At 51.8% G+C, this 282,862-nt stretch overlaps 4 protein-coding genes across 9 annotated transcripts; 3 read left to right on the forward strand and 1 right to left on the reverse strand.

Annotated features, from left to right (window-relative positions):
* Window positions 1-50,622: 50,622 nt before the first annotated feature.
* On the forward strand, window positions 50,623-198,093 carry SSBP3 (single stranded DNA binding protein 3). 4 transcript variants are annotated; one of them, XM_080656504.1, is made up of 18 exons: window positions 50,623-50,818; window positions 51,804-51,876; window positions 52,101-52,162; window positions 54,819-54,903; window positions 162,977-163,066; window positions 179,721-179,801; window positions 180,670-180,729; window positions 184,362-184,428; window positions 184,531-184,607; window positions 189,032-189,120; window positions 189,790-189,838; window positions 190,388-190,423; window positions 190,943-190,997; window positions 192,269-192,339; window positions 196,048-196,126; window positions 196,331-196,359; window positions 196,480-196,581; window positions 197,444-198,093. In XM_080656504.1, exons 1-18 carry the CDS (start codon window positions 50,763-50,765, stop codon window positions 197,471-197,473), a joined length of 1,191 nt encoding a protein of 396 aa, XP_080512630.1. In that variant the 5' UTR covers window positions 50,623-50,762; the 3' UTR covers window positions 197,474-198,093. The 4 variants fall into 4 exon arrangements, with proteins under 4 accessions (XP_080512630.1, XP_080512631.1, XP_080512628.1 ...); XM_080656505.1 differs by having other exon boundaries at window positions 189,056-189,120; XM_080656502.1 differs by lacking the exon at window positions 179,721-179,801.
* Window positions 198,094-205,065: 6,972 nt separating this feature from the next.
* MRPL37 (mitochondrial ribosomal protein L37) lies at window positions 205,066-222,493 on the reverse strand. Its single transcript, XM_080654053.1, has 7 exons — window positions 221,583-222,493; window positions 220,595-220,778; window positions 220,388-220,503; window positions 215,762-215,947; window positions 213,226-213,383; window positions 209,680-209,883; window positions 205,066-207,928 (listed from the first exon to the last, which is right to left on the reverse strand). The coding sequence occupies exons 1-7, from the start codon at window positions 221,926-221,928 to the stop codon at window positions 207,851-207,853; spliced, it is 1,272 nt and encodes a 423-aa protein (XP_080510179.1). The 5' UTR covers window positions 221,929-222,493; the 3' UTR covers window positions 205,066-207,850.
* On the forward strand, window positions 222,097-242,172 carry CYB5RL (cytochrome b5 reductase like). 3 transcript variants are annotated; one of them, XM_080654054.1, is made up of 7 exons: window positions 222,097-222,146; window positions 225,767-226,053; window positions 226,204-226,352; window positions 229,512-229,599; window positions 233,390-233,494; window positions 236,529-236,732; window positions 240,351-242,172. In XM_080654054.1, exons 2-7 carry the CDS (start codon window positions 225,856-225,858, stop codon window positions 240,552-240,554), a joined length of 948 nt encoding a protein of 315 aa, XP_080510180.1. In that variant the 5' UTR covers window positions 222,097-222,146; window positions 225,767-225,855; the 3' UTR covers window positions 240,555-242,172. The 3 variants fall into 3 exon arrangements, with proteins under 3 accessions (XP_080510180.1, XP_080510182.1, XP_080510181.1); XM_080654056.1 differs by lacking the exon at window positions 233,390-233,494 and having other exon boundaries at window positions 222,108-222,146; XM_080654055.1 differs by lacking the exon at window positions 229,512-229,599 and having other exon boundaries at window positions 222,111-222,146; window positions 226,204-226,362.
* Window positions 242,173-251,993: 9,821 nt separating this feature from the next.
* On the forward strand, window positions 251,994-275,249 carry CDCP2 (CUB domain containing protein 2; the record flags this gene model as incomplete). Its single annotated transcript, XM_080657627.1, has 7 exons — window positions 251,994-252,072; window positions 262,070-262,417; window positions 265,316-265,651; window positions 266,654-267,007; window positions 270,762-270,940; window positions 273,821-274,156; window positions 274,560-275,249. The coding sequence occupies 6 exons, from the start codon at window positions 251,994-251,996 to the stop codon at window positions 274,145-274,147; spliced, it is 1,623 nt and encodes a 540-aa protein (XP_080513753.1). The 3' UTR covers window positions 274,148-274,156; window positions 274,560-275,249.
* Window positions 275,250-282,862: the final 7,613 nt, after the last annotated feature.

Consider the following 282,862-nt stretch of genomic DNA (forward strand, 5'->3'; position numbering starts at 1 on the left):
GTCCTTTTGAGAACTGATGGGGCCTGAACTAGGGGACATGCAAGGTCAATGGAAGGCGGGGAAGGATGGATTCGTACCTAATAAGAAAGCAGACCTGGCAGGATGGTGACCTATGGATTGGATGCGACTGGAGAGGACAGTGTTAAGAATGGATATGGACACTTAGGTGGTTAGCTTGGTTACTGGGAGGGTGGCAGGGCCAGAAAGAGTGGTAGGTCTGGGGGTGGGAGGAAGAGGATGAGCTGTGAGGGTGTAGCAAGGGGGTGGGAGCTGATGCCCAGCTTGACAACATTTGCGTTTGGAGTGGACCAGCGTGGGAGACATCAGTGCCTGCATGGTCACAAACCCTGCCTGGCCTGAGAGTCAGCAGGGGTGGGGGCCCTCACCTGGCCGCTTCCTCCTGCGCTGAGAAGAGGACTTCGGCTTTAGGCCTTTAAGAAGGATTCTAAAAATTAATTCTAAGTTTTGTTTCCCTGGGTCCAAATGTAATTTGTTCAAAAGAAACTCAGGAATTCTGACCCAAGTTCTATGTGTGTCATTATCTCTTTCTGAGTTTTGGGTGATTTGGAGGGTTGTTTGGGGTGAGGGAGCGGCAGAAGAGTACAAAGAGAGAGAATGTTGTGCCAGTCTGTCCCAGCTCTGTTGTTTGCCAGCGGTGAGGTATTGGGCCACTCTTCCCACCCAGCCTCAGTGTCCTCCTCGCTATCGGCCTACCATGCAGGGTTATTGTAAGAAGTAAATGGGATGCTGGACACAGAGCTCCAGCATGGCCTCTGGTCGTCTTTGTTAAACATGCAAATTCCAGGGTCTTCTCCAAGACACAGAAATATGAATTTCAGTGGGTAGGCCTGGGAATCTATAGGTAAAACGGATCCATCTTTGGGTCAGAGTCTCCAACGACCATCCTGGGACTCCTCTGGCACCGGCCCACCCCTAACATTTGCAGCCTGAGTTCAAATGGCAGCCCCCCAGCCAGGTTCTTCCTTCTCTTCCCACCTGCTTCATTCCTACTGCAAGAGTCCTTGTGTGCAGGACTCAGGCTTCATGTCTAAACTCCCAGACACACCTGCCTCCACCCTAAACAGCTTCCTTGTTCACCCCTCCGGCCTAGGATTGCACATACCTACTGCACAGTCCACTGGGAGGACAGACTCAGGGATTCCAAATCCCAGATCCTAGAGAATGATCAAGAATGAGAAGTGTGGGCTCCAGATGGGCATGTCCCCTTGGCCCCACGTACACCTCACCTGGTAGGGAGAAGAGGGGCCGGAGGAAGGCATAGGGAAATCCTGTATAACAGAATTCAGAGCAGAGCCAGCTTCTGCCTCTGTTCCTGTCAGCCTTTCCCACCAAGGCCCTCTGGCCTGCCCACTGGTTCCCAGCAGCCATATCATGGAGGCTGCAGCCTTTGTCCATTTGCGGGGTCCCTGCCCAGCTGAGATCACCTCAGACGTCGCCTCCAGCCTCTGCTGGCCCTGAGAAATGCAGGGTTCCACGCAGCCGCCTCGTGGCCATCACAGCCCATATGTGTCCAGGCCCTGGCTTGTCACCGAAGGTTAGATTATTATTCTCCTTTAAAAAGGAGGAAACAGAGGCTCAGCGAAGGCAAAGGAGGAGTTATATTATAGAGCACCTACTGAATGCCAAGGGCCTTGGCTGATATTTTTTGAAGACATGTCCACACAATACCCCTATTAGTATTATCCCCAACGTACAGGTGAGAACACCGTGGCTCAGGAAGGAAAGGCGACAGGCCCAAGGATCACCTAGATGGTAGAAGGCAGAGTCAGAAATCAAAGTCAGACCGGTCAGACTGCCCAGCTCAGACCCCCGGGAAACATAGTAGGCCTTCAGTAAAGTCTGGCAAGGGGAGCTGAAGTTGGTTGGAAATCTGGGCCTGCCATTTCCTGTGAGGACCATGGAATGTGAGGAATGTTCACCCCCAGGGCAGCTCTGTGGGCAAGGTGACCTTTGGGGAGATAAAGTCAAATTCCAGTTCTCAGAAGGAGACTAGCTGAGGTGGACCTGGGGTGGTACCGCCAGGGACCAAGACCAGCTGCAGCCAGGCCCTGCCCCCCAAGCCCCTCCCGAACCAGGAGTTACAACTGCTACACACCTCCGCCCCTGCTGTTCCCTCAACTGGAATTTCCTTTCCCCCACTCTGCCAAGAACCCCTCCGTGGCTAAGCCTCTAACCTTGTCCCCAACTGTCGCCTGAACATTTCCACAGGGAGAGCCCTGGGGAACCTCAGCCGTAGCTGTCCATAGCTAAACTCACCGTGCTCCCTGACTACCTCCCACCCCTCCCTGGAGTGCCACCTCCCTGCCCCAGCTTGATTGCTTAGATGTTGGGGTGCTAGCCTTACCCCTTCCTTCTCCCTCTCGTTCCCTTCAGACTCTACCTTTCCTTGCTGTCTCCAGTCTGAGACCCTCCAACCTTGTCTCCCCATGGCAGCCAAGGCAGAGTTGCCAGATAGAGCAAATGAAAATACAGGTGAGGACTGAAAAAGATAAAAAAACATAGGACTCTCGCTTAAACTTGAATTTCAGGTAAACAATGAGTTGTTGTTTAGGATACTGCATTGGACATGCTTAACACTAAAAAATAGTATTTGTTGTTTACCTGAAACCTTACTGGGCATCTTGTATTTTACCGGGCAATCCTAAAATGGAGTGTACTTCACCGCTCTCCAGTGTGCCCTGGGACAGAGGATGGAGAAAACGCCCATGCTTGGAGCACACTTGCCCCACTCATCCTTCTCTGCCTGCCTCCAGCTGCCTTTCAAGTCTCAGAAATCACCTCCTTTAGGAAACCTTGGGAACAGCCATGAACTGGGTTAGGGGCTCTCTGTGCAATTAGAGGCCACCATACTTCCCTTCTGAGAACCTTACGTGCCCTGCTGGTCCCCCATCACTAAGAACTCATGCAACCAGCATCTTTTTTGTCCACTATGTTCACTCCCCAGCTCCTAGCACCTCACATGGCATTACAATAACTTGCTGTGGAACCCATTGCCTTCTCTGGGTCTCAGTCTCTCCATCCAGATGAGAAAGGGTCATCTAAGATGGTCTGTGAGCCCTAGCCGGTTTGGCTCAGTAGATAGAGCATTGGCCTGTGGACTGAAGGGTCCCAGGTTCGATTCTGGTCAAAGGGCATATGCCCAGGTTGCCTGCCGATCAATGATTCTCTCTCGAAATTGATGTTTCTCTCTCTCTCCCTTCCTCTCTGAAATCAATTAAAAATATATTTTAAAAATAATAAATAAATAATAAAATGGTCTGTGAGGCCCCTTCCAGCTCTGATGCCTGCCCATTTCAGCCTGCCCATGCACTTTGACCCTGGAGGTCCTAGGTGGGGGCAGCTTAGGAGAGAACTCTGAACTCAGCTTGGAGGACCCCAGGCCAAGCCTGTATGTGGCCTCGGCACGTTCCCACCCTCTCTCAGCTTGACTCTCCTCCTCTGCCAGGTGCTGTGCTTGTGGGGATCACACCACCCACCCGGAATAACCTGGTCAGGTTGTTAGGAGGTTGATATTAGAGGTAAGATGTGCAGCACAGCGCAGGGCACCTTGGAGGCTTTCAAAGAACAGAGGTGACTGCCTGCTCTTCCCCTCAACTGGGAGGCCTGAGTACCCAGGAGGGGCCCTGAGAAGCTGCAAGAGCTCCAGGGGGAGGAAGGAGGGTGGGGAGGGAGGGAGAAAGGAGCTGGGCTGGGAGCATTCAGGCAAGACTTTAAATCTGGTCTTGGATATATTTATTTATTTATTTTTAAAGGGCCTAAGCATTTTCTGTGAGACACCCAGGAATCAATCCAGCCGACAGAGAGACACAACCTGAAGTCCACTCCCCACTCATTTGTGGGGGTTAATTTTCTGCCTAAATGGGGTGGGGTGGGGTGGGGTGGGGTGGGGAACATGTGGATCGAGGGGGAGCAGCCTGAGACACCTGGACCCAAGGAGACACCCAGAGGGGGCTTTGTCCAGACTTATTGCTCCCATAATCTCTGGACTCCCCAGGCCACCCCAAGTAAACATGCTTGAGTGAGAACAGGGTGCTCACTGGCTTCAAGACAAGCTTTCCAGCACCCCTATTCCAGCCCCCTTCCAACCAGTGGGCCCATGAGGGGGGAAATCCTGGCAGGCCCCTGGGGGCAGCCCTACTCTGTGACCCTGCTCTCCCAATGCTTGGACAGCGCCTTCCCACAGTCCAGGTTTGTCTTTTTTTAATTTATTGATTGATTTGTTTTTTAGAGAGAGGGGAAGGGAGAGGGCTAGAGAGATAGAAACATTGATGAGAGAAGCATTGATCAGCTGCCTCCTGTATGGCCCCTACTAGGGATCGAGCCCAGAAGCAACTCGGGCATGTGCCCTAACTGGGAATTGAACCAGTAACCTCTTGGTTCATGGGTTGACAATCAACCACTGAGCCACATCTGTTGGGCGACTTTTATCTTCCCCTCTGGACAATTTGGGGCAAGAATGGGAGATGCTGGCTTCCAGGTCACATAGTCCAGGGTTCTGGAGGGTGAGACTACAGTGAGTAACTCAAGTGCTATGAGCCCCCCGGAAATGAATTCTTGAACCTGAACAGGAATCTTAACACAAGGTTCTCTTCCTGCTCTTCCCTGCCTCCTTTCTCTTCCTGCTCCCCTGCCTGTCTCTCCCGACCAGCCCCTGCAGAACTAGCTTCCTGTAGCCCATTAATCAGGCCTGATCTAACCTCAGGGCCAAAGAGGGGGAGGGAGGGAGGGAGGGAGGGAGGGAGGGGACAGGAAAGGAGACCTGGACAGCTCTGCTCACCTTTGCCTCCATTGTCCCCTGGAGCCCCCAACCACCTGACAAGGCAGAAGCTATTTACAGGGGAGCAAACTCAGCCTTCAAGACCTAGATGTTAGCTGACAGACATCACACAGTGGGTAGGGAGCCAGCTTTCATGCTTCCCCTCCTCATCCAGGGCTCTCAGGTGAAATCCAGGAACTTAAACTGACCCCGAGGAAGAGGACAGTCTCACATCCTGAGGCTGTGAGTCCTAGAAAAGGTCATTTGGTGGAGCCAGCCAGAGCAGGTGGGAGGACTGGGCTAGCCAGTCCCAACGAGGCTGCGTGACCTGAGGCAAGTCACTTCACCTTTTTTTTCCCTTGGGCCTCGGGCCCCACTTCACCTTTCTGAGGATCCCTTTGTCCAGTTAAAGTCTGCACTGGAGTAACCTTTGCCTTCAATGGAAAAGTGATAAAGGCCTGGGCTGTGGAGCAGATGATTCAAATCCTGGTTCTGCTCCACCTTAGTTGAGTGGCTAGACAAGTCACTGGTCTCTCACCATCACTTTCTATCGCTGTGAAATGGGGGTGATAGGTCACCCACATGGGGTTTTCTGAGGATTGGGAAAGATAAGGTACACAGAAAGGACAGCGCACCTCGGCACCATGGAGGGCTCCACAGTTGGTGGGAGAGAAACCCAACGAGAAAGCCTGTGACTGTGATCTGTGGGACACAGGCCTACAAGGTTCCCACCGCCTTGCTATGGACCAGGCAAGTGGCTTCTCCCACTAAGAGGCCAAAGCACTCTTGGGCCTTGGAGGGCAGACTAGAGACTCCTAAGTGTGACCTTTCAGCCTCTTGGACCCTCAGAGAGTGGACCCTCACCCATTCTACCTTGTCCTGGCCCTACACATCCATCCTGCTCGTTCTTCTCCAGGCCAGCGCAGGCTCTGCCTCCACCCCACCCCCAGGACTAAAGGGCCGTTTGGCATTCTTTGTTGGTGCAGGCTCATTCTGTGAGTGTAGGCCCACCAGGCCTTGCAGATGGGACCTGCCACCTTCCCCCAGTGGTCCCCCTCTCCAGAGAGCTCTGCCCTCAGTCTAAGAGAACAGAGGGAGGGATGGGTTTTCACGGACAGAGCACGCTCTCAGAAAGTGTTCCCCACCCCCATCATTCGAATTGGCAGGAAGGAAACCAGGTGGGGGAGGGGAACTGGAGGATTGTCCAAGGAGATTGCCCTTTGTGACAAGTTAGAGATTGGGGCAGGGCCTAAACCTAGTCGTCTTGGGCTCCTTGGGAAGGGTTCTTTTCATTAATGGTTTCTTAGTATATTTTAAAGAAACTGGTCCCAACCTTGCCCTGGTTTGCTGTGTGACCTTGAGTGAGTTCCTTTCCCTCTCTGGGCTTTGGTCTCCCTTGAATAAAATGAAGAGAAAGAACTGAAAGATCTGGCAGGAGAGATTTCCTGAGCCAGACCCTGGCCAGAGCCTGGGATACCAAAGACAAGCAAAACTCCCAGAATCTAGTTCTAGAATCCCATCAGAAAAGAGCACAAATGACTCTTGGGGTGAGAGTAATGCTTCCACGACAGTAGGACCCCCTCCCCGCCAAATGGTGGAGAGCTAGCCTCAGTCCCCTCAGTCCTGTACAACCTCCAATGCCCTCTACCCTCTTGATCTGTTCATAGGCGTGTGAGACAAACGAAACCGAATCGTGCTCCCTGCAGGCGCACAGAGGACAGGCCCTGACCTGCCCTGAGAGTGGGGGGTCTGGAAAGTGCGCAAGGGATCTGTGTGAGCAAGGGAGAGGGCAGTGACGCACATCCTATGGCTGGTTTGGCTGGAGCTCAGGGTGTGCCAGGGGAGTGGGGAGAGGAGCTGAGGATCGTGGCTGCTCTGGCTAAGGAGTCTGTCCTATGGGTGCTGAGGAGCCCGGGGGTGGGGGGGGTTATGCCAGCCGGTGGTCATTCTCTCCCATTGTAATAAAGCGAATGAATGCGGGGGCCCTGACAGAGACCAAGGGAGTCCGGACAGCTGTACACACACAGGTACCTCCTGACAAAGGGGCCATGGAGCCTTCGTGGGGGAGGGGAGCAGAGCAAGTCCTCCCGGGAAAGAGGGGAAGTGAGAGGGGAGATGAAGCAGGGGAGAGGAAATGAAAGATTAAGTGCATAAAGGCCATAAAGCCCAGGAACGTCCAGGCCGGATGGATTCCAGTTTATAGATGCATTTATGTCCGAGGATGCCCAGCCCGGCCTGACATCCCAGCAAGAGGAGCCACCCAGGGAGGCAGAGAGGACACTAGGCTGGAAGGGACCCCTCTTGCCCCTGTGCTCCTCTCTTGTACTCCCCCCCCCCCCTTACCTACCCCCAACTCCTCGGGCTGGCTGACAGCCCAGCTGGAAGCAATTGTGGGAGTCTCCAGCCTGGAGAGCTGCATCCCACAAAGGGCCCTGGTAAATAGCAGCCCACACCCCAGACAGCCTGCAGCTCCCCCTCCTTGCAGCCCCCTGCCCGGAAATTTAAAACAACTGCTCGACACAGTCTTAAATCCTCCAGGAAGGAGCTGGGGTTGGCAGGCAGGAAGCATGAGGCTGGCCAGGGCCCTGCCTGGAATCCCTCTCTCCCCAGCTCCCACCCTGAACTCCCCTGGAATACCACCTGCCCCCCCCCCCCCCCGCCCCCGTCCCTGCCTCCGCAAGTCTTGCCATGGGCTTCCCAGCCCCCAGGCTCCCCAAGCTGGCGTTCCCTGCAGGGCACTCAGCTGCAGCTTGTAGGAATTGCCCGGTAGACTGTGAACATCCACGGGGCGGTCTTGTCTTGGTCTTGTCCCCTGTGTGTACCCAGCACTGGGTCTGCTACGGAGTAAATACATAGTGTACATATGAAGAACAAATAAATGAAGCCACCGTGTGACCCTGAGCCATCACTCTGCTTTTGGGGCTTCGGGTTTCTCGTCTATCAAATGGGCATAATAACTTTTACCCAGTCTCAGTCTACCGCCCAGCGTTGTGAGGGTTAAGGAAGAACCTTTGGGCAAGCATTTTGTTAACTGCATGGCTGATGAGTCACAATGATTTCATTCTTGCCTTCCTGGCCTCAGTTTGCTTGTTTGTAAATCCAGGGCCAGCGTTGTGCTAGCTGGGGTCCCTCACAGCTTTGATAAAGGTCTGGGGGTGCCTAGACTCTCCGAGGCTCTGTGAATGCCAGCTGGCGCTTGGGGGAGGGCAGAGGGTATGGTGTCAGGGAACGAGCCCAGCCTAGGGTTCAGAAGGCCACTCTTTTAGCTCCAGCATGAGCCCTGACTCACTGTATGATCTTCTCTGGGCCTCAGTCTCCTTTCCTGTGAAATGGGAGTGGGTGGACACAGGATGCCTGAGGTGACCCCTGGTATTCCAGTTCCGTGAGGACAGGACGTGACCCAGAGGGCAGTGAGGAGCCATGCCGGGCTCGGGAGCAGGTCAGTCCTGTCTCAGAGCTCACTCCCGCAGCAGTGTGGGTTAGAAATAGAAGCTGGGGAATTTGGTGTCTGGAGACCTGGGAGGGGGCTGTTGCCTTTGCCCAGGGGGGCAGAAGATAGCCGCCCCCAGATCTTTCCTCATTCTGTGCCCCATGCCCGGCTGCCCTGCCTCTTCCCAGTATCTCCAGCCGTTTTCACCCCCTCCCTCACCCTTACCTATCTCTAGCTTTTTAAAACTCACCCATCTTTAACACACAGTTTAGGGACCACCACCACCTCCTCCTCCTCCTCTGTAAGGTCTTCCCAGATTATCTCTGATGCAGTTCATCTTCTCTGCCACTCACTTTCCCAGCTCTGGGTACCTTCATCATGGGACCAATTGGAATGACTGTTGTGTGTATGTAATACATATGCATGCATGAGTGCTCTCTCCTGGGCTGTGAGCTCCTGAGGTCAGGGTGGGTGTGCCGCCCATCCCCATATCACCTCCAGTCCCCGTCACCTGGCCTGGCCCAGAGGAGGTACTCAACGCATGCAGGCAGAGTTCTCTATTATTCATTCTCAAGTCAGGACTCTGAAGGGAGGGCCCATCCCAGGCCTCTTCCGTGGCACCTCCCCTCAGCATTCCCTTTGAAGAACGAAAGATTCAGGCTTTGAAGAACGAACAAGGGCAAATCTATACATGGACTCATGATATGTTGGTTCAGCTCCGTTGGCCAGTTGGCCAGCCTCATTTACGAAGGAGCAACTGAAGTCCAGAAAGTGACTGGTCCCAGGTCACATTGGCAGGTTAGAACCCAGCTTTCCTAACGCCCAGCCTGGTTATGCCTCCACAAGCATCAGGCCTCGGAATGGATCTGCTCCAGTGTGATTCCCAGCAGAACCTGAGCTCACTGAGAACCTCGTCTCTGGGACCTCACAGTGCTCCCTCCGCACACGGGCTGCTCACAGGCCTGCATAAAGAGGCGCTTGTCCACTCCTCAGCCCCCAGAGAGGGAGCAGTGGGATCTCCGTAAGCAGTGATGTGCCATCAAGTGTGTGGCCTTGCAAGAGTCCAACTGCAGCCTTGCCTCTGTCCCCACCCTCCTGCCCAGCCATCCTCCAGGGGCTAGGCTGGCCTCCCCTGAGAGGTGTGGGAAAGGGGTGTTGTCAACCCCTAAAAGCAGATGGATCTGGAGCCAGCACTGCTCAGCCCCAGGCAAGCCCTGCACGAATCTCAGCCAGAATCCCCCTCCTGCTCCCTCACCCCCACCCCCACAGGCTGGGACAGACCTCAGCCAGCAGGCCTCCCAGCTTTGATCAATACAGGGCAAGCAGCCAAGGCGGCTGCAGGCTCCATCCTCCCAGGAGGCCCCAGCTCAGCCAGGGTCACAGGGGGGAGGGGCTGCAGCCTGGCTCAGGGGCTGGGGGGGGGGGGGGGGCGGAGGGAGGCAGGGCAGAGGAGAGCAGGAAAGGCAGGCATCACTCATAGAGACATTTATTCCTTCACCCGCTCACTCTTCCGCTCACATTGGTTCAGTGGACAGATATTTAGTGAGCACCAACTATGCACCAGGCCTGTCATCGGCTCTGGGGACACAGTAAGAACAGCTCCTGTGGAATTGATGTTCTAGGCGGGGAGAGAGATAACACAAATAAACAAATAAAAATAAGAGGCAGTTTCAGAAAGTGATAAAGATAAAATAGGGTAGGGTGACAGAGAGCTGGGGCCATATTACACATGGTGGCAGGGATCACGAGGATACCCACCATGCTGACTTGGATCAAACTCCGGGAAGCAGATGTGAAGATGGAGGTTTGCCTGCAGGAAGCTAGTTGGGGCACACTCATGGGCTCGGTGCCCTATGGTGAGTGAGAGAGGCAGGGTGGAGTAAAGGGAGAAGTTAGTCAGCGGACCCCCAGGGAGCTCTGGAGCAAATAGCCTTTCACAGTTGTCCCAGCTGGAGGCAATAGGGCCAGGCCTTGGTACTGTTGACGCCAGGAACCAGCCATTGGGTAGCTGCCTCCGGGAAGGAGCAAGACTTTGGGCAAGCCTGCTATCCTCAGCGGAGTCATTCCCACAGGTCTCCACTGACAGCTGCTGCCACCAACACCCTCTGCAGCTGAGAGATGAGGACCTCAGATGAGGTCCCCTGGGTGGCACCCCTCAGCATCTCCTAGATGTGCTAAGATCAGGAGGGAGAACATTCCAGACAGAGGGAACAGCAAGCACAAAATCCTGGAGGCAGAAATGATCATAGCCTGACTGAGGCACAGAAAGAGGGCCAGTATGACCAGAGTGCGCAGAGAAAGGAGAGGCACCGGACAGCAGGCAGAGAGGCAGGTGAAGGCCAACCCGGAGGGCCTTGGGACCCAGGAACGTTAAGTGTGAAGGGCACCCCGGGAGGGCAGCAAGAAGAGAGGGATCTGGTAATCGCTTGTTATCATTACTCTGGCTTCTGGATGGGGAAGGGGATGAGAGGGGAGGGGGGACTGGGAAAGAGTTGGGAAGTGGTGGGAGGGGTCTAGGTGACAGTCGCTGGTGTTTAACTAGGGCAAGGACCATCCTGTCATGGATGAGTAAGAATTGAGGGAGGCCTGGATGCTGCAGGGCCTCGCGGAGAGGGCTCCAGGTAACTCTTGGCTGCCATGGGAGGTTGTAGAGATGCTTCTAGCATCCTGTGGGATGTTAAGCCACATGACTTTGATATTCACAACCTTAAGGTCCTAAAATTTGTGGACTGGGGAAGGAAGCTCAGAGACTCCTGGGCAGGAATCCCCTTTCCATAATTGCTGGCTAGTGCTGATGGCGCCCCCACTGTGCCTGCTGGGGACGAGGCGCTCCCCCTCCCCATGGAACTCTGACCTCTGCTCCTTCTGCCCCCAAAGCCCCCCAAAGGTGAGGACATGGCTCCTGTCTCCACTTCCACCCCATGTCTCCTTACCTTATGAGTCATCCATGGGCAAGCCTGGTTCCTTGCCTGCCCATGAATTCATTGCTGTGAAATGCATCTGATTCCAGACAGGCATGGAGAGAAGCCGTTTTGTAGAATTTGTAGCAGTACATTTTCTTCCGAGGCCTGATGCTTGTGGAGGCATAACCAGGCTGGGAGTTAGGAAAGCGGGGTTCTAACCTGCCTATGTGACTTGGGACCAGTCACTTCTACTTTCTGGACTTCATGCTCCTTCGTAAATGAGGCTGGCCAGCTGGCCAGCTGAGCTGAACCAACATATCGTGAGTCCACGTATAGATTTGCCCTTGTTCGTTCTTCAAAGCCTGAGCCAAGGAATTTTCTGTTTCTTGTTCCTCTGACTCCTGGAGTCAGAGAATTCCAGAATGTTGGGGCTAGAAAGGCCTTGAAAAGTCTAACCCACTTCTCCTGCTCCATGCCACATGCTCTGCTGAGCTTTGCTTCAACATCATCATCAGTTGATTCTCTACCTTCAGAGCTTGTACACCTCTAGACACGGGGAGCTCACTACCTTAGGACAGTTCTATTAGAATGTTCTTCAGCTAAACACAAAGCTTTTATGATTCTATCATTCAACAATATATATTGAGTCTCCATCAAATGGAGCAAGGCACTCACAGCCGAGTGATGGAGCAAAATCGTAATTATAAAGGTAGATTATGTGTCCCGAGCACTTACCCTGCCAGGGCTATACTGAGCACTGCACATACACCATCTCATTTAAGCATCACAGTTGCCTCCCGGTTTACAAATAAGCAAATGAGGGTTAGAAAGTATGTGAGACTAGGTCCCGGTAGGAAAAAGATGGCAACTAAAGGGATTTTTGAAGAGAGTTTAATACGGGACTCCTTACAGAGGTGAGGGAAGGGTTAAAGAAACATACAAGGGAGCGTGGAGACCCCCAAGGTTAGCAACAGTGGGGAGCTGGTACCAGCGTTAGGTCTGAAGGGAAAAGGCTTGTCCCTAACACCCAGTGAAGCTGGGCTGTAGCAAGGGGGTGGGAGGTGAGGAATTCATACCCCCTTCTCCAGTTCCTGTTGGCAGTTCCCATTGGTTGATCCACAGGAAACCAGAGGCAAGGTTTCCTAGGTGATGTAGTCCACAGAGGTCAGCCTTCTGGGGCACACAAACGGAAGAGAAAGATAAAGAATAGATCTTGGGGAGGGAGTGCGGGCAAACTGTGAATAACCAGCCCGGAGAGTTAGGCAATTTGTCTGAGATCTCAAAGTCAGGAAGGTGTGGAGCCATAGAAATAAAGACATAATGATCAGCATGCTGTTCTCAAGTTTTAAAAACATGAAGAAGCGAGTTGTGGGAGGGATTGGAAGGGCCTGGAGGACAGGCAGAAGCGGGAAAGAGAAAGGGGAAAGTCATTCCAGAGCATCTTATGCAGAGGCTAGACATGTGCAAGAGCACGGCCTGCTGGGAGGCGTAAGACACCCTGCAGGGCTAGAGAGTGCTAGGAAGGTTCCAGAAACCTCTGATGGGCGGCTGGAGAGGGAGCTCAGAAGTGTTGCTATTGGAACAAGATAAAGCCATTATTCATGAATTTATTTAAAAGATATATTGATCGCACATCTTCTCTTTACCAGGACTATTCTAGGAGTTGGGATCACAGTGGTGAAAATGCAGTCGTGGTCCTGACCTCACGGAGCTTACAGTCTACTGGGGGAATGGGTAGAAGCCAAACAATGAATTAATGACGACTGGGATCAGTGCTCTGAAGAAAAAGCTGATTTTCTCCTGTAAGCAATGCAGAGACATTGAGGAATATTGGTGGTGTAAACTTTTTAATGGTTGTTGTTGTTTTTTTAAATTGAGGCATAGCTTACAAATAGTAGACTGTCCAATCTTACGTGCACCTTCTAATGAATCATAACCACGCTCAGATCAAGATTCAGAAGGCTCTTTCAGGTGCCCTCCCGGCCATCCCCTCTGTAGAGTAACCACTATTTTGATCTCTATCATCATGTATTCATTTTGTCTGTTTTTGAACTCCATATAAATGGCAATGTATAGTGTGTACTTGTTTGTGCCTGGCCTTCTTTTTTTAAATACTTTTTTACTGACCTCAGAGAAGAAGGGGAAGGGAGGGAGAGATAGAAATGATGAGAGAGAATCATTGATCAGCTGCCTCCTACATGCCCCACACTGGGGATCGAGCCTGCAACCCGGGCACGTGCCCTGAATTGAACTGTGACCTCCAGGTCCATAGGTCGATGCTTAACCATTGAGCCATGCCAGCTGGGCCTGTGCCTGGCTTTTTTTGTCCAACATTATGCCCAAGAGATTCATTTGTATTGTCTCAAATAGCAATTGTCTACTCCTGCTACTGGCTATACAATATTCCACTGCATACATATGTGCTATATGTCACTTACACATTTTACTATTAATGAACATTTGGGTTGTTTCCAATTTTTTACTATTATAAATAATGCTGCTGTGAACATTCTTGTACATTTCTTCTGTTGAACATATGCACACTCATTTTTGTTGGGTATATATTTAGGAGTGGAATTCCTGAGACATAGAATATACATTTATGTTTTGCTTTGGTAAATACTGCCAGTTTTCCAAAGCATTGTATCAATTTACATTCTTACTAACAATGGATGAGAGTTCCAGTTGCTCCACATCTTTGTAAACACTTGAAAATGTCAGTCCTTTTCATTGTAGCCATTCTGATAGGTGTATAACAGTACCTCATTGTGGTTTAGATGTACAGTTCACTAATGACTAGTAATGTGGAACACCTTTATGTATGTTTATTAGCGATTTGTGAGGTGTCTGTTCAAGTATCTTGCTTATTTTTAAATATTTATTGAGAGAGAGAGAGAGAGAGAGAGAGAGAGAGAGAGAGATATTTGTTGCTTCACTTATTTATGCATTCACTGCCTGCTTCTTATATGTGCCTGATGGGAGATCAACAGGGATGACATCCTAATCATCTCAGCTACTGGCTGGGCTTTTTGTTTTTTTAAAAGAGTGGTTGTCTGCTTTTGCGTTCTTGATGTATAAGAGTTCTTTAAATATTCTAAGTGTGAATTTTTTGTTGGATATATGTATTGCAAATATATTTTCCCAATCGGTGGCTTACCTTTTCATTCTCTTAGTGGTATCTTTTGATGAACAGAAGTTCTTCATTTTAACAACATTCATTTTCTTTATCTTTTCAACCTGTTCCTTCACGGTTGATTTTTTTGGTTGTATGTGATGTGTTTAAACAATCTCTTCCCACCTCAAGGCCATAGGAAATCTTCTTATGTTTTTGTCTAGAAACTTTGTTTTATCTTTCACCCTTGAGATTCTAATCCATGTTGAGTTAACATTAGTATATAGTCTGAGGTAGGAGTCAAGGTTCATCCCCCCACCTTCTCCCATCCAAATTTCCAGCACCAGATTTTTTAAAATACCCTTTTCCTTCCACTGTCTCATAGTGTCCCTTTTCTCATAAATCAAGTGACCATATATGTCCGAGTCCATTTCTGGGTTCTCTGTTCTGTACCATTGGTCTACTTGTCTAATCTGGGCCAGTACTATGCTGTCTTATTTATTAAAATTTTATCATTGGTTTTTATACATGGTAGTGTAAGTTCTCACTTTTTGTTCTCCAACATTCCACTATCTGCTTAGATTCCTTGCATTTTTCACATAAATTTTGGAATCAGAGTGTTAACGTTAAGAAAGCTGTTGTGTAAGGAGCTGGGCAGGGGGCTTAGCAGCACTCACGCCTCCGAGGGACATTCACACCAGCCACATGCGAAGCTCCTGGCAGGAGTGCAGGTGCCCCCTTTCACAGGGACCTCTGAGGAGAAGAGTGTAACTCATTCAGTAAATGGATATTCTACTCGAAGCACTGGGGCAGGGTGCTGGCCACCTATCTTACTCTGCCTCTTCAACACTCATTCCCCTTCCTGGGTGACAAAGCCCACCTTTCCTTTCAGAAACTCCTTCTGTCTTACCCTTGGTTTCATTGAGGCCGACTGCAGGCTGCCTGGCTGATCAGAGCATCCGGTGGCACAGGGATTGGCCCTCAGGTGTCATGTGATCCATAGCAGGCCAATAAGAGGACAACCTGGGACTCCTGGGAGAGTTACCAGGAGAGAACTGCGGCTTCGTTATGGTGATTGCCGAGCTAGCAGAACATAGGCCTGGAACTGTCCGTGGCTCTCTTTAAGACTTTCTAGGGAGAGAGCCTGTCTGAGAATGAAGTCAACACCAAAGAAGGCAGGGCCGATACTTAGAAACACATATCTAATGTGGTGTTTGAGGGCCTGGACCTCGTCAGGCCTGAAGCCAGCACTACCCTGGGCTTTCCAGGACATAAGCCCCCAAATTCCCTGATTTCCTTAAGCCACTTTGAGTTAAGTTTCTGTCCGTTCCAGATTAAGTCACTAGGTGTGAGAATCTTTTTCTATCTCAAAAATCACCTCAGGAAAAGCAACTTAACAAACTGGTGATAGTGAGGGTCACCACAGAGAGTCCTTGGGTGTTTTGGGAACGGGGCTGGGCAGAAGACTCACTTTGTCCATATGTCTTAAATTTTCTGACTATTAGAATGTATTTTCTGCTTAAAAATTCAATCATTTACATACAAACCATGTAATTTACTTAAAGAACAATAGAAACAGTTTGCTTACATACCTAAACAGATTTATTTATTTTCTAATTATATTATGTCATTTTAAAGAACTTGAAAAATACCAAAATATTGTAAAGAAGAAAAGCTAAAGCATTGGTAACTCCACCGTGGCTGGCGTTTTAAGATATTCCTTTTTGGCCCTGGCCGGTGTGGCTCGATTGGTTGAGCAATGTCCCATGCAACAAGAGGTGGCAGGTTTGGTTTCTGGTCAGGGCACATGCCTGGGTTGCAGGCTTGATCCCCAGTGGTGGGGTGTGCAGGAGGCAGCCGATCGATGTTTCTCTTTCATCATTGATGTTTCTATGTCCCTTTCCCTCTCCCTCTCTCTTCCTCTCTGAAATCAATAAAAATATTTTTCAAAAGAATATTTCTTTTGGTCTTTAATTACTTTTCATGTTTTTTTTTGTTTGTTCAGTCTGATTTAATCCCCATAGCAACCCTCTGATGTAAGTATCAGCAGTCTCCCATTTTACAGAGGATAAAAATTGACTCTTATAAAGGAAAAGTGACTTGCTCAAATTTAGAGCTACTAACAAATGTATACATAACACACAGACACATACATCATACACACAGAATTTGAAAAAATTGTCTCATAGTCTATAAGTAGTTTGCATTCTTATCTTTTTCACTTAAAATTACACCTTAAACATTCCCCATGACATTAACTATTTCTTTAAATCATGACTGTTGATCGCTATAAAATAGTCTCTGATATGACCGAAGCCTTATTAAGTTATCTAATCATAATCTATGGCTCTTACAACTATTTCTTATTCATTTTGTTGTGATAAACTCGCTTGTATGTGAATGGTCGCTTCACTGGTTATTTGTTCAGGTTAAGCCACAGAAGCAGATTTACTGGGTCAAAAAACCTGAACCCTCCTGGCACAGGTTGCCACCCTGTCCTCCAGGAGAGCTGTTCCCAGGTACAGTCCCCACAGCATCCAGGAGTGTGCCCTGGCCCCGCATCCTCACCAGCACTGGTCACTATTTTTTCCACTCTTCTGCCCACATAGCCCCCCTTTCCATAACATAATGAGTGTCCACATTTGACCTTACCCTTCTTGAATAGAATATGAAAGGTCTCAGATACAGACAGGCCAACAGGATTCAGAATTTTTTGTTATTTTTGTCTTTATCACTTGCAATTTGGTCATGAGGCTTTATTATAAGTTGGAAATGGAAGATTCTTTCTTGGTAAAGAAAATCCAAACATGATTAAACAAATGGAAGAAGTAATTGGGAATATAGGAGACAATGAAGAGAGTGAGGTACTAGCAAAGTGTGTGCACAAGGATGTACAAAACTAAGTTAAATTCCAAGATTTTAACATAAATGATGAAATCATAAAATTGCCGGAGGAGAGCATTGATGAATTATTTTATAACCTAGGAATGGGCAAAGATTTTCAGGCATAACATGAACCTAGAAGCTGTTAAAAAAAAAAAAAAAAGATATATTCGAGAACATAAAAAACTTTAGGGGATGAGGGGTTGAGGGGAGGATGAAGAGGGTAAAGGGGGTCAAACCTGGTGATGGAATGAGAGAGGCTTTGAGTAGTAAGCACACAATGCAACACACAGATGATACAGTATTGAATTACACACCTGAAATTTATATAATGTTATTAACCAACGTTACCCCCAATGAATTTAATTAAAAAAAAAAAAGAATCAAGACCAAAAAGGAAAGAAAAAATGAAATATGTTTAGGATATGGGAAGATATAAAACAAAGGAATTAGCATAGGTTTCCTAGATTATATAAAAATAGTTAAATTTTCATATGTCAAAAGTACTGTAAACAAAGTCAAAAGATAATTAATATCATTAAGATATACAGTAGGCCCTCACTTAACGTTGTTGATAGTTCTTGGAAAAGGTACCTTCAAGTCCTAGCTGGTTTGGCTCAGTGGATAGAGCGTCGGCCTGCGGACTGAAGGGTCCCAGGTTCGATTCCGGTCAAGGGCATGTACCTTGGTTGCGGGCACATCCCCAGTGGGGGGTGTGCAGGAGGCACCTGATCGATGTTTCTCTCTCATCGATGTTTCTGACTCTCTCTCCCTCTCCCTTCCTCTCTGTAAAAAAATCAATAAAATATATTTTAAAAAAAAGAAAAAAAAAAAGAAAAGGTGCCTTCAAGAGAAATGACGCATGGCTCAGTGGTTAAGTGTTGACCTATGAAGCAGGAGGTAATGGTTTGATTCCTGGTCAAGGCAATGCCCGGGTTGCAGGCTCAATCCCCAGTGTGGGGTGTGCAGGAGGCAGCTGATCAATGATTCTCTTTCATCACTGATGTTTCTAATTCTCCCTTCCTCTCTGATATCAATAAAAAATTTTTTTTTTTTTAAAGAGAAACGACACGTAAGAAAGCCAATTTTACCATAAGCTAATTGAAATAAATAAGAGTTAAGTTCCTACGGCATATTTCTAGTCACAAAACATCAACAAACATCTAAATAATGACCCAAAGCGTTTCTAATATTAAGCATTGAAATAAATGTGAGCCATGCAAACATTTACTAGTAAGAAAGATGAATGAAAAGGAGTAAGATGATTTTCCAACCAGCTTTTTCCAGTTCAGGGTCACAGGTGGCCGGTGCCTGTAGGGGCAGCCCAGGGTGCAAGGCAGGAACTCACCCTGGACAGGATGCCCTTCCATCACAGGGTCACTCACACCTGCCCGCACTCACTCAGGCTGGGATAACCGAGACACACTAATTCATCCAACATGCTCATCTTTGGAATGTGGGAGAAAACTGGAGTACCTGGAGAAAACCACGCAGAAGTGAGAATGTGCCAACTTCACACAGACAGTGGCCCTGGCTGGGAACGATATTTTTTTCTTCTCATCAATGTTATAACAAAACAAGTGAAACAATGGTATTTGAGGACCAGCTGTCTATACATTTATATACATACTAGAGGCCCGGTGCACGAATTCGTGCATGGGTGGGGTCCCTCGGCCTGGCCAGCAATCGGGGCCCATCAGGGCCATCTCACCCAGTCCCATTTGGGGCCGACAGGGGCCGGTGGGCTGGGGGGTTGCAGAGAAAGGACCGTGGGAGGTTGGCTGTGGGAGCGCACTGACCACCAGGGGGCAGCTCCTGCATTGAGTGTCTGCCCCTGGTGGTCAGTGTGAACCATAGCGACTGGTCAACCAGTTGTTCAGTCATTCGGTTGTTTGGTTGATAAGGCTTTTATATATATATATATATATATATATATATATATATATATATATATATATATATAAAAGCCTAAGTGACCGTTAGGTCCAGTCGACCAAACAACTGGTTGACTGGTGGCTATGACCCGCACTGACCACCAGGGGGCAGATGCTCAACACAGGAGCTGCCCCCTGGTGGTCAGTCTGCTCCCACAGCCAACCTCCAGAGGTCCCTCCCCCCAGCCAGTCAGGTGTTCAGTGAGCTCCCACAGCCAACTTCTTGTAGCTGGCCAACCTCCCCCAGTCCCTCCCCTAGCCAGCCAGCTCCGATTGGCCCCAATTTCTTGCCAGGCCGAGGGACCCCACACATGCACGAATTTGTGCACCGGGCCTCTAGTTATAATTATAATTATATATACTATTATAACATATAATAGTATATAAATTATATATACTGTATATAGTATATATTATAATTCATTTATAAACAAAAGTCTAATTTCATTAATTTATAATAAATAATTTTTATAAATTAACTAGAGGCCCAATGCATGAAATTCACTCAAGAGTAGGCCCTTGCAGCCCCAGCTTCATCCGGAAGGTTGTCCAGAAGGTCTTCTGGATGGTCGTTCCACAGTTCGTCCATTTGGTCAATTTGCATATTACACTTTTATTATTACAGATAAGACTAACAGACCTGAAAGTGGATAAAGGATATGAACAAGCTGTTTGCATAAAAACAAATACAAATGGTCAATAAACACAATAAAGATAAGCAACCTTGCCCAGCCACCGTGTCTCAGTGGTTGAGCATCGACCTATGAACCAGGAGGTCACAGTTCAGTCATGGTTCGATACTGGTCATGGCACATGTCCAGGTTGTGGGCTTGATCTCCAGTGTGGGGTGTGTAGAAGGCAGCCTATCAATGATTCTCATCACTGATGTTTCTATCTCTCTCTCCCTCTCCCTTCCTCTCTGAAATCAATAAAAATATATTTTAAAAAAAGATAAGCTTATAATTAAACTAATTAATGCAAATTAAAATAATGAAATACCTGACTGTCAAGATTGCCAGTGAGATATCATATTATCAAGATTAAAAAGATTGCGAGAAGGTTGACAAGGAGGAAAGCTAGCTGGAACATTTACACACGCATAGTGACTGTATAAATGGGCACAACAATTTTGGAGGCTACCCGGTTCACCCATGCTCTGCAATAGTTCGAAGCTATTACAGGAATGGGGTGTGCCTTTATGTAATATGGAAGATGTCCAGGATACACTGTTAAGAGGAAAAAAAGTGAGCTCCAGGATAGTATATAGAACATGAATTCGTTTGTGAGAAAAGGAAATACACATACATGTGTTGAGAGGTATATAGAAAGTATTTGGAGGAATACACAAGAAACTGTTACCTATAAGCTATTGAGGTTTAGGTGGGAGGAAAGGATAGTAGGGGGCTATTACTTTTCACTTTTTCTGTACTATTTGAGCTTTTTAAAAAACATCACATATGTTTTATTTAAAATATATAAAACACGCATACATGAGTGCTATTTCCCAAATGAAATCTCCTTTTCCTGTAGGATCAAGTACAAACTCCCTAGCTAACTCCCACCATTACCTTTCACTGTGTCCCCTAATGCACCCCGCTGTTTCACCCCTCTGATTTTACTATGCTCACTCCTTGCTTCTTGTTCTCTATTTCCCCATCATCTGCCTGGAAACTCCTCTTGGTCCTTCAAGACCCACTGGAGCCCTTCCTCCTCTGGGCAGTCTTTCCCGATTTCCCATGACAAAATGCTCACTCCCTTGTGACACATTACCTATCCCGCTAGCTTAGCTCCTATGCATGTCTATTAAACTTACATCTGTGTCTGTCAGCTTTATTAGGCTTGGGTGGCACAGGTACCCAATATCTAAGCACAGTTAATGCTGATAGATGGAAAAAGGCGCACCACCGTCTCTGGTCACCAGTGTATCTTTAGTTGCCATTCTCTCCCTGCCTTTTCTTCATGGTTCCCTAAAAGTGACAGTTGGTCAATGATCATCAGTACTCTCTCTACTGAGGAAAGCTGGCCCAATAGGCATGGATGTAAGCATGCATGTGCCTCCCCCCGCACACACACACACACACACACACACACACACACACACACACACACACACATTCATATGTTTCACTTATCGTGTGATTCCATCCTGTGCCCATAAATTCATGAAGCCTACCCAGGGTCAAGACATAGGTCTAAGCCAGTATTTTCAACCTTTTTCATCTCACGGCATACATTAACTAATTACTAAAATTCTGCAGCACACACACCAAAACATTTTTTTTTCTGATCTGACAAAAAGAAAAAAAAAAGGTATAATTTAAATTCATTCACACCGGATTGCTATTGTTGTGTTGGCTGTTGTCATTTTTTTTTTTTTTTTTTTTTTTTACAATCTAAGGCAAAAGAGGTCAGTGCCCCTGACTAAATAGCCAGGTATTGCATGTCTTAAAAATTCTTGTGGTGCACTGGTTGAAAATTGCTGATCTAAGCTGACCCACTTTCAGATGCTCTACCTTGACGACCCCCTTTTAGCCCAAGAGCACGACCATCCAGGGATGAGGATGAGATACAGGTATGTGCTGCTGTTCCTAGTCACGGATGAATGATAAAGTAGTGGGTCCTCTTCCCTTAAGTGTCCAGTTGTTCTCTAAGATTCAGGGAGGACAATGTGTAGGGAGGCCACACCCTCAGAAGCCGTGCCTCAGCTACCCATTTTACCAAAGGACCTTTAGGAAATACTGCAGGAGAATATTCCATTTGCTCCACAACTGGTTTTGAGTCGTCTCTCTAGGATGTCCTGTGCTGCATCCATTCGCACTTATTCTTTTTTTCCTTTTTGGCTTAAGCAACAGAAACAGACTATGGCCGCTGTGAGCCCACTGGAAGGCTGTGACGTGGCTTGCAGAACTGAAGGAAAAGTTGGACCAAGAGGCCCTGGAGAGGATACTGAGGGGATAGTTCTGGAAGTCCAGGCAGCGGGAGCCAGAGGACAGCCTTTTGAGGCCGCGCCACAGACCCTTGTGCCTTACCTTGCGTCCTCTCAGCCTCCCCTCTGCTGCCACTGCGGGCTTCTCTGCACAGGTCTTGACCCAATTTGCACTGACAGTGCTTCTTCTCAAAATGAGATGTGCTGCAGCCTCTCCCTTCCTGCCCACGCTTCTCTGACGCTGCTACCTGAGTTGCCTAAGGAAGCCTGCTGGGCACACATGCAGGGGCAACCCAGGGACCCATGGGTGAACCCCCTACCCAGTGGGGCCAGGAGCCAGTGGACACAGGCCTCTCCCTTCACCCCTCCTGCAGACTGTTCTGAGACCTGTGCCCTACTCCTCAGAAGGTTCCAGTGAGCCGCAGCACTGACATGACACACTTTCGGTTAGATTTCTCTTCCCGGTTCCTCTCTCCTGTTCCCTGGAACCACTTTCCACTTCTTGAATACAGGCTCTTGCTTAGGATCTAAGTTCAGGGGAGCCCAGAGTAAGACAAAACCTCATCTTGGGGATAATTGAATACTTTGAGACAAGTCAAGGTTCAGATTCCAGGAAAAGCATTTAATTGTCCAGGCTTGGATCACGCTCCACCCTTTGGCCAGGTCCCCCAAGACTCTGTCCAGTGATGAAGCGAGAGCTCCCCAAAGCTAATCAAGATGTTTAGCAGAAAAAACCTACCTTTCCTTCAGTAGGTTTCCTTACACTCAGTATCTCGGGCACCATGTACATGCTACGTCTAGACCAAGCTGTTCGTTTCCTACTCGAGCCTATTTCTGGCATTGCCTTTCTCAGGACATGGCACCACCGTCCTCCCAGATGCCCAAGCCTGAACCCTGGGAGGGAGCCCCATCCCCTCTCTTCTCCACCACAGCCAGCTGACACGCAGCCTGACAACTCTGCCTCCTTAATATTTCTTGACTTTCTCTTGCTCTACACCTCAATACAATTGCCCAGTCATCTCTCCCCTTATGCATCAACCTTCCAACTGATCTCTCTGAGCGTGCTCTCACTCTTTCTCCCATATTGTTCTTAGCAACTAGACTGCTTTTCATAAGATGCAGATTTGAATAAATCCCTTTGCTGCTTAAAACTCTTGACCAGCTCCCCACTGCCCTCAGGATGAAACTTTTGATGACATAATCTTGTCATGACCTGGCCCTACTGGCCTGTCCATTGTCAGCCCTTGCACACAGCTTCCCTGGCAGCCAGGCTGAACTAAGGACATTCTCTCTCCCCAGTTTTGGGGGCCTGGAATGCTCTTCTGCAATAGTTAGCATGCTTTCAGCTGCAAGTAACATAACACCCTGACTCAAACCTGCTTGAACAGTCAGGAAATACATGATCTCACCTGATGTAGAGGCAAGATGGACCCCAGGCATTACATAATCAACACTCAAAAATGCTGAGGAACCAGCTTTTTTCCTCTTTTCTCTGCCATCCTTGAGATCAGCTTCACTGTAAAGCTGAATCCTCTTCAGGTGGAAGAACATGGCAGTAGGCTCAAACTTCATTCCTAGACACGAACACATCCACAGGAATAAAAAGAGACCATGTCTAGTGTCTTTATTAGGCACTCAAAAACTTTTCTCTGAAGCCCCCTAGCAGGCTTCCCCTCACCTCACATTGGCCAGAAGTGGCCACATGCCCATTTCTGAACCAGTCACTAGCAACAAAAATGGGATTATGATTGGTTTTGTCATGACTACAACACCTGCTCTCTTCATTTTTCTGGCTAATTGATTTCAAAACTCAACTCAAGTGTTATCTCCTCTGGAAAGTTACCAGAGAAACAACCCTCCTCGCCCTAGCTGGTTTGGCTCAGTGAATAGAGCATTGGCCTGTGGACTGAAGGGTCCCGAGTTCAGTTCCGGTCAAGGACACATGCCCAGGTTGCAGGCTCAATCCCCAGTGGGGGGCATGCAGGAGGCAGCTGATCAATGATTCTCTCTCATCATTGATATTGCTTCATCTCTCTCTCTCTCTCTACCTCTCCCTTCCTCTCTGAAACCAATAAAAAAAAATTTTTTTTAAAGAAACAACCGTCCTCTTATGTGACTGTCTGCCCCCACCACCTCCACCACCACCACCCCTGCCCCTGGAATGTAAGTTCTTTACATCAAGAAGCTTGTTCTTATTTACTCTGTATCCCCAGTGCCTAGCTCAGAGCTGGCACAGGATAAACTCAATTAACTTATCAAATATTTCTGATTTTTTTTAAAAAACCCTCTATTCTTTTTTTTTAAAGGAAATAGTCTTTTTTAATCTCTATTGTTGATAGTATTACATATGTCCCTCTTTTTTCCCCCCATTACCCTCCTCCAACCTGATCCTTCCCCATCCCAGGCCTTCACTACCCTATGGTATGTATCTATAGATAATGCATATACGCATATAAAATCTTTGGTTAATCTCTCCCCATCCTCCCACCCCCTTCCCTCTGAGATTCATCAATCTATTCCATGTTTCCATGCCTCTGATTCTATTTTATTCATCAGTTTATTTTGTTCATTAGATTTCTTGTTTGTTTATTTTGATTTTTAGATTCCATTTTTGATAGATGTGTATTTGTTGCCATTTTATTGTCTATATTATTTATCTTTTCTCCTTCTCCTTCTCCTTCTCCTCCTCCTCCTCCTCCTCCTCCTCCTCCTCCTTCTTCTTCTTCTTCTTCTTCTTCTTCTTCTTCCTTTCTTGAAGAATACCCTTCAACATTTCATGTAATACTAGTTTGGTGGTGATGAACTCCTTTAGCTTTTTCTTATCTGTGAAGCTCTTTATCTGACCTTCAATTCTAAATTATAGCTTTGCTGGATAGAGTAATGTTGGTTGTAGGTTCTTGCTATTCATCACTTTGAGTATTTCTTGCCACTCCCTTCTGGCCTGCATAGTTTCTGTTGAGAAATCAGTGACAGTCGTATGGGCACGCCCTTGTAGGTAACTAACTGCTTTTCTTTTGCTACTTTTAAGATTCTTTCTTTGTCTTTAACCATTGGCATTTTAATTATGATGTGTCTTGGTGTGGGCCTCTTTGGGTTCCTCTTGTTTGGGGCTCTCTGTGCTTCTTGGACTTGTAAGTCTATTTCTTTCACCAGGTAGGGGAAGTTTTCTGTCATTATCTCTTCTAATAAGTTTTCAATATCTTGCTCTCTCTCATATCCTTCTGGCACCCCCATAATGCAAATGTTGGTTTGCTTAAAGTTGTCCCAGAAGCTTCTTACACTGTCTTCAAATTTTTGGATTATTTTTTTTCTTTGCTCTTCTGATTGGGTATTTTTTGCTTCCTCATATACCAAATAGTTGATTTGATTCTCAGTATTCTCTACTCTACTGTTGAATCCTTATAAGTTATTCTTTATTTCAGTTAGTGCATACTTAATTTCTGACTGGTCCTTTTTTATGTCTTTGACATTCTCACTAAGATCCTTGAAAGTCTCACTAAGTCCCTTGAAGTTCTCATTAAGATACTTGAGTAACCTTAAAATCATTGTTTTGAACTCTGTATCCATTAGCTTGCTTGCTTCCATTTCTTTCATTTGTAACGTGTTTCTTTGTCTCCGCATTTTGGCTGCTTCCCTGTGTTTCCTTCTAAGTATTAGGTAGAGCTCTTATGTTTCCTGGGATTGGTAGAGTGGCCTTGTGTAATAGGTGTCCTGTGGGGTCCACTGGCTCAGCTTCCCCAGTCACCTGAGCTGGGAACTCTAGGTTTACCCCTGTGTGGGCTGTGTGGACAGTCTTGTTGTAGTTGAACCTTAATTGGCATCACTGGGAGGAATTGGCTTCCAGGCAAATTGGCTGTGAGGACCAGCTACATCTACAATGGAAGAGCTGCTATGCAGGAGACACCCCTATGGAGCAGGATTTGCTTCAGTGGGGCTTTGGTGCTCACTGAGTCTGCCCCTTGAGTGTCGCTTGTGGATGTTTAGAGTTGTAATCTGGCATGGTTTGAAGTGAACACTGGGTGCACTGGCTCTGGGGCCTCTCAGGAGGTGCAAAGTCAGCCACTGTCTGGGGCCACCCAGCAGGAACTACAGAGAGGTCTGCAGATGGCTGCTATTTGTATTGGGTTAGAAAGTGCCAAAGTGATGCCCAAAGTAAGCCAAGGCAGGCTGGTTCTAGTGGACCTTTTATTGATATGTTTGGAGTACAGTGACTCCAGCTGTTGCTTGTCTAAGAGGTTTTAGCAAAGTCTAAAGCCTGAGCCAGGACAGGCCATTCATATGGAAAAGCAGCTGCAAACAGCTTGGGTGGGGCTGCAAATGGAATGGGGCAGGGTCTCAGGGAAACACCAGGGTAAAGCAAGCAGTGTAGGCCACACTGATAGAAACTCAGATATGGCTGCCAGTCAGCTCTGCAATGGGGGAGGTCCCAGCATAGGAACAATGATCCCTATGAGCACCCTTGTCTGGGAGAAAGCCGCTCCCGAGTTCCTGCCCTGATGCCAGACAGTCCAGTTCCTCCCCACATATCCCTGGATTCCCCCAAAGCTGCTGCCCAGTGCTGGAGCTCAGAGGAATCAGGACAGTGTAAGTTTGTGTGTGGGCCCTTTAAGAGGAACACCTGGGACTCTAGCAGCCTCCATCTTACTCAGCCACAATCCCTGCTGGTTTTCACAGCCCAAATTTATGGGGACTTCTCTTCCCAGCTCTGGAACCCTAGGCTGGGGGTCTGGTGTGGGGCTGGACCCCCTGATTCTCACTGGAGCCTTGGAGATATCCCTCCCGATTAAAGAAATGCGCATGTGGATGTCGGACCAGCCTATTCCACACCTCCGCCCCTCCTACCAGTCTCAATGCGCTTTCTTCTTTAATCCTCTAGCTGTAGGACTTCCATTCAGCCAGATTTCAGGTGGTTCGGAATGATGGTTGTTCTGTATTTTAGTTGTAATTTTGATGTGGCTGTGGGAGGCGCTGAGTACTGGCGTTTACCTATACCGCCATTTTGGTTCTCTCAAAACCCTCTATTCTTTAAATAAAAATGTATCTTATTATATGATCTGTTTGCAACCAACTTTTTCCACTTAACTATAGAGTATAAAAATGTTTCCATCATATTATATCATCTTTTTAAATAGCTACATAGTATTTCATAGTATTGACACACTGTACCGCAAATTAGTTAACCAACCCCTATGGGTTGTTGGTCATTTAGATGGTTTTCAGCATTATGAACAATGTTGAGAGGTCAATTTCCTTTTGCATAGATCTTAGACACTTGTATTACTTCCTTATGATAAATCCCTACAAGTGGTATGTGGTTAAAAAAAAAACAAATGGTTGCAAATTCTTTGATACTCTTCCCATAGAGAGGTGTGGTCTACATTCCCTCCCCGGAAAGCGGGGTGAACTTGTGCAACATGGACCCTGAGAGTTCAGCAGAGGTGACGGTGCCTGGCTTCCGAGGCAAGGTCAGGAAGATTCGTGCGGCTTCCACCTTTGATTTTTGGAATGCTTCCCACAGGACTCTCCCTTTGGGAACCCAGGCGACATGCAGGGAAATGCCCAAGACACGGGGGGAGGCCATCATAGTCCTAGCTGAACCCAACTTTTGCGTCATCCTAGCCTAGGAAGCAGTTGTGTAAGAGAAGAAGCCTCTAGAAGATTCCAGCCCCCCACAGCTGGAGTCTTGCTAGCTGAGTCCCCAGACACCACAGAGCAGGGAATTGACATCCCTTCTGAGCCCTGTCCAAGGTCCACTGAAACCCCCACGCATGACAAAACAGCTGCTGTTCACATGGGCAACTTTGGGGTAGTTGGGTATATACCAATAGTATCTCAGAAATTTTATGAAGAATATACACTTTTTAAACCTTTTAATTCTCTATTAAATACTTAATTCAAATTTTATTACTCAATGCAAGAACACTGTTGTCACCTTGAGAAACTGTCTCCGAGACATGGTGGGGCAGGTGTATATCTGGGCTGTTGCCGTGAGCAATTTTACCAACATGTCTGCTTAGATGGGGCTCTCTAGAAACCAACCCCGACTTGAGAGTTTTGGCCTGAGGTTTATTGGGAAGTGCTCTTGGCAGATGTGCCTGTAAGGAAGGTAGGAAGGCGAGATTGGTCAGAGGCAAAAACTGACCTGCAATAGGGCTGTGATGGAGGCCTCCGCTGATCCTACTGGGAGCCCGGGCGCTGGGATGGCCCTTCAGACGTGTTCCAAAGTAAAGCTGGGTAGACGAGCCTGCAGCTCCACATCAGCCACTCCTGGACGCCTAACGTCAGTGAGGAACCCTGCAGCAATATTCCGTGCAGTCAGCGTGGGTGGTCAGCCTAGAAGATGAGGTCTCGGTGGAGGAACAGAGTGTCCACGGCAGTCTACCCCTTGCACTGTCCCAATTCACTTGCTTCTGTGAAGTTTGACCCATTTGGGAATCACTTCTCCAGGATTCTGGTTAGGTTTGCTTCCTGGGAAACTCGAAAGAGGTTATTGGGGTGGGCACCAGCACCAGTTGTAGAAGCTGATCTCAAGGCCATACTTGATACTGGGGATCACCCTTTGCCACCTGATCTAGATTTCCCTCCCTTCTGCTCGCATTTCTTCTGGTCTAGATAGCGTTCCTGGTGGAGACACAGAACTCAACCGTGAAGGGTCTGAGCTGGGTTACCATGTGACGTGTCCATGTACCATTAAAACTGGGCATGGGACACAAAGGATGCCCCAGTGGGTCATGTGAACATGACACGTGTTTTCCTCTGCTCCTGTTCCTTAGCTACACAGCCATACCTTCTTCTGATGATCAGGGTCAATGACCTCTGCCAGTGTGGGGATTCCTCCCCTTGCTGATGGTCTCTTAGCTCAAGGAGTTCAAAATAATCAGGCAGGAGCCATAGTGTAAAGTTCACTGGAAGCCTGTAGCCCCTAATGGGAACATTACCCCTTTGGGACCTCTAGACCTTCAGAGCAGGAATAGAAAGCCCCCCTTGAAGGGTGTAACTTTGTGAGAGGTAGTTCCCTGCAGCCAAAGGCAATTCCTAGGGAGGAATGCCACTTCGAGCTGTCAGCAGCCAAAATTCGCAGAAGCGGAGGGATGAGTGTGTTGGTTCTGGAGCGAGAATCACAGGGAAGCCGCCACAGTATCCACTGCCCCTGAGATGCACATTCCTTCCCGGAAAATGAGAATAACAATAGCTTATTGGCAGGGGTATTGGGAAGGAAATGAGATCATTTATGTCAAAAACCCCAGGCTGCACTCAACAAACATTCATTTCTACCCCCCTTTACGTCAAGCCCTCCGTGAATGATCATGTTTCCCCTTTTGCCTTACATACTGCCCCCCCGCTGACATACTGAACCTCCTTACATACTGCCCCCCCTTACATACTGAACCTCCTTACATACTGCCCCCTTACATACTGAACCTCCTTACATACTTCCCCCCTTACATACTGAACCTCCTTACATACTGCCCCCCTTACATACTGAACCTCCTTACATACTGCCCCCCTTACATACTGAACCTCCTTACATACTGCCCCCCTTATACTGAACCTCCTTACATACTGCCCCCCTTACATACTGAACCTCCTTACATACTGCCCCCCTTATATACTGAACCTCCTTACATACTGAACCTCCTTACATACTGCCCCCCTTACATACTGAACCTCCTTACATACTGCCCCCTTACATACTGAACCTCCTTACATACTGCCCCATTACATACTGAACCTCCTTACATACTGAACCTCCTTACATACTGCCCCCCTTACATACTGAACCTCCTTACATACTGCCCCCCTTACATACTGAACCTCCTTACATACTGAACCTCCTTACATACTGCCCCCCTTACATACTGAACCTCCTTACATACTGCCCCCCTTACATACTGAACCTCCTTACATACTGAACCTCCTTACATACTGAACCTCCTTACATACTGCCCCCCTTACATACTGAACCTCCTTACATACTGCCCCCCTTACATACTGAACCTCCTTACATACTGCCCCCCCTTACATACTGAACCTCCTTACATACTGCCCCCTTACATACTGAACCTCCTTATGTACTGAACCTCCTTACATACTGAACCTCCTTACATACTGCCCCCTTACATACTGAACCTCCTTATGTACTGAACCTCCTTACATACTGCCCCCCTTATATACTGCCCCCCTTACATACTGAACCTCCTTACATACTGCCCCCCCTTACATACTGAACCTCCTTACATACTTCCCCCCTTACATACTGCCCCCCTTACATACTGAACCTCCTTACATACTGCCCCCTTACATACTGAACCTCCTTATGTACTGAACCTCCTTACATACTGCCCCCCTAATATACTGCCCCCCTTACATACTGAACCTCCTTACATACTGCCCCCCCCTTACATACTGAACCTCCTTACATACTTCCCCCCTTACATACTGCCCCCCCTTACATACTGAACCTCCTTACATACTGCCCCCTTACATACTGAACCTCCTTATGTACTGAACCTCCTTACATACTGCCCCCCTTACATACTGAACCTCCTTACATACTGCCCCCTTACATACTGAACCTCCTTACATACTGCCCCCCCTTACATACTGAACCTCCTTACATACTGCCCCCCTTACATACTGCCCCCCTTACATACTGGCCCCCCCTACATACTGCCCCTCATGCTCCCATAGCTTCATCTGGTGTCCAGTCACAGCAGATGTATTGCTCATTTTCATTCTCTTCTTATATCCTTGGTCCTGTGAGTTTTTGTTTTTCTCTTTAACTACCCTTGAATGCAATTCCTCTGAACTGGAATCACATTTGCAAAGTGGCAGAGGATAAATAACTGCCTCGTCGACAAACTTGCTTCTCTGAAGAAGTTCAAGAGTGACAGTGCCTCACCTACAAGACCACCCCAGCACCTTGCTCACACCTAGCTGAGCAGTTTGCCACTGGGTCTCTGATTGGTTTTGGCATCTGCCAACCAACCGGCACCTGGGCGTGGGAATCCCTTCACTTAGAGGGTGACTTACAGCTCTGACAAGTTGGAAAAATACAAAAATGAGGGGATTCGTACTTGGCTATCAGGCACTCCATCAGCCAAGGACACTGCTGGTAATCTCTACTCCCACCTTCTTTCCAGAAGGGCCCCTCTACTCACCCCCAGATGGTCCAGCTAGTAGTCCCATCCGCTATTGGAATTGAGCCATTTAGGGGGCAGAATGGGGCCTGTGTTTCCCAGATGCTGTGACTGAGCTGGGTCCTCCCACTCCCGCTACCCATCAGATTGGCACCTAACCTCAAGGCATTTGGGGGATCCAGCCACGGAGTCAGGAGGCTCCAGGTGTGCCCGGCTGGGTTTCCTGCCTGAGATCCCTTCATCACCTCCAGGGTGATTCTTGTGAGCAAACGCCGCCTTCTCTTCCCTCCCTCCAGAGAAGACCTCTGAACGCCATGGGGTGCCACCCCTGCTGTTCTCGTGTCTATGTCAGGGCGTGAGACGAACCACTCCTCTGGAATTCTTATCAGCAGACGCTTTTGCTGAAGGACTGCCATTGTCCCATTGCTTGTGGCTCCTGGTTCCCCCACCCCTGGTCCCACCATTTGTGGTTCCATGGCAAGTTCAAGAGCCTGGGGTGCCCTGGATGCGCCTGGGTACCTAGCCTCCCAGGGCAAATGTCTTGCTCCCCCAACTTGCTTCCTCTTGCAATCCCATCATTGCCAAGCAAGAGTGAGAACCTGAGGGAAGACCTGTGGGCTAGGACTCAGCTTCTGAGTTTTGGGGGGATCTGGGAGGGAGAGAAAAGGCTAAAATAGTGAGAGAGAGGCTGGAGTTAGGAAGCCCAGTTTTTGCCCTGCCTGCCACCTGCTAGCTAGGTGACCTAGTAAATCGCCTCCTCTCTCCAAGCCTCAACTTCCACCGTTGGAAAATGGGACAAATAACATTTATTTCTTAGGATTGTGTGACAGTCAACGAGTGATCATTTGGAAAACTAGTATCATCTAATATTTCCTAATCACACACCAGGCCAGGCATTGGGCCAAGCACCTTGTAGCAATGTTCTCACTTAATCCTCTGATGAACCTCCCATTTTACAGCTGAGCAAACTGAGGCTTACAGAAGGTCAATGACACAGCTATAGTGGCAGAACCAGGCCTCACACTTAGGCCGCCCTGACCCCAGTTAGACCTCTTCACCACCGCACAAGACCAGCCTTCAGGCCCAGCACAGGGATTGGCACAGTACAGACATTTAATACATCTTTACTGAATTTTTTTCTTAGCAAATCTATGCACTGGGAGAAATTGAAGTCATCATTCACTGAGCATGTCCTATGTGTGAAGTGCTTTACACATTTTGCTCTCGATCTCACTCCAAAAGGATGGCAACATGACTCCCATTTTCCAAATGAGGAAACAGAGGTTCAGAGAGGTCAAACAGCTTTCCTTAGGCCACACAGCAAATAAGGGCTAGAGCAGAGGCTGAACCAGGCCTTCGTTGGCCTCCATTCCCATGTTCCCACTGTCCCTCTGTTAGAGGTGGCCTACGAGGCTGGTATCTGGGGTATACAACCTCTTTTTCTGAACCCCCTTACATACCATACCGTCCCTCATGCTCCTAGGTGCCTAAAACTTCACTTCTGAGGCAAAACCTCCCTCATCCCCCTGGCACCCCGGAGTAGAAGCTTTGGGACAGGCCCCTGAAGAAGTCTGACGGTGACTAGGGTCACACCAGGGCAGTGAGTAGCTGGCTGGTCTCAGGACCTTTCCCCAGAGCAGATCATTGGAAGGAGCCGTCTTTTGGTCCTGCTGTTGGCGCGGGGGGGGGGTGGGGGGGGGCGGCACTGGGCAGAGAAAAACAGTGACTCAGGAGCCAGCTGAAGGCATTAGCAACAAATTGCTGACTTCCCAGTTTTGCTGTGGCTGCCCAGTGCCTGGCCCTGTTTATCATGGTAATTTGGGAGGGGAGGGAATGTGTAGGCGGCTCGCTGAGGGCTGGAGAAGGCTTGAAGTTAGGTTTCCTAAACCCACATCAACCTAGGAAACAGTTACAGGAAGGAACGCCACAGATGGTTTTCTGTGAGTGTGAGTATGCATGTCAGAGAGCGGCATGACAGCAAGAGAGACAGAGAAAGAGAGAGAAGCAGAAGTCAAAAGATACACAACAGCAGAGGAGGCCAAGAGAGGACAGAGAGGAGACCGAGATATGCAGGAAGGGAGAGAGAGAAAGATAGGGAAACAGCTATAGGAAAAGATAGCCCAGCAGGCATGGCTCAGTGGTTGAGTGTCGACCTATGAACCAGGAGGTCAAGGTTCGATTCCCCCGTCAGGGCACATAGCGGGGTTTCAGGCTTGATCCCCAGTGGGAGGTGTACAGGAGGTAGCTGATCAATGATCCTCTCTCATCATTGACGTTTCTATTTATTTATTTTTTAATTTAATAAATCTTTATTGATTCAGATTATTACAATTGTTTCTCCTTTCCTCCCCCATAGCTCCCCTCCACCCGGTTCCCACCCCACCCTCTGCCCTTACCTCCCCCCCCCACTGTCCTCATCCATAGGTGTATGATTTTTGTCCAGTCTTTTCCTGCACCCCCCATAACCTTTCCCCCTGAGAATTATCAGTCCACTCCCTTTCTATGCCCCTAATTCTATTATATTCACCAGTTTATTTTGTTCCTCAGATTTTTAATTCACTTGATTTTTAGGTTCACTTGTTGATAGATATGTATTTGTTGTTCATAATTTTTATCTTTACTTTTTTCTTCTTCCTCTTCTTAAAGAATACCTTTCAGCATTTCATATAATACTGGCTTGGTGGTGATGAACTCCTTTAGCTTTTTCTTATCTGTGAAGCTCTTTATCTGACCTTCCATTCTGAATGATAACTTTGCTGGGTAGAGTAATCTTGGTTGTAGGTTCTTGCTATTCATCACTTTGAATATTTCTTGCCACTCCCATCTGGCCTGCATAGTTTCTGTTGAGAAATCAGCTGACAATCGTATGGGTGATCCCTTGTAGGTAATTAACTGTTTTTCTCTAGCTGCTTTTAATATTCTCTCTTTGTCTTTTGCCCTTGGCATTTTAATTATGATGTGTCTTTGTGTGGTCCTCTTTGGATTCCTCTTGTTTGGGGTTCTGTGCGCTTCCTGGACTTGTAAGTCTATTTCTTTCACCAGGTGGGGAAAGTTTTCTGTCATTATTTCTTCAAATAGGTTTTCAGTATCTTGCTCTCTGTCTTCTTCTGGCACCCCCATAATTCTGATGTTGGTACGCTTGAAGTTGTCCCAGAGGCTCCTTACACTATCTTCAACTTTTTGGACTCTTTTTTCTGCTTTTCCGGTTGAGTGTTTTTTGCTTCTTTGTTTTTCAAATCTTTGACTTGATTCTTGCGTTCCTCTAGTCTGCTGTTGGGTCTCTATAATATTTTTTATTTCAGTCAGTGTATGTTTAACTTTTAGTTGGTCCTTTTTCATATCCTCGAGGGTCTCGCTAAATTTATCGGCCTTTTCTAGGATATTATTGAAAAGCCTTATAACTGTGGTTTTGAACTTTATATCCAGTCATTTGTTTTTGTTTTTTTTTTAAATATATTTTATTGATTTTTTACAGAGAGGAAGGAAGAAGGATAGATAGTCAGAAACATCGATGAGAGAGAAACATCGACCAGCTGCCTCCTGCACACCTCCTACTGGGGATGTGCCCGCAACCAAGTCACATGCCCTTGACCGGAATCGAACCCGGGACCCTTCAGTCCGCAGGCTGACGCTCTATCCACTGAGCCAAACCGGTTTTGGCTATCCAGTCATTTGTTTTCCTCCATTTCTTTTGTTTGTGATCTGTTTCTTTGCCTCTGCATTTTCACTGCTTCCCTGAGTTGATAGAGTGGCTTTGTGTGCTAGGTTTCCTATATGGCCCAGTGGGTCGGCCTCCCCAGTTAACCTGAGGTGGACACTCTTGGTGCACCCCTTTGTGGACTGTGTGTACAGCCTTGTTGTAGTTAAGTCTTGATTGTTGTTGGTATCACTGGGAGGAATAGACCTCCAGGCCAGTTGGCTGTGAGGATCAGCTGTGTCTACGCTGGGATAAGTTTGGTGCTGGAGACAGCCTTATAGGATTAGACTTGCCAAATTGCAAAAGCCTCTGTGCTCAGCTTGGATGGGGTAGAGTCTCAGGGCGGAGCAGACAGTCTTGGCTTCCCATCAGCCCTGCCCTTGCCTGTGCACCTCCAGACCTCTGCCTTCCGCGACTCCCCTGAGTTTCTGCCTGACAGTTCAGATTCCCCCTGTAAGAGCGTGGCTCCCCAGGGGCTTGCCCGGAACTGGGGTTCAGTGCAGTCGGAACTGGGGTTCAGTGCAGTCAGGAGCTTCCGACTCCCTTCCGCTAGGGAATGCCTGTGGCAACCTCCACATTCAGCTTTCTCTGCCAGCACTCGTGTGCGTGCATGTGCCTCCAGACCCGCCGCAGCTCCCCTGGGTCTCTGTGTGCCTTTTTCTCTACCTGACAGTCCAGACTCCCCCTGTATGAGACTGGGTCCACGGGGTTTCACCCGGAACTGGGTTTCAGTGCCATTGGAACTGGGGTTCAGTGCAGTCGGAACTGGGGTTCAGTGCAGTCGGGGGCTTCCTTCCCCCTCCCGCCAGAGAAAGTCAGCCAGGCACTCAGCCACGCTTCCTCTCTGCGCACGTCTCCATACCTCAGCCCTTTGCTGCTCCTCTGATTCTCCGTGAGCTTTCCTCTTTCCTTCTAGTTGTAGAATTTCCACTCAGCCAGCCTTCCTGTGGTTCTGGATGGTGTCCGTTCTGTCTTTTAGTTGTAGTTTTGGAATTGTTGTGCGAGGCAGCAGTTTAGGTGTTCACCTATGCCGCCATCTTGGTTTCTCTCATCATTGACGTTTCTATCTCTCTCCCTCTCCCTTCCTCTCTGAAATCAATAAAAATACATTAAAAAATAAATAAAAAGATAATGCATTCAACAAATGCTTGTTGAACACCTACTATGAGCCAGGTGCTGTCCTCGACATTAAAAAATGCCACAGTGGACAAAACAGACAGAATCTCTGTCCTATGGGTCTCTCTAGTGGGAGACTAGAGAATCCCAGAAAGACAGGTAAAAATCCAGAGAAGCGCAAAGAAAGACAGAGGGAACTGTATGAAGAGACCCTGAGATGGGTCAGGCCAAGGAAACAGAAGAGACAGAGCCAGACAGGGATGCAGAGATAAAGAGAGCAATGGACCGCAAGACAGAGAAGGAGCAGAGTGGCAAGAAGGTGGAGATCTGAGCACAAGCAGATGAGCAGCATTGCAGAGGCGAAGAGGGGCCGAGCCCAGTGGCCCTTTTCCTGCGAGCCTGCGTGGTGCCCTCTCATTCACCACCGCCCCCCCCCCCCCCCCCCCCGCCCAGTGTCCTCTGAGGCAAGGTCTCAGCCCTCGGTGACCAGTGACTAGGGAGCGGGTCTTGGGTTCCAGTGCCATTGGCCTTGGAGACTCTGGGCTGTGCTGGGGTCAAGCTCCCAGGTGCACCATCCCTGCACCCAATGCTCTGGGCTCCCCTGCACTGAGCTGGCAAGATCTGAGATGCTCAACAAGCATGTGTTGACTTCAGGTGCTTTCTCCTCATTATGTGGATGGACGGGCCGGTGAGGCCCAGGCTAATAGGCAGGATGGCTGCTGGGCCTGCTGGGTGGGGCGGCAGGGGGTGAGCACTGACCTGGGAGCCAGGATGACATGATGGAGGCTGGCTCCCTCCTCACAGCCGGCGGAGGGCGGGACACTCTCTAAGACTCCTGCAGCCTCACGATCGTGGAGTCTGTGTATCAGGGAGAGCAAGTTTTGGAAGAGAACCGTGTTTGAAAGCTGGGACTTTGACGGTTGCTGATGCCTGTTTCCGTGGAAACGGGCCTCAGAATCAGAGGCTGAGCCTGTGAGCTCTGCTCTGGGTGGCCTAGATAGCAGGGGAGATGGTCGCTCTGCACCTCTCTCATTGCCGGTCCCTGGAGTCCCCTCAGCCTCACCATGGGCTGATCCCTGGGGAGAGAGAGGTGGCTGGAAAGGAGGCTGTGAGCTCAGGACTCCCAGGGACATAACTCACAGGTACTGAGTTCTCATTGGGTACCCCCCCCCCCCACCACCACCACCAGCACGGTGTCCTGCTCACGGAAGGAGGAGAATGGATGGCTCAGTGTCATGTGGTCTCCATGACACTCGTCCTCAGCGTGGACTTATTTTATCTCAACATGGATCCTTCTTTCACTCAACATGCATGTAAGCCCGAGATGAACAGGAAACAGTCCTTGGCCTCCCTCCATGAGCGCTGAAGCTGGAAGGGTCCTCCTCTGCCCTGAACCAGCCGTGGTGCTCTCACACGTTGGCTGTTCCATGCCTCACGCTGCAACCTTGCTCGGGTCCCTTTAGACCGCTGGTGGGATGACACACTCCTACTCAACCTTCACAGCTTACCGCCTCTGCAAAGCCCCCTCCCTAGGCGGGAGTGCCTCCAGGCACGGGCTGAGCCCTCATCTCCGCGTTCCCAGATGAGGTACAGGCATCTCTCCACCTGTGTGGAGTCCCTTCCCTTCCCACCTTCTAGGTGTTGGCGCCGTGCACACAGGCGGAGGGAATGGGAACTAGATGGGGAGACATAATGAGTCCAGTTCTGGACACGTGGACTTGGAGGCGCCAGAAGGACGTCCAGGTGGGAATGCCTTGTCACTACACAGAGCGGGGACTGACGCTGAGAAAAAGGTCTGAGCCAGTGGCACGGATTCAGGAGTCATCACGGCGGTTCGGGTGTGGTCCACGCCATGTGCGTGGTTGCACTGCCCAAAGAGAAAGCGAAGGTCAAAGACAGAGCCGATGAGAGCTGCTCCCTGAGCAGAACCACCCAGCGGACCACAGACCTGCGCGTGAGAAATAAACGACCCTTATGATGAGCCACTGCGAGCTGGGGCTGCTTGTTAGTAACCTGGTATCTAACAGTAGCTTGGCTAATAAAATTGCAACAGGAGGCAGGAGAAAAAAGGTTCCTTTAAAGGGTGACAGAGGGGAAGGAAGGATCAGGCAGAGCCCCTGAGATGGTGAAGGAGGTTTTAGGAGCATCCTGACCTCTGCACCACCCACATGTCTTCTTTCTCACAGGTGATGCTGGGGTCACCTTGCTCCCACCAGGGCTTGGATCCAATTCTAGATGTTGATGACCCCCAGGCTGTACCTTCAGGCCAGACCTCTCTGGAGCTCCAGTCTCATCACCTACCTGTCTCCTGGACATGGAATGGGCTTTTCAAACTCAACGCGTCCCAGACCGACCCCATCATTCTCTGCATCAACAGGCTTGCTTCCTTCCTGGGCTCCCTGACTGGCAGCCCCATCACTCATTCCGGAAGCCTGGAAGTCTTCTATACCCTCACACACTGTCAGCTACCAGGCCCAGGACATTCTCAGCCATCGGCTTCTTCCCATCTGCCCTCGCAGCACCTCACCTCCCTGCTGCTGGCCCCTCCCTGCCTCCAGGCCTGCTCATTCCACAGCGGCTCCCAGAGTGCTTTCTGAAGCACTCCCCTGGTTAAAGCCCCTGCCGGCAGGACAAAGACCACGCTTCCTGGGATGACACTCAAGGCCCCGAAAGGTCCAGTCTCAGTTGAATAAATTAATTAATGCTGCCCTGTCTGTCTGAAACATAGTGCACACCTAACCCCCCCTCCCCTGACTCCCACTCAACCTAACCCCCCCTCCCCTGACTCCCACTCAACCTAACCCCCCTCCCCTGACTCCCACTCAACCTAACCCCCCCTCCCCTGACTCCCACTCAACCTAACCCCCCTCCCCTGACTCCCACTCAACCTAACCCCCTCTCCTGACTCCCACTCAACCTAACCCCCCCTCCTGACTCCCACTCAACCTAACCCCCTCTCCCCTGACTCCCACTCAACCTAACACCCTCTCCCCTGACTCCCACTCAACCTAACCCCCCCTCCCCTGACTCCCACTCAACCTAACCCCTTCCCCTGACTCCCACTCAACCTAACCCCCTCTCCTGACTCCCACTCAACCTAACCCCCTCTCCTGACTCCCACTCAACCTAACCCCTCCTCCCCTGACTCCCACTCAACCTAACCCCTCCTCCCCTGACTCCCACTCAACCTAACCCCCTCTCCCCTGACTCCCACTCAACCTAACCCCCTCTCCCCTGACTCCCACTCAACCTAACCCCCTCTCCTGACTCCCACTCAACCTAACCCCCTCTCCTGACTCCCACTCAACCTAACCCCTCTCCTGACTCCCACTCAACCTAACCCCCCCTCCCCTGACTCCCACTCAACCTAACCCCCCCTCCCCTGACTCCCACTCAACCAAACCCCCTCTCCTGACTCACACTCAACCTAACCCCCTCTCCCCTGACTCCCACTCAACCTAACCCCCCCTCCCCTGACTCCCACTCAACCAAACCCCCCCTCCTGACTCCCACTCAACCTAACCCCCCCTCCTGACTCCCACTCAACCTAACCCCCCCTCCTGACTCCCACTCAACCTAACCCCCCCTCCCCTGACTCCCACTCAACCTAACCCCCTCCCCTGACTCCCACTCAACCTAACCCCCCCTCCCCTGACTCCCACTCAACCTAACCCCCTCCCCTGACTCCCACTCAACCTAACCCCCCCTCCCCTGACTCCCACTCAACCTAACCCCCCCTCCCCTGACTCCCACTCAACCTAACCCCCCCTCCCCTGACTCCCACTCAACCTAACCCCCCCTCCCCTGACTCCCACTCAACCAAACCCCCTCTCCTGACTCACACTCAACCTAACCCCCTCTCCCCTGACTCCCACTCAACCTAACCCCCCCTCCCCTGACTCCCACTCAACCAAACCCCCTCTCCTGACTCACACTCAACCTAACCCCCTCTCCCCTGACTCCCACTCAACCTAACCCCCCCTCCCCTGACTCCCACTCAACCTAACCCCCCCCTTCCTGACTCCCACTCAACCTAACCCCCACTCCCCTGACTCCCACTCAACCTAACCCCCCCTCCTGACTCCCACTCAACCTAACCCCCCCTCCTGACTCCCACTCAACCTAACCCCCTCTCCCCTGACTCCCACTCAACCTAACCCCCCCTCCCCTGACTCCCACTCAACCTAACCCCCCCTCCCCTGACTCCCACTCAACCTAACCCCCTCTCCTGACTCCCACTCAACCTAACCCCGTCTCCTGACTCCCACTCAACCTAACCCCCCCTCCTGACTCCCACTCAACCTAACCCCCCCTCCTGACTCCCACTCAACCTAACCCCCCTCCACTGACTCCCACTCAACCTAACCCCCTCTCCCCTGACTCCCACTCAACCTAACCCCCTCCCCTGACTCCCACTCAACCTAACCCCCCCTCCCCTGACTCCCACTCAACCTAACCCCCTCTCCTGACTCCCACTCAACCTAACCCCCTCTCCTGACTCCCACTCAACCTAACCCCCCCTCCTGACTCCCACTCAACCTAACCCCCCTCCACTGACTCCCACTCAACCTAACCCCCTCTCCTGACTCCCACTCAACCTAACCCCCCCTCCCCTGACTCCCACTCAACCTAACCCCCTCTCCCCTGACTCCCACTCAACCTAACCCCTCTCCTGACTCCCACTCAACCTAACCCCCCCTCCCCTGACTCCCACTCAACCTAACCCCCCTCTCCTGACTCCCACTCAACCTAACCCCCTCTCCTGACTCCCACTCAACCTAACCCCCCCTCCTGACTCCCACTCAACCTAACCCCCCCTCCCCTGACTCCCACTCAACCTAACCCCCTCCCCTGACTCCCACTCAACCTAACCCCCCCTCCCCTGACTCCCACTCAACCTAACCCCCTCCCCTGACTCCCACTCAACCTAACCCCCCCTCCCCTGACTCCCACTCAACCTAACCCCCCCTCCCCTGACTCCCACTCAACCTAACCCCCTCCCCTGACTCCCACTCAACCTAACCCCCCCTCCCCTGACTCCCACTCAACCTAACCCCCCCTCCCCTGACTCCCACTCAACCTAACCCCCCCTCCCCTGACTCCCACTCAACCTAACCCCCCCTCCCCTGACTCCCACTCAACCAAACCCCCTCTCCTGACTCACACTCAACCTAACCCCCTCTCCCCTGACTCCCACTCAACCTAACCCCCCCTCCCCTGACTCCCACTCAACCAAACCCCCTCTCCTGACTCCCACTCAACCTAACCCCTCCTCCCCTGACTCCCACTCAACCTAACCCCCCCTCCCCTGACTCCCACTCAACCTAACCCCCCCTCCTGACTCCCACTCAACCTAACCCCCCCTCCCCTGACTCCCACTCAACCTAACCCCCCCTCCTGACTCCCACTCAACCTAACCCCCCCTCCTGACTCCCACTCAACCTAACCCCCTCTCCCCTGACTCCCACTCAACCTAACCCCCCCTCCCCTGACTCCCACTCAACCTAACCCCCCCTCCCCTGACTCCCACTCAACCTAACCCCCTCTCCTGACTCCCACTCAACCTAACCCCCTCTCCTGACTCCCACTCAACCTAACCCCCCCTCCTGACTCCCACTCAACCTAACCCCCCCTCCTGACTCCCACTCAACCTAACCCCCCTCCACTGACTCCCACTCAACCTAACCCCCTCTCCCCTGACTCCCACTCAACCTAACCCCCTCCCCTGACTCCCACTCAACCTAACCCCCCCTCCCCTGACTCCCACTCAACCTAACCCCCTCTCCTGACTCCCACTCAACCTAACCCCCTCTCCTGACTCCCACTCAACCTAACCCCCCCTCCTGACTCCCACTCAACCTAACCCCCCTCCACTGACTCCCACTCAACCTAACCCCCTCTCCTGACTCCCACTCACCCTAACCCCCTCTCCCCTGACTCCCACTCAACCTAACCCCCTCTCCCCTGACTCCCACTCAACCTAACCCCCCCTCCCCTGACTCCCACTCAACCTAACCCCCTCTCCTGACTCCCACTCAACCTAACCCCCTCCCCTGACTCCCACTCAACCTAACCCCCTCCCCTGACTCCCACTCAACCTAACCCCCTCTCCTGACTCCCACTCAACCTAACCCCCTCTCCTGACTCCCACTCAACCTAACCCCCTCTCCTGACTCCCACTCAACCTAACCCCCTCTCCCCTGACTCCCACTCAACCTAACCCCCTCTCCCCTGACTCCCACTCAACCTAACCCCCCCTCCCCTGACTCCCACTCAACCTAACCCCCTCTCCTGACTCCCACTCAACCTAACCCCCTCTCCCCTGACTCCCACTCAACCTAACCCCCTCTCCCCTGACTCCCACTCAACCTAACCCCCCCTCCCCTGACTCCCACTCAACCTAACCCCCTCTCCTGACTCCCACTCAACCTAACCCCCTCTCCCCTGACTCCCACTCAACCTAACCCCCTCTCCCCTGACTCCCACTCAACCTAACCCCCCCTCCCCTGACTCCCACTTAACCTAAACTCCCCTCCCCTGACTCCCACTCAACCTAACCCCTCTCCTGACTCCCACTCAACCTAACCCCCCCTCCTGACTCCCACTCAACCTAACCCCCCCTCCCCTGACTCCCACTCAACCTAACCCCCTCTCCTGACTCCCACTCAACCTAACCCCCCCTCCTGACTCCCACTCAACCTAACCCCCTCTCCCCTGACTCCCACTCAACCTAACCCCTCCTCCTGACTCCCACTCAACCTAACCCCCTCTCCTGACTCCCACTCAACCTAACCCCCCCTCCTGACTCCCACTCAACCTAACCCCCCCTCCCCTGACTCCCACTCAGATCTGTTTAGATTTGGCCTCCTCCAGACAGCTTTCCCTGCCCACCTCCCACTTCATCCCACTCCACCCACCCTGGGCTAATTTAAATCTCTCTCCTTTTAGACGCCCCCCCCCCCTCGACACTTTTTTAAAAAAATTGATTTCAAAGAGGAAGGGAGAGGGAGAGAGAGATAGAAACATCAATGATGAGAGAGAGTCACTGATAGGCTGCCTCTTGCTCGCTGCCCACTGGGGGTGGAGCCTGCTACCCAGGCATGTGCCCTGATGAGCAATCAAACCGTGACTTCCTGGTTCATAGGTCAAGGCTAACCACTGAGCAACCAGCTGGGCTAAGCACCCCTTTTGAAGCCCCATTACATCCCTCTTGCGCCTTGTCTCAGAGCTCTGAGCTCAGTATTTTTTTCTTTCTTTTTTTTTTTAAATTGTGGTAAAATATACACAACATAAATGTTATCCTTTTAACCATTTAAATACAGTTTAGTAGCATTAAGTATATTCACATTGCTGTGCAACCATCATCACCATCCATCTCCAGGACTTTTTCATCTTCCCCAACTGAAACTTTGTATCCATTAAACAATAACTCCCCACCCCTACCCCTACCCCGCCCCAGCCCAAGGCAACCACCATCGAAGTTTGTAGCTCTATGAATCTGATGACTTTAGATGCCTCATATGAGTGGACTCACACAATATTTGTGTTTTTTTGTCTGCTTATTTCATTTAGCATAATATCTTCAGGGTTCACCCATGATGTAGTATGCATCAGAACTGCATACCTTTTTTTAAAAAAAAAAACTTTTGGTAGTTTTGCTATTTTATTGATTGATTGATTGATCAGCTGTCTCCTGTACTCACCCCGACTGGGGATCAAACCTGAAACCTCGTTATGTGCCCTGACCAGGAATGGAAGCTGCCACCTTTTGATGTATGGGATGATGCGCCAACCAATTGAGCCACCGGTCAGGGCTGCATACCTTTTTCAAGGCCAGATAATATTCCATTGTACAGATTGTACTGCATTTTGTTTTCCATTCATCTGTCAATGAACATTTGGGTTGTTTCCATCTTTTGGCTATTGTGAATAATGCTGCTACAGTTACTGGTTTACAAATACGTCTGAGTGCCTGCTTTCAATTATTTGTTTATATATTCCACCTAGATGTGCAGCTGGTGAATCATATCATAATTCCATGTTTAATTTTTTGAGATATTGTCATACGTTTTCCATATTGGCTGTTCATTTTACATTCCCACCAACAGTGCACAAGGGTTCCAGTTTCTCCATATGCTCACCAACACTTCTCTCTCTCTCTCTCCCACACTCTCCCTTTTCTCTAACAGCCATCCCAGTGGGTGTGAAAATGGCCAGCCCGTTTGACTCCAGTAACCTGATTCCCATAGTGGTGCCCGAGGGCACCTCCTCTCGGCTATGCCAAGGAGCTCTTGTTGTCTGCTCTGGCGTTTCTCTGAGACCAGGGCAAGGGTCAGCTGCAGACCACGGGCACTGCGCTCTGGCCACAGGGACTGCCTGTCAACACCTCCAGTGGACAGGGCGCCTCCCTGCTGCAGAGCTTCCTTCCCGGGCCGGGTGCTCAGTTGGTTCGAGCGCTGTCCTGCTACACCAAGGTCACTAGTTCGATGTTTAACTCCCTCACATCCTTTAGAACTCAAATGTCACCTCCACAAAGACGCCATCCCTGACCATCAACCCCTCCCCCGTGGGATCCGCCGCGCCATTCCTCGCTCTTACGGCATCCTCTCCTCGTCAGTCCGTAATGACATATTCATCGTGTGCCTATGGAAGTAAGGAACCCCGTCTTTCCCGTTGGGGTGGAGGCTCCATGTGGAAGGAGCCTGCCACCATCTTGTGCATCATTGCATTCTCAGCACCGACCGTGATGCCCAGGCCGTACCAGAAAGCCTTTGTTAAATGAATTCTTTGTTCAACATTTAACACACTTTCCTTGAATACCTGTTCTAGGCGTGGGATAAAGCTCCCACAGTGCTTACATCCTAATGAGGGAAGTAGGTAAGAAAAAAATACAAACATAATATGTCAGGTGGTGATTGTTGCTATGGAGAAAAACAGAGCAGGATAAGGGGGCAGATGCCATTCCATGGAGGTTCGTTAGGGGAGGGCCGCTGCTGATGTTTGATGGGGGACCTGGAGGAAGTGAGGAAATGAGTGAGGCTGGGAGCAAGTGTTCCAGGCAGAGAGAACAGCGTGAGCAAACGTGTGGCAGGTGAGTGAAACGCAAGGAGGAACTGTACCCCTGCACAGAGGCCGGGAGGGGGTAACCGCAAGGCCAGTACACTCTGGAGAGGAGGTGGGGGAGGGGCAACAGGAACCTGGGAAGGAGGACCGCATCAGCTTCCTCCTGCTGGGTATCTCTGGCAAGACCTTGCCTTGTCTTTTCTTCTACTTCCCAGCATCCCCGGCTCCGGGCTCGGGACTTAGTAGGTGCTTTCTATCTAGAACTAAACCCGTTCAAGAAAATGCCTGAAACCATTTTGCTATGACAGGTTGGCTCAGGACAGACAGAAGACATTAAAAAACACACTTGATTTTATTTTTAATTTTTAATGTAATTTTTATTGATTTCAGAGAGGAAGGGAGAGGGAGAGAGAGAGAGAAACATCAATGATGAGAAAGGCTCCTTGATTGGCTGCCTCCTGCACGCACCCCCACTGGGGCTCGAGCCCACAACCGGGGCATGTGCCCTGATGGGGAATGGAACCGTGACCTTCTGGTTCATATGTCGACACCCAACCCCTGAGCCACACCAGCCGGGCAACACATTTGATTTTAAATGTAAACCCACTACCTTCTTCCTTAGCACCTCTGTTTGCTGGCTCCGCTATGCTAATAACATCAGGAATAAGAACTTTTTTCAATTTACAAAATGTTTCCCCAATTACTATCTCCGCTGCGCCTCCGAACAGCCTTCAAAGCAGCGCGCTCCATTGTCCAGAGGCTGTGGGCCTGGGGCGGGCCAGCACTACCCACAGCCCAGCAGGCTCCCTATCAGTTCCTGCTCTTCATCTTCCCATCTGCCTGACTTAACACTCCTTTCACTAACAAGAGAGGGACGTCACCTGCCCCAAGCCCACCCGCCAGCCTCTCAGCCGGGTTGAAGCCAGGTTTCTGGGTGCTGGATTTTGCATTCTCCCCCATGGAGGCCCCATCCCCTTTGGGGAACGTCTGCTAAAACCAGGCCGACCAGCCTGGGCCCAGGCCTCCCTTGGCAGAGCAGCCCAAGGTTTGACCAGAGTTGTCTCCCCAGAAATTCCAGGACCCAGGGTGCTGTGGACTGGAGGGGGATGGGATGCATGCTCAGGGTCCATCTGAATAGCCCCCAGGGGTCCCCACCCTCCCAGCAGCCGTGAGGAATACTGACCTGCAGCATGGATCCTCTGGCCACCTTGGCAGGCACCAGTTCTTGGGCTGAGCCTATGGGCTTGAAGCCCCTTTAACTGAGACCTTCTGGAGGCCTGGCCCCCGCCAGCCTGAACCCAGAGCCCAGGATTTCTGCCCCCCCCCCCCCCCCCCCCCGTTTCTGGCAGCTGAGAGAAGGCGTGGCCATTCTAGCCTAAGCTTAGGATTCACCTCTCCTCCTTCTCTCCCACCTCACCCGCCTGCCTCTTCACATTCTGGTCAGTTATTCACTTCTGCTTCTTTCACCACCGTTGCTGGGGACGGGAGGTCCACCGGTGAGTGACCGTCATTCCCTGGCCAGGAGGAGCTCAGTCTTGTGTTGTGGGGGAAACGCACACATGACCACACCCATGCTGTGTTGCCAACAGCAGCCTGCTGTGGCCAGGGGTGGCACAGGGGCACTGGTGGATGGCGCCTGGCCCAGGCTGGAAGCTCAGAGAGGACTGCCTGCCTAGGTGGATTTTAGAAGAATCAGGAGGAGTCTGTTACAGGAAGAGGCTTTTGTGCACAGGGTTTCACAACAATGTAAGCTCCACGGGGTAAGGAATTTTGTTTTATTATCCCAGTGCCTAGAATAGTGTTTGATACATAGTAGATGCTCAATAAACAATAGCTTAAAAGAAAGAAAGAAAACAAAGGCAGGAGGAGGGAAAGGAGGAGGAAGGGAGGGAGTCAGGGAGAGAGAGAGAGAGAGAGAGAGAAAGGAGGGTGGGGAAGAGAGAGATATCTCAAGAAAGAATGAATGAGTCTGGGTTGGATGTGTGAAGTCCCTGGTGCATTCCGGGAAAGGAAAAGTTCAGTAGTTCTAGGTGCCAGCAGCTTAGGTGGGTGGGGCTGGGTGAGTGGCCTTATCTAATCCTGTTACTGGTGGGGTCCATTTCTTATACCCCCGGGCCCCAGAGCTACTGTGAGGATTGGGACCCTTTTTCCTCTTACGGTCCCTATAGCTCCCCGTGCCTCGCCTCCGCTGGATGTTAACAGGCACACAGGTATTAAACCGGTGCTGGAGACACACAGATGACTCAGAATTAGTTCCTTCCCCCTCCCCCTAGTCTGGCTGGTTGAGACAGACAGTAAACAAGTGGCTACAACAATAGGCAGAATGAACTCGGAGCTACCATGTAGCTTCAAACAAAATGAGACCAAGCAGAGGGATAGCGGGATGGCTATTGGTCTAGAAGTGAAAAGCAGGGAGGGGAGGGGGTGTTCCTGGGGTTGTGGAGGAGATGCCTTGGAGGGGATGTCAGTCTACAGGAATGGAATGGTACAGAAGGGGGTTGAGCCTGGCTGGTGTGGCTCAGTGGTTGAGCATCGACCTATGAACCAGGAGGTCACGGTTCAATTCCTGGTCAGGACACATGCCCAGGCTGCAGGAGGCAGCCGATCAGTGATTTTCTTTCATCATTGATGCTTCCATCTCGCTCTCGCTCTCCCTTCCTCTCTGAAATCACTAAAAATATTTTTAAAAAAATAATAAAAGAAAAGAAAGGGGTTGATGTGGGAGGCATTCCAAGGGGAGAAACCAGGCCCAAGGATGTGGTCCAGGGAGGTGGGGGCCGGGGTAGAGTGGGGGAAGATAGGGTGGGGTTTTGAATACGGTTCCTGGGCGTTTGGGCTTGCTTCTTATGTGACTGCACTTTGGAACCCAGTGCCAGCGGCTGCACCCGTCAGCTCCCCTCTCTCCAGCAGGCGGGGGCTCCCTGGTCTCTGGGCCAGGGCCCTCCCACTGTCTCTTTTAGCTCCACCAGGAGCCTACTGACCTGGGGCCTCATTTTGTGTCAAGCCTCAGCAAAGGGACAGAGTGCCTGGCATAGGTTTCCCAAAGGTCATCCCTCTCTTCTTGCCACACAAGCTCTGGAAGGAGGTGTTGGTCCTTTTTTTCCAAGGTGGGGTGGGGAAAGAAAACTATAGAAGGGAAATCAGCATCAGAGAACATTAGAGTCTCAAGAGATAGTCAAGATCTCTTACCCCGCCTCCCCCCTTCCCCATTTGACAGATGAGGAAAATGATGCACAGATATGCCTGTGCTGCAGCCCGGACATTGACAGGGCATGGCCAATTTGGTGGTGTCCACGATTGCAGGGCCAGAGAAGGGCCCTGTTTTCCTTTAGCCAGGACCTAGCCAATACTCCTACTTTGTGGGCCTTGCAGACCCAAGATGAGTCAGGCTTCTTGTGAGTCAAGTCTGTTGACAAGCATCCCTGGCCATTCCTAGCCCATCAAAAATAGAAGTCCAGGGGAAAGGTTTGAGCAGGCCAATTTAATTAGTGTGGGCTCTAAGGTACCTTAAGTTACTCCTATTAAATTAAACTGCCTCGGGAAAAAATAACTGTAATTATTTCCTTCTCTCCCCTATCCTTGTATTTCAATTCCCTCCCAAACTCCAGGCCTCGCCCATTCACAAAACAACCTTTAAACTAGGGGCTAAGCAGAGTCAACCATAGGCTAAGGTTCAGTGTTTCCCTTTTTCTGTCCTCTTCTCCTGAGAGCTCCAGGTTCCGGCAGAGAACAGAGTGCCTCCAGAGGCGTCCCTAGGGCTTGGCTGTATTCTAATTTAGGGAGGCTGTTCCATTGAGTCGAACATTATTCCAAAAATGCACCCAGCGTCTCCTTCTTGAACCAATGCAGATCAGTTTGCTGCGGGGCATTTCTTTTAAAGCCCCTTTTCTCCCTTCTACAGATCAAAATAAGCAAACTTTAATGGTAGGGAATTATTCTTTATTTTGTTGAAATCTAGTTCTGAGTTTTTCCACTCCAAACGTGTTTTCCCCAGGACACTGACCTATCCTTTAATTGTTTGGAGCTAGGCATGTTAGGGGGAGGGGCGTTACTTGTTTATTGGAACAGCGCAGTTAAAAAAAAAAAATCAACCTAGGCTAACAGTTTCAAGGCTCCCCTAAAGATGTATCCAAACAGGCAGCCAATCAGCGCTTACACAGCTTTTTCTGCTTGACTCTTTTAAAGAGACAGTGCCGACAGTGTTTTATCACATTTAAAGAGAACCGCGCTCTAAAAACATTCTGAAAATGGGGAGTCCTCCCTATTGCGCTGGTTTTTGGTCTTAAGAGTCTCTAATGAGGGACCGACTGTGTCCTCGGGGTTCTCGGCCGGGGTAAAAAGGAGTCAGCAGCAAATAGCTGGGTCACTCTGCCAGCCTCCCCTCAATTTCCCATTGTACACCTGGGTCACTGACAATGGAAGCTTCCCTTCCCCCCACGCCTGACTCTCGTCACCCACTCCCCAATTTAGCTCCATTTATTTGAAGTTTGCAGATTTCTGTGGCGCGCATTCCGCGTCGCTGGGCGCCCAGGAGACGCCCCCCTACCCGGGCATGCCACTGTCTCCCCAAGGCAAGGGGCTAACTTGCCAGTGCTGGCCGATCTTAGAAATTAGGGGGCAATCACTCTCCCTTATCTTAGCCCAAGCCCCCGTTCCTCCCCCAAGCTCCCCAAAGCAAGCCAAGGGCCATTTGCACGCGGCTCCACTTTGGGGCTTTCCAAAGTATTTTAATGATCTAGTAAAGGAGAAGCCGCGCGCCTCGGCGCCGGCTCCCGCCGCCCAGCTCGCAGCGTGGAGCCCGGGCCGGGCGCTCGGAAACCAGACTGGGCGAGAGGGTGGACGGGGGCGGGGCTGCCGTGGGGGGGGGGTGCGGATTGTAGTCTAGAAGGTGGCCGGGGTCGGAGCCCAGGGGGAAGCCGGGCGAAGGGGAGGGGGCGATAAAGGGAGGGCTGCCGCGGGCCCAGCTCGGGGAGGTGAGGGGCAGATAAGAGACGTGGCGCGGGGGGAGCCGGCGGAGCCGAGCTGAGGGGTCCGCGCCCCCTCCCCTCCGCCGCTGCCGCAAACCGGCTCCCGCCCCCAGTGGTCCACGCCGCGGAGAGCGCTGGTCAAACCCCCTCCTCACTGGGGTCGGCAGACCAGAGCGCCCCCATCTTGACTCGGGTCCCCTCCCCACATCTACAGAAAAGAGAGGCTCGCGCCCCCCGTCCGCCCGCAGAAGCAGGGGCAGCGGCTCCTCGGCGGTGGCCGCAGCGGGGACTGCCGCGGCTGGGCGCTGACAGGGCGTCCCCCCGGCCGCCCCGGGCCCGCCCCCACGCGCCGATTGGCTGGAGCGGCTATCAATCGCGGGACGTTGACGCCCGCCCGCTCCCTCGCCGGGGTAGCCACGTTCGGTTGAGCTCCAAGTAGACCAGCGGCAGCGGCGGCAGCAGCGGTGCCGGAGGCGCAGAGGGCGGCGCAGGCGGAGCCGGGCGGGCGGGCGCGCGAGCCAGCGGGCAGCCGGGCCGGCGGGCGAGCGGCGGCGGCGGCACCGGCACCCCAGGCCGAGCCGGCGCGGGAGGAGTTCCAGGGCGATGGGGCCGCGGCCGGGGCTGACGCTTTGACAGCTGGAAAGAGCGCGGAGCCAGAGCCTGGGGGGCGGGAGGGGAGCGCGGCGAGGAGAGCGCGAGCGAGCGAGCGAGCGGGCGCCGGGGAGGGGGCCGGGAGCGAGGGGCAGCTCGGGAGCAGCCGGAGCGGTAGCGGCAGCGGCGGCGGCGAGGCTCGGCGCCCTCTTCTCTGCAAACCATGTTTGCCAAAGGCAAAGGCTCGGCGGTGCCCTCGGACGGGCAGGCTCGAGAAAAGTAAGCCCTATGTTCCAAGTGGCCGCCGGGCTGCGGGCGGGCGGGCAGGCGGTGGGAAGCAGGTGGGCGGTGGGGGCGCTGCGCCCCGGGCCCCGGCGCCGCCTGCCTGGCCCCGTCCCCGAGGCCGCGGCGGGCGGCGTGGGAGAGCCCATTGTTGGGAGCCGGCTGAGGTTGGGGCGTCGGGGAAGGGGCGGCGGGAGGCGCCGCCGGGGGAGGGGGCACTTGGTGGCCGCGGGGCGTGCCGGGCCTGGGGGTGGGCGAGGTCCCGCGAGCGAGCCGGGTCGGCCGCCCCACTCGGGGCGCTCGCCGCGGTGGCCGCACTTTGCCCACCGGGTGCGGGCAGGGGGCGCGTGGCTTCTGCAGCCCCGCAGGCTCCTTTTGTCCGCCCGCGGCGTGAGGAGTGCGTACCGGGGGCTTTGTTCGGCCGGGAGCGCTCTCCCTTCCCTGCCCTCGGCCTCGCCGCTGCTCCCGTGCCCTCCCGGGCGCCGGGCTGGGCAGGGACGGCGGCGCCGTTTTGGCCCTAGGCTTGGGGGATAGTTGTTTTGCGGGGGGAGGTAGTGAGGGCGGTGCTTCGCTGCCCACTCTAGAGCTTATCAAGCACCCTGGAGTCCAGCACTGAGTCCCCGGACCCTCGGAGCTGGGCAGAGGGTCGCAAGGAGTGTATCGTGAATAGGAGGGAAGCTATGGGATCGGGTGGTTTTCGAGTTTGCGAGACTTAAGTGGGTTTGGCCCCGACGCCACTTGGAAGTTCAAGTTTGGGGGCTCCTCTCCAGGTCCCCACGGTTTGAGGTAATGCGTCCCCGGACACCCAGCCCCCTGCTTCCACCCGCGGCTCCAGGCAGGGCCGAGCTAGCTGCTCACCTCTGGTCGGGGCCACAATGGGACAGCGCAGGCAGTGCTGGAAGCCGGCTGGCAAGTCCGGGAGCGACTGCCCCGTGTGATCTGACACCTTCCTCTCTCTCTGTGCCCCCTGCCTCCTCTCCAGGTTAGCTTTATACGTCTACGAATATTTACTGCACGTAGGAGCACAGAAATCTGCACAGACCTTCTTGTCAGAGGTGAGTGGAACTCCCCCCGTCATCCAATTTCTAGACACCCCTTCCTCCCCACCATTCTTAGAGCCTTTGTTTTCAGGAGCAGCCACTGTGGCCACCATTTTGAATTTTTATCACCTTTTGGCATTTATTGTTAGTTGGTCTTCACAGCCTTTTGGCTCCAGGAAGCCCCCCAGCGCACCCCTTCCCTCTGCTCCTCTAAGCTGTCTCTGCTCTCTCCTTTCTAGATTCGATGGGAAAAAAACATCACGTTGGGCGAACCACCTGGGTTTTTGCATTCGTGGTGGTGGTAAGTTTGTGTGATAGTTTTGTGTGTGTTGTGTCTGAGTCTTTGGTCCAAGTGAACAAAGACGGGAGCCAGGAGCAGACCCCACCAAGCCTGCCCCTCCGCATTGCACAGAGCAGGGCACTCAGACCGGGACCCTGTGAATGGGGCAGAAGAGGCTGGTGCCTAAAGTTTTTGCCTCCTCTTTCCCCTCCTGTTGAGAGCCTACTAAATCATGCCTGGTGTTTGGATAGAAACTCCTTACTTTTCCATCTCACTCCTGGCCACTAGGCAGGCAAAACCTTGAAGGATTTTTGTCAATTCTGCATGCTGCTTTAATTAGAGGGAGTGGGGGTGGGGCGGGGTGGAGGGGGATACCAGGTCTGTTTTACAACTGGCCCATCCTTTCTTTTACTATGAACTCAAAACAGGGAGAGAGAGAGAGAGGGAGAGAGAGAGAGACACTATGCGGCCTTTCCAGGCATCCTGAGAAAAAGCAAGAAGGGGCTGCAACTTCCTTTAAAGATACTGATTCAGACTGACTGGACCTTCCTCTCCTCTGTGGGCTGCCCCCCCCCCCCCCCCCAGCATCCCTAAAACCACAAAGTTTCATTTTACTGAAAACCTTAACTTGTCGCTGTTGACCTCACAGAGCACCCTTAGTAGGTCGTGAGGGGCTCTCTTATCTGTGACCCTCCCCCAGGCCCCTGGGTCCTGCTGGTGTGGGACCACCTCAGTCTGGTCTTGGTATGCCTGCAGGCTGCAGGGAGGCTTAAGGTCAGGGGGAGCCAGTTGGGAGCCAGTTGCTGTGGAGGAAGACCTGTATGTGTTGTGTGACTGATCGGTGCGGAGTCTTTGACATCCTTTTGAAAAGGAAAAGAGAGCAGAGTGGCTTTGATATTTTGGTGGAGTTCAGGAGAATGGAGTGCCATGTCTTGGGATCTTAGCACATTTACCTGACCGCCAGCTCAGGTTACTGTTTCAGGCCCTTTGAAATGCAGGGGTGGGGTGGGGGGGGGGGCGGTGAAGTGTCTGTTCTACCTTGTGCAGGGAAAATGAGTTTTTAATTACTTTAGCCAACCTCGGAACTGCCCAGTGTTGGAGGCATTTGGTGTGGCGGGAAGATTCGACCTGTTGGAGTGCGTGATGGGTTTTCTGGGGTTGTTTTTGGAGAGGAGTGTGGATTGGTTTGACAGGTCTGACCAGCAGAAACCTAGGTTGCAGAAACCTAGGTGTGTGAGTAAAAGTTACTTAGAAGGGGCTGGGGAGTTTGTAACGTTAGAAATCTTTGGTGTGTGGAGGAGTTGATCAAATATGGGCAGCTTTAGAGGACAGAAAGGAATGTTCTTGAGCCCCCCTCTGCAGCTAGTAGAAGTCCCCGATTTTCCTGTTCTATCCATCATCTTCCTGAAACGTCTCCAGCCTTGTCTGTGGTTCTGGGCTCAGGTCGTGGTCTTGTTAGAAAGTGCCTCATGATTTGACACTGAGCAAATGGTGACCACGGCCTTTGGGGTGGGAGGAAGTGGTGGAGCTGACCCAAAGAGGGCCAAGTTGTGTTACCCATACACCTTGAGTGAGATGCTTGTCTGATGACTGACAGACCTGAGGCTGAGATGGTTTCTTCTGTGCTGGCTGTTGGCAGCAGGGGCAGCAGCACTGTAGCAGGAATCAGACTTCTGCTCTGGTGCCCATTAAACCCTTCAGTCAGCTTCCATCCCTGGGCCTTGGAGAGGGTTTCTAAGGCCTCATGTTAATGCAGGGACTACCCTGTGTTTGCATAGGGTTTTACTGGTCGATAAAGGACTTGTATGTATGCTCTCATTTAATACGAAGTGTCGGAGTGACCGTACAAATCATGGAGGGGGTTGAGGCAGGGATAGCTACCACCCCACCCCCTCCAAATCCCTCCTTTGCTGGACTGGTGGGTAGGTGCCTCTTTGAGGAGGGCTCTCTATTTCAATATGAAAGGACAAGATACATGGTTGACCTTTGGCTAACTGATACTTGTTCTTTGGTTGGATGGGGTGGAGTGGTTCTTGCATAAGAATAACTTGGGGGAGGGGCCTGGGTGGGAGTGGGGGTGAGGTCCAGAGGAGTGGGGGTGAGGTCCAGAAGAGTGGGGGGTATGGGTTCCTGGAATAAGAACCTATAAGTTTCCTTTATTGGCAGAGCCACCCAGTTGACTATGCTTATGAGTCATAGTCCTGACTTTGGCAATTTAACCTTTTGACTGAATGCAACCATTTGGGGTTCGGGGGATGCGACAAGGAGCACAGATCAGACGCCTGGATTCTCATACAGATTGCTACCAGTCCTGCCTGGGCAGCCATGGGTGGGTTGTACTAACCTGTCTGAGCTTCAGTGCTCCTGTATAAAGTGGGGATAAATCTCCTGTCTTAAGCACTGTGGTAGTTACAAGCAGAGCCTTAAGTGTAAGGCATTTAGCACACAGTAGGTGCCTGATAAATAAGAACGATTACTCCTATTACAAATAGCTGTTTTGCTACAAGAGGTTAGGTCCATTTTGTTTTCTAGGCCAACTTTGCCCAATGAAGGCTGGAAAAGGGGGGGTTGAGCCTCTGGGAGACGGGGTGCTGTTCGCACTGAGCATTGTGCACTTGCCGTTGTGTACACAAGTCATAATTAGTAACCTGATCTTATTTTATTTTTCAACTTGCAGCGTATTTTGGGACCTTTACTGTGCAGCTCCTGAAAGGCGAGACACTTGTGAACATTCAAGTGAAGCAAAAGCCTTTCATGATTACGTGAGTAACAAAATTTTAATCCGGGCAATAATTACAGGGTTGGATAGCTCTAACTTCTTTAGGACCAAAAGCAAGCACACAGCCAATTGGCAGTGGGTTTTGTTTTCTCCTTGCCTTTCTTCTCTGCCCACCTCCTTGCTGCCCTCGCCCTGTCCCCTCCTCCAGCACCGTTCTAACTTGGTGAATGGTATTTCATAATGTTGTAATTATGCAAATGTGTGTGTAGATACCTATCTGCAGAATTAAATGGCGTTGAGCAGGGCTCAACCATGTGCGGTTTATGTTCAGAGTGGACAGTTAACTGGGAGGGGACTGAGTTTGGTGTTGGTTTAAGAAAAAATGACCACAGCCAAAAAGAAAAAAAAAGAAAGCAAATAGGAAATGTGTGTTTTGGAGTAGAAGGGGTGTTGAGTGAGAATTTGGTGAAATGGACTTTTGCATTACTCTCCAGGAAGTGATCTTTCAAATTATGTTTTGGGTGTTTGTTTTATGTTTGGTTTGGTGGGGGGCTCATGTTGTGTCTACTGAGATGAAGGACACGTTGAAGTCCTTGGCTAGTCCATTATCCTGTGTTCAAAATATTCTTATAAACATATTTAATGTCATCACATTGTAATGCTTTCTGTTCTATCATTCACCCTCTACCTGGATGAGTTTCTTGAAATGTATGAAATGCTTATAGGAGAGATGCCTGCCCCATGTCCATCTTACATGGCAGTCCCCCTCACAAAAAAAAAAAAAAAAAAAAAAAAAAAAAGTACTCCAAACCTGGGTTGGTGTCAGACTTTCTGATCCGATGAAAAAGGTTAGGATCTTCTGGGGGGAGCTGGAAGAGTCTGGAGTCTTCCCAGCCTCCTTTCAGTCTGCTTCCATTGGCCTCACACGCATGCACCAAAAGGGTGGTCTGTTTTTGTCTTACACTTCTGCATGAAATGGAAAGGAATAGTCCCCTAACTCTGGGGCATGGAAGTTGGTTTTCTGAACGTCATTGGGGCGCACCCCCTTGGCCAGGCCATTGCGTCCCCTGCATGCAGAGTTTGAAACTGGCCTAGGAGACCAGAACCCATCTGGTTGAGTTTCACAAGTGGTCAAATCCCATTACCGTGAATATCTTTATGGTGAAAATTTCCCCTGTAACATGAGGAGTTAGAGGCTCAGCTGGAGGCGGCCTGGATTTGAGAATATTCAATGTGATGAAATGCTGCCGTGACTGAAAAGTTAATGCCCTTGGAGTGGAGTGCCGAGGAAATTCACCAGTTCTCATGCCCTCTCCAGGGTTGAGAATGAGAAGCTGGCGAATGGTACTAATGGCCGAGTAAACTTTTAGTAGTGAAAGGTGAGGTGACTCGTTCCCTTGTGATGTGGTTCTGGGAACATCCAGGAGCTGGAGGTTGGAGGAGGAGGCTAAGAGGTGTATTAGTCATAGAAAAATAGTTGGCGAATTTGACCTTTCTACCTAGTAAAAGTCTTGTGCTTTAAACAAAAAACTATGGACAGCCAGTTCCTGTGTGGCCAGCCTTCTACTGCTATGCAAATGGTTTCATTTTAGAGTGGGGGGATGGGTAGGTGTGCCTATTTCAAGCCAGGCTCTTGATATAGGTGTCTGTGCTACCTTTGGAAGCTGCCTTTCAGAGAGGCTAATGATTTTTAACTACGTTTAGTGCTCTAGTAAGTAATGTGAGACCCTCTTTGGCAGTTTGTGGTTCCGCCTGCCACCTTGAAACAGTATGGTGGTTGGGAAACCTGCATGGGTTTGCTTTCAGTAATTTGTTAAGAAATGGCAGAATTGTGGTAGTGATTTCTGAAGTTGGCGTAGGCATTTAGAAGATGCTATCAAGAGATGAGGCCCACATTTTAGGGTCCAAACCCCTTTTCCTGGATTGGAATCCACCTTCTGCTGCTCTGTGGCCCGAGAGAGAGTGAGATTGAGTGGGAGGGAGGGATGGAGTGATGAACGGGGACAGGAAAGGAATGTCTGTTTTGTGAAGGAGTTAAAGAGGTAGCATTGAGTTGCTGGGAAGACGAAGAAGCAAATGGAAAATTAAGAACTATTTAAGAAAAGGAACTCTTACCGTCCTTCTCAAATCTTCATGTGTTCTCTGGCTACCATCTAGTTAGTGCACATTTGTTGTTGCTAGAATTATTATGGCCGTAGTCTCTTTTCTGGACTCTGTCTGGAATGCATGCTTCTCTTACACATTCACATTCCGTCCATCTTTTACGTTCTCTGTCGTGGAGGATTTTCAGGATAGTTTTTTGTACACTCTGATCGCTCCTTAATCTCAATGTCTATAAAAACCACCTATACAAAGCCTTTGTTGGCGGCTTTCCCGTGCTGAGTGCTGGAGGTTCGGTGACCCTGGGAGAGAAGGCATGTTAACTCCGTTTTGCAGATGGAGAAACTGAGGCATAGAGAGGTTAATTCACAGCTGGTAGGTGGTAGAATTAGGATCTAAGCACAGGTCATAACTGACTCCAGAATTGATTCTCTCCCCTGCGCAGCAGCTCGGCCTCACAGGTCCATGGCAGCACCTATTCCGACTATCTTCTCATTCAGGGTTGTCTTTCCAACCATAGCTTGCTAATCTTTTCCATGCCAGAGACCATTCATCCACAGAGCTATTCATCTCTGTAGCTCACAATACCTTGTACATAGTAGGCACTCATGCTAATTAAATGAAGGAGTAAGGAACCACATAGGAAAGGAAAAATACGTAGTTTGGGGTCAGTAAGCAACCTGGTCTGGAACAGCTAATGAAATACTGGAGGGGTGGTCTTTTGGTGACTTCATTTTTGCTGGGTGATCTTGAGCCAGGTAATTTAATGTGGGTTAACTCGTGACCTTAAATCTTTATAGAAGGTGAAGTGCAGCATAAACAAGAGTGTGCAGTAACTGGCCTTTCATTTTCCATCAAGGAGACTCAGAGATTCTCATGGTTTGTGGGGGAGTCGGTGTGGCCCAGGTCCAGGCAGGGGCCTTGATGGGTAGTAAGTAGTAAGTGCTTGCTGGGCGGGGACGAGGAGTGCGTGCCTGATTCCTGCAGAGCTGGGAAGGTCCTGACGGAAGTAAGTGGATTTGTGTTCTGGCAGGTTGCTGATGGATCAGGGTGATCTCAAAGGCTCTTCTCAGGCCAAGGCCAGGCGATCGGGCCTGGAGTGAGCTGGATGACTCAGCGGGGAGGGGGTTTAAATTTTCTTTGAATTGGTGAGTTTTTATTTGAGTCACAGTCTATTTTCTCCCACACATCTGGCAACTTCAGGTTTCTTGGCTCATTGTTCATAAGCCTGAGTGCCCTGATGCTGACCACGGATAACGTGGAACATTGGGGGACTTGGAGCCCCGAGTGGACTTGACTGGGAAATTGATTTGTCTATAGTCAGAAGAGCCCTGAGGCCATGGAGGAGGCTCACAGGGCCCCTGCCTGTGGCTTCCTTGCTGTTGCCCTCTGGCTGGAGCAGTGGTTCTGAGAGTGTTGGTGAAAGCCTGTGAGGTCCCATTGGGCTTTCTTAGACTTCTGTCTGGGTTCTGGCCCCTGTGGAGCAGACGCTCCCAGTCTCTCACTGCGGGCCCAGGGGGGTCCTGGCGACCTTCTTCACGGGATCTGTGGGGTTGGTGGAAGTGTCTTTGGTGTCTTCTCAACCACCAGCAGTCCTTCCCCTTCTTGTGGCAGCTAATTTTGTGTTTTCCTTTTGGAGGCAAGAAATGAGTGGAGCAGATAAGGCCCTGCAGCGGAAGGTACTAAAGAGCAGTGATAGGTTCATGCACAGCTCCTGCTGCTGTACTTCTCATAGTGCTTTTCCAATACGTGGTTGTGGTTTGGCCTCACCGCTGCCTGTTGGTCAGGTTTTATTACGTCTCATCCCCATTTTACAGATGAGGAAACTGAGATGGGGTTTAGATGCTTTGTCGAAGGGCGTGTAGCCAGGCAGTGGAGGGAAGATGCTTGCTTTTGACTTAGAGTGTGCCCATACATGTTCACTGAAGAACTGAATTCAGCAGAGAATTAAAATGAAGTTCCTAAGGGGTGAATGGCAGTGTCCCTGGCAGAGGTGGGACCCACGCTCTGGGAAGGGAGTTTGTTATGGTGCAATGGCTCTTTTGGCTGGGAAATGTGATAAAAGCTATGGCCTTTCCTTCCAGAGAATGCATGTTTCTCCACAAAGGAGACTTTGTACATGACTTCAGGAGGTTCACGGGCTGCTGCCCCAAATTCCAAACCCCTCTGTGATCCCCAGTGAGGGGCTTGGGTGTGTAGTGGACATGGAGTCCCATGACCTTGGCTCGTCTTGCGCCTTAGTTTCCCTACTCTGAAGACCTCTGTCATTGGGAGCCCCTGAGTCAGCCTCTCTCAGAGGACTGGCTCCCTTACCCCTGTGCTCCCGCCCAGCTGTTCCCCCTGTGGCCCCCTCCACCCTCTGCTGTGAACCTGTCTCTCCAGGCGGGTTGGTTAAGCGTCCTGGGCGTGCATGGGAGTGGAGGTATTTGTGGCTCAGTGGCAGGGGTCCAGCATCCTTGGTGGGTTTGAAATAGCAAAGTGATATTTGAGAGGGCTCTCCTTGGATGTGCTGAGCTGAGGTTCCTGCCAGGCAGGGAGTGTCCACGCCTGCCAGAGCCTTTGGGAGCCGGGGCACGAGAGGGTGGCCGGGAGGCAGCAATGGGAGGAGAAGGCCGCAGCTGGGCTCTGGGTAGCTGGGGGAGCGCTCTGCCCCGTGATAAGCCAGGGTAGCTATCTGCCCAGAGGTCCTGACAAGTTCACGGTGTTGCCTTTGGCTCTGACCCTTGGCACCCTTGTGTGGCAGATTATGAAAGCAAAATGTACACAGTTGTTTCTTTCCCTGCTCCCTTTGGAGCTTAGACTTTGTGTTGCATCCTTTCTTCGGGCTCCCACCCCCATTTGCTGCAAGTCCTCTTAACCCCCCAGAGGCTGCCAGACTCCTCCATCGGTAGCTAATTAAACACTAAATGAGTAACTGGAATTGCATTTTGCCAGAATCCAGGCAGTGCAGCCACTTTAATGGGTTTCAAGTGGCAGCAAGACCCCAACTTGCAAATCTTTGCCCTTTATTTCAAGGCAGGAGTGGGGCGGGGGGAGTGGTGGGGACCCAAACAAAGTTTTTGGCAGTGGTCACTTCATTTGAACTCCAAGACCAGCCGTGCGCACCAGTCTTTGCATAATGACATCTTTGTTAGCTAAGCATTTGCAAACTTGGACTGAGAGCCAGCTCTGTGCCAGCCACCCCCCCCCCCCCCCCCCCCCCCGCTCTGAGGGAGCCGGGAGACAACCGGCTCTCCCTGCAGCGTCCCTTAGGCTGCCTTAATTTTCCAAGGGAAGCAGGTTCTCTAATGGGGACTTGAGGCCAGAGCCGCCTTGCCCCCTTTCCTTGAGCTTCCCACCTCGTGTGTGAGTGTGTGTGTGCTTAAGTCTTAAGAGGGAGAAGTGGAAGGGAGGTGTGTGTGCTGGAGGGCCTGTCAGCCAAGATAACAGAAATGTTACACTAGCTGTAGCCTATATTATAGTGTCCAGGGTTTAGAGTATTTAGAAAAATTAATCTTTTTTAGTTTGGTAATAATTCTGACCACGGCACAAGTACGTTAGACGATTTACATAAACTTCTTTAATACATGTTGCTGGGAGCTTACAGCAAACGGACAATAATGACTGTTTGTTTTTGATTCGCCAGGGTAATGGGGTTTTCTGTAGCCCTGGTGAGATGAGTTTTAGGAATGCTTCTCTCTGTGCTATGCTTTTATTTTCCTGAGCCTTGAATCCTCTGGATTTGAAGGGTTTGGGCTCTGACTGGCAGCTGGGATGCACACCTGAGCTGAGCTCCAATTCTCACTCTCGTTTCCTGGCAGGGCAGACTTTCAACACTCAGTTTTCCCATCTGTAGAATGGGAAAATGGTGATCCCCTACTACGGTGGTTGTAGTGCGAGTTAAATATATATATATATAATGGTTGTTTCTCTGTGGCTAGTACTTGGTGATTTTGTTCCCTTCCTCTTTACAGCCTTAAATCCCCCCCCCCCCCCCGCCCCAATTTTAATATCATGGAGAAAATAGCATGTTTTTCTGGGAGAGCAAGTTGACCATAGGGAACTGGACACTTGAATTTCTCAGTGATGCTCTCTGATACCCGGGCTCCCCTGACATGTCGTGGAGTCCTCCCTCCATCCCAACTGTCTGGTCTCACCTCCACACCCCTGCCCGGGGGCAGAGCAGGCTCATGCCACAGGCTGGTACTGATAAATGCTCCCCTGAGGTGTCTGCGCGCCTTATCTGTGTTGGACAGAGGGGTCCTGTCCCACTCTCACATGTAGCTGCCACAGAGCTGGATGGTGAGACCCAGAGAGCTGGCGACTTGGCCTCAGCAGAAATCTGAATTAAAATTTCTGCTTCATACCACTTGTTAGCCGGGGTCGGGGAGGTGGTGGGGGAGTGCTTCACTTCTTGAGGTCCATCCTCTCGACTGTGAAACAGGCGCAAAGGGTTGTCCTTACTCAGCCCACGGGGGTGTTGCTGGGAGGAAGGCACGGGAAGCTGTTGTGCTGTGAAGTGCTATGTCAGTGTTGATAGGGATGAACAGGTTCGAAGCCCCTGAGTTGGGATCTTGTCAATGTCTTCTTTTTGTGAATGCTGCCCTGGCCGGCCTTGGGCCTCCCCTGACTTTCTGATTGAGTGTGGAGTTCCAAAGAAGGGCCTAAAGGGGAAGGTGGGCTTGAGAAAGGTGCATGGGAGACTGGTTCTTGGTGCTTTCTCTTTCCACCTCCTAGGGTGAGCTTTAGGCCTTGGTCAGCTGGTCCCCAGACAAGGAGCAGAAGACACGGCCGAATTTCAGGGTGTTGATTTAGTTCCATCGTTGAGTGCCTGCTCTGCTCTCTGTCCAGTTGAAGAGACAGATGTAGCCCAGGATGTGATAAGTGCTTAAAAACACTTGTGCAGAACGATCTTGTTCTTTGGAGAGATGGATACAGAGCCAGGACAGGTCACAGGAGTTGGTAAACAGTCCCACCCTGGGAAATATATTCAATGCAGGGTTGCAGGTGATGGAACCAGAGGCCACCTAGTCATCTTACAAGTAGGCAAACTGAGGCCCAGAGAGGAAAGACGCCCCAGGTCACCGGTAGGATTCAAACCTGCAAACCCGATCAGGGTCCAGGACTCTTTCTTTTGCTCTGTGCTGCCTTGCTGTACTTACAAGCTGTGCCAAGTGGGTACCTTAATTAACCTTTCTGTGCCTCGGTTTCCTTAAGCCAAATGGGGTTAATAAAGTATACCTGCCTCATAAGGTTGTCACGAGGATTAAATGAGTTTATGCGCGTGGGCATACATACACACACACACTACATGTAGCACCAGACACAGCGTTAAGTGCTAAATAAATGTGCTATCATTCTTATTATCTCACTTGTATGAATCCTGACTCTCCGATGGCCAAAAAGGGGACAGGAGCAGGCGTTTTGGGGTGAGAAGAGTGAAACATGAACCACGGTTGGCTTGCTCACATGTTGGTTAGCTCTCTGGGTCCCGGGGTTTGCGTCCACCTTCTTCAATCACACTCATGCTTGTGGGGCCGAGATGAGACCACATGTGGATGCTCCTGGCCAGCACCTGGCCCGTGCTATTCAGTCAGTGCCCGTTTTCTCCTCTTCCAGCCACTTCTCTTGCTCTAGGAGTCCGGAACTGTGCCCAGCCCCCTCTGACCCTTCCCTTCGGTCCCTACTTGGTACTGCACCACCTGAGTGGGTTTTTTGCACCCTTGCCAGTCAGCCCTCTGTAAAGCAGGCAGTGTGGCTGCCTCCACCAGGCCTGCCAGCACCACCCTCTTGGGAACACACCCCCTTCTCTCCTTTTCCCCCCCAAGAACTTTGTGTCTTCCTTACTCACTTGCTACTTGCTGCCCGGAAGGAGAGTGATTGGGGGTCCAGGTTGTATCTCTTCCCTTCCTCCTTCTAGATGGGAAGTTCTGAGGACAGGACAGGAGCCCTTACCTTCATCCCTGTCTGTCTCCCCCGTTCCTGGGGACTCTTGCAGAGTCTTGAATAGGTTGGGGAGCTACACTCTGGGCCTTCAGAAATGAGAAGGGTTTGATCCCTGCCCAGGGATCAGGCGTGTTAAATACACATTTTAATGGAGATGGACAAGTGGCTCATGATAACTTATACTATTTTGCAAACTGAGTTGTGACCCATTAGTGCCGTGTGAAATCAACCTAGTGGGTCAGATTGGCAATTACAGAAAATGAAACAACTGTATCACAGAAAGTAAACATAAGTATTAATTTGGGAAACTTGTTTTCAGGGATTTATGTGCGCCTGTACACGAACGAACGAACGAACGTGTGCCCTGGTGATGTGAAATTTGCCTTATTGCAGGTCTCAGTCTAAACTTGGAAAGCCACTGGCCTGGAGAGGCTGAGGTCGAATCTTGGGACCTTCAGGTTGGGTGACTGAGGCAACGAGATGAGCGATTGCTGACCTCAGTTCCCTGATCTGTAATAAGGAGGGAATCAGCCCCACCTCCTAGGGTTCTTGAGAGGGTTGTCCCCCCATCTTGCTTCCTGAGTGGTGCCTGGGGGCGCTCTGCACCTCTGCCTCTGGTGTTCGCTGCCGTGTTGTTGGGGCATTGAACACGCGTGGACGGTGCTCAGGAGATGCTTGCCAGATAAGCAGTAGCTCCCACTGGAAGTCTGCAGCTTGTCCCTGCTGGCTGGCCTTGGGCAGCTACTCCTGCCTGCCTGCCCTTGAGGAAGGGGGGTTCCCCAGCCCCCTGTGGAGGGTGTTGTCTGAACATCTGCAGGGCTCAGGCTCTGGCCACAGCAAGAATCTTGAGAATAGGTCTCAGGGCATCCTGTCTGACCCAGGTTGGCCCAGCCTCCCAAACCCCCTTTCTCCTCTGGGTGACAGCTGTTTGCATAGCTCCCAGGCAGGCTTTGTATCTCCTGCTCTTTGTGTGTTTGGGAGAAGCGCCTGACATTTCACTTCTGTTTCACAGTCCTCTGACCTTAAGAAGCACGGCTGCTCCCTGCGGCCTCTGTCTGAGGTTTTCTTCTGATCCTTCTCTCCCCGTCACAAAAGGCTGTTTGAGAGAGCAGCTCTGGGGTGGCAGACCTCCCCCGCGCCTGGGATGTTAGCTGCAGCCTTGCCAGCTCTCTTGGGATGGACAGAGTGTGGCTTTGCAGACGGGCCTGGAGCAGCGTCCTGCTGGTCCATGAGTCCTGCTTGCTTGCTGTGTGTGCTGGTCATTGATGGGGACTGAAGCTGTGTCATGGGCAGTGCACAGGATTTGGGCGTTCGGACGGCCTTGGGTAAGTCATTTGGCCTCTCGGAGCCTTAGTTTGTCCGCGATAATGAAAATACATAAAATAAGGCCTGACTTTTTTCGCCTCAAGCTTTTTTTGAAGTCGGGTGAGAGAGAGCAGTTGAAAATCGTTGGTAAATTGTGGTCCCCATTTGAGAAGGCTGTTTTACATTTGAACAGGCCATCAACTCATAGAAATGTACATGAAAAAGGAGCCTGTCTATTTATAGACGGGGAAACTGAGGCCTGGAGTCCGGTGGTAACATAGCAAGTCGGTGGCCAGATGGGCTCTTGATTCCCTGGGCAGCCACTGACGTTAGCAAACCTCCACTTAAGAGGTTGGCGCCTGTGTCTGTGTCTGTGCCATCCGTTAGGAATTTTGCAGCTTTCTTTGGGAGATGCCCTGGGCTTCCCGTGGCTTTGGCCACCCGGCCTGTGCTGAGGGGGCAGACGGCCCAGTAGGCAGGCCTGGTGTCGGGCGTGTGCACACTGCCCTTCTTTTCTTGCTGTCTTTTAGAAGGCTTCCAGTAGAAAATGTTATCCTCTCTCTGGAGGCCCTTGCTCTTGGCAGCGCTGCCCGCCAGATCCCGCTCGGCGAGCCCACTTGTGTTACATGAGGCAGCGCCTGGCCCACAGCTGCGGATCTCCGGGCTGGTGAGCTGCTTCAAAAGGGGATTTTACAGCATGACAGGGAATTTCAGCCACTGCGTTATCTCCGAATTGGCCAATTGATGGTTTCAGCAGAGCCTTTCAGCATCGGGGAAGTCAATACAATTTGAGTTAGTTGTGATGGCTGCCACTTTAAATACCTCAGTGAATTTCTGTCAGCGAGCGAATGCGTGGAATAGGGAATTGCAGAAAACTTGATCACCAGAGTGCTTCAGTCGATTCTGACCCCAAGCTACAGAAAATGAACTTAAATCTAGTTGACTGTCGCCACATACTTTCTTTGGCATTATTTTGCTAGCAGCACCTTCGTCAAAGCAACTTGAAGAGATGAGGTGTAAACTTCCCTGTGTTTGAGTCTGGCCCCCGCGGTTAGGAAGCGATGGTCTTTCACGGGGTGTTGAGCCATTGGGAGTCGGGGTGGTGGTTACTTGCTAAGGGATAAATTACTAAACTACGGTGTTGTGGCTTAATGAACCCTTTATTTAATTAAGGAAACGGTTGTTTATTGAGCATTTACTGTGTGCCAAGACCTTTAAAAGTGTTCTTATTCCCTTCTTACCCTATCTGGGCAGTGTAGTGCACAGGATTTTCTTCCCATTTCATGGAGGAAGAACTGACAACAACAGCGAACGATTATTGAGTGCTAACTCTATGCCAGGCACTGTTCTGAGTGCTTTAGGTTTTATCTCAGGTCATACTCAAAACAGCCCTGTGGGTTAAGTCCCATTTTTCTGTTTTGCAGTTAAGGAAACGGAGGCACTGGAGGGGTTCAGCACTGTTGAAGGTGGACTTAAACTAAAGCGCTCTTCACTACCTATCACGTTGCCTCCCTGAGAATTAATACCAGATTTGACATCTTTGCTCCCTAATTAATTGATGACCCACTGCCCAGCCTGGGGTGGTTTGGTACTGGGACGAGGAGAACTAGGGTGGGAAGTGAGTCTTGAGGGGGACGGGCAAGCCCACGCCCTGCCTGTGGGTCGTATGGTACCCGCCTGGTGCCTCTCGGCGGGCAGAAGGACTGGGCTGGTTTTCTGTGACCTCACCCAGGAAGAAGACATCAGGCTTTGGACCCCGTACACCTTCAAGAAGAGTTTCCCCATTTCTTCACTCCCAAGGCCTTCTTGTATTAACCCCCTACCACCCACTATGAACTCCAAAAAGATTGCATGCATTGAGTCACCATTCATTTTGATGAAGAAATAGGTACATCAAGAACTAGTATATAATTGCTGATAATAGAGCTTCTTATTAGCTCAGGGGAACCAATGTGAGCACACCAGTTTGGTGGAATTCTAGTTCAGAAAAAACATTGGGAATTGGGATTCCAATTCAGTTGAGGCAGACCTGATTCTTGCTGAGCTCAGAAAAATACCAGCAATTCTCCAGGGTCCCTAAAAGTTTCAGGAGACCCGAGTCCACAGGCTGGGGACCTCTGGCTCAGTGCCATGCTTCTCACACCCATCTAGCGATGGGGTGGGCTCTGTGGAGGGAAGTCCCTCATGATTTCCTGTGGGAGTCTGGAGGGTTGGAGAGCAGAGTTCGCACGAGGTCATCTACTGCAGAGCAGGCAGTGCAGGCAACGCTTTTAGATGCAGGATGGGTGGCCCAAGGGTGTGAGACTCTGATTAGAAAGCTCCCATCTCCAGAGGATGCTCAGAGTCCCCATCCCTACAGACTTGCAAAGGCACACGTGTTCACTACTCACCTTTCTCAAACAAATTTCCCCACTCACTGGCTGTGTGACCTTTTTACTGGCCATTGTCTTCCTTCTGGGCCTCAATTTCCAAATGTAACATGGAGACAGTGAGGGATACAGACGAGATTTCTGAAACAGCAGTGACCAGCATTTATTGCACATTTGCCCGGGGCAGGGCTGTGCGTGCATATGGCATTTAACCCCCCACACTCCACAGGGCAGAGTCTGCTTTTTACCCTGTTCCTTGAATGCAGAAACTGAGGCTCTGAGAAGTGACCTCGTTAGCCCATGGTTACAAAGTCATCAAGTAATGGAGTCAGGACTTGAACCCAGGGCCCCGCTTCTTGAGCCACACTATTACTTTAAGAAACTTTTGGATGACTTTGTGAGATGGGGACTTTAGAGGGGAGATGCACCTCGTAAGTATTGGATCATTTTAGTAGAAATCTGTAAACGTGTGTCTAAAAAAAAAAAGATGTGACAGTTTGCCTCCTAGTGAGACGAATGCAGATAAACCTATTTTGACTGTTAACTTACTTTGTTGCTTAAAAGCCAGTGACATGTAGCATTGAATTTATTTCTCTTCACGATGTTTAAGTGTTTGACACTTCTTGAGTGACGTGTGTGAATTTGGGAATTGCCTGTACTTTGGGAATGGAGGCCGCTGTGTGCATGCAAGGATTTTGCCTTGAGAGGGAGCTGAGGAAGGTTCGTGTGGCACAGGCTGCAGCCGAGAAGTAGCTGGAGAGCCACATGCGCACCTGTGTCTGAGGGTGTCGACGGAGCCACAGTTGCTCTGAAGTTGGGGTCACAGTGGAGAGCTGATCGCAGGAGTCTTTGTGACTGGAAGCCTAAATATTTATTCTGTTCTGTCCCTAATGAAAACAAATTGTCAACAGTTGTTCAGTAACTGACTAAATTAAAATCTGTAATTAGTCAATTAGATTAAAGAGTTGGCACAACCTGATTGTATCATGCTGGTTAGGTTATTAAGAGAAAGGGTGTGATTTTTAATTACTGAATGCTAATTTTGACAGTTTCAAATAGAAACAGACGTGTTTTTCCCCCCTTTCCCTAATTCTGAATGGTTTGGAAAGTAAAGACACACAGTGTGTAAATTATGGTTTTTTTTGAGGGAAAATAATCCGAGAAGGCCCTTCTGTAGAGGAGTGGGGGGTTTTAGTTAAGAGGCCACACTGGATTTCGGTGAAAGGGATAGTTGGAAAACCTCCCTTTTTTGAAGGAAGGATGGCCTGGCGTTTGGCAGCTTTGCTTTTGCTTTCAAGGAGAAGTTGATTTTAGAGTCATTGAGTTAGAGTTCTTTTTAGGGTCTCCCTCAGTCTGTCACCTAAGGGGATTTTCTGACCAACACCTAGTAAGTATAGGCAATAGGAGACAGACTCAGAGAGGAAATAAACCACTGTGTATATATTAAGTGTGGTGGGACCTCAGACACTAGTTCAGGCGAATAACAATATCCAACTTTTTGTAAAATATGGTCATAGTCTCTGGGCAATTCAGCGAGAAGGACGGGCGGGATGTGAATGTTTTTATGGCCTCTGCTTTAGGGCTGAGCCACGTGAAGAAGAGCTGGGGAATGGGGAAGGGATGTCTGAGGTTTGGGGTGTTGGGGATGGAGGGATGCAGATAGGCCACAGAAAGAAGGGAATTTCTGTAGATAGAGTGGAGAGTGGACAGAGAGGAGAGTGGAGAGTGGACAGAGAGGAGAGGGGCGTCTAGCTTGGGAGGAAAATGGGATCAAGAAGTAGGGGCCAATTTGTGGATTTAGAGGTATAGAACGCCAGGGCAGAGAATTGAGGATGAATAGGGCAGGCCCGTTTGAATTCGAGCAAGTGCTCTTTCCATTTTGTGTTTCTGCCGGATGCCATGGTGTTGCCTCCCTTGAAAACATTGAAATAGGGGTTATCCGTATCCTTGGCGCTAGGGTTAAGGAAATCTGAGCTGCTTCCAGCCACTGACCCCATCATACAGCCTGGGTCCCCTCATCTGCCAGAAGGGGCCTCCAGTCCCTTCACCCTCTTCCCAGCTCCTGGGAGTTCATGATGGGGTCAGCTCTAAGCTGGAAGGCACGAGTCATTTTATTTGGAGGGCCTTAGAAGAGGCCCGGGGGCCTCTATAGGGAGGCCGCCCAGCCCTCACTTCTTGCCCAAAGTCCTGTGGGCAGCAAGAGGTTGAGACTCTTACCTCCAGGCCCTTGATTGCTGGGCTGTGGGCTCTTTACAACCCAGTGGGCAGCCTCCCTGCCTTGGGGAAAACTGCCCCAAACCTTGTGCCTCCAGGAGCCACTCCCAACAGCTTCGTTGGTGTTGAAAGCACAGGCTCTACCTTCTTTCTGCTGGCTGTGTTTTCCAGGACCCTTTTGGGAAGGAGCAGTTAGAATAGCCTCTAGCTTTCAAGATTTAACATTATAGTGGCTGGTGAGCCATAGTTTTGTGTGTTTTTAAGGAAGCAGCTTTGCTTTTTGTGTCTGGGTTCTAATCCCCTCTAGGCCTTGACTCATAGTGTACTCATCCTTACGCCTTTGCTTAACTTCCCTGCCTCAGTGTCCTCACCTGTTAAATGGAGGTTGCATTCAACTGGCAGTCCTGTTTTGAGGTAATGATGCAGAGCATCCTAGAAGATGCCCAGAAAATATTTTGGCATGACCGCGTGATAGGCTGAAAGATAGCCAAGTGTTCTTGGGAAGGGGGTCTCTGCCTAGGGAGCTATACTGGGGTATGTTCAGGTACATGAGTAACAGAGGAGCAGAATAAAAAGCGGGAAGTATTTGTAAGTGGTGGATTGGTTTGTATTCTGAATTTGGAATTCCTCTTTCGGACTCAGGATCCACAGCCAAGGTTAAAAAACCCATGAGAGGTGGAGGAGGTGGTGGTGGAGGGTGGTGTGTGTGTGTGTGTGTGTGTGTGTGTCATGGCAAATAGAAGAAAGGAAGTGACAGCACTAGGAGAGAGTTTATTTTAAAAGCTTCCCCACTGATAGATTTGTAGCTCTGGGTAAATAGGGAAGCTTGTAAAACTTGATTCATTTTCTTCCTGATGTCTGTTTTTGGTGGGGAGTCGAGGTGAGGACAGAGCCAGCCACGGGAACCCAGCGCTTTGAGGTTAGAAGTGTTTGTCCCCCGTGCACCCACATACAGGGCAGAGCAGTCAGTGTTCTCACCCTGCTCCCTGCCCCCAGAGGATCCTTCCCTTCCTGGGATGGAGGAGGGCCTGTTGCTGGGGGTCTCATTTAGGGATGAGCAAGGACTTACCGCACTCAGGACCACTTCCTACTTCCTTCCTGGCCTGCTCTGCCCAGAGCAGATCGGGTTTGCTCTTTTCTTTTGCGTAGGAAACAGGTCCTCCCCCGTCCCTGTCCAGGCCTCTCTGGAGACGTGGACGGGCAGCTGGGACAACCTTTGGGCCGCAGCAGCTAGGGTGTGTCCTAAACTGGAGGCCCAGTTTAGGAGTGAGCTGTTCAGGAATTAGAAGCTACTGCTACAGGGGAAACCACTGCAGAAATGGAAAGGTGGTCAGCAGGGAAAGGTGAGGAGGTGGCCGACTTGGTACATTAGAAAAAAATGTTTCAGGGAATTTTGGAATATTTCTGTTTTGTTTTGTTTTTCTTTAATGTTTGAATATTTTTATTGATTTCGGAGAGGAAGGGAGAAGGGTGTGAACCCTGAGACTTTGATACCAGCCAATTGCCGGGCTGTAGCTAAGGAAAGAAAGGGCCAACCTCCCCACCTCAGGGCCTTTGCACGGCTGCTCTCCTTACTTGGAGCACTTCCCTCGGTAAAGTCAGGGCCTGACACCTGACGGATACCAGCTCATATTTGTGGACTGAAAGAGTGATCAGGAAGTACAGGAGACTGCCCACCTACCAGGGCCCGTCTGGACATTTGAATGGCTCCCTAAAGTCTTCATGCCCTCAGAGCAAGGCCAAGTTTGGCTGCTTGGTTTGAGCTCTGGCATTGGCATTTGCCTTTCTTTTCTTGGTCTTTTTTTTTTTTTTTTTCTTTTTTATGAGAATGGTGCACAACTCAGGACACCAGTTCCTTCATTTTATTTATTTATTTAAAAATAGTTTGATTTCAGAGAGGAAGGCAGAGGGAGAGAGGATAGAAACATCAGCGATGAGAGAGAATCATTGATCAGCTGCCTCCTGCATGCCCTCCACTGGGGATCAAGCCCGCAACCAGGGCATGTGCCTTTGACCGGAATTGAACCCAGGACCCTTCAGTCTGTAGGCCGACGCTCTATCCACTGAGCAAAACCGGCTTTCTGAAATAGGTCTTTGACATACTGATGGAGCTTCAGATTGAAGTGTCTTCGGAGATGTGTGGGAAAATGCTCAGTTAGCCCAACCTTTTGCCAACTAATGGGCCTCTCAGGCTGGAAGCCCCATGACTCCTGTCATGCCTAGTTTTTGCCTTTTGTAAAGGGGGTTGGGGAGTGGGTGGGCAGGCGTGGGGTCTGGAATCCTGAGTGCTGCACTCAGCTGGTGTCGGAGTGGAGTGTTAACCTAGGATTATGGGAAATAGCCCGCTTCTGATTCCTCTAACTCTCCTGCTTATCTGGGAAGGACTATTTTACAGTTTGACCCCCGTATTTCATGGATGGTGGCGATATCCGGCCACACAAGTCTATAGTTGACCTTTGCATTACCTGACAAGACTCCTGTTTGCTTGGCTGAGGGGGATAAACAAGATTCCAGGGGGTTGCTGTGGGTGTTGGCGGGAGGTGGCTTCTCATTGTGAGTAGCTCTTATCTAATCCTCAGGCAGGGTCCAGCCACACCCTGGCCCAGGCGCTTCTTTAGTTCTAAGCCAGCCAGTCCGGCTTTTCCTAGGGCTTGGAATAAATGCTCACTTCCTTTAAACCCCCACTTCCCTATTGGGATGGATACTAATGGGAGAACAGTTTTATCCAGAACCCACCTGGGGGGTCAGAGCAGGTACTTGTTTATCTCAGATATTCAGCCCCATCACTCATCACATTAGTTGACGCCTCTGAAGTGTGGCTACACATAGGAGATGGCAGAGTCTTTGCCCTTACAGAGCTCGAAGATTCTTTCCCTTTATCTGGGGTTTATGTGTTTTAAGATGCTAACTGTGCATCTTTAAATGGAAGATACATCCTGTCGGTTCAGATGAGCATGTCCCCCAGGAAGGGGACATACATTGTGGTCTCCCCTCAGGGGACTGCTGCTGTGGCAAAACCGGTGAGGTTACTCTTGCCGTGGCCAGCCCTGGCCTCCTGGACACCGTGCTCTGGTTCAGTGATTTTTGGACTGTTTGCTCTAAGTTAACTGAGGGTTCACTTCCTTCTCTGTAAAGTGGGGGTAAAGAATACCTGGTGGTCCTGGTGTTGGTGTGTGGCTAAGTTTGGAGGAAGCAACGACTACACCTTGAAGACAGAAAAGTTGGAACAAAAATGTTCTTGTCCAGCTTGTTCTAGTAAACATTTAAAAAATGTAGTTATTGGGAACATAGACCATTTTAAAAACTTGGTTATTGGGAACATAGACCCATAAGAACATAAACTAAAGGAGTGAAGGATATACTAGTTTTAAGGAAGCTTTCAGAAGCCTACGTTCTCTCAGCCCTGAGTTGATTTTTCTAGGCTTTACCAAAAACACAACCTCCCTCCTCATGGTTGGGGGTTGGGCAGTGCAGCCAGGCCCCAGATACCTCCCGGCCCCCTCGTCCCGGCCCCCTCAGAGGCACAGGTGCCTGCCATAGTGCCATCCTTTCTGGTGAGTCAGCGCCAGCCAGTTTGTCCTGGAATATCCCTTCCCAGGTGAGGGCTGGGGTCACAGGCTGGGCCGCTCTGGGCCACAGCTTCTCAGGAAGCTGGTGTTGGCCCCGTCCAGAGCTGCCTTGCAGACTTGAGATACAGCTGGCTTCTCCCCCCACCTCCCTTTTTTCTTTTTGAAAATGTGTTTAGTGCTGAGCGTGTGTCACCCCAGCATTTTTCAGGACAGAGGACAGGAGCTGTCGCTGCCCGCAGCGGGGAGACTGCTTCCCACGCAGAGCCGACTGTGGCCTGATCCTTGGTCTAGTGATCTGGCAGGCCAGTTGCTTGGGGCCCTGTCCAGGGTGTAATCTGGACTCCAGCCTTAGGTATGGGGGTGAGGAGGAACCATAGGGAGGGGCCGCCTTTGTAGGGAAAGGAAGGGGGGCGGTGTGACTTGGCCTGTCCGGGCCTCAGAAGGGGTCACTCCCCTCCGAACAGCAGCATTGGCTGCTCTGACTTGATGCAGGGGCCATGGCCACCACCAGCTGGGCCGCCCAGCCCAGACCCCACAGGAGGGAGGAGCCTGGAGCAGCCTTCCCAGCCTCTGTGGCTTGATTGGCCCAGTTCCACTTTTCTTCCTCTGGATATAGGGTCTTTACCACGCCTCAGGCCCCCGTGGACCCCATTGAGAGACCAGACTGTCTCTCCCGGGGCCCCCACAATTGAGGGAGCCCCAGGACCTGACACACGGTTGGTGCTCAATTAAAGTCTTGCCTTTTTAAAACAGTGGGAGTGAAGGGCTTGGCGCAATATGAGTAATGCTCTTGCTGGGAGGGCAGGGACCATATTACCCCGTGCTGTGCCTGGCACACTGCAGGTGCTCAGCTACTTGGGTGAATGAAGCGGTGACCAGAGGACAGGACCCAGACATGGGCAGTGGCAGGGCGCGGGGGACAGCACGGAGGGAAGGAGCCAAGCTTTTTATGCACAGGCGCGCTGTGACTCCTGCCTTTCTCCTGCTGTCCCCGTGGGTGGTGACAGCCGGCCTCCTGGCCTCACCCTTAAATTGCCCCGTTGTTGGCTTGGGCCTAGGCATGGATGCCAGATCGGCTTTGTTCACGTAAAATGCCTTTCCCTTACTAAAATCAAAATAAGACAATTCAGAATCTGCCATGAAGACAGCACTGCGGTTTCCCTGACCGTGGGATGGAGGCCCCACACCGGGAGCCAGACGTTCAAGGTCTTTCTGGTCTGACCTCGCCCACATTTCAAATTTTGCCATCTTTATTGCAGACCTCGTCCTGCGCTGGACACTCTCACCTTCAGTTTAGATTAATCATCACAACCACTGGTGAGGTAGACAGTGGTCTTACGGGGGAAAAAACCCAAAGGCCAAGCAGGTAGGATTTTAGAGAGCATCTGAGGCCCTGTTGTGTGTGTGTTGCTGGTGACAGCCCCTCCCTCCTGCCCCAAAACCCAGCACCTCGCTTCTTACTCCTTTGTAGAAAGTGTCATGTCTGTCACTGGCTGACACTTTGAGGGTTTTTCTTCTCTCCCAATAAATAATTCTTTGTCTCTCTTCAGGGTGGCAGATCGGGTTAGAGAGAGGCAGCCAATCAAACAAGTGGGCTGAGGGGGGGGCCTGGACAGGCTGGAGGGGGGATGAGGAGAACCAACATGCAGAGGTGCCCCTGAGGTGCCAGGGGTACTGGGGACACCCGAGCTGCCTCCTGAAACGTGTAATCGCGGGTTTCTTGCCCAGGGATGTGAGTGAAATATTAGGCTAAATGGAGAGTTCCTTCTCAGAGGAGAAAGCGGCTCCCTTTTCCTGTCCCTTTGTCTCTTGTCCCCTTTGTCCCAGCCCTCCAGCTCTGCGGCCTCCCCTCCCCCAGCGGTTCCTTCCTTTGTGCCCCCGCCACTCACCAGCGAAACTTAACTCGAGCCTCCAGCGTCCACAGAGGCCCCTGCCTTCTCTCTGCTCCCCGTGAAACAAAAGTAGCTCGTAGGTCCTGGCCTGGCTGTCAGCACACGGACTGAAAGGAGCCAGACAGGGCCCCAGTCCCCCAAAGGTGGTGGTTAGTTTTGAAGTTTGGCACTGGCTGTTGGCAGCCCCTTCAGAGGGAGCAGCATTGTTGGGGGGCCTGCTACTCTAGTGTGAGGGGCCGGCAGGGGGAAGGATGGACCCCTTCCTTGGTGAAAGGCCCTGGGATCTCCATCCGAGCTGCTCTTTCTCCTGCTCTGAGTGATTCTGGGGCCTTTCACTCACGAGTTCTGGAGTTCTGTGTGCGACACCTAGAAAAAAGGATCTGCTAACCCACAAAAGAGGCAAACCCACCCGTCTGGGTGCTGAAGCAAACACTTTTGTTGTAAGATTGTCTTAATCATCTTGAAACAAGCGTTAGCAACCACTTGGGGGTGAAGTAAAAATTGGGGAAACCTGGCTGGCGTGGCTCAGTGGCTGAGTGTTGACCTATGAACCAGGAGGTCACGGTTCAATTCCTGGTCAGGGCATATTGCCCAGGTTGCAGCCTCGATCCCAGTATGGGGCGTCCAGAAGGCAGTCAATCAATGATTTTCTCTCATCATTGATGTTTCTATCTCTCCTCACTTCCTGTCAGAAATCAATAAAAATATATTTAAAAAAATAATTGGAGAAAAACGGAATGTTGGGGAAGAATCTATCCATTAACTTACTTGGCTGAGAAATATGGAAAGGATCGTCTTGATTTCGTTTTTCATGATGAAAACGGGCCCACCAGTATCTGGTCTCTATCTTATTGGCCAGAGTTCTGAGGGTGTGTGCTTCCTGGGGTTGGGGGACAGGCACTTCGCTCAGCACCGAGGGGACTGAGACCAGCAGAGGGTTCTGCAAGCGGGTGTGGCGTTGCTGAGGCAGAGCAGAACGGTGGTCAGTCGGTGTAGCTTCAGTGTTGCCCGAGTACCTTAACTTAAAATATGTGCGTTATGAATTTCATTATACATGCTTAAAATCATATGTTATTGGAGATAACATGTACATTTAGAAATAGTATGTTCTGCTTTCAACTTATATAAGACATTTATTCTAGGTCTTTATAAGCATTTTTGGCACCAGTGTCTTCAACGCTGTTCCCAAAGCCACTTTCTGTTTTCTAACCTGCCTTTTGGCACATGTCACCAACACTCTAAGTTGTTTGAGATACAGTTTTCACATTTATGTATGATTCTGTCTCTAGGACTTCCATCTGAAGCCATAAGGGACCCACTATAATATTAAGACAGTGGGCTTGTAAAACTTGTCTCATAGGTGTTTATTGCCAGAAATGCTCCAGCAGCTTTGAGACCCTGTTTTGATATGGGAAACAGCACTGCCCCCACCCTTTAAAATGTATCTTTATTGATTTCAGAGGGAGAGGGAGAGGGAGATAGAAACATCAATGATGAGAGAGAATCATTGATCAGCTGCCTCCTGCATGCCCCCCACTGGGGATCGAGACCTCAACCTGGGCATGTGCCCTGACTGGGAATTGAACCATGACCTCCTGGTTCATAGGTTGACGCTCAACTGGCCAGCCACACAGGCTGGGCTGGCACTGCCCTTTTTGAGTGTCCCTGTGTGACCCTGATATTTCTCTGAGCCTTAGTTTCTTCATCTGTAAAAAACCATGACAACAGTGCCGAAGGCTCACTTCCCCGGAATAAGTGTGAAGAACGCAGGGCAGGGCCCCTGTATACAGTAAGCACTCAGCAGATGCACTGTTGAGGTTGGAGCGCTCTGGGCCTTCTGGTTTTGCAGAGTGACTTTGAGGGCTTATCAGGCGAGTCCTGCAGCAGCCCTGTGGGGAAAAGCCAGGACCACGGTGGTTTTAGGTTTTGGAGTGGGGGAGCCAGTCCAGGGGAAGGAGGGTTCACTTTCGGCTGACAAGAACCCAGTAATGGGGCCCAGTGAGGCCTGTGGCCCGTGACCATTCACTGATTGTCTTTTTAAAACTAGTCCCTGTGGCCGGCACTCGGGCATTGCCAGAGTGTCACGTTTTAAATGTCTTTGCTTTGGGGCCTGTGTACCCAGGGAGGTGAGAGTAGACTACCGGTCTGTAGATAGCTTTGTCTTTTAACAATCTTTATTACAAGCTGGCAGAAACGTAAATGGAGATGCAACAGGCGCCAGGTTCTGCGTGTGCCCGTGGATGTTTATCGTCATCGTCATGGTCATTGTTGGCCATCTCTGGGCTTTGGGTGACGGACGACACACCCCTGGTTCTTGGTGGGGATGGAAACCCCCAGGATGGACACTGGCCACAGTGTGTGTTGCCTGCCAGTGTCCAGGTTTACAGGGCAGATTTGCATCTCCGTTTGTAAATAAGGGCTGCTTTGAATACCCACCTCTGATGGGCCTGTGGTGGAGGCCCTGGGATCCCCAATTTAGATGGCTGACGGTAATTTGAAACTGAAACAATCTGAAGTATATATCAAATGAAAAAAGAAGAGTGTGTGTGCGGAGGAAGCCGGGGTGGGGGAGGGTGGGGGTGGGATCAAGTCCCGCCCATCCTGGAGGTTGTCACCTGGCTGAGACCTTCCATGTGGATGACAGGGGTCCACACTTAGCACATGTTGAGGGCGCTGCCTTGAAGCCAGTTTTCCCTCAGATCCTTGTTTCATTGAGAGACTTAGTGAAATGAAATGGAAGTGGGCGGTGTGTTGAGTTATTTTGTGAAGCTTTAAGCGATGCATCCCTCCTTCCAGCGTGAACTCTCTTCTTAAGAAGTTGGCATTGCTAAAATTGGGGTAAAATTGATTTCAAAGCCTACAGACCTTGAGGGGGAGGGATTGGTGGCTAGGAGCAGGTTTCTTCTGAATGGGCAAGGCCTCAGGCCCCTTGTGCCTGTGCGTGAGTATGGGGCGTGAGTGGGGAGAGAAAGAAAAGAGGGAGCATACCCGGGACAGACCTAGAGACCCAGAGGGAGAGGGAGGGGGAGGGGGCCTGGAGTGGAGGATGGCTCAGGCTGGGGGAGGGGTCACTATTTGCATAACTGATTGTTGTTGCTCCTGGGGATTGTGGTGGGGGAAGGGAGGCGAGCACAAAGGCTCTTTCCTCTCCCCTCCCCTCCCCTCCCCTCCCCTCCCCTCCCCTCCCCTCCCCTCCCCTCCCCTCCCTCCCCTCCCCTCCCCCCTTCCCCTGCCAGGTCCCTGAGCCTGGTCAGCCCCACCTGTGTCCCCTCTGATGGCACAGGGTTGGCCTTGCTCTTGTCCAGTGGACAGGGTTTTACTGCCTGGGTTCCAATTGCAGGCAGGGCCACCGCAGCCGCCTGTCGAGTCAAGATAAAGTCCAAAGGAAGGCCTCTGGCTGTGCGCCTCTCTTTAGAAGCCAGTGCTTTATAGAAACGGTTTCTTCTGTGAGCTCTGAAGCCTCGAGACTGGAGGTTTCTGGAGGGAGGCTATGGCTGGAGTCTCCTCATAAGGTGGTTTCCTGGGGCCTATTTCCTGGGGCCCACAACTTGGCACGTGGAGATTCATTCAAGTTGAGGGCAGCTCTGGTGGAAAGGAAAGGGGGCTGGTGGCTGGGTGTCCTGTAGCAGCATCAAATGGGAGTCCCTCGGAGTGAGGTGGAGATGCTGGTATGAGCTCAGCGTTTCTCACCACTGCAGACCCAGAGCATGACTATCTGCTGGGCCCACCGTGGGCACATCTCTGCTAAACCCATAAGTGGATGCATGACTTCGGTGTGACCCCAACACGTACTACCAAGTGGTTAGTCATCTACTTCTAGACTTTTCTGTTTATCCAGTCAGTGTCATTGAATGCCCTTGGGCAGGCGCCTTCCCTGCCTGAGCCTCAGTTTCCCCAACAGTAAAATGGTGGTGACATTCCTTGGTCAGGTTGTCTGACTCAAGTCAGATGCTCCATGGTGATTATTGTTATAATGCTGAGTATGTTGAGCCCTCCAGGCTCTGACCAGAGATTGCCCAACATCTGGGGACACAGGGTCAGAAGCAGGACCTGGATTCATCTGCTGACAGTAGAGAACCCCTGGCTGAAAGATAACGGGCAGTACCGGTTGCTGATTTGAAAGGACAAATCTTTCAGGTGCCTCCTCTGTAGCCATCACACTGTTGGTTCTGCCCCAGGACAAGATTCTCTGTTGAGAGGTGAAACTCCTAGTTTCTCCCAGGAGGGTGGGGGAGGGAGGCACCTTAACTTCCCAGGGGGTGCCCTTCTCTCCTCCCCCATACCAGAGTTTGATCTTTGTGTTTAGGTTTAGATCATGGTCCTCTCACAAAATGAGCACTGAAAATATTTTAAAGCAAGTTCAGGCCCTAGTAGCCAGTTAATTCCCCGGTACCCCAAGTTGGATTGGGTGGGGTTGGTATTTTAGATACCAGCTGCAAACCCACTGGGCTCCTGGGGGCCAGGGCTGGCTGCTGCTTATTCCTGGCAGGTTGCCTGGGGGGATTGTGGGTTTGCTTCACACCCTACACTGCCAGGTGGGGTGGGGGCAGAGGGGGAGGGGAGGGGATGGCTTGTTCCAGGTGGTACGAGCTTCACTGACTGCTTCTCGTTTCTCTGAGCCACAGCTTCTTCATCTGGGAAAGAGGGAGAATGTAAGCATCCATCATGAGATGATTGACGGTGGTTTGTGAGCAAACTTCATTCTGGAAAGTTAGATATTTGGTATTGATAATCCCAGAAAGATGTGGACAGGTCAAGAACTTGCAGGTGGGAGGAGGCAGGCCAGTGGTGCCTGAAGGAATTGATGACTCTGCCCTTCTCTGGCTCGCTGAGGGATTAGTAACTAAGGTCGTATGGGGAGACAGCGTTCCCAGGATATTTCCTTAGGGGGACTATCTTCCCAGAGCTTGTGCCTCCTCAGCCGTAGGAGCAGGTCTCAGTCTTACCAGCCTCCCAGTCACTCTGGCCACTGACCCAAGACACCCTGGGTGCTGCCCACCACCTGGCCCCGCACACGTTCCTGCCTCAGCATCTGTGTGAGTCCTCACTGCTCCCAGGAAGCTGCTGGGACTGCTTAGCACTCCTCAGAGACAGGCTTCCAGCCCTTCGCCCATGGGCTCTGTGAGTCTTTCCGGCAACTCTGAACTTCCTGGGTTCCATAGTAGGCTGTACTTCCTGCCTGAGGGGGCTCACAGTCCAGTAGGGATGCTGGGAGCTAGAGCTCCCGTGGTTCCAAATCACACAGCTGGGAACAGGTGCAGCCCAGGGCCTCAGCCCCGACACCAGTGTGTGTGGCTCTGGTGGACTTAGGTGGATGGAGGGGGCTCTGCTGAGTGTGGGGTGCTGAGAGAGACATTCCTAGTTTTTAAAAGGAATACTTGAGCTGACATCTAAGTCCACCCAGGGCACCCTCCAGAGGCCTTTTGGCTGAATTCCCTTAACCTTTCTCAGCTTTGTAACTAGAACCAGGGAGAGGGCAGTGCTTGCTATTTATAGAAGAGGAAACTGAGGCCCAGGCAGGGAAGAGGCTGCCTTGATTGACAGGAAAGGGGCCTCAGAGGCTGTTGAAAATTTCCCTCCAGCCCCCACCAGTGGGCTGATAGGTCTCACCTTGCTCCCAAGGCCGTTGCCATTAGCAACCAACTTCCCCTGTTGGTTCTGGGGGCCCTCCAGGGGAAGAGGGAAGAATGTGGAAGCCAGGCTGTCAGTCAATCAAGTGGCATTTCAGTGTCTGTGTCTGTGGGTTAGTGCTGGTGACACTGGGAGGAGGGCCTGGGCACACCAGAGCCATCCAGTGATTAGGCCTATTGGTTTGCTATTCATTGTCCCAGTAATGGGAAATTGTATGCAGGGTCACCTTGCTTTGTGCAAAAAGATGCCTACCCTTTACCCCATACAGAAAAGAATATAGAAGGAAGGAAAGCACAAAGTAGAGGATTATTAGGCAGTGTGATTTGCTGGGGTCATCAGGTAGACTTTGCTCTTGACCTGGCTCAGCTGTTCTCCAGCTCTGTGGCCTTGAGTTAAGCACTTGGCCCCTCTGAGCCTCAGTGTACCCATCCATAAAATGGGCCAGGTACAAGTGTACATCAGCAGTGCATGTGTACAATGCTCAGCACCTTGTCCGACATCCCTGAGTTCTCAGTGAAACATTGGTGGTGTCAGAAGAATTGGAAACCTGCAGATGGGTGGCCTGCCTGTGACTTGGTTACTGTTTATGGATGTCATTCAGGACCTGCCAGAGGCAGGGCACCAAGGGGATACAAAGCTGAGTGAGGATCAAGTTGATTATCATTCAGAAGGTCAGACAGACCAGTTAACAGTCGAGTGGCAGGTCATGATTCATGCTGGGAGGGGGACACAGGAGAGAGCCCAGAGAGGGGTGTTGATGGCTTCTTTGGTGGCTGGGAGGGCTTCCTGAATGGGGTGTTGCTGCTGGACCTGAAAGAAGACAGAGTAAGTTGAGGGGAAGGCCATGCAGATCTTTGTCTTTGAGGATTGTGGACAGAGTACCCGGATAGCAGCTGACGTTTCTTGGGCTCAGTCTGTGTCAGGCCCTGGTCTAAGTGGTTGGCATATATGAAGTAATCTAATTCCCATAACCAACCCTGTGAGGCAGGTATTATCCCATTTTGCAGTTGAAAAATGGGGCCACGGAGGAATAAAAGAACGTTTTCAGGCTCACACAGTATGGAAGATCCAGCATTCAAACCCCGCCAGTCTCCAGAGACCACCCCCCCTCCACCACCACACACACACACACACACACACACTCACGGCCATGTGACCCACTGCCTTGCTTGATAGGACCCAGGTCTGGCTTTTGGGAGACAGATGCTCATTCACTAGTGGTATGACTCACTAGTTGAGCAAGTTGGGGAGTCTCCCCACTCCCACCATAGTTGCTTTATCTGTAAAATGAGAATAACCCATGTCCGCGAACCAAGATGAGGTTCTTGGATGAGTTTGCTCTTTGGGGTCTGTTCAGACAGTGCTTTGTGGGTGGGGAGCTGTCATCCCCAGCAACTTTACCAGGCTTGCAAGGTAGAAGGTATTCAGTCTTAAGGCAGGCTTCCCCGCCCCGCCTTCCCCAACTGTCCTTGTTTGAGAGGCCAGGAGCTGTGGGACTTAGGCAGGATTAGATAAAACATGGGCAGAGTGCCCAGCATAGCACTGGCACGTGCATAGCCCCTGTAAACAGTAGTCATTTTCATTATTGTGTCTTATCTCTTGATATTAGTAATTATTATTGATGGTTCTCTCATCAGTCCTGTGGGGTGATTTCAGTCTCACTTTATAGAAGAGGAAACACTTGGAGAGTGGAAAATGCATCCAAAGTCACAACAATTGGCAGACAAACACTGAGTTGGGTGTGTCACACTCTTGTCCCTGTGCTCCTGTGTTACATCACAGGCGGCTCCAGCAGGCTCTCCCGTGTGTCCTAAAACAAGGCTTACAATTGTCAAGGCTTCCTCAGAGACGGCTTTCCGAAGCGTGCTCATGGACATGATTCACACGGGCTCTTTTTCCCACTTGAACACTGGAGCTCACGACTGTGTCTCTACCCCACTAGCAAGGCATTTCTCCTCAGTGCCGGTGTGTGCATGCACACATCCTAAACCTAACTCAGTCTTATAAGAACACACAGCTTCTACCCAGAGATAGTGTTTGCCTGCTGGGTTATAAAAACAATGCAGTGGAAGAAGTGTCCATAGCTTTAGGCTTCCCTGCAGACCCTTGACCTCAGCCTTTGGTGCACCCGCCTTGCAGTGATACCATTGTTCTTTTCCCACCCCACCAACACTGGGAAAAGGTGGTTGGCTCTGTCACTTTGCACACTGGGTCCTGTGGCTTTGAACAGATTTCCAGGCCATGTCTACTCATGGCACTGTGCCACACAACATTGGGAAAAACCAGTGAAGACACAGGGGTCCCAGCATCCCTTTTATCTCGTGTGATGGGGACAGAGAACCAGGCCCTGAGCCGGTCCCAAGTTTAGAATTGAGCCTCACCTCACTCCGTGGTGCCACTACTTGCATCCACCATGTTTGTGCTAATTCTTTGTGGATTTAGAAGCCTCTTCAGGATCGTGTAGTGCCTCAGGGCCACTCTTGTGGAGAGGAGCTAGAATCCCTTCAGTGTAATAATCCCTGCACTGGACACTTCATAGAGCTGTCTCTTGTACATGAGCTCGTTGGCTCCCTACAGCAGTCCTGGGAGAGCAAACGGGCTCTTCGTCTGTGTTGTTGATGAAAAGGCAGGTAGGTGGCTTTTCTGACTTTCCAAAGTCACACGTCCAGTATATGAGGGAGCGAAGATAAATCTAATCTGAAGGCTACTTATGGTGTACGACACAGATGGCAAATGCTTGGCACATGCCAGACATTGAACGTTGATCACAGTAACTTCTTTCCGACCCAAGTGCCGTATTCTAGTAGGCTATTGTCAGCCGAGGAACATCAGCGTGCCAGATGAGTTCCTTGTTGTCGGTGTCACACTCCCGGCTGGAAATTGGACAGCAATGTGTGAGTTTGCGGGTTGTTTGGATTTCCAGATTAGCAGAGGTGGATGGATACAGACCATAACTGAATTCCAGTTGGAAGCCCCATACCTGTCTGACAGCCAGCTACCAGCTTTCAGGAAGGCCGTGGAGAATCTCAGTAAGGTGGGTGGTGTTTGGCTGAGGAAGGGCTGCTTGAATTGGAGTGCCCAATGGTAATCCAGCCAGGCATGGAAGGCGGGACAAGCTCATTGCCAAAAAGTGAGTGAACCCTCCCAGTTGAAAGAAGTGTAGAGAAGGAAGGACGAACGCCTTTCTCTTTTAGACAGTTGGACTGAGTTCCACTCAGAGTTTTGATTTCTCCTGGGATATCCCAGGATGATCTCTGATACCACACCAGAACCCTCAGAAGACTTGGGGATTCTGAGTGGTGGAGGTGTGTGTATGCCTGGGATGTTGGGGGTACCATCCTTGGGAATCCCTCTTGGCCAAAAGGGCAGATCGAGTTCTCAGACTGGTTGGCGATTCTGAATGTTTAACCCTGTTCTGGGCATCTTCATATACCAGGGTTGAGCTGGAGGCTGAGTTTGAAGCTCTCGTTCAAGTTGAACCTTGAGTTCTGCCTGCGCCCTTGTGTAGCCGGACATGAGCACAGGTAACTGGCACTTCACCTCAGCCTTTCCTCCATGCTGAGCCACAGAAACTGTCTGCCAGGGTCGCCTAACTGGTGGCTCTCTTGTTTTGATCATATAACTCTTCAAATACCAGCTGCTTTCTTGCTGTCAGCCTCCACGTGGATATTCTCGACCTTGGTTTTCAAGATGCCTTTTTATCCACTTTCTTACACAGTCCCTCTCATCTCCCCCAGCAGTGCTCACCCCTCTTTCCCCGCTGCCTGGTTCACCCCAACCCTAAACCCACGGAGCCGCCTTTGGAGTGAGTTCAGCTTAAGCCCTTGCCTTTTCCAGGAAGCCTGGCTATGCCCCTCCACTGGGAGGATTTCTTCCGCATGAAATACAGATTTAAAGAAAGCCAGCAGTAGTGGTTAGAAGGGACCTTATGGGACACAAGTATTGGTGGTTTTTAACTTACTTTTTTTTTTTTCTTAGCAGGAAAACCCTTTCTTTAAATGAAGTCTTATGTGGAAGCCCAAATAATAAAATGGAAAAACCAGAGCTGTCTACTAGTTCAAGGGGAGTGGGGTACTAAGAATCCTGCTGCTGAGTTTCCCACCTTTACACGTGGCCCACAAGGGTTTCCCCCTCTAATTTAATCCGGTCCAGGAATAGGACAGGACGTGGCTGAAGATTCTCCAGTAAACGAGAGGCACAGGGTTCCCCAGGCCTCCTGGCCACATCAGGGTGCTTTCTAGACGGTCAGCATTCCCAGCTCTTCAGTGAGATGGTCATACATGTTTCAGTAAAAGGCTGCAGCAGATGCTTGCGGGAAGTGCAGGATGGGGCAGTTTCGTTAATGTAGGGCTTTTCGAGAATTTGTAGTGCATTAGGATGCATTGCAGATCTCAGAAGCGGGTCAGGGTAAGGTTATGGGATGGATAAACAGTGTAACATACAATGATTCTCACACTTATTTTGACCACAGGACCTCATCTGGTTAAGGAATCCTAAAACGGTTTGAGAAACATATGCAGGGAGGTGACTGGGTTGTGAGCTAGTGCTCGATCTTTTTCAAGATGTGGGCAGCTGTGGATCCAGTTGGCAGTCTAAGAACAAGCCCCTTTTCCTGGGTGATAGCCTTGCATCTCCATCCTCTAGAGCAGTGGTCGGCAAACTCTAGTCAACAGAGCCGCGGTTTGCCGACCACTGCTCTAGAGCAGTCTTTCTTCATGGAGCACCTGTTTTGTTTGGTGTTGGGTGAAGGGCTCCCATAAACCTCTGCCCTTCATGCCATTAGGTATCAGTGATCAAGGATTCTGCTTCTTGGATGTGACATAACTTCCCAGTCCTTCGCTGTGGAACATTGGGATTGTTTCCAGTTTTCTCATATTGTAAACAACACTGTTATGAACATCCTGGTGGCTAAATGTTCGTGCACTTAGATGTGTTAGTATTCTTACATGTGGAATGCTTGGGGCATATGGCATACACAGCGTGCTTTAAAAACAAAAGTCCATCAGAACTGTCAGCACATTGCTTTCACAGAAGATCTGAGTTTTGCTCCCTGGCAAAGGTACTAATGATGCGTAGTGTTGGAAGGCGGCAGCTGTAGAGGCAGCCAGTGCCTGGGAGGTCAAAGCAGGGCCTCATGGCATTGGCTGTGCTGCCTCCTCGGCCCACCTGGCACTGGAGGGCTGGGACTCAGCCCCTTGTTCTGTGTCCGCTCACCCTTCAATGCTTGGTTCCCGTGGCGGGCCCCGTGGGGTCTTGGCACGTACTAATTGATTTAGATTTGGATGTTTCTCTCTGTGAGATCGAGGTAGTGGAGACCCATTTATCTGAATGCTTTTTACGTCCCTGAAACCTTGCGTGAGAGGCACAGATTGGACTACAGAGACAATGGGGCATCAGGGACCTTGTTCGCAAGAAGGTTTCTGTCGCCGCTTTTATTGCCTGGATCTTGTCTGACTCCTAAACGGCTGGTGTCTCAGAAGGGGAGTCTCAGGGGCGGGGGTTTATGAGCTGGAGTGGTTGATGACATTCTTTTTTTTTTAACCCCCCTTTCTTTTTGCCCAAGCAGATCATTTTGGAGAACGACTGACTCATGGATATAGATTAGAATTAACCCTTCAAAACCAGGCGGGAGGGGGGCGGCTATACTCTGGCCTGTGTGCAGAGCCTGTGAGAATTTTGCATGCCGCTTCAAGTCAGCCTCATGAAAACTCGGCCATAAATAAATAAGATCGCATTCCCTTCCTGCACAAGGAATTCAAGGTTCTGAGAGGTTTAGTGACTTCAGCAGTGTCACTTGCTGTCTGACTCCACAGCTGGTTCTTACCATGTTGTTTGTCCAGAAAGATTGAATACCTCTAAAGTTTTATTAGAATGAAATCTGAATGGTTTCAAGGTCTTTTGTAGGAGGTGAGTTTAACAAAATCATATTATTTTAACTAGAGGGCCAGTGCATGAATTCGTGCATGGGTGGGGTTTGGCCGGACTGGCCCCAATGGGGTCAGATTAAGGCCGGGCTAGCCGTGGGGAGGGGCTGTGGGTGGTGAGCCAGCCGGCCCTGCCCCTGATTGGGGTGGGGCCAAGCAGGGGGTAGGGCTGCAGGAGGTTGGCTGGCCACCCTGCCCTCGATCGGGGTGGGAGAGGCCCATCAGGGGTGGGGCCTGCTGGGGGGATGGGCCGTGGGAGGTTGGCCGGCTGGTCCCACCCCCAGATTGGCCAGTTCGCTGGCTGCAGTGGACGTCATAGCGACCGGTCATTCTGGTCATTATGGCGTTCTGGTCACTGGCTTTTTATATATATAGATTGTATAAGTAATAACTAAGTACTTTGTGTGCTAAATATTGCTAAAATATAGAGGAATATAAAGTACACCCCTCTGAACCATCCTCCCCCTTTGCCCCCCATGTCCTCTTCCTTCTGGTAACCAGATTTGACCAGATGGAGGGCATCCTTCTAATCCTTTTTCTGTGCATTTACATGCATTAATATCTGTCTTGATTGAGCCCTGAAAGCTATTTCAGTTCTGACTGGAAGCCCTATCATTTACCAACTCTATTTCTTTAATTTCAACAAACCTGAATTAACTAGCAATACTAACTCTGTAACTTCGGGCAAGTCACCCGTCCTAGAGAGATTAAGGGTCAGATTCCTCATCTGTCTTTGGGGTAACAGCCTGGAGCTTCCTAGGGTTGTTGAGAGGATTGTGAGATAACCATGTACGGGCCCAGTATAGGGCACAAATCAAAGTTCTGGAAGGTTACCTTAGATTGTGCCCCTATATAGTCAGTACTCTGCCTGACTGTTATGTGGACAAAAACTATATAAATAGCCATGAATATAAAATAAGCTGTAAATAAACTGTAAGTGCCCTCAGAGCGTTAGCTACAGTGAACCCACAGAGGGAATGAGGGACAGCTTTCTGGAGGAAGTCCCTCCAAGAAGGAGCAGTGGGTGCCTTAGTAATACTACCTTATTTAGCCCTGTCTTTGTGCCAGGCAGTGTTCTAAGTGCTCTATATAAACGAACTCACTTAATCCACACCATTAACCATAAAGCCAGAACTGGTGTAATTAGTTTCCTAGTTGAGGAAACTGAGGCAGAGAAGAGGTTAAGTCACCTGCCCAAGGTCACACAGCTAGCAAAATGTTGGAGCCAGTATTTGAGCATAGGCATTCAGTGCTTTTAAAATTGTTGTTAAAATATATACATTTTTATTAATTTCAGAGAGAGAGAGAGACATTAATGATGAGAGGGAATCATTGATTGGCTGCCTCCTGCATACCCCTCACTGGGGATCCAGCCCACAACCTGGGCATGTGCCCTGACTGGGAATCTAACTGTGACCTTTTGGTTCATAGGTCAGTGCTCAAGCACAGAGCAACACTGGCTGGGCTGCCTTCAGTGCGTTTAATGTCTGGGTCGCACAGCCCACTGGGTTTCAAGGAGAGTCTGGGTGGGGGAGTGTAGGAACTGGTGTGAGCAAAGTGGGGTGGGGGTGGGGTGAGGCAGCTGTTGGCAGATCTGGGAAATCGCAGTATGTGCAGGCAATTGGGAGTGGTAGTTCATGACATGGCTGGATAGGGTGATTGCAAGCAGATAAGGGGACACCTAGAGTCACTCTACTGGGAGAGCATCTGCCCTCCCTGGCATCCACCCTAGTTAGCGCCACCTCCCGGCCCTCCTGCCTGCCTCTCACTGGCCACTCAGTAGTTTAGAGAGAGGCGAGCTTTGTGCTGCTCAGTTTCTCAGTTGTTGTCTTTTATTGTAGGTTCTCAAATAGTAGTTATTATTGGTATGTTGATGATTGCTTTTTTGAAATTAATTTAAATCTAATCCAGACTTGTCTTACTACTAGCATTACACACACACACACACACACACACACACGCGCGCGCATCCCTTTTTTTAGGGAACCATGCTGGTGACATGACAGAGCACGTCCTCACCTCTTGTACCTGTGGCTGCCAAGGGCCTTGCGACATTGTGTGTGATGCCCTTGCACTATGATTGCTTCACCGCATGGCACAATGGAGCCTCTGTCAACATGCCAGCTAATTAATTTTAACTTTGTAATATTGCTTCATCTCCATGCACCATTCACGTAGTCCAGTGTTTCCCCCAGTGCGGGTTCGAGGGAAGCTCTGGAAATGGAGGATGTGGATTCTGACTCTCCTTCCTGCGCCTTCCATCTGCATTTCCTCCTCAGCCTGATTTTTCACAGCTGTTTCATGGACAGTACTGGGCATTCCTTTTGGGAGAGGTCTTAATTATTAGACTGTTAAAAGTGAGCACAAACCTCCCTAATTTAGTCTCCTTAACGGCAGAGTTGTGTGAGGACCAGGAAAAGCTGAAATTGCAGGCAACCGGTAAAGAAAGGCTCTTTGGGTTTGGTATTGCCAAGTTCACTATCTCTGCAGAGAGGAGGCGTGGCCATCTGCCTGGGCAGGGAGCGGAGGCAGGCTTTGTAATTGGCACATGTGCTTTTGGGTATGTGGAAGGGGTATTTCTAAAGGGCTTAAAATAGCCTGTCCTTTTAGACATGAGTTTGTTCAGACCATCCCAGGTCCGCCTCCTTTCCTCCCCGTTTTCACATTTCTGAAGTTAAAACGTGGGCCACACATTAATATTTGTTTGTAGGATTTAATTTTCTGTTTATGTTTTTCTCTCCTGCTGGTGGTGTGTTGTGAGAAGCCTCTCCTTTACTTTGTGGTGTACGGAGTGCTGTTGGGACCCCAGTTTTCCTAGTGGTCTGACCCTGGCAGGCCACATCCTCCTCTTGAGGCCTCAGTTTCTCCATTTGTGAAAGTGGAAGTGCTGGCCTAGCTGTCCTGGTTCTTTGTTACCCATCTGTTACCACAGCCTTTATAATGGAATGCGTTTGACTCTGGAGTGGGGTTCAGGGAACTTTTTCTCTAAAGGGCTTTGTGAGTTGTATGGTCTCTGTCACAACTACTCAGCTCTGCCATTGTAGCACAAACACAGGCATAGACAGTACAGAAATGAATGGGTGTGGCTGTGCCAATAAAACTTTATTTACAAAGACAGGTGGTGGGCTGGATTTGGCTACTGGACTTTAGTGTACCAAACCCAGCTCCAGAGTGTTCTCTTTGGATGCTGTCATGTCTTCTCATGCACCAGGCTTGTCTCAGGGAAGAAGTTCTTACTTTAAATAGAGACCAACACTTGAGTCCTGAGCCAACCTTGCTGGGAGCCTGGTCTGTCCCCCTGTGTTTCCCCTCTGGTAACACCCCTGGGGTGGTGTCCCTTCCAGAAGTCTCTGGAGAGCAGGTGTGCCTAGCTCTATGCAAAGCACCCTGTTCCTGAAGAATTGGAAGATTTGGTAAATCCCCGGTTAAGTCTGATTAAGGAAACTCTGCCACAAATAATATACCTTTGCCTGCATATTTTCCTTGTGACATACCTTTCTAGTGGGAGAAAGAAAAATCAAATCCTCTTTGCTTTTGTCAGCGTAGGGGTTTCATTTGAACATTTAAAAAGAATTGATGGTATTCAGGGTGGTTTCAGGGGTAACAGCATTGTGCTCCCTCCCCCCTCACACATAACTTCTTGTTTTTTTTTAAGAGGTTGTTACTTTGAGGGCCAGAGAAGACTGTTTACTGGGGGGGAAAGGAGTGATAAATAAAGGTGACCCCTCTCCTTTGTAACTGTCCAGTGTGGCATCAGATGGTTGATTTGGTAGCAAGATTGTCTCTCATTTCTTTGAGTTGTGCTAAATAATTTTCCAAGTGAAAAATGCTCATTATTCACATTGTTGCTGAGGGCTGTGTGTGTCCTCCTTTGAGCTGGAGAGAAGGGAACACTTGTCTCCACTTCCCAGATTAGCAAAACAAGGCCGTGTGCAGTTGAGGTTTGCCGTTCTGGATTGGAAATCTCATCTGGCTGCACAAGCAAAGTGTCTTTATCATTTTCCCTTGGAGACGGGGATGTGACTGAGCAAACAGTCTCTGGGTGTTTGCTGGGCTGGAGTGGGCTTCCTATGGCCTGGTGCCTCCCGCCCCAGGAATGCCCTGCAGAGAGGGGTGCCTCCGACCCTGGTTGCTAGAGGATTATGTTACCCCCTTGCCGTCCAAGACTCTCCATTTAAATATGTAACCTACATAAAACAACAGTGTGCTACACAGACCTGCTTCAAGACAATTTGCTAGTCTAGCCAACCACCCCTGCCAATCAGATTACCTCTCCTTCGGAGCATGCAGCAAGGCATTGGTGTTATCTGGGGGAGAAAATGGTGGAGGTGTGGGGGGCGGGGAATCCACTAAAAGCAGAACTAACCTCCAGGGCAGCCTAGCCTGTGGCGTAGGTGCTCGGACAAATGTTTGGACAGCTTAAGAAGATAAACTAGAACCTAAATAAAGAAAACCAACTACCTGGTCTGAAAAAACTTAGATTTGGGGGCCTGCTATTCCCTGTAGTGCTCTCTGGGCCAGGAGCTTATGAGGTGGGGAATTCACCGTAAGGTGTACCTTCCTGGTGGAATAACCTCTCCCCTGGATGGCAGGAGGCTGTGCCTATGTAGGGGCCACCTAGAGGAGCTGGGGTGAGGGGGGTCACTGTTTGTGGTCCTGATGGGGACCTGGGCACAGATGCTCTTTGCCCAATGTTAGGGAAGTCAGTCTTTCCACAAAGCAGTACCTGGTGACCCCCTCCCGCTCACACACTCTTTGCCAGGCCTTTTTTGAAATGCTGTGCAGGGTGGAGAGTCTGCTCTGAAGATGAGCACCACTTGGTGGGCATGAGGAAGCTCTTAGCTGAGTGCCTACTTGGTGCCTGGGTCTGTCCAGGGTTACAGTTCTGGCAGGAACCACCCAGCGCACCCTGGGGACCTCCTCATAGTCCAGTGAGGAAAGGGAGGGGTCTTCTTGCTTGGGTATTTGCGTGGATGTGTTTCTTTGCGGTGCCTCTGCTGTCCTTAACACAGAGGTGAGGAGTTGGACACAGACCATTACTAGTAAATAAGATGCCAGACTGGGAACGAGAAGTTGTGAATTCTAAATTTTGCCTGAAGCCACCCAAGGAACCTTTGTCAGGCCTTGAACCCCTCTTTTTCTTGAGCTTTTAATTATCCCCTCCATCTCTCTCCAGGAGACCTTCTGGTTGTACCCTATTGTAGTGAGGAAGGGAGGACTGAACCTATGAGGTTGTAACAGGGATGGCACTGCCCGCCAGTTAGAGACTTAAAAGTGAGGCCTTTTACCCTTTTAATGATAACGCACATTGCCCGGCAGTATCATTGTGGGGGGGGGGGGGGCGGGGAGAATGGTGTCCAGAAAGGTCACTTATCTTGATTTTGGCTGTCACTTCTGCTGCTTATAGATGCTGTGCTGATACATACCACTGATTACGCCTTGTTTGTTTTGCTGGCTGTGGGGAGAAGGGAGGCTTCACACCCGTGCTCTGGCCCAAAGCCGCCCCACCTGGGCGGGCCTGCTCTGTTGGGGGCAGCATTTCTCTGCTTATCCCACTGGCCATCAGGGTGGAGTGGCGTTGCAGCTTTGGAAGGGCTCCTGTCCTCTTTTTAGAGGCATTCAGTTGTCCCAATATTTCCCTTTCTCTGCTTTAAACCTCTGTCTGTTCAGTTTCCTGAGAAAGGGGCAAAAAGCTCAAATTCAACCAAGTTGCAGATTGTGAATCTTTGTATAATGTGATTTTGTGATTTTGTCTTGATTATCCTTTGTCTCGAATTGTCATCACCCATTGAGGGTAGAAATAATTGTAAGGTGTAGTGGTGGAAGGACATGCGTTGCTCTGTGAGTGGAGCCTTGCTCTAACCCTAACCTACCGCTAACCTGCAGTGTGTTTGTAAATGCATTATCATATAATCCAGGCTGCAACCTGGGGAGAGAGCTAGGCATGGTGCCCCATTTTGCAGATGAGGAAATTGAAGCTCAGGAGGTTCAGACATCCTCAAAGTCCTGTGTCCTAAGCTGAGCTGAGACTTAAACATTTGTGCTCTGAAGCCTGTGTACTTTTTCTGTGGTACCACACTGCCTCCTAGCTTCCTTGTTGAAACACCTGGGGGGACCCGGGCTGATTTTCTCTGATCAAAGCCATTCCTAGGCCTGCTTACCTGGATCACAGGCTTTCAAACACATTAGAACTGGCTGGGGACCCCTGAACCTCTTCAGCACTGTCATTTTACAGTGAGAAAAGACGGCCTTGAAAGAGAAGTGACTTAAAATGATCGTACAGTGAATGTGTTTACGGATTCTTTAGGAATTTGTTGAGTGTGTGCTGTGTCCCTATGTTACACCACATTGTTGGGGATAAAGCAGCGAACAAAACAGATGAAAATTCCTACCCTTGTGGCACTCAAGCTGAAGGTTTCATATTCCCATAGCTTTTCTCCCTAAGCGTGTAGACAGCTCCTTTATCCTGCCATAGACTCAGGAAATGCAAAATAATTTTAGTGTAATATTTTGAGCTCAATGCAAGGAGATGGGTGAGTCAGTGGGGGGAAAGAAGTTATGTAACTGATTCCAAATCTAAGAGAAAAAGTAGTTGGTGTGCTCAGTTGTTTTAAATTATCCATTCTTTCTGCAAGTATTTCTTGAGCACATGTTACATGCCAGGCACTGTTCTAGGTCCTGAGAATTCAGCAAGCTCTGAAGGATTTGGAATTATAATGCATTTGATTCTTACTGAAACCCTCTAGAGGCGGGAGGTCCTGGTTTGTCTCCATGGTGATCACTGATTTGTGATCTGAACATTTTCCCAAGGTAGGTGGTGGGTGTTTACTAATCACTGTGGTCTGCCATCTGTCCCCAGCATGCCAGGCTGGGTGACACGGGTGCAGGGTGCCAAGAGGGCAGCTCAGCCTCCTAAAATGATGAATGCTGTCCTGCTCTATTTCTTATATAGGGTCTACTTCCCGAGCTTGTTTTCTGATTCTCTGCTCCACAGAAGCGCCTTAAATATTTGCGTTTTTACATGATGGAGCTTTTCTTACTTATCCAGCAGCTCAGTCACCATCTGCAGCTTTTGCCACAAAAACACAGTGACCTCTGCAGCCTGCAGGAAGGGTGGGTGGAGTTTAACCAAGGAAGATGGGAAACCTTCTGTTTACAAAAAGTCCTTGCAGGTTAGTTAGGGGCAGGCAGAGCATTTCCATGTCCCCGTAGGAGCCTCTCTGTAAAGAACAGCTGCTTTAAAACACGAAGGGCCTGAATACTCCCCTTTGTGTATTTCTCCCATCAGCATTTTATCAGTTGATAATCTCTAAAGTCCCATGAGAGTCTCCTTGGCCCAAGTTCCCTCTATAGCCTGTTTCACCGCTTACGACGGGGAACTCACTACCCAGCAGAGCAGCACCTTTCAATTTTAGACAGAATGGTTAGAAGTTTATGTTCTTGGTATTACCACCACCAAGTGGAAAGACTTCCTCTTCTTATGACAGCTTTTTGCGGGGGGGGGGGGGAGCGGGGAGAAGGGGGTGTTAATTATAGCAACTCATTCATGTTCTCTGTTCTTCCCTTAAAACTCCTCCGCCTCCACCAAGGGGTTTCCATTTAAAATAACGCTTGTTCTGTTTTGGAAGGCATCTTGCCTGGCTTCTGGTTTGCCAATGTTCTTCTGAAAATGTGGCTTCTAAAACTGACCCTCAGCCCCCACTCTTTGGCCTGGCACCATCGACGTGTCTGGAGTTGGCAAGAGGGAGAAGTGTGGCAGCAGCCGAAGATGCTCTTGAGTCAGGAGCTGGCCGTGATCCGCTTTGCTCTGCGGTAGGTATTAAGTACGTTCCCAGGCCCGTTTCCTGCTCCCAAATGCCAACATCCCTGCCTCTTAAGTGAGGTTTAGCTTAATCCCCAACCCTACCTAAATGTTACTTCTGTTATTATTCAGAGCTGTGGGTAGAATGTCTCTGTGTCGAGGAGAGCGTGGGTGGAGACGCAGCAGCGGGTTGCCCATTCTGCCTGGAATCCGCTTCGCGGTATCCTTTGTTCCTGAAGCCCTGTCCAGCTAGGACGGTGCTGCTCTCTTTATGTTGTGTATTAGGGTGTCTTTAGAGCTCATACTGGACTACCCCCTTTGTGTACCAGCAGGGGAAACTGAGGCCCAGAGAGCAGAAGTCAACTTGTCCCCACTCTCCTCTCACACAGCAGGTTGTTAGTCTTTGTGGCTGGAAGCCAGGCTTCTTGTCTCTTGTTCTGGTGTTCCCTCTGCTCTGGAGCAAGGCACAGCTGCAGCCCCTGAAAAACGGTCTTTCGTTTAGCAGTTACAGAATTGCTTAAGGAGGTTCTGGTTGGTCAGCCTGGTCAACAGGTACTGCAGTTTGCACAGAAGCCCTGAGACTCTGCCTTTGCTTTGCTCTCCATGTACACTGGGTGCACCTTGGGGCACACCTCCTGAGAATCCAAGAGTCCAGTGTGTCCATCATATGCTGAGGGCCAGCTGTGTGCCCGGCAGGAATGGAGCGCCGTGAGAGTGCAGCTCAGTTGCCAGATGAGAGATGCTCCTTGAGGTCACTCAGGCGTGTTAGTCTTCTTTTTGTTTGCACAGGGCTTTGCACATAGTAAGTGCCCTATAAGCATTTGTTGAATGAAGGTTTGGGACAAGTGACACCAAGCAATTGGAAGCGCTTGGTGGCAGCCTGCCCATCTGGGGGGTTAAAGTCCTTTTTAGCTTGCACGTGTTCTGGGCACTGCAGAGGGATCATGTAAAGGTACGGTCACAGCCCTGCCCTCGAGTAGATTAGGGAGTAGACCCTAATATCAGGACATCCTCGGGCCTGGATGGTGTAAGTGCTGGTTGCTCACCCACCTTGGCTATGGAGGAGGGCCCTTCCTTGAAGGGTCCCGTCCCAGCCTCCTCCATCAGAGCCCCACACGTCGGAACACAGTGCCCAGGTGCCCGTTAAGTGTGCTGCCCAATGATGAGACTCCAGGCGAAGTCGCCCCTCCCTCTCCCAGGGACAGAGCCTGTTCTCAGCCTCACCCCACCCCACGACCTCTCCTAAGCTCCTTTGTAACCCGACTGGTCCATCCATGTGCAGAAGGGCTGGGTGACGGGTGAACGTGCTTGTAAAAATCATCACTCCTCGGCCAGGCCGATGGTTGTATGTCTCGTTAATTACTTGGCAAAGAGAACGTAAGGACTTTAATTCACTGCACTGGATTCCCTCCCAGGTGTCCCCGGTGAGGGGTGGAGATGGCCAGGCTGACTGGGCAGCGGGAGGATGAGGTGGTGGGGGGCGTGCAGGGTTGACATTTTTCCTTTGTCTCTACTAATAATTCTAGTACACTGGCAGGGCACCTTCTCTATACCCTGCCCACTCCATGTTGCACATTCTGCCCTCCCCCTCGCCTCCCCTACCGACTCTACAAGTCAGTCTGGAGCTTCTGTCTCCAGTGGAGCTGTGGTCTGTGTGCAGCACAGCAACTTGGTTGACCCAGCGCCTGTGGGGGGCACTGTGCTAGGCACTCTGGGGAGACTGGGGCAGCTCCCCCTGCTGCCACCTGCCGCCAGGCCTTTTATTAGCATTCAGGGTTGCCCTGCAGCCTTCCTCACTCCCTCACTGCTTTTTCCTTTCCTCCCCTTCATCCTGCCCCCTTTGTCTTTCTCTTTCCTCTTAGTGGGCTCCCTTCTTTCCTTCCCGGGGACCTACTCTTCGCCCTCTGGGGAAACCGCCCAGGCCTCCTCCTGGCTGGTCAGTCAGTCTGCCAGCTGATCAGTCAGGAGCCTCTGCTGCTTGTGGTACGCCCCACTCCCTCCCCCCTGACTCCCCCACAGAAATGGGGTGAGGTGAGAGGCCTTCACCCCCAGTGGTGAAGCCATTGAGGGCATTTTTCTGCCTCTGTGGTTTTATTAAGTCTCTCCTGTCAAACCTGAGGCTGAGGAAAGTCGTTTTAAAGATTTATTCTTGAAGGACCCCATGAACTCAGGTTGCTGAGCACAAAGAGGGTTGATTGGTTGGGGGTGGGTGGGGGAGACTTAGGCTCTGAGAGGGAGGGAGGGAGGGGCCTGGGCAGCTCAGGGAGTGGACGCCCTGTGCCTGCATCTCCCATGACTTGCAGGTGTGGGGGAGTGGGAGGTGGGAGAAGCCGTCTTCCCTGCGGGCCAGCATTTGGCATGGCATCGCCTGTCCCTTTAGAGCCAGCACCATGGTTTCCAGGAGCTGTGTGTGGGGGGTTAGGGGGTGCTGCAGGGAGGTGGGGACTTGTTTGGCAGCAGGCGCCCATCAGACAACTGGAAAGTGCCAGTGCTTTCCTGGCCATCTGTCCCCCTCCGCCTGGCTCCCGTCCTCCTTCTGCTTACCACAGAAGGGCCTGCAATAGTCTGCAGTGCGAGGGCACGGAGCCTGGCCGGGAGGGCAGGCAGAGCCCCATCTTGCCTTTGTTTATCCCCATCTCATCCTCAGCTCCTGCGCAGGGGACGAGTTGCCAGGTGCATGAAAAGTTTGCTGTGTGGCCACCGAGTGCGGTTGTTTGTGGTGTGGTGGTGGGAAGGAAAGGTGGATGTGTGCAGTTTCCTTTCTGCTGCTCGTCTGTTTGCTTAACTGGGGACCTTCGCCCCCACTCCCCTTCCTGCCCCAGCCACTATTTTTCTTTTCCTTGCTTTTATTTGTAAAAGTACACCCAGAGCAGGACAACTCTCCTGCTATTTGGGTTCGTTTGCACATCACCCTCCCCCAGCTAGTTAAAGGGTTAAAAATTATGGGGAAGTTCAGCCGGCACTTGCAAGATATGGTTGCCTTAGCAACAGGCCTTCTAATCTGGTAGGTGACCTGAGAGACTGGAGAAGATGTAGGGGTTGGTTTGGCATTTCATTATTTCATGAGGCTGCCTCTCCAGCTGGTTTCTCTGCTGAGCTTAAAGCTTGCTGTTCCTGCCACTAGAGTTACTGGCACATTCCAAAACAACAGTGTTGATGGCACGAGCAGTACGTTCATGGGGCCTGGCCAGGCAGGGTGGGCGGAGGAGAGGGAGCTGGGTTCCAGGAGCCCCATGTGGTGCTGTGTCCCTCACACAAAGAGGAGGGTGTGGATAGACGGGTGTGCGCCCAGGTTCACTCTCCTGCATACAATAGCTGCCTTCTTGAGACACCCATCGTGGAAACGGAATCCTGGTTTTTAGTGTCTGAGAGGGACTGCCTTCTTAGGAGATTTTAGACCGGATTTTAGGAGAACTTCTTTAGTTTGCCAAGAATTCTCCTCAAATTTGCAGGGCTTGTTTCAAGTGTGGGGAGACCCCCACTGCAGCGCCTACACTTGGTGCCTCCTCTTTTATTCATGTCCAGAGAGATATTGTCCAGAACTTTGGTTCAGTTCAGCACATCAGCTGCGTGTCCGCTGTGTGCCCGGCCCCGTGCCCAGAGCAGAGTGGAGCAGGACAGAATCCTAGTTTTGTTCATTTACTCAGCAAACATTCATTGGAGGCCGCATGTGCCAGGCACTGTTGAGAAGGGGCAGGTCACAGCACTGTCCTGGCCTGAGAGCCTCCCAGTGTGTGAGGGGCCTTCTACCTAACTCCTTGTCTTTGGAGGGACCTTGTAATGAGGGCAGGAGTGGCTTTCAGCTCAGGAAGGCACCAGACGTTCACATCTCTCACCCCACCTTTCTCAGGGGTCTGCTTCATTTCTGCCCATTATCCCTTGGCTGTAGTTACTCAGAAATCCGAGGGCCCCATGAATGGCATGTGTAGATGGCATGTTCAAAAGTCCATGCCTCCTTAAGCTCCAGGTCCTATGCAGAGTTCTGTGTTAGCCCAGACCCAGGTTCAAAGGCACTTCCGATTGGTTGGCTTCCTGGGTTTCTGGCTTTTGAGTCTTCCCTCTGAAGAGGTTGAGTGTTCCTGAGAGGAAATTTTATATGGTTCATTTCTTCTCCCCATCACAACTATGAGCTCTCTGAAGAGGTCTCTGTGTTAAAGGTTCATAGCTCCCAATTTCATAGATGCAGATATAAGGACCAGAAGGGCAAAGGCATATGCACTCCTGGGGCTGTGGGATCCCAAGCAAGGACTTGCCTCATGCCCTTGTTGGGCTGCCCATCCTGCCGAGTGGTGGCAGGTGCGTGGGGAAGGCTGGGCTGGGATGTGGGTCTTGATGGGTGGGAGTATGCCTGCATGCAGAAGGCCAAGGGTCGTGCACCCCTGCAAGACCAGGAGAGCCCATAGACAGTAGGATACACCAGGTCAGAGGATCGGGTTGGTGGCAGTGGAGTAGGAGCCTCTCCCCTTGCTGGCCAGCCCGGCCCGGCGTTGGCATGCGGGTGGTCTCGGGAGGGGACAAGTCTGCCACCTGCAGCCCAGGGTCTGAGTCCAGCTCAGCTTCTGCTTACATGTGATTGGGTAGTTAGCCCCCTCTGTGCTGTTGTTGCGTCTGTAAAACAACGGAATTGACCTCATCATCCTTAGTCCCTCTCAGATCTCTCAGTCCATATCTGTGGTTGGAAGAAGCATGTTGGCAAAGTCTCTTTGCACTGCTGGGCCTCAGGCTGGCTTCTCAATATAGAGGGTGGCTTTAGAGTTTTCCGGTTTTTATCTGGCTTGGGTACAATTTTGCTCAATTCAGTTCATTTCAGTGAAGGTGGTTGTGTGCCCCCTCCTTTGTCTTGGGCTGCAGCATTGGGGAGGGGGCGGGTCAGGCCACACATGGGGAACCTGCCCACTTTTGTCTGACTTCTGTGGAGCCGGGGTTCTGACTCTGTGTGTGGTTCACTTGGATATTCCAAACTCTAATTTCCCTATAGAAAGAGCTTCCTAGCGTGGGGGTGGAGTGAGTGTACTGGGTATCCAGGGCCTTTATATGTGGAAGCATCTCAGAACAGTTAAAGGGGAAAATCTTCAAGGCAAAGCTGCTGGGGTTGGACTGGCTGTGTGTGTGTGTGTGTGTAAGTCACCGGGTGGAATGGGGGGCCAGTTGAGCTGAAGATTTCTGGGGCCTCTAGGATATAAAAGTAGAGGTGACCTTGGTCTTTCCCACTTTGACTTAGATTTTGGTCCAAAGTTCTTCCTCTCACAATGGGCCTGATTTCTTTGGAAAGAATGGATCTGCCCGCACTTATTAGAGAGCAGAGGCCTCATTAGATTCAAACTAAATTTAAACCATATATTCAGCTCCAAAGTTGGCCAACGCCCTTGGAGAACTGCCCTCTCCATGATGGGGTCTGTGGGGAAACTTAGTGCTTACCTTACGGATGAGGACACTTAGGGTTGCACGGGATGGAATGACTGCCCGAGGATGCATTACTGGCAGGGCCAGCTCCTCCCTTTTACCAACTCTCCCAAGTTTCTCGATTTGCCGTTTAGAGTCTGCTGAGGGACTTAGTTGTTGTGAGATTGGTGGTTTTTTTTTTTTTTAATATTTTTTATTGATTTTTTACACAGAGGAAGTGAGAGGGATAGAGAGCTAAAAACATTGATGAGAGAGAAACATCGATCAGCTGCCTCCTGCACACCCCCTATTGGGGATGTGCCCGCAACCAAGGTACACGCCCTTGACCGGAATCGAACCTGGGACCCCCCAGTCCGCAGGCTGACGCTCTATCCACTGAGCCAAACGGGTTTCAGCAGGTTGGTGGGTTTTTGTGCTCTCTTCTGGGATCGTGGTTGAGCCTCATGGATCTTGTTGATGTTTTTCTGTTATTAATCATTCTTCGTTATAGAGTAGGTAATAATGACAAAGAATTTACCCCCGCATTGAAATTTCAGAGCAGTGAATTGAGATTGTGCTTCTCAAATTTTGCATTGTCTGCCTGTTTCTCCGAACGTAATAATAATAGTGAGTACAATGCTGATCGTGATAGATGCTCAGATAGTCAAAAAGATGAGTGGAACACAGCTGCTTCCTGCTATGGATCCTAGGGAGGTGAGACTCATATGATGATAGCCACCTAGTGTATGTTTGCCTTGTTGTGTTGGAGTTGCCATAGTAAGACACGAAGTGGATGGCTTTCCTCCCTGGAGAGTGGGAGGTGAGGGGCGGGAGGAAGCGCTTTGGAGATGAGATGAAGCCTCATAGGAAGTGGGGGCGAGAAACCCAGTGGGGACAGTTTTGACAAAGGTCCCCGAGGAATATTTTGTGAGGAAGTTTGACTTCGTGATGTCACTTGAAGAAATTGGGACCCATTTGGCTTTTCTGGAGAATGCCACTTCCAGAAACAAGGGAATTCCTTGCCAGATGAAGTAGGATTTGCATCATTTTCCATCAAGCTTCCTAAGGTATCCTGTGGTAGTTCTGAAATTTTGGGATTTGATGAGCAAACTAGTGTGTCTAGGCCTTTGGTCCTTTTATGTACCTTGAGCCCAGGGCTGTGGGGACTGAGGATGTTTGACGTTTTGTCTCTTATATTAAGGAAGCCTGCTAGTTTGCTGAGCATTCCCACTGCCTTTTGGCTCATCCGGAGTTCCTTATGGGGATATATTTAAGAGATGTTGGGCTGGATAGATGGGTGGATGAGTGGCTGGGTAGATGGATGGATCAGTAGCGGAGAATGCTACTTGAGTTACGAGTCCTTCCAAAATGCCATGTTATATTTGAGGACTTCTCTACAGCTGAGTGTACAGGCAGTAAACAGGTCCCAGATCTCACAAAGGCCCAACAAAGTTTCTGATCCTTCCCTCAGAGGATCTGCTGGAGGTTCCTTCCTATCGGCTTGGTCCATTGAGGAACCTTGTCTCATATGAATATCCCACACACTAAGGGGATATGGAATGATGAAGATTATTTTTAAAGTTTAATTTATATTTAAGTGATCACAGCATTAATCTGTGAGTTTTCGCATTTGTGGCTTTGACATTTCACAAGTGACACAGGAGTCATTTATAACCTCCCGTAGCATAACTTTGATTCTTGGTCCGAATGGCAGGTGGGCCCACGAATCGCTGAGCTGGTGGGTAAGCCTAGCACTCTGTCCAGTGCCCACAGCTCTCGGGCTCTGCTTGTTTCATACATAATCTCATTTCATCCTCACAGTAACCTGGGAATTGGGTGAAATCGCTGTGGCTTTACACTTGAGAAAACTGAAGAAATATATTGAGCGCCTACTATGGGCTTATCTTGAGATACATGCTTACCTTGAGAAGTGGAAGGAAGAAAAATTTGCCTATCATTCCACCACCAAATCTAACTTTGTGCTAACTTTTTTGGGTCAGCATTTCCTTTCAGGCTGTTTTTTCCTCCATTTTTGTTTAACATTTTTGCATAATTGTGTTCCAGTCAGAAAATTCTTGTCACAAAAAAAATAACACTTAAGGAGCTATGGAGACTGCTTCTGTTTTTAGACAGAGTATTCTTCCTGTGTTGGTGTGGCTTTTGGAGGGTCTCCTTGTGGGCCTTCTGGGCCCACCCCTGGGCTGTCCTAAACCAGGAGCAGGAGTGGTCCATTCAGCTCAGCATCCTGGGCTCAGGCATTCAGACCCAAGCAGGGCCCTTTGTGTCTAAAGTACTAGTTGATTGGAGTGCTAATGAATCAATTAGAAAATTACTTGCTGCTGAGATCCTCAGCCAAAGGAGGGTTGTGCACAGCCTTAGAAAACCATCCGAAGGCCATACGCCTGTAAATCTTGGCTGTGGCCCTCGTCAATTGCACCACAGCCTTTCTTGGACCTGTTAATCACTTGAGAAAATGGACGACTTCTGCTTCGCAGGGCTGCCTTGTGCTTGGCATGGTTTTCTAACTGGTACTTGGATCCACTCTCCCAATGGTGAGAAAGAGGGGAGTGGAGTTCCGAGTAACAGAACTTGTGCCGCACTTTAAAAAAAGAGCCATTTAGAGGCTGGTCTCCTGTTCTTTCCTGGAGTCCCCTACAGCAGTCCCGTTGGGAGGGACGGTTTTTCTCATTTTTATGGATGGCGGAAACTGGGGCTTAGAGAGGTAAGCAACCTGTCCTCTAGTTACGTACCTAAGGGAGGCAGTGCTTCAGCCTTCAGCTTTTTGGGTCTTCAGACTCCCATCTGCTGTAATGCCTTCCCACCTGGATGCCTCCTAATCATATATCTTAGTGGATTTTAATAAGCCTGCACTAGGACTCGCCGGCGGGGCTCAGCCTATAGGGATGGGAATGATAAAGGCATTTCTGGTTATATACCCAGGGTTGGGGTTTGGTGAGGTTTAATCTGGGGCAGAGGAGTTGGAGTGACAGCTAACAGCTGTGGCTAAAAGGACCCTGTCTGGGTGATGTACCAGGAGGCTCCAGATGGCCAGTGATTTGTGTTATGCATTTCGGGACACTCTCCAGGTGTGCTCGAACCTGAATTGGAGATGGGTTGAGGAGAGGGCAGTTAAAGAAGATGATGACTTGCTGTGAATCCCGACAGAAGTGGGAGCCCTCTCTTGAAGAAAACATCTGCAAAATAGTCCTGACGTGTTTTCCTGGCTCTTTCACACCTGTTTCCTCATTGGATACCCATCTGGGGTGACCTCCAGCCCTCATTTTATGGTTACGACTGAGGCGGCACTCATCCCTTACCTGTTTCCTCCAAGAGGAGCCTCTGGTGCGCTCTGAGGCTGAGCCTGTGCAGTCTCCTGTTTTCATTTGGCTTCGTTTGGACCCAGTGGGTGCCTGGCCCTTTTGTTCCTTGACCCCGGACACAGGACTGCTTGTTCGTAAATACAGATTCTGTCTTTTCCTCCACAAGGTATTCAGTGTGTTGTGGTGGTTTTGCTATTCTGCATTCAACATTGGTGCCTTGGCTACCCCCAGTTTTGTTTGTATAACAAACATTTGAGTGCCTCCACGTGCCAGGCACCCGTTGTAGGTGCTGGGAGTACAGTTGGGAGCAGCACAGATGATATCCCTGTCTATCCTCATTGAGCTGACACCTGGTCCAGTGGATGGTGTGGAAATCTGATGTAGACCTTGGGCCTCAAGCTCTGATATGGAAGATAGGACCATAACAATTCTAATCTCTTTTTCATAATGGCCTTTTTAATGAGCCAACATGGTGCTGGGCATTTTATTTATTTATTTATTTATTTATCTATCTATCTATCTATCTATCTATCCATCCATCCATCCATCCATCCATCCATCCTCACCTGAGGATATTTTTCCATTGATCTTTAGAGAGTGGAAGAGGGTGGGAAAGACAGAGAGAAATATCAGTGTGAGAGAAACACATCGATTGGTTGTCTCCTGCACGCATCCTGATCAGAGCTCGGGCCAGGGAGGAGCCTGCAACTGAGGTATGTGCCCTTGACCAGAATCGAACCCGGGACCCTTCAGTTTGTAAGCCAACACTGTATCCACTGAGCCAAATTGGTGAGGGCTGTGCCGGGCATTTTATATTTAACATGTTCCATCCCCAGGAGAGCTTTGTTAAGGCAGATGAGGCCACTGAGAGCCCATAGTAGGTGCTCAATAAATTTTTGTTGGCTAGATGAAGGGCATACAGCTCACATGCGGTGGAGCTGAGTTTCCAACCCAGCCTCTTAAGACGACTTCAGGCTGCCCCTGCAGCACTGTACCTGTCACTTGGGGCTGGCTTGGTTTGTGGACTTGCTTTGAGTGTGCATGAGTGCCAGAGCCTAGGAAGATTCTGGTACTAGGCCCCATTGTGGTCTGTAACCTACTAGATCTGTATTATCCACCATCCCTGCTACTGCTGGAGGATTGCTTTGTTTCTGGTTTTGTAGGAATGGAGGTGAGACTTAGAGGTTACTCACTTCCCTGGCCCTGTTAGTCTCCTGGTCTCGCTGCTCGAGGCACAATGGCTGTGAGTGTGGTAGAGGAGTGAGACTGGGTAGGACACACCTTCCCCAGGACCCCAGGTGACTGCTTAAACTGGCACAGGTGAGGTGATGTGTTCAACCCCCCAGCCCCATCTATCGTCCTGGGCCATTTGATGTTGACTTGGCCCCACCAAGTTCCAGGTATTGAGAATCCAAAACAAATAAAGCCCAGCTCCGGGAGGGAAGCAGGTTGCTTTCTCTTTGTGGAAGCTCAAAGTGCAGCAGCTGTGTGGGTAGACAGCTCGCTGGGTGTTAACCTGTTTGGCAGGCTGTTGGAGTAAAGTTCCAGGCAGGTGTCTAGCAGGTGGGGGAGGGAGTGAGAGGCATGTAGCTGGCCATGGGGACAGGGGAGAGGGGGGTCTGCTTTCTTTGCCTCTTGTCTGTGCCATTGACCTTCAGGCTCCCTTTTTAACTGTCTTTTTTTCCTCCCCCTTTCTGCACACAGTCTCCTAATTTCCACTCACCTTCCACCCCCTTCCCCACGTCTCTGTATTTCCCAACACCTTGTGCCATTGCTTCAGACTCTCCTTGGCTGTTCTCAGTTGGCAGGCCAAGGGGCAGAGTCTGCCACCAAGTAAAGATGACCTTGTGTTACTGTGACTCAGATGGGGATGGGGACTCTGACTTGTCCCAGATGGTGTTGGTGGGAGGTCAAGGGTGGTTGCAAGATGTCAAAAGTGCAGCTATGCTGTTTCAAGTCACATAACCCTGAATTGGGAACAGTACCGAGGAAGAGGAAAGGATTGGGTGGGTGAGTGGGAGACAGCGTAGTTGGAGGGTTGGAAAAGATTCAGGTGTGCTAGTTTCCTAGGCTGCAGTAACAGTATCACCCACTGCAGTAAGGTAGCTTTAGACAACACAGATTTATTCTCTCGGAGTTCTGGAGGCTGGAAGTCTGAAATCAAGGTGTCGGCAGGGAATATGCTCCTCCGAGGGTCCTGGAGGGTAGTCTGTTCCAGGCCCTTCTCTTTCAGAGTTGCAGTTCCTAATGCTCCTTGGCTTACATCAGTCCCAGCCTCTCCCTTTATGGCATGATTTCTCCTTGTGTGTCCGTGTGCCCAAACTTCCCTTATTTTGTAAGGACACCAGTCATTGGATTAGGGCCCACCCCACCCTACTCTAGTGTGACCTCATTTTAACTTGATTACATCTGTAAGGATCTGTTTCTAACCAAGGTCACATTCACAGGTACTGGGGGTTAAGACTAGAGCATATTGTGTGTGTGTGTGTGGGGGGGTGGTCCACAGTATAGGTTGACAGTGCTGGGCCCCAAATCTAGATGGCATATTTCGATTCCTGTTTTCAAGGATCTTAAAGGTCCTAATCTACTCGGTCATTTCAGTCAATCCAGTAAGTTTAGGTTTGGGATTTTCTGTGTGCCAGATTCTGGACTTGGCCCTACAAACAGGTGAGACACCACCTGGTTTTACGGTGGGAAACTACTTTGATGGAAAACCAGGGTTTTTAGAAGAAAGTTGAAAGGAAATGTTCATGCAGGTACTTCAGGGAAGTCCTTAGAAATACAGACAGGCTTTTCCTTCCTGCCCTCTGCATTTTGAGGCCAGCTCCGGCAAGCCGTGATTTACTACTGCCACTGTTCTCTGGAAGAAGGTAGCTGGAACCTCTGGATTTGGAGGTTCTTTCAGTGCCTCAGTTTCCTCTCTGCAAGTAAGGGTGGGACTTAGATGGTTATTCAAATGTGCTTCTTGTTGTCTGTTCCAGGCCGAGTTGGTGGCTAGGAACTGTTTTATTGGAAGAGCAAATACTGTGTAGTGTCAATAAGGATGCTTTTTGTAGGGGCTTCTGTGTTTTCGCTGTGGATAAACAAGCAGCCAAGTGTGGGTTAGTGGCTCCTGGCTTGGGCCAGCCCCTTTTCTTCCCACACAGGAGTTTCCTGTGCCAGCAGGAAGAAGTGGGACTTAGCCCTCTCGCCACTCCCGAGAATTCTTCCCATGACTTTACAGTCTTCCTGCGCCTGAGAAGGATTTCCATACAGATGACAGGAGTGGAGTAGAAAGCATTTGTAGCTATTGTGTTGGTGAAAACCAATGTAATGTAAATAGGAAGTCTGGATTATATGTATCCTCAAAACACTGAGACTGAAAACCACACACACCAAATGAAATTCACAGCTGTGCCCATGCAGGGTTCAGAGCGCTGTCTGCAGGCGGCGAGGGCTCAGGCAGTGGGGACCGCGTTCTGTTCTCCATCCTTCCGCTCCTCTTGTTCCCCACCCCATCCAAAAAAAATTAATTAGGCATTTTGTCCAGTTCTTCAATCTCTTTACAAGGCCTTCACCAGTCTACAGAACATGTTGATTCAGCTGGATTTGACACCCTTCCCATCAGTTGTTCCAGGGAGACGGAGCACTTTGTGTGTCCCTAAAAGACCACACCCCAGAGGATCCAGGGAAGTGTGTTGAACATACTAATCTCCCCACTCTGTCCCCAGAATGATGCGACTCCTGGGAGTGGTGTGGATCACCCATTCCCAGACGGGGCCTTCAAGAGCCTCTTTTGGGCAGAAGCCTAAGTGCTTATGCCAAGACTGATCGTGTGCTCAACATGGGCAGCTTTGTGAGTAGATTAGTTTCATGTCTTATTTCCAAAGTAGTACGTGGGTATATGTTCTTTGCGAAGGAAATTAGATAATAAATATAAAAGTCTGGCTCTTCCATTATCCAAAGATTAATAGTGTTAATACCCTTATTTAAATCTTGTCAAGATGACTTACTTTCTAAACATGTGCCTGTTCTTAAGAGACCAGGTCCAGTGGGGTGATATCAGTCACGTGACTGTCTGAACCCAGGCTGTTGTGCCCCTCCCCTATGGGCTTCCTCAGTTGCCAGGTGTCTGGGTTCCTGCCTCCATCTCCTCTACCCCTTCAGGTCTTCTGATAGCCTTTGGAAGAGCAGGCTACCTTCCTGTTTGCTGAGTTGAATCTTGTGTGATTCTAGAACCTGTGTAACACATGGCTTCCCTTTCAGGAGGTTTGCCCACACTCTAAACTGCCTGTGGCTCTCCGGGCTCCTTCCTTCAGTCGGAGCTCTTTTAACTGACGTTGCCAAGAACAGATTTCTTTCCTTTGAAGAGGAAATGAGTTGTAATTCTTTTAAAAATATATAATTTTATTGATTTCAGAGAGGGAGAGGGAGACATAGAAACATCAATGTGAGAGAGTATCATTGATTGGCCACCTCCTGCACGCCCCCTACTGGGGATTGAGCCAGGCATGTGCCATGACCCGGCATCCAGCTGCAACCTCCTGGTTCATAGGTTGACGCTCAACCACTGAGCCACACCGGCCAGGCTGGGGTGTAATTCTTGCTCCAAACCCTGGAGTCCAGGACTGCTCTTCCAGGGGGACCTTGTGCGTGTTGAGCACACAGGGTTGTATGGAGCTGTGGTTTTTAACCTTCATGGGACCCTGGATTGCTGTGGGATGGCTACATTCTGGAATCCCTCTGCAAACACTGCATATTCACATCCACAAATCCCTGTGTGTAAGAAGTCTAGGGGGTTGCAGACTCTTTGAAGCCCATCCCCGAGGCCCTTCAGAGACAGACATGGCCCCTCCCACTGGGTTGCCCTGATAGCGGGCATGGCCTCTTAGTGTCTATTTTGCCTTCTATAGGATAGTGGCGGTGATGGTTACCCAACAGTTATGCTGTGGTGACAATGGCAGGGGTTGTTAAAGCAGCTCACATTAGGTCAGTCATCTAATCCTCACCCTGACCCATTGAGGGGAAGGTACTCCCAGCCCCATTTCACTGATGAAAAACGGAAGCTTGGAGAGATGAAGTAACATGCCATACACACACACACACACACACACACACTTATTCAGGATTGGAACCCAGGCAGTGTGACTTGAGAGCATGTGCCCAACACCTGATTTGCAGCAAAGAAAACCGTAGTAGGTGCTCAGTAAATGGTTATGACAATATTAAAAGCAGCAGAGGGCTGTGGCATAGACAACCTGTTAGTTGTGGGACTTTCCTCCCGCACATGCCCCATCTGTCCTGAGTATTCTCCTGGTGCAGGATCCAGGCTCCGGAGCTTGTGGGCGGAGGGGTGCGCAGACCCGCCAATCCTGGGAAATGTGTAAAATCCTGTTCCTGAAAACCGGCCGGGTTCTCATAGTGTCCCGGCTGGCATGTTTTGCTAGTCACGAAACATGATCCATACGCTGTATTTTAGGACTCCCCATCTGTCGGCATTGGGCAATTGGGAGAGGGTTTTCACTTGAGGGAGTTCAGAGTGTGCCAGCTCACTGGGGGGAGGGCCCCGAGGGAGGTGGGCAAGGAGGATTTGTGACAGCGGGTGGATCTGCTCCTCCACGGAGGGCCCGGTCTACCAAGGTGGGGGCCTTGGAACTTGGGAGATGGGGTGTGCTGGCCGGCAGCATCCCAGATTTCCTTTTCCATTACTTCACTCAATTTTTAGACAGGTCCCATTTTTAGTTAAGTAAACCGAGGTACAGAGAGGTTAATTCTCTTGTCCAAGGTTTCAAGACTGTGAAGAAGCTAAGCTGAGATTTGAACTTAAGTCTTTAGACTCTGTTCAGTGTTCTCTCCCTTACTCTAAGTCTGCCCTCCTGTTTCCTGGGCTTTAACTCTGTTGGTGGTTCAGAGTAGGGTGTGGGAGAGGTTGTCTGAGAGTGGACGGGAGTCAGCTGAGGGAGGGGTGAGGTTGAGCCCTGCTCTTAGGCCCACTTTGCAGGGAGCACAGGGCCTGCCCTGGAGCCCACCTCTCTGGCCTGCTGGTGGTGGAGGAGGAATGCTAAGAGGGCTATTGATCCACCCATCTCCTCTGAGGGAGGGCTGCAGTGCAAGCAAGCCTTTCTTTTTAAAAATGCATTAACTTGACCGTAAGCAGGCCCCAGTTTAAAAATAAATAAATAAAAACAAGAAGCAAAACAAGTAGGAGTGGGAGGGAGGCAGGGATGGAGCAAAACCTTAGAAAACACTAAAAGGCACCCTAGCTAGTGGCTTGGTTGAAGCGTCATCCTGTACTGCAAAAGGTTGAGGGTTTGATCCCAGTCAGGGTGTGTACAGGAGGCAACCAATCAATGTTCCTCATATCAGTGTTTCTCTTTCTCTCCTTTCCTCTCTCTCTAAAGATCAATAAAAACATATCCTCAGGTGAGGATTAAAAAGAGACCCAAGAAACTGAAAGGTTATCTGAGGAGGGTTCTTTTCGATGCCTGTGCCAGGCTCCTGAATTCTGGAGCCTGGGTTTGCCCTGCTTTGCTGTGACCTGGGTCATCCCTACCTCTCCTGCTTAGTCTATGCAGGGAAACTTTACCCAAATCCAGAGGCTTCAGAAAACCCCTCTGGGGTGGAGGAGGCCCCACACAGGGTGTAATGGCAATCCATATTGAAAGCTTGCCTTACAAGTCCTGACTTGGGCAATTTCAGTCTCCTTTTTGCCCTCAAGCTACACTGGCCTTTTCTTGGTTTCTCAAAAGTGCCTTTGCATGTGCTATTCCCGCTGCCTGGAAGGTGTCTTCCCTTTTCCCTGGTCTCCAGGTTAGGACCTGCTCATCTTGTAGATCAGCCTAAAGGGCACTTCCTGACCCTCAGTGGGTCGGTCAGGCATCTTATGTGCCTCAAGGTTCCCAGCACTTCTTTTTTTGTAGCTCTTAAAACCAGCACAATAAAATAACTCACTTACATTTTACAGCATTTAGCAATTAAGCTTGGGGAAGGCAGGACTAGTCTGTCCTGTTTGCTATAAATGGCTATTGCCCAGCCATGCACACTAGAGAGGGGTAGCAAATTCTTGTGGAATGGGTGGATGAATAGCCCATGGATACCGTTTGGGTGCGGGTGGAGGGAATAAACATTATAATCAGAATTTGGCCCATATTGAGGTCAGGATATGGTTTCAGAGTGGAGCCCTCAATACTAGAAAGGGGGAGACTTGCCAATAGTCCAGTAGGCCATGGTGTAGCATGCTGTATGGCCAGCCTGTTCCCTTTGTGGGTGGAAAGATGTGGAGCCCAGAGAACAGAAAGGATTTCATCAAGATTATACAACAGCCCGGCCGGTGTGGCTCAGTGGTTGAGCATTGACCTATGAACCAGGAGGTCACAGTTCGATTCCTGGTCAGGGCAGGCTTGATCCCCAGAAGGGGGTGTGCAGGAGGTAGCCAATCAATAATTCTCTCATCATTGATGTTTCTCTCCCTTCCTGTTTCTGAAATCAATCAATAAATATATTTAAAATGAAAGATCACACAACAGAGCCTTTGAGGATCTTTATTTGGTCTCTGGTTTAATTGTTGAAAGGTAATTAATACATGGCAGGCACCACTTCATTCACTTCTTATTGTGGCAGCTCAGTTGTGGTAGCACCAGTTTGTGGAGGAGGAAATGGAGGCTCAGTGCACTTGGTCCCTTGCTTCAGAATACAGCAAAGGCAACATCGATCAGATCTTGGCTCTTTCTGATTCCATAGCCTGGTGCCTCCCTAGCCAGTGGAGCTATAGCCACTTGTAGGAGCCTTGGGTGCTACCAGCCCTCTGGGTTGCAGGGGACTGGTGGTTCCCTGAGACCGCCTTCTCTCCCCCACCCACCTTCACCCCCTTTTTCTGTCTTCCCTCTCCTTTGAGAGAACCTCAGAAATTGCTCTCTCCCTTTTCAGTCGCCCTGGGAAGCCACTGTGGATCTTGGAAAGGTACTAAGGGCGATAAAGCAGAATTTGCACCATTCTGGGATAACTGTCCATCATTTGTAGGTAAAAATAAAGTGTGTACTTGCTCCTCGCTACATGTAGGCTTCCTTTTGGGCCACTTACCTGCGCTCCCCCCCCGCCCCCCGCCCCCCCCCCGGTCCCTTGGCTGATATGGGGATTCCTACAATTTGGGCACATGGGTGGGCTTCGTGCTGCTCACTCCCCCCAGAACAGGGCCCATGGGCTTCCTTCCAGGCGGAAGCGCCTCTCCTTCTCTGCGGTGCCAACAGCTCAGGCGCTCTAGCACGCACAGGTCCCGACTCCTTTTGCAAATATTGCTGCAGCTGAAAAGCAACAAGCCACCTTTAGAGGACTTTGTGTAGCCTGCCTCTTTTTGATACCTGGAATGCACAGAGGCAAGAGAGAGTAATTAATTGGTTCAATTAATTTTGTAAATATTGACCGAGCCAAAGTTTTATACAGGTCGCATGTTAGGGACCCAAGGGATACCAAAAAGCAACATGACCCTGTCCCTTCCTTGAAGGTGCTCATCCTCTAGATGGGGGTAAAAAGATGTGTTAAGACAGAATTAGAGCAGGAGAGCCATGGAGTCCTGATCCCCACCCCACCCCTCCTTCCAGAATTCCCTTACGATGTCTGCCTGCCGCATGGGGAGCTAAATGCCTTTTCCCTTTCTTAAGGTACTTGCAATTCTCCCACGGTGAATTTTTATTTTTTGAGTGCTTACTATGTACTAGGGCTGGGCACCCTGGTAGTGCTTTACTTGTATTTATTTCTTTGGACTCAACATGACCTAGTGAAGTAATTACTAACTATCACCCTCATTTTCCAGTTGATGAAACCGAGGTCCAGAAAGGTTAATTAACTTGCCCAAGATCCCACAGCTACACTGCTCCAGAGCCTGGATTCGAATGTAAGCAGATGAATTCCAGAGCTCACTTTCTTAACCTGCTGGCTGTATAGACACATCCCACACTGAGACTCTGTGTCTGTTACGCATCCACTATCTGCCCAGCATGAATTATCCTAAATAGATACTTTTTTCTCTTAAAAAATCGTCACTGTGCTTTCCATGTCATCGTTAAATGTACTTAATAACCCTCTGGGATATGAATTGCACCACAGCCCCCAATTTCCTTTTTTTAAGTCCAGGTTCTCTGTAGAGGGCACTCTACTTCAGAGACTGGAGTGGAGCCAGAGCCCGTGGGAGAGAAGGCCACTGGAAGCATTCTGCAAACGGTAAAGTGCCCATGAAATGAAGGGCACGCGAGAAAGGGTGTGCACGGAGGAGACTGGCTTGTAGCGTGGTCCTCATGCATCATACTTGGGGATTTCTTTGCACCATTGTCACGGTCTGGTTTCAGGTACCTGTGAAAAATTATGGTAATTAAAATGTAATTTGGAATCCCCTGTTGGCTCACAGCAGCTGGTCCAGATGTAGGAGGCTGGGGCTGTCTGTGCGGGAACAAGCTGAGGCTTGTTAGGGGTGTCACTTTGTTCTGCCCTTTGTGTTGCTGGAGAGAAGGGAGGGGTCAAGAGATACAGGAGCTATTTTTACATTGTTCACGTCATGTTCAGCATTACTGGATGTTTGTGGTTGGGTCCCTGTTTAGCCTCAGCTGGGAAGAGAGAACTCCCTTTGCCGCCTGGGCCTGTATGGAAACTCAGGCTCATACCCCTTGGGCCTATATATTTCTCTAAAGGCGGAGAGACCCAAAGTGACCATGGGGTCACCCCGATAGTTCGAAGTTGTCATAGTGGGTCTTAGATTTTCCAGGACTCCAGAATCCTTCCTGAGGCTGTGTGCTTATCCACTCCTTATTTATTCAACAGATGGTTTTTTTGGTGTGAGATACATGCTAGATCTATTTCCTGGTACTTGCAAAGTGAAGTCGAATGAAGTATTGCCCCTCAAAGATGTTATAGTCTAATTGGGGAAATGGAAAGTAAACATTTGGTTTAGCATATGCAAAGCAAGCATATGTGTTTGTTGGAAGAACTGAGGATCCAGTGCTGTCATAGTAGGGGGGTACAGAGAAGAGGGGTGGGAACACAGAAGAGGGGTGCCCAGATCACACAGGGTGGTCAGAGGGCTTTCTGGAGGCAGCAGTGGCTTAGGGGAACAGGAGGTTTCAACTGTGCACTTGGAATTTGCTGTTGAGCTTTATTTCTATATATACTTGATGTCATGGCTATAGTCATTACGTCTTCTCTTATTACTCAGTTGAAGTCTTGGGATTTTATTTTTATACCCAAAGGGTTCACTGTCTTTGAAAAGTTTGAGAAAAAATGCTTTGTGTCAGCCAAGCCCTTGTTGCTTCAGAGGTTGGAGATTGGAGGTCAGCCTCGGCCACAGAAAGTCTGCCCTGAAGTCCCTGCCTCCCTTGGCCACTTAGCACTCTCTGCACCACTTCCTCTTAATATGGCAGGCCAGAGTGGATTACTGCATAGCAGGGGTTAAGGCACCCTCCCCTCCCCTCCCCTCCCCAACCTTGGATCCTGCCTCTCCTGGCTTGTGCACTGGGCCTCGAGGGTATGTGAAAGGGTCAAATATAAGTGGTCCTGCCTGCCTGTCCTGCTGATTAGGTGTGTGGTCTGGAGGTAGGCGGAGGGGTTGCTGGAGCATCCCACTGTCAGGACCAACTGTGGGTTCGGGGACTGTTGCAAAGTGGAAGTGCCAGGAAGCAGAGCACTTCACCTGAGGCAGCCCCGTGTGCCATGGCTGCTTCGGACAGGGGCTGGCCTCTGGAGTTTGCAGAATGCTGGTTCATTTCACTTCCCACTTGCGCTGTTTGTATGCATTCATTCATCCAACATTGCATCTCCCCTGGACGTGGTGCTGAGAAGTCCAGTGAATTAGGTGCAGCCCTGCCCTTGGGGTCGCTGACAGGTTCCCCATGCAGTGTGCCTTCTGGGACCCTCTTCAGACAACTGGAATGTCCCCACCATCCTTGTGAGCCACATGCTGACACTGCAGCAGCAGGCCTGTCCTTGGTGTGGATTATTTGCTGTTAGTATTCCAAATGTCAAGTTCCCCTTGACTTGAGCTGAGCAGACGAAACAAAATGGCAGACAGATTAGAAGGGGCTTGAGAATCCTTTTAGGATTTGAAAAAACTTACACTGTTGATTTTGAAAAGCTGCTGAACCAGGCCAGTCTGCAGAGGTGGGGGCATCTACTTGATGCCATTGGCTCCCTGGGTTTGAGGGACTCTGGCCAGTGCTGGCTCTTTACTCCCCCCTCCAGGTGCATGGGAGCCAGGGGTGCTCACTGAGCTTGGGCAGGAATTGAGTCCAGTTCCTTCTCATTAATGTTGTGAGAGCAGGACGGGAGGAGGGCTGGAGGGGAGGAGCTGGGGCCTCCAAGGGTTTCAGGAAGGGTTTGGGTGGGTCCACCAAGGTGGGGGACCATGTCACTCAGTATCTGTTTAATCTCATGTTTGCCTACTGCAAAGACCTAATAGGTAAAAGGGAACTAGATGGCTTATATAGTCCCTCTGAATGGATGGTGAGGGGATTAACAAAGGTGCAGAAGTTTCTGGCTAGAACCTGGAGTGTCATTGCTAGAAGAACCTCAGAGATGGTCCATTCATGCCCTTCTTTCTGTAGATGTAGCTGAAACTCAGAGAGGTTAAGTCATCTGTGCAAAGCCACACAGGAAGTGGTGAAGCTGGAATGTGATCCATCTTTCTGGCTCCAGTACCCGTACTTGTCCCATGACATCACGTTGGCTCCTGCTCTGAGTCCTCCCTTTTTGGGAAACTCATTTCTCCTGCCCTCCCCCGCAAGGGCTTCCTTTTCCTGCCTGGATTCCCCAGGAATCCCTCTGGGGGTGCTGCCTCCTCCAGCCTGGGAAAGTACAAAGAGTTGAATGTGTGAGTGAGAACCCAGCCCCCAGCTGCTTCTCAGCCACCTTCCAGGGGACAGATGCTTGTCATACAGGAGCATGTATACCTGTCTCCTGAGGACAGACCAAGATGAGTCTCACGCCCTACTGGGCTGCTCAGAGCTCCAGGAAGGGTTCGTTGAACTGATGTGTCTGGGCTCAAGGGAGATAGACTCTAAATGGCATGAAGCTCTGCAATCTGTAGCGGACAAGTTTTAAGTCTGGCCCGACACAGGATCTTAAACCCAAACCTTAATCTAGCTCTCTCTCTCCTGCAGCCACTGCAGGGCAGATTGCACAAAGGTTCTTGATGTGGCTCACAGCCTGCCCGAGAATCTGGCAGGCGGTTTTTGCCTTTTCTCCCTTTTTCTTTGCACACTTGCACAAGTGCCTTTTGTTCCCAGGAAACGCAGCTTTCTCCGTCTCCATCCTGGAAGTATTGCCGGAATGTAATAAATCTGATTGTGTTTATGTTGAAGAAATGAAACACATTACTGTGTGGGGAGGAATGCAGTAGAGGCCTTGAAAGGGGGCTGTGTTTATGACAACAGTGTGCACATGTGGCTTTATTTTTGAAAGCAGTACTTTCCCTCCTCTTGATAGGACTCTGTTAATAAGAGCCATCTCTCATGTCCGGGTGTTGGCAAACAGGGGGCAGAGCTGGCCAAGGCTCTCCCAGCTGTGGCTGTCACCTTCTTGGCTCTGAGAGTCCGGCTTCTCTAGACCCTGTAATTTCTCGGGGATTGCAGCTCTTCAGGGACATCGCCTCTGTGCTGGCCGAGACAGCTGATTAGTGAATTCTCCCGCTCCCATTCCAGGTTGAAAACAACGGGATGGAATTTAATAGGCATAAATGTAAAGTCCTGTATATGGGTTCAAAAAAAAATCAACTTCACAGGCACAGGATGAGGAGGCTTTATTTGAACAGCGAGCGAGAGAGTGACCCTCGAATTTACCTGGCAGTCATCCTGTGTGCCAGCAGTTGGCCATCACTGAAAGAAGGTAACGCAGGCTCGCTGACAAGGATCATGTCTGAAAGGAGAAGGATGATGTTGTTACTGTTAATAATCATAGCGAGGTGCTTTACATGCATTTTCTCATTTTATCCTTAAAGTTGCCCTCGGAGGTCGGTCAGAGGATCCTCTTTTTTGGAAAAGGAAACTCAGGCTCCAGAGGTTAAGTTACTTGCCCGATGTTACACTGCCAGGACGTGCCAGAAGCAGGTGGAACCCCAGAGCCTGTGCGGTCCATCAGTGAACCAGAGTGTCAGATGGTAGAGATTCTGAATGAAGAAATGCTGAAGGCAGTTTTAATGTCTGACTTTGATATGGTCTAAACAGCTTGTATATGTCAACTCCATTATTATCTCTATTTTAATGATGAAGAAACTGAGGCACAGAGAGATTTAAAAATAAGTTGCCGAAGATGACACATCTTGTTAAGTGACAGATCTGGGATCCAAACCAGATAGTATGGCTTAGAGTTCTTAATTTCTAGGCCATGCAGCTTTGGCAAGAAGAAGACTGTGTGGGGCGTGAGAGAGCCTACTGTGCTCTTTGTTCTTTGAGGCAGCCTGTCTGCAGGATAACTGTTGCGTTTGGGTTGAAGGCAGAACCACGACCCGCATGTGGGTGTGTATATGGGAGAGGCTTCTGCCCTCCTAAATCTGGACACCAGGTGGCCTTGGAGTAGGCCCCTGGAGGGAGATTGTGAGTTCCCTGCTGCCATTGACTGCCCACCTGTTGGGGATGCTGCAGAGGCGGGAGGGTGGAGGAGACCACCTGTGTGGGTTATGGTAGGCCCCCAGGGCCCATCCGAGTAGCTGGCTGGCTCCCAGTCCTTTGTTGAGGACAAGCCCAGCTTTCCTGGCACATCCCCCACCCCCGGGCAGTGGTATGTCCCCATGGACCACTGGAGGGGAAGTAACCGTGTCTGCTGGGTCAGCCTGCCCTATTAGGAAGCCCCGGCTGTCAAGCCCGGCAGAACTGCTGACAAAAGCACTGTGAACAATGCTGCGTGGGAGGAGGCATGTGCATGTGTTTGCTCGCCTCCTGACCTGGGTGCCAGCCGTGACATACTTTATTTGTCCCCTCTGGTTCCCTGCGGGCACCCAGCCTGACTCTGATGCGTTTGACTCCCATTCAGGTCCCTTGTTCAGCTGCAACTTTGGCTGCAGGGCATGGGAGCCAGTCAGCTGGCTCTGGCCCCTCCTGATGCCAGGGCAGTTGGTTTACAAGGCTTCCTGGGAGTTCTCACCAAGGAGCCCTGGGAGCCTGTCAGCTCCTTGTCTCAGGTCAGGGAACGGAGGCACAGAGAAGCAAAGTGCCTTTTGGAGGCCACCTAACCGGCAAGTCTGGCTGAAGCGATAATCCAGCCCTAGGGACTTGAAATGGGGACGAGAGGGCTTTCCAGATCATCTTGTGCAGACCTTTCATTTTACAGATGAGGAAACGAGGCCCACATTGGCAGCTTGACCTGGCCAAGGTATCTCGGGTTGTCAGTAGCAGAGCCAGGACTAGAACCCAGATCTCTTGGCTCCAAATTCTGTGTCCTGACCGCTCTGCAGCCCCCTCCTCCACTTTTGGTTTCCTTGCATCTCATTTCTGCGGCTGCTTCTGCAGGGCTGATGTAGTGATTGCGACTGCCGTGCTGCCTTCCTTGGCCTCCCAGGACTAGGGCAGCAGCTGGTTTACAGGACTTAGCTGAGCGGAAGGAGCATGGGCTCAGTGAGGCAGCTTTTCCACTTGTGAGCAGTGTGGTCTTGGGCAAGTCACCTAATCTTTCTGAGCTCTGGCTCCTTGTCAAGATGATTTGGACGAGATAACCACCAGCGACCTTCCAGCTCTGCAGATCTGTGGCAAGTGATTTTCATGAAAGTGAGTGAGAGCCACAGGGACTGTGGTTGGAGGCTCTCAGGAAGGGCCGGTGGCCTGGTGGTGTGAAAAGACCTGTGTGGGGAGTCACAGGGCCTGTGTGCATTTAGAAACACTGTTGCCTTCACTTTGGCGCTGGCAGGTGATTGGGGCAAGGGGTCCCATCATTCTCGGCCCCTCCTCTGCCACTTCTTCTTCTGCACCCATGCTGTGTGCACAGACACTGCTCGGCCCTGGTGGTGACCACCCAGGGTAGAGGGGTGGAGGGTTGGCAGCTGATGGGCATGGCTTTGGAGGAAGAAATGACAGCCAGGCATAGGCAGGCAGCAAATCCCGTGAGATCTCCCCTGAATTGGATGCCACTGGATTTTGTCATGGGACGAACTCCAGCCCTGTTATCAGGCCTCAGAAACCCCCATTTCACATTAGGTCACAGGTGTGGGGCAGAGGAAGGAGTGTCGGAGCAAAGTCAGAAGACTGGCCTTTTGTCACTGTGCTCAGTTGTGCAATTGCGTTGGCTGTTTACATGGTTTTCATTCTTTGGTTTTCTCTTTGGCTGTGAAGTTGTACTATTTTCTGAACTAATCCTGTATCGTGTAACCTGAACCCAAGTATCTGGACATGAAGGGTAAGCTTTTTTTCCCCCTCCCTTAACAAAGGCTGTCCTGCACTGTAGCATCTGGAAATGATCCGGCATCTGGTTTAAGTATGTATGCGTGTGTATGTGTGCATGTGTGCACACACTTCTGTACTATAACATGCCCCTACCCAGATAACATGCCTTTGTCTCTCCAACCAGCCATGGACCTGTGTTTCTTTCTGGATAGATGAGATGACTTTACACATGGTGTGATTCCATTGGGATATGTGCTTATGTGCGTATATACACACATGTATAAACCTTTATTTCTACTTGGAATGAGGGACAAGTTCAGGGGCTTGATATGTATAGAAAAGCGTTTTTACTGATGGATGTGGATGTGTTTTTCTTTGCCAAGTTTAATAAACCATTTAACAGTGCCTTCAGTGACTGTAATTAGCTGTTTCCTCATTATTCCCAGGCTCTGCTTTAACAGGATCCCGGGATCCCAGTTCCCACCACGAGTGTGGCGGTTCCCTACCCCGAGTTGGAGCTCTAGAGAGGCTGCACGGTTGGAGGTGGCCCGTGTTCGCCATCTGTTAATGGTGTCTCTTCGATGCCTGGGGTTGGCGTGGGTGGGAGCCTGTCCTGGGGCACGTCCAGGTCAGTTCTCCGGATTTAGGCTCAGGATAGACTCTTTTGACTGCCCAAGGTTGGAGCTGTTGGTGGTGGTGTTGTGGACTGTGCCAGCCGCTAGAACGTGGGGGTGATGGGCAGGGAGCGCTGAGTTCCTCTGTTTGATCTGGTGGGGAATGGCCCAGGGGGAGGTGAGTGAGATGACTGATGGTGGCGGAGAAGGACCCCGTGAACAAGGGATTGCCCTTGATATCCTTTGCACCTGGGGCTCCTCTGAGAACTGCAGGATGAGCGGGGGGGGGGGGGGGGGGTTGGTAACACTTCCCTTGTCATTATGATCCTTCTTTGCCTGGCACCAGTGCCCCTTCAGGAGCCCTCCCTCTTGGAGGTGGTAGTTAGGTTTATTGATTTCTACTTTTTTTCTGTTGACAATGGACTTAAGCCCAGGTCTCCCTCTGGCTCAGGTGGGATGGAGAGGCCGGTGATGAGAGCCCTTGGGAGCAGTTTCCTGTAGGTTTCAGGCCTGCCCTCTGTGCTGTGGGGGCTGCCAATGGAGGATCGGTGCAGCAGGTCCTTCTTTCTTTGGCTCAGGCGGGGGGGGAGGAGAAAATTAGGGACTTGGTATAATATTTAAACCAGATAACTTTATAACCAGGCCACATGATGCATCGGTATGTGGACCGCAGGTGTAGACATGGATTGTTTGGGGAGTATACTCCCCTAGGGTATGTTGAAGGCTTCCACCTAGCTTATGGAACGTTTGGCCAAATCAACCTGAAAAGCCATTCAAGGTTTCTCTCTGCTGCCTGCTGGCCCAGCCTTAGCAGCCTAACTTGAATTGTGAGGTGAGGAGGACAGCCCACCACGGCCAGCCCTCCCCCAGGCCCAGCTGTTTTGTGTAGAGCATTTGCTGCCATGGCATCCAGATTCCTAAGAAGCTGGGGGCTCCCGTTTGGGATTGTGCCTTGGAACACTTGATGGGGAGCTAGATCCCCAGATCCTTAGGTCTGGAAAGTGTCCATTCCTGTTGACCCCTTGCAGCCTGTGGTCTCCTTAGGGCTTGTTCAGCTCCCCTGTGGCATGGGGCCCTGACAAGGGGCTGCATGTATTTGCCAGCCCCCACCCGGCCCTCTTTCCTGCCGCCTCCAAAACAGAACTCACTATCAATTGTGCAGGAGGCCCAGACTCTGTCATGTGCGTAATCCTTGTCCCACGGCAGGCATGCTCCTTGAAGGGGGACCGGTTTTGTCTCTGGTATAAGAGGCTTTAAAAATGCACCTTGATTTAAGATTCAGCTTTTTGCAGCATATTTTAAAATGTCAGAGAGATAAATGGTGCAGCCTTCTTAATGTGTCTGCCTTGAACAGCCTTAAAAAAATAAGTCTATCATTCATCCTCAGGGTCACGGCGTGTTCACACCCACCCCTTCGCTCTCGCCTTCGATGGAGTGTATGCCCATCTCTCTTCTCTGAGCAGAAGTTTGGTGGGCATCGGGGTCTAGACTCACAGTCCCTTTCTTTAAGGAAGTCCAGGAGGTACATTTGTTTCTATAGTATTGAGACTGATAAAGCTGTACAGAGAGTTTCCAAAATATTGTTGGGAACTTTACTGTTGGATCTGCGAAACAGGCACTAGGTTCTGGCTGCTTCTCTCAGGGACCCTTCTCAGTTCCCATGAAAACCCACCACCAGCCAGAGGGTCAGAGGAGGGAACACGAATTCTCCAGCCCCTGCCTCTGAGGCGGCCCTTCCCTCTGAGACAGGCAGGCCCCTGCTCCCTGTTCGGTATAACGTGGGGGAAGTTGGGCCTGGTGTGAGGGGAGCCCATGTGCTTGTGTGGTGCCTTTGACCAGCACTTTGTTTCCAAGGTCGTGGGCGGGGGGGGGGGGGGGGGAAGAGGCCGTGGGGCCACAGGGAGGGAGATGCCACTGGAGGGTATATCGGTCCATGGGGTCTGTATCCTGTTGTCATTGTGTTGTGTAGTTTTCACAAAGGTACCCTGGCAACTCAGCTGTTTGTTTTTCTCCCAGAAGGAATTGGAGGAACCCCAGGGTTTTTCAAGGGATAAGTGAGGGTGCCAAGAGGTCGTTACGCTGATTAAGGAGCATTGGGCCGAGCGGCCTTCTGCCATGGGAGAGTTATCAGGGGAGCTTCTGGTGTGACGGTTGTTGTGCCAGTTAGTCCAGGGACGAACCTGCAGGATTCTCTACGAAGAAATGGAGGCCCAGAGAGGTCACACACAAGTTCAGCAGCCGAGCCAGAACCAGAGCCCCCCAGGCATCCTGACTTATAGTCAGAAGCTTTTAGTGACTTTGATCTGCTGTCTCAGGTGGACCTCACTGGTGATCCAAAGGTCCTGATTGTAGCACGTGAACAGAGCTCTCCCAGACACCCGGCTTGTGCAGGGCCATCTGCCCTGTTCTGGACCCATGACTTATATCTCTGGGGACCATCCCTTTAGCTTGTGGTCCTTGTCTGTGCTTCTTATTCCCCTGCTGGGTGCGTGGCTCACAGAGTCCAGGGAGAGAGGATGGGAGGCTGGAGGCATCTCCCGCATGGGATCTGCCTGGGTGTGAGGGTAAGATGGCTGTGGGGCAGGGCGGGGAGGCTCGGGGTAAAGGCCCCCATTCTCCCTCCCAGTCCCTCTAGCCACTCTTTCTCATCCTCTAAAAATCATTTTAAGGATCGTAACATTTATCATGAGCTGTATTATGGGAGACTCTTCTTCATGTTTAAAAATAAACGCTGGCTTAGTGGACTATATTTGGTATATGGAAGTCGTTTACATGTAAATGTGCTTATAGGACATCTGCTTTATTTAAGATGCAGAGTGAGCCCCAGCTAGAGAGGGCGCGTGGGGGTGGGGTGCAGAAGGAACTTCCAGTCTGCTTTGCTCAGGACAGTTGGGTTGTAGTCTTTGGTCCTGTTGAATCTGTCACCCCTTTCCTGGGGGACAATTGCAAAACAGGGTGACTGGTACTTAAAAATTCATAGAAAATGTTTCTTATCACAACGTCATAATTGTTATGACTCAGAAAAGAATTGCCATTCCACTCTTGCCTGCCTGCTCTCACTTTTGTTGCCTACTGAGTCCACAGCAGCAGCTGCAGAGCTGAGAGAGAGAGAGAAAGAGAGAGAGAGAGAGGAAGAGAGCGGAAGAGAGAGAGAGGAGAGAGAGAGAGAGAAATATCCAGGGCAATGCTTTATTTATGTTAACGGCTACATTTGACTTGAAAATTCTGTCCCCTGAGCCTTGAGGTCAGCACATTACAGAGTGATTGATGGCTGTCAGGAGCAGGCAGAGGGCGGCAGATTGCAGGGGGGAAGTGGACAGATGATGCCTTGGCTTTGGGGGGCTTAGCAGAGCCCAGGCCTCGAAAGGAACGCCATGGAAAACAAAAGCAGATGGAGCACTCGCTTTGGCCCCTGCCTGTTTTCTCCTTTCTTTCCTTTCCTGTTCCCTTCCCTTTCTGTTGAACATTAGGAAGTGGCGGGCACCCCATTCCAGCACACCCCAGAATGTGTCACTTTGGATGTGATGCTGGGGTAAAATCTTCGAGAGACTGGGCCCCTTGCCGCTGAGCATCTGAGTTGTTTTTAGAAACCACGAGGCTCTTCCTTGTGTTGTCTGTTGGTGAAAGCCCCATGGACACCCTGGGCATCCCCTGCCTTCTCAGCCCATTTCCTAGGTCTGAAAACCAAACAGGAAGGACCAACTCTTCTGGCAAATCATCCCACCTGAGCATCCAGGCTGCTCTGGATTATGTTTCCAGAGGGCTTTCTGGCTAATCCTTGTGCGTTGTCGCTGGTGAAAACAAATGCTGTTGGACCCACAGGCCTGTTTACAGATGGGGAGACATGGGAATGATGGAGGCGCTTTGAATTTTAAACATTAGCTAATGAAATTGCAGGCGGGGGGCACTGGGTGGAAGGGCCTGGGTATTTCCATGAAGCACTTCTCAGTCAGTTGTGAGGGAGGAACAGGCTGGCCTCGTTCACTCGTGTGTTCCACCAACACTGAGCCCGTTCCAGTATAAAGTAGGAGTTCTGAGTCCCGCCCGGGGTCCCCACCTGGTTAGAGAGTAGACACCTGACTAAGAGGGGCTGGGATTGGGTCCCAGGGAGCAGAGAAACAGCCTGGCTGCCAGAAACTGCAGGCGTGCGTGTGTGTGTGTGTGTGTGTGGTGTGTGGTGTGTGTGTGTGTGTGTGTGTGTGTGTGTGTGTGTGGTGTGTGTGTGTGTGGTGTGTGTGTGTGTGTGGTGTGTGTGTGTGTGGTGTGTGTGTGTGTGTGTGTGTGTGTGTGTGTGGTGTGTGGTGTGTGTGTGTGTGTATCTGCCTGTCTGTCAGATACCTCACTGAAAAGCAGGAAAAGGAGACTGACCTGGCTAAACAGGGGAAGGCACTGGGGAGGGCATTCCTGGCAGATGTTGGTGGGTGGGGTGTGGGAGGAGCGGGAGGTGAGTGAGGCTGGAGCAGTGAGTCTCCTGTGTTAGGAATAGAAGGCCTGTCCCTTGGCGCAGGCAGGATGGCCGGTGGCTGGAATTTGTCATTTCCCCTGCCTCCAGTCATTTGCTGCTGCTCCTGTGCAGTTGTGTCAGAGACGGGACTGGCTGTTCATTCATCCGCTAATTGTTTTGATAAGAGACTAATTATCCGCTGCGATCATCAGATTACCCTGAGCTCCAGAAGGGAGATTTGAGAGTTTGAGCTGCTGCAGCACCATCTCCCCTGAAAAGGACCCAGCGTTAGCACCTACCCAGGTTTCCTGCTTCCCACTCCTGCCCACTGAGCCACTGGGGACGGTGCCACAGACGGCTGGGGTGGGACCTGGAAATCCACCCAAAGCACAACCCTGATGTCAAGCAGGACTTTCCCTTGGATTATCTTTGCCACTGTGTTAAGTCCACAGATAAGAGGTTTGGTCCTAGGGATTTCAGAGTAAGGTGAGGAGTGCGTGGAGAAAATAGAGAAGCCCCAGGAATGCCTCTCATGAATTGACATCAGCAGTCAGGACGTTCGGATGCCTTCTGGACTGTTGTTAAGTTTTACTTACATGTGACTTTGGTATAAAGAGAGCAGTAAGTAAAAAACAATCAGGAAGAGAGATTATAAATTAATCCACTAATTGAATCCCCAGCAAAGGTAATGGGGAATGATGGCCGCGTAATTGATCTGACACTGACTTTCACATCAGTGGGAGCTGCAAAATCAGGGAGGGAGCTTCTCACCTTTGGAGGAGAGGTGATCTTATGTTGTGTCCCTAAAGCCTGGGCCCACGCGTGTATGACCTTTATCCACAGAGCTTGTCAGAAGGAGGGTTCCACCCTCAGCACCGCTGTCTTCCTTCATTCAGGTAATGTCTGTAGATCCCAGAAGAGCCGGTGAGCCTGGTGATGCTTGAGCTAGAGAATGAGGACTCCATCCTGCTGTTTCCCTGTGAGATCAGAGGCTCATAGAAGAATGGGCAGCCGGGGCTGTGGGAGCTGGCTGGGTTTTGGAGGGTCTGGCAGAGTTGCCCGTGTAAAGTTAGGTTCTGGTCTGAGACACCGCTAGTGTCTGAGGTTCTGTCTTCCCCTGGATAAACTGGAACTGCAGTAGGTGTTATCTAAACCCCCTTTTGGCTCTACTCTCTGTGGTTCCTTTGTTCTTGAGCCCCTTCTCCCAGCAGAGCAGAGAGCCAGAGAACTTAAGTTCAGCCCTCGTGGTTGCCCAGTGCCACTGCTTCCACGTACTTTTTGGGGCTGACTTGCTGCCTGGCTCCCTCCCATTGTCTTCATATTTGGGGCTCAGCTATCTGAGAAGTTTGGCAACATGTCAGGCTGTAGATCTTGAAAACCGCCCTCTAGAAACGACCTCGTTTAGCAGATTTACTGGCGTAGTGGGCCGCCGTACTAAATCACGCAGGTCCACTGGACTTGGACGCCTCGGCACAGAACTTTTCAAAAAATCTCAGGCAGGATATATCACTGCCCCATTAACTCCCTGCCATTAATCTACTTCTAAAAACCTGGAGTTTTCCCAAACAGACTGGAAAGTGGTGAAAAACGGACCCATTTGGTAAATTCTGTAAATCAGGCTGGTTTTCTCCTCTCCTTGCTCTCTAGCGGGTCGGCCCTGTTTGCTTTGGTGATGGAATGCCATGGGTGGTGGGGTGGTGAGAGCTACAGCCTTGCAGGGTTCGGGGCACGTCCTAGGGATGGACATGGGTCTGGAGGGGTTGCTGCTCTTTATCCTGCTCTGACCTGTGGGATCACTGAGTGAAAGGAGTTCTCAGGGGTGGGGATTGGGCCGCCTTCAGGAGGGGTTACAGGAAATGTGACAGACCCCTTGATACACTGAGGCTGAGCTGTACTCGGTCCCAGCAAGGGAATAGGGCCATGCTAAGGACTATCTGGAAAGGGCAGGCTCCTTGCCTGATTCTTCCTTGATTGCCGAAGGGGGATTTTATTGTGATGGGGCTTTGTCCACGGCCCTGATGACTGTTGAGAGTCCAACTGCACTTCTCTGGTTTCTCCTTTTGGAAGAAGATGGGATCCATGAGCTGGGGTTTTGGAGTCCACAGACCTAGGTATGAATGCCAGCTTTCTCAGTCACTAACCTTAGGAATTGAGAGGCATTTGAATAAGAAAAGATGTGACTTGGAAGAGTGGGGGCCTAGGATAAGCTAAAGGAAGAACAAGAACTAGTTACCGACTTCAAGAAATAAGGCTGCTGTCTCCCTACCTTCCTTCCAGCTCCTCTATTCTGCATCTGTAAAATGGGACAACACAGCCTGCAAGTGTGCTGGAGGATTAAGCGAGTTAATTCATGTGAAATGGGTAGGATAATTCCTGGTGCAATGCTGGCTTTCTGTAAATAATCGTAAGTCTTATGGTGGGGGATACGTGGGCATCTCTGCTGTACCCCACTTGTTCATCCTGCTGAGGTGGGCCCATGTAGCCTCATGACGAAGACCCTCTTTTTTGCTTGTCCTCCACTGCCTCCTGCCTGGTTTTTGCACCCTCACTCTATGGATAGACTCAGAGTTGGGCCCCGCGTTGGGAAGTCTCCAGAGGCCTTCCTCTGCTCCTTCTGGTGTCAGTCCTTTTCACCTCTAGAACTGGTGTGAATTCCCTGAATTCAGTGCATGTCTCAGCTGTCACTGGACTCCAGGCTTTTGGAATCCAAGACGGAGCTTTTCCCCACCCCCAAGCACCCACGCCTCCGCAGGCCTTCTCCCCACCCTCTGCTTGCCCGAGGCAGATAGCATTGGCAGGTGAGGCCAGGAGCAGTCCTCTCTGCCTGTTGGGACAGGGTCAGGCAAGCAGGCCGGGGCAGGAGGCTGAGCACCTCCTACTCCAGGGAGGATGGGAGCTCATTCCAGGAGGACACCTTGGCATCCTGCCCTGCTGGAGGAACTGGTTTCAGGGGTCTGGCTCCCTGCTCCGCCTGCTGGAGGGGTCCTGGGGGCTGAGGGGCATTGATCTTGTCTGTGTTTCCTGGAGTTTACTTTTTTCCTAGTTTTGGTAAAAGTACCTGCTATCTTTGCATCTCCTGTCCTTTCACAAAGCTAATTAAGCCCTTGGGACTTAGATTTTTTTTCCCTTTTCTAACTAAAGAGTAGTTTCAGGTGCTCTGGGAGCTTCATTGACTTGCTCAGGGGGTGACCATTGGTTCCCAGAGCTGGGAGGGGGGAAGGGGAGGACCCTGTACCTTTCTCCTCTGTACCCTCTACCCCCACCCCCGTCATTATTAATAAGTAGAGGCCCGGTACACAAAATTCATGCACAGGGTGTGTGTGTGTGTGTGTGTGTGTGTGTGTGTGTGTGTGTGTGTCCGTCCCTCAGCCCAGCCTGCACCCACTCCAATCTGGAATCCCTCTCACAATCCAGGACTCCTGGCTCCCAACCGCTTGTCTGCCTGTCTGCCTCCTGATTGCCCCTAACCGCTTCTGCCTGCCAGCCTGATCACCCCCTAACCACTCCTCTGCCAGCCTCATCAATGCCTAACTGCTCCCCTGCCGGCCCGATAGCCCCTAACTGCCCTCCTCTGCTGGCCTGGTCACCCCTAACAGCCCTCCCAGGCCAGCCTGGTCTCCCCTAACTGTCCTCTGCTGGCCCGGTCACTCCTAACTGCCCTCCCCTGCTGGCCTGATCACCCACAACTGCCCTCCCCTGCAGGCCATCTTGTGGCGGCCATCTTGTGTCCACATGGGGGCAGCCATCTTTGACCACATGGGGCGGCCATCTTGTGTGTTGGGGTGATGGTCAATTTGCATATTATTCTTTTGTTAGATAGGATGTCCCAGAAGGCAGCAACCCTATCTGTTTTTCTTCCTAGTGCCCCTGTAGGGTACCTGGTACAGTTTTGGAGGAAACCAGTGATTAAATGGGATGTCTGCCCCATGATATTGGACTTTCAAAGGCTCCTGGTCATGCCGGTTGACATAACACTGGAGGCCTAAGTGGGTTGTTGGTTTTGCCTGAACCTGGCTTAGTTGATTGGGGTGCTAAGTTGGGGGAGGGGAAGACAGCTGACTTGTTCTTGGAGACGATAGCTGTTCCTTCTTCTTCTGCCCATCCTAGGAGAAAAGGCCTCGTCTACCGCATCTCCTTTAGGGCACACCCTGTGATCCTGCTTGACTTGGCCTGGCCATTATCTTCTGGCATTTGAAAGGTGTCATCTTGAATTTGGTGCCAGATGCATTACTAGGTGGTGGTGATAAGAACATGGTACATTGTGCATCCTTGAGGGGCTTGTCCAGTGGCCCAGGGCAGCAGCTTAGTGTGAGCACCGATCCGAGAAGCCTGGCCACTGTTCAAGCAGTAGATCCTGGCCACAGCTGCTCATATACATACACCTTGGCTCACCAAAGCACTCTGCTTCCTCACACCACAAAACTTCACAGGTGGGGCTGTGGTGGATTTTTAAGACCTCAGATCCACGAGATTCTATAGTCTCATCAATGCTGTCTCTCCATACTCACCCCTGACTGCCTGAAACTACCATCCACCTGTTCCAGCAGCCAGCCAGGGATGGGGGACAGCAGAGACTCGTGACCAGACCAGAACCTTCATGTACAGTGACCTCATAAATTGTGCCTTGGGAAAGCTGGACCTGGGGCCATAGCTGTGCCTGCCCTCCTTCCCCACCCGGGATGTCAGGTCGGTCTACTAAATTTCTAGTCCCGAAACGTTGGAAGGGGCAGGGTAGAGCATTTTGCATTTCATTTTCCAGCCTCTTCCCCAACCAGCATTCTGTGTTTATCTCCAAGCAACCAAGCAGTGCATAACACATTATGGCTTTACTACTCTCTTCCTTGCTTACCCAGTTCCCTCTCTATATAGGCCAGAGGGTCAGTCACCTGCCCTCCACTATCAGGGACATTCTGTCCATTTTACTACCCTGATGGGCTTTTGCTCCCTTTACCTCCTCCTGCCCCCGTGGACACTCAAGTATGTTTGAATGAGTGACTAATGCTAACCTGCCATCCTTAGAAGGCTTATCTCGTGCAAGTCAGCATGCTGAACGTGTATATGTCTCCTTCATTTGATTTGCACAGCGGCTCTCTGAGTTTAACATCGATTCCCCCGTCTTTCACAAGAGGAGGACGCTGGAGTGCAGGCAGGTCAGGACTTCCCAGGCCCCTGGCCCAAGAGCTGCATGCATGTTTGTGCAGATGCATCCTGAAGAGCCTCTGCAGCATTGGTGGAGTATTCAGGTAACGCAGTGGACAGCGTTCAGGACGGTAGCAGGTGTAGATGAAAGGAGCCCTGGACCATAGCCGGGCATCGACTCCATTCAGCCAACCTCAGGCAAGTGATGGCCCTGCTTGAGTCCTTGATTTCCTCATCTGGAAACGAGACATTGGGATGAGTGGAAACTGCTGCCAGGGTTCTCTCCCTGAAACGCCAGTCTAGCCATGTGGTGCCATTGTCTGTACAGAAGGACTCTTTGGAGATCCTTGGATATGCTACATTCTCTCGCACCACTGTGCCTTTGCACGCGCAGCCCCCTCCACCAGGGTGCCCAATGCTCCTCTTGCGTGCTTGGAGGGCAAGTGTCCCATTAGGCCTGGGCTCCAGGCTTTCCCCCCAGCAAATCTTTCCTGCCCCCTCAAGGTAGAATGAACTGCTCCCTTTTGTACTTCCATTCATTCATTCATTCATGCATGCATGCATTGGTTGCATGCCTCCTGTATGCCAGGCATGGTGCGAATTGCTAGAGTTATTGAGACAGCCTCTGGAGCTTACCTCCGCTGATTGAAGTTGTTTATATGTCTCCCCTGCCTAGTTTTCTTGAAGTCAGAGCCCGTCTCTGTGTCTCTGTCCCAGGTTCCTAGCACCAGGGTGGTGCTCAAGATCCTGAGTGACTGCCCAGCAACTCGGATATTAACCTAAAACCTGTTTGTGTAACCTTTGCTTTCTTTGAAATCGGGCCTCTCCCCTACTTGGTTCTTTTTTTTCTTTGCAGGGGGAGGGGAGGCATCCAGCATTTCTCATCTCAGAAATTTGTTTTTTTTTTCCCCTCATAACGTTTATTTGGTGCTTTTAAGTCACTGGTATTTGTGTCGCTCCCCCCCCCCCCCCCCCACACACACACACACACACTGGAAGTCCCTGGAGGAGATCAGGGGCACATCTGATTCACCTCTAAAGTTCTGCTCCCTTCCACCTACCTGCTTGGTGTGAAGCTGGTGCCCCAGGTGTGTAGTATGAGTGTTGGCAGGAGGCAGCCTCCAGTTGGTGCACTTCAGAGGGACGTGGGAGCTGAGGGAGCCCCCTTTCTCCTGTCAGAACCTGAAAGCTTGTGAAGTCTGTCTGGCAAGGAGTTTGAAACAAGTCTCCTCAGCTCTAGTCTTAGGGTTGCTCATTCCTTAGACCTTGCAGACCACCTGCCTCCTTCAAAGAGAAAGGGGGTCAACAAAAGAACAGTAAAAACACCGGAAACACCATGTCTCAGCTCCTTCCTTCCTTCCTTCCTTCCTTCCTTCCTTCCTTCCTTCCTTCCTTCTCTCTCTTTTACAACCTAATAAATTGACACAGAACCTGCTTTTGGCCATGTTTCCTGGAGGTGGTCATTGTCCCTTTGGGAAGCTGGCTCCTGCCTGGAGGGTTGATCATTAACACATTCAGGGAGGGTCTGGGTGGTGAAGGTAGGGACACCAGAGTAGTCTTGCACTGGGGCGGGGTGGGGTGGGGGGAGGGGTTGTCAAGGACCTTCCCAATTATTGGACTAAAGTTGCTACTAAGTTAAGGTCCATCAAGATGCTGAGCTAGAGGCAGCGCTGCCTCCCGGGAGAACCCCTGTTGGTATTGGTGCTGCTGCTTATGTGTTTGGAAGTTGCCTCCATTACAGGAAAATCCTCAGGGGGTACCGCTTACCCTGTTTCGCCTGCCTTCTCCCCAACAAAAGCACATGTCTGAGCACCTACAGAGAGTGCCAGGTATAGACCTGTCTGGGAGCTACTATGAAGTTTGCAGTCCTGTTTCTACAGGAGCTTTTGACGATGGGACCATTGCCACATGGACAGGCATGGGCCTTAGATCAAGTTCTGTGCCTTGGGCTCAAGTCTAGCTCATCACTTCAGGTCAGTGTGAGAAGGAAGTCGGCTCATCTCTTAGTCTCAGATTCCCGCCTGGAGGTTGGGGATGAGGATGCAGTCCCGGCTTCTCTGGGTTGTTATAAGGATTAGAAAGAGTATGTGTACACAGTGTAGAAGCACTTGGCACATACTCATGCTCAATAGTTGCTGGTTCTCTCCCTTCCCTTCTCCGTTGAATGTGGTCTGCAGCAGCCACTGGTGTAGAGAGCCTCGAACACTAAGGATTCAGCCACAGAATTGCAGCATTTTCAAGCCTCAATTTGCTCATCTATAGAATAGGGTTGCTGAGGGGAGAAAATGAAATCATAGGGAGGACGGTGCCTGGCATATCCTGGGACAGGACAGCCTTCTCCCTCCCATCACTCCCTCAGTATGTTTTAAGGATATTTTAACTGATGTAGGTCAGGCTAGTGTAGTCTAGAAAAGAGTTGCAGTGACAAAGCAAAGGAGGGGAGAAGATGCCTGTCTTGGGGGAAGGGATCTAGAGGGCTTCTGGGAGGTGGTGCCACCTTCTCAATCTGAAGGAGATGTGGGGAGGAGGCTGGAGCCCGGTCCTTTCCCAGCAGCCCTGTTCCTTTAAGCCTATGCTTCCAGCCTCTGCACCAGGAGGTGAGACTGCAGAGAGCTGCTTGGAAAGCTGTACCCTCCCCTCCCCCAAACTCGGGGGTGTGAAGATGCACTGGTGTAACTATAGCTTGATGTTTTGGTGTCAGTGAGAAAAGCAGAATTGGCTCAAGCTGCTTTCTCAGTTAAGGGGATTTAAGAAGAAAAAAAAATTTAATCCAACCCTGGTGATCAATCTGACACCTTCCCTTTGAGCCCCAGATGGCTGATTGGGGCGGAAAGTTGGCCACTGCTGCTGTTGGAGAATGGAATGGTGTATCTATCTCTATATATCGAACATTTTGGCTCTGTGTACATGCGCACACACTATATATAAAGCCTGCCTGCCTGGTTTGGTTTTTTTGGAGGATATTTAAATATTCCCAGAAGGTTCCTGTTGGTTAAATGTCATTCTTGGAGGTGTCATGTTCACAGGGCTTGAAACCAGGTTTGTCTGCCATGGTTCAGTCTTCCTCCACCTCTTCTCCCCTTGCTTAAGCCTCAGGCCTGGAGCAGAGGTGGGTAAGTGGCTCAGAGGAGGATGGTGGTGCCGCTCCTCCTACCTTAGTGTAGCAACCCTTGTCTCTTCGAGATAAACTTGGGGAAAGTTTGGGAAGTGAAAGGAAAACATTCACTCTACCATATTCTATCACAACTCCTAGACTTGGGCAAAATGCAGCCTGCGTCTGCACATGTGTTTGTGGTCTGCTGCTTTTTCTTTTGATAAGCATATGTCCAAATACTTATAGTTGTCCTTACTAACTTAGGCGTTACTAGTATTTAACCATTCTCTATTACTGGATCTTCCTTCCTGTCCTCCCCATCCTGGCCCCCCGCCACTGTACACAACACGGCAGTGAACATCTTTGCATTTCATTTTGGATGATTTCTTTAGACATTTCCAGAAGTGAAATTACCAGGTCAGAAAGTATGGACCTCTCCTTTCAAGATTCTTGAGTAATTTTGCCAAAGTATTTTCAAAAGGATTGTCTTGATTTACACTGATGTTAGAATAGATAAATGGGTATTCTATACTTGCACTGGGGATTATAAAGAAACAAGTTTTTAAAGGAAGCTCTCTTTGCTGTAGATGGAAAATGTTATAACCCTGACTTTTCTACTTTGGGTACAAACTACCAAATCCAACTGCTGTGTGCTTCTTGGAGTGCCAAGTGTGTGTGTGGGGGTGGTGGTGAGTCCTTTCTGTTCTCTGACTGCTGGAGACTCACAGCCCAAGAGAGGGGAGAAAGGGGCGGCCGGTGGCAACCAAGTAGACCAGGTATGATCTTGTGTTGCTGTGCGTGCTATGAGCTACATGTGCTCTCAGAGGTTAAGGAAAGGAAGTGTGTGGCCTAGAGGATGAACAAGAAGGCTCTGATAGTACCCTGGTTCATCATTTTGTTCCACAATGTTTATGGGGCCTCCTGGGCCCCGGGCTCACTGGGGATAGGTAGATAGATAAGCCAGCAGTCTGGAGTGACAAGCTCTCCAGGCAGACAGAATCACACGCAGGGCATTTCTACATGATGTGACAGATGGTTGGAGAGGGTGCCATGGGTGATCAAGGCCGGAGTGACAAGCTCTGCTGTTCTTTTGTTCTTGAGGTTTTGGACTTCTTTCTCCCTTTCTTGTTCATCAGGGGCTTCCCTTACCACCAAGGCTGGGCACATCAACAGGTATCCCCTCCTTGTCCAGGGCTCATTCCAAGGTGGCTTTCAACTTCATGGAATTTCCACGCTGGAAGGTACATTGGAAGCCAGCACCCCAGCCCTATTGGGGTACAGCCAGTGACTGGGTGCTTACTGCTTAAATAGGCAGCTCACTGTGAAGTGAGCCCTTTGAGGTCCTTTTAAGAAAGGATCTAAAGAAATATGTGAGGTCATTGTCCTGGGAAGCAGTGTTGGAGTTGTCAGACCCAACGTACCATCCATTTAACAATCTACTTAACAAACCTTTGGCTAGGGGTAGGGGTCTGCTTACTGCATGTGCGAGGAGGGGAGAGCCTGCTGCCTCACCAGCCAGGTCTGGGTACAGCTTCGAGCCCACTGCTCCTGGTCACGTTGCATCATATAAAAGAATTCTCGTGCTCTTCTCCTTGAAAGTCTGGGAAGCAAGGGTGTCCTTCATTCTTCCTGCTTCTCCGAGTTTGTACTATATGGTAGGTCCTCCAATGTGCTTTTTTGGGATGTCACACACATTTGGTTGGTGTGGTTTGTTATTGTGTGGTCACCCTCCCCCACCCCTGGCAGAGAACCAAGTAATCCTGTCTTCCCCTGGGGACTGGGTCTAGGGTTACATGTTGGGGGCAGGTGCCCTTCGTGAGCATGGGATGAGCCCTAGAATAGGATGGGAAACCCGGTGCTGGTCCCAACTCTGCTACTTGATTACTGGCTGGCTGGGCCCCTCCAGGCTCCAATTTTCCATCTCTACACTCTGATACCGGCTAGGCCTGGAAAGTGAAAATGCCGGGGTTTATGCTTTCTGACTGATGTGAGGTTTGGGAAAGCTGGTTTAGGGAAAGCCCACCCATCTGGATCCTAAGTAGCACCTGCTTAAGACCTATGCACAGAGGTGATGGGCAACCTGCAGGCAGGAGTGGAGTGGGGCACTTCAGGCCCCAGCCCCTGTGCTGACCGCAGGGGGCTTGACTATTGATGCTACAAAACACAGGCACGTGGCTGGCTGTGGTTGCTCATCTTCCCTCTACCCCCAAGTTCTTGGCTGGAAAGCAGAGAAGCCCTGAGGCAGAAGAGAAAGCAGAAACCCCAGACTGTGCCTGGGAGAAGGGTGGATCATAGGACTGTGCTGCCAGCTGCCTTCCATTGTCTGGTGTGCAGCCACTGTCGACCCCTCCCCCAGGTCTTTCTTTTGAGAATAAACATATCAACAGGATTGATTACCTGATTGGTCCCTGGGCAGCAGGCTCTGGCCTGCATCTGGAGCCGATTTCTCCACTGTCACACACCCATTGTCTTGGATTGTTCACTTCCACAAATCAGAGGTTGGCTTCACTGCCCTAACCCTACCACGACCCCTAGATGCTTGTTTGTCAGTCCAATGAACACTTCCTGTTCAATGAAAAAAAAAAAAAGGCCAAAGCCACGTGGGCAGCCTCTCCAGTCCCCCGCCTCCTCCAAAGCAGACAGGATGTTCCCATTGCAGCCCCTCCCCATGCCCTAACCCTGGGCCCCGCCCTGGGCCTGCCTTTCTAAAGTGGATTCAAAGTGGAGGAGACATTTCCAGGAAGCTGGACCGATTATCCCCTGGGGAGCGGGAGCTAGGCAGGGAGGAGACACACACCCAAGGGCTTCAACTGGGCACTGTCCAGTGGCCTCTGCCTCCTGAGCCTAGCATGCCCCTGGCATGGGCGTCGGTCTGGTCTGAACACAGACTCAGGACCTGTAAGAAGATGAGACAGCCTTAAGAGCATGAGAGGGTGTGCTTTTCCTTTGGGCTCAGAGTGGGGGCTATGAGGAGTGAGTGGGAGCATGTTCTCCGTCCTCTATGAAATCCCGCTATTTTTCAAGACTCATGGTGAGCTACACCCTGCTTGTGAAAGGAAGCCCTCTCTGATCACTTGCCCTAAACAATCTCCCTCTCCTTTGAAATACTACAAAGCTGAGGGCTGGTGCTGTGTGCTGGAGCCCTTTTTCCTGTGGGCTGCCACTTGGTTGCACAAGAATGAGAAAGGCCAATCGGTCAGTGAATGCTGCAGAGAGGCAGTTGTGTTTAGGCTAAGACAGATGTGGATGAGAGCCTCCGTCAACCATGGGGCGCCCTTGGGCGGGGGTGGCTGTGGTGGACGTGAGTCCCCACGCTGTGCACCAGGGGACACTTCATAGCTTACTTGGGGTAGAGTAAATGCAAGGACTGTTTCACTGGGCCACCTTCATGCTTTTTCTAGTGATGACAGTTTGGCTCTTCAGCTGAAGACCTTAGAAGTTGGGTTCTCTGCGCTGCACATGCATGGAGCGGCAGAAGGGCCGCTTGTTCAGTGTAGTTGGGCTTTCTTGAGTTGACGGCTCCTCCTCTGAGCAGTGGCAGTGGCTATGGTGGTAACATGGCCATGGCTGTCTTACCCTGTGGGTCACATGTCTGGCTCATTTGCTCCTGATGAGGTAGACTCAGTTTGAGGATTTTTGTTGGTATGGCCCTTCAGAGTTTCCCAAGCCCTTTTAGTTCCACTGTCCTTTGTGAGCCCACACCAGTCCTGAGAACCAGGCAGGGTGCCAGTCTTCACTGCGCCCAGGGCCTGGGGACCTGTAGGGGGTTGTGCCCAGTTTTCACATCCAGGCTATCCACACCGCCTCGCTGCTTTCTGGCTTTTGTTCAGAAGCAGCTTGTTCACCTATCAGCCCTTCCCGTGGGCATTTCAGCTGCTGGCCTTAAGGCTATGAGGACAGTGTCCTCACTCTCAGCCGTTGGTGGGTTTCTACCCCATACCCATGGTCAGACTGTAGCTCTGCTGCCCCCTTCTGGGGTGGCTCTACGTTGTCTCCCCATGCCTGTCCCCACCTTGCTTTCCCATCAGAGATTCGGCCGTGGCAGGAGCCGAGGAAGAAGTCTGTCACTGGAGGGTGTCAGTGAAATAGATGCAGGCCTGTGTGGCTTGGAAGGCATCAGACTGCAGGTTTCTTATGCTCATGATCCCTGAGAGATGAGGGTGGGGACCTGTGCTCCTGCCAGGTGTCATTAACAGTGCAGACAGCGTTGGATCTGACCCCACAGCGGCCCAGACTCACAGGCAGGCCAGCATACCATCACCCTTAGTCTGCTTTGGTCCTGGGAAGTGGAGTTCCCCTGCCTGTCACACAGGTAGGCATTTTGTTCCACAGACCAGCCAGTGAACTACTTTAAGGGGGAACTCCTCTCTTTCCAGGAGCAGCAGAAGCAGAGCCGGAACCCTAGGCCGTGGGTTCCATCCCAGGATTCTGCCCGCTTTTCCACTTAGCTCTTGCTCTCCCCCTGGTCTGGACAAGTACTTTGTAGATTGCATCAGGGAACCACTTACCCCAATTAAAATAGCCAGGGTGGGGTGGGAGGAAATGGGCTGGGTGTGCTGGGAATGTTTTAGCTAATGCAGGGAGTGCTTTTAAAAGGCAGGTAGGAAAGAAACTTCTTCTCTTTGTAGTCAATTAAAGACCCTTCTTAAAATTAACCCCTGGAAGGTGTGCCTGTGGGCTCTGTTTTCTGTGTGTAGCCACCTCTGTGCACCACCACCCACCGCCCCGCCCCTAGAAAAGACAATACTCTCAGTGCCTTTAGAGATTTCTCTGAATGGTGACCAAGTGTTTTTCAAAAGAGCTCCCCCTCTGTGATAAATGCCAGGTAGTGACTGAGCCTGCTTTCCCCGGGGAGAGAGAAGAAAGCCTGGCTGAGCCTTGAAGAGCCATCCCAAAGGGGTTGGGAGGCTGGCTGTGCCTCCCTAAGGCCCACACAGCATGCTGGCAGCAGCAGGCACGGAGACGGGCATCTTGTCAGAGCCGGGCAGATGGCGTTCACCTGCTTGGGACACGCTCCCTGGTGCTGGGGCCCTTGGAGTTGTTGGGATAATAACGGACAGCTGCCAGCTCTGGGACCGAGGTCTGCGGGCTTTCAAAGGCTTGGAGTGTGCGAGGAGAAGGAGCCGGCCTGGGGCCTCCCTACCCAGCAGCTCGCCTTTTGTTTTGAGATTTGTGCCCCCCTCCCTCCCTGCATCAACATCTGAGCAACAAGAACGGTTTAATAGAGGACAGTTCTGTTTTGGAAACGACAAGAAAGCGCCTTGTCGAGTGTGACCTGGCCTCTCCTTTGTCCAGCCTTCCCCGGCTTTGTGTGCGCCTGCAATGGTTTTGTTCTAAGGGGCAAAGGAGTTGGACATGGATTTGTTGTGTTCCTGGGGTTTTCTTTCTTTTTCCTTTTTTGGCAGAGGCTAAAGCTCTTGGTTATTTCTGAGTACCAGGCATTTGGGGAGTGAGGGATTTTCAGAGCCACTCCAGGGTCTTTGAGTGACCGCGTGGTGTCAGGAACAGTGAGTGGCAATGAAGCCAGCTTTCTGCCTGGCGTTTCTCAGCTCATTGTAGACATGTGTAAGGGACAAATAATTTCTCACAGTGCAGTTGGCCTTGAATCCTAATAGGAGCGTTTCTCCAAATGTCAATCGAATGCAAGGCTGCTTTGAGAACCAGCTTCGTTTCTCTTCTCTTGCTGTTTGCAGAAGGGATGCTGGTGTCTCCTAGTTATCTGGTTATATCGTGGCTAAAGTCTACACCGGCCAGTGTTGACTTGATCGAGCTTGTTGCACAGCGTTGGCTCTCATTAGGCTACTTGCAAACTTGCATATTTGGGGGGTGGCTCAATTTGATGGGGTCTGATAGAAATCTTATAACCTCCCTCACGGCAGAACTCATGCCTCACTCCTTTGGGCCAAGACTGGAAGGCAGGTTTGCCAAGCAAATAAGTGGTGTTAATAAAAGGTGGGAAGATTAGGAAACCTGCTTGATAATCCTACCACTGGAAATCTGTGTGTTTGCTTACACGCACTTGGTGCACTGTTGACAAATGGGCCCTGATCAGTCACTAAAGCTATATTCTGTGTATGTCTCAAACAATTGGTCAAAAGTGCAGTATAACTTTGTTAAAAGTGCTAAAGCAGACCAGCTTTTCATCTCCTATCCCCAATTATTCCAAATCAGTGAGATTTTCCTTTTATAAGCCACCAACAGAGATTTTCTTTTATTTAGGTTTTTGTTTTTTTCAAATGGGGCAGTTTAAAAATATATTTTTTTATTGATTTCAGAGAGGAAGGGAGAGGGAGACAGAAACATCAATGATGAGAGGGAATCATTGATTGGCCACCTCCTGTACACTCCCTATTGGGGACTAAGCCCGAAACCCAGACATGTGCCCTGACTGGGAATCGAACCATGACTTCTGGTTCATAGATCAACGTTCAACCACTGAGCTACACCAGCCGAGCTTTCTTAGGTAGTCTTAATTTTCAGAGCGACCTAGGAAGAGTCCTTGCCCTTCTGAATAGTGACCTGTCCTGCTCTTCTTTGTTAATTTAATTATTGATGTGCAGTTCTGGTTGTGGGTGTGTGTACTTTAAAACATCACTTAATTTGTTTACAAATACTAGGGATTCAAAGATAAATTAAGATAGGATTGCCCTCAAGAAGCCCACTCTTGAGTAATGACAAACAAAGCATTGGGCACAGGACAGTGGTGTAGGTTTCATGCAGGGCCCATGGCAGGGTGAGTCAGGCACCAGGGGAGAAGGAAGAGTTGGTTCTCCAGGGCCAGGGGACATATAGGGTGGGTATAAAAATTGGTAGAGAAGGTGATGCTAGAGTTGATTTTGAGAGCGGAGATGGGTGTTTGCCGGGCAGCCAGGATGGTGGGAAAGCTGTTTTCTTCCAAGGAAGGCTGTGTGCCCTCGGCGTCTAGGACCAGAAGAGCAGAAAGAAGAGAACATGATGCGAATGTAGAATGTCCCAAAGTGACAGTCTAGGGAATGGCCTGAATCCTACTTGAGTCTTCATTCTTTCACCATTAGAGTAGAGTCCAGAGGTTGAGTCAAGGTGAGTATGGTGGTGTGGACTCCAGTGGAAAAGGCTGCAGTTGTCGAAAAAGCCTGGTATCAGGCAGATGTCAGCTCTGCCACCTACCACTGCATGACCCTCGGTAATCTAAGCCTCAGTTTCCTGCTCTGTGAAGTGGATCTTATAAAGTATTTACGTCTTGGGGTTGGTGTGAAGGTAAATAAAGAGAAGTGATCGCAATGCTCAGCCCACAGAAGCACCAAGTAATGTGCTATTTTTATCATCTTTATAATGATATTACCAGTAACAGCTCCTAAGAAATGTCAGGGTGTTGGCCCCACTCTACCAGCCAGCATCTTTCCCATTCATCCCGGGGATAACCCAGATAAGGGGTGAGCATGGCGTCAGGTGAGGCCGCTGTGGCCGTGGCTTTTTACCTCTCTGTCACATAGTCTGGTTTCAAATAACCTGATGTTTGCCGATAATGAGCCTGGTGTCCTGGCCTGAAACTCTATGCCTGCTTGGACCTGTAGCTTTTCCCCTGTCCTCTAGGGGATATGTTCTGTGGCACATGGCTGACACCAGCCTGGGGCTTATCGCTCCTAGGTGTGCATAACTGCATTCCTCCCAGGTGTGTGATCTTGCTCCCTCCTTGAGAAGGCCCCCTGGGTTCTGTGCAAGATGTGGTTCTGTTCTGGGGGTGCTGACAGTCCAGGAAGCGGAATATAAAGGAACCCAGGAGCTGCCAGTCCAGATAGAAGGGTGCCAGGAGTGGAGGACAGGGTGGGAGTGGGGAACACATTCAAGTAGGGTAATCTGGGAAGGGCTACTGAAGAAGGTGGCATTTCCAGGGGACCTTGAAGTTAGAGTATTTGCACAAACAGGAGAGTGGGGGATCTCTCTGTGGAAGATAGGACATAAGAAACAATAGGTAAGAGTGACTGGGCTTGGAACATTGGGAGAGGGGAGAAAAGTCTGTTGGATGGAGAACCAGATAGTGATGGAGTTTCTTTCTGCCTATGGTGCATCTTTTATAAGAATATCCAAACTTGAGTCTCCTTACTCTGGCTCCCAACTGCCCGGCCTGGCAAAGGAAGCCAGTGGCCTCTGGCTTGAAGCTTTCTTCCATTATTGATAACATTCCATGGCTTTGTGATTGCTCACTAAAGTAACTTTCTGCTCTCCTCACCAGAACTAATTTGCCGTTCCTCAGCCATGACATCTGATAATAGAACATTTACTATTTATTAAATGTCTATCAGGTGCTGTCCACTGTGCTAGGCAGGTGCTATGCTTCCATTGAGTAGGGAAGGGAGGCATTTGGGGGACTAGTGACATTGGGAAGGGAAGGGCCTGGGTCTGTGCTGAGTTATTCACATTTACTGAATCTCTTGATTCCTGATAAGGACCCTGGGAAGTAAAGATAGTGGTTCCCCTCTTAGTTAACAAGCCGCTTAAAGTCTCTCCGCGTGCAAAAGTCAAAGCTGGGATTTGTTAGCTCAGCCATGGCCCTCGTACCGTTCCTCCCATCATGCACATGTGGCCCTGGTCTTTGCAGCCTTTCTCTTATCCTGGTAAATCCCAGCGGGTGTGCTAGAGTGAGAGCGCTCCAATAAGAGCAGCATCAGGTCCCATGCATGCATCCTTGCTCCTCCACAGTGCTGCTGCTGCTGGTGGTGGTATGGGTTTTCTATGCTCTCCTCCTCAGCAGACCAAAGTTCTTTTCAGCAGACGACAGCCTTTGGACCAGGCCCAGGGGTTGTTTGTAAGGGTGAAGACCAGGCTCTGAGAGCATCCTCAGATGCATCCTCCAGCCTTGCACCAACAGTATTCCCTTTCACAGAATATCTGGGTCTGCTCCAGCAACCTCTGTGTTCTTCCACCTCTTCCTGTGGCTGCCCTCTTGCCACCTGCCCTTGTACATGCAGCCTTTGCACGCACTGGATCTTCTGGCTAGAATGCTCTTCTTAGAGCATTGTGTCCGTCACCCACCTGTACTTCCCAAACCCCATTCAGCCTCAACAGCCAGCCCCTCTTCCTCTGAAAGGCCTCTTCACCCCCATGTGAGACTAGCCCTGTGCCCAACAAATGTCTGAAACAGGTATTTTCTGGTGCTTGGGGAGACCCACTCCAGAGCACTTCACAGGAAATCAAGGCGCTGCTGCTGTGTTCTGGAAGACAGTTGGGGTGGGTATCTACTCCTAGGCCACTGGAGTCACATGGAGCCATAGTCCCCAGCTCCCTTCTCTATGTGGTAAGCAGCTTTCCTGCCTGTTCTTATCAGAACTCCCAGGTTGGAACCCTCCCCTGCTTTCCATGTCTGTGTCATTTGGCACCAAACCCTCCCCCAGTTATATTCAGATTCACCCCTACCCACCCGTTTTGACTGGCTTAGGCCTGCCTCCCACCTTAACCTTGGCTCCAAGCTTTCCCTTCTTTACCTTGCAATGCTGTCTTCTCCATTCTCCTGCCTTGGTGGTGTTTTAGATTTGTCTACATCCTGCCCATCATTCTTCGGGCAAATATCATAGAGGTAACGCTGTCCAATAGAAATAGGATGCGAGCCACACATGTCATCTTTAATTTTCTGGTAGCCACATAAAAGCACAGAGGAACAGGTGAAATTAACTTTTATAATATACTTTATTCATAAATGAATGTGGCCAAATTACTATTTTAGATGTAATCAATATAGAAATTATTGAGTTATTTTCCTTACTTTTCATGCTAAGCCTTAGAGATCTAGTCCGTAGTTCACGCATCTCAGTTTCAACTGCCCACATTTCTAGTCTTCAGTAGCCTCTTGGGGCTGGGGCTTCCATGTTGGACCATGTGGGTGTGGAGATTTGTAGAGTGCCAACCTATTTTATGTTGTCTCTTGACTGCCATTTACTGACATTATAGCCTTAGGGGGGTGACTTCCCCTCTCTGAGCTTATTATCTGCATAAATGTGCGCCCTTACCTCATGGGGTTGTTGTAAGGATTGAACGAGATGATGTATGTAAAGGCTCCTCATCGTGCCACGCACATAGTATTGGTGATGATTAATGTTGAAATGGTGGATCTTGCGCACCTACCAGGGGCTGGCTTGATGCCAAGACCTGCCTCCTGGCCCCTGAGCTGACCATCCCGGTGGTCCATATCAAACTGACCAGGGACCAGGAGTGACAGGGATCATCAGGCTCAGGGCAGGAGCTAGTAGGACTACCAAGGAGGGAGTGGCAACTCAGGAGGGGCTTCCTGGTGGAGGCAACCCCAGCCTGAGCTTGTGTGGGTCCTTTGGCTTCCGGAGCACTCTGTGATAGCACTGGCGCCCTGCAGCTCCCGTTTGCTAACTCTTTGTCCTGTGTAATTAGTGCGGTGTGCCTCACTCTTGTCTCTAATTGTGTTGTACAGCATGTACTTTATTATATCAGGGTATAATACCATGAGCCTGGCAGTTATCTTGTTCACTAATTGTTTCATGTGTTTGTCTTGTCTGCCCCGCCAGATTACTGCTCCTTCTGAGCCGCAAGCGCATCCTCGGTGCCTTTTGTCTCCCCTACCGGGTTGGGCTGGGCATCCGGGCCCAGGTTTGAGTCCTGTATCTGCCACACTGACTTGGTCTGTGGTTGCAGACAAGTCACTCTCCCTCCTTAAGCCCCCATTCAGCCCTAACATTCTCTGATTTAGTGGTTATCTGTCCTTGGTTGATCTTCAGTGTTTTGAAAGTGGTGAGTGGTTGCCCTGGGCGGTGTTTCCCAGTGGTTAGAGTGTCTGCTCACATATGAAAGGGTCACAGGTTCAATTCCCAGTCAAGGGCATTTACCTGGGTTGCAGGTTCAATCCCTGGCCCCGGTTGGGTCAGGGCTCGTGTGGGAGGCAACCAACCAATGTGTGTCTCTCTCACATAGATGTTTCTCTCTCTCTCTCTCTCTCTCTCTCTCTCTCTCTCTCTCTCTCTCTCTCTCTCCCTTCCCTCTCTCTCCCTCCCCCCCCCTTCCTCCCTCTCTCTCTCCCTCCCTTCCACTCTCTCTAAAAATTAATGGAAAAAATATCCTTGGGTGAAAATTAACAACAAAAAAGTGATGAATGGTCATTCCTTTGTTCAACAAGTATTTATTGAGCACCCATGAAGTGCCAAATATTGGGGAGATAATGAAGCATTTCTGCCCTCAGGGTGCTTAAGGTTTAGAAAAGGGAACAAATATAAAGGAATAAAAGTATTAATACCACACTTGGAGTCTTAGTCTCCATTCAGCAGATCTTTGAGTGCATTTTGTACAACCTTGCCCTGTGCTAAGCATTGGGAGTGCCACAGTGAGCCACACAGGCTGTCTCCATCCTCATGCTTGCTGGCTGGAAGGGGAAGACACACAGACACATGAGGGAAGATGTCATCACGCGCATGGGGAGGTGCTCTGAGGGACAGTGGGGGCACCAGGCTGGGAAGAACAGGAGTGGGGTCCCTTCTGGGGGTGTTCCACCCTTCTGACAGAATCCAGAGGGGGGCCCACAGAGTTGGCACCTCCCTCCCCCTGGCAGCACATCCTGAGACTGGGTGCTTATGATTTCAGGGAGGCTCAGGGAGGAGGGCTCTAAACACAAACCAGATGAAGGCGGTGCCTGCGGGTGCCTGGGAGCAGGGGGTGGCCCCGAGAGCATGTGGCTGGGTCACCCTTTATAATTACAACACTGTGGTGAAGGCCTCGGAACCCAGGTGGTGGCGGGCGGGGGATGCCGGCTTCCCATCTGCTCAGCCTTTTTCGGCTCTGAATGGATTAGTTCTGTTTGGGTTGGAGCTTACTGTTGTGTGTGTTTTTCAAACTCCCCCTCCCCCCATTTGTTCTCTCTCCCTGGCCTGAGTGCATGCTCAAGGAGCAGCGAGGGTCCCAGATTGGGAGGGAGAATTGTGAAGTGGCCATTATCCAAACAAGAAAGGGAATAATTGGAGTTTGCGTTCTTCTGGGCCCCTGTGGAAACTAGGATGTGTCTGGGGGGCAGGTGGGATGTCAAGGCCTTGGCAATGTGAGAAGGTGGGGTGCAGCTGTAGAAACTGGGGTACAGTCTGGTCTATGTGAGTGATCCCCTCTGGTGCACTGTGCCCTTCAGGTTAGTTGTTGCTGTGAAACCAACGTTGGTGTGCTGGTGGTGGTGTTTCTTACAGGTGGGATGTCCAAGTGGGTGCTAATCCATTCCACCAAACAGCCCTGGTGATGCTTCTGGAGCAGGAAACTGTGGGCAGAGAATTAATATTCTGGAAGTGTGCTGTGGTCCAAGACTCCATGTGGGCCTGCCACTGACGTCGCCAAATGGCCTTGCCTGTCCATTGGGGATATTGGTTCCTGTCTTGCAGGGTTGTTGAGGGGGAGTAGGTAAGGAGTATAAGAGAGCATGTCACCCATGGGAGACAGGAAGTGTTCAGCAGAGCCTAAGGGTGCTCATCTCTGAAGGCCACACCAGGGGCACCAGGCATTTAGGGTATTGGGGATGCCGTGGACACTGCTGCACTTTAAAAATATTTTTTTTATTTTATTGATTTCACAGTGGAAGGGAGAGGGAGAGAGAGAAAAGAGAAACATCTATGGTGAGAGAGAGTCATTGATTGGCTGCCTCCTACACATCCCTACTGAGGATCAAGCCTGCAACTCAGGCATGTGCCCTTGACTGGAATCGAGCCAGGGACCCTTCCTTCAGTCCGCATGCTGACACTCTATCCACTGAGCCAAATCAGCTAGCGCTCGCTGCTGCACTTCCTGATGGGGTTCAGGGAGCTGCTGCAGGTAAGGAAGACTACGGGAAACCAGCGTTGCTCTTACCTCCTCTTGGAAATAAAGGGCGTGGTTTGTCACTCCTGTTGGCGTTCCCTTACTATCCCCCGAAACCTGCCATGGAATGGACCTTTCGGGAAGAGGGGTTGGGAAAGGCAGGGGAAGCAGCCGCAGTCTCGAGCTGTCAGAGTCCACATTTTAGCTTAGAATCAAAATTTCACACATGTGGAACAATTAGAGAAAAATAACAGATGGTGTCTGATCAGATGTCACCACTCTGTGAAGCCGTCCCAGACTGTTCCCCCCTTCCTCCCCCTGCAGAAGTAATCTTGCCCTTCTCCAGGGGCCTGGGGCTGGGTGCAGGCCTGTGCGACACTGTGCATGGCACTGGTTGATAATTGGTCGTTTGTGCCATGAACTGTGTAGCAGCGAGTGTTTGTTGAGTGCCTCCCCATGCCAGGCCTCATTAGCACCTACTCAGGTCTCCTCTTAGGACCTCCAGGCTGGTGTGTGCTTTCTCTTCCGCTGGGCTCCTGAACCCCAAGCCAGCTCTTCCTCTGCAGCTTCTAGACCTTTCTTGGGCCCCCCTTTTTGGATGTTTGGTCCTGGTAGCCCTCTCCCGAGTTTGGCCTTGTTGGTAGGGGCTTTAGGCCGATCTGCAGGAGCCCATGAAGACTTGGGCCAGCCACCAGTCCAGGTGCTGTGAACCAGTTAGGTGATGTTCACCCTCCCTACTCCTCCCTGGCCCTTTGTGCTCTTGACTTTAAGAAAACTAGGATTGCACTGAACAATGTCTCTGGTATTGAAGACTTGGAGTTTCTTTTGGAAATTGTTTTGGCCTAGAAATGCCTTTGGTGTGCTGGACCCTGACCTGGGCCCTGGAGATGCCTGTGAGGCCCTCTGCCTCCTGGGGTCAAAATGATCTCAGACTAAGCAGAAGCTGATGGTGTTTCAAGGGACCCAGCCACTGGGCATCCCAAGAGACCGCCTGGCTGGCTCTACCAGAGGGCTTCCTTCCGTGTGAGGTCCAAAAGAAAGAAGAAACCGCAGTTGGTGACTGAAGGAAAGAGTGTGATAGAGCATTCCAGGGCAAGGAGAGAGTCTGGTGTAAACACTCGGAAGCATGAAGAGACATGTCGTGTTCAGGAAGGATGGCTGACGGCTGTGTGGGTGGAGCTGGACCTGCGAAGGGCAGGAAAGCCAAGCGCAGCCCGAGCAGAGTCCACCGAGGTTGTGGGCCTGCACTGTCAGTGGCCTGGGTGGGTCTGTTCGGAGAAGGGAGTAGGGACCAGGGGAGGACTGGGGCATGTGCACTGATGAGGAGGCAGATACATAGTGGTCCAGGGTTGAGGACCAAGTCCCAGTGGAGAGTGGGGAAGATGGGCACTGGGTGTTGTATGGGAGCAAGAAGTCAGACGGGCCATCGAGAGCTGGCATGACTGGGAGGATTGCCCACACCCCCTTGACCCTTAAACATTTTCTTAAAAATTTGGTGCCCTTGGGCCAAAGAGAGTGGGCTTAGGCGGTGATTATAAACAGCTTAGGTTTGCTGAGGGCATTTTTAAAAAAAGCTACCTCTATCTGAATTACCCAGTGAACGAAAGCATGGTGGAGTCAGGGACAGGTTGGCCAGTTCTGGGCATGTCTGTCTCCTCCTGTGGGCCTTTGGTTCCCCTCTGGTGAAATGGTAGGGGGTGGGGGAGACATGGGACCAATGCCTGAGGGGTGTTGTCCCACCTCCATGACTGCCGCCTTTGTTTCCTGGGGTTTGAGGATCACACAGGGCAGGGTGGCTCCATTCTTGGCAAGTGGAGTGGAAAATGCCAGTGTCTTCAAGCGTCCCAGAGGGGGTAGGGATGGGTGTGTGTGTGTGTGTGTGTGTGTGTGTGTGTGTGTGTGTGCTCAGCTGGGCGTGCCCCCAAACATCTCCCGTGGACAGGGCATCTGTGCTAGCCCAGCTTGGAAGCTGCATGGAATCCCTTCCCTTCTAAAATATTGTTTTCCCTATTAAGTATTGATGATGATAACCACCAACCCTCAGCGGGACTGAACCCCAGCACACTCTGGATGGTTGTCGCCTGTGCATGTTTGTATCTCCATGCCTGTCCTTGACCCAGTGTGGCACCTTGCACAGAGCTGTGTGTGTGTTTTGTTTTGTTTTTGCTACTTTGGAGCCACTGCAGAATTTCTCACCACTGCCAAGTTATTTCCTTGGGATATATTTAGGTGGAGTGAGATGATCGAGAAGTGGGTGATGTGTACATGCACAGGGATGTTTGCACATGTTGACCGCGGTGTTTCAGAGCCAGTGTCCAGGAGCCAGCTCCTTTCTCAGTCCTCCTCACACACTGGTCAAGGAAGGGCTGCAGGGCACCTCCTCTCAGAGAGGGTGGAAGGATGTGGGGGGAAGGGCGGGTGGCAGGACAAGTCTTCTCTCACAAAGACTAAGAGCACCCATTTGGACCCCAGCACAGGCCTCTGCCGTCTCCTTCCCATTGTGAATGAGGAGAGACTGAGAACTGCAGAAAGAATGTGGGGGAGGCAGCTGTGAGTGCTGCACTCCGCCCGGGGGCAGCCGTCTCCCGGTGTGGGGTGGACTCTCTCAGAGTGCACCCTGATAAGATGTGGAATGAAATCACTTGGTAGTTTGTGTTTATAATGAAAGTCCTAGGGACAGCCCCCGCCCCGCAGGGTGGTTAGGCAGATGGGCCCTGCAGCCCTGCTCTACACTCTTCCTCCCACTTCCTTCCTTCCTGCCCCCTTTGCAGTGTGCCCTCTCTTTCCGTCTGAGTTTGTGCCATTCGCATGGCACCATGGCTTGGTATGGCAGAGGAGGGGTCTGACGGGCCAGGGGCCTCGGTCCAGGGCTGTCCTCTCAGTCCTCCCCAGAACTAATCAGCTTACAGTGGGACAGGGCAGTGCTCTTGTGTTATTAAATTCAGAGCCTCGGTCTGCATGATGGAGGCAGCTTTAATGAGATTAGAAAGCTTAACCAAGATGCCAATTAAATCTGGGCCCGTACCTGTTTGGGCGGCTGTCTAAGCCCCGACCTGCATCTGGAGGCTTCCTGCAGGCCTCCTGGAAGCCTGGCTGGGGAGGGGGAGGACAGATGAGGCCTGCCCATCTGGCAAGCCATTCCTGGACCTGGGGTCAGTTTCCCCTGGTCAGGGCAGGGGTGGTACTCAGGAGGATCTGCAGGAACATTGATCTAGGAACTCCCCAAAGCCAGATCCTTACAGCCTCCCTGCAGCCTGGGGAGGGCGGGAAGCTGGGTTGTTGCAGAATCCCCAAGTGAATTTGATGTGCATCCAGGTTTGGGGACCAGGAATCAAATCTACCCCTTTGTTTTAAAGGTGAAGAAAAGGGCATCACGGGGACAGCCAGCAGCCCTGATTCTGTAACTGTAACATCCTCCTTTCTTTTCAGCCCCTTTGATTGTCTGTAGGCAGGGGATGCTGTTGCCTTTCCATTCACACCTGGTGTTGTGTTTGTTTCTTCATTTGTACTTCACACCCCTGTGTGAGGTAGGCCAGCAGGGAAGGCTGGTTTCCTGTTTTACAGATGGGAAGTCACCACTGTCCAGACTTCACCAGTTTGAGACCTGCCCCAAACTGGTGTCAGAGCAGAGGGCCTGTTCAGGTCTTTTCTTTCCATGACTGAAGTCTTTCTTCTGGTTCCCACTGGAGGGCGTGGGGTATGTGGATTTGTGATGACTGGACCCAGCCAGGAAGAATTGTGACCTTGTGAAGATGCTTAACCATCAAGATCTTCGCTGGCAAGATAGGTCCCATGTGAAACAAAGGAGCAGAAGGTGTTGGGGGATTGAGATCAGCTTTCCTTGGTGCCCACTAGAGTGGTGCCTTATTTCCATTCCTGGGACACAGGGATGGGATGCTCCAAGGCCGTACTGGTGAGCACTGCCAGGCTTGTCCCCACTGAGTGCGAGTCTTTCTCAGTGGAGAAAAGGCAGAGAGGAGGGTTTAGAAGGATGTCCATTCAACAAGTATTTATTGAGCACCTGGTGGACATAGGCTAGACCAGCCTTGGGCAAACTACGGCCCACGGGCCGGGATCCGGCTGTTCTATCCGGTTCTCTTGCTCTCCCCTCCGCTCCTTTACTTTGAATTTATATTAGTTCACACAAACACTCCATCCATGCTTTTGTTCCGGCCCTCCGGTCCAGTTTAAGAACCCATTGTGGCCGAGTCAAAAAGTTTGCCCACCCCTGGGCTAGACACTGGTCTAGGGGAGGAAGCAGAAACTTTACTTTGACAAACTCTGTGAAGCAGGGCTCTTAATCCCAGTTTGCCAGGTGAGACCACCAAGGCCCAGACATGTTGGGAGACCCAAGTCCCCAGATCTTTTCTGCCGACGGCTAGGTCTGTGAGCCTGAGGCAGCCTCTGTACCAGAGGAACTGTGGGACTCCTTCCTGTTCGAAGGTTCTAGTTTCAAAGTCCCTAAAGGCCTGTGGACTACCCAAATCTAATTAAAAACTCCTTTCTTCTGTGGAGAAGACTCAGGCCATAGCCTCAAATGGAATTAGATAGAAAGAAAAGAAAAACAGAGCGCTGTGGACCGGATTTGCAGTAGAGAGGGAGCTTGGTCATCCATCAAGGATGGTCCTGCCATGTCTATGTGACTTACAGATTTCAATCAAGAACAGAACCAAGTTTCAAATTCAGGTTTTCCCCCAAGGTTCTCATGTTTCTAACCTTCATTCAGTGATTGTATGAGGAGAGAAGCATGGAGATCTTTGCAAGGTAAGGCCCCTCTACTCCTTAACATTGAGGTTTATGAAAGTATGTTGTTTTTTTAAAGTTACAACTTTACAAAAGGGAAAAATAAGGAAGACATTTCCCAGAAGAGCCAGGCCTACCTTTGTCCTAAAAGGGCTTTCATAATCCTCTGCCTGTTATCAGTGGTTATTGATTATTAGACATAGTAAATATTTGGATTCTACTTTTTGGAACCAACAGCCCTATAGGGAGATATTCTTTGTCCATATAATAAGGCAAAGTAGAAAAAGTTGGAAGAGTCACAGATAGTGTTTCATGTGGACTTGGAAGATGAAGAAATCATCCTGCCCAGTGCCCAAGGTGGCCTGAGGGATGGACAAAGGGATTGGAATGGCAAAAACCAGCAAGGAGGTGGTCATTCAGGTAGAGGGGATGGCATGTTGCCAAGGCTGGGACCAGCGAGTGCTGCCTGTGGCTGAAGCTGGAGGCCCAAGAAAAGAGGGAGGTTGGCGTGGGAGGGAGAGAGGGGCTGAGAGGAGGTCATAGTCCTTCCATCATCTCCTTGTTTGTTTTAACTCATGCCAACCCCAGTAGAGGTATTATATTGGAGGGGGGCACATTTTGAGTCATGGGTGAATTGCTTCCCTCTCTGAATTAGCCGGGGAGCTGAAGCTCTTGTTCTTGGTTCAGTGCTCTGTCCATATCCATGGCAACCTTTGGTTAAGAGTTTGTTGGTATTGAATGTTTCATTGGGTGCCTCGTGAGATGGTTAGTTGCAAGTAGAAATAGGTATCTTCTAATAGTGAGATATAGCTCATGAACCTACTCGGGGACTTGAGTGCTTGCTATGGGCTGGGAAGCAGGGACATTTGAGCTGGGCATTGATGGGTGACTAGATGTTCTGTAGGTAGATCAATGGAAGGTGATGGGGGAGCTTGTTGAGCAGAGAAGATAAAAGTAGCACAGTGTCCCCCAGGTGAGGGGCTGCAGCTGTTCCAGGACATGGTAAGCACAGGGAGTAGATACAGCAGGGGTGTGCAGCCAGAGTGCCCTGTGGGCTCCGAGAGCCCCATCTCTGCCCTCCCCTTCTCTCTGCCTCTTGCCCCCCCTCCCTTTTGTCTGCCTCACAAGTTCTCATTTTATGTGAAGTGAGGGATTGAACCAGCAGGGAAGAGGAGGACGCATTCCTCCTGAGTGAGCTCAGGGCTTGCTCTGTGTCTTGTCTATGATCCCAAGAACCACGTCTTTTATAAATCTGTGGATTTTGGAGGATCTAGCTGTGATTGGCAGGAGATTCCTCTGTCTGTGGGGCACATCTTCTGGTACAGAAAAAGGCGTCTTGGGTGGGACTTCTGCCTCCGTCAGCGTCACTCAGGTCCAGGAGTGGTCCCTCCACCTCTGCCTGTTCCCAAGCCCGGGCGGTAGTAGGCAGGTTTCTCAGTGCCTTTAAGAGGCCTATGGAAAAAGTGGCTCTTTGGGCTAGTGGAGCAGACATCTCTCCTAGGGAGGCCAAGAACTAGGACATCCAACCTGTCTGAGAATAAACAGGCTATGCTTTGGGGATGGTAAGGAGGCTTGGCTGAGGCTGGGAGAGGCAGCTAGATCGTAGCAACTCATAAAGCCACTTGGATCCCCTCACTGCACCCAGCCCACTGGCCCAGTCTCGGCTTCCTTCCAAAGTGGGAGTGATAGTGGGAAGTTTAGCTCCTCGAGGCTACCCACTCCCTCTCATTGCCTTGGTTTTCCTTTGGAACTACAGATGCTTTGCCCAGCATTAGCTTAAGTAGTCTTCATAGCTGTCTTGGGAGGGGAGTCATAGCCATGATCTCATTTTACTAGGTGACCAGTGGCTCTAGGAGAAGTGTCCTGGCCAACTCCTATGCCAGCAAAGGCTGAGCAGCACCAGCACCAGGTTTTCTGAATTTCCTAAGCTTGGGTTTTACAGTCAGAGGGAGCAGTGTGTCTTGAGGCATGCGTTGGCATGTAAGGGTGCGTGCAGAAGAGTGTGTGTGTGTGTGGGTGGGTGGTGGTGGTTGGAGGGGAGAGAGTCGTTGTATGGATGTAGCCAAATGGTAAGTTAGTAGTTGACTGAGTTAGCTCTGGTCTTGGAATTTGACCTTGTAGATGTGGTGACTATTCTTGAAAAGCAGGATTTTCGTAAGGACTTGATTCATCCAAAAAATATTTACTGAGCCAGCATCTTCTCTGTGCTGTGCACACCATTCCTGCCCTCATCCCTGGGAAGACAGCTGGCTAATTTAATAAGGAATTAACAGTCAGATGTGACAAGTGCTGTGATGGGGAACACGCATAGGACGAAGTTAGCACCCAGGGGGAGAGTGGAGGAGAGTTTCAGAGGGTGGCTGGGCATATTCATCAAGTAAGAATGGGTGAGAGAAAGGCCTTTGTACGTTAGCTAAGCGTACTAAATATACCTAAGTAATAATAGGTCTTTTTTTTTTAATTTTCTAATGACAAATAATCTAAATTGAGACCTGGATGAAGGTCTCTAAAGCTTCCTTTGTACTTTCAATACCATATGAATTGATGGGGGGCGGGGGAGGCACCTCCATGGGGAATCCGTGTGTTTCAGGAGCCAAGTTTGGGCCTGATTCTTAGAAGATGAACTGCCTGCCCCCTCAGAAGCCTTTCTTCAGGCAGGTCATCTCCAGTCCTTTCAGGCCAGTCTCCTGTTAGCAGGTTTCTCACCAGGACCCTAAAGGATGTGTGTTTGTTCTAGCATGCTCTGGGCCCATTCTTGGGGGATGCTAACAAGAAAGGCCTGCCTTGTGTGCCTGGTAGACACCCAGCAAATATCTGGTGGACTGCTTGGTGGACCTCTTGGTGGGAAGCTGCCTTGCCCTGCCACTCCCCCGGCTGCAGACAGAGCTTGGCGGGGCCGGGCTGCATCAAGCCCTGAAGCAGACCAGCTCTGGCGTACGCTTGGCTTACCGCTTTAGCCCCTCTGCACTGGGCCTGGGCCCCATTCTAGATGCCACCCAGCTAGTTGAAGGTGTGATGTGTCTTTCAGGGGCTGATAGCTGTGATCACAGAATTTGAGTCAACCAGACCAGCTGTTTGGTTCCTTATGGATACTAGGTACCAGAGCTATTACTTTTCCTACCTAAGAGATAGAGACAGACACATGCACACACAAATACACATGCATGTGTGTATACACACACACACACACAATATCCGTGACCAGTTAGTCCTCTTGTTGGGGGTGTTCACATTTCTGTAAAAAGACCATTCTAGTCCGCACCCCCCCCCCCACCTCCACATCAACACCACTCCCTCTGTTTGCTCAGAACCCAGGGACTGGGAACCAGGGGTGTTGAGAGTTACTTCTCTCTGGCCTGATCCAGTGCAGCAAACCTTCATTATGCCACTTACTGGGTGCCTGGCCTGTCTAATCCTGGAAGACTTCCTGGACCTGCTGTCTTTTGGTTGGGCTGGCAGAGCAGGTAGAACAGCAGGGGAAACCATGGGAGGAAGGGGCACGAGGCAGCATGATTGACTGCTTGGCCAACCCATCAGCATCGCAGTGGCCAGGGCAGCTGGGGACTTAGGTAGAAGGGACTGAGTTGTGTGTTCTCACTCCTCCTCGTAGTCTCATGGCCCACCCACCTTCACCCTGTCATTTGATAAATGAGGCACATGGGGCTCCTAGAAGGAGGGGGTTGACCTGCTCTTGTTCACCTGCTGTTTTTTGTAGAGGCTGAGCTGTTGCACTCTTTTGTGTCAGCTACAGAGTTTGGTAGAGGGGAAGAAATGTGGACTTTGCAGTCAGATAGGCCTAGGTTCAAATCCCAGGACTACTACTTTCTGGCTTGATTATAACCATGGGTAGGGCAGCTTCCAGGGCTTCATTCTCTTCCCTCTGACATAGGGGCGGTAATGCCACCTACACCCTGGGACTGTTGAGCGGACCAGGGATGAGGCACTGGGAGGCACCTGTTAACTACCAGCTGTTGCTTCTCCTGTGGACAGTGCAGGAGAGAGAGGGGCTATGGCGAGAGCCCATCATCTCTGGAGGAGTAAAGCCCTCTATGGGGAGGGGAGGGAGAGACTCTCTCTGACTTCCCTGGGGCTCGGGAGGGCTGAGACACAGGCTCGGCCGTTGCAACCAAGCACCTACCTGGTGAACAGGTGTAGGTTTCTCTCTTCCTCGTATGTACTCAGTTGCTAGTGACCGGGCCTGGCAGGTGCTTGGGAGCCGGCTGCCAGAGGCCTCCAAACAAGATTCTCTGCCTTCCACATCTTTGGCACCACTGGCGCCTTGAGTGGGAGGCAGGCTGGCACCCAGATTTCAGGCAGGAGAGCAGCGACACTGTCAGTCCCCCATCTAATAGCTGGGTGTGGAGGGCTGCCCGAATGGACAGCGGCCGACTAAGTGCCCAGCTCCTCAAGTGCCCAGCTCCTCGTGGTGTTGTTTGGTCCAATTTCCTTTGCATTGTGACCTCATCATTCTTTATTTGCTAAACCCTCTGAGCAGGCAGCAGTAATAAATCAATTAATGACTCCGATGAATCGTTTAATGGCTGACAAAATAACACTAAAGCCAACAGCTTGCATCTCTCCAGCAGTATCAAAGGACGCTGGTTGACTGGGGTGGGGGACAAAACAGAGACTGTTAGCTAAATTAGCTCAATTAGTGCATGCTTTAAAGGCTTAGGTGGCATCTGCTCAGCTCTGAGCCTGTGTGCCCGACCCTGCAAACCACGGCGGTAGGCTGCTAGCTGGCTTCCTGGCCCATCGAGAGAGCTCTGGGATTCCCGGCCCCTTCATCTATCTGCACAGCCCTCCCCAGCCAAGTGTAAACTTCCCTGCGCTGATATCAGGGGACGCTGGTGAACTTTCATACGGTGCACATCGGTCTTGCACGGCGAGGACCAGCCGAGGGAAAGTGACTGTCCCCGCTAACTTGGGTGTCAGCTGAGCCAAGTGTACACTCTCATTCTTGAAAGATGTTCTGAGGGCTATGCCTTTAACGATTGCTTTTAAACTCAGCGAAAAGAAAGTTTCTAGAAGCAGCAGGTTTTTTGTTCTCTGCACACCTCAGTCCTGGCAGGATTAAGTTGTCATTGGAACTAAGCGTGCGTGTGCGGGTCCACGCCAGGGAATTTCCCACTTTCCAGAAGCAACTGCCAGTGCTCTTGTTCAGGAGCTGTCACTGGCCTACTACGACATGTTTGCAGTTTTAAGTAGCACCTTTAAGACAGTGAGGAGGGGTGTGTGTGTGTTGCTAATGGTGTAAACCAGAGCCTGAAGCTCATCTCTCTTTAAGAAGAAAACCAGCGTTGTATGGATAGTGTGCTGTTGATCCACTCTGCACTGTTCATTTGCGGGGGCACCTCCAGCCCTTAATCTCCTTGTCTTGCGTGTACATGCCTAGGACCGGCGTCCTGTGCCGTGTAGCCCAGCTGGGAGGTGTTTGCACACGGGGGAGGGCGCCCTGGCTGGTGTCCAGGGTATAACCAGGTATTAATTACACAGGACTCCACCTCTTACACAAACGGTGCCCTTTGATCCAATTCCCAGAAGAAGCCGGATGCTTCCTGGGATGGATGGGCAGGGCACGGAGGATGGTGGCCATGGCCTTCTCAGCACAGGGAGGCGAGTTCCCCTTTCTTTTGGAAGTGTTGATTGGAGTGTGCCCCTTTTTTTTCATTTCTTAAAAAAAGAAAAGGTCTTTTCCGGGGAGGTGTGGGGGCTGGGTGGAGGTGGGCAAAGGGAGGGAATGGGGGACATCTGTGACAGTGTTAACAATAAAAAAAGGAAAGAATTGGTATTTTCCTAACGTGGGGCAGGGAGAGGCTACTCCTTGGAAGGGTGGCTTCTGTCTAGCAGAGGGTCGTGTCTTCCAACAGCCCTGGCCCCTTCCTCCCCTTCCTCCTCTGTTCATGGAGTCGCCTGCCGGTGCTGTGTTGCTGGCTCAGAGGCTTCTGTTTGCTGAGCGCCTATCACGCCTGAGCCCCTTACCTGAGAGTCATATTTAAGTTCCCTACACCCCCGCAGAGGGTAGAGGGTTCCCCTCCTCTATAGATGACAATGAAGGACTCAGAAAGGTAAAGTGAGGTGCCCGAGAACCCCAGCTCCCGGAGCACGGAAGGGCTGGGCCTCGAATCTAGACTTCTTCCAGCCTCCTGTAAGTGTTATTTCAGAACGCAGACCAGAGCGGCTGGGCACAGCAGAGAGGCAGGCTGTGGTTTTAGCAGATCTGGACTTGGCTTCCATTCTGCCCACTCCAAGCCATGTGACTGGGGACAGGTCCCTGGACACCTCCGAGCCTCCGTTTTCTCATCTGTAGTCCCTGCGGGGCTGTTGGGTGGATGGGGGACAGAAACTGGGTAAGCCTCACTGAGGTGAGCTGGGCCAGCGGGGTCAGCAGTAGCAGCCTCTCAGACTGGGTGGGCGGCTCCCCTTTGGCAGAGCCCCCTCTTGGGGTGGGAGCTGAGTAAGCTCAGAGCCCAGCCTGTAAACCAGAAGTGGGATTTGTGCTCCGAAGGAGAGGCTGTCAGAAGGCCTGCTTTTTTCAGGGAGGGCTAAGATGACAGCAGTAATCTCTCCCTCCTATCACCTCCCGCATCTTCGAGTCCTGTCGTCCTTTTAGGCCCTGGCTTGAGTGCTACCTCTTCTATAAAGCCTCCTTGATCCCCCTAATCCCTGCCTCGCAGCGCCCGCCCAGAGCGCCTCCCCACATCCCTCAGTTCTCTGTCACTGAGACTCATTCATCCCCCAGACCTTGAGGGCAGAGCCTGCCTCTGTCTTCCCATCCCAGTAGGCACAGTGCATCCCGGGCAGCCCCAGGAGCCAGTGTTTGCTGAATGCATCTAACGTGTCTGAAGCCCTCACAACCTGTGTAAGCTCCCACCTTCCTTGTTTCTCCTTCTCTTTCCAGGGTAATTTGCCAATTAGACCCAGCAGACTCCTCAGTGGGATCTTGCATTCTTACATACACACACATGCACACACACACACACACCCCTCACCTGACCCCCCTTCCTTAGTGAAGGCCAACTTGGTGAAATATTTGCCAAAGGAACCAGAGTTAGGATGAGGTCAGTCTACTTGGGGAAGAGCAAGACATACATGATGCCAAACGTAGAGGATGCGCTGTGCTAACCTTATGTTTGTAGTGACCTGTGTAGCGTTTCTTTTCATCATGTCAAAAAGCACACAGACCTCTTGTGAACTGCAGGGTTGGTGGTGGGTGTGGGCACACCATTTTTTGGGTTTCTTGAACCCAAGATCGGGGGTGAAGGGACAGAGAGACTAAGTGAGAGTCGCTTAGGACAGTGGTCGGCAAACTCATTAGTCAACAGAGCGGCAAAGCGCAGCTTGTGAGCCGCAGTTTGCCGACCACTGGAGCCTTAGGAGAATGCACTTCTCTGTGCCTGTTTCCTTACCGGTAAACAAAGTGACATCTTCCCAGGGATGCCGAGGAGTAAGTAGCACCCCTCCCCTCTCCCGGTCTCTGGGATTAGTTGCTTCTCTTTGCATTTCATCTGCGTTCTGCATTCATCCCCTCACCCCAGGAGACAGAAGTGAGATCGGACTTTGGAAGAAGCTCTAGTGTCAGGACACCCTCCCTTGGGCCCAGCGGCCTTGCTCTGGCTGATTGGGCCTTCTTTCACCTGCACGTGGCCCCTTTTCAGGTGGCTTGGCTAAGAGCTCAGTGTGAATGCCCCCTGTTTCCTTGGAACAGCAGGGTCTCAGCTGCCTGGTGTAGAGCTGAGCTGAGGCCCAGGGGCAGGAAGGTTTGTCCAAGTCACATGGTAGGTGGGTTCTAGCCGGAGTGCTACCCTGACCCTCACTCAGTCCAGGACTCCTCTCTTGTGTAATCCCCAGGAGACACCAGGCAGCACTAGGTATTGTGACTCCCTTTAGCAGAGAGGAAACTGAGGCTGAGACAGTCAGCATGGCTCTGATGTGGCAGAGTGGAGACCAAGCCATGTATTTTGTTTTGTCCGTGGTGCGGTTTTGCCACGTCCTGACTGAGCCACCCCAAGTTGACATAGCCAACCCACCACTTCCCCCATGCCACTCACCCTACTGCTCTGACCTGGAGCAGCGTTTGGTGGGCCAAGCATCTGCCGCTGGACCAGGCTGCCCCCGGGCTCTGGGTGAGCATGCCCTCCCTCCACGTGACAGCCCCTGGCTATTGGGAGGCAGGGATCCTGTGTCAGTCACTCCTGTGTGTCATCTGAACCTATTTTTAACACCAGCTGGCTCTGGCTCTTCGCATAGCAACCGCTCTGCCTTCTCCACGCTGCAGAATTAGAGCCCCCGTTCTCCAAAACCAAGTCTCCTGTGGTCTGTGCATAAAACCCAGAGGCCTCTCCTTGTACCTTTCCCTCTTTTGACCCCACTCTCTCAGTCTTGGCCTTTGCACCTGGGTGATGCCATTTCCTCCATTCCCTCAGTGACATCTTCAATTTGTCAATGGGGCTAAAATTCCCTCCAGGAAACTTGGCCTAGAGGGACCCAGGTCACTCCAGTGTTGTGCACAGAATGGTCTTGATGACACCAGTGCAAGCGTTCCTCCCTTTCCCGGACACGAGCATCACTCAGCGGCCTTCGTTTCTCACTTGTCCTCCTCCTGTAGTCAGTGCAGGGTGTCCTCACTCCCCTCCGAGACCCATTGGCACATAGCCAACTCACGTACCCCAGCGTCCCGGGTGCTTGGCCATGTGTGTTGGGTTTCAGTCAGAGAAGGCTGCCCTTGGTGGTTTCGCATGCTGGCCCCACGCTACACGCCAAGGCCTGAGTATTGGGGTGGGGCGAGGAGGGAGGGGATTTGCAGAACGAAGTTCTATTTTGTAGCCTTGTAAATCAGTCAGGAGGTAGGTCAACCTGGCAGGAGTCCCGAGGTTCTCTCCAAGCATTTGCTACTCAGTTTTCCAGGGGCTTCTTGTGCACAGAACCATTTTTAGACAGAGTAAAAAATGGGGGGGGGGTGTCTCATGCTGGTTGGAGAGTGAGGATAATGGGGGTTCTTGGGGTGAGGCTGGTATATAATACCTTATAGGGAATGTCCCCTGGACCCTCACTTGTTGGCGGATGCACAAATGCTTGTCGCCTCCCACGAGATATCACAGTACTAGATGGGAGGCTGCTAGGAGCTATCTTGGTTCCTCTCCAGGGGACTTCTTGCAGGGAGTGAGGAAAGGGCCCAGCCCCACAGCAGGGCTTGCCACGTCTGTTCATTCTTGGAGCCTTGGGGTATCTGGGTGTTGGAAGGTGTGTCAGGGATGCCTTGGGATGCTTGGTACCGGGTAAGGCGGGGTTCTCAGAGGCCGCTCTTCTGCTCAGAATTCTTCCCTGATGTCTGGAGCAGAAAGTCCACATCCCTTAGCACAGCTTTCAGGGCTCCTGACCGTCGCTCAGATTCCAAGGCCGGTTTGAAGCCTGCTTTTCCACCAGGGAGGGTGAGAGAATATACTTGCTCTGGGGCAGGGGAGGGCTCAGGTACCCCTCACCACTGAAAAACAGATTTGGATAGTGGGGGATGCCTGTGGTTGGAGTGGACCTGTGCAACCAGCTGGCTGAGAACAAAACTGAAATTCTTTCAGAGCTTCAGGCAGTTGTCTGAAGGCACCTGGGACTTTCCCAGTTGACTCTACCCAAGAGGCTTCGAGGAGGCAGCTGACTGGAGTGGGCCACGCCACCCTGCAAGGCCTGTTTTCTATTTAGAAAGAATTTTAAGTTAGTTTTGTAAAAATGCATGAGTTACCAAACTGCATGCCTGATTGGATTCTGCCTTTTTAGTCCATGTATATGTGCACATGTGGGTAAATGTTGGCGAGGAGGGCCTGGGGTGGGGGGAACCTAAATGTCATTGGCTATTAGCTCAGGCTCCGATAACTAGTGGGTTTGTGGGTAGTTTTTAATCTTGGATCTCTGCGTGTCCTATAATGCACGGAGGAGAGTTAACATGCAGGGTCGTCTGGAATGAAGATCGCCCGCCTGTTCATGTGTGAGCTACTATTTGCAGTCCCTGCCCCCTGGATGTGTGGACTGGGCTGGGGACAGCAGCTCGGGAGAAGGGCCCTTTAAGTCATCTTCTCTGACTCCTCCACCTGACATGTGAGGACACTGAGGCCAGGAGTGAGAAAGGACCTGTCCATGGGGTCCCAGCTAGGACTGAGTCAGTGTGTGTGTGTGTGGGGGGGGGCAGGGGGGCGGGGTTCATCTCTGGCTTCTGAGTCCAGCCTTCTTTCCTCTCCTGCTCCAGTGGTGACTTCCATCCTGTGCAGCTACCGCAGCCCCAGCCAGCTGTAGGCCTCAGTGCGCGTCAGGGGGGTTTCAGTTTGGGTTTTGTGTTTTTAGAGAAAACGCACATGAGACGCTTTGCTGAGTGCCTTAATGGGAACTCCAAGTCAGAGTTGGAAACCGCAGGGAGAGGCCGATTCCTAGCAATCCGGAAAGGCCTGGCTCCAGATGGCCAGGTTTGAGCAGGTCTTTGAATAATAAAAGTCATAATCATTTATTGAACACCTGCTGTATGCCCACACTCAGATGGGCAAAGCCCTTGCTATTGAAGTGTAGGGGGGCAGTGTCATGTTAATAGATGTGTGTGTGTGGGGAGGTCCCTTGGATTAGATTTTGTGAGAAATTATTTTTTCTTAACCTTTATTCACCCTGTAACTCCGGTTGCTGCTGTTCTTTTTTTTTTCATGATGTTCTGTCCTTTGGAAAGTTTTCATTATTCACATATTTTTCACTTCATAATCAAAGAAGAGCAATAACTATCATAATTTAGGATACAGATTTAAGCACTGAAGGCTACTTAATGCTGCAGCTGGAGGAGGCTTTAAATGACAAGTCATCTCCTCGGCTTCCTGCCACCTTCGTCACTGCTAACATGGCCTGCTTCTTAGGGGGAGCAGAAGTCCTTGCTCCACCCAGATGTCAGCGAATCACACGATCCACTTACTAGAACCATGGCCACCCAGCCCTGACATTCCAAGGACTGTGGACCACCCACCCACTCCCGGTTTCTGGAACCACTGACTCCTTCCTGATTTCATGGGAAATGAGATCTTGGAATGAGCCACGCTCCCAGGTTCAAGTTTTCATTTAAAAGGTGTGGTTTTTTAAAATTGTAAGATATGTTTATGTTGTATTCATAATATATAAAGAGCTCTTCTGTATCACTAAGGAAAAAAGGCACATACACAGTTAGCAAAGGGCATGAATGTTTTACCGTAAAAGTAGATCCACAGATGGCCAGTGTAAACCATTTCAAAAGGAAGTGGTCCAAAGATAAGTCAGATGCCAGTTTGTAATTAGTAGGTTAGCAAATACCGATATAATGCTGGCTATTTTTATTGATTAAATAATGATACATCTATATTAATAGTTTCAGTTAAAAAAATCATGTTTTCTTTGGCCACGGCATTATTTAACAAATTACAGTGACAAGTTGTTGTTTTTTACCAGTACTTTGCTGTGTTCTAAAATAGGGAAGTGTTTTAAATTAAATGATATATGCTAATTTAAAGAACTAAATTGGTGAAGCTTTCCAGATCTTTCTTTATACTCACAGCATTGTTTCTGAAGGCTGAGGAAGAGTAGGTCTGGACTCGCTGAAGAAGGCACATGGAAAAGGGTTGTCTTGAGCCTGCTCCTTACACAGATGTTTGTTTCCTCGCCTGTAAAGTGGGGGTGCTTGTGCCTGCCTCAGAGGACCATTCTGAGGGTTCAGGGAGAGATGGTGTGAAAGCACCAGCCTTTTCTGAGCCTCAGGCCAGATGGTTTCCACCATCCACCCACCAGGGCTGGGCCTCCACCAGATCCCCGCACCCCTCCGTGGCAGCCACACCCTTCCCATCCTCATCCCAAGAACAAGTCAGCTCCACAAAAGAGGGTTTGGCTTTCCCAAATTGATAGCCACTCCCACCCACTTTCTCATCATTGTTGGGGGACTTGAACAAAGATGGAACTATATAGCAAAGACCATATCTTAGGAGGGTGCCTCTGTTTTGGAAAGATGTCAGTTCTCCTTTAAATTTTTATATATAGGAGTGGGCAAAAGCAGGTTTAAGTATCCACTTTCGTTGGTGTTTGGTTAAATTATCAGCCATCATTAATGAAAAGATAAATCATAAGGATACGAAATAATGACAATAATGATGGTAAGAAGACAAATAATACAATAATAAATAATAATAATATGAGAGCAAACCCTGTGTTTCATTTGTTCACCCCTGTCAAGAATGGCTTTTTCTTTTGGGAAGGAGGTGACTTTTATAAATGATCTGAAGTTTGGAGGGATAAGTAGATAAAAATAGACAAGAAAACTTCTATTAAAGAATTAAAGGAGATAATAAAACACATTGTAAAACCGATCATTTGAATGGACTCTTAGAGACATAGGAGATAATTTAAATGCTCAGAAACAGCCCTTTGTAAGAATTTTGTCTCTGGTTTAAAATGACTGGGGTAATTGCAATTGACTATTTGAGGAGTAAAATCATATTCTTTACCAAAGTGATATCCTGAAGGATCAAAGAGTTAAATGTAAAACCAGTCTTTGAAAGAACTGGAAGAAAATATAGGTGGGTGTTTACCTTGCCCCATTGTTTTTTAAACTTTTCTGCTCCTGCTGCTGAGGCGTAATTGTTGGCTGTACATCACGAAAAGTTGCATTTTCATAAAATCCCCAACCACAAACAAGCAGTGTAGCTATTGGATAACCTGGCATATTCCCCCAGGCGGCCTTCATCCCAGATAACAGGATTGGGTGGCGGCTGCGTCTTGTGGGTGGGACTGTGGCCTCAAACCTAGGCAGATGGGAAAAACCTAATCTATAATGTTTGGGATGTTTACAACACATTATGGCAGCCAATGGCTACAAGCATTTTTAAAATATGCAATACCTGACTGTTTATTCAGGGCACTGACTTCTTTTCCCTTCGATTGTCAAGTAAAAAAATGAGAACAGCCAGCACAACAATAGCCATCCAGTGTGAATGAATCAAAATTAGAACTTTTCTTTTGTCAGCCGCAGAATTTTGGCAATAGTGTCATGAGATGAAAAAGGTGCAGATCGCTGCATTACAGGATGGTTGTCAGAACCTCTTTAATGACAGAGAAGGAAGATTTGCTTTTCTCTTGGCAGAATCATTTTGAAACATTGGGCCAGAGTGGTCAGCCCAACCCCACCCCATTCTCTTTACTTAGGGTCTGTTAAAATACCTACTGTGCGCCCATACTGAGTCCTCCTTGCTTCCAGATTACTGAGCTTTCCCATTTTACAAAACACAGCTCACTTAATCCTCTACAACCCTGACGATCAGAAGGGATAACAACCACCCCCACTTTTTATAGGAAACTCCCGCAAAAAGGCCAGCTGGCTTGCCCACGCCACCCCTGCTGTACAGGCACCAGCACTTGGACCTGGTGGATGGGTTCCTGGGGGATCTGTTCGCTTTGCTGCATGGAGTGTGTGTGTGGAATTCACACATTGCCTCATCCTCCCATCAGAGTGGGAAGTCAGGAGTTGTCTGATGCCTATTTTCTGGCTGAGAAAAGGGAAGAAGTGACTTCTTCAAGGTGGTGGCAGGCTGCATTTATGAGAGAAAAAGAGGCATTCCTGACCCCAGTGGCTCACTCTTGTCTCACAGAACCAGTCAGACCCCTGGGAGATGATGAGTGATTCCGTTTCAGATTCTCGGTCATGGTGGGGTTTGGGGACCCCTGAGGCCCGAGGTGGGCTTGCTGCAGGAGGAGCACCTGGGAGCTTCAGGCTCGGTGGGGAGGAGCAGGGCACGGGCCCAGGCAGGGCCGTCGGGCCTGTGTGGTCCTGAGCAGCCCGCCCTGGCCTGTGCCAGCACGGGGCCAGGCACAGACATGCTGACCACATGAACAGGTGGGACACAGATTGCCTGGAAGGAGGCCAGGCTGAGGCGAGCAGCGTCTGTTCACCCCTGGGAGGCATTTGTTGAGGCAGATGTACCAGGTAAATGCCAGAATAGCAGCCTTTAAAAGGAAAAGTAATGATGACCCCCCCTCCCCCCGCCCCCCACACACACACTGTGCACCTCCTGTCCTACAGCACCAGGACCCTGGCAGGACCAAAAACACACCTGCCCTCCCTCAGCCCCTCCAGGGGCCTTTCCCAGCTGGGCTGTCTGCTTACTCATTAAGTTGTGGGTATTTATTAGGCTTCTCCTCTGTGCAACACGCCAGCCTCTTAGAGAGGGACAGACACTTAGGAAGCATTCGCCTGCCCTGAGGAACTTCGTAAAGCAGCCGGGTGGCTCAGGCAGGGCCTCCTTGCGTTCATATGGCCCACCCACTACAGCTCTGCAGTGTTCATGCAACATGGTGGGCGTTCTCCCATTTTAGAGACGAGGAAATGGAGGCTCAGAGTTCGTCACTTGCCTAGGAAGGGCAGTATTGAGGGGGGTCTGTGGAGGATGTAGGCAGACAAGGAGATGGGAGGGCGGGGGTTGCAACTCTGTCTCTCAGGAGGTGGGGGCAGGGGTCAGAATTCTCTCGTCATGGGTGCAGCCTCTCTAACTCCTCGCTTCCCTGTCTCCACAGAGTGCAGCAGCAGCCCCAAGCCCAGTGCTTGGCAACATTCCCCCCAATGATGGGATGCCTGGAGGCCCCATCCCGCCGGGTTTCTTTCAGGTATGTGCTGGGCCCTGGGTTGGTCCTGTGCTCCTTTCACTCCAAGCCAGTCTCCAGCGGGAGGGAGGGAGAGAGAGAGGAGTAAGTAGTAGCTCAGTTTGCCATGGTCTAAATACCGTTGTTTTATGCTGGTTCGAGCCCGTCCCTTCCCATCCCTTTCTCCACCCCTTCCAAAAACCGAGGAGGGGAGAAAAGAGATGGAGAGCAGACTCCTCCTGCCTGTGCTGGAGTTTGTTTTGTTCACGCCCGCTTCACAGTCAGACACAGCCGCCCCTGGTCAGGCAGGCGGTGGGGCTGCTTCCAAGTCCACGTGGAGCTGTCTTTTAACAAAGGCGTTCTTTTCCTTAAACAAGTAAACCGTTCTTTGTTTCTGTTTTGTTGCTGCTGTTGTTGTCATTGTTTACTTTGCCTGTCCAAACTACAAACCTTAGGCATAATCTAAAAAAAACAAAAACCCACCATCCTGGCAGGTCTCAGAGTCCTTTCCCTCTGGTTAACCACTTGATTTTTTCCGAGTGTGATCACAGACGGCGCCCCACGAGCATCTGTGCCCGCACTCTGCCTGCCAGAGGCAGGAGCAGATCCCACGTTGGTCGAGAGCCTGGCCTTTTCCAAAAGACACCTTGTTGGGCTCTCAGGGGCTCTGTGTTGTCAGGGTTGGGTGTGGCTGCCACCTCCTTTGTGCCTCCTCCTCCTCCCCCCTCTTTGCACCTCCTCTTCCACCTCCTCCTCCTGTGCCGTCCCCTTTGAGGGGCTCATTCCATTTAAACCAGATTGAGACGGGGAAGTACAGTCTTGGAGAGGTGTCGGCATGCAGGGCTGGAAGGAACTTTTATGATGAAGCTCTTGAGTGTAGCATCCATTCTTTCAGACCTGTATGTGGCTGGGCTTGAGAATCTGCCGAGTTCCCTGAGCCTTTTGCAAGCTTAGCGCTTCCAGATAAGAATATGGAAAGAGCACTTGTGTGGAAAAGAAGGCAAAGACTTTTCTGTGAAGCCCGTGAATTCTAAACTGTAACCAGTGAGGCAGAGTCCAAGGACACTGGTGCTCAGTGGAAGCCAGAATTTCACACCATGTGCCCAGCAATGAGTTACGGGCTGCAGGGTGTAGGAGTTCCCGGGCACTGGAGTATCTGAGTAAACATGGGATGGATGCCTCTTAGGGATGTAAAGGACAGGAGACGACCTGGAAGACACTTTTGCTTTGCAAGATTTCACATTTTGATTGATGTTAACTCCCAGGGGAGGAGGGTTAGGACACAATGCTCACCAGACAAGAAGGGAGACACTGAAATAGGGATGTTACCTGCAAACAAATAGCATATGGCCCACCAAGGTGGTGGTCAGGGGAGTGAGAGGGAATAGGGACGGTGGTTCAAGGCACTGGGTGGTCACCCATGGTGTATGCATTCCTAGCATGCTGCCCAAACTGGGATCTTGTCCCAGGGATAGAAGTGGGCACAGCCTCAGAAATCAATGTGTAGGCTCCAGGTTGGACTCGACTGGGCATGGCCTGAGGCTCAGCTTGTGGTAAGGCCACAGGCATTGGGAAGAGGGGCCAGACTTCAAAGAGAGTGAAACGTTAAAAATCCTTGGAAACCCATGGGTCCAAGGAAGACAAGAGCCAGGTAGGCTCTACCTTTCTCCCAGAGGGAAATCCAAGGGCTGCAGTCTGAGATGGTCATCCATACCACGGGACAGCCATCTTCTGGCCCCTGCATCCAGGGCATCCTGCACCCAGCTAGTGGTCTTTCCCACAGGTGTTCTGTCTGGGGCTTCTTTCTCAGGATGCCATGATGCCCTTGATCGAATGCAGATGTGGCTTTCCTGCCTGGTGGGCTGAGCCCACCCAGGGACCAGGCTCCACCTGTGTGCATCCCTGTTGAGGCTGGCTGTCATCTGGGTGCCAGTGCAGATGGTGGGAAGAGGTGGGCAATAGCTGTATTTTTAAAAATAGGCCATTAACTTCTATTTTGGCCTGAGTCTGGGGCAAAGCGAGGTCTGCCTGATATGTGGGTAGCTCCCTGCTTCCTGCTTTGGTATAATTGTCCATGGTTAAGGCTTAATTCCAGACATACTTCTTGGGCCCTCCCCTGTGACGTCCAGGGGTGTGTGGTCAGAAAGTCCAGACTGATTCCTGTCCTTATTTAGCTGCCACCAGCCACCATCACACAGGGGTGGCTTTTGGACCCTCTTGACTTGAGGTATTGTCTGATCCCCTGTCAGGCTAAACTGTCAACAGCTGGCTGAATCATTGGGCAGAGCTGGGTGCCCTGGCTCCTCTGCTTCCTGGGGTACTTTGACCAACACCCCACCCATCCAAGGGCATCATTTCCCCATCAGTCAGATGAAGGTGGATGGGGTCCTTCCCGGCCATGATGCTGAACCCCTCGGGCTGGGTCACTGCTAAGGAGAAAGGGTATCATTCTTGCAGGAGTTAGCGGCTTCCCATTTCCGGAGCAGGCCAGCTCACAACAGGAATATTAGTTATTGATTGCCGGCCCTGCCCCTCACTCATGTTGCAGGCGGCCACTCTGATATTAGAAGGGAAGTAGAGATGGTATCCAGGGTTTTATCTGCTGCCAATAATTGCACTTCTTCCCCCGCTTGGCCACTGCCTGGGCAGGCAGCTCTGCTGTAGGAGGGTCTTTGCACTGAGGAGCAGCCTGGGTTGGCTAATCCAGCTTTGGCCAGACCCTGTCCCAAAGTGGGCAGCCCAGTTTTCAGGTCAGCACTCCACCCCCAGTTGGTGCTAAATTTAGAAGCCAGCCGGGCTGCCAGGGTGGGTGGGAGGGAGCAGCTGTCCCCGTCCCCCCTCCCCCCTTCTGGCTCCTCAGGAAGCAACAAATGGGACTGACTCCCTTCCTCGGGCCTCTGACTGCCAGGCTGTGAGGCTGCTCCTGAGGTCAGAAGGTCTGGCCTTCTGTCTGTTTACTCTTTCTTACTTGATGTTCGGTTTCCGAGGTGGACAGTGCCTGCCTGGTCCTGTGGCATGAGATTGTGTCTAGTAGCAGCAGGTTGAGGGCTGACAGGGAAGTGGTTTGGGACCCAGCCATATTCACTGTTGGGGAATATTGTGGGGCCCTCGGGGTCATGGTAGAACTTAGCAAGGCTATTCTAATTCTATATATTTGGTGTAAAAAGATTGCCATAATCTTGGCATCCTGGCACCTGGTGTCCAGTAGGGCCCCAGGAAATGTTTGAACTGAGTTTATTTGTGTTGCTCACATTACCAGGAGTGGAGCCAAACCAGCCCCAAAGCTCTAGATCTGGCATTCTGACCAGGCTTGGAGGTCAAGGGTGGGGTTCCGGAGTGGGGAGGGGAACAGAGCAGGAGCCAGAGGCACCTGTGTTAGTGCCTCACCTCCTCTCACACACGTGCTGAGTGACTTTAGGCAAGTTGCTCCCCATCTCTGGGCGCAGTTTCCTCACCAGTAGGTGAAGCCAGGTAGACCAGATTGTCTCTGAGGGCCCTTCCAACTTGGATTTTCTGCTTTGGATCCAGATGGATGTTACATAATCAAGCAGCAACATTTTTTTTTTTTTTTTTTTTCATGCAGCTGAAGTCAGTTGGGCTGCACATCTGGCAAGCTCGGCTTGGCTTTGACCAGGCCCACTGGTCTGGGTGGGTCCCCAGCACCCTTGGCCCTACGGTGGCTCTAAGAGAGGCGCTGCCTAATGAGGATGTCTAGGTCCAGAGCTGGGGAGTTAAAAGAGGGCAGGGGTCATGGAGAAGGGAGTACTGGGTACAGGCTGTTTTGTTCTTGTTTTGTTTTAAATTCCAATAATTGTTTTCAGTTATGTAGTGTTTTTAGACATGCGACTTACTTTCATTTTGATCACAGTTGTTTCTGCAGAGGAGGCATGGCTGACTGGGAAAGTGAGACTCGGGAAGGTGACTGCCCAAAGTCACCAGCCCAGGGCTGTAATGGGAGTCCAAACCCAGGCCTTCTGGGTCCCGCTCCTAGTGCTCCAAGTGTGGATATCTGCAAGTATCTCCAAGTCTAGAGGAAGAAGAGAGACTAGAGAAAAAGATGGAAAAGATGGAAGGAGATGGAATCTCTAGCCATCTTCTCTTAAAAGTAGCCAGTGCTTCCATTCAGATGCTAGCTCTGATTGGTTAGTGGTGGCCGCTGCTTAGAACATTGTGTGGAGAATGATTCTGAAGCTGTGTCCGGGCCTAATGGATACCCACTGGCCAGGTTTACCATGAGCAGAGGCACATGAACGGTAGTATTGGCCATCCCCAATTTTCTCCAGAATTCTCATTTGTAGATGTGGAATGAAGGCCCACAGGCAGGCAGGACTGTGTTTGTGGCAGTCGTGGGACTGAGGTGAAGGCATAGGGCTTGGCTCTAGGCCAGAACTGGGTTAACCGTAGTCTGCCCACATGAGCACTCAGCCTACAGAGACTTGACAGGTAAGCCCATGCCCTGTAGCAGCAGGAAGTGAGAGACTTGCCTGCCCAGATAAGAGATTAGGGAGGGTTTCCTGGAGGCAGCACAGCCCCGGCTGGGACAGTGTCCAGAATGAGGTGCTGCCCAGTGGGAGACGGAGCTGGAGAGGTTGCTGGCTTTTGTTGATCTTGTTGGAGGGTGCAGGCTCTCTCTCTGGTGGGTACTGGGGAGCCACTGGAGTACCAGGTCTGGATAACACTTTGGCCAGGTCTGCATTCCAGACAGTTACTCTGCAACAGCTCTGTTGGCTCTGAGGAGGCAAGGGCCTGGGTGCTGAACACATTGACGGACGTCAGCATTGCAGAGACCCAGCCGAGGTCATAGGGCTAACAACGGGGCCTTCTCTGGAAAAATAGCCCTGGGGGACCCAGCTCCCTTTGCCAGAAGCTCAGCCCATCCTGCTCTGAACATATTTTCTGCTGTGATGGGGGCAAGAGGGGTTGACACATTCCCCATTCCTGAGCCCTCATTCCTGCCACCTTGGAAAGACAATGAGGTCTGCCTCCAGAGAACCCTCCTGTCAGTTACGGGGGTGAGGAGAAGGAGCAGATGATGTGTATAGTCCAGGAACCAAATAAATGACTCAGAAAACAAAAGGGAGAGAGAGGCACACACGACCTTGGACCTTTCCTATTGCGATTATAGGGAGCACTTCTCACCTTCCCCAGAAGTAGCTGGGGTTTTCTGGGAGAGCAGCAGCCTCAGGGGCACTGATGACGAACCTTCCACATGTAGAAGGTACTCAGCCTCTGCGAGGCTCAGCCCTTAGATTCAGGTCCTTGTGAGAAAACAAGAGGGAGACCAGTTTGAGTCTTTATAGGGAAGACATTTCTACCACTTGCCAATTGACAGTGAAGCAGTGAGCTCTTTGGCCACTGGTGGTAACTGAGCAGAGACTAGATGCCTAGCAGAGAGCCTTGGAGTGGGGTGCAGTGTTTCCAGGGTGGGTCAAAGCCCAGTAAGTGAGAACAGGCCCGTGCAGCAGCTCGGGCAGGTCCTAAGAGGCTGGCCGAGGACTGTCCATTTCCTGCCTTCCCCTCTAGCGGAAGCAGGCAGCCGTAGCCGAGTGCACTGACATTCCTTCTGCCAGAGAGCCAGCAACAGGAAGGACTTCTCTGTGCTGGCCAGGGCCCGTCTGGGACTCAGGAGCCTTGGGGAGAATTAAACCACCTTGTTTTTGTGCTTTTCAAAGCCTGCTGCTAGGGAGGATTGATGATTGGGGACCTGGATCCCCATTTGATAGATGGTGAGTCTGAAGCTGGAGCCTAAACTGTGTGAGACCTGGCCAGGCTGGTTGATTAGCTCTTAGCCCAGGTGTGGTCTCTAAGGACACAGTGATCTCCTGGTCACCTAGCCCTGGGGAGCACTGCAGACTAAGGAAGCAGACACAGATCTCACCGTCTGGTGGAGGAGACAGGCAGAAACTACATGGAGGGTCCGTGCCATGGGGCAGGCAAAAGGAGCAGCCAGCCTGGCCTGGGGGCTGTCTGGGAAGGCTGCCCCCAGGGGCTGATACTTGAGCTGAGGCCCTAGCAGGAGGCAGTTGGGGGCAGGCAGCTGGACGCCAGGATGGGATGTAAAAGGGCGAAGCTTGGGGTGGCAGGAGGCCTGGGTGGCTGGGCTGGGTGTGGGAGGGCAGATCCGGGAGAGCCCTGAACTAGACTCACAAAGGACTTGAACCTGAAGATAGGGGAGCCGTGGTGTCTAAAACGCAGGTGACATGATCCCAAGAACAGCAGTGGCAGGAGGGCCGGGTCTCAGCAGGCTGGCCGATGTGGAGTCCAGGCTGTGGCCCCTCCGGAGGTGGCCAGGGCCTGAGCTGTTGTGGTGACCGGGTGGAGTAGCCGGTGCTTCCCTACCAGATCCTGATGGTTCCTCCATGGAAGTTGGAGCTGGGGAGGAAGCAGAGCCCAGAGGAGGCCCGGGGTTCTGGCCAGCATGGGACCAGGCTGGGTAGGTCTTCGAGGTAGGGGTTGTGGTGGGGAGAGGCTGAGTCTGCTGCCTTCTCCCCTGCTGGGCCCCCCTGTGGTCCTGTGGCTGTCCAGCCTAGTCCTTTCTGGCAGCCCCAGAGTGGAAGCGTCAGACCCCTTCTTAAAGTTGCTGCTGGAACACTGTCCAGATTAGAAAAGGCATCCCCTTCTGTGGTTTCATCTGACCCTGTAAGGTGGGCTTGAGAGCTAATAGCATGCCACTGTACGGATGAGGAAACCGAGGCTCAGATTGGCCAGAGTTGTTCAGGGAAAATAGGCCTGGACGGGGCTGTGAGATCCCAGAGCTTATGAACCTCTGTCTATTTGGGGAGCACATCCTCTCCCCTTTCTGGGCCCCACTCTCTGACCACAGTCCCTCGTCCTGTGTGCTTCTCTGTGGGCAGGGAGTCTGATAGATACATTGGCCTGTGTGTGAGGTGCTGTGTCTTGGGTGAGTGGGGACAGAAGCACCCCCTCCTCGCAGCCCCTGGCCCTGCTGTCTGGCTCCAGACTGACAGAAGGCAGGGTCGCCCCTGCTGAGAAGGATTAAGGAGGAAGCGGGGTGCCCCAACTGCTGTTCTCCACCCCTCAACCCCCCGTTCCAAGCTGGCTTGGCTCCTGAGGTGGAAACCCCTCCTGGTGGTTGCGATGAAGCCAGTGGTGAGCTTTGAGCCGAAGACCCCACCTGGGAGTTGGGTGCCTGGTTCCAGGCAAGGCAAGCCCTACTGCCAAATTGCTATTTCCCCCATTGGGGAGTCATCCTCCCCTCTCTGGGCCTTAGTTTGCACATGTGTCCTGTGAGGTTGCTCAAGAGGGCTTTATAAACCCCTGGCTCCTCTGAAGCATTGTGGCCTGGACTGATCTGGTCACATACCCCCACCCCCGCCCACTGGCCCCCCCCCCCCTCCCAGCCGTCGCCCGGCCTGTGTGGAAAGGCCGGGGGGCGGTGCTTTTTCCTTCTTGCCAACACCACCTCCACAAAGGTCAGGCTGTGCTCCCGCCCTGCCTGGCAGCCAGCCTGGTGCCTAACGTCTGCCCAGGAGGCAGATGACCGGCACCAGGCTCCTAGCAACAGTGGACAAAAGGTTACTCCTATCGTGCCAGGCTCCCTCAGCACCTCGTCCTCCTTCCTCAAGAGGCGGGGGGGGGGGGGGGGGGGGGGGTCCGGGTGGTGGGGGCTTGCGGCCTTGACTGGCGTGTGTGCATGCATGCGGGCCTGTTTGTGTCTGCACACTCAAGATCTCCCCCTCCCCCCAGAAAAACGTGAACTCCACATGTCGTGCCGTAACTCTCACTGATGAAATGGAAAGTTGAACATAAATCAATGTCTGCCGCCCTGTTAGCTATGCATCAGCAGTCCCTGCCTGGGAGATTTGCTCGGTAACAAAGCACCCAGCGGCTTCGTGGGCCTCGGCTGCCCCCTAATGCGGAGCCACCCCACACCAAGGAGCCCAGTGGGGCTGTAGCCAGCTCCTGGCCGCCTGCTTCTACCCACCCCTCCTCCTGCCCTCAGTCTTCGCTCCCTTTTGGTGAGAGGAGAGGGAGCATCGTGGACCTAGGAGGCCTGGGCTGTACTCCCGCGCCCTGAGACCCCAGCCGCCGGCCCCTCTCCCTGGCCTCTGTCCTGAGCTTTAAGCCGATTCCGGGTCTCCGACTTCCATGGATCTGTTACTCAGGGATTGGTGTCAGCAGCTGCCTTCACCTCTCGTTTATTAAGAGCTTGGGCTGGTTTATCCTTTTCCCCTTCTGACCTGGGTTTTTACTTGGGGTTTCTCTTAGAATTGAATTTTCCCCTGTGCCTGAGAGCTGTTCTGTGGGTTGTCAGCTCACCCACACTTTGGCTGTGTCTGATCCCCCATAAGGTTCTCCCACCTCTTGGGGGAGGGAGGGACCCTGTGTTTTTGTTTTGCCTCATCATAGTTGGCTAAGGAGGTAGACCCTCTTTTGTTTCTGTCCCCACCTTCTCTGCGAATCATGCTGAGGTTTTTCTCCTTTAAAAAAAAAAAAAAAAGGTCAAATTCCTCAGCCCTTGTAGCAAAAGACGTTTGAGGAAGAAAATTCCAGAGGAATCCTGTAATAACACGCCTTGGCATCATGTGGATCAGGATGGACCCCCTGAATGAGATCACGCCACCCCAAAAGGAAACTGCTCTGCAGGGGGCCCAGGGCCAGGGGGCTGCACCGGGGGTCGGGAGCATTCTTGTACCTGGCTGGGTGCTAAGTGGGGCTCTGTCCTAGGAGCTGGGGACACAGCAGGAGACACACAGTGGGTTCCGGGTCCATGTCCTGTTTCTGCCTCGGTTAGCTCCCCAGCTGACCTTTCCCGACAAGCTCCTCTTCCAAGTGAAGGCCTTGGGATGAAGGGAGCCCTGGCCAGGCCCGCTGGTGGCTCTGGGGACTTGTCTTCCAGAAAGCCCTGTCTCTCTCCAAGTCCAAACTGGTGGGGAAAGACTTGGTGAGAGCATGGACGGGGCACAGCCTGTGGGAAGTGCAGGCTCCGGGCCGGGTGCTAGGATCTCCAAGGGCTCCTGGACTGGGGGCACCACATCAGCTCTGTAAGCTTCACCAGATAGGCGTTCAGGAACGTGGTGGGAATAAAAGGCAGATCAGCAGTCTCCCTCCCAGGGACTGGCGTCCATGGGCGGACTCTAGCCCGGGCCAGCTACGGATCAGTGGGGTAGCTAGTTCCCCTCCATCGAGTGCTCTTCCTGTCAGTGGTGTCCCCTCATTAAAAGAGTAAATTCCAGGTTTTTGGTGAGACAGCTTTTTCTGTGAAGGGCCAGATAGTAAATATTTTAGGCTCTATGTGCCATCTGGTCTCTGTTGAAACTACTCAACTCTGCCTTTATGCTCTGAAACCTGCCGTTACGTACATGAGTGAGTGGCTGTGTTTCAATAAAACTTTATTAACAAAAACAGCTGGCAGGCCAGATTTGGCCGAGCGCCCCAGTTTGCCAGCTCCTACTCTAGCTCCACACGTGGTGTGCTCTTGGGGTCCTCCTGCTGCGGCCAACCCCTGCCTCCGCTCTGGGTGTGCAGTGTGGTGTGGGGAACCGAGCCGAGCCTGGACCTGGGATAGTGAGTCCAGGTCTCCGGGTTCCGTCTCTCCACCTGTGCACAAGGCGGGGGGCGGGGGGCGGGGGCGGGGAGGATGCGCGGGCAAGGAGCGTGTGTGGAGAGCACGTCAGGTCCTGGACGCTGCCTGTACTTCCATTTGCTGTGCTTCCTCCCTTTGTTTTGAAAACCACCGCCTGCTGATGCTGTGTCTTTGTCGCTGTGGCATAGCATGCCTCATACCTCTTGAGCACAATGTTTGCTGAGCACCTCCTGCGGGTGTCCAGGGATCCCTTCCAGGAAGTGGATTCACAGGTGTGCGGGACTCTCACTCGCCCTCGCTGGCTGCCCAGTGCCGTCCCGTCTCCTCAGAGAGGCACAGGGAAAGGGGCCAGCCGGGGTCTGTGCTCAGAGGAAACAGGGTCTTTTGATGACCTTTCCTCAGATCACCTCAGTGCCTGTGAAGATTCCTGATGTGGCACAGAGGTAACCCCAGGGGGGTAGACATTGTGCAGTCCTGCTCCCTCTAATTGGTGACTTCCCACCATCCCAGGAAGGTGGGCCACCATCCCTTGCCAGACTTCTCCCTGGCAAGACTTGTCCAGTGTCCACAGAGGGTCATGACTGCTGTGGGCTCACCTCCTGAGCCACCAGGAGCCCCCTCCTTGGTGGTTGCTTCCCAGTTGGGTGTGGCCCAGCCGGCCCCGAGGACCCACTCACTGTGCGTGTGTCAGGCTTGCATTGGGTGGGCGTGAATGTGACTCGGGCTCCCTCTGCCCTCAACTAGGTAATCTCAGCTTTAGGTCTGGCCTGTACCCCCACGTACACGCAGAAAAGACTTGTCCCCTGAGGGAACAGATAGAAGCGGGCTAGGCAGGCAGCTGTCCAAGCCACTGCCAAGGTGTTCCCATGGGTTGAAGTGAGGAACTAACTTTTCCTTGGCAAGCTGTGTGTTAAAGGGAGGGAGAATTTTAAAGCTCTGCCTCCCTCATCCCCCAGGTGTTCAGCCTCCCATTCAGGGAGGCCATGGGTGGAGCAGAGTGAGGTTTGGGGTGTCAGCAGCAATCAGGCACACCTCAGCCCTCTCCCCAGAATGGGTAGATAGCATTTTCTGTCACCATGCACGTCCAAGGAGCAAATTGGATTGTCTGTCACATGCCTTTTACTTTTACCATGCGTATAATTAATGTAATTTTATATTCACTCAATTAAAGTGACACGCCCAACAGGCAAGATCATAGAGGCCACCAATAGTGCAAGTGATCCGTCTCCCGATGCCAGTCAATAAGACCCACCCCACAGTCTTGCCAGACCCGTGGCCAGTGTCCTCAGGAGTCGGGAGGGCCAGGGATGTGTGGAGTGTTTTGTCTTTTAGCAACCTAAAACTTGGGAGTCCCCGTTCCCCAAAGGCCTTCTGCAAAGATGAAAGGCACGTGTGGCCAAAATGGTAATGAAGCGGCCTTCTGCTTGTGTGTAAGTCCTCTCGTGGCTTTCCTGCGGAGAAAGTATCACCTGGACTCCTTGCCTGCCTTCCAGAGGTGAAGCCGAGGCCCAGGGTGACAAGACAGAGTTCCCACCCTAGGGTTTGGGCTCTCCAGGCCAGAGCTCACCACGAGCCACAGCCTGCCCTCGTCTGCCCTCTCTCGGGCTCACCTCGGCACCCGGAAAGCCTGGAGATGAGTCTCGGTTCTGCGACCCCATGATTTCCAGGCAGGGGAAGGCTGCTACGGGGAACGGGGTGACATTTGGTGAAGGAGCAGTGCGTTTCGGAAATATTGAACGTAGCACATAGCTTTTATGTTCTCCTTCAAAATAAAAATCAGTGTGGGGTGGGTTTTTTTGTGTTTTTTTATCTGTTTTTTTATTTTAAGGAGCTGTCCTCCCTCACCCCAGAGTCTAGCTCAGGGGACCAACTCGGCCACCCTGTTGGTAGCGACTTTTTCTGGTTCCTTGGAACACAAAAATGTTAGGTGTACCTGTGGCTGTGGGGGTCTGCCTGCTGGCCAGGCCTTGCTGCCCTGTTTGGGCCCTGTCCTGGGTGTTCACGTGGGGTACAAGGCAGTGTCCTGCCTTGAGGAGCCACGAGGTACCCACAGATAAGGCAGAATGACTGAAGCGGACGCCTCGCATCAACAGAGCACCTGGGTGGGAAGCATCCAGGCTTTCCTGGAGGACGAATGGGCTTTGAGCAAGTCCAGCTCCCGCCCGTCCTGGAAAACAGGCGGTGAGTGGGTCCTGGAGCAGGAGGCATGGGGACTGTGGAAGACGGGACCTTCTCTCTGCCTACCACTGTCGCTGTGCCATGGCTTGGCGACCCTGCGGTGTCTTTAGAAGGTCCCCGGGAGACTCACAGTATGCCCTGAGGAGCTGGGCTTGGAAGCCAGGTCTGTGTAACTGGGAAGCCACAAGCCCGTCTCTCGAGGATGGATGGCTTCAGGTGGAATCCAGGGATTTAGCCAAGACGTGGCCGGGAGGCATGGGGTGCTGCTGAGGGTTCTGGGTGCTTTTCCAGACCTCGGACCCCTTGTGCTGGGGCATGCTCGCTCCCCTCCAGCCAGTACTGGGCAAAGGCTCTTTCACTTTTCTGTGTCCTGGCTCCGGAGTTTTAGTGAAATGGCCTGATGTTTGCCTCAGTCACACCCACCCAGAGCCTCCCTGGGCCCCTCCTAATGACTCTCATAAGCTGCTGGATGTAACACTACCCAGTGTTGAAATTACAGGAAAAGGAATTGAAAGGATATGTGGGAATTATGTATCTCCGGTCAGAGATCTTGGGAACGTCTGAGGCAGAATGGCAAGTCCATTAACGGGTCTGGGGCAGGGTGAAGGCCCAGGCAGGAAGTGGGCACAGCTCCTGCTTCCTTTTCCCAGGCTCAGTAGAGGGATTTCTAGAGTTGCCCCTCTCCCCCTGGTGAGGGGGCCTTATTACGCAAGAGCTCTGACCAGCTGTTCTCATCTCATCCCGGCCCCCGTTGCCTCCGTCTGGGCCACGTGGCCTCAGTTTACGTGTCACCTTGTCTTGATCGTGTTTGTCTCTGTGTCCTCATCCTCCCGCCTGGCCTGGGAACTTTCAGAGCCGTGAGGTGTATGTGGTGAGTGACTAGTGCCCCCACAGTTCTTCAGCACCCACTAGTCCTTCCTCTACTGCTCATGGCTTGTAGGATGGTGGACCAGCTGAGATCCCGGGGCTCCAGCATCAGACTGGGATCTAGCTCTACCATTTACTAGCCATGCAGCCCTGGGCACGTGGCTGCCCTTCCTAGGCCTCAGCTCCAGGGCTGTAAAGTGGAGCGATGGAGAGCCCTTACTGCGAGGGGCGGAGGGTTCATGAGTGAATGTAGGCCGAGGCCACGCTCGCCCCCTGGGACGTGTGGATCCGTTACTGTTACTATAATTGTACCCATTTCACCGACGAGAGAACAGAAGTCCAGTCGGTGGCAGAGTCGAGATTGAAACCCCGTTTCTTCATCTACAATGAGTGGGGATGTGAGGTCACGAAGAGAGCCCTGGGCTGTGCCACCACTTGTCCCCAGTGGCTTGGGTGCCACACCGCTGGGCCGGGCCTCTTCCTCCTTGTTCGTGGAGGAAGGGCGTTGGGTGGCAGGACGTCTCAGGGCCAGCAGGGAACGGACTGCCCGTCAGGTGTGGTTCTCTGAGCTTCTAGTAAGGACCCCCAACCTGGTCTAGCCCAGTGTTCTATGCCCCTTGGATGTCTGCCCACCCCCACCTCCCCTGTGCCGTGCCAGGGGCGTTGAGGAGGCAGCACCTGAGGCAGAAAGCCCCTGAGGTCCATGGAGGAGACCGTCCAAATGGAGCGGGCGGGACTCAGAGGCGAGCCCTGGACAAGCAGGCTTCCAAACACACTTTATTTTGGTTCCGGTTTTTAGTAAGTAGAAGCCAGGGGGCGCCCCACAGGGGAGAAGTCCATTTTGGGAAAAATCATCAGTATTGTCAGCTTCAAGACTCCCTCCTCTCCCCTTCCACCTCCATGCTGTCCACCCGCCTGCTAAATCTGTTCATATTTGGGGGAAGAGAGAAGCCTCTACCCCACAAAGGTCAGAATCCTCCACTGAGACCCTCTTTTGTCTGCCTCCTGTGTAGCCTTTGGCCTGAGTGGGTAGCAAGTTGAGACTATAAATCTACGTTGATCTCTTGTTGAGAGTGTAGGCTTTGGGGAGGAGACCACTTCTTACTGCAGCATTTCCCCACCATGGAGGCCCTGCTCTCTGCTCCTGAGAATGTGCCAAGGGTGCCGGGTCCCTCCCTCTGCTGTGCATTCTGAGGGACAGCCCTGGCACAGGTGTAGTGAGGGGAAAGCTCCAGGTGAGTGGAGGTGGCAGAGGCTGAGGACAGAGCTCTGGGGGCTGTGGGCGACCCACTGTAAATGGGAGGAGCTGCCTGGTGCACAGAGCCCTGTGGTGCTGGGGCCGTGCTGGGAGGAGAGAAGCAGAGCCTGGCGGTCCGGGTGTCTGACCGGGGTGCAGACACCCCTGCATGACCGGCTGGTCGGGCCAGATTCCCTTGTCCTCAGTGTTCTGAACCCCAGCTCCTGTCAGAGGGGAGACTTCGGAGCTGCTGCTCCTCCCCAGACTTAGCCCACTCCCCATTGCTCCCCACAGGCGGGGCTGGGGCCTCACTATTCACCAGGCCTTTGTCCTGAACAGACTGGTGTGGAAGACAGACTCATGCCCCGTCCATTCACACTCAGGGAGCCCCGAGGAAGACACAGAGCCGCCTTGGAACCTTAGGGCAGTGGTCAGCAAACTCATTAGTCAACAGAGCAGCAAACCGCCGCTCGTGAGCTGCATGTGGCTCGCAAGCTGCACGTGGCTCGCGAGCCGCAGTTTGCCGACCACTGCCTTAGGGCATCCAAGAGACAGTCGAGCCCTCGAGACTCAGGTTCCAGTACTGACCCTTTGTAAGCACTGCCATCTATCTGTGGAGGCCCCCGTTGAGTTAGACACTTTTGGGCGCTTTATTTATGTTTTCTGTCATCAGTCATGGAGTCCGCCACTACTAAGCTCGCCTGGCTAACGGATGCCCAGGTGCGAGGGACGTGGTCAAAGGCAGGCCGCTCCCGAGGAAGACTGGCTGTCGCCAGGGGGGCGGTGAAGGGTTAGAGGGAGGAGGCACTCTCTTCTTGCCAAGGGCTGAAGAGCCCACAGCAGGCCTTCATGCCCCCTCTTGGCAACTGGACCTCACCCTTGAACCCTCCTCCTCTGTTCGTTTTCTTTTTCCTTTTTTAGGGGTTGGCTTCAAATTATCTTATTTGTTTACATTGCACCCAAGTTTTATGGTACAAAAGACTTGCAGGTGCAAATATGTCCCGCCTTCATTAACTTCCCCTTCCTTTTTAATTTATGTGATTTCAATTTTCCTTCCCTGTACTGTTAATTAGGGGACCCTCTAATCAGTGCCATTATCACAGTGGTATTCATGTTTAGGAAAGCCGCTAAACAAATGCTTGCAAAATTGCTAAATGGCTAATTAATGTCTGTTAATTAAGAAAATTGCTCATGGTAACAAACCATGCCGTTGCTGGCAGCCGCTAGAAAGACACACACTTGTTGAAATTAGTAGCATGGCAGGTAGGGGAACATCTGCTCCACGGAGCTTTCCAGAAGTGAGCAGCCCTTGGCTTGGGCACGAAAATCCAGGCCTGTCCTTGGTGGCACCCCGGGGTTCCTGCACGGCCCCTCCGTCTTTCTCTGCTCACCTCTTCTCTGGATCTCCACACCCACCACCTCGGGCAGGTGAGAGGCCGGGCAGCCTGGCTCTGAGCGAGAAGACAAGGGAGAGAAACCTGTGTCTCTCAAAGATTCTTTCTCCCTGTCTCTCTTCATGGAACCACACCCATTCGCATGCATGTTTTAAATTTTTCTCCAAGGCAACTTCCAAGGGTAACAGCAGCCGTGGGGGGTAAGAGTGAGCTGGGAAGAGCTCCTCAGCACCAGTGTCCAGCTCCAGTGCCCCAGGTGGGCCGAAGGCGGGCTTTTCGTGCTCGCTGACTGACTTGCAGTAGGAAATACGTTTGACGTTGTGACCCAGTACACACACACATATTTACAAATGGAATAGAAGGTAATGAAATATTTGCCTTAGAACACACAAAGGTCTCCAATATCTTTTGTTCTATATTTTTATTTCCCAGCTTTTTAAAAAAACAATGGTTGCAACCCACTAAATTGCTTTCACCACCCATTAACAGGTTGCAGCCCACAGTTTGACCAACCCCATGGTTTAAGTGAATTCATCTGTCTGTTTCTCCTGGGAGGGGTCGAGGCCAGCATTGCCCAGGGCTTTGTGGGGGATTCAGCTTGGAACTGGGGATGGCTCACCCCCACTGAAGTGGAAAGCCCAGCCCCACACCCACCCACGCAGCAGGCAGGGGCCTGCAGCCCTGTCTCCCTATTCTGCACATGCCCGGGGCTGCAGGGGTTGGGGTGGGCCTTGGACCCACCAGGCTTCTCGTCCGGGCTCTGCCATTTACCAGCTGTGTGGTGGCCCAAGTCCCTTCATCCTTTGAGACACAGTTTCCTCATCGGTACAATAGAAATGAGAAACTCCACCTCACAGGGCCACTTTCTGGTGAAGGTAAATTAGTGCCCAGCCCCGAGGGGGTTCTCCGTAGCCATCGCTTCCTCTCGTTTCCCCGTTTGTTCAGTCTGCGCTCCACCCGCTCCTTCTGTCCGTTTTCCTTCAGCATCAGTAGCCGGGCCTCTAGGGCCCCGGGGCCTGCATCTGTCCTCCCAGACTGGGTGCTCCTCGAGGGCAGGGTCTCTCTCATGCCTGGCAGACTGGGTCACTTTCTGTGCACACTGCTCGCTGCGCCCACGTCAACCAACGTATTTAACATGGCAAACTCCACCCCAACACCAGTCGGTGCCGGACCCTGCTCCTGTGTGCTTTGAGAAAGGAGCTTGCTTGATTTGATTCTTCCCTCCTGTCAATCCCTAGGCAGATGTTTATCAGCTTCTCTCCCTCCCGCTCGCCGTTTCCCACCGATGAGCTGGCGACCCAGGCAGCAGCTCGCACCTCCCCACCAACCAGAGCCCCCCACCCGCACGCCCGCCGCCCACCCTTCGTTTTGGTTTAATTTTTGTTCTTTTAAGCTTCTCTTGCGCTTCTCCATGTGCTGTGATCTATAACCTGCCTCTACTGTCTGGCCTCACAGGGTCCTCCGGGGTCACAGCCCTCGCCGCACGCACAGCCTCCACCCCACAATCCCAGCAGCATGATGGGACCCCACAGTCAGGTAACGCACTTGGCTCGCCCGCCCGGCCGGGGGGCACGGGGCACCAGGAGGACAGCCAGCAGAGGAAAAACAAAAATCACAACGTGCTCTTGCCATTGCCTTCGAGTCTTGATTGACAAATGAAGTATTTTGGGGGAAAAAAATACTACTTTTTTCTAAAGAGAGTTTTCATTCCTTGGACATCACGCCCAGCTTGGATATGAAACCAAAAGAAAAGAGAACCATTTCTGTGACCTTGTCAGCGGCCTTTGCGTTTTTGTTTTTTCCTCTCTCACTTTTGGTTTGGTTTTTGAGTTTGGTTAACCATTCGTTTGTCATCGAAGCTGCATCCGAGCCTTTTCTTTGTGCACTCGCTGCTGAGAGCTTCCCTGCTCATTCCCTGCACTGAGTTAGGGAGCCCGCCGTCCCGACGGTTGTCATCGTGTGTCCCCTCCGCCCTCGCTCCCCCTCCCCACCCTCTGCCAGTGGTCTCCACGTGCGCGCGTCCAGCTTTGCACACCCTGGAAAGTGTGTGTCTAGGTTCCTTTCCTGATTCTTGGGTTTGCCCTTCCCACGAGCAGAGGTTCCCCTCCCTTGCCCACATGGATGTCACTGTTCTTCCGCGTCCTGTGCCAAGTCCCCGCTGCTGCCCCATCGCCCAGAGTCGATCTCCGCGAACGGAGGCGGAGGCAGGGTCCCATGTGTGGTGGCACCTACTGATCCCTCTGCCCAAAGGAAGTTTTGCCCAGAGGGAAGAGGCCACTGGGAGAAAGAGAATTTAGAGGATTGCTAGTTGTAACCAAACTGGACTTTGTGGAGTGGAGCGCATTTGTGTTTGTCACTGGGCGGGAGCGCAGGCTGTCATTGAACTGATTCCCTGTAATTGCAGCCTTTTATGTCACCGCGATACGCAGGCGGCCCCAGGCCCCCGATCAGAATGGGAAACCAGGTACGGTACCTCTTCATGTTCTCTCTCTCCCCTCACTCGGCCACCCTTGACCCCAGTTGGACTTTGACTCCCATCAAAATGTGAGGAAAGGATTGGGAGGTGGGGGGACAGGTTTTAACAAGGTCGCTTTGCAAGCAGGTCCCCGGGAGGGCCCTGTGGCCACTCTGTGCCCTGGTGCCGCTCCGGCCAGCATTTGCCTGCCCCTCTTGGGCGGCACGGGCCGCAGTGCTGGAGCTTGGAGGGCACAGCAGCAGCAGCTGGGGTGGGAACGCAGGGTTTCAGCTCTGCCAGGGAAGGTGGTAACACCCCCTCCCTCCCAGCCCCTTCTTGGAAAAGGGTCTTCCTCCTTAATGAAGTTAATTGACAACGTGCATTTTTTCCTGGAAGCTTTAGTGAATTGCCAAGGCTGGTAAATGGAATCCTGCTATTAAGGGGAGAAATGGCCCGTAGGAATGCTTAGATCAGGAGCCCGGGAGGCAACAGAGCAGGACGCTCGGGAGTTTTCAGTTGATCTGGGTCTGCCTGCTTCCCAGACCCAGCTCAACACAAGGAAGGATTTGTTCCTGTAATTAGAAAAGCGGTCTGCTGACGGGGAGGAGGACTCAGCCTGGTTGTGCGCCTCGTGCTGGCCCCTGTGCTGGCAGTTCTAGGTGGTCTGGAGAATTGGCCCCGGCCCCTCCCCAGTTCAGCCCATCCAGGGGCGGGAGTGGAGCTGGTGACGGACAGATGAATATCCTCTTTTGAAGACAGACGAAACCTTAAAGAAACTTCAGGGAAAAATTTTTTTATGCCAAAATGTTTTTTATGTATAATTCTTTGAGTGACCTTGCAAAAGCCCTTAAAAAACCTGACAGCAACACTAGTGCCTCCAGCCCTTGCTGCCTCTGGAGCTGGGAGTTGAGTTGCCAGCTAGCTGAGTGTTCTGAGTGGGATCACTTTCATTCTCAAGGCTCCGCAAGAAAGCCCCTGCATGAGCCGGTGTGCAGGGACCACGGAGTGATGCTTCTAACCAGGAGCCCCTGGGTTTTGAAGTCCTATCAGTTCCCCCCCCTCCCCGCCCTTTTTTTTTCTTCAGAGGTCTTTTGTTTCCTATTTTCTCTTCACTTGAGGGAGACAAATGTAGAAAAGAAGAATTAGAGACTTGGCTTTTTGAGCAAGGAGGGCCCCCGGATACCTCACAGATGAGGAAACAGAAGGTCAGGGTGGTGGAGGAGTGATGTCCGAAGTCTCCCCGTGAGCTGGGCTCCAATCCAGCCAATGCTGTCCGCACCTCACCTGTTCGTTTAGCTCTCATGGTGGTGGAAGTGCGACCCCTGCCTTTGTTGTAACCAGTCGGCAAGTGGGCCGCCGCTGCCATCGCACACCCGGCCCCAGCTGCGACTCTCCCTCTGCCCGTGCAGAGGCCGCCTGGCCTGAAGCGGCTCTGCCCCAGGGATGTTTTCTTGTCATCATTGTGGCCCTTCCTCCAGCCATGCAGGGACACGAGAGGAAACGTGTGTTTCTGTTGGTCAGTGAATCATGAGCAAGTACCCAAGAGCAAATGGAGACTGAGTCTTTACCTTTACCTGGTAATACAGGCCAGTCTTCCCAGCCTCCCGCCACCCCTGTCAGAACGTGACACCGGTTTTCCCGTTTCCTGGGAACTCACGAAATTTTTGTCCTCCAAGCGGGGGAGGATGTGCCCCTGGGAGTTCCTTGGAGAGTGACTCAGTTGGGGCTGCCAGTCACACAGAAGCCTCCCGCCCAGCGCAGGTGGAGGAAGCAGAGGCGGCAGGGCTGGCTCAGGCTCATATAGCCTCTTGGCTTAGGGCGATGAGAGGGCCCATGGAGGGACAAGAATCTAAGGGTCTTGGCTTGCCACACAGTCTTGCAAGAACCAGCCTCTTACCTGCTTCCAGACATTGCCCAACCCCACAGCTGCTCCATCTGCCTCAGCATCCTGGGATCCCCCAAACCAACAGCCTCAAATATAACGAAATATCCCAGTGCCCCACGTGGGCAGACACACACCAGCCAAGTGACTCAGAGCTTGGGATCTTGGAGAGGAAGAGGGCTGAGAGAAAGCAAGAGGTCAGAGCAGGCTAAACCCCGACGGGAGAGAGAGACTGGTTGTCATCGTCCAGTGTCCCGTTCCTTCTCCCCCACCCCCCATGGGTAGGAACGGGAGGTGCCACTTCATGAACATCAAGTGCTCCCCAGGCCTGTGGCCTTCCCATAAGCCTCCCCCGCCCTAGGCACCATATGTATCGCATTCGGAAGCTAACCTGAAGACTGGTCCCTTCCCTTCCCACCACCTTGTTCCAAAACCGGTTTGGAGTTCATTGTTGGGCCAAAGGCAGACCAGTGTCCCTCTCAGCCCTCCTGCAGCAGTGAGCAGATGCGGGGGGTGGGGATCGGGGGCCCCCATCACAGGTGCCACCTCAGAAGCACTGGCACCTGCAAGTGGGAAAGTGTGACCTGCTTTCCCAAAGGCCTTTCCTCTCAAAGGCAGGGCCCACGTTTAGTCCTTGGGCATGGGGTTCTAGAGTAAAATTTAGTCCTTGGGTATGGGGTTCTAGAGTAAACTTGTCCTCGGACATGGGGTTCTAGAGTAAACTCTCACCCCAGTGCTCACTCTCTTTTCCAATGGCAGCTGAAATAACTTGAGTCCCAAGTAAATCACTTTAAAAATATATATATTTTTTATTGATTTCAGAGAGGAAGGGAAAGGGGAAGAGAGATAGAAACATCAATGATGGGAGAGAGTCATTGATCGGCTGCCTCCAGCATGCTCCCTACTGGGGATCGATCCTGCAACCTGGGCATTGAACCATGTGTCTTGACCGGGAATCGAACTGTGAACTCCTGGCTCGTAGGTCAATGCTCAACCACTGAGCCATGCCAGCCAGGCCCCAGTAAATCATTTTAATAGGTATGCCAAGAAAGCCCATGGGCCCTGGTCCTCACCCTCCTAACAGTAACATCCCTGCATAGGCTTGGGGAGCAGGCTCTCAGCATCCCACTCGCCCCGCTTCCGAGGCCTCTGCACCCCCGGCGTGGGAAGGTGGCATTTCATGTGAAGGACTCGGGAGTCCCGGGTGGTCATTCTGGCTCTGCCAGTAGGTTCCTGGGGCCTCTGGGCCTCATTCCCCTCTGTCTCCATCTCAAAGCCACCTCCTCCCCTGTTGCCCATTAAAAAGGACCTCCCATTGTTACAGGATTTTAGCTAGTGGGTCTCTGGATCCCCACAGTTTAGAGACCAGGATAAAATGAGTTACATCTCCATGAGGCAAAGGAGAGACAGGGCAGGGGCTTGGTAGTGAGGGAGGGGGCTGTTGCTGCTGAGGAGTGGTGGCAGGCAGCATGGCCAGAGCGAGACCTGGCTCCGGCGGCAGAGCGGTGGTTCCTCGCCCAGAGACGAAGCCTGACCCACACATGCCACAGTTTGTGCTAAGACCCCCAGTTCGTGCTAAGACCCCCAGTTCTGACTGCCACTCCCAGGGGACCTCCCCCCGGCTGGCAGGTGGCAGGAATGGTCTTGGGGAGACCATGAGTGGCCCTAGCTGGTCAGGTGGGGAGCTGGGGCAGGCAGGCGTGTCCTCCTCTGTCCTCCAGCCTGGGGAGCAGCCCTCAGCCCGTCTCATCTCTTTCAGCCTCCGGGAGGAGTTCCTGGGACACAGCCACTGCTGCCCAATTCCATGGACCCCACACGACAACAAGGTAGAGAGGGATGGGTGGGCCGCCGGGGTGTGGGGAGTCGGAGGGGGTCCTCCCTCTACTGCCTGCCTCTGCCACTCACCACTCACCTACTCTCTCATGCAGGGCACCCCAACATGGGAGGATCAATGCAGAGAATGAACCCTCCCCGAGGCATGGGACCTATGGGTCCCGGCCCACAGGTAACCGCCTGTGTCCATCCATTCCCCTGACCATCTGTGTGCCCCCGCCTTCTCTCCTCTTTCACAGTCTGTCAGTCTTTCCACCTCGCTCGGCTTGCAGGGATGAGAGCAGAGGGTGTGGCCAGGTCCCAGCTCCTCTCTGCCCCGGGCTCGCTGGCCCCGCGCATAGCCAGGAACAGCCCCTCGGCAGGCAGAGGTGAGGGACCCCAGGGAGGGTCCTAGTTGGCTGGCCCTCCTGGGGAGGGGTGTGCTAGCCTGTGGTTTGAGGGGTTGGGAAGGCAGAGGGGCTGTACCCAGGCAGTGGTTGGTCCTCCAGGAATCCCAGAGCCTCCTCCCGTTCTGGGTGGGTGGACTTGAGCTGATGCAAGGGTCACCACTTAGCATGACCCAAAGGCGGGACAGATGAGCGACTGTCCTAGCTCTGTTTCCAGCTGACCATGGACAGATCAGTTTCTCCTCTGTGGGCCCCCGAAGCCTCTGTTCCCCCCTGTCCAGCAGGAGGGAGTCTGTGTTCACCCTTCTCTGCAGAGCCACCAGGTGGGAGGAGGCCAGGCTGCCCAGGCCCAGCTCACTTCAGCCCAGAGCTTTTGCCTGTGTCATAAACCCAAGTGCCCTGTCTACCTCTCACAGTTAGAACACAGTGCTCGCTCCCTGTGACCCAGCTCCATGCCCTGGCACAGGGACGGTCCCCCAGCCAGCAGGCAGGGTCGGCAGGCCACCCGTTTCAGAGCCTTCTCGTGGTTGGCTCCCACTCTTAGTGTCGGAAGGTGGCTGCTCCTGCAGGAGCTGTGGCAGGTGCTCTGTTCTCCCCTTGGGAAGACTGCCTGAAAGAAGCCAGAAGTTGGGATAAGGGGGGAGTTCCCTGTAATGAGGGCAGAGGGTTTTGTTGCGGGCGGTCCTTTCCTTTCTGCCCTGCCCAGGAGCCTGCTTCTCCTTCCCACCTGCTTGTAGATGTTTGGATTCTCTGGGCTCCTCCCAGATGTTTGGTTTCTGGTTCCCTGAGGCTGGAGTAGTATCCCCCCCACATAACCCTCCCTTTTGTAGGAAGAGGGTCTCTGCGCCCCAAGTCCCCTGCCCCGCCCTGCATTGTGCTGGCAGCAGGCCAGCCAGCCGCTGCCTTCTCGGGGTGCTGCATCGGTGGTGGGAACAGCTCAGGGAGGCCTTGTCTTCTCTGGCCCTAATCCTAAAAGGCAAGCCCACTCCAACGGCAGCCTGTTCTCCTGGTGTTTTTCTTTCTTTCCCCCAAACCTGACTTTTAGCCCTACTTTCCCTGTGACTTACCGCGTGGCCTTGGGCGAGTCTCTGGCCTCCTCGGTCCTCCAGCTTGTCATCTGTGAGATGAGGAGGAGTGCATGGCCCTCCAGGGTCCATGCTTCCCAAGGAGAGAGGACCTGGTGGGCACGGTCCCTCCAGGAAGCAGCCCTGCTGGCTGTTTGGCGGGGCAGGGGCAGGGGCAGGGGCAGGAGCCACAGGTGGTGCCCGGACCCTCCCTCGGGGGGGTGCACGCTTCAGGCGTCTTTCGGAAGTGAGCACCCTACTTGTCATCTCCTCGCACCGTGTGGCGGTGTCCTGGGCTCCCGCCCGCCCCAGGCCTCCCTCCCCGCCTTTGCTCCAAGTGCAGGTCACTCTCCTGGTGGGAGAGCAACAGGACACAGCAGCTTTGGCCCCTGGAAGACAGACAGATCTCCCTCCCTCCCTCCCTCCCTCCCTCCCTCCCTCCCTCCCTCCCTCCCTCTCTCTCTCTCTCTCTCTCTCTCTCTCTCTCTCTCTCTCTCTCTCTTTCTCTCTTTGCCACCTGGGCAGGCGGTGAGCTTCCTGTTCTGTTCTGGAGGAGCCCAAATGAGGCTGAGATTTGTGGAGGGGATTTCGTAGCTGCACGAGGGGCTTAGAAAGGGTCCTTTATAGGAGCCGAGGTTCTGTGATGCTTAAGGCAGGATTAGGGGCTTCGGCATTGGTTCTGCTGCCCACATCCTGAGTCCGTGCACACCACTGAGGACTGACGGCACTTCAGAGCCAGCATTTCATCTGCTGCTCATGGGCCCTGTTGGGTTGGCCATTCTTTGTCTTCAGTGTGCGGACGAGGCAGCCCAGTCCCAGCTCTGCTGCTGGCGTAGCTGCAAGAGGCACTGTCACTCTGCTTCTGTGCCTCAGTTTTTTCATCTTTAGAATGGGAATAGTGATGGCATTGTGAGTGATTACATGTAAGTGCTAAAAAGTACATAGCACAGCCTGGCACAGATAAGCATTACTGTTATTTGTGTAGTTTGCCCAAAGTAGCCAGCAAGTGGCTGAGCCCGGGTGCTAACCTCCCCTGTGTTCTGACCCCAAATCCGTGGCTCTACTCTGCCCCCTGACATCTCTGTAAAGTGGGCCTGGCCCCTGCATGTCCCTGGAGCCTCCACTGTGTGCTCGAGGGCTGGCGCACACCTTCTCAGCCCTGATCAGGCGTGTGGGAGGCGGGCTCTAAGAGTGCTGGCTGGCCCTGGCTGGTGTGGCTCAGTGGTCATAGTGTTGCCCACACACTGAAGTGTTGTGGGTTCTATTCCTGGCTCCTGTTGGGAGGCAACCAATCAATGTGTCTCTTTCACACCAATGTTCCCCTCCCTCCCTCCACCCCTCCTCCTTCCTCCTGCCCTTCCACTCTCTCAAAATCAATGGACAAACGATCCTTGGGTGAGGATTAAGAAATGAAACTTTTAAAGAAGAGTGCTGGCTGCCGAGGGGTCCCTCTGTGGCTGTCCTGCCCTGCCTCCCCCGACTCCAGGCCCTGCTCATTGCCAGCCAGCCTGGGCTGCTCCTGTCCTTGTCCACACCCTCCCTGGGCATTCTTCTGGCCTCCACGCCGTCTGTGGGTGACCAGGCAGAGGAGGTGGCCCCGCGCGTGGCATTGCGGTTTGGGAGAGGGTACCTGGCTGAAACACGGAGCGGCAGCCTGGGCTTGGCTTTGATTGGTAGCTCTGGCTCAGACTTCCCCTTCACCCATCCCACTGGCCCCTCAGATGTGTGGCACAGAGTGTGACTCCGGAGGCTTCGGATCCAGGTTGAAACCCCAGCTGTGTCATTTGCTGCCTGACTTGGGGCAGGTCTTTCTTCCCTGAGACCCTCAGCTCCTCTTCCTGTGGAACAGGGATAATCCAGCCTCGAGGCATGGTTCTAAGGACCACCGGAGACTATGTGTGAAGCATGCTGTGTGCTCAGCAGAGAACAGCTCATCTTGGCTGTTCCTGTGCCACCAGTTCTACCAACCCACCTCTTTCAGGTTCTCCTACAGGACAGAGCTGAAGCCACAGCCAGGCTGGTTTTCCTTTCCTTCACTCCTTCACTGATGGATCCAGCACCTGGTGTGTGCCCCCTGCTGCCGGGAGTGAGGGGCTGGGCAGGTCATTAAGACGCAGCTCCCATCTTCCAAAGGCACTTGGAGTTCAGCAGGAGATGGACATGTGGTCGTGATCATAACCCAGAGTGCTGTGGGCAGTGGAGGAGGGGAGTGCAAGGCATTATGGGAGTAGGACAGAGCAGTTAACCCCAGGGGGTGGGGCAGGGAAGGCTTCTCAGAGGAGGTGCAGTCTGAGCTGGGTTTTGGAGGGTGTGTAGGAGCCCACCCGGTGGAGACGGGAGGCAGGCATGCATTCCTGCCAAGAAAAGAGCATTGGGAAGGGGAGGCAGGCCTGTCTGTGACAGGAGATGAGCCAGGTGGAAGTTCTGGGTTCCTAGTCAGGGGCTCTTGTGGGCCGTCCCACCTGCCTCTGGGCTGGACTGAGCTGGGCTGGGACTCATGGGAGTTTCCAGGTTCTGTCTGGACTCTTCTCTCAAACAGAACCTGGATTCCTTCTGAGGTAGAAACCTGCTCAGGGCACTGCGCCTGGTGAGGCCCCTCATGCTGGTGCCTGGATTAAGTAACTTGGTCTGGAGGCGGGGCACACCCAGGCCGGGGCAGGGGGTGTCTGTACATGCCAGGCCTTGGGGACAGCTGCAGGTCAGGCTCTTGGGGAGTGTTTCTTCCCTCCACGTTCAGCCCGGGCCCCAGCCTGCCAGCAGCCGCTCCCTCGTTGTGTCCGATGTGCTGGCACTTCCCAGTCAGATCTCTTAAGTCCATTCCCCTTTCCCCGCCTGGACCTGAGGGGGAGGAGCCCATCGGCGCCCGGAGCCCAGAGATGTGAGGGGCTTGCTTGGCGTCCGTCTGTCCGTGTGCTTTTGAGAGCGCCCCCTGGAAGCCCCGAAGCTGCGTGTAAAGCTGTGACTGTCCCTCTGTGCTGGCTTGTCATCGTGATCCCATCACTTGATTCCCACCCTCCCTCCACCTTTTTAAAACAAATGTGTGATTTGTTCTCATCAGGTTCTCTTCACAGACTAACCCTCTCACTTATATTCTGTCTGTTTTCCCTCCCTCTTTCTCTCTCCGGTTCCCCGTCTCCTTCTCATAGACTGACCCTTGGTTATCGTTGCAGAATTACGGCAGCGGCATGAGACCACCACCCAACTCCCTCGGCCCCGCCATGCCCGGGATTAACATGTAAGGCAAAATGACCCGCCAGCGGCTCAGAGCCCATGGCTTTCCCACCCTCTGCTGCCCTCCCGGGACACTTGTGACTCGAGTCATTACCGGCCCCTCTCTGGGCCTCAGTCTCCTCATCAGTACAGCGAGAATGCTGCGGCCAGCACTGGGGGTGCAGCCCCACCCCATAGGTTGCTTTATGTGCTCAGCACGGTTCTCGGCACGTTACACAGCTTAGCTCACCTACTCTTCATAATAGCCCTGCGAGGAGGTTATGTTAGCTGCCGTTTACAGGTGAGGTAACTGAGGCACAGAGAGGTGAAGCCGCTTGCCCAGGCTCACACAGCACGAAGTGAAAGGGTCCAGGTTTGAACCCCTGTACGGCTGTTCTAGTGCTGCAGTGTTTCTTACCCCCTCTGCGGTGATAGGTCCCTAGGCAAGCGCACGTGCAGAGGAGGTTTTATGTACTTCACAGGTTTTCCATGTAACTTAAGGAGTTTGTAGATGTCTACCCATGGAACTAACTACCCCTTACAACCCCAGAACCCGATGGTCCCTCAGGCCCTGGGCTGGTAGGCAGGACTTCCTGTTAGTCACTTCAGCCCTCTCACTCTGCCCCTGCTGGCACCACCCCGTGGAGTTGACAGCACCTTTTTCATTGTCTCCATCTCTCTCTCCCTCTGTCAGGGGCCCGGGAGCTGGCAGACCCTGGCCCAATCCTAACAGTGCTAACTCAGTGAGTACCAGGTCACGTGGGCATGTTTGCCAGGGAGGGGATTCTGGGGTGCAGGGTGGTTCCTGTCCCCAGGTTGGAGGGGAGATACAGCAGGTCTCTACCTGACGCCTCTAGGAGAAGCCCACCTGTAGGCAGAAGCTTGGGAGTAACGTGCGGGGCCGTCCTGGGCTCAGCCCTGCGCAGCCCAGCCCACTGCTCTGCAGAAACAGGTGTGCACTGAGAGCTGGGCTCCGAGCACTGTTCACATAGAGGGCTGGGAAGGGCCGGGAAGGGGCCATGCACAGACTCCAGGGAGAAGCATGGAGGCGTGAGGCAGCGTCCCTGCTGTCCTGCCTTCTGGAGCTGGAGGCCCCCTGGCTCCCTGGGAGGGTCTCCGGATCAGCTCGGTGCAGGAGCTGGACTCGGCTCACACCCCTGCCCCTGGTTCAGTGGGTGCCACAGCCGGTCCCATCAAGAATGGGTCGTGTCCCCAAGTGGGTTTAGAAGCCAAAAAGTGCTGCCTGTTGGCGGAAGTGACTCTGACCCGTGCTCCCTGCCTCTTACTTCTAGATTCCATACTCCTCCTCATCACCCGGTACCTACGTGGTAAGTGTGTGTGAGTCTGGGGTGCTGCATGTCGAGCCACTTGTGACTGAGCGTGCAAGAGAACTCCTCAGGGAGCCCTGTCTTTTCACTTTCAAAACACATCGGAGCACAGGTTCCAGCTGTGCTAGAACTTCCTGTCGTTCTTCCGGAGTTTGTACCTTCTGCTGGTCCCAGAGTCCCCAACAAGCCCTGGAATTGGCATCCCCATCTGGGGGCTGACTAGTGGGTGGGTGGCTTCCAGCACAGGCTTCTGGTTTCACTGACCAGCATGCATAGGCGTACACATACACGCACACACACACACCTACCTCGGTTTAAAGAATGAAAGGGAAGAATCCAAGTCCAGTCAGTCCCCTAAGGCTCAAACAGGCGGGCTCCGCGTGTGTGATGGAGGGTGAGCGAGAGCTGAGTGCCGCTGGGCCCGGCGAGCGCTTGTTGCTCTCCTGGCCAGAGCTCGGTGGCCTCTTCCCCCATGTTACCACCCTGGGTTTCTGATGTCGATTTTTGTCTCATCTCCAGGGACCTCCTGGCGGTGGTGGCCCCCCAGGAACACCCATCATGCCTAGTCCTGCAGGTGAGGGCTTGGGGAGGGGTGCCTTTGGGGGTGTGGGAGTCCTGGAGGGGCCCAGGTGCAGAGCCAGAGCTTGCCAGCCACATCCTCCGCAGATCATCTTGGCATCCGGGATTGGGGGGCGTGAGGTCCCTGGTGCCTGAAACCACTGTGTGGCCTCAGCCTGATCACGGCTCCTCTCAGGTTAAGGGACGAGCAGAGCAGGGCGGTCTGGGACAAGGGTCTCACTGGCCCGGCTCCCTTGGTCTGAGGGACTCCTATCCGATGGTACGTTTCTCCAGGTGACTGAGAAGGGGCTTTTGGATTCTGGAAGCCGGAACCCAGGACTTAGTGCCTGGTCCTCTCTGTAGGAGGCCCCTTCTCCCTTTCCCTTTAACCAGAGGAGGGCATACGGCACACGCACAGCATCGTGTTGTGTGTCTCTCCCAGCTAAGAATAGCATGCCACCAGCGAGGAGTTCAACACGCAGCCCTTACCCACCCAAAAATAAAAAGTGAGAGGTGGTTGGATTTCTGCCTGAGGAATATGGGGCCTGCTCCTGATATAAACATGTTAGCTGGTTTCCTAAGGAGACCTTTCTGGCTAATTGGGGAGACGGAGGGGTCCCTCTCTCCCACCTTTCCCTCTCGGCTCCCCATAGCGGGAAGCTCTTGGCTGCAGGGGTGGAGCTGGCGGGCGCAGGCGTGATGTTCCGGCTCCCACTCCGACTCCTTTCTGCTGCTGCATTTTTATGAGCTGCATGACCTACATTCAGACTGGGTCACGTTAAACCACTCCATATGCTAATGTGGCTCCTGCCCGGCCCTGCCTCTCCCCCCTGCCCCACCAGTCTGGCAGGGCGGCCCCTGGGTGATGTGTGGTGTTTCTCTTTCCCCGATTTGATTAAAACTGCTGGGCAGGGTTAGGGAGAGCACAGGTGGCGATCTGGCTGCTCCCTCATTGTCCCAGCCAGGGAGCAGAGGTGGGTGGGGTGAGGTGGGGTGGGGAGACAAGAATTGGGACCTGTAATCCCCTTTTGCCTTGTCCACACTGCTGTCCAGATGTCCAGACACCCCGAAAGTCTTCATTTCAGGGTTGAGTGGTTATCACAGTTGAATTTTCTGTGATTAAAAACTTTGTGAATCTTCATTAAATACAAATTAGCCAGAAAATGGCGGTACTTAAAAGAAATTTTAGGTGATAAAATACAAAAGAATGAGTTCAAGTGCCACGAGTTTGTTTTAATTAAGAAATGAATTAATCACCCCGACTTGCGGGTTTCCACTATTCTACAGATTCAACAAATTCCAGTGACAACATCTACACAATGATTAATCCGGTGCCGCCTGGAGGCAGCCGGTCCAACGTAAGTCTGCTTTCTAACAATTTACATATCAGATACCATAACAAATCATAATTAACTTCCTCAGCTGAGGGGAAAGCAAGTTTAATTGATTTCAGCCATTTGTTTCCAAAGATGAATAAAATAAACCGTCAGAAAAGTGATTAACTCTTGGGCGCCTCAGTTTCCACCTCAGCTGCCAGGGGCCAGGAGAGAAGGGGATGAAGTGACTCCCCCTCGTCTGGCCGGAGCGGGTGCCCACTGTGGGGGCCCTGCTGCCCTGGGTGGGGTGTTGGTGTCAGAAAGCACCGGCTGCAGGTGGGGTTTGGGCCGTGCCACACCCTCGCACGTCTGTTTCCTTGGCCACGCAGGAGCGCGTGCCTGCTCGGGGACCTGCCGCCTGTCCCTCCGTCTCCTTTGGGAGCCCTCTGACCCTCGCACCTTGCACCTCTTTGCCTCTCTTCAGGCCATTCCCCCGGCAAGAAGCCCCCTCCCCCTCTCGGCCTCTCAAAGTTCAACCTTCAGTGATGTTGCAGCTCCAGTCCTACCTTTTCTCATCACCCTCTGCCTGTCCCTCAGTCCCGTGTCCCGTGGGACTTGATGCAGCTGGAGCCTGTCCCGCTCCCAGCTGGGAGCGCCCCAAGGACAGTGCCGTCCGCCTCCTCAGGCGGCCCTCCCACGTCAGCCTGGAAGGCGAACCCAGCCAGGCGTGCCCCCTGGGGCTCGGTGTGGAAAGGAGACTGCCTGTGACATCTAGTCTGTGGACTGCAGAGCCAGAGGGTGGGCTTGGGGCCCCCAAATTGTCTATGGCTTTTGGGGTGCTCTGTTTGGTTCTGTTGGCTTGGTTCTTAATGTGACGTCCAAACCCCCTCACGTGCTGCACTCTGGCATGAGCGGCCCACGCTGGTCACGGCAGGTGTTTAAGCTCTTGCAGCCTCTGGGGTGAGGGTCCGTGGCCTGCCGCCTCGGGTGCCAAGAGGGGCCGTAACCAGGGTCAGTGGATGGGAACCTCGCATCACACCTGATGCCCCTCACCCCTCACTCCCCTCAGCACCTCCCACCACCCCGCCTCATCACCCCTGGTTCTCACGAGGGTGACCGGCCATCGGGCTTTCGCTCTAAAAGCCTCATGTCCCAGGACGACATCCCAGGACACAGAAGTCCTGGTTTATGGCAGTGGCTGCCGACACTTGGGCGGGAAAGTGTGAGACGTGTACAGCGGCCAAGACGGGGACTAGGCACCCTGTTTGGAGTCCATTCCCTCCCATGGTCGCCGTCGCCGTGTCCCTCCTGACCACGCGTCTGTCCCTGGAGACCTGTGGCTCCAAGGGGTGCAACTCGAGTGCCGCAGTCACGGGCCCCGACGGCGCCCCCTGTGGCTCTGCCTGCAGGGAGCTGCCGTGCTGTCCAGACGGCAGGTTTCGTTTTCATGCTGTGAGTGTTGGGACCGTGTTTTCCAAGGGTCCGGATGATGAAAACGAGAAGGATGCCCGCGCCAATGGGACCCAGACGTCACTGGAAAAAAGACAAAACGGCCGTGTTATTTTAACGACAGGTGGGAGGACACCCACAGCTGGATTAGGGAGGTGAACAGCCGCGAGGAAAGGTGCTGCACGCATCCTGCGGAGGAGGGGTGTGACTGCGCAGGGCTGGGAAGCGCATTGGAGACGGAATCGCCCGCAGCTGGGAGGAGACAGGCACATCCTTCTAAATCAATCAGAAGTTTTTTGCATCCTCCAAGGAGAGACACCAAGGCTCAGTCAAGAAGAGCGGCAGCTGTGTGCAGTCGGACGCAGCCCTGAAGGGCCCATCACCACACGGCCCCCTGAACAGAGCCGGCGACGCTGCTGAGGCAGAGGCAGAGGCAGCCGCTCGGTCCTCCGGGTGAGCAGAGCAGGGTTTTGGTGACAAGCGCGGTGCTCCTTTGTATGTAGCATCGATTCCATCGGATCTTGCCAGCATGCAGGTGAGCTTCCTGTTCCTGCAGGAGGTCACGTGGTGCAGCGCATCCTGGCGGTGGAAGCAGGTCTGACCGCAGGCCTGGGACACTTTGACTTGAAAACCGGAGCTTTAAATCGTCATCTCGATTCCTGTGAAGAAAATGCAAATCGAAGATTGTTCTCTTGTCCAAATACAAACTTGGACTTTGCTCACTGGTCTGCGTACTTGGCAGACGGCACACAGTTGATTTGGCAACTTCATTTCGTCTGTGGACCGCGTTCCTGCTCAGTGTCCCGGATGCCTGGCCCCCACGCTGCTCCCGGGGATTGATAGCTCGCTTGTGAGATGAGGCTCTCAGAAGTAACGGGAGTGTTTGCTCACTTGTCCATTTCCTCAAAACAGGCAGGTGCAATTAATGAGGGTTTTGACTTTATAGAAATTGATGCCCGCAGGATGGCCATCTTTGTTGCTGGCCATAGGGAAGGTGTTAAAATGTTGGCCTGCTGTGCTGTCCTTCTCTGATTAGGAAATGCATTGAGATGAGAACAGAGAAAGGAGTTACACCGAAAAAGAAACATACGCTGCATCCCCAGAACCGTCGGAGGGTCTGTACAGAGGCCATGAGGAGCCTAGATGTTTGGGGTTGTGGGTAGGGAGGCAGAGGGCTCCACAAAGCCTCATGCGGCCGAGGCAGTGGCTCGACTTGTAGAAATGAGACTGCTTGAGGACTCAAAAAATGTCGCCAGGAAGGGCCGCCCCCTTAAACAGGACTTCCTCAATTTCTTTATTAGAACTGTAACTTAATTGGAATCCGACTTGGGTCTCACAAGCTCACATTACCTTTCTGCTTTGAAACCATTTTCCCTGAGAAGGAGACGTTTGCTTGCTGATGACAGTGTGCTGCGGGTGTTTAGAAGGGACGGACCTCGGAGCTGGTAGCTCCTCTGGTGAGTGTACAGATGCAAGGACGCCCCGGGTGAAGGATTGCTTCTTACACCAACACCCAAAGTTAACTCAAGGCAGACCCGAGGCCGAATGGCAGAGCTGACGCTGTCCAGCGGAAGAAAGCCCCGGGGTCGGTCCCGTGGCCTGGGCTGCGCAACAACGCTGGCTCAGCTGCAACCCCTGAAGCACAGGTGACGAGAGACAAGCTGCACTGGACCCATCAACGCAAACGTGGGCGCTTCCGAGGACTCGTCAGCCGCAGTGGGGAAAACACTTGTAAATCACACATCTGATGAGGGGCTTGAAGCTGAAATACGTAAAGAACTCTTAAAACTCAGTAATTTTTTAAAAACCCAATTAGAAAATGGACCACGGGTCTGAATAGACATTTCTTCAAAGGAAGAACAAATAAACAATGAAATGACGCTCAGCATTACTCAGTGCAAATGAAAACAAGAGGTACCACTTCCTACCCAGGAGGATGGCTGTTGTTCGAAATAACCAGTGTCAGCCAGGACAGGAAGAGACGGAGCCCCCCCCTCCCCCCATGGGCGTGTCCAGTGCTGCGGCTGCTCTGGCATAGTCCGGCCGCCCTGCAGAAGGTCCAGCAGTCACCTGCGACCCTGCCAGTCCATGCCCAGGTCTCTGCCCAGAGAGAGGGAAATGTGTGTCCTCACAGTCATTGTACACAAATGTTCATAGCGTTATTCATAATAGCCAACAAGTAGGAACCACCTAAATGTCCAGTGTTCTGCCTTGAGTGTGTAAGGGAGGAGCCCCCAGAGTGCGAGCTCCCTGAGGCCGGCACGCTGGGCCGCTCAGCCGCCGTCTCTGTGCTTCTTTCAGTTCCCGATGGGTCCAGGCTCCGACGGCCCTATGGGAGGCATGGGCGGCATGGAGCCACACCACATGAACGGATCGTTAGGTGAGCCCGCTGCCCCGCAGCCTTCTCTTTGCCTCCGCTCCTGGCTCAGCTAGGCCTGGCCCACAGCCCTGGCCTCACCTGCCCACAGGAAGATCTGAGAAAATCTTCGGCACAGAAATAGTGTGGGATTCGGGTGGAAGGGTGTGGAGGCCCCTCCTCGGAAGCGTGGGCAAGAGACTGAAAGGGATTCTTTCTTGCTTCCAGGGTCAGGTGACATAGATGGACTTCCAAAAGTGAGTGTGTGTGATGTCTCCTCCCTGGACACGTCGCCCTGTACCCCACCCCCACCCCTTCCCCCAGAAAACCTTTCTCCCAGTCGGGCTGGCAGGTCACCTCCTCTCCTCTCCCTGCAGAATTCTCCTAACAACATAAGTGGCATTAGCAATCCTCCAGGCACCCCGCGAGACGACGGCGAGCTCGGAGGGAACTTCCTCCACTCCTTCCAGAACGACAATGTAAGTGTGCCCGCTGCCCCTCGTCATCCCTGGACCATCCCCTGGTCCCCAGGGTTGGGGACTCCTGAACAGTTTCAGAGCCTCCTTCCTGCCAAGACCTACCCACGGGGCCCGGGGCCTAGCAGCCTTGTTGTGGGTCTCGCCTTCCTCCCTCCCTCCTGTGTGCCCTGACCCCTGCAGGCCACTGAGTCTGACCCCCAGCGGGTCCTCCTGGAGGCGCTGTGTGCAGGCGCTGTGCCTCCAGTGCTGTGCCTCGGGCACTGGTTGAGCCGATGGTTGGAAAAGCCGGGGCGGGGCGGGCGGCCTGGCCTCTGGCCCGCTGGGTCATAATCCACTGGGTCCATTTCCATCTGTCCTGGGGAGGAAGGTTCCTGCAGACAGTGACTTCCTGAGGTCTCGCTGCAGAGGGGCTGGCCCGCTTTTCCACGTCGGGCTTCTGTCCACAATCTTATTTGAAGGAACAGCCTCGTGGTTAAGCAGTTTTTGAGAACCCCAGACGGGCTCCCACCCCAGGGCACCCTGGCTCACCTCCCTGTCCTCTGCAGCCCTGTGCCTGCCCGACCGACGGCAGGAAAGCCAGCTGCAGCCTGTGGCGGGTGGGGGAGTGGGAGGGGCGCCTGCCTCTTCAGCTGGAAAGGGGTGATTTGAGGGAAAGGGGGGTGAGTCTGCCTCCAGAGTTCCTGACAGGCACAGGCTGCAGCTGAGAGGCGCCTCCTGGCCCTGCCAGCCCCCTGCCCACGCAGTGTCACCCAGTCGCAGCCCAGCCAGGCCTCCAGCTGGTCGCGTCCGCCTCTGCAGTCAGACCTCCACAAGTCTCCCGCTCCCCGGCCCTCACGCCCCCTCCTCTGCTTCTCCCGTGCAGTATTCTCCAAGCATGACGATGAGTGTGTGACCCCTCCTCTTCTCCAAGATGCTGAGAGAGCCGGCATTGCAGGCGGGAAGATGCCAGAAATTATGCAAGAAGAAGTGAGGTGTCATTGCCCAGGAGCTGGGGGAGGGGCACCTCCGCTCCCTCTCCACCCTGCCCTCTCCACTCCCCGAACTTTCCCAATTTTAGTTTCATGCAATAAAAAGGCCGAACTTTTTATTCCATAAAACATGAAGGACAAAACTCAAAATAAAAATATATTTCAAGTCATTGACCAGAAAAATCCCACCCCTTGCCCTTTCCCAAAAGGATCTTTTATGTACATGACACTTTTTTGTTGTCTTTTGTTTGGGTTTTACCATTGTTGGGATTTTTTATTTGTTTCCCCGGGGGTAGGGTTGGGGGGCAATTTTTTAAAAAGGAAGCTTCTAGCAAACCCCCACCCCATTTCACCCCAGCCAACGTCTTTGCTTTCTTCTTTTAAAAAAAAAAAAAGGAAAAAGGACAGACCCCACCAAGCCCTGCCGCCTGTACCCTAACCCCTCCCCCAGAGAGCTAGTCTCGGTGTGCGACCTCACGCTGTCTGTGTAGCCACCTAAAGATGACGACGATGGCGATAATAAACGGGGCCGTTTACAATCACGGATTCTTTCAAAGGGCCTTTTTTGGAAAGCAAAAGGAGGTCGCCCTTTTCCGTCGGAGGTCTTTGGCTTGTGCAGATGGGCAAGGGAGGGGCGGGAACTATTTCGTTTTGTTTTTTTGCTTAGTTTCTCCTGGGCAAGGTGGCAACAGCAGCTGCACAGCTTGGACCCCAGAATGCCCCCCACCCCACTGTGTGGCCGGAGGGCCCGCCACCTCATTCAGGCTTTCAGGACTCCACCAGGCGGAGACTCGCTGCAGCCTGCAGCCGGGTGGCGTGCACTGTGCTCCCAGGACTGCCTCCTCCTCCAGGGACCCCCCTGCGGCCCCCTCCTCAGCCCCACCCCAGTCTTCCCAGCAAGAAGCCTGCCGGCTGGGTGGTGGTCTGAAGAGACTGGGGAGCCACCCCTGACAGGATGGCTGTGACTGGGACATGGAAACTGTGACCTCCGTCCTCGTCCCCTGGCCCTCGCGTCCTCGGTGTGTGCTGGCAGTGTAGCGCTGGAGTTTGGGGTGTTTTTTTTTTCTTGTTTTTTTTTTTTTTTTTTTTTTTTTTTCTGTTGATTCTTCCTCCTTTTTCAAAAACGGGATATTGACCAGAACTGCTCTGCATATGCTTGGAACTGAATGGAGGAAAGACTTTGGAATAGCTGTGGGGGTGGGGGGACACCAGCCACCAGACAGACGCGCTGTTTCCGGTCCTGTTTTTATTTTCAAAAACCGACACACGCGACAGTGGAGCCTGTCCCCTCCCAGGAGGGGTGACTCGGCCTCCCTCACCTCAGCACCCCCTTGGAAACCTCTGTGTCTGGCCCCGGAGACACCCGAATTCTTTGTACATTTACTCCCCTCCCCCTCCCCGTAGCTGGTCTTTGTTTCTCCCCTTTCTGATCCATGTATATCATATTATGTGAGATATCATCTGCCTGAAAAAAGACCTTGTGCGGATTATTGGGAACATTGTAGCTGTTTCTGTGTTTTTTCTTACCTTGTAGTCTGGTTCTGAATTAAGAGAGGAAAAAAAAGTAATTATGATACATTGTAGTTTGTGTACGATATATGTTGATAACGTTTTATTAAAGGGACATCTTTTTTCCGCAGCCCTTCCTGACATGTTTGGGGGGAACGTGGGTGGGAGTTTATTATACTGATTACAAGATGCAAGACGCCAGGGTGGGCACAGGTTTTTTCCCGCGTGTCTGTGTTCAGGCCGCCTCCATTCCCCGCACGCTCACTGCAGCGGCCTTTGGTGAAGGTGTTGGGAGGGAGGACATTGGTCTCACTTCAGATACTTGGGGGCGTTATTAAAGCCAGTTTCCGTTTCCTGTCTTGAAACACAATTTGGCTTGCCAGCGTGGATGTTTCTGGAAGTAGAGGGTCCTGTGGCCTGTGTTTTCTGTCGGGTCAGTACCAGCCAGGATGGCCCCCTGGGCGGCTGCCTCACCTGCTCCTCCCTTCGGTGGGATTCGCTTCACTGGCCCTGGGTGCGGGGCTCCCAGTTGATTTTTTTTTTTTTTTTTTTTTTTTTAATAAGGAAGGGAAGCTCTTGAAGGACTTTGAGTAGCACAGTTTGGTGTGAATGTAGGAAACGGGTATAAGCAGCATCCGAAAGATGGCCCGGTGGGCTGGGAAGATGAGGGGACCCAGTCCCAGCTGTCACCTGGGCACAAAATACTGAGTGGGGTGCAGTGAGCTGCGGTGGGTGCCGATTTGAATTTAGAAGTTTCTGTCTCCTGGAGCTCTGGGGACTCTGTTCCAGGCCAGCGGCAGGAGGGGAGGGGAAGTGTCTGCGAGCATGTGGCTCGGTCGCCTTCACAAGATCTCAGCCAGCAGACGATGGATTGCCAGTTGGGTGTCCTGCCTTTGCACTGCCGTGTGGCCACAGGCAAGTAGGTTCCCACCTCTGCTCAGCTTCCTCACCTGTAAAATGGGATCATGGTTGACCTACCTCATGGGTTGTGAGGGGAAGATAACGGGTAGTGTTCAGAACGGCCTCGCACGAAGCAAGAGCGGTGGTGCTCGCTGTTGGCAGCATCTCACCTGGGGAGAGCCCACATCGGTGCGATGGGGAGTAGTTGGGGGGGGGTCCCGAAGACCCCTCTTGCACCTTCCCTCATCTTAGACAAGGTTTTGTAGGCTCTTGCTCAGCACAGACACCTTTGAACTATTGGGAAAACATCACTGTGAAGCATGAGGCGCACACTGTGGCTGAGCTGCACTCGGGAGAAGGTAGAGATGATGGGCGAACATCCCTCTGTACCCTTGCTGCTACCCATGTGCCCAGGGCAGGACTCGGGACAGGAGCCATGGGGGGCGGGGGGAGGTGCGCTGAGGGGAAACTAGGTCATGGGGGAGAGGACAGTCTGCAGTGAGAGCCTGCTGTGTGCCTTACTCCTGCCTCCACTGGGGGGCTGAGGACACCCCGTGCCCTACCACACCATCGCTCTGCCTCCAGCAACCCCTACAGTTGCCTTTGCAACATTCATGGCCCTGGTGAGGGCTGATCAGGGTTGGCCTTCTCACCAGGGGCAGATTGTTGGGGAGAGGACTGGCTCCTGTTGCCCAGAATGTTTTCACTGCCTCCCAGACCTGAGTGAGACGTGCGGGCCGGGCCAGATCCAGGCCCAGCAGCCAGAAGGGTCCCTGAGTGAGAGGAGATGGGGGAGGGGGGTCCTTCCTGTGCTTTCAGAGGGGCTGCAGCCCATCCCTGACACGGGCAGGACTAGGGGAGCCAGGCCAAAGGTCCAAGCTCATCCTTCCAGCATCACTGTCCATTGAAAGTCCCACTTCGAGGGGACAGCCACCTGGGGGTCCAGAGTGAGGGCTGGGCCCAAGTCAGAGAAAGCTGGCCTGGCTAGAGACACCCTCCCTCCTGGCTGGGCACCCCTCCCTGGAGCCTGAAAAGGAGACCCTGGAGGCAAACCAACTAATGCCAGCAACGGGGCGGGGTGGGTAGCTGCCAAGATGCAGGGCCAGAGCAGGACTCAGCTGGGCTGGTGCTGTTCAGCCGGAAGCCCAGGTGACCCTGAGGAGCCCCGCCTGCCCCTGGCTCTGCAGCCCTGCAGTTCCACAGGCTCTGAGGAGCACAGCCTGGGCTTCTGTGACGGTTCCGCCCTGAATTGAATGGAGCTGGGTCTCCCCTGGGCTGAGCGGAGAAGACAGGGTGATCGTTGGATGTGCCCTATTTCTGCTCTGCCCTGGGCTCCCTGGGCATTGTCACTAGGGGTACTGGATACAAAAGACCAGACCAAGGTGAGGGTGCTGGAAGTTAGAGGGTCCAGCCCTGGTGCAGAAATCTGTTCCCAGATGCCTATGGAGGACCGGTCTTTGGTGTCTGCTACCTGGACATTCAGTCACTTCCTTGGTATACTGCCCCCATCTCAGCCCTCCACTGCCTCAAGGATCTCACTCGCTTTGGAGCAGCCTTACACTCCATCCACTCGTCGTCATTGAGCACCTACGTGCCAGGGACTGTCCTGGCACCGGGGATATGGTCATGAGTAAAACAGGGAAGGCCTGGCCAGTGTGGCTCCGCTGGTTGGGTGTCGTCCCCTGCACCGAAGGAGTGGAGGGCTCCATCCCCAGTGCGGGGTGTGCAGGAGGCAGCTAATCGATGTTTCCTTCTCGCATTGATGTTTCTCTCTCTCTCTAAAAAAATCAATTTTTAAAAATCTTTAAAAAGCACACACCCACACATGAAAGGATGGAGCTGCCCCTTGCTGAGGTGGGGCAGGCTGCAGGATGAGCAGGGTGAGGTGACGCTCCGTCTTGACAAGTTCGATTTGAGATGCTGTGCGGAAGGCATCCAGGCAAAGATGTCCAGTAGGCAGTCTGGGCTGGAGACGCTCTCTGGGAGTTGTTGGCGTTTGGGAAGTCTTTAAAGCCACGAGCCTGGCCGAGATCATCTGGAGAGCAAGTGGACAAGGGCCCAAGGACTCTCAGCAATGAGAGCTGGGAAATAGAAACTAGCAAAGGAGGCAGAGAAACGAGTGCGATGGCAAGGTGCCGGGGGGCCACGTGGAGGAAACGAGGAGCAGAGTGCCAAGTGTTGCTGTGGCCAGGGCGCAGGCCCATGCCCTTCACTTAACACCCGCCTGACCGCCCTCCGCACTTCAGGCCCCGCCATGGAGAACAGCTCAGTGATTGTTTCCCACGAGGGGCCGTTTCTCTTGCTGTTTTCTCCTGGCATGCCTCTCTTGCTTGCCCTTCAGAATCAGCTCAAGTGGCCCCTCTCAGGAATTCTTTGGGCCGCGTTAGAGGCTTTCTCTGGGCCCGCATGGCCCCTTGGCTGCATTGGCTCAATGTCTGCTCCCCCATCAGGCTGGGAGCTCCTCGAAGCCAGGAAATGGGTGTTCCCTTCCCCAGATCAGCCAGCACATGCTGTGAGTGTTCATGGAGTAACTTGATGTTTGCGTAGTCAGCCTGCTCAGGTGTGGGGAAAGAAGTGGCCTATGGCTGCTCTATGAGTGTCTGTCAGCCAACTGGGTGCTCCCTGAGGGCTGGGACCATGTCTCTCTCGTCCCACAAGGTCTGGCACACAGTAGGTGCTCATAAAATGGGCTGAAATTGTTGGACTGCCCCTAAAAGAGGTCTGTAGTGGGAAACCCCTGGTCCTGACCTTCAAGTTCTATCAGGACGGGCCCCAGCTGGGTATGAGGAGACCCATGGTGTGTTGTGTGTGTGTGTGTGTGTGTGTGTGTCGGGAGGTGACGGGAAGCAGGGAGAGGCCACTGATGCTCTTGACAGGCTGACTCTTGCCCTGGGCAGCAAGCCCACGCCCTGGATGCCAGCTTTGGGTGTGGGAGATGTGGCCAGGGTGTCTGGCATGGGCTAGTCTGAAGATTGCAGGTGATAACCAAAGCAGTGTCCATAACAGGAGGGGCTGGCCTCGCTCCACCCTGCCGAGGATTTAGGTCCCTGCGCCCTGCTCTGTGATGTGGCCTGACGCAGGTAGTGGGTTCAGAAGTGGGATAGAAGTTGAGTGGGAGGCACACACTGGGCTTTTGGCTTTGAAGCATTTAACTTCTAGCCTCAGGTCCCTGCAGGTGAGTCTCCTGGCTGAGAGGACACGAGGTATAGGGCCCCAGAAGGCAAAGCAGGGAGCCTGAGTTTAAGCTACAGGATGACAAAGAATGAAAGAGGCTGAACCGAGAGTAAGTTGCTGGCAGAGGGGTGGGTGGGGGGTGTTGGTCCTTGGGATTCCAGGGGCAGAGGGGAAGGTAAGCCCCTTCTCAGGGCCAGAGCTGGGGTGAGAGCCAACTTGCTCTGACCTCTAAGTCTCCCCCGCTTTCTGGCTGTTTGTACAACCTCTGAGAGAGGGCCCCACAGACTCCTAGGAACTATGACTTGAATTCCTTCCTTTGCAGTGAAGGGAGGGCTGGTGGTTGTAGGCCAGGCCATGCGGGGTGGGTTCTGATGAGGGAGCTTCGCACTGTCCTGCAAACACACCAATCCCCTCCACATTCCAGCCATCACCTCTCAGCCTGCTCCCACACTTTATTCAGGGTCTGCTCAGAGGCCTCCCTGGCCTGTTACCTCCGCCTCACCAGATGCAGATGGCTCAGCACAGTGTCCCTTCCTGGGCATCGTCCTGGGCCCATGGAAATGCCTCATCCGTTTCGCCTTCTCCCAGGTGGTGGCCAGTGGTCTGTGGCTGATGTGGGACCTCAGGGTTCCACCACTTTGCCTCAATTCAGGAAACTCTGAAGGACCATTCAGCTCCAAGCCCCCTGTAGGATCAGCCAAGCCTCAGCTCCTCCTCTGCCCAGTGGCAGCCTACAGGTGAAAAGCCGCCTTTTCACGGGGCTTCTATAAAGCTCCAGACCCAGCTCCTTGAAACCTCCTGGTCAAGTGCAGCTTATTAACAGGCCGCTCGCTTACAGGCCGCTGGCGAGTGCTCCCAATACCCCTGCCACACCCTCCCTCTCAATCTGTTCCAGGGAGCCCTGAAAAGACAGCTTCCCTGCTTTCCCCGCCATCTTCCCAGAGGTGAGAAGGTAAATGTGGTGAGGGCAAGGCCCTTATTTTGTTCACTGCTCTATACGCAGGCCTGTGGCAGGCTTGCCACATATGAGATGCTCACAGACCCTCGTGGGATGAATGAACCAAGTGCCTGAGAGCTTACCTGAGGTGAGGGTGGGCCCCAGGACCGCTCTATAGCAAGCACCATCTCTGGAGGCTCCCAGACACCTGGGGAGAGGGTCCCTATAAGAGGCTGGTCTTCCAGCTGCCAAGCAGGGATGTCCACGTGTCACTGTGGTTTGTGTATTCATGCCAAAGGGAAGATCGTCTGCACTCAGGTCACAGGCTAGTTCAGGGGTGGGCAAACTTTTTGACTCGAAGGCCACAATGGGTTCTTAAACTGGACCGGAGGGCCGGAACAAAAGCATGGATGGAGTGTTTGTGTGAACTAATATAAATTCAAAGTAAAGGAGCGGAGGGGAGAGCAAGAGAACCCTCCGCTCTTTCGGCTCCGCGGGCCAGAGAGAACAGCCGAACGGGCTGGATCCGGCCCGCTGGCCGTAGTTTGCCCACGGCTGGCTAGTTTTAAGGGACTTTCTCCTGCCACAGAATAGGAAGCAGGGAGATCCTGTGAAAAGCCTGAGGGGCCCCGGCCTGCTCCTTTGCCAGCATTGGGCTTGCAGCTGAGGGACAGAGCCCAGCAAGTGACAGCCTCTGGCAAGCCTCCCTAGGTCCAGCCTGCCTCGGGAAGAGAGCAGCCCACAGGTGAAAAGCCATATTTTCACGCGGTTCTGAAAAGCTCCAGATCCAGTTCCTTGAAACCTGAACAGATGCAGCTTATTAATTGAAGGGGGAAACCTGTAACACAGGTGCTTCATCCCATTTTGCAGATGAGGAAACGGAGGATCTGAGAGGGAAGCTGGAATATAGGAGGCTCTTAGAAATTGCTTCCCCCAGCCCCTTGCACTGCTGAAAATGAATCGAGGAAACTTTTAACAATCAACAAGACACAAATCTGACCTGATAAGAATATATTCACAAAGGCAGTGTCAAAATTTTTGTTCCAAAAGTCTGTTGCTTAGAAGCTCAAGTCCCTGTAAGAGGGTTTTTATTATTTTTAAAATATTTTTATTGATTTTAGAGGGAGAGGGAGAGATAGAAACATCAATGATGAGAACCATTAATTGGCTGCCTCTAGCATGCCCCCTACTGGGGATCAAGCTTGCAACCTGGCTATGTGGCCTGATCAGGAATTGAATCATGACCTCCTGGTTCATAGGTCAATGATCAACCACTGAGCCACACTGGCTGGGCTCTAAGTGGGTTTTTATGCCTATAGTGTGACCTCCCATTCCCCCCACAGTACTTCTACTTCCTCCCACACTCACTGACTAGGTAGTCTGTTCTCAGGCCTGATGCCAAACGGGCCTTAAAAAATCATCCTGTATTTCTTCCCTCCCTGTGTTTAAGCGGGAAAGGAATGAAGGAGGTGGTGAGGATGAGGTAGGTGGACACAGCTCTGTCGGGGGGGGGCTGTCATCACCAGCTTCCCAGCTCTTCCCACTACACCATGTGGTCTCTGAGCCTGTTTCCTCATCTGTGGGGAGAACAAAAACCACCATCCCGCTGGCCTCACCTTGCAGGTCCGCTGCAAGGGGCCTGAAGTCAGAGTGCAGTGGGTACCAGGCTCCAAGGCTGAGCTCCGAGGTCCGAGGAGGACACACCAAGACGAGCCACATGGCTGTCCTCACTCAGGGGGGCTAAAGGAGGGCGGTCCTCAAGGTCCCATCTGCTTCCCCACAGCCTCAACACTCAGGCTTACTTCACTCACTCCCCACTCCTCCCCCAGCTCCAAGGGCCTTCAGCCTGCTCAGCCTGGCTTCAAGCCACCACCATCACTCACCCAAGAATTACCGCAATGGCTTCCAGCTGGGCTCCGTGCAGTCACCCTGCCAACTCGTCCTCCACAATTGCCAGTGTGTTTAAAATCCCTTTGACTCAGCAATTCTGCTAGGAATTTATCCGAGGGCTATGCTGGCAAAAGTACTCTAAGATACATGAACAAGGATGCTCATTGCAGCATTATTTGCAATAGCTAACAACTGAAAATAACCTGTCCATCGATAGATATTCATGCAGTTGCTCAAAAGAACAAGGTAGCTCACATGTGCTGATGTGGCAAGATCCTGCACTCCCAAGGCACTGGGTGAGAAAGGAAGGTGTGTAAGTCTATAATTAGGATGACACTAGTAACATACATGTTATTCCACTACACAGACGGTACTATGTATGAAACCTTGAAGCTGTGGTTACTCCTAGGGAAAAGGACTAAGGATTGCCTCGGGTGGGGTGACTTCCACTTTTATAGTATACTTCTAAGTTCTTTCAATTTTCACCATTTATATGTAATAATTATATATTTTTAAAATATGGAATGCTTCATGAATTTGGGTGTCATCCCTGCACAGGGGCCATGCTTATCTTCTCTATATTGTCCCACTTTTAGTATATGTGCTGCCGAAGCGAGCACCTAATTATCTTTAAAATAAAATGGGCGCCAGGCTCAGTGATTCCGCTGGCCCCACCCAGATCACATGGGAAGACTGGGGTGCTAGGCATTCAAGGCCCCTTGTGGGTTGGCCATACCCTCACCCCAACCTCCCTGACTCAGCAGAATCCTGACTCCCCACTTTTTCATACCATGTTGTGTCCCCAGTGACCCCTTCACAGCACCAGTGTAATCTGTCCTTTTCCCGATAACCCCTTCTGCCACCCCACCCGTCCCTGCCAAGCCAAAAGGTGAGTTATAGAGTGGCAGGAACGCCAGCCCAGGGTCGCTCCCTCTTCAGAGCAGGAAGTACCCACGCCCCGCTGCTCTCAGCAGTCCCTCTGAGAACTGCACTCAACCCAACAAAGCCACCCAACCCAAGGTCCCCCCAGTTCTGGGGAGCGGTGCACATCCGATGGTTTGTTGAAAGGCTCGGCACCTCACCTCTGGTGGGACTCAAAGAATCAGAAATGGCTGAGGCCTCAGGTGCACACCCACCAGCTCAGTCTCTCCTCCACCCCATGCTGCCACCCTCACTCTCCGCAGGGGCTGACGAAGGCTCTCCCCACACTTTCACCTGCCCATCTCCATCTGTTTCCTGGGGAAGCCGACCTATGGACTTATTCCTTACACTGTGTCTCCTTATCTGTAGGGCCCAGCACAGTACCTAACACATAATAGGCACTCAACATTTTTCTTAATATGGAAATGACACTGACCTCGCAAGGGCTGTGCGAGGATTACAGAGGCTGTGCACAGGGGCCTGGCCAGCGCAGGCCTTGATGCTCTGAACAAAGAGATGAGCTGCGCAGGGATGTGCTGATCCACTAATCAGGACAGGGTGGGAATCTACAAAAATGCTCAGCTGTTCTGCAGTCACTGTGGGAAGTGTCCACAATTTAAATAATCCTGTCACAGACACCCATGATGTGGTTTTGAAGCTACAGTCTTCAAAACAAGGTAGATCCTATTAGCCCAAGTTTCAGATGAAGAAACAAACTCAGAGAGGAAGACTCTGCGTGGGCAGAGCTGGGGCAGGTCACACTGCAGGGCCTGCACTCCTGTGGAGGCAGGTGCACTGCATGGCCCACATGCAACTATGGTGCCCCTGCGTACAGCACCCTCACACCAGCACAGGCTTCAGCGCACCGGAAGCACTCTTTATTGTCAGCGGGACCCCTGGCTCGGCCCAGGATGCAGGATCTTCAGTGGGGGAGGGAGAGAGGACTTCGGGCCTCAGAAAGGGCCTTGGCTCACATAGCACCGTGCAGATACAGAGCTAGAAACTTCTTGAATGTCTCCGGCTGGAAGTCAACTGGCCCAACAGGTTCCTGGAAAGAACACAGCCTATTAGGATCCTTTAAGTTTAATGGCAGCAATTAAACCAAAGGTTTATTTCATGTAAATCCTAAGTACCTGGACAGTAATTGTTTCTCTCTCTCATGGACCAAGGAAGGGCCTGGAGCATTGGCACCGGAGGGGTACCCAATAGTCGAGAGGACATGAAGCACTCCCAGCTTCTTCTTCCAAATCTTAACCCGACCTGACCTAATCCCTCTGACTTCACCCAGTACAAACCAATGGTCTGTTGCTCCTTTTCATCCCAGGATCAATAAATAAGCCCTTGCGCACTCCACACATTTATCAGGCACCTTCTCTCTGTATGGGGCTGTGCTGGAAACCCGCAGTGACCTGAATCGGGCCCCTGCCCTCACAGAGCTTACAGCCAGGTGGTCAAATGGGACAATAAAAGATGATACGCCTCATAGCAGAAGTAGGAAAAAGATGGGGGGGAAAAAAACAGGAGAAAATGACTAACTCATTGACTTCCATACACAGAAGAGATCATGTATAAATGACTCTTTTTTTTTTCGGGGGGGGGGAGGTGGGGTGAATCTTAAAGGGCAAGTAGAATGGGGCAGAAAGAAAAAGAAAAGGAAGGAGACTTCAGAGAGACCAGTACATGTGCTGTACAGAGGGACACACAGAGGCAGGAAGAGCAAGGGCGAGGAGGCTGATGCTGGTGGGGCTGGAGGGGGTGGGAGAAGAGGCAGGTGGGAGCAGGAGCTGAACTGGAGAGGGAAAGAGAAGCCACTGACCACACCAGGAAGTCCTGGCACTAAGTGTTCTGGAAGGAAGAGGAGAGGCATGCAGGGGGAGGGGGAGCAAGACTGAGGGCAGAGAGGAGGTGGGTGAGGCTGTGCAGGTGAGACACACTGTGTCTGGGGCAAAGAGAAGGGCCCAGGCCCGGAAGGAATTTCAAGGGTAGAAACAACACTGTGCTGGAGATCTAACTCTACACTGACACGCTGACAATGTTCAGAGGCTGAACAAGGCTCTGTGTGGGACACGGGACACAGCCAGTCAGATCCAGCAGCGCCCTACTCTGTCCTCTCACCCCGATCCCACTTTATGTCTCTTCAGTGCTTATCGCTGCCTGAATTTACATTATGAATTTAGATGCTGTGCCGCCCACCACACAGGAAGCAGGCCTGACTCAGCTGACACTGGGAGGGCAGTGGTCACGGGAGGAACTCCCTCTCTGTGGAATGAAATGAATGAATGCATCGCTCACGGGCCCTACCTTCAAGGAGCTTGGAGCTGGGTGTGACAGAGAAAAACACGTAAACAGGTGATGCAGAATGTGATCGTGTATGATGTAATATAGGAGCTATGGGAGTGGGCTGGTGGGTCCTTATGCTAAACCTGGAAGGACAAGTGGAGGGTGGCCAATGGAAGGAAAATGGGGATGGGTGGGTGGGGAGTGGGGAGAAGCCTCCTTTGCAGCATCCACCAGGATCCTGAGCTGCTTACGTGCAGGGCACACGGGGAGCTGAGGTGCTGGGCGTGGTGGTGCAGAAGGAAGCAGGAGGGAGGGGAAGAGCTGGGCAGGGCTCAGGGTGGAAGATGTTGTTTTGGGGGATGGACATGGCTGAAGGAGCCCTCCAGTCAGAGGTCCTGGGCACCAAGCTCCTAAAGCCAGGGCCCCACACATGAGTTCCCCCTCAACCCCATTCCTACTCACACTGGGGAGGGAGAGTCACGGCCCTGCTCCGTCACAGGTTGAGATGGCTGGACTTACCACCACCACCTTCTTTTTGATCACTGGGAGGCACCAAAAATGCTGATAGAGGAGCTGGTCTGAGTCCACCCAGACCAGATTCTTGATGCCCTCGCTAGAGGCCAGATCTGTGGTGTTCAGCTGTAAGACCAGGAAGTGGAAGACACGGCCATCGGTGCCCACACTCTGCACGACTACCGGCTGCTCCAAAACCTTCGTGTCATTCTGAGAGGAAAAAGGGACAAGTAATCAAATCGGGAATTGTGGAGTGCAAGAGCACCAACAAGGCAGCTTCTCTCCTGGCCTTTAAAACAATGTCCACTCCCCTCACTGGTTTCACCACAAGAGAATGAAAACGGAATGAGGAGTTCAGGGCACTGACCAGGGCCAGGCCACCCCGCCCTCGCCCCAGCCTGGCTTTCCCTAGCCTGATCCTCGTGGCCCCAGGGTGCCTGCTCTTCAAGTTGAGCAGACTGAAGTAATAATTCCTACCACTGAGAGGGGAAAACTGGCAAGCGGCACAGGACAGGAAATCCTCCAACTCCTGGTGACATCAGCTCTATCAAATGTGGGCCCTGAGGGTCATTGGACTAATGCAGTCTCACTCCATTCTCATTCCATTTGACAGATGAGGAAACTGAGATTCAGCGAGGCAAGTGGCTTGTCTAAAGGCATAAAGATGTGTGACAACAGACACCTCTGAACCCAGACTGGCTAAGCCTGGCCATGCTCATCTCCACTCCCGCCGCCTCCCAAGCCCGGCATTCTGGAACGCAGGCAATGGTCCTGCCTGGGCTGCATGCCCTCCATGCAGCTCTGAATATGCCAGATTCCTGGGTGACCACTCAGCCATGTCAGCTTCAGGGTTTCACCAGTCAACCTATTTGCTAATTCTCTTTCAATTAGTGCCACTTGCTAATAACAACACTAGCAACATTTGCTGAAGACCTCTCATGTGCCAGGCATTGTGCCAGGTTTTACATAAAGTCACTTCTAATCTCATAAATCTTGCAATATATTCTCACTTAACAGATGAGGAAACCGAGGTTCAAAGAGGTGGTATAATTTGCTCGAGGTTACCACTGAGGTGTGAGCCAAACCCCATGCTATTAAATCACTTAAAACCCTACTGTTCTGGCCCTAGCCAGTTTGGCTCAGTAGCTAGAGCATTGGCCTGTAGACCGGGTTCGATTCCGGTTAAGGGAACATACCTCGGTTGTAGGCTTCTCCCCAGCGCAGGCCCTGGTCAGGGCGTGTGCAGGAGACAACCAACTGATGTGTTTCTCTCACATCGATGTTTCTCTCTGTCTTTCCCTCTCTCTTCCACTCTAAAAATAAAAAAATCAATGGAAAAATATCCTCGGGTGAGGATTAACACAAATGAAACAAAACAAAAAAGTCCCTACCGTTCTGGTCTATACCCAGTGTCCCCTGTGTCCACTAGCAGCATCCCTTCCCTCTCTCAGTAGGGTCCCAGCTTGGATGACAATCATGTTCACCCACGGAGACTCGGCAGCAATCAGTTTCATGACTGCTACCCACCAGACAGAGTTCCACTGGCAGCCCCTTGAAGCAAAGCATCCTTGATTCGAAAATGCTACCGACATTCACCCCTTCGGGGAATCTAACGTTAGGAATAGCTCATGTCAGAACTCAGTATGGGCCACCCTGGGACTGCTGGCCTTAGAAATACCTGTTCTCAACTGCATGAGAAATAAATAAAAAGAAAAGTGCCTCTAAGTGTTAGCTGAGAATTCTGTATTGACTCTTATCTCCCTCTACAGATCAATAAAGCTGCAGGTAGTACATAAATTTCTCAGCAATTTTACCTTTTACACAGAGGCTCTTCCTATAATTGCTCACCTTCACATCCCCAGGAATAATTTGTACCTGGAGGGGTTGGGGGGGAGGGCTCCTTTCTACCCAACTGGGTGGCAATTAGTGACAGCGTTGCTACCGCGCTTTGCTGGCAATAGCTGGCACAGAAGCTACAATGAGCCTGCAGGCCTGGAACCCAGCCCGGGATGATCTCTGACTCCTTCCCCTGCCCTAGAGAGGGGAGGCAGCACGCCCTTCGAAGCTGGAAGGATCAGGGCTCCAGTGCTTGCCGACCTACTCATTAGCTGTGGGCTCTTGGGCACATTACCTAACCTTCCAGAGTCTTCAGGAAATATATATACATAGAGAATAGAAATGAAGATAACCTTACAAGGACTGGAAAGACACAAGAAGTTCACATAAAGATGTGACAGCTGCTAAACTCATGGTTGTGTCACCGTGGGCAGTTACTTAGCCTCCCTGAGCCTCAGTTTCATCATCTGTAAAATGAAGCAAATAGCCCTAGCCAGTTTGGCTCAGTGGACAGAGCGTTGGCCTGCAGATTCAAGGGTCCCAGGTTCAATTCCGGTCAAGGGCATGTACCTTGGTTGCAGGCACATCCCCCGTGGGTGGTGTGCAGGAGGCAGCTGATTGATGTTTCTCTCTCATCAATGTTTCTAACTCTCTATCCCTCTCCCTTCCTCTCTGTAAAAAATCAATGAAATATATTTAAAATAAAAATAAAATAAAATGAAGCAAATAGTATCTGCCACAGGGGGTTGCTACACGGATTAAACAGTGCAGTGGTTTCAAACTTGAGCTTGTACCAGTACCACCCAGAGGGCTTGTCCAGCACAGATTGCCGGGCCCACCCACACAGTTTCTATACAGTAGGTGTGAGGTGGTTCTGAAAATCTGCACTTGCAACAAGTTCTCAAATGATGCTACTATTGCTAATCCAGGACCATATTTTGAGAACCACTGACATAAAGAACCCTAATTAAATGACTGCACGTAGCAGATGCTCAGACCAGGCAAAGTCTATGCCACTCTCCATCTCATGTGGCTAATCACTTCCCCAACCCCACCTAGTTCCCAGACGGAGTGTGATGGACAACAGAACATTCTGAATTTCCTCCCTTCCCCAGGAGGGCCTCAGGCTCTAACCAAGATCTAGAAGTCGGCAGCAGCTCCCAGAAACGCTTTACCCCAACCTTGAGATAGCTCCATGTGGCAGCCACTCAGCCTGCATTCTACACCATATAGGTCCCTGAGCCCTCTTCTTAGAATCAAGGGGATACTACTAAGGGTATCTGGGGTCCCCAGCACCTGTCCAGACTTGGCAGGCAGGTCCAGGCCACTCTCCTGCCTGCCTGCTGGAGCCTGGAGCTCCGGTTCTGATACTGTGCACAGAGGTGGAACACTGCAGACACACAACAGAAGCCATAGGAGCTGGGGACACCAGGTTCCCATCCTTTCTCCACCACTTACTGCTGGTAACCCTGGAGAAGTGGCTGAGCCTCCCTGCAATTCAGTGGCATAATTTTAACACTGGGGGTCCCAGTGAAACCGTGTGGATTACTGTCATCAACAAACAAGGCATCTTATGTAAAAGGCAGGCACAAAGCAGGCCCCAGCAGATGGCAGTTCATCTCTGCAGGGTGAGTGCAAGTGCCTGAAGTTCCTCTGTCGAGCAAGGATTCCTTCCCTGCGCCCCTTTTTTCTGAGCAGTCTTCCCCCGATACGTACCCCATAGAGAAGCCGGGCCTGGGCCAGGGCATTGCCAAAGGCAAACAGGATCATCTTGGCCCTCAACTGATCTGGTTGAAAGCGGTAGGGTCGGATATTGGCTGCCTCCAGCAAATACAGGGTGTGGGGATAGGGGTAAGGATAACCCTCCTGGAAACCTGCAAGATACACAACCGTGGAGAGGGCAAAAGATTAATCGGCCTGCCACGCCTCAGGAAAGGCAGATACTACCACCCTCGCTCAGGGGCTGGCAAGCTTCTGCATGCCAGCCAAATCTGGCCCCCTACCCGTTTTTTTAAAATCAACGTTTTTTACTACAGCACCACCCTGCCCACTCACTCATTTACATAAGGTCTACTGAGTAGCTGTGACAGACACCATATGTGGCCTGTAAAACCTTGACTATTTACTATTTGGCTCTTTACAGAAAAGTTGTGCCAAACTGTTACAGGTGGTTCTTGCGTGAATCTAACTCCACCCCTTTCTCATTCGAGCACATGGATGATAGTGCTATCAGCAGAAGGGAAACCTGAAACCTATGGTAATTTTTTTTTTTTTTTAAGTACATCATTTGGCCCTGGCCGTTGTGGCTCAGTTGATTGGAATGTGCACCAAGGGTTGCAGGTTTGACTCCTGATCAGGGCACACGCCCAGGTTGTGGGTTTGAGCCCTGGCCCCAGTTGGGGCACTTGTAGGAGGCAATTAATCCATGTTTCTCTCTCACATCAGTGTCTATCTGTCTGCTTCTCTCCCCATCTCCTTTCCTCTCTCTGAAATCTTTTTTTTTTTTTTTTAAAAAAAGCAAATCATGCCGAAACCGGTTTGGCTCAGTGGATAGAGCGTCGGCCTGCGGACTGAAGGGTCCCGGGTTCGATTCCGGTCAAGGGCATGTACCTTGGTTGCGGGCACATCCCCAGAGGGAGGTGTGCAGGAGGCAGCTGGTCGATGTTTCTCTCTCATCGATGTTTCTGGCTCTCTATCCCTCTCCCTTCCTCTCTGTAAAAAATCAATAAAATATATTAAAAAAAAAAAAAAAAAAAAAAAAGCAAATCATTTGCAGAATTCAATACTTTATTATTAGTAATACATGACTTGCCTCATATGTCACAACTATCTACACAACACTGGTGCTGAGAATCCAAGTTTAGTGTGTGCTCATCGCAGCCATGACCCTACCAGTCATCATTCTCCTCCCCTGCAGGCTCTGGCAAACCCTTAGTAGGCTGGGGGCTTCTAGAATGAGTAACCTGCATTAGTGAAAGTGGGTGAAAAGGGGGAAGAAAGAGGCTGGGAATATGTAGGCTCTGAAAATCCCAAAGAGTGCTACTTAAGAGAGACTTGGCTTTCCCATCCGCCTCAATTCTTGCTTTGGTCCCTCAGCACATGTAAACGCCCAGCACTCAGCACTCACTCTGTGCCAAGCTCTAAGGCACCAGGAACAGGCCACGCAGAGCCTGCCTCTGCCTTTGAGGAACTCACAGTTCAGAGGGGCAGACGGACAGGAAAACCAATCCTAGAGGGACATGTCAAGATGCAAGGTGAGTCAGGGGCTATGGGAGGAAAGTTAACAGGTCCTTGAAGAGACTGGAACATTTCTGGGAAGAAGTGATTCCTGAGGTGAATTATGAAAGGTGAGGAATTATCAAGCTGAAGACAAAATGAGGCAAATCGTCAAAAGTTCCAGGTAGAGGGAAGAGAGTGAGAAAGGGCATGATGTGTTAAGGATAGCAGGAATAACGGGGGCTTATGGGGCAGCAAAGATGAGGCTGGTGAGAGAGGCAGAGGCCAGACCTGAAGGCCTTCACGTGATAAGCTAAGGAATTCAAACTCTGTCCACTAGACAATGGGAAGTGGGCCTGGAGAGAGATGGGATTACTTGTTTTGGAAAGGCCAGACTGTGAACTAGGGAAGGAAAACAGCCGGGTCACACTGACCAGCTGGGAGACTATGGCAGTAGGCTGGGTGAGAGACAGCAGGGACTGGCCGAGGCCGCAGGTGTGGAAATGAAGAGGTTCAGGAGACAGTATGGCTCATAAAGACGGAGCGGACAGCAGGAGTTGTGGGCCTGCCTGGCCTGACTCGCCCAGTCTCCGTCTGGGCTGACTGGGTAGACGGTGGTGCCTTGGATGAACAGCACTGCTCAAGGCCTGTGGGGCTTCCTCAGTCCTACCAGGAGGTTGGCCAGAGTTTACAGAGAAAGAGGGTCTTTCAAAGGACCCATGACTACAGGAAACATTTGGCCCCTGATCAAAGCCCCTCAAGCTGCCCATGAAAACTCTGATGTCACAGAGTTGCTCTTCAAGTGTCAAAAGCAAAGTCAGCCTTTGAGCAAATCATTTATCCTCCCTGAACCTCAGTTGCTTGGCCTCTAACGGGAGACAACAGTACCTGTCTCACAGGGCTGCTCCATGGATCTTAGAAGAAAATGCATGTGAGGTGCCTCGGACATAGTAAGTACTTGGCAGATCCTTCCCCTTTGGAAAAAGCATGTCTCTCATCTGCACACTGCCTGGAAGTCAAAGGCTCTGATGCTTACCTGTGTCGTCTTTCTCATCATAAACATTAGATTCCTGAAGACCAATAGTGGGAGATATGGGATAGAACGTCTCAAGAACATGATCCTTAGTAGCTTCAACTTCCTCTCTGGAGGCGATGGGGGGCAGAGGATCCTTGGCATTCAGCTGGGCTCCGCTAGTACCATCGACCTGAAGGAGAATAGACTCTGAAGGGGAGAAAGACGATTAGTCTAACCTGGTCTAAAGCCTTGTATCAGCTTCGTCCTGCCATGCTCATCTTTTATAGCTTTTTGAGCGATCCCCCTAATCACAGAAAACAAAACTTTGGTTAAGATATTAATCCTGGGACTGACTAATGGATTTTTCTTTTTATTAAAAAAATATATATATATTATTGCCCTAGCCAGCGTGGATCAGTGGTTAGAATGTCAGCCTGCGCACCAAGGAGTCATGGGTTCCATTCCCGGTCAAGGGTAAGTACCTGCCTCCGGTTGGGGCGCGTGCGAAAGGCAACCAATCGATGCTTCTCTCTCTTTTTCCCTCTCTCCCTCCCTCCCTCTCTCTCTGAAAAAGCAATGGGAAAAATATCCTCAGGTGAGGATTAACAAAAAATTAAAATATACTGTTATTGATTTTTAGAGAGAGAGGTAGGAAGGGGGGTGGGAAGAGAAAAAGATAAAGAGAAAGAGAGAGAGAGAAATATCGATTACCTACTTCCTTGCACACCCCCCACCAGGGATTGAGCCCGCAACTTGGGCATGTGCCCTGACTGGGAACCAACTGGCACCCTTTTGGTGCACTGGAGGACACCCAACCAATTGTGCCACACCAGTCAGGGCACATTCTTCTTCCTGTGTTCCCTTTCCAGTGACCCCCTAAGACCTGGTGGTTTCTGTAGGTTCAAGTCTGCTCCACACAGATCGTCCCTGCTCTAAGCTGGCTCCACACAGATCGTCCCTGCTCTAAGCTGGAGACCCAGAAATAAGTGAGAGTTACTTTCTGCTCTCAAGAAGCTCAAGGTAGTAAGTGCTACAACAAAAGTATGAACCACACTCAGAGATCGCAGAGGTGGGAAAACAGCCTCCTTCAGGAGTCCTGGGAAGCTTCCTGGAAGAGACATTGCTTTCAAACCAGCTTCTGAAGGATCGTCAAGGGCAGAGTTTCTCGACTTTAGTACTATTCACATTTTGGACCAGATAATTCTTTGGAGAGGGAGGCTGTCCTATAGATGTCTGACAGCATCCCTGACCTCTACCCCCTGGATGCCAGAACTACCTCCCCACACCCACAGCCCAAAGTCATGTCACAATAAAAACTGTATCCAGACACTGGCAAATCTCCCCTCGAGGGCCACACAGCCCTTGATTGAAAACCGCTGGGTACGAGTTTGCCAGGCAAAGGAAGGGGAGAAAAACATTCTAGTTAAGAAGGAGTGACATGTGCAAAGGCACCGAAGTGTGCTACTCCATGGCAGAGTTTAGGGAAATGATTCCAGATGACTAGAGTATGGTATGGTGGGAGGGAGAGCAGAGAGAAAGAAGTACTGAGATTAGAAGCTCAGGAAAAGGCTATTAAACCCAGGATGTCCTCAGTAACTGAGAGTGAGAGAAACCAGGCCAGAAAGCCTCACTTAAGTTGGACTAGCATATTTGCTACAAATAGACATGGGTGTACAACAGAAAACTCACATCTGACTAATTAGCAAGTCTGCCACTCTGAATGTGAATGACCTTCACAGAGGTCCCCACAGGTGGCCACATGCCACCACCACCAAAATGGAAGAATTTGAGAATGGCTTCATGAGAATTCTCCATAGAGGCAAATCTTCCTCTAAAGTTGTGTGGTTTTTTAGAAATAGTCAAATAGCTGTGCAATAGTAATGGATCAAGAATGAGAAACTTGCCCAATTGGCGTGGCTCAATGATTGAATGTCGACCTATGAACCAGGAGATCACAGTTCGATTCCCAGTCAGGCACATGCCCGGGTTGTGGGCTCGATCCCCAGTGAGGGACATGCAGGAGGCAGCCGATCAATGGCTCTAATCATTTGTGTTTCTATCTCTCTCTTCCTCTCTGAAATCAATAAAAATATATTAAGAAAAAAAAAAATAACAAGCTTATGTATTGTGTGGCCATAAAAAACTGCCATTTAATTAGCATGGAGCCTCCCTTATTGGGTATGTAAAAAAGGGATACTACATTTGTGAATAAATTCTGATCTATTTGTTAAAATAAATCATACCTATACCTCAGGAACAGTTTTCTAAAGTATTTCCTGTTTCCTCACATTTAATCTGCAAGGAAGATAAATGTGCCTGGACCTCTCCTAACCTTGGGTTTTAGCTTCTCCCCACAGACCACTCTAGTGTGGTTTCCAATTCAGTTCCCTCCATATCCCTCCTCCAGTGACAGCTCCAAATGGGGCAGTTTAATTAGAGGTAATACTTGATGATGGGCCAACAAGTGCTCCTCTATTAATGAGGTTCACTAATTTCCTTAGTGGTGCCATTACCTCTGCAAAGCTGACTCCTTGCCAGGAAGTCCAGACTCAAAGGGGCAAGCTGGAGAAATGTGACCAAGCAGATGTCCTGAAAATCCCAAATTATTCCCTAGCTGGTCTCCCTGTTTTAGGTTTCCACTCATCAGAACACCTGTGTACTCTGAACATCCATGCCTGAGACACTTGAAATTTGGTATTCGTTCACTCATCCCTTCAGTCAGCACCTATCATGTACCATGAACTTTTAAGACACTGTGGACAGAAGTTCACAGTGCAGTGGAGCAGACAGAAAAGATCTATAATAATAAAAGCGTAATATGCTAATTAGACCAGATGTCCTTCCGGATGAAGCCGGAGCTGCAAGGGAAGGCCGGGTCTCAGGTGCCTGCTGGGGGCCGGAGGGAAGCTCAGGTCCCGGGTGCCAGAGGGAAGCCGGTGTCGGCAGCTCGGGGAAGGAAGGCCTACTCTTGCACAAATTTCATGCATTGGGCCTCTAGTATTAGATAATTACAATACAGTATACTATGTACTATGAAAAAAGTATGCATAATGGGCATAAGGATCACAGAGGAGGAATAGTTAACTTGTGGATACACACAGGAAGGGGGCATGAGTTGAGTCTTACAGGTAAAAATCCTAATATATAAAAAGCCAGGGGCTGTCACAACCAAAACAACTGGACGGACAACAGAACACAGGCTGTAAGGGGTGACCAGGCCGGCAGGGGGGTTAGTGAGGGATGACCAAACGAATGAACAGCAGGCTGCGTGGGGCAACCAGGCTGGTAAGGGGTGCAGTTGGGGGTGACCAGGCCAGCGGGGGGAGGGGGGACAGTTGGGGGTGACCAGGCCGGCAGGGGGGCAGTTGGGGGCGACCAGGCCAGTGGGTAAGGTGGCAGTTAGGGGTGACCAGGCTGGTAGAGGGGGCAGTAAGGGGCGACCAGGCCGGAGGGGGGGCAGTTGGGGGTGACCAGGCTGGTGGGGGGGGGGGCGGTGGGGGCAGTTGGGGGCAACCAGGCCAGCAAGTGGGGGCAGTTAGGGGAAATCAGGCCAGCAGGCAGAGGCAGTTAGGGGTGATCAGGCTAGCAGGAGGGGCAGTTAGGGGCGATCAGGCAGGCAGGTAGGCAGGCAGGTGAGCAGTTAGAAGCCAGTGGTCCCGGATTGTGAGAGGGATGTCCCGGATTGGAGAGGGTGCAGGCTGGGCTGAGGGGACCGCCCTCCCCCATGCACGAATTTCATACACTAGGCCTCTAGTTTAGTTAAAGAAAGTAGGAAAGAGCATTCCAGATAGAATGCACAGCTTGTGCAAAGATGTAAAATCTTGATGCCAAAAAGCTGCAAGTGGCTAAAGTGTAAATTTGGGCATGAGGAGTGATAGGCTATAGAGCAAGGCTAGAAAGACTAGCAGGTGGCCAAATCACAGAGGGCCTTGGGTACCATGATAAATGGTTTAAGCTACTGGGAGACAGTGAAGGATTTGGTATAAGAGGGACATAAGACGTGCACTTTAGAAAGATCACTCTAGCAGCTACGTGGAAAATGGGTTGAAAAAGGAGAAAAGCATGCATGAGATACAAAGGCTTTTGCAATAGAATCTGAGCTTTGTGAAGGCAGAGACTCTGTGTGCTTTATTGCCTCCTTACGTTGTCAACATTTAGGCACTTGCAAGCACTCAATAAATATGGCTGAATTAATAGTCTTGGGAAAAAGTGATTGAAAACAAAACAAACAGCCCTAGCTGGTTTGGCTCAGTAGATACACCATCAGCCTGTGGACTGAACGGTCCCGGGTTTGATTCCGGTCAAGGGCACATGCCCAGGTTTCAGGCTTGATCCCCAGTGGGGGTGGGGGAGGCCTGCAGGAGGCAGCCGATCAATGATTCTCTCTCATCATTGATGTTTCTATCTCTCTCTCCCTCTTCCTCTCTGAAATCAATAAAAAATATATTTAAAAAAACAAACAAAAAAACTGAGCTATGGCTAATGTAACTGAGAATGTGCCTAAGCCTACAAAATTGGACCATGAAGGATGGAAGTGAGGATATATATGGGGGTGTGGGGGGAGGCTGATCATGTGAGCTGGTGGTAAGGCTAAGAGTAGAAAGATAAAAAACAGACTAAAGCTTTCTGGCATACAAGATGACCAACCTCGGTTCCAGGTGGTGGATATCCTGGAGTTTTTGGCGCAGATCCGCCTGGCCAGAGAAGGATGCTTTAAAATCTGGGATTTACACAGCTGTATCAGATTGTCCACAATGACTGGGCTTGGGAAAAAGAAGAAACATTTGGAGACATAAAACATGTTGACCCCAAAATCCATCAACTGGAAATCTTACTGACTTGGGGGAAACTTACCAATAGGTCTGTCTCTTGGGGATGTCTTCAGTGGAGTGCCAGAGACGGGCATGAGAGATCACGTTCAGTACACGTTCATCTTGGTTCTCTATGTGGTTCCGTGGGTCGTCAACAAGGCTAAGCACTTTGTCAGGAAGACCTTCAATTAACTTGGTCTTGGTAAGCCAGAGGGCCTGCTTTACACCTTTGGGATAGTCAGTCACCAAAAAAACAAAACAAAAAAAGACAATTTAGAATGAGATACTTAAGTCCAACTGGTAGCATCTTGGGGAAAAGGCTGGAGAGAGGGGGGCGGGGATGGAGCCAGCCATCTGAGGGGTCAGAACAATAAGGAGCAGAAACTAGAACAGCCAGATTTCAACTCAACTTCAGGAATGACTGTCTACTGCTGGATGGTTAATGACTGAGACAGTGTGTGCCGGCACCAGAGCAATTAAAAAGGGGCTGAGATGGCTGAGAGCATAAGCGTCTGTCTATTGCATTCAGACGGACCCTCCAGCCAATTAAATCAATGGATGCCAACCTTTCAAAACCCATATCTCTTTTATTAACCCACCCACCAGTTCCTGACAGGAAAAGCCCATATCTACCAAACGTACCTCATGTATTAAGATTAAACCCATGCAAACATTTAGAAATGCAATTTCTGGATTTTGCAGTGGAGCATAAAAAACCCTGGAGTGGGAGTGGAGTTTTAGTTCTGACACTGCCATTGTTCCTTAAACTTGAAAATGTTATGGAAAGTCTATAACAAAACTCTGGAAGATACAGAGCTAGAGAAACAGATGGGGGTAATGAAGAGATCAGGAACTTTACAACCCACTTAATCCAAACGCCTCTCAGAAAATAGGAATTACTACTGGCCACATTTCGCACACGAAGAAACCGAGACCCTCAGAATTTCAATGTCTTGCCCGACGCTACAGAGGGCAGGGGTCAGCGCTGGGAAGAGGAACGAGGTCCCCTCCCGCCCGGCCTGGGGCCTCACCCTCCAGGAGGCGGCAGCGCTTGTGGAAGATGTGGCAGGTCCGGTCCTTGTACAGCGGATGCTCGTGAACTGGGAGCGGCCGGCGGAACCTTGGATGCGTCCAGCCGCGATCCCAGGGCGGGAAGACCGGCCGCGCCAGCCCGGGCATGAAGTGCATTTTCCCCGCGTAGGTGATGGGCTCCAGTCCAGGGATTTCGTACACCCTGTCCAGGGGAGGAGGCTCGGGCTTCCGCGTGGAGCGGACGCCCCACTCGTACGCCTCGCGTCTCGGGGCTCCACAGCCCCCAAGGCCGAGCCGTCCGGGTCGAGCCAGCGCCAGCCTTGCGGGCCCCGACGCCAACGCCATGCCTGCCGACTTCGTCTCCTCAAGACCTCCACCTGGGCGCCGCCATCTTCCCGTGCGCAAGGCCTGCTGGGAACGAAAGGGGCTGGGCGCCAAGCCTCGTCCTTTGAGTGGCAGCGACTCGAACCAATCAAGGCCAGGGCATCCTTGTCTTGCCCCACCCTCAGGGGGAGGGAGGGAACAGGAAGGATCCTCAGGTGCAGGGAAGGGCAGCTGTGTAGGTGAGTGGTCGTGTTGGGGCAGGGACGGGACTGGAACACCTGGACTTCAAACCCGAACTCGGAGGAACCTGAGCCGCTCACAAGCAGCTGGAGCTTGGGCAGGGCACTTCCCTCTGAGCCCAGGGTTCTTCGCTGTAAAAACAGAATAGAAACGCCGAAGCTAGCGCACCTGTACAGCGCCCGCACTTAGTGGGTGCGCTGTGAGTGTCCTTTCCTTTCCACCCACTTCTCTCAGCTGCGGGCACTGTTACACACCAGCGCCACGGCTCGGTTCGTAGTGCAGGCCTCTTCCCAGCGCCGAGAGGGACTGACTTTCCTCCCTTTTCCTCGGGATTTCCCTTTCCGCCTCCTGGAAGCAAGCCAGAGCGATGGAGGCGGCCTTTGCTCCTTGAGCAACACCTAGTTATCACATGCCCACTGTGATAGTTTAGTGCAGTGGTCGGCAAACTCATTAGTCAACAGAGCCAAATATCAACAGTACAACGATTGGAATTTCTTAACTTAAATTCTTCTAACGCCACTTCTTCAAAATACCCAGGCCGTGGTATTTTGTGGAAGAGCCACACTCAGGGGCCAAAGAACCGCATGTGGCTCGCGAGCCGTAGTTTGCCGACCACGGGTTTAGTGGGAGAAACAGCAAGTAAACAAATAAGCAGTTGGAAAACCACACACACACACATTGTCCCTTTCCTCAGTTTTCTCCTCTTTAGCATTTAACATAAACATACAATATGTTTCCTGTTCTGATCTTATGTAATGGCTATCTCTCACTAGAATGTGAACTCCAGAGATTTCTGTTACTTCTCTGATATACCCCCCCCCCCCAGAACAGGGCCTGACACATAGTAAATACATGTTTAACGAATGAATACTAATAGAAGCAAATAGTGTGCATGATAGAGATGAGAAGGGGCGATTCAGGGAGGGCCTCCGAGGGTAAGCAAGGCCTGAAGGGTGAGGAGAGTCATCCAGGTAGAGGCAACATGTGTCAAGGCATGGCTTAAAGGTGGTGCCTCTTAGACTGAAAAGGTAGAGACGTAAAGGAGGCATGAACCAGGTCTTTAAGATTCGTGATTGACATGGCCAACTTCTCTACCAATTTCCAAAATAGCAGAGAAAGTGGGATTACTAAAACATGGAAAAGGTAAATTTAAGGCAAAGACTGATAGGAATAACCCTCCCAATGTATAGCTGCTTACAATAAATGGAGTTCTTTCCCTTATCTCACTTTATCTTTCTTTTAAACATCTTTATTGTTGAAAGTATTACAGATGTTTCCGTTGTTTTTGTGTGTGTGTTTTTCCCATTGACCCCCCTCCTTCACCCACCCGCCCCTCCCAAGCTTTCACCACACTATTGTCTGTGTCCGTGGGCTATACATATAAGTTCCCCAGTTAATCTCTCTCCCTCCCCACGCCCACCTTCCCTCTGAAATTCATCAGTCTGTTCATGGTTCCATTGCAGAGAGTAAGAAATTGGCATAGCCCGGCTGGCATGGCCCAGTGGTTGAGCATCGACCTATGAACCAGGAGGTCACAGTTCGATTCCCAGTCAGGGCACATGCCCAGGTTGTGGGCTCAATCCCCAGTGGGGGGCATGCAGGAAGCAGCCAATCAATGATTCTCATCATTGATGTTTCTCTCTCTCTCTCTCCCTCTCCCTCTCCCTTTCTCTCTGAAATCAATAAAAATAAAAAAAGAAATTGACATAAAGAAGGGACCAGACCTCATTCCCTCATATACATACTTGGCACATCACATGCAATAAAAATGGGTCAAATTGATAGAACACCATGCTAGGCTGCAAGCTCTGTGAAGATGGAGCCCATGTCCCCTTTACCAATGCTGTAGCCCAGCACCTAGTGCTGTGCCTGGCTCCCAGACTTTATTTATAAACGGAATGAGCACTCACCACTCACCGGAGCCTTCCAAATGCCAGGCTTGAGCTTGGTGGTAGAATACAGAAAAAAAATAAGATACCACCCTTGCCCTCAAGGAGGTCCCAGCCTGCTAAGCCTTCCTGAAATAGCACCAGTAGTAGAACCAGGTTTTCTGAAGCCAAATCCTTTCCTCTATAAGAGATAGATTTATTGCACACAGCGGGACTGCCCTTCTAAAACCAATGAGAGTAAGTGATAAGAAAATTTGGACAAACTCTGATCAGGAAGAGCCTTGGGCATCGGGCAAGAAGATTGGATTCAATCCAGTAGACGATGGGGAGCTGTTAAAAGTTGCTAAGCAGGGGACTGGTGTCATCAGAGCTGGTGGCAGGTGCACTGATGGATGGTGTAGAGAGACTAGAAGCACATCCTTTGGGCCTGTGGGAAGCTCCAATATAAATGAATGTGGGAAGCAGGAAAAGGCCCTGTCCCACTAGCTCAGTTGATTAGAATGTCGTTCCCAATATGACAAGGTTGTGGGTTTGATCCCTGGTCAGGGCACATATAAGAATGAACCAATGAATGCATGCATAAGTGGCACAATGAATCAATGTCTCTCCAATCTCTCTCTCTCTCTCTCTCACCCCCCCCCCCCGCCCCACTTTCCCTTCCTCTCTCTCAAAAAAAAAAAAAAATTCCTGGGAAGTGATTGGTAACCAAGAAACAGGACTTCCAGGTCCTCTGGCTAACTTAGTGGTCTAGCCCTCTGCCCTTCCATAGACTTGACCCACACCTTGATCCTCACACTTTATGCACAAATGAAATTAGTGCCATTGGGAGGCTCTGAGGTGCCCATAAAATTCAGTGACCGTTTGGCAAGTTGGACCCCTGTTCTGTGACACCAGGCACTGGGAATTGGATGAAGACCACCCCCCTCCCCCGCCACTCTTACCCCATTCTGTCCCGTCCTCCAGAAGCATGAAATCTAGTGAGAAAGAGCACTAGCCTGGAGACATAAGAGACCCAGGTGTGCATAACAACCTGCTAACCTTATCACTCCTGGCTTCCTGACCTGGGCCTCAGTTTTCTGTGAGATGAGGAAGAGCATGGATTGAGTGAGGCAGTGCAAAGTGTGTGGCATAGACTCTGGCTCAGTTGGTGGCATCTGTTCTTTAATGGTTATTATCCCTTTAGTGGATGACTCTCCCACAAGGCAAGGAGCTCCTCCAGAGCACAGACTAGGCTCACTCACCTCTGCATCCCAGCACCTCATTCAGCAGCCCCTATTCGTGTCTACGGCAGGAAGGAATGAGAAGAAATCAAAGGCTGGAGCTCTTAGTGGTCGTTGCATTTTAGAGGAATGATATTTACATCAAATAGTGTTCTGTGACATGAGATTTACCCTCAGTTCTATTCTCAGGCAAGAGGGAGAGAACATCTTCTTTTACTTCAATTTGCCTGTGGAATTTTAAAATATTTTAAAAATTCAATAAGATTTTCTATGTAAAGTGCTTAATCCAGCACTCAGAGCACAGGAAAAGGTCAGGAAACCTTGATGCCAGCTTTGATCTGTTCTGTTTGCCTGCCTGCCCCTCCAGGCACCAGACTCCAGGGTGGTTCATCCCTGTCCTCAGTGCTCACACAGCTCATGCACGCACGCAAGGCATCTGCAAGCCTCAGGATGGGAGGAATCCGGTAACCAGAGTGTAACCACATGTTTTCTCTCTCCCGGACCTTCCAGGGAATGGGGCCTGGGCCCGTAACTCTCACAGAGCCAGGCCTGCTCTGGGAGGAGCACCTGTTGTCCCCCCAGGCTGCCTGAGCCCTCTGATGATGCATGAGAGGGAGGAGGAGGAGGAGGAGGAGGAAGCCTGGCTGCAGCTTCGGCCTGTGGAGCCCTTGCCTTCCCAGTGCTGCGGCAGTGGCTGTTCACCCTGTGTGTTCGACCTCTATGACCGAGACCTGGCGAGGTGGGAGGCAGCCCGAGCCAGCAAGGACAGAAGCCTGCTAAGAGGGAAGGAATCACCGGTAAGGGACTCCTCAGACAAGAGGGCTAGGGTGGCAGCATCTATCTGGCCTCAGGTCTGCCGGGATAGCCTCTCCCTGGGGAAAGTGGGACAGATGCTTGCGTGTCTCTTGAGTCCCACTTTCTAGCTGCTGGATATTTTCCCATTGCAGAACTTCCCCTCCAAACTAAGCCCAGAGACGTTCCTGGCCTTCCGCATCAGTGCCATGGACAAACTCACTCAGGACACCTACCGTATGCGGTTTGCACTACCTGGGAGCAGCCAGCTCGGCCTGCGGCCTGGCCAGCACCTCATCCTACGGTACATTCAGGTAGTGGGAGGATCAAAGCCTTGCAGCCCTGCTTTGCCATTTGCTAGCTGTGTGGCCTAGGGCGACTGCTTAAATCCCCACTAGTCATCTTCAAAGTAGACATAGTAATACCTGATTCAGAGGGTTCTTGGGATTGAACAAGAATGCATTTTCATAATAAGTAATAAAAATAGCAAACACTAATAGCACATACTATCCAAGGGACAATTCTGTGTGCTTATGAGCTCATTTAATTCTCACAAAACCCCGAGTGGTAGGTACCATTAGCATACCCGAGAAGAAACTGAAGTCACAGAGGTTTAGTAGCTTGCCTAAGGTCACACAGTCAGGAAATGTTGGAGCCAGGATTGAAAGGCAGGCAGTGTGGCTCTAGCACCTGTGGTATTAACCCATATGATTTGCACCAGTCGATAGAGAGGACACTGTCTTTGAGAACGAGGGACTTGCCTAGTATCACATAGCTAATAAGTTGTGGAGCCAGCATTCAAACTCAGACAGCCCAGTTCCTGAGTTACACTCTTAACCACTCCTCTGAAGTTTCTTCTTCCTCCCAGCCTACCTGTGTACTCTCCTCCCGCCTTTGTCCCCACCTTCCCCTGCCCAGGCACAAAGACCCTTTGGGACCTCCAGATAGAGGCCTCTGCCAGGCAGTTAACTCTGGATGTGAGGCTCAGCAGAGAGATCTGAGCTGCAGACATGGACATGGGAATCATTGGCATCTACCTGGACAGCATTTGGGAGCATGTGGCATGGGAAGAGGGAAGGGCAGGGAACCCAATCCTGGCTACTCTAGCATTTACGGTATTGGCAAGAGGAGGAAGAGCCAGCAAAGGAGACAGAAGGTGAAGCCAGAGGATGAGGAAAACCAAGAGAATGCGTATTACTGGTCACCCTCTGGCCACTCACCTTGCACTGACCCCTGGTGTTTGTGCCCAGCTTGTTCTGGCCTGTGGCCTGGCTGGCAGTCCTTAAAGCTCACCAGTCCCATGGATGGGAGGGGCCAGAGGGCAGGTCACAGCTCCATGCAACCGACCATAAATCAGGAACTCCCTTCCTCTCCTCCACCACTCCAGTGACCTTCCTAACACATGCAGCTGACCATGTCACTCGCTGTTCCAACACCTGTACTCATGATGCCTACATAATGGCATCCTAACCCAGACTCCCAGCTTCCTTTACCACCAAGTTCTTCTCCCTCCCCCTGCTGCATATGTGCCCCTTGTTCCAGACTCATGATCCACTCACCAGTTCCTGCCCTACATCATCCTACCTCTAAGCTTTTGCCCACCATTCCCCTGCCTGGAATTACTTCCCATCCTCACCTGTCAGTGGCCTGCTCGTCCTTTAAGCCCAAGCTCCAGGAGGCCTGTTGTAGCAAATGTCACCGAGCTCTTTGCATCCAAGCCCCGCTCCTTAGTCACACTCTTAACCACTCCTCTAATTTCTGAGAGAGGAAGGGAGAGAGGGATAGAAACATCAATGATGAGAGAGAATCATTGATTGGCTGCCTCCTGCAGGCCCCCTACTCCGGATCGAGCCAGCAACCTGGGATATGCCTGACCGGGAATTGAACCCTAACCTCCTGGTTCGTGGGTCAGCACTCACTGAGCTACACCGGCTGGGCAGGACAGGGCCTTTTACAAAAACATTTGCGTACATTGCAGGGCTGGAGAGAGGAGTGCTTGGGTGCTTCTGGGAAGCTCTGAGGAGTGGTGGTGAGGAACATGGCTCGGCAGTCAGAGCTGTGGGTGACCTTGGGCAAGTGGCTTTCCTTCTCAGAGCCTTGGGTTTTTCACTTGGGTTATTATTTGAATTAAATAAGATAATGCATATACTAGTAATATGCTTGGTGTGTAGTAGGCATGTAAGACCACAAGGGTGCTATTATCATGACAATCATCTTGCACCTTTGTTGACAACATTGTGCGGAGGGTTTCTACCTGGGGTTGAGCTTTGGACTAGGGCAGAGGTCGCCGACCTTTCGGACCTCCATGGGCCACCAGTTGGCGACCGCTAGACTAGGGCACCTTTGAGGGTCCTTCCCAATCTAATGAACCTGGCACATGGTAGTAAGTATTTAATAAACAACTTGTTAAAAACAGTTGTTTTTATCTTTATCATTCTATGGTTGAGAAGAAGTCAGGAAAAAAACACATTGATGTCCTAAAGACAGCTCACATCATCAATGTACCCTTTTAAAAATATATATGTTTCTATTGATTTTAGTGAGAGAGAAAAGGAGAGAGAGAAACATTGATGAGAGAGAAACATCCATCAGCCGCCTCCTGCATGCCCCCCACCAGGGACTGAGCCCACAACCCTGGCATGCGCCTTGACCAAGAATCGTACTGGTGACCTCTTGGTGCATGGGTCAGTACTCAACCACTGAGCAACACTGGCCGGGTATCAATGTACTCCTTTTTTTTTTTTTTTTTTTTTGACAAGCAGTTTTTGTTGTACATATTTATTAGGTTCCTCAATGTACTCTTGAAGCACTTTCCTACCTGTAACCCCAGTGGAGCTACACCACAGGGACAAAGATGGTTGGCCCCATTTTATCAAAGGGGCAGTTTCATATGGATCATAATTTATAGATGAACTAGAGTCCCAGTGCACGAAATTCATGTACTAGGGGGGGTCTCTCAGCCTGGCCTGCACCGTCTCTCAGTCCAGGAACCTGCGCTCCTTACCACCCGCCTGCTCGCTGCTCCTTACTGTTCAGCTTGCTGCTCCTCAGTGCTGCCCCGGAGGCGGAAGAAACTCCCGCCACCGCTGCTCTGCTGGCCAGCCTGTGAGCCTGGCTTCTGACTGAGTAGCACTCCCCCTGTGGGAGCGCACTGACCACCAGGGGGAAGCTCCTGCATTGAGCGTCTGCCCCCTGGTGGTCAGTGCACATCATAGCGACCAGTCGTTCTGTTGTTCTGCCGTAAAGGTCGCTTAGGCTTTTATTATATAGATGACCTGCGGGGGGGATGCAGCCAGCATGGGGCAGCGGGGGACTCGGTGCTCTTTTTCCCTGCTCACCCCTCAGTGAGGACCACTGGGGATGATCAGGTCCACCTTTGCTTTCACCAGCCTGGTGGAGTGGATTCTAGGCGGGTTTGTTGAATGCCTGCCTGCCTGCCTGACTGAGTGCTTCTCTCTCCCAGAGGGATAGTAGATGGCTTAGAAATCCAGAGAGCCTACACACCCATCAGCCCTGCCAACGCAGAAGGCTACTTTGAAGTTTTAATCAAGGTGAGCTGACTCACACGATACTCTGAGCTGTGGATGGAAGCCCCCATTTGCTGGTTTGGGTGGGATGAGGCAGTTCCCACTGATGTGGAAGTGCCAGTGCTCACGTAAAAGGAGGCTGGCCCGAGGGAAGAGGGGACAGTGAAGAAGGGCTTCTCCCATCTCCTTCCTGGTGAAGGGGTCTGCTCACCCCCAACAGAGGGCTTATTCCTGACATATTTTATGAAAAGGAGCCTCAGGCTGCTCCTCATTTTTGTGCCTGTCGATGGAGAGAGAACTGAGCCTTGGGGGCGGGGGGGGACCCATTGTGTGCTGGGCATGGGGGTCCTCAGACAGGAGCAGTCAGAACAGGACCGTGTGTTAGACACATTGCCAGGAGGCCCCAGCACAGCACAGGGTGGCAGGAGCTATGGAAAGCAGGCTGGGCCTCCCTGCAGAAGATGTGGTATGTTTAAAGGAGTGGGGAACCAGCGGGAAAGGTGGGCGGAACCAGAGGGAAAGGTGGGCGGAAGCTCTAAGTGCTGGGAACTGCGCGTGCGATGGAGAAGGAGGCCTGATGGGGGAACTGCTTATCATTTGTCCTGGAGCGGAAGGGGGCATGCAAGGAAAAGTGGGATGTGGAGCACCTTGTGGACCAAATTAACCTGAGATTACTTCTCGGGAAGGTGGGCAGGGGCTGGGGCATTTGAGTTGTGTCTTAAAGGAGAAGTAGAGCCGAAACCGGTTTGGCTCAGTGGATAGAGCGTCAGCCTGTGGACTGAAAGGTCCCAGGTTCGATTCCAGTCAAGGGCATGTACCTTGGTTGCGGGCACATCCCCAGTAGGAGGTGTGCAGGAGGCAGCTGATCGATATTTCTCACTCATCGATGTTTCTAACTCTCTATCTCCCTCCCTTCCTCTCTGTAAAAAATCAATAAAACATATTTAAAAAAAAAAAAAAAGGAGAAGTAGAAATTGGCAGTGGCAGGGAATGGCATCAAGGCCAAGGGGATGGATAAGCAAAGGCAGGGAGAGGTGAAACACAGCAGGGTCTTGTGGGAACTGTTCCCAGTCTGAATGGCAGGAGGAAAGGTGCTTGTGGGGCAGCCAAGGTGGTGAGGAGGTTGGCAGAGACGAGATGAACAAAGTGGGTTGGATACAAAATACCCCAGAGGCCCAGAGAATAGGCACCAAATATATAAGAAGTCATGAAGGTCCAATTATGTGGAAAAAATAATTAGGTGGAACTACATGAGATTGCTGATACTCTAATATTTTTGACTTACAGAAATAGCAGTTTCATATGGGTCAGCCTAATACATAGCTCTTCCCAAATGAAGTCCTAGGGAACACCAGCGTTTAAGAATAGCTTTCACATCCTTTTATCTCCCTCATAGGACAGGGATTATCCCCATTTCATTGATAAGCAAACTAAGGCCCCAGGAGAACCTGAGGCTCCACAGCTAGTAAGTGTGGCAGATGGTGAGCCCTGGCCTCCCGACTCCAAGACCCCAGCACTGTCTCTGGCTCCCGCCTCCCCTGCCTGCTTTCAGAGCCTGAGTGTTTACTCCCTCACACATACGCTTGGATGGGATCCCTTCTCTGCACAACTGTTTGTCTGGAAGATTCCACAAATCCTCTCCAAATGGCCTGCTTCCTCAAGCTGCTTGTCTGGGTGTGTTTTTGCTGAAAGGATAAGCCTAGAGCCAGCTCCCTCCCAGCTGCAAGGCTGCTTTTCTCCTTTGTCTCCCAGAAAGCCTCTCTGTAGACTCTACAGTGTAGAGGGATGCTTAATTACCCCTAAGCCGCTGGCGAGGAAGAGCTGGAACTGTCTTTGCAAATTGGGAAGGCAGACGGTTTTAGGTTTATCCTCCCTGGTAGATGAGAAGGAGGAATTCCCAATTCTCAGGCACCTCCTGGGCACCAGGCACTGCTTCTGGCTCTTCATTGTTTCGTTTCAACCTCATAAGCACCCTACAGAGTAGATCATATCCCCATTTTACAGAGAGAGAAACTGATACTCAGAGGGATGATGTCATTCTCCCCAGGCCCCTTGGGTAATACAGTTCCAAGTGGAAGAACAAAAGTTCGGTGTCCATCCTCGTTAACTAGTGTGTATTGAGCCAGGCTCTGTGTGGGCTGTGCCTCCCCCGAGACTGGGGCCAGAAAACAAGGTGTGCTCGGAGACAGCCTCCAGCTAGGTGGGGGAACTGTAGCTTCCCTCCCAGACCTCTTCTAGGTGAGCCAAGCAAGGACTTCCCTGGCTTTAGGCGCATGGTGTCTAAGGAAGTCAGGGGTGGTACTAGAGGTGGCTGTGGGTGCTTAAAAGCATGTCTGGTGACCAAAGCCCAGTCTGGTTATAATCTCAGATCAAACACGCTTCCAGTCCTGTGGTTCAGTGCTTCCCTCCTACCCCCACCCTACTGTGTCCACTTGCTGTTCCCAGCACATGACCTGGGCTGTCCTATCCCTGACCGTACCATACTTGATGCCCAGAATCCTCTCTTCCTCTCCCTCCCATTCCCAGAGAATTCGATCTTACCCATTTTTCAAGGTCCAACTCAAACGCTTTCTATTCCAGGAAGCTATTGTTTTTTTTAAAATATATATTTTTATTAATTTCAGAGAGGAAAAGAGAGGGAGAGAGAAAAAAAAACATCAATGATGAGAGAGAATCATTGGTCAGCTGCCTCCTGCACGCCCCCTACTGGGGATCAAGCCCACAGCTAGGGTATGTGCCCTTGACCAGAATCCAACCTGGGACCCTTCAGTCCACAGGCTGATGCTCTGTCCACTGAGCCAAACTGTCTAGGACCAGGAAGCTATTCTTGATCCTGCTCCATTGGAAGTGACTGCACCTCTTCAGTGTTCTCCCTGCACTTTATCCTTCTCATGAAGTATTAGGTAGTCTCTACTGTGTGTATGTCTGAGACAGGTTCCTCCTGGATTGTGAGCTCCTTTAAGGGAGGGCCTGAATCTGAATAACTGAGTGATTGATCGATTCACTCATTCATTCATTTGTTCATTCATATATTTATGGCTGCTTTCATGGAGCTTCAGGTCCAGCTGTCTTCCCTGCAGCCTCAGCATGGTGCCTGGCTCAGCGTGGGCAAGCCCTCAGAAAATGTAGACTGCCTCCCATGGAGGACTCTCCACATCCTTCATTTTTTTCATCCAGTGTAGGGTAATGCAGAGATTTCAAATGAATGGTCTACACACTGATTCCAGCCCGTAATTGCATTTGGTTTTGGCCTGTAGAGTGTTTTAAAAAATTTGACTTAATTGCTGACATTTCAAAAATGGGAGGTTTAACATAAAAATATGGATGTTTTGCTCCTATGGAAAATCAGATCTGGCATCATCAGCCCCACAAACTGTACTGGAATCTACAAAGTGGCTTCTTCCTTTAGAAGGAGCATTCACTCCCCAATTTACCACAGTCCCTACCATTCCCTGCTGCCCTCTGGTACTGCGACTGAGTGTTAGTTGTCACTAACCATTTCATACCCAGTTCTTCACTCAGTTCTGTTACCTGTATGGGCCCTGAGTTATGTGGGTTGAGACCTCTGCAGTTAAAGCTTAAGGCCCTATGGATTCTCATCCCAGCCTCACCATTTCCCTTCTGTGTAAGCTTCGGGGCCTCCTCTGAAAATTGGGAATGACAGTACCAATTCTGTGGGATGAGGAGGAGGATTAAATGAGATGCCACTTGTGAAGTATTTAGCATTGCAGAGAGGGCTCCCCGGGAGCGGCTGGTGTGGTTTGGATTGGCAGCATTGCCCATCCCAATGAGGTCTCCCTGTGTTTGCTCCCAGTGCTACCAGACTGGGCTGATGTCCCGGTATGTTGAGTCCTTGAGAGCAGGAGACACGGCTTTCTGGCGAGGACCTTTCGGAAACTTCTTCTATAAACCAAACCAGGTCAGTGCCAGCACACTGGATCCTCAGGAGACCCCCCTTCCTTCCTCCCTCTCCCCTCTGCATCCCAGCTTAGCCTCCAGGACTGCAGCTTCCAGTTTTGGGTTTCTGAGTCTCACTGTATCATTCTTCCTGAGCCCAAACCCAAGCCCGAGAGTATCCTTGGGGCTGGACATGGGAGGCGATGGAATACGCACTAAGAAATAAAATTGCCTGCCCGTGCTCCAGAACAGTCCATGACTGCCCATCTCTTAGAAAACTCAGACTCATGTACTTGGTGTTTAAGACCCTGATTCCGTCTCACCCTCACATATCTTTCCAGATGTACATTCCTGTTACAAGACCACAGAGACTGCCCCCTAATTCTGTCTCATGGCTCACTGCCTGGGAGGCCACTGCTTCCCAGCCGGGAAGGCTCTTCTCCTTATCTTCATGCTACGCTCAGAGCCTTCTCTCATGTTCCCACGAGGAATCAGTAATTTTGCATCAGTTGGTGCATATCTGGAAGGCAGTTTGGCAGTATGAAGAGTCTTAAAAATCTCTGACCCAGTAATTCCACTTCTGGAAGTCTGTCTGTGGAAGGAATCCAAAGTGCTGACTCTTGCACATGTTCATTGCAGCTTTATTGATGATAACAAGAAATTGGAGATAGCTGAGTATTCATCCACAGGGGAACATTTAAGTACAGTGGGTTACAGGTACTTAAAAGAATTATCCTGGATTTTAAAATTATGTTTATAATTGATATTATATGTTTACATTATAAGATCAAGTGACAAACACTAGGCACAAAACTGAATAGACACCAGGCTGGGAAACTAAGTTAAAATGCACAGAAAAAAATATGGAAAGAAAATGCAATTAAATGATAGCATTATTTCAGCTCTGGGTGACGAAATAAGGGGTGATTTTTATTTTCTTCATTATACTTTCCAAATTCTCCATGATGAACACCTATTACCTTTCTAATTAGGAAAACAAATTAAAACAAAAAACAAGGAAGAGAGTGAGTCATTCCTCTCCATTCTTTTTGTTTAAGTTAAAAATAGCTTTTATTGTTTGTTTTTCCTTATTATAAATGTAATACAAGTTCATTACAAAAAAATCAGCAGATATATAGAGAGGCAATAAGAAGAAAATAAAGACACCTGCAGGCCATCTACCCAGACATATCAGTCTTACTACCTTGGCATGTATCCTTCTAGATCAGTGGTCGGCAAACTGCGGCTCTATTGACAAATGAGTTTGCTGACCACTGTTCTAGATCCTCTAACATGCATCAGTGTATGTACAAGTGCACACACCTTTGTGCGTATAGTGACATCACACATGTAGGTGCCAGGCTCTGATGTGAGTCCTCACAACAGCTCCTAGTACTGCTACCCTCATTTTACAGATAAGGTCTGTGCATATATATATATATATATATATATATATATATATATACACACACACACACACACATATATATATATGGTATATTTTTATTGATTTCAGAGAGGAAGGAAGAGGGAAAGAGAGAGAGAGAAACATCAATGATGAGAGAGAATCATTGATTGGCTGCCTCCTGTATGCCCCCACTGGGGATTGAGGCTGCAACCCAGGCATGTGCCCTGACCAGGTATCGAACCGTGACTTCTTGGTTCATAGGTGAACGCTCAACCACTGAGCCATGCTGGCCAGGCAGGGTGTGCATATGTTAATACTCTTCTACAATATTCTCCTAGTGCTAACCATTTTCAGCCTTGCATTTTAGTTGAGAATGTCCCTGTGTCCTCCAGACCTAAGAGCAGGCACTGAGGATCTTCCGTTTTCTCCCAACCTTGAGGTGCACCTGATGAAGGTTATCTTCACCAGCTTTTCTGGGTGGGACCTCTCCATGCCTTGTGGCTGCTCCTCTGCATCCACAGAACACGGATGGAAAGCCCCTGCACTTCCTGTCTAGGGAGGTTGTAGGGCCCAGCAGTGAGGAAGAAGAGATGGGGTCCCACACATTGACACTGGCCCCTGAGGAGGCTGGGGTGCTCAGCCCTCTTCCCAGCCCTGTCTTGCTGCTCTGCAGTTGTCTTCATTGCAGATGGACATCAAGTCAGCCTGGAGGACTGACACATTAGCATGGATCTGTGTTCCTCCACACACATTCCCATGTCTTCATCCAGGGCTGGGCCCTTGCTGAACCCTGGGGCCCAAAATGGGTCAGACAAGACCCCTGTACTCCAGAAGCTCATGGTCTAATGGGGAGACTGACACCCCAACAGATGACAACAGCACAGCATGGCCAGTGTTGTGAGGCAGGTCCATAGTGGGCTGTGGGGAAACCAGGAAGGACCCCTCACCTGTCCCTGGCTCAGGGAATGCTTCCCAGGAGAGCACCTGAGCAGCAGTCGGAGGAGGAGGACCAGGGTAGGCTAAAGACTGGAAGACTGGCAGGGCAGGGATTCAGGGCTGGATGGTGTGGCCACAGTAGGGGCTCAGAAAGGGGAAGGAATCTATGGAAAGGATCTTTGTAGTCTGGAGAGGAGCAGGCTCAGGTTTCCAAACCAGTGCCCTGAGACCTCTGCAGGGCTGCCCTGGCACAGAGGAAGCAGCCCAAGTGCAGGGCCGGCATGGCGGCAGTGGGCAAGGCTGAGCTGAGAGCAGGTTTTGGCTCAGTGTGAGGTGAGAAGACCTCCCTGGCAAAGGGGGTCATTCCATAATAGAGCAAACTGACCTGCAAGGTAATGGACTACCTGTCAGCAGAAGCAGGTAAGAGTCCTGGGGGGATGCTTTAGCAGGAAAACAAACCACTGTAGGATGGGCTACACCCTCATGCTCCCTTTCAGCACCAGATTCCTTGATTTCTGTTAATACAGACCTTCCAAGCTGTAGACTTACAAGCAAGGTGGTATCCTAGAGGAGGCAGAGGGGGTCACTCAGAGGGATGAGCACTAGGAAGGGCAGGGCCCTCCGGTTCAGGCAAGCCCAAGAACAGCCCCGAAGTGGGTGGGTGCGGTGAGACCCCCCAACCCTTCCTGTCTATACCCCTCCTGTTCCCCAGTATGGTGAGCTTCTTATGCTGGCTTCGGGCACCGGCCTGGCCCCCATGGTGCCCCTCCTGCACAGCGTCACGGACAATGCGGAGGATGAGACCTTTGTCACCCTGGTCGGCTGCTTCAAGACCTTTGAGGGCATCTACTTGAAAACCTTCCTGCAAGAGCAGGCCCGCTTCTGGAACGTCCGCACCTTCTTTGTTCTCAGCCAGGTAAGCCCAGGGCGATGACTTCCTTTCCCGATTGAGACTGCACTCTGCACCTGTCCTGAGGCTGCTGGGCCTCTGCGCCCAGGCTGCAATGATCCAGCCCCTGGTGGAATCCCCACCATGCTCCTGGCAGGGAGGCAGGTGTCGAGTTCATTATGCAGATGAGGAAACATGCTCAGGATGGTGGAGGTGCCAGCCTGAATGGTGCTGCTCGATGGGGTACAGCCAGGATTTGAGCCTGGGACTCTCTGACTCCAGAGCTCCAGCTCTCACCCATCATGCTTTGCTGCCTGTCATCCGCCCTCTGGCATCAGCAGTTGTGTGATTTGGGGGTCTGGTTGTGGAGTGAGTGGCCAGACCACAGAACTCCTTGAGGCTGTGATCAACTCCTTGAGGCAGGGACCACCTGTCTGGATCACCATACTCCTCAGTGCTTAGCACAGTGCCAGGCACAGAGCAGGCACTCCCTCTGTCCCTGCCCACTGCGCTCCTTAGGGTCCCTACCACATCACTTTGCCCCTGCCTGCGAGGAAAGCTGCTTTCCAACTCTCCTGGCTGCAAACACTCTAGCTGGAAGCGATTCTGCCTCCTGACCCCCCTGCCTCTGACTCCCCATCCCCTCATTCACTCAGGCCTTCCCAGCCCCTCCCCTGTGGGCCCTAATAGCATGGGGCCCATCATGCCCCTTATGTCAAGCCCAGCCCTTAGCTCTCTCTGTTCACCTGCCTTCCCCTGTCAGTAGCGTTACTTCTCTTTCCTGCAGCTCTGGGTTTGGGTGCCCTGCTGGCGCCTCCCTCCATGCTCTGTTGCTCAGGGTCAGCCTCATTGCCCTGTACTTTGGACCACCCTTCTCATCAGTTTCCTCTTTGAGTCGGCTTTAGAGTGTCCCTAAAGACGTCTGTGATCCTTGACATGTGGCTGGGTGCGCGTGTCAGGAAACTGGGTTTCCCTTCCCAATACCAGAGGTCCGGGGATCCCCAGGGGCGGGGGTCTGCTGGCCTGTCCATGAGACAGAGTTGTCGAGAGGGTGGTGCCTGGTGAACATGAGCAGCAGCAGCAGTGCCCAGGCAGGGGAACGAAGCAGAAGGCTGATGCAGCCTGAGGGAGGGGGGTGAGGGAAAGGCCCCTGCTGCCCGGCAGCACCTCCCCCAGCCTGAGGGCCTGGTCAGGGAGGGTGGCAGATGGGGCAGGAAGCTGGCACCTGGCAGAATCGCCCTGGCTTCCCTTTTCCAAACCACATGCTAGGTGCCTTATGAAAAAATGAGGATGACCTGCTCTCTTCCATCCAGGCATCACCTGTGTATGGGAGACAGCCACAGGGATGGCTGACAATGTCTTCCCCTCCTTGAGCTCTTTCTCTGTGCCTGGCACTATTCTAAGCATTTTATGTGTGTTAACTCATGTAAACCCCACCACAATCTTAGGAGTTTTGTGCTGCCATCACAGATGTGAAAACTGAGGCTCAGGAGATTTAAGAACCTTGCCCAAGGTAACAGCAAGTTGGTGGAAAGCTGGATGTGAATCCTGGTGGCCCTACTCCAGAGGCCCTGCCCTTACTGCTCATCAGTATAAGACAGCACAGGGCTGGGTGCTGCTGAGGGTGTTCAGGATGCTGCAGCAAGCAGGGAGGGTTTCACAGAGGAGGTGGCACCCGAACTTGGGCTTGTGGGTAGAGTTCAAGTTCACCAGCAATAGAGGGCCTTCAGCCTTGAGCTGGGGCTTGGATGATGCCAGGGGCCTGGGATGGGTCAGGCGAGTGGGCTGGCTATCAGTGGCGGGGATGATGGAGTGAGAGGCACCTCCTGTTCATCCGCACTCCCTCCACTCAGGATGCTCCCTCTCCTGCCTGGTTGCAGCGACAGCTTGAATCTTCAAGCGTCTCCCTGCTCCAGACACCCCCTGTTGATTTGTCCTTCATCCTGCAGCTGGGAGGGCAACTCTGACACAGCTCCGCCCTGCTTCCAGCCCTTCCCTGGTTCCCTACTGTCTCAGCCCGCATGGCTGTGCCAGTCCTCTGCCGCCTTGTCTCCAGGCATGCCCTCCCTGCATGCTGCATTCTGGTGGCACTGGTCTGCTGAGCTTGCAGGTGTCTGCTCTTCTGGCTGCTGGGCCTGTGCTCACCTCCGTTCCCTTTGCCAGGAGTACTCCTCCCCACTTCTTCACCCAACACCTACTCATCCCTCATCTCCGCTGAGGTAATGCCATGTGGGAAGCGGAAGCACTCCCTGAGCCCCAGGCTGGATAGATGTTTCACCTGTCACTGCCTGGGCTCTCCTCCTTCACAGCACATTGTTTACCGTCCCCTCCCCACCTGAGCAGTAACCAGACCCTATGCATCTCGGGGTGTGCAACTGAGAAGGGCTGAGCCGAGCCTAACTGGCCTGAGGGAATCAGGCAGTGGGAGGGAGAGGGGAGGGCAATGGTTCCTGCCCTCAAGGGCCCAGAGGGTGTGTGAGAGCATGAAGGGAGCCAGGAAGATCCAGGTCCTCAGAGGATGCCCTGTCAGCACCACATTGCTCTCCTCAGAGGGCCCCCAGGGTCCGAGGAGCTCTGTGAGGTGGGCTCCCAGGCTCTGGCCTGCACCTGAGATTAGAGGCTGCCCTCACAGAGCCTCTGCCAGGTTTCTCACCACTCCACTCTCACCACACTGGCTCAGAGAGGTCACTGTCACTCAGCCAGGTGGCAGCAAAGTCAGATTCCAACCCCAACCCGAACCCTCTCTCCTCCTGCCTCTGCTTAGCCAGGAACTAGAAGCTCAAGGTCTGAGTAGTCCCATTCTGTTGGGTTTTTGTTTGTTTGTTTTGGGTACTGGTTACATGAGTTCTTTGTTCAAGTTCTTCAAACTGTAGATACTTAATGATTCCTACCATTTTCTATCCGTATGTTATACTTCAGTACAATGTTTACTGAAGAAATTCCTTCAAGTCGGCCGGCAGCAGAGCTTTCCTTTAGTGGCCCTGAGGCTGAAAGCCACAGCCCAGGCCCGAAGCACAGAAGGAGCCGGCCCTGGTCCCTCGGCTCTGTGCAGCCCCGGACCACCTCCAGCCTTTCCTGTGAGAGAAACAGACCCCTCTCTTGGTCAAGGTGTTGCTGCTGGGAGCTCTGATCTGCACGGGCACCGTGAGGCCCGTTCAGAGCAGCTGCCCTGTCCCCAGGCCTAGCACAGTGCTAGGCACAGAGTGACCACCCAGTAAACCAGCAAGTTAACTGATGCCTTAAAACAGATGAATGCCAGTTATGCTCCCAGGGTGATGGTGTAGACAACCTTGGAGAGGTGCTGGGAGACCCACAGTAATGGGGAGAAAACACTCCCCCCAGGGTGACCCCCAAGAGGCAGTGAGAAACAATGGAGCCTGAGTTCTGCCTCTGCTCCTGCCTCATTGTGTGGCCCCCCCGAATGTCCCTCCTCCCTGTGCCTCCCCTGTTGTAGGAGGGTAACTGCCTACCTACAGGCTGGCGGTGGGGGTGCTGTGTCCAGTGTGAGCAAGTGCCGGACTTGTGGTAGGGCTGGGTGAAGGTTACCTCCCCATCCCCTCTGCCTTAGCTTCCTCATTGGGCAAGGATAGCTGTGTGAACTCTAAGGATCCCCAGTAGTCACCCCACTGTTTCTCATCATCCCAGGAGAACTCCCCGGAGCAGCTTCCCTGGAGTTACCGGGAGAAGACCCGCTTTGGCCGCCTGGGCCAGGACCTGATTGAAGAGCTGGTTGGCTCCTGCCGGAGAAAGCCGTTTGCGTTGGTCTGTGGCTCGGCTGAGTTTACCAAGGACATGGCCAGGTGCCTGCTGCGTGCGGGCCTGGCCGAGGACTCCTACTTCCTCTTCTAGGCCTGGCCTCCCTTAAAGCCCAGGCCAGGGGCCTGCCAGTGAGACCCAGGGAGGAACACAGGCCGGAATCAGAAAACGCAACAGAAGACCACAGCTGACTCGCCACGTGACCTCCGTGCACCTGTTTCTCATCTGCTGCCTCCCTCAGCAGGCATCCTGCAGTGTGGAGGGAGGCAGGGTGGCAGGAGCCTGGGGAGGAGCAGCCAGCTGGGAGTCAGGAAGGACTTCCTGGAGGAGTCCTGGTCCAGGCTGAGCCCCACGCGGAGGAGGGGTTGGTGGGAGGAGGGGCCAGAAGAGCTCCCCTGGTTCCTCAGGTTAGAGGGCTTGTGAGGGCTCCCATTTAGACCATGCCCTGTGCTTCCCCTGGGGACGGAATCCCTGGGAGGCCTCAGGGCTGGCTCAGTGACTGTCCTGTTAACCGTGCAGGGAATGACCACAGGTGCGGCTGAGAGCTCTTTGGAGGAGGAACTTGTCTTCTGTACCTCCAGGGCCAGGGGCCTGACACAAGGACGGTCTTGGGTTCTGTGACCTGACCCCATTCCCGGAGTGAGGTGGGGCTTTGGGTTACCTTTGTTTTGTATTGGCCCTGGGCCTTACCTGCTGCGAAGGGCTTCACTCAGTCTCCCAGCCCAGAGTCCTTTTTCCAGCAAAAGAGCCACAGACACAAATGCCCCTCCTCCTGCAGGCAGCCAGCTCAGCCCTCCCTTCAGCTCTGGTGCCCTGGTGACGGTTGCTATGGAGATCTAAAGATAGAGCAGGAGTCAGGAGACCTGGGTCCTTCTCCCTGCTCTGCCCACTGAGTGGATGCTGATTCTGATCCACTCACCCCTCCCGTCCACCCCCGCCCGCTCCATCCTGCGTGGGGCGTGCCCTCCCCGGGGAAGCGGGCGCCCCTGGGCAGCGCACTGCAGCTAATGAATTCTGCCTTTTGCAGCCAGGCTCCAGTGCCTGCACCAGCTCAAGCTGGCTACAGGCAGTCCCAGAATCAGAGTGTTAAGTCACGGAACCTCAGGATGAGAGAACCATAGAATCAATCATCTGGTTAGAATTTTACCGTCAGACAGTCCCAGTCCTCCTCATGTCAGAGATTAAAGTTCAGGACTCCGGAGAACATCTAGTCTGCCAGACTCGTTGTGTCAGTGGGGAAACTGAGGGCCGATGAGGCTGAGTGACCAGACCAAGGAAAACCGTTCACGGCGGGGCCAGCACCAGAAGCCAGGTCTCCAAATGGCAGCCTGTGCTCAGTGGTTTTCAAACTGGGCTCCATAGGTCACGAGGGTTCCTGCTGTGGCAGCAGTGACGGGATGGCCAGACGCGGTCTCCAGGCCCCCCTTCAGTCAGAGCAGTCTTATTTTTATTCTGTTTATGTTTTGGAGCTGGGATTAATTTTCACTTGTGAAAAAAAGGGCTTCCTTGCACCACCCCAGAAGTTGCAACAAATCTGTGTTCTGTGCCATGTTCAGTAACTAATCATGACAAGCAGTTGGGGGTGTTGCCAAGGGTCTCAAAGGGGTCAGCTATGTGGGGGATACTGACTGTGACCTTCACGGAGAGTCACATGTACACGAGGGCAGTAAAGGCTCTGAAAGTCCAATGGTAAAGAAACTTTTTCACTGTGTTTAACCGTGTTTCACTGTGGACCGTTGTTGTCCACTGGAGTCTGTGAGCCTGGCGCTCCATGGGATGTGCTTGGGAAAGCTGGGCTGTCCAGCACCTCTTTTTAGCACCGTGCCGTGTGTGGGGAGGCTGCGCTGCGTCAGGCCCAGCAGGAACTGTGCTCTCCTTTGGCCTCGCCTGTGGACGTGGACAAGACACGTTTCCTCTCTCGGGGCCTCAGAAATCTGGGCGTCTTCCCCACGCTTCCTCTCCCTCAGCACATCTCGCTGGCTCTCTTCACAGGGACTCCTGGGGGTCCTGTTATGAGCCAGGCTCCGTTGTAGGCACCGAGGAAGCAACAGGGAAAGGCAGGTGAGTTCTAGGAAGCTCCTCCCGGGAGCTGACAGCCCGAAAGGAGAGCAGGCGTGAATCTGTAAGGCCAGGGCCGCGTGTTCTGGGCAGGGATGTGGGGAGTGCTAGTAGAGTGGACCGCGAGGGAGAGGGCCAGGGGCCTCCCTGCACTGAGTGGAGAGGCCCCAAAGGTAATATCCTCACCCATAAAGCTGATGGGGGTCCCTGCTTGAGGGTTGGGGAGTCGGACAGTTCTTGCGTCTGTTTTGTCCCCTTTACATAATTGATGTGTATTTATCACAAGGCCACCATGATACCCAACAGCCCCTCTCGTCCTGTAATGTCGCCCTCCCCTCCCCTTCGCTCCACGCGGATCTGTGCAGCCTGGATGCGGTGGGGTCTCTCACCAGGGGCCGTGGTAGGGGCCCAGCCATGCCTTGGTGCCAAGATGCCAACAGCGGATGTCGTCCGGAAACGAGAGCTTGTGGCCTTGCTGTGCCTCGCAGGACACTACGTGAGCCCAGGAAGAGGACTGGTTGGGAGATGTGGGGATGCACCTCTTTGAATCAGGGGCGAGGTTCCGGTCAGTGGCCCACTGCTGCCGCCACCGCCGCACGTCTGGGAGGTGTGCTGTCTGGGTGACGGCAGCACAGTGACAGTGGTCTCAGCCCAGCCTTCACCATGTCGTGCTGCACCGCTCGAGCGACCTCACGGGTCTTCCGGCCTCCGGCCTCTCCCCACGCCCCTCTCACGCTGCAGCCAGACCGTTCTTTTTACTGTGGTGAGGACACTTAACGTGAGATCGACCCTCCTAACACGTTTTCAAGTGGACGGCATTATTGACTGTAGGCACAGACCTCCAGCGCTCATTCAGACTCCTGTTCCTAACACACATCTGAGCCTGCCACTCCGGTGGCTCCCTGCCACCCTCGGGATACGGCCTCTCGGCTGTTCACCTCTGCAGACTTCCTTTATACTGACCCCTTGCCCCCTGACCCCCAGCTCATGTGTTCCAGCTTGTTCTCGCATCAGTCATTCCCTCCCCATTGGCTGCTTCTGCTGCCCGGGCCACCCTGCCGTCCTGTCGCCACGCGCCTTGGCCGCCTTGTTTTCTAAGGGCTCAGCTCAGTGTCACTTCCTCTCGAAGCCTTTCCTCCTCTGCACTCCAGGCCAGATGAGTGGGCAGGCTCACGTGTTCTGTGTGGCACCTCTCAGACTGTCTCGTTTGCATGCCAGCACACCAAGGGCCCCTCCAAGGCCTGTTTGGCGAGTCCCCAGTGTGGGGGGTACTCCGTACATCCTGAATGTCTACTACCTGAATAATAAACAGCTAATACTCATGGAGTACTTTACAGGTTGCAAAATGCCTTTACAGCTACATTGAAGCATGTAATTGTTGCCAAAATGCATTTTAGTACCCCATTTTACTGATGAGGAAACTAAGCTTATGAGATAGTAAGCCATTCTCCAAGGTCATGTGGAGGTACACGCATTTCAGCATGCTGTAATTGTTATAATGATCATATGTGACACACGAGCGCACCGGGAGATGTGTGTAAGATTGTCATGGCCACCCTGTTTGAAAGAGCAAAGAATAAAAAGTCCCTGTCTGTGCACCAGTGAGAGAATGCAGAAATGAGCTGAACTGTTCTATAGAGACTTGCACTAGAACACCACACAGCAGTAAGGTGAAGGAACCAGGCCTGCATGTGCCAACACAGACTAAATCCTGAAACGTAATAGCTGAGTGAAGGAGGGGCACAGTGAGATAACCATATTCAGAAAGTTTAAAAACACAAAATGGCGCCAAATACTCAGTGAGGAGATGCACCAACTTCAAGGAGAGTGGTGACCTCTGGGGACAGGGAAGGGGGTGGCGGGGGTGGGGGGGGGGCGTGGAGGGCTCTTACCTGTGTCACTGTATTATAAGAATAGTTGAAGTGAATATGGCCAGATATGAGCCTCTGGTGAAGCTGGGTGATGGGTTCACTGGTTCTGCTTTATTACGTTCTACCTTTTTTCTGTTTGAAATAGTTCCATAATCAAAGATTTTAAAAAATAAGATTAAAAACACCTGCTCAAAGTGCTTCTGAAACTAGAGGTTTAAAAATACTCATTCCACCCAGCTGGTGTTGCTCAGTGGTTGAGAGTCGACCTGTGAACCAGGAGGTCAAGATTTGATTCCCATTGAGGGCACATACCCAGATTACAAGCTCAATACTCAGTGTGCGGTGCACAGGAGGCAGCCGATCAATGATTCTCTCTCATCATTGATATTTCTATCTCTCCCTCTCCCTTCCTCTCTGAAATCAATAAGAATATATTTAAAAACAAACAAACAAAACAATATAACATTCATTCCCTCCCCCCACCTCAGGATTTGCTATGTCCTTATATGCCTCCAAACTTTCAGTCTCTCGTTTATGAGCCGGCCTCTCAGCAGATACTTACTGAGCACTTAGTCTGCACCATGGGCTGAAATACAGCAGTGATAAAAGACAGATTTTTGCTCTTTGGCTGATCATGTGCTGGTGGGGAGACAGGCAGGTACAGCAGCAATGGTATAAACAATGCCCAGCACTCGCAGTTTCCATGCTGTGCCTTCTTTCTGCTTGTCCCCCTTCTTTTCCGGAAACTCAAACCAGAGTGACTTTCCAGACACCACAGGTGGGGTTCTTTTTTCCTTCTTTTTATTCGCTTGTTGATTTATTTTCAATCCCCACCAATAATATTTTTCCATTGATTTTTAGAGAAAGTGGAAGAGAGAGAGAAAGATAGAGAGAAATATTGATGTGAGAGAAACACATCGATTGGTTGCCTCCTGCACACGCCCTGCGGGCCGGGGAGGAGCCTGCAATGAAGGGACATGCCCTTGACCAGAATAGAAACCGAGACCCTTTGGTCCGCAGGCCGATGCTCTATCCACTGAGCAAAACTGCTAGGGCATTTTTCATCCTTTTAAAGAAATGTTGTTCCTTTTTATGTGAGGCTAAACTAGGTTCAGATCTCTTACTGATTCAAAGCGAGTGACTTGGCCTTTCTGAGCCCCGGTTGACTCCTCTACACAGTGGGGGTGGTAGTACACTCCCAGGGTTGTGTGAGGGTGAAGGGAGCCCGTGTGATGCCCAAGCACAGTGCCTGGCACACAGTGGGTGTGAGAACTCAGTGCCCTGCGGGCCTTTCTCTGGTGGCCTTCTCAGCAGTGCCTGGCTCAGGGCGGCCTCTGACTTTTCCCTCTCAGGAACTCCCCTCTTCGTTATTTTCCCCACGCTTTGGAAGATTTTGATCCCAAATTGCATGTATTAAGTCATTATTAATTTATCTCCCATTTTTTATTAATCAAAGACATAGATAGCTGCCCCTCCGAGCGTCTGATCTGCACGGCCGGCTGGGAGCCGTGCAAGGCTGACATGATTCCAGCCAGAGGCAAAGGCATCAGCAGTGTGTGGTCCAGCTTCCCGAGGAGGCCAGTGTGGATGCTCGTCCTCGTTTTCTTTTCTTTTTTTTAAATATATTTTATTGATTTTTTTTTTTTTTTTTTACAGAAAGGAAGGGAGAGGGATAGAGAGTTAGAAACATCGATGAGAGAGAAACATCGATCAGCTGCCTCCTGCACACCTCCCACTGGGGATGTGTCGCAACCAAGGTACATGCCCTTGACCGGAATCGAACCCGGGACCCTTCAGTCCGCAGGCCGACGCTCTATCCACTGAGCCAAACCGGTTTCGGCTTGTTTTCTTTTCATTGACCATGAGGTGCTGCTGGCCCGTCCGGGTGGCACTGCTCTGACAGGTCACCGACGGATGGGCTAGGGGCTGAGTTTTGGGGGCCAGGCTCTAGCATGGGGCCCCACACGGGTCCCAGACCCCTCATCCCACAGAGTTCTCTCCAAATAGATGGCGTGCATCAGCGCCATGCATAAGAGTGAGGGGCTCATGTAGTGGGAGGTGGCCAAAATGTCTGTGTGCGGCTCCCACAGGCTTGGCTGGGCACCATCACATTGCCCGGCCCCTTGCTCCCGATGCGGGAAGAGCACACAAGTTTGTAGCAGGGGCGGGGGGTTGGGGGGCAGGCGGTGGCAGGGTGACAGCCTTGACCAGGTCCCAGATCTTGGCACTCCCTGAGCCAGGTGGGTGCGCACACTGGGCCAGAGGGCAGGCCACACGGCCAGCTTGGAGGGCAGGTGAGCCTGCATCAGCTCCTCAGCCCGGAGGCAGGGCCGACACAGGGAACCTGCAAGGCGGAGAGGAGGGGGGTGATGTTTGCAACAAGGACCATAGGACTGGGGCTTGAAGCCTAACATGTTGAACCTAGAACGCTGAGTTGGAGCACACGATTTGGGATGTTGGGATGGAAAATGGATGCAGAACCTGGGACACAAGACAGTAACTTCACAACTGCAGTGCTGTGTGGAGATGAACCCGGCCTCCGGGCGGCTGGGCCTGCGTAAGCGCCCTGGGGCTCCCCCTCCTGCTCCTGCACCTCCGCCAGGCCACCGGCCGGCCCGCACCGGCTCCTGGATGATGCTGACTGCTCTCCACCAAGTCCGGTTCTGCAGAAATGAAAGTGAGCTGGGAGGAGAACAAGTCACTGAATGCCGACTGAGCGCCAGGCTCTCGTCCTCTGTGCCAGGCTGAGTTTGCCCTGTAGCTGACTCTGAGCACGGCAGTTTATGTGGGAGGTGATTCAGGGAAGCAGTAAGCGTGGGGGCAGAAAGCCAACGAAGGGTGTGCTAATGGGCAGGAGACCCAGGGCAGACAGAGCTCACTGCTGGGGTCCTGTGAGTGCCCCTCAGACCCTCCCGCCAAGGGGCATTTATCCGCCAACGTCCATCCCTCCGGGCCGAGGCTCCAGCGCACCAGCTCCTGCATCGGTGGCCTCCCAGCAGCGGCTCAGTGCCTGGCAGCCAGCGAAGCCCACGGACAGAGTCACAGGAAGCCGGGTGCTCGTAGGAACTTCCTGCAGGTTCTGCCAGAGCCAGGTGAGCAGGGTGACAGGTGGCACGTGAACAGTGTCCGCTAAGCTATCGCACTCACTTCTCACAACCCGCAGAGAGCAGCAGCTTCCCCATTTTGTAGGCAGAGAAGCGAATGCTCACGAGGTGGTGGAGGACGGTGTTCTTGCGTGAGGCAGGGCCCCGTGGTGCGTCCACTCCCCCTCCCACCCATCCAGAGCAGCGTCTGAGCAGTGAGTGCTGAAGCAGCATGAATGAATGACCTGGTGGAAGACACAAGCCGTGGATTAGCTACTGCTTTGAGGACTAGAGGAGAGTGTGTACGTGAAGTGCCTGGAGCTGTGCTCCGCCCACCGTGGGGTCTCCGTGTGTGTTAATTTTCCTCCTCCGACCCCTCTAAGCGCAGCAGGGGTCTTACCAGAAGTGAACCTTCATGCCCAGCTCAATGGCCACCTTCAGGGAGCTGCCCCTGAGCCTCCAGATAAAGGGTCCCCGGGCCTCTCCAGCATGTCTCCGCCGGCTCCATCCAACCAGCCCGGAAGCCTGTCCAAGGTTCCCCGTGTTAACTCAGCAGAGCACAGCAATGCTCGCCCTGCCTCCGTATTATTCCAGAGCAGAAGGCACGCTCTCAGTCTGTCTCTGTGTCTGTCTGTCTCATGTTTTCAGCCCCTCCTCGAAGAGCTGCCTGCAACTTTCTCAGCCCCTTCACTCCTCCACCCACGGCCATCTGGCGCCCAGAGATCACTTTTTGGCAGCATTTGATGCTGTTGTCGATCCCTCCTTTCTGAGCCTGTTCCCTCAATATCGGAATAGTTTCTACCTCCCCGGCTTATTCTGAGGACTGGATAACCCCTTCACTCGGTGCTCAGCAACATTTCAGAACACCTCTGTGCAGGCTTCCGCTGGCTGTCCCGGACCCTGACGGCAGAGGCACCCACGATCCGGGCGCATGGTTGCTGTTACAACAAATGGGAGAGAGCCCGCACTCTGCCTGCCTGCCTGCCCCTAGCGGACACGCGGCAGAGGTGGGGCTCTGTGTCCGGCCTGCCATCTCCGGGTCCCTGAGAATCGGTAGTAAGAAGGGGGTCGGATTTGCTCTCTGAAATCCCCTCTCACTGTGATGGTCCCAGGCCCTGGCCCACCCTCCTCGGGCTTCTCGGCCCCTCCTCCACAATGAGCCCTCTCTCACTTTGAGCTCCCACGTGAGCCTGCGTGCAGCCAGGAGGCCGCAGAGGCTGAGCACGGCAGTTTCTGTGTCTGGACTTCTTTTTTTTTTAAACACATTTTATTGATTTTTTTACAGAGAGGAAGGGAGGGAGATAGAGAGTTAGAAAGATCGACAAGAGAGAAACATCGATCAGCTGCCTCCTGCACACTCCCCACTGGGGATGTGTCCGCAACCGAGGTACGTGCCCTTGACCAGAATCGAACCTGGGACCCTTGAGTCCGCAGGCCGACGCTCTAGCCACTGAGCCAAACCGGTTAGGGCCTGTGTCTGGACTTTTTGAAGCTTGGCTGCCCCCCTTCTTGATGGGGTATGATGTACCGCTTTCCTGACCAGGACTGCCAGTGGCCTGAGGGGCAAGTCGGAGGCAGGAGGGACCAGGGCTCTCAATGAATAAGGCTACAGGGGTCTTGGCCCCAGGTCTTCCATTCCAGGCATCTGCAACCCTCTCCCCTGAGTCTGCATTGAGCTGAAGGGCCTCTGTGTGGGAAGAGCCAGTGTCATGGTAAGAACAGGGGCTTTCGAGTGGTCAGATGTAAACAAGTTTCAGCTCTGCCGCTAAGCAGCTGTGGGGCTTGGGCGAGTCATTCATCTCTCTGAACTTCAGTTTCCTCACTTGTAAACAAGGAATACTTTTTATTTTATTTTAATTTTTTTTATTGATTTCAGAGAGGAAGGGAGAGATAGAAACATCAATGATGAGGGAGAATCACTGATTGGCTGCTTCCTGCACGCCCCCTATGGGAATCGAGCCTGCAACCCAGGCATGTGCCCTTGACCGGAATCGAACCTGGGACCCTTCAGTCCACAGGCCGACGCTCTATCCACTGAGCCAAACCAGCTAGGGCTAGGGGTACTTTTACTAGTATTCCACCTCTCAGCAGATATTTACTGAGCACTTAGTCTGGCCAGGGCTGAAATACAGCAATGATAAAATACAGATTTTTGCTCTTTGGCTGATCATGTGCTGATGAGGAGACAGACAGTAATCAGCCAGGAGTCTCAGCCAGGGTAGTACTGCCCCCAGGGGGTATTTGGAAATGTTGGGGGACACTAACACCCCTCACAGAGCTGTGAGGGTTAAGTGGGATAATGTGTACAAGTAGCGAGCATTGGCCTGGCACTTAGTAGGTGCTCAATAAATACCTGGTGATAAATGAGCTAGTAAAAGCAATTCTCTCTGAGCCCTGATTACCAAACAGTGAAACAGAGCTGGTAATTCTTTCCTTGCAAAGTTGTTAAAAAGGGGAGGAGGGCGCTCCCTCCTTCTGGCCTCTGCCTCCAGGACCACACTCATGGGAAGCTCCCCAAGTCCCCAGGGCTCTAGTTAATGGAGAGATGTGGCTCCTTGGGGCCCAACCAGAACCCCCCCAGGATGGCAGCCTCCCTGCTCCTGTCCTCTGCCTCACCCCTTTCCACCACACAGACCTCTGTGGGAGAGGGAGGTGCCAGGCAGCCCCTGCAGCCGGGAAGGAAGGCCAGTGTGGGGAGCTTGCACGAGGCTGCGGGAAGAGAGGTGGTGTTCCGGGGTGGAACGAACATTTCAGAGGTGAGCGACTCCAGAGACAGCAATGGATGGCTCAGTGGATGCTGTCACGACCCTGCCTGTGACATTCACATTCCCAGGCAGGCAGACAGCTGTGCCTGCCACCGCTGGACCACAGCCCCATTCCCAGGCAGGCTGGAAATGCCAGGGTGATGCCCGCAGCAGCCTCACCCAGGGACAGTGGCAGCTGGGGGACAAACACTCCACTTCGTCGCCCCTCAGTGGAACAATTGGGGGCGTAGTCTACACTGTCTCTGGAGGAGCCCATGGGGGCCGAGTCTCCTTTGCCCACAATGAATGGCAAGCTGCGCATCAACACCCTGAACTGGCTTCTCATCCTGAACATTCCCACCTGCCAATCAAGCCCACAGGTAAGCGGATCCCTCAGGCGTGGCTATTCCCGATGCTCTTTGCTGAGCACCTTCCAGGTGGCCTCCCACGCTGGGCTCCCTGGGGACCTCCTGACAAAGGACGGGCCAGCGGCAACATGTGGCCTGGCAGATGGACATCTGAGTTCCTGTGAGGAATAAAATCATACTTGCTCCTAAGCACAGAGCCAGGCCCTGGCGAAGACTTCCACACACGAGCTCATCTAAGGCTCCCAGCAGCCTGCAGCTACTGCTTTCCTCCTGCTGCGCGGTCCGAGGCCAGGCCTCGGGGAGCTCAGGTGACTTCCCCGGCTCCCACCGCCTGGCAGTGGGTAGGAGAGCCAGGACTCAGCCCTGTCTGTCTACTTTAACCATAGCCCAGGCTCCTCACTGGGAGGCGGGAATGTGCCCCCTTTGCCCCAGATGCCCCGTGCCTGGTGCAGGCCCTGAGCAGAGGAGCTTAGGAAATTCGTGTTGGGATGAACGGAACCAAATAGGGCTCCTGGAGGAAATAGCAAGGTCCTGGTTCCTGTTGGACACCGAGCCGTGGAGGGCATTTCTGCAGCCGAGCTCCGAGCACAGGGTCTGGCACATAGGGATGTTCAGGCAAGGTCTGTGGATCAATAAAGGAGTGAACACTTAATATTCCTGGCCAGAATTTACACTGTGGTCCTGACTGCGTTAGGAGCTGCACAATATGATTATCCCCGTGTGTTCTTCCTGCTGCGTTCTTCTGTGAAGACGTTTCCCTCGTCAGCTGTCCACTCCCACCTCCTTCCCTCTCCCTCTGAGCTAATATAAGCGTGTCCGAAGGGTGCTTGTCCCGTCGTCCCACTAATGAGAGATGTCCTTCAGTTGCCCTGTGAATGGGAGATAGGAAAAACCTGTAGCAAGCACCCGCTATGTGCTTCCGCTTATGTTGTTACGTTTCATTTCTACAACCAGCCTGTTGGCAGGGCTGAATGGTCCCACAGGACAGATGAGTAAGACTGAGGCCTAGAGGAATTAGATGATTTGTTCCAGGTCACCCAGCACGTTAGAGTCTGTTCTGGGATGGATAGGAGTCTGTCTAGCGCCCTAGACTCATGCCCCTTCTCCACCACCAAATTCCCTTCCAGACCCAGCTGGCTTCCCTTCTCCATGCAGGTGGCCAGTGCAGATCTCGGAACGTGTAAACTGGGCAACACTAGATCCAAACCGGGCGACACTAGATCCGTCACCTTAGGGTGGAGTGAAGGAAGCACCTGGGGATCAGGTTACTAATTCGAGGCGCCGATGAATTATTCACACCACCATTAACTTGAAGGCCCTTTCAGTCTCACCTCACTTTCCCCTGCTCCAGACCCTCTGCTCCTGGCCTGCCCGGCCTGCAGACTTGTGGGGGGTCCCAGGTGGGGAGATGCTGGCAGAGCTGGAGTGCTGTCTGCTGCTGGCAGTGGCTCTGCTGTGCCCAGGCCCCAGGGCCCAAGCCATGAAAGGTAGGAGCTCCTGGCGACAGGCAGGACTGGGGAGGAGGCGAGAGGAGGGGGCAGGCAGCAGCGGGGGTCCCAGGAGGTTTCTGTGTGGGAGGCCAGAAAGCAGGAGGACCCCTTGGGAAGTTGGCCGAGTTGGGGATGTATTCGCTTCTGAGATGGGGGAAGAGAGAATCTACTGAGCGCCTGCTATGTGCTGGATGCTTTACATTTATGATTGCATTTGATCTTCACAACAGACTTCAAGGTGGGTATTAGTCCCCCGTTTCACCGGTGAAAAAACCTGAGGGTGCAAGAGGTTACGTAGCCTGTCCAAGGCTGCACGCTGCCGAGGCAAAGGGAATGGCTCGGAGAAGGAGTCTTCATTCCACCCCCGAGAGCCTGCTGTCCTTTCCCCAAGTGAAATCAAAGTTCCTATGGCAGTCAGCTCCCTGCAGCTTGGCTCCGGTTTCCACATAATTTCCAGCCTTGGTGCCTGCGGCCTCAGGGTCACACCCCTTCCGGAGATGCTTCACCCTCGTGGCTCTCACCCTAGGCTCCTCTGCCTGGAGGGTCCCTTTTGTCTTTTCCACCTTAGAACATCTGGCTCATCCATCAGACGAAGGTCAAACGCCACCTCCTCCAGTAACCTTCCCAGGTCCATTCATCATCCTCAGAGGCTCCCTCCTTTGAGCTCCCAGAGCCCTCTGCCAGCACCCTGGCCCCAGGCCACTTTGCACTGCTGTAGCCCTTCGAGTGCTGTGTGGGTGTCTGGGAAGTGAAGGTGATATCATTTCACCATCGAGGGGTATACATGCAGTTGGGGCTCAGCAAACCACCATTGGAGCCTCGTTTTCCTGCAGGCTCACAGGGGTGGGGAGGGGTGGGGTGGGATAGGGTGGGGGGATGCAGGAAGGAAACATAACTTTCCAGTCACCTAGTTTGTGGCACAGATGGGCTCGGCACCAGGTGTCTCACTTCATGCCTGGGTAGTGGGAGGAGCTAGCTGTCCCCATTTTCCAGTACCCAGGCTTTGGTGGCCTTGGGTGACCTTGAGGGTCAGGGTGCCTGGCTGAGTCACTCGTGGTGGTGCCAGGGCCTCCTGGGCCATAGAAGTCCTGCTTCGACTCTGTATTTTTAATAAAAATACCCTTAAGCAAAGTTCCTATAAGAGAAGACACCCTCACGGAGCATGTGCCCTGTCCCAGGACTGTGCTGATTCAGAATAGGCCCCTCCCTGGGAGCTCACAGTGGGGAGGTGGGGACAGAGGGTGTCTGTCCAGTAGCTGTCCTTGTCCTTCCCCCATCTGGCTGGGGAAGGACAAGGACAGCTACTGGACAGACACCCTCTGTCCACCGCCATAAAGGCAGGAAGCAGACACCGTTCCCGCCCTGGCCTGTCCCCACGGCCAGGCAGGGAGCTGGTGATGTGAGCTGGTGTACATACTGCAGCCCTGCATGGCTTTATGCCATCACTACTTGCAGCAACCCAGCAAGGGAGGTGTCGTTCTCCCCATTTTACAGACACACGATTGAGGCTCAGAAGTGATGGTGGGTCTGAGCCTTTGCTCATGCCATTCCCTCTCTCCAAATCTTCCCAACAAACATACCTTCTCGTTTTTCCTAGTCAAACTCAAATACCACCTCCTCTGTGAATCTTGTCCCCCCTCTAATAGTGCTGGCCCAGCAAGGCTGGCCTCCCTGCCCCTGGACCCCAGAGCCCCTGTGTGGCCAGAGCACAGTCACACTGCAGGACTTTGTCTCATTTGCTTGTCCTTCCCCCCTCCCATTCCCCACCTCCCCACTGTGAGCTCCCAGGGAGGGGCCTATTCTGAATCAGCACAGTCCTGGGACAGGGCACATGCTCCGTGAGGGTGTCTTCTCTTACAGGAAGTTTGCTTAAGGGTATTCCTTTTTATTTAAAAAAAAAAAAAAGTCATTGATTTGAGAGAGAGAGAGAGAGGAAGAGAGAGGGAAAGAGAAACATCTTAAACTGATCGGCTGCCTCCTGCATGCCCCCTATCAGGGATCGAGCCTGCAACCCAGGCATGTGTCCTGACTGGGAATCGAACTGGTGACCTCTTGGTGCATGGGACCATGCTCAACCAACTGAGCCACACTGCTGGGCTTAAGGGTATTATTCACGATGGTTTTGATGGCAAGTGACAAAGCCAACCGGAATGAGTTGAAGCAAAAAGAGGAATGTATTGGCTCTGTAATGAGGGAGGCAGGAGTGTAACTTAGCTGGACTCAGGGATGCCTTCAGCCAGGACGCCTTGGCTTCAAGGTCATTTCCACTTTTCACGTGGTTCTTGCCATCTGCTGACAAGCTTTCTCCATGGGCTCTGCGCAGGGTCCCGCCCAGGGCTCTCACTCCCAGCCCAGAGGCCAGGAAGGACAGGGTTCTCCTCCAGGTGTTTGGCAGCAGGACTCTGGCCTGACCTAGACCACAGGTACCCTGCAGCCAGTCACTGCGGTGGTGGTGGGAGCCCCAGGATTGCCCGGCTGGCTCATATGTCAACCCCTATGGCAGGAGTGTTACCACATGGAGGCAGGAGAGGCAGGGGAGCCAGTGTCTAAAAGAGGGGGAGTGTTGTTGCAAGAGATGGAGAAATGGGCTTTGGGCAGACCAAAACAATAGATGACAACTACAGCAAGTAACTTCCCTTTCTGGGCCTCAGTTTTTGCATCTGTAAAATGGAGTCAGTAACACCTGCTTTGTCTATTTTATGGGGCTATTGTGGGGATGCTATAAGATCATTCACTCATTCTTTCAGCAAATATGTGTTGAGCATCTGCTTTATGCCAGGTACTATTCTAGGTGCTTGGGATACAGCAGAGAACAAAACACAAAAAAGTCCTACTCTCAGAGAGCTTACCTTTTTGTGGAGAGAGACTAGCAATGAACCAAACAAGTCAAATATACAGTGTGCACTGGATGGTGGTGAGAGCTATGGAGAAAGATGTAGCAGGAAAGGTAGAGAAAGAGTATAGGGATGGGTCACATTGGTTGGGGAAAGCCTCACTGAGAAGGTGACCAAGAATGTGTTCGTTATTTTTTTACCTTTAATTATAAAAAATTTCAAACATACACAAAGTAGAGAAAATAACATAATGCATCTCTATGTCTCCAACAACCATCTTCAACAATTACCAACATTCTACCTATCTTGTCTCTTTATCCTACCCCACCTCCATTTTGTGTGGGGGGGTCTGGACAAATTTAAGGTCAATCTCAGATATATTATTTCACCATAAATATTTCAGAATGTATCTTTTTTTTTCTTGCCTTAAGAGCTTTTATTTTTTTTTAAATAAATCTTTATTGTTCAGATTATTACAGGTGTTCCTCTTTTTTTCCCCCCATAGCTCCCTTCCACCTGATTCCCCACCCCACCCCATGCCCTTACCCCCCGCCACTGTCTTCATCCATAGGTGTAAGATTTTTGTCCAATCTCTTCTCGCACCCCTCACACCCCCTTCTCCCTGAGAATTGTCAGTCCACTCCCTTTCTATGTCCCTGATTCTATTATATTCACCAGTCCATTCTGTTCTTCAGATTTTTTATTCACTTGATTTTTAGATTCACTTGTTGGTAGGTATGTATTTGATGTCATTTTGTTGTTCATAATTTTTATCTTTACCTTTTTCTTCTTCTTCCTCTTCTTAAAGAATACCCTTCAGCATTTCATGTAATCCTGGTTTGGTGGTGATGAACTCCTTTAGCTTTTTCTTGTCTGTGAAGCTCTTTATCTGACCTTCAACTCTGAATGATAGCTTTGCTGGGTAGAGTAATCTTGGTTGTAGGTTCTTGCTGTTCATCACTTTGAATATTTCTTGCCACTCCCTTCTGGCCTGCATAGTTTCTGTTGAGAAATCAGCTGACAGTCGTATGGGTACTCCCTTGTAGGTAACTAACCATTTTTCTCTTGCTGCTTTCAAGATTCTTTGTCTTTTGCCCTTGGCATTTTAATTATGATGTGTCTTGGTGTGGTCCTCTTTGGATTCCTCTTGTATGGGGTTCTGTGCGCTTCCTGGACTTGTAAGTCTATTTCTTTCACCAGGTAGGGAAACTTTTCTGTCATTATTTCTTCTAATAGGTTTTCAATATTTTGCTCTCTCTTCTTCTGGCACCCCAAAAATTCAGATGTTGGTATGCTTAAAGTTGTCCCAGAGGCTCCTTACACTATCTTCATATTTTTGGATTCTTTTTTCTTTTTGTTTTTCTGGTTGGGTATTTTTTGTTTCCTCATATTTCAGATCTTTGGTTTGATTCTTGGGGTCCTTTGATCTACAGTTGAATTTCTGTATATCCTTTATTTCAGACAGTGTATGCTTAATTTCTTACTGGTCCTTTTCCATTTTTTTGGTATTCTCATTAAGGTCTTTGAAGGTCTCACTAAGCTCCTCGGAGGTCTCATCAAGTTTCTCGGCGGTTTTTAGAAGATTCTTGAGTAACCTTATAAATGTGGTTCTGAACTCTATGTCGTCCAGTAGTTTGCTTTCCTCCATTTCTCTCATTTGTGACCTGTTTCTTTGTCTCCGCATTTTGCTGCTTCCCTGTGTTGATGGAGTGGCTTTGTGTGGTAGGTGACCTATAGGGGCCAGTAGCTCAGCCTCCCCAATCACCTGAGGTGGACACTCTTGGTACACCCCTTTGTGGGCTGAGTGCAAAGTCTTGGTGTAGTTAAGCCTTGATTGCTGTTGGTACACTGGGAGGAATTGACCTCTAGGCCAATTGGCTGTGAGGACCCGCTGTGTCTATAATGGAAGAACTGCTGCTCTGGAGACATGCTTATGGTGCAGCACTTGTTTCAGTGGGGCTTTGGTGCTCACTGAGTCTGCCTCTTGAATGTGTCACTTATGGATGTGAGGAGTTGAAATCTGGTGTCTCACACTGACCACTAGGTACACTGGCTTCTGGATCTCCAATGGGGTGCAGGTCAGCTACTGTCTGAGGCCACCCAGCAGGAGCTACAGTGAGAACTACAGTTTTTCTCCTCTTTGCTTGGGGTTTGGAGGTTTTGGAGCTGTCTGACCCGGGCTGCAAGTTTGCTATGTTAAGCTGCAATAGGGCAGGCCATTCATATGCTAAAGCCGCTGCTTGGAGCTTGGGTGGGTTTGTAGGTTGTGCAGGGCGGGGTCTCAGGGCGTCACTAGGCTAGGGCGTGGCAAACAGCAATGGCTGCCAGTAAGCTGGCTCTGTGTCTCTGACGGTGTCCCCATGTCCTGCGCCCCAGCGCAGTAAACAATTATTCCTGCGCTCAGCCCTGCAAGCAAGCCTCCCTCACTTTCCGACCCGATGGCAGACAGTCCAGCTTCTCCCCGTAGGAGTTTGGGTCCCCCGTGTCTCCACAGAAACTGGAGTTCGGAGTAATCGGGAGCTTGTCTCCCTTCGGGTTGAAAAAAGCAGTGCTCCCAGTCGCCCGCCGCCAGCCCGATACGTGCACCTCCGTATCTCAGCTTTTCAGCGCTTGTGCATGTCTCAATGCTCTTTTCTCTTTCCTTCTAGTTGTAGAACTTCCACTCAGCCAGCTTTCCAGTGGTTCTGGGTGATAGACGTTTTGTCTTTTAGTTGTAGTTTTGAAATTGTTGTGCGAGGCAGCAGTTTAGGTGTTTACCTACGCCACCATCTTGGATCCTCCCAGAATATATCTTAACAGAGAAAGATATATATACTGACCTCTCCCCTGAGATTGACTTTTTAAAAATTTTTTATTATTATTTTTAAAATACTAGTATATTTTTATTGAGTTCAGAGAGGAAAGGAAAGGGATAGATAGAAACATCAATGATGAGAGAGAATCATTGATTGGCTGCCTCCTGCACGACCCCTACTGGGGATCAAGCCTGCAACCTGGGCATGTTCCCTTGGCCAGAATCAAACCTGGGACCCTTCAGTCCGCAAACTGACGCTCTATCCACTGAGCCAAACCAGCTAGGGCTGACTTTTTTTTTAGATTCCACATGTGATATGCAATATTTGTCTTTGTCTTATTTAATTTAGTAGAATGTCCTCAAGGTCCACCCATGTCACAAATGAAAGAATGGCCTTCTTTTATTTTTATTTTTTTAAAATATTGATTTCAGAGAGGAAGAGAGAAGGAGAGAAAGAAACATTAATGATGAGAGAGAATCATTGATCGGCTGCCTCCTGCATGCCCCACACTGGGCATGTGCCCTGATTGGGAATCAAACCGTGACCTCCTGGTTCATAGGTCAATGCTCAACCACTGAGCCACACGGGCCAGGCTAAAATGGCCTTCTTTTAATTCCATTGTGTGTATATATGTTTACATATTACATCTTCTTCATCCATTCATCTATTGATGGACACGGTGTTTCCATACCTTGGTTATTATAAATGCTGGAATGAATATAGGAGTGCAGATAACCCTTCAATACCCCGTTTTTATTTCCTTTGGACATATATCCAGAGTGGATTGGTGCGTCATAGGGTAGTTCTAATTTTAACTTTTTGAGGAACCTCCATACTGTTTCCATGATGCTGCACCATTTACATTCCCAACCACAGGGCACGGGGTTCCCTTCTCTCCACATCCTCGCCGTCACTTGTTATCTCTTATCTTTTTGATGATGTCCATTTTGATAGGTGTGAGGTGATATCTCACTGTGGTTTTGATTTGCATTTCCCTGAAGGTTTGTGATGTGGAGTACCTTCCCATGTAACTGTTGGCCATTTGTATGTCTTCTTTGGAAAATGTCTGTTCAGTTTCTCTGCCTATTTTTAAAATCAGACTATGTGTTTTGTTTGTTTTTTTGCTATTGGGTTGTATTAATTCTTTATATATTTTGGATATTCAACCCTTATCAGATGTTTGATTTACAAATATTTTCACTGATTCCATAGGTTGCCTTTTCATCTTATTGCCTATAAAAGTAACTTTTTTTGACTATAAAAATTTTCAAATATATAGCAAAATTGAAAGAATTTTACAGGGAATACCTATTTACCCATCCTCATTTACCTCTTTACTCAGGGATTAGAACAGACATCAAAGATAATTATTTCATTAAGGTTTACAAAATTATATTTTCCTAACGTGGTTATTCTTTCTGCAGTTAACTATAAATAACAGTGTCCCTTCATCGGCTATTTGGTTATCCCAAAATACAGTCCACAACAGGAAAGGCAAAGTAGATGCTTAATTCTTTCTTTAAATATTAATTTTCAAAAAAATGAGTTTATGCCCCAGCAACCACTAAAGGAAATCAGTGAGTTTCTTTTTTATTTCTTTAGAGTTGCATTATGAATTCATGAATGTTTATGTATTTAATGTGTTTCAATCTACTGCAATCATTATTCTCTTTTGATGCTCAAATTGTACCCTGTTCAGCCAGTGGAGCCTGCAGGTAGGCATCTTTTGACACAATCCCAGCAGTCTTCGGAAGCTTCTTTGCTTTCTGGTGTGACAAGATGTCCCAAGTGTATTTTGTATATTTCTTGTCCTGGAGCCATTGGTTCTCTAAGGAGCCCTGGTTCATTCTAGTTGAACATAATAACCCTAATCTATGGCAGAGGATGCAAAATATTATTGTAACATTGTTTCTTTTAGGCCTTTTTAGTGAACAGAACTTGAAAATGATTTTTTAGAAATAAAAAAATCTAAAAAGAAGTAAAACAATCTTAAATTCATACTTATGTTTTCAATTCAAATGAAGGATCACAGGGTTTTACTGAATTTTTATATTTGTACTAGTGGCATGGTACATGAAATTCATGCACATTAAAAGGGGATTAATTAGAGAAAATAATTTAATATTGCTATTTGCCCTTTCTCTATAATAGAAGTGTCAGAGATGAAAGAAAATTAGTAAAATGTATATGAAAACCTTCTTCCTGTCAGAGTCTGGGGCGCACCATGGGACCCAGAGTCAAGTCCCCGCCCACCCACATGTGCCTCAAAATCGCGTGAGACCCAGACCCGGCCAGCCCCCCGCATTGGGCTAGATCCAGACCCGGCAAGTCCCACCCTTGTCAAGCCCCACTGGGGGCGTAGCCTCAGGTCTCCTGGCCCAGCGCCAGGACAGGAGACATGGCCTGAGGTCCCCCATCAAGCCCTGCCAGGCGGGGGGGTGCAGCCTCAGGTCCCCCATCAAGCCCCGCTGGGCAGGGGGCCGCAGCCAGAGTTCCCCTGTCAAGCTCCGCTGGGTGGAGGGCATGGCCTGAGGTCCCCCGACCCAGCACTGGGGGTGCACCTTGAGGTCCCCTGTCAAGCCCTGCTGGGTGAGGGGCACGGCCTGTGGTCCCCTGTCAAGCCCAGCAGGGCAGGGCGTGCAGTTTGAGGTCCCCCGGTCTGGTGCCGGCGTGGGGGGCGGGGCCTGAAGTCCCCTGTCAAGCCCCACCTGGTGGGGGGTGCAGCCTGAGGTCCCCTAGCCCAGCACCAGGATGGGAAGCGCACCTTGAGGTCCCCTGTCAAGCCCCGCCGGTCGGGGGGCATGGCCTCAGGTCCCCTGGCCTGGTGCCAGTGCGGGGGGGTGCAGCCTGAGGTCCCCCAGCCTGACGCCAGGGCGGGGGGCACAGCCTGAGGTCCCCTGTCAAGCCCCATGGGGGCAGGGAGGGTGTAGCCTCAGGTCCCTGCTGATTTCTCATTAAGGCTCCTTATGGGAACTTGGCCTCAGCTGTGGGTCCAGCCATCTTTGTGACGGAGTGATGGTCAATTAGCATATTCCCTCTTTATTAGATAGGATCATTATCACACTAAAACCTTCGTTGCTATCGACATCAGCATACTTGCTCTATTTGAATACATAAAATACAGTGTCAGTATTTATTATTATTGCGAATAGTCAGTCTGCTGAATATACTTTATGATTTCTTTGTGGTTTTGTTCTTGGATCTATTCTACCAGGAATGTACAGTCAAAATAGTCTTTCAAAGTCATGTGGAAATCATTTTTCTCCATGTGAATGTACCTTCAACTGGATATATAGTTAAGTTTTTCGGTTTGAGATATTTAAGGGTTACTTAAATATTTTTTTATAATTTAAAAATTATATGAACATTATTCATAATTATATAGTCAAAATGATAGAACAACTTGCATGTAAAGAGTTCCAGCAGTCATGCCTGTTTCCTCCTTCCCCTGACAGAGAATAATTCATTTCCTTCCATTGTTTTCCTTTTAAAACTATAAGCAAATATGTACATATAAGAATATGCTTTTGCTCAGACCAATGTGCTCAGTGGTTAGAGCGTGGGCCTGTGCACCAGATTGTCTCGGGGTCAATTCCTGGTCAAAGGCATGTACCTGGGTTGCAGGTCTAATCCCCGCCCCAGGTCAGGGCCTGTGTGTGAGACAACCAATCGATGTGTATCTGTCACATCAATGTTTCTCTCTCTCTCTCTCTCTCTCTCTCTCTCTCTCTCTCTCTCTCTCTCTCCCCCTGTCCCCCTTCCACTCTCTCTAAAAATCAATGGAAAAAATATCCTCACTCCTCGGGTGAGGATTTTTAAAAAAGAATATACTTTATAACATTATAATAGGCTGTGTACATTTTCATATAGGGTGAGGGTGAGGGATTATTATTTCTTTAAATTTTTAAATTCCCTCCTGCACATGTCCAGGGCTTGACATATGGCCCTATTTTATCTAAAATTATTGGCTCACCCTGGCACGGACTCCTTTCCCTGCCTCTTCACCACAGCACTTACTGGTATAACTATTTAATATACTCTATATTTTACTTATTATATTTGTTGTCTGTCTTCCCCACCAAATGTAAACTCCATGAAGGCAGGAATTTCATCTGTTTTGTTCTTGCTATAACCCCAGCAACTAGAACAATGCCTAGCACTCAAATAATATTTGTTGAATGAATAAAATAATGCTTTATAAATACTTGAATAAGTAAATAAATGAACAACTACATGAATAAATGAATTAACTTAGGACCATGCCCTCGTGCTATTTCATCCCACCCCGATAACCCAGCTTTGCAGCTGGGCCCACCACCTGAGACCCCAGTGCTGACTCTGAGCCATTCTTCCCTCTTGCCCCAGGTGTCAAATGCGGGGGAGTGCTCTCAGCACCTTCTGGAAACTTCTCCAGCCCCAACTTCCCCGGGCTCTACCCCTACAACACGGAGTGCAGCTGGCTGATCGTGGTGGCCGAGGGCTCCTCCGTACTCCTCACCTTCCACGCCTTTGACCTGGAATACCACGACACCTGCGGCTTCGACTTCCTGGAGATCTACAATGGGGCTGCGGGAGACCAGGGCAACCTGCTGGGGAGGTTCTGCGGCCAGGTGCCCCCGCCACCCTTCACCTCCTCCTGGCATATCCTGTCTGTCATCTTCCACTCAGACAAGCACGTGGCCAGCCGCGGCTTTTCCGCAGGCTACCAGAAAGGCAAGGGGGACTTGGCAGTGCAGAGGGAGGGCCTGGGGTGGAGGTGGGGCAAGGCTTGCAGGGGCTCAGCATCTCGGCGGGGAGGCTGCTCCGGAACCTGGATGACTCTGCTCTCCTGGCTCATGGGGCAAAGGCAGCCTCCGTTTGCAGTCTCAGTAGTTGCGGGTTCCCATCTTCATGGCGGCCATCGCCATGCCTCCCTCCGCTGTTCCTGGGAGCCCGGAGGTCTCACTGTGCTCGGAACGAGGCCTCGCGTGCTCTTCCCTTCTTATCCTTCTTATCCCTGCCCTGGCATCCGGGCACAGGAGGGCGCCATGCTGTCACTGCTGCGGGCCCCTCTGTGGCATCCCATTGCTTCACGTGCACATGACCCACCCACCTCCAAGGTCCTCCGACGGAGGGGCACGAGGGTCTGTGTGGACCCGGTGCGCTCTCCGTCCCAAAGCCTTTCCGAACTCGCCTCTCCTACGAGTATCTGGGGTCCCCACCCCTCCCTCCTTCCACCAGGATGGCAGCTGCCCGCAGCCCCTGAGGGAGGCAGAGGCCTGGCTCTCCTTGCCTCTCCCTGACTCATCCGCCCTGCCCTAGGCTCCTCTGCACAAACTCACCCCCTGCCTCCTCCCAAGGCCAAAGCCAAGGCCTTCTTCATGGGAGCTGGAGCGCTAGGCCAGCCGAGGCTCCTGGCACACAGTCCGCCAACAGCAGTGGGGGCGGGGCTCAGGTGGGCCCCAGCTCTCTCTGGCTTTAGAGGCAGAGAATTGTAGGTGCTAAAATGTGAGAATCACAGGCTGATTTAATAGCAGTTTTGGAACCTGAGACCCTTAGATTTTTAGAATGTTTAGATACCAAAGTCATAATGCCATGGGCAGTGTGTTCCAGCCTTTTTTAAAGCAGCAGTCCCCTTTTATTAAACGGAATCTTCTGGTAATCCCTGACAGATGCGAGATAAAGGCAGCATGTTAGTGTGTGCATCTATTTTGTAAGTGCCTATTTTTAACATTTACTTATTATAAGCCAATCACCGAAGACGTAAGTCAGTATTTGTGGCCTCCGATGAGTTAAATTTTTACATGTAGGACGTAACTGTGGACTCTGCCTTCCACAGCATTAAAACATAGTTTGAATACGGCATAAGGATGAAATTCGCACCAGATGCCTGTAGATAGATGCTCCCGACGGCCACTGGGAGCCCCGGAGCACAAGTTCAAAGAGTCTCCTAGGGTGTTAGCCTTGGAAGGGATCTCAGAGATTGTCAGACCTGCCCTCTCATTTCACAAACAACACATCTGGGACCAGAGAGACTTCCCAAGGTCACACAGCTCAGAAGTGAAGTCCTTAGCTGCCCAGCACAGAACTCGGTCCACACAGCCCTGGGCGAGATTCTGGAGTCCCAGGAAATACATCCGAGTGTGCCCTCCCAGCTGGTGGCCCCCAGCTAGTCCCAGCATTCATCATCAACCACCTCCTGGTTGTATTGGTCAAAATACATCTTCTCAGGCTCTGCATGACTCTGAGCCCAGTAGATCAGGCTGGGCAGGTCTTATGATTTCTAATATTCCCATGAGGCTCAGAGAGGCTAAGTGACCTGCCCAGGGTCACACAGCTAATATGAGGCAGAGTTGGGAGGACACCTGTCTTCAGACTTCAAGCCTCTCTCTACTTCATCAGATCCTCTCTCTAAGCCTCCGTTTCCTCACATGTTAGGGCGGTTTAATAGCATTTCTGAACTCAGGCACCTCAGCCTCTGTACCCACTGGCCTGGCAGGAGGGGACAGTGAACATCGCAAGGTCATGTGCACAGGCTCTGCCGTTAGTCAGACCCTGTTTTCCACGTTATCAGACCGGCGACCCGCTGTCAGGGCCCTGCCCATGTCCCTTGGGCCTTGCCACTTTAACGACTCCTGCCAACCTCCTCATCTCTTTGCTTGAGGGCTTTTTCTGAAGCTCCGCTGGTCACCTCTACCCCAGCAGCCCTCGGCCTGGATCCCCGGGAGTTGGTGTATGAATGCCCCACTTCCCTAATCTTAGGTGACATCACTCTGAGGTGTGTGCTTTGCACGGTTCCCCACAGGGCTCCGCAGCTGGCTTGGCAACGCCCTTCAGTGGCCGCCTCCCCGTCCCTTCCCTTTAGTGTCCCTCACTCCCTCACCCCCCACACAGGGACCCCGTGTTTGCCACATAAACTCACTGTGCTCAAATCCTGGTCTTAGAGCCCAGGTGAACCCAAACTCACATAGGTAAGTTACTTAACTTCCTGGGGCTCCATCTTCTTCTTCTTTTTTTTTAAATTTCTTTATTGATTAAGCAGGGGTCCTCAAACTACAGCCCGCGGGCCACATGCGGCCCACCGAGGACATTTATCCGGCCCGCTGGGTGCCGCTGCCTGTCCTGCTTAGCAGCAGACTCGTCCCGGGCCCACAGTGTGCATAGGAATTTGTTCATAGTTTTTTTTTTTAAACTATAGTCCGGTCCTCCAACGGTCTGAGGGACAGTGAACTGGCCCCCTGTTTAAAAAGTTTGAGGACCCCTGGTTACATATGTGTCCTTATTCCCCTATTACCCCCCCACCACCCCACTCATGCCCTCACCCCCCTGGTGTCTGTGTCCATTGGTTAGGCTTATATGCATGCATACAAGTCCTTTGGTTGATCTTCCATCTTCTCGACTGTAAGATGGGAAACTAACCCTAACCCCCGCACACCCCCATAGGGTTATGGTAACGTTTACAAAGGTGGTGCGGGCGCTAAGGCCCGGCCTGTGCCTTCCACTTGGCAAGTGCCCAGTGGATGGTGACGAGGTGCCCAGGCCTGTGGGAGTGGCATGTTGGGGGTGTTGGGTTCCCTTGGGAGGGGTTCCACGGGGAAGGAGAAAGGTTGGTTCAACTGGGCTCGCTTACAGATGCGTGTGGTGGCGTCCTGACGGGCCTGTCGGGGGTCCTCACCAGCCCCGAGTACCCCAACAACTACCCCAACAATGTGGAGTGCCGCTGGGTGATCCGGGCCGCCGGCTCCGCCACCGTCAAGCTGGTGTTCGTGGACTTCCAGGTGGAGGGCAGTGCGGAGTGCACCTATGACTATGTGGCCGTGCTGGGGGCGCCTGGCCCCGCCCGTGGGCACCACTACTGTGGCAGCTCCAGGCCCCCCACCCTGGTGTCGCGAGGCTACGAGCTGCAGGTGGTCTTCAAGTCCGACTTTAACATCGGAGGCCGGGGCTTCAAGGCCTACTACTTCTCAGGTAGGAGAGCGTGGCGGTACAGCCCAGACTCTGTGCGTGCTGGGCCCCTGCCTCCCCGTATGCGTGTGGGGAGAGAGGGACACGTCCCTGCCTCTGCCTCTGGGCTTTGTGCTTTCTGCCCTCTTGCTGCCTGGAATGCTCTCGCACACTCTTTCCTGACTGGCCAACACCAAGGCATGAACATGTCACCTCCTCTGTGAAGCCTTCCTGATTCACCCAGAATCAATCCCCTCCTCCAGTTCCTTGCAGAAGTGTTAGCACTGCTCTAATATACCACTTCTGTGTGTGGTTTGCCTGTCGATCCCCCTGCCTGACTGGGAGTTCCTATGGGCTTATCTTTGCACCTGCCATGTGTTAGGTATTCAATTAATTGTTGGTACGAGTGAATGAATGAACCCTTGGGTGTGTACCACCCATAGGAGGAGATGGAAAAGGAAACAGACCGTGACAGACAGCTCACTGTGACCTATGCTATGCAACAGTAAGAATCATGGAGGGCAGCCTGGAAGAGGAGAGAATTAGGCAGTGCTCTGAAGGAGTTAGCCAGAGGCAGAAGGAAGGGAAGGGAGTTCCAAGCAGAGGGATCTGCATGTGCAGAGGACAGAGAGGGTTCACTGTGCTTGCAGTACTAGCTATTTGTGAGGCTGGAAGGTGGGGTGGGTGAGGGGCAGTGAGAAAAGGGGCAAGGTCTGGTCATGGACCACATTGTCACGTCCAAGTTTGGACTCCACTCAGAGGACAGATATTAGGGCCTGTTTTTGAATTCCTAACAGAGCCAACACTCATGAAGGGGAGCGCCAACAGGAACGAGAGTCCCGGCTTTCAGCTAGCTTCAGGCTAACACAGGCTTTGGGATCAATTGCCTGGTTTCCTGGCCATGGTGCCCACAATCTGCCAGGGCGGTGCTGTGACCACTATAGTGACTGTTGCTCAAACGGTGGCTGCAGAAAGCGGCAGTCTCCATCCTTCTCACCATTGCTCCTTCCACCTCCTCCTCCCCAGGGGAATGCCAGGAGGTGTACACGGCCGTGCGGGGCAACTTCTCCAGCCCACAGTACCCCAGCTCCTACCCCAACAACGTCCGGTGCCACTGGACCATCCGGCTGCCTCCTGGCTACCGGGTCAAGGTGTTCTTCCTGGACCTGGAATTGGAAGGACCCAACAGCCTGACCAAGACCTGTGACTTTGACCATCTGGCAGCCTTCGATGGAGCCAGCGAGGAGGCACCCCTGCTGGGGAGCTGGTGTGGCCGCCACCTGCCACCGCCAGTCACCTCGAGCCGCAACCAGCTCCTGCTTCTGCTCCACGCAGACCGCAGCACCTCCCGCAGGGGCTTCTCTGTGGCCTACATTGGAGGTCAGCGGGGGTGCAGGGGGCGGGGGTGCTGAAGGGGAAGGCGAGGCTGGGGTCCCAGGTCTTCGCAGCCTCTTTCCTCCATCCCATGAACTGGCTTCCCTGTCCTCTTCTCGGGCCGCCCCCCACCAACGCCTCCTCTGGACCTTTGAGCCTGCACCAGAGTGGCCCGTGCTGATTCCCACTGTTGCAGGGACCTACTCTTCCAGCTTGCAACTCCGCAATCTCTCATCCCTTCTCATCTGGCTCTTCCCTCCATGGGCCTCTGGCCTCTCTTGATCTTGATCCTCTAGCCAGAGGTAATATAAAATACGGTAATGTTATTTATGGTAAACAATTGGTGTAACCACATAGAAGCCAACGAGCCTTGCTTGTGTCACAAGTCCTGACTGACTGTGGATTGGACAAATGGCTTTTGTTTTCATCACATAACAAGTCTGGAGTTAGGCAGCTTCTGTGTTGGTTCAGGGACTCAACCTGTCCCAGCTTCTCTGGATCCTCTTGGCCTCATTTCTGCAAAATGGCTGCCACATCCACGTTCAAGGCTGGAAGAGGGTAGGAGAGGTGCCGGCCACAAATGTCCTTTTATCAGAAAAGCAAAATCATTTTCAGAAGCCGTCAAAAGATTTCTTCTTGGTCTCATTGGTTTGCACTTGGCCAGGTGGCCATGTCTAACCACAGAGGAGGCTGGGAAAGTTGCTACTCAGCTTTTCCAGCTTCCAAAGTGCCCGTCAGATTTGCCAGCTGACAGTTCACCATTCCGCCCCTCTTCTCAGCAGGCTTCCCTGGGCCATGGGTCCAGAAATGCCCGTGCTCCGGACCCACTTTGCCCTCTGCCTGACTGGGCGGAGCTCTTTGCTGTGCATCTGTGGAAATGAAGGTGCAGAGAGAGGATAGGACTTCACTGCGGCCGCATGGGCAGAGAGTGGCACAGCCAAGACTCGAACTCGCTCCCCTGCCTCCCTGTGTGGCTGAGCCGGGCCCTGGGGAGGGAGCCCACAGCTGGGCTCAGACAGACCAGGGTCAACATCCAAGTGCTGCCACTCACTGACCATCCGTCTGCATCTGGGCTCATCTGTAAAAGGGGCTGATGAATGCCCCAGACAGGCAGCCATTAAGATGAAATGCGGTGACACAGGTCATAGAGCCTGGCTCTGAGGGCATCCTTGCTGAAGGTGGATTTCTTTCTCTCATGTGCCTCAGGCCTGCTCTTCATTAGAAAGATCTTTCCTCTCTCCTCACCTCAGTTGCAAGAGGAGTTGGCGGAAGGAAACAGCAGAGCTGCAGCCGCTAGTGGCAGAGAAATGAGCTGGGCAGACCCACCCTCTCTGGGCCTCAGTCAGCTCCATCCCTAAACTGGGAGAAGGGAACTGTCCCGGGTTAGAGGATCCCCTTCTCAGATTGTACTCTGGAGAGCCAGGTGCCACCGGCTTTGCCACAGCTAGCTGGCAAGTCGCTCTCTCTCTGGGGGTGAGGGTCTCAGTTTTCCCACCTGTAAAATGAGGACATTGGCTGAAGGACCTTTAAAGTCCCTTTCAGCTCTGGCCTGGGTCCTCTCCTAGCTCTGTGAGATCTCGGACAAGCCCCTTCTCCTTCGGGTGCCTCTAGAGTCTAGAGACTGAGAGTGGGGCAGCTGTAATCCTGGCTCCTGTTCAGGGGCAGGAGCCCCCACTCCCACCCCACCCCACCTCCCTCCTGGGTCTGGTGGGAGCCCAGGGTCAGACAGGGGCACTCGTGCTGGGCAAGGCGCCAGATGTGGCCCAGGCTGCTGGCGGCCTCCGGGCTAGAGGACAGCCCAGCATCAATCAGAGGTGACACACAGTTCAGCACCACCGAGATCATCGTGGGAGACGGCGGGCCCATAAATCCCCGACTGCCCAGACTCCAGAGGCTGAAATATGTCTGAGGCATTTCCCGAAGAGGCGTGAGTTCCAGGCCTCTCCTGCCAGCTCCTTCCCTTTCCTCCCACCAGTCACCCCCTAGTTTTCCCCTACACTCGCCCCAGCAGGCACTGCCCTACACACACACACACACACACACACACACACACACACACACGTGCTTGCACAGACCCAGCATTTGAGCCACACTGTTCTGGCCGGGAGGGAGCAGGGGGCCCCAGGGAGGGTGAAGACCCAGGGCCTCTGAATCCTGCAGGCTGGATGGTTAAGATCCCAACTGAACCACAGCAAACAGCTTCACCTCTCAGAGCCTCGCCTCCCAGAACTGTAGGGAGGGGGGTTTAGTCACATTCACCTTCTGGGGTCGTTGTGAGGGAGAGTGAGGCTTCTTCACCACCATTTCCAGCCCCCACACTCTGCTCTGTCATTATTCTCTGCCTGGTTTGCCCTCAGACCACTCACTTAGTGTATTTTACATATTTATTGTCCCCTTGCAGGGCCACAGTGTAAGCTCCAAGCGGGGAGGGATATTTGGCTGGGTTTTCCCCTCCATTTCTGTATCTGTCATGCTTAGAATAGTGCCTGCACATAGTAGGCCCTCAGTAAATATTTGTTAACCGATGAATGAATTGCCTGGCACATGGCGAAGTAATCAGCAAACAGTAGCTTTTATTATGATTAAGAATATGCATTTGTTCATTCAATCAATCATTCATTCACTTGCCAAGCTCCGTGGGAGGCTCAGAGGACGCCAAGATGCAGGCATGGTGTCTGATGGGCAGCTCATTGTCTGATGGAGTTACATGGAGTGATGCATCTAGAACAGGGGTGGGCAAACTTTTTGACTCGAGGGCCACAATGGGTTCTTAAACTGGACCGGAGGGCCGGAACAAAAGCATGGATGGAGTGTTTGTGTGAATTAATATAAATTCAAAGTAAACATCATTACATAAAAGGGTACGGTCTTTTTTTTTAATTTCAATAGTTTTATTCATTTCAAACATTTTAACAAGAAGAATGTAAACACTAATTATTATAATTTGAAACTTCAAAAAATGGAGGAATCATAGCACAATAACATACCTTATATTGAAGATGGCAAAGGCAAAATAAAATTGCCTAACAAAGGAAAGGTACAAAAGCCTTTCAAATTAAAGTTAAATATAATAAAATAATTTAAAACTAAAACAAATAGAAAAGAACAAAATGTGTAAACAGTAAATTAAACATTTTCTTTAGTGCAACTTCCAAATTATGCCCGGGACGTAGATGTAGATGGCAATGTAGACTGGGTTGAAAGGTTTTTGGTCTTTAAAACATCAACTTCAGTGGGAACAGTGTTGTTGGTCTCCTTTTTAGCTAATGCTCCGATACTGTGCTCTCCAGGGGCGTGTCTCCCTACATCACCACGATAACGTGTCTACGCATTCCCAGGGTGATGTCGGGGGACGCGTCCGCGGGCATTACAAGGAGCCTCTGGAAGATTGAGAGGTTGTTCCTTCTACTGAATGGGCGGATATAAATCCGCCCACTCAGAAGAAGGAGCTGCGGCCGTGTTTCCTGACGTTGCCATGTTAACACTGCTGCTGGTGAAGGAGCGGAGGGGAGAGCAAGAGAACCCTCCGCTCTTTCGGCTCCGCAGGCCGGATAGAACAGCCGAACGGGCCGGATCCGGCCCACGGGCCGTAGTTTGCCCACGGCTGACTAGAACTTCCCCATAGGACTGCATAGAACTTCCCCCTGAGGGCTTTACCTCACAGTTTTCCCATTCACCACCCTTGGGTGGGAGCTTGGGGGGCGGGTGGGAGTCAGACTGCCTGCCCCTAAGGCCTCCAGCTCCTTCCTCCTGTCCCCAGTTGTGCCCATGAACGTGAGCTGCTCCCGCATGGACTTCCAGATCCTGATCTCCACGCAGGCGCTGGACCCTCTGGGGCGGACCCAGGTCTACCTGGGCAGCCGGCGCTGTGCTGCCCAGGAAGTCGGTGGCACCTTCCGGATCCAGGCCCGCTTTGACACCTGCGGCACTGAATCTCAGGTAGGGGCTGGAGAGGGGCGGGCAGGTGTGACCGAGGTGCTCTGACGGCCGCTGAAAGGCACCTGCCATTCCTGAGAATGCAGCTTCTCTTCCTGGCTCTGGTGACTGCACAAGTCTGGGTACAAAATCTAGCCCCTCTTGGCTTTACCTCAGCAAACTTGCTCAGGGTAGACATAACAAAGAGCTCAAATAAGGGAGACAGAGAAGGGGGGCTCATCGCACAACCCGCCCCAACCAAAAGCCCCTACTGGAGGCTCCTCCCACAGGCCCTATGGGCTGAGCTTCCCTGGAGGCCTTCCTGCTGTCCAGGGCCACCCAGTCCTCGCCCCTCCACAGGCCGAGCCGCGGGAGCCCTGCCGCCTCCTGCCGCCCCTCCCCCAGCCCTGTGAGCCAATCCTCCCCGGGCTCCACAAAACAAAAGGGCCCTTCAAGTCACAGGATCCACCTCCCTCCAAAGGCAGTGAGGCTTGCAAATGAATTTTTTCTACTATCCTTGTATTTTGGAAACCTTAAACCCAGGCTTGGGCCTCTGAGTCGCTGAGCAGTGCCCCAAGCACCCTGGGTGTTTGCATTCTCAGGGAGAGGTCAGGCGGGGGGAGGGGGAGAAGGAACAGTGGCCTCTCTCAGGGCGACCCCCGCAGCCTTGGCATCTGGGGATTTGCCAGACTGGTCTGGCAGAAAGCACATGCTTTCCAGCAAACCGTACTCCCCACCCCCAACATTAGCCAAATATATGCCTCGGGCCCCTCTGGCCCCTCTGGCCCCTCCAGCCCACCCCTGCTTCCCCTGCTTCCCAGCAGCCACAGCCTTTTGATCTGAGAGAAGGAAGGGGGGCGGGTAGTGTTGGCTGCTAAGATAATCTGCCCATACCCCAGTCCGTGACCTAAATCCCCCAGGGCTTTCTTTGGGGCAGAACACATTCCACAGAACCATGAAATGATGAAGACAAGGAATCATAAAACAAGGAATCATGTAATCTAGGAGGAGGAACTCACAAACAGCGTCTCTGAGTCATGGAACCAGCACCAGAACTTGGGACTTCGGAATCATAGAACCTTGGAATCATAGAACCTTGGAGTCAATATCACGGAAACAGAAGCAGAGAAGCTCAGTCTCGCGGATTCTTAGGGTCTTGCTTTTAGGGCTTAGACCAAGAGAAGCAGTCTCCGCACTGAGCGGTTTCCAGGTGCATGGCTCACAGGGCTAGGAGCCACGGCAGCCTTTCTGTGCAGCAGAAAACACCGCGGACTTGATTTCATAGCTGCAACATCTCCCGTGGTCTTTCCTTCCTCAGCCTCTCACTCATCAGAAACTTTCCCGCTCCCCATTGATGCTTTTTTTCTATCTCCCTTATGTAGATTCACGTCGGCCCTTTGACTGGTCCCCTTCCCCTCTCAGGTCCTTTTTCTTGCTCCGTGTCCCGATTCTGTTACAAAAATCCAGGACAACATCCTCTTCAGAGGGTGTGGTGGCTGACAGGCCGAGGGCACAAATGCCAAGGCTCCTTGGGGACATGGACTCGGGGCCTTTGGGAAACCCAGAGTTGGGAGGGATCCTCACGGTCACCTGGTCTACAAAACTCCCTTCTCCGAAGTGTCCGGAGATGGAACTTCTTACACCGCTCGCTCTGTTTCAGGCAGCTTTGGTGTTTAGAAGCCTCATCTCAGAGGTGCCACCCCTGGGCAGGGGCAGTTGGGCAACCTGAAGAGTGTTCGGCTGCTGCAGATTTAGGGTGGGTGGGAGTGTTGCCCTGCATCACTGCAGCCCCCAGCCCAGCCCTGCTCCACTGCAGACCACATTAGTCTGCGCATCTAAATACTGCCCCCAGCCCCGCTCAGTGGCTGAGCGTCGACCTATATGAACCAGGAGGTTGAGGTTCGATTCCTGGTGGGGGAGGGGGTGCGCGCAGAGGGGGATGTGTGGGAGGCTGCCGGTCAATAATCCTCTCTCATCATAGATGTTTCTCCTTCTCTCTCTCCCTCTCCCTTCCTCTCTGAAGTCAATAAAAATATGTTTACAAATAAATAAATAAATACTGCCCCCCAGTCCCCACCTGAACACCTCACCATCTCAGGGCAGCTTGACTCCTGCCTTCCTCATCCATGGGGGTTGGGAGGGCAACAGTGTGCCAAACCTCACATCTTACTCCTCAATGGCTCTTCCCAGCCTCAAGGTGGTGCCACCCTGGTGACCAGGGACTCCACAGCAGGGACACATAATTGCTGCAGACATAAGTGGGAGAAAGATTCCAGAAGGAAGATCACATAACAGCAGGGACAGAGCTTCCACCTGGGAGGCAGGAGCCTTGGTTTCCGGACCTACTCCGGGCGCTATTGCCTTTGCCAGGCCTCAGTACTCACGTCTGTAAATTGCCGAGGAAGGGAGATTAAACTGTGCGGTTCCATGTTCTGATTAAGATTGGGCAGATCTGGGTGAGAATATGTTCCCTGTCACTTGTGTGCTGTGCGACTACAGACAAGGGGTTTAACCTCTGGGCCTCAGTCTCCTCATCTGTAAAGTGGGGATATTAATGGTACCAGTAAGAGAGGTTTGTGAGAATTAAATGAGATAATGCCCTTAAGATACAAAGCCTGGAACATGGCAGAGGTCCCCGTGATTACTGTCACAGACCTGCCTCTCTGAAGCCAGAGCAAATATTGGCCCATCCAATCTGATACTGTCCTTCCAGACACCCTCACAGTGAACTTCTACAGGGGAGGACACTGAGCCTCCAGGCGGGAAGGGAGTCAGTGACCAAGCTGGGACTAGAGCCTGGGCTCCTGGGTTCTGCCCCCTTGGTACCGAGTCGCCACATATCTAGGGGGACAGGGTTAGTTCTGGGCCCCTTCAGGTGCGAGTGACCCCTTGTGACCCACACAGAGAAGGAACAACACTTCAGTGATCGTCAGCACACTGTACATCCACTTCTCGGCCAGTGGGCAGGAGGACATCCACCAGTACGAGGTCCTCTGTGAGCCCCGGCGCAAGGAGGCTTCTGTCCACCTGCTGTCCGGCTCCGACTGGCTTGGGCCCTATGCTGCCACGGCCGAGCACCTGCAGGAGGCACCACCCAGGGACGAGGCGGAGGCACTGGAGGGCCCTGTGGCCCTGGTGGCCCAGGACACCAGTGACATTGTCTTCCTGGGCCTTTGCATCCTGGCTGGAGTCCTCATGGTCATGGCCATCGTGGTCCTGATGCTGCTGTGAGCAGGCAAGGTAGGGGCCTGGCACCTGGTCTCCCGGGGCAGCTTGGGAACCCTACAACAGGGGCAGGACTGGGCCTCACGACTTGTTGGTGACCATGCGCAAGTCACAGCCCCCCTCTGAGCCTGAGTTTCCTAAGGACCACCACTCTGCCATGCTTATCTCACAGGGCTGGCAGGAGGCTCAGAGAAGAGCGTGAATGGCTAAGAGCTTTGTGAACTATAGCATGGCACGCATGTGTATGCAATTGCCGTTAATTTTAAAAATATAAAAGAACTGTGTGTTACTGTCGCTAGAGACACGGTGGATAACGCTGACTGGTACTGTAACTTGTAAGAGTATTTCACCAACTCAGGGTACAAATAAGGGCATCTCTTATTTTTCCAACTAATCATACAACCCAACCCTTCATTAGCAGGAAGTTCAGCATCCGTCCAGGGGCCTTCACTCTCCTGAACTGACCCAAGAGCCCTGAGGACTTTGTCTAACGCAGCCCAGTCTTGCCTCCAAACTCCACAACACAGAGAGGGAGCAGAAACCCCACCTAGCACTGTCGTTTCGGGCCCTGCCACATGGTGTTCCTGCTGAAGACTGACTGTGTGCTACATGATGTTACTGCTGAAGACTGACTGTGTGCATCTTGGTGGATGCCTGCCCACTGAGGTGGCGATGCCCTGCTGGGTCAGACCCCGGTATGAACCTGGGGCAGACCCACACTGTGCTCCACAGTGAGGCTGGAGGCCAGGGACTGGTGTGGTGTTGACATTTTTCCTAAAATAGCTTGTGATCCTTGACTGAAACGCTGATTGAAGTCCTGTGTGTCTCTGTCCTTCTCACCCCTGATGTTGAGCTTAGATCACAAACCACCCTTCCCCTGCAGATGAGTCCTCGTGGAGCCCTCTGGACCTTCTCCTGCCATTGGACTTCACTCAGAGCTACTTCAGCCTACTCAGAGCTACTCCAGTCTACTCAGAGCTACTCCAGTCCACTCACATTTTTCTAAGTTTCACCAGAGGAGCAGGGGCTGGGTCCCTGTGGGAAGACCTGAGGAATTGACACATACTTCCTCAGAGCTCTTCATACCAAGAAGTGGAGTAGTCTTGTTAATAAAAAAGAAATAAAAAATGCATTTATAAGACAACACTTTCCCTTGTTCACCTTTATATTTGCATAACAAATCATTCCATTAAGTCCTTCCACAATAACAGAAATCTCCACGTTGACCATGCTGACCACTGATCCCAGTTTAAAAAACTAGTCCAATTACAATTCCTTCAACAACCCAGCAAACATCCACTGGTTTCCAGCTTTGTGTCTGTTTTGTGACAGGCTCCAGGCACACAATAGTCAACACATCAAGGAAGTCACTGCTCCAAGGTGCTTATGGTTGGGTAGCAAAATCAGGGATGGGGAGGGCAGGTGCCTGGGTAACTTGCAGAGTAAAGAACTAGAGAGAAGAGAGCCATCAACGGAAGAAATGAAGTAAGGGAAAGAGTTGCCTAGACATTAGGAGGACTGGGTTCAAGTTCAAGTTTTTCTTATTGTGTGAGCCTGGGCAAGTCACTCTGATTCTATGAGCCTTGATATCTCCACTCGCAAAATACAGAGAAGATAGCCTGCTATGAGGATGCAGCAACAGGATGCACTAGGGAGGTCTGTCAGGGTAATGAATGTGAGGGCAGGAGAGAGCCTTGACTGCTACCGGGGTATTGGAACAGAGGCTCCTCCCTCAGTCCCTCCCACCCACCTTCTCACTCTCAGCCCCCTCCAGCCGCTGAGCCAAGCTGAGGTCACCAGCCTACATTTGTGAACACTTCACAAACCACCTGGGTCTCAGGTTCCCTGTCTGGGAAGGACTGGGCACATGCCAGATGCTCTCTGTGGTTGACCCCCAGGTTCTGCCCTCCAGAAACCATGGGGTACAGCTGGTAGGACCTGAGACGGTGGGTCCGACTGGCCTTGTCCCTGTCAGCTCATCGTGGTGGGGGAGGCAATAGCTCAGCCTGTGCAGAGCCTCGTTGTCAGAGCTGAGTGTGTGGCTGTGTGTGTGGACATGCACACGTGGGAAAGCTGGGGGCCTCCATCTGTACTCTCAGCCGCCGGTCTTCAAGGGTCACTGCACGGAGGCCAGAGCTCGGGCTCTGCGGCCTGACCACTTTAAGGTACAACCAGACCACCAGGGCTCCACTACTTGCTAGCTATGTCACCTTGGGCAAGGTAGCTCACCTCTATAATAATGCCTCTTGGTCAGTTCATTGTGGGGATTAAGTGAGATCATGCACAACAGTGCCCAGGACGGATGCAACAAACTTTACCATTGACCATGCAAAAGCCTAGCCTGGAAACCTAAGTTCTTGGTCCAGCTTCACCGCTGACTTGCTGTGTGACCTTGGGAGAGCCCATTCCCTTCTCTGACCTCATTTTCCCTATTTTCGAAATGCGAGAAGCATCATAAAACACCTCCAGCACTGTCACTGCCATAGCTACCACCTCCTAAGCCCCCACTATGTGGCCGGTGTTTAAGATGTGTCTGGCATCACACTCACTTAACCTAACTGTGAGGCCAACAAAAATTGCCCCCTTTATACAGATAAGGAAACTGAGGTTTGGGGAGGGAAACTGCTGTGCCCAAGATAACATGGCTATGAAATGTTGAAGCTGGTCTGAAAGGAGCCAGTTCTTCTCCGAGCTGGGGGGCTATGCAGAGAGTTGGGGTCCTCTTGGGACCCCAGGCCAATGCTCTCAAACATCACAGCTGTGTCTGGTTGGGAAAGAACTGGGATGGCTGAGAGGGAGAGGATGGTTTTATCTTCACAAACGTGCCCAGGTAGTGCCATTCCCTGCCCTCCGGGCAGCCAGCATGTTGATTATCCTGTGTGAGCCCAGGAAATAACAGTCTTTGTGACAGCACAGTGTCTATTAGAAATGAGAGGTCTGAGATGATACCCATTAGCCTGCACGCCCTGGCCCTGGGAGAGTGTCTGGTGAGCATGGCACAGCTTTCCTGCTCACCTGCCAATTTCCCCTTTTCAGAGAGTGGGGGGCTGTGTAAAGAGCCAGGTTGAACCCCAGTTCTTTCCTCATCGTCTCTGTGGCCTTGGGACATGCCTACCCCCAGCTGGGAGCTCGGGTCCTCCTTCCAGCCTGTCCCTGAGGGCCAGTGTTGCTGATGAGGAAGTCCTTGGCAAATGGATGTGCTGGGCCTGGGAAAACACCTTCACGACTGCTGGTCAGACAGACCTGGGTTCGTTTCCAGCTCTTTCCCTGACTCTGTGTGACTTTGGGCAGGTTGCTCAACCTCTCTGAGCCTCAGTTTCTCTATGTGTGGAATGGGGATAGAAAGACTCTCCTCATCCGGTCATTGTGAAGACAGGCTGGGCGGGAACAACCTCCAGCTACTGAAGAACATGCGGAGAGCACCCCACACAGGACCTTCAGGAAGTGGTTGGCTGGCAGGCTGGGCCTGGCAAGGGCTTCCGTGAGCTGGAAGGGGCCCGACAAGAAAGCAGGTCCCCACCCCATGGCCTATGAGTCCCCCCACACTCAGCCTGCCCAGCCCCCTGCTCTCCTGCTGTTCTTCAGTAGCTGGAGGTTGTTCCCGCCCAGCCTGTCTTCCGGTCCCACTATGTGGAACATCCTCCCATGGAACATTGCCCGACCTGGCTCCTTCACATCCTTCTCAGACCACAGGCCCTGACCACGTATCGCCACGCCGCACCTGTCCTTTGCTCCCCCGTGGGCTTACTTTATTTGTCATAGCACCTGTCACCATCTGAAATGGTGGGATGGCTGTGTTCGCTTTTGCCCCTTCACGCCCGATCCCCTCCATGAGGGCAGTGTTCCCCTTGTCCCCCTGCCCCACCAGAGCCTGCACACAAGCCTTCCATGCGTGTGGATGAATGAGTGAGCAAGCCCGTGGATGAATTTGATGCAGTTCCATTCATTCAACCCTACGTGTGTGGCAGTATGGGACTTTGGTGCAATTGGAGTCGAGGACATTTCCCAGTATCTTCTCTGAGCCGCCCTCCTCATGGACACACAGACAGACGCAGACATGGCCCCTCCCTCCAGGAGCTCACTATCTGGGGCGAAGAACCGGCTCGAAGGCACACAGTGCTGGAAGGGACCGTATCACTAGGGGTTGGCAGGAACCAGCAGACAGCCCGCTGAAGCCAGGAATCTGAAACGAGTTAAATAAAGGGGCTATTTATTTATAATAAAGTTTTTATTTTCCAATTAAAGTTTACATATTCCATTACATTAGTTTCGGGTGTACAACATAGTTTTTACACACACACACCCACACACACACCCACCCACACACACACACACACACACACATATATATATATATAGAAAACTTATGAAGTGATTACCCCAATAAGTCTAGTTAGTATCCATAGACACCATACATAGTTATTACAACACTAGTGGCCTGGTGCATGAAATTTGTGCACATTAAAAGGGGATTAATTAGAGGAAATAATTTAATATTGCTATTTGCTCTTTCTCTATAATAGAAGTGTCAGAGATGAAAGAAAATTAGTAAAATGTATGTGAAAACCTTCCTCCTGTCAGAGTCTGGGGCGCACATGGGACCCAGAGTCAAGTCCTCGCCCACCCACATGCGCCTCAAAATCACGTGAGACTCAGACCCGGCCTGGCCCTGCCCCCATTGGGCTAGATCCAGACCTGGCCAGTCCCACTCTTGTCAAGCCCTGTTGGGCAGGAGACGTAGCCTCAGGTACCAGGATAGGGGGCATGGCCTGAGTTCCCCCAGCCCAGACTAGGGTGGGGGTGCGCCTTAAGGTCCCCCGTCAAGCCCTGCTAGGCGGGGGCATGGCCTGAGGTCCCCTGTCAAGCCCTGCCAGGCAGGGGAGCACAGCCTCAGGTCCCCTGGCCCAGCACAGGGAGGGGGGCACAGCCTCAGACCCCCCGTCAAGCCCCACTGGCAGGGGGGTGCAGCCTCAGGTCCCCCATCAAGCCGCGCTGGGCAGGGGGCGTGGCCTGAGTTCCCCTAACCCAGCACTAGGGGTGCACCTTGAGGTCCCCCGTCAAACCCCAATGGGTGGGGAACATGGCCTGAGATCCCGTCAAGCCCCGCCAGGCAGTGGGGCACAGCCTCAGGTCTCCTGGCCCGGTGCTGGGGCAGGGGGTGCGCCTGAGGTTCCCCGGCTTGGTGCCAGGGTGGGGGGCGCGGCCTGAGGTCCCCTAGCCCAGCACCAGGATGGGAAGCGTACCTTGAGGTCCCCCATCAAGCCCCGCCAAGCGGGGGGTGTGGCCTGAGGTCCCCTGTCAAGCCCCACCAGGTGGGGGGTGTGGCCTGAGTTCCCCTGGCCTGGTGCCAAGGCGGGAGGCATGGCCTGAGGTCTCCTGTCAAGCCCCCTGGGTGGCAGGGTGCGGTCTGAGGTCCCCTGTCAAGCTCGGCCAGGCAGGGGGGGCACAGCCCCAGGTCCCCTGGCCCAGTGCGGGGGCAGGGGGCACAGCCTGAGGTCCCCCGTCAAGCCCCGCCGGGTGGGGGGTGCAGTCTGAGGTTCCCCGGCCTGGTGCTGGGGTGGGAGGCGCAGCCTGAGTTCCCCCGACCCAGCACTGGGGGTGCACCTTGAGGTCCTCTGTCAAGCCCCGCTGGGTGGAGGGCATGGCCTGAGGTCCCCTGTCAAGCCCAGCCAGGAAGAGGGGCGCAGCCTCAGGTCCCCTGGCCCGATGCTGGGATGGGGGGCGTGGCCTGAAGTCCCCTGTCAAGCCCCACCTGGTGGGGGGTGCGGGCTGAGGTCTCTCAGCCTGATGCCAGGGTGGGGGGCACGACCTGAGGTCCCCTGTCAAGCCCTACAGGGGCGGGGAGGGCGTAGCCCCAGGTCCCTGTTGATTGCTCATTAAGGCTCCTATGGGAACTTGGCTTCAGCTGTGGGTGTAGCCATCTTTGTGATGGAGTGATGGTCAATTAGCATATTCCCTCTTTATTAGATAGGACTAGTGACCCAGTGCATGAAATTAGTGCACATCAAAAGGGGATTAATTAGAGGAAATAATTTAATATTGCTATTTGCCCTTTCTCTATAATAGAAGTGTCAGAGATGAAAGAAAATTAGTAAAATGTATATGAAAACCTTCCTCCTGTCAGAGTCTGGGGCACACCACAGGACCCAGAGTCAAGTCCCGGCTCACCCACATGCACCTCAAAATCGCGTGAGACCCAGACCCAGCCGCCCGCCCCCCCCCAATTGGGCTAGATCCAGACCCGGCCAGTCCTACCCTTGTCAAGCCCTGCTGGGCAGGGGGTGTAGCCTCAGGTCCCCTGGCCTGGCGCCAGGATGGGGGGCGTGGCCTGAGGTCCCCCAGCCCAGACCGGGGTGGGGGCCATGGCTTGAGGTCCTCCATCAAGCCCTGCCAGGTGGGGGACATGGCCTGAGGTCCCCCATCAAGTCCCACCAGGGGGTAGGGTGCAGCCTCAGGTCCCCTGGCCCAGCACCGGGATGGGGGCGCAGCCTCAGGTCCCCCATCAAGCCCCGCTGGGTGGGGGCGTGGCCTGAGTTCCCCCGACTCAGCACTGGGGGTGCACCTTGAGGTCCCCCAGCCTGGTGCCGGGGTGGGGTGCGCAGTCTGAAGTCCCCTGTCAAGCCCCACCTGGTGGGGGGTGCAGCCTGAGGTCCCCAGGCCTGGCACTGGGGCGGGGGGATCAGCCTGAGGTCCCCTAGCCCAGCACCAGGATGGGAAGCGCACCTTGAGGTCCCCCATCAAGCCCTGCCGGGCAGGGGGCATGGCCTCAGGTCCCCTGGTCTGGCATTGGGTCGGGGGGTGCGGCCTGAAGTCCCCCAGCCTGACGCCAGGGCGGGGGCGCAGCCTGAGGTCCCCTGTCAAGCCCCACGGGGGCAGGGGAGGGCGTAGCCTCAGGTCCCTGCTGATTTCTCGTTAAGGCTCCTTATGGCAACTAGGCCTCAGCTGTAGGTGCAGCCATCTTTGTGATGGAGTGATGGTCAATTAGCATATTCCCTCTTTATTAGATAGGATTATTGGCTCTATTTGCTCTGCTGTACTTTACAGCTAGTGACTGATTTTATAACTGGCCGTTTGTACTTCTTAGTCCCTCCCCCTTTTTCACCCAGTCCCCCAACCCTCCTCCCACCTGGCAACCGTCAAAATGTTCTCTGTAATGATGAGTCTGTTTCTGTTTTGCTTGTTCATTTATTTTGCTTTTTAGATTCCACGTGTAAATGAAATCATATTGCATTTGTCTTTCTCTGTCTGACTTACTTCACTTAGCATAATTCCCTCTAGGTCTATCCATATTGTCACAAATGGCAAGATTTCACTTTTTTAAGACTGAGTAATATTCCATTGTGTATATGCAATAAAGGGATTATTTACAAAGGTGCAGAGAAACGACAGAGGAGAGTGCAGAAGCTGGGAGTAGTGACAGTGGGGTCCTTACTTCCTCAGGCCTAAAGGTGAGGAAGGGACACAAGCCAGTCGGGGGACCCCTTGCTCTCCTCCACCCTCAGTCTCCTAGGGGGACCCTCAATGGCTGAACCTAGAGGGATGCAGACCATGTTGGTCAGGATCCCCAGGGCACGGAGCAGAGTGGAGAGTGACAGTGGATCTACAGGCTCAAATGGAGACAAGCACAGACATAAACGCTTTCCTCTGTAAGGCTTCTGGGAACAAGATAGGGTTGAAATTACCGGCTCAACTTGTGTACATGCTAGAGGAGCCCAGAGAAAACAGAGAAACAACTCATGCTGCCAGGAGGCTCATCAGGCAGGGGAGGGGGAATGGCGTCCAGGCACAGGGAACAGCATGTGCTAATGCAAAGAGGCAGGAAAGAGCATGTCATGACTGGGAGGCAGGAAAGGGGCTGCTGTGGGGGCTGGGAGGTCTGTTGGGGTGAAATGAGAAAGGCAGGCTGGGAAATCATTATTTAGATCATCTGAATGGCACTAGCTGCTTCTCTGAGAATGATGGAAGCCCTGTGTCCTCACTTCAGAACGAAGACACCCACTGGTCCAAGAAGGTCAAGTGACTACTCTTTTCTGTCAGTGAGGTCTCCTGGGGCAGCCCCCATTTGGAAAGGCCTTCGATCTGTCTGCACCATGTGCTGTTGGGAGTAAACCAGCCGACAGTGAGCTGAACCTGGGTTCTGTCTCTGTTGCCAAATGGGGGAAGTGACCTTGATCTGTTAATCCACCAAATTTCTCCTCTTGGAGGAGGCCCTTCCCCAGCACCCACCATGAGCCAGGCCCCAGGAGGAATGGGTGCAGCGGGTGTCGGGAGTTGGGCTTGGGAGCGGGGTTCCTGTTGGCTCTGCCACTAGCTTTCCACAACTTCTCCATGTCGGTTTCCTCATTTGTAAACTGGAAATAAAAGTTGGAACATTTATTGAAATTTGCTCAATGCCAGACATTTTTCTAGATGTTTTTGCATTTCTCTAAACAGCTATTTAATTCTCTAAACAGTATTATTATTCCTTCTGAGAAACAGTAGAGGTGGGATTCAGTAGGTTTGTCTGAAGAGCCCAGACCTTAGAGTACAGCTGGTGAGAGGAGTTGATGAGAGAAGCAGAGAACAACTGTAAGTCACATGTGTAGCTGTAACAAAATACCTGTTAGGTTGACTATCGGACTCTTCGTGCCTGGCGTTGTTCTCAGAATCTACGCACTTCCCATAAATTAGTTCCCATAATCCCTGTGGTGATGTTGTGAGGTGGGTTCTGTTGTGAGTCCC

This window comes from Plecotus auritus (assembly GCF_963455305.1).
Source record: "Plecotus auritus genome assembly, chromosome: 2".
Classification (NCBI taxonomy): domain Eukaryota; kingdom Metazoa; phylum Chordata; class Mammalia; order Chiroptera; family Vespertilionidae; genus Plecotus; species Plecotus auritus.

What these genes read in the sequence shown, in the direction of transcription:
- MRPL37 (XM_080654053.1), bottom strand. Translation starts at nt 221,928, where the DNA reads ATGGCGTTGGCGTCGGGGCCCGCAAGGCTGGCGCTGGCTCGACCCGGA. An exon ending in TGATGAGAAAGACGACACAG is followed by an intron (nt 213,384 to 215,761) that starts GTAAGCATCAGA and finishes TGTATCTTGCAG; the next exon opens with GTTTCCAGGAGGGTTATCCT. An exon ending in AGGCCCGGCTTCTCTATGGG is followed by an intron (nt 209,884 to 213,225) that starts GTACGTATCGGG and finishes TTTTCCTCTCAG; the next exon opens with AATGACACGAAGGTTTTGGA.
- CYB5RL (XM_080654054.1), top strand. Translation starts at nt 225,856, where the DNA reads ATGATGCATGAGAGGGAGGAGGAGGAGGAGGAGGAGGAAGCCTGGCTG. An exon ending in TCTTCTATAAACCAAACCAG is followed by an intron (nt 233,495 to 236,528) that starts GTCAGTGCCAGC and finishes CCTGTTCCCCAG; the next exon opens with TATGGTGAGCTTCTTATGCT. An exon ending in CCTTCTTTGTTCTCAGCCAG is followed by an intron (nt 236,733 to 240,350) that starts GTAAGCCCAGGG and finishes TCATCATCCCAG; the next exon opens with GAGAACTCCCCGGAGCAGCT.
- SSBP3 (XM_080656504.1), top strand. Translation starts at nt 50,763, where the DNA reads ATGTTTGCCAAAGGCAAAGGCTCGGCGGTGCCCTCGGACGGGCAGGCT. An exon ending in CACAGACCTTCTTGTCAGAG is followed by an intron (nt 51,877 to 52,100) that starts GTGAGTGGAACT and finishes TCTCCTTTCTAG; the next exon opens with ATTCGATGGGAAAAAAACAT. An exon ending in CAAAAGCCTTTCATGATTAC is followed by an intron (nt 54,904 to 162,976) that starts GTGAGTAACAAA and finishes CTGTCTCCACAG; the next exon opens with AGTGCAGCAGCAGCCCCAAG.